Raw genomic sequence first — 287,432 nt, forward strand, 5'->3', positions numbered from 1 at the left:
CCTGCGCCCCCTATGCCAGACTGGACCCTCCATGGCTGGTCTGTGCCCCCCCACCCCCATATCTGGGAATCTCTCCTAAACTGCATCCTCTAGTCCTGGCCTGTGGCCCCCCAGACTGCACCCTCCTGGGCAGGCCTGTGCCCGCAGAGTGCCTGGGAGCCTCCCCTACGTTGCACCCTCCAGGCCTGGCCTCCACCCCCCCATGCCAGACTGCACCCTCCATAGCCGGCCCGTGCCCCGCCCCCGTATGTGGGAGCCTCCCCTAAGCTGCACCCTCCAGGCCTGGCCTCCACCCCGCACTCAGGCCCCTAGTAACAAAAGGTGCGGGTGTCCAGGGGGAGGTGCGGGCTCAAGGGGCGAGCCCAGAGAACAGAACGGGCCTTTAGGTCTGCCGGGGGGGGGCGGGCAGCGCCCGGGCGGGCCCTGGACGGGAAGAGGCCAGGAGGGGGAGGCGGTGTCTCCTTGAGGGAAGCGCAGGGGCCGGGCCTGAAGCTCCCGCCGCGGGCTTTGCCCAGATAGTGCATGGGGCGCTCGAGCCCGGGAAACGGGAGGGCAGGAGGATCCGGGGCGGGACTTCGGAGCCGGGAGCTCGCGGTCCTTCCGGTGAGGCGGGGCTCCCTCAGCTCTCCTCGAGCTCAGCCTCGCCCCTGCTCACAGCGCCTGCTGGAGGCGCGCGGGCCCAGGTGAGGAGCGCGGACTGCCCCTCCCCCACCGGCCATCGAGAAACCCCAGTGAGGAGGTCTGGCTACAGCCCCCCCTTCCCGGGAGCTCCCTCGTCAGTTGGGGGAGGAGGGGCACGGGGTGCAGCCCCCCCGGTGCTCCCCCATCAGTTGGGGAAGGAGGGGCACGGGGTGCAGCCTCCCTCTGGGGCGACCCCATCAGTTGGGGAAGGAGGGGCACGGGGTGCAGCCTCCCTCTGGGGCGACCCCATCAGTTGGGGAAGGAGGGGCACGGGGTGCAGCCCCCCCGGTGCTCCCCCATCAGTTGGGGAAGGAGGGGCACGGGGTGCAGCCTCCCTCTGGGGCGACCCCATCAGTTGGGGAAGGAGGGGCACGGGGTGCAGCCTCCCTCTGGGGCGACCCCATCAGTTGGGGGAGGAGGGGCACGGGGTGTAGGCCAGCTACAGCTTCTCTCCCAGCTCTTCAGAAGATGAGGGTCTGGTTGCAGCTTCCTCTTCCTTAAGACAGTACTTGGTCTGTAAATGGGATATACCCTGCGCCCTTCCTGAGGGTCACCTGTCCCTATGTGCGCAGCACTAAGTAACCATCACTATGTAGTGCCTTTCTCTGAAGGCAGCTGACTTCTCAGACTGGGAAGTGGAAACAAGGCAATGCAAAGTTATTAGGGCTGTCAAGCAATTAAAAAAAATAATTGCACAATTAATCATGCAGTTAACAGAATACCATTTATTTAAATATTTTGGATGTTTTCTGCATTTCCAAATATACTGATTTTATTTACAACACAGAATAGATAGTGTACAATGCTCACTTTATTACAAATATTTGCACTGTAAAAACCAAAATAAATAGTATTTTTCAGTTCACCTAATGCAAGTACTGTAGTGCAATCTCTTTATCATGAAAGTTGAACTTACAAACGTAGACTTATGTACCAAAAAATCTGCATTCAAAAATAAAACAATGTAAAATTTTAGAGTCTGCGAGTCCACTCAGTCCTACTTCCTGTTCAGCCAATGGCTCAGACAAACATGTTTGTTTACATTTGCAGGAGATGAAACTTTCAACAGAAAGTTGAAAAAGCTACTAGGGGGGAAGCTGTTCTAGAATTGATTTTAACAAATAGGGAAGAACTCGTTGAGAATTTGAAAGTAGAAGGAAGCTTGGGTGAAAGTGATCTTGAAATAGAGTTTATAATTCTAAGGAAGGGTAGAAGAGAGTACAGCAAAATAGAGACAATGGATTTCAGGAAGGCGGATTTTGGTAAGCTCAGAGAGCTGATAGATAAGGTCCCATGGGAATCAAGACTGAGGGGAAAAACAACTGAGGAGAGTTGGCAGTTTTTCAAAGGGACGCTATTAAGGGCCCAAAAGCAAGCTTCTGATGGTTAGGAAAGATAGAAAATGTGGCAAAAGACCACCTTGGCTTAACCACGAGATCTTGCGTGACCTACAAAATAAAAAGAGGTCATATAAAAAATGGAAACTAGGTCAGATTACAAAGGACGAATATAGGCAAATAACACAGGAATGCAGAGGCAAGATTAGAAAGGAAAAGGCACAAAATGAGCTCAAACTAGCTATGGGAATAAAGGGAAACAAGAAGACTTTTTATCAATACATAAGAAGCAAGAGGAAGACCAAGGACAGGGTAGGCCCACTGCTCAGTGAGGAGGGGGAAACAGTAATGGGAGACTTGGAAATGGCAGAGATGCTTAATGACTTCTTCGTTTCGGTCTTCACTGAGAAGTCTGAAGGAATGTCTAATATAGTGAATGCTTACGGGAAGAGGGTAGGTTTAGAAGATAAAATAAAAAAAGAGCAAGTAAAAAATCACTTAGAAAAGTTAGATGCCTGCAAGTCACCAGGGCCTGATGAAATGCATCCTAGACTACTCGAGTTAATAGAGGAGGTATCTGAGCCTCTAGCTATTATCTTTGGGAAATCATGGGAGACGGGAGAGATTCCAGAAGACTGGAAGGGGGCAAATATAGTGCCCATCTATTAAAAAGGGAAATAAAAACAACCCAGGAAACTACAGACCAGTTAGTTTAACTTCTGTGCCAGGGAAGATAATGGAGCAGATAATTAAAGAAATCATCTGCAAACACTTGGAAGGTAGTAAAGTGATAGGGAATAGCCAGCATGGATTTGTAAAGAACAAATCGTGTCAAACTAATCTGATAGCATTCTTTGATAGGATAACGAGCCTTGTGGATAAGGGAGAAGCAGTGGATGTGATATACCTAGACTTTAGTAAGGCATTTGATACGGTCTCGCATGATATTCTTATAGACAAACTAGGAAAGTACAAATTAGATGGGGCTACTATAAGGTGGGTGCGTAACTGGCTGGATAACCGTACTCAGAGAGTAGTTATTAATGGCTCCCAATCCTGCTGGAAAGGTATAACAAGTGGGGTTCCGCAGGGGTCTGTTTTGGGACCGGCTCTGTTCAATATCTTCATCAACGATTTAGATGTTGGCATAGAAAGTACGCTTATTAAGTTTGCAGACGATACCAAACTGGGAGGGATTGCAACTGCTTTGGAGGACAGGGTCAAAATTCAAAACGATCTGGACAAATTGGAGAAATGGTCTGAGGTAAACAGGATGAAGTTCAATAAAGATAAATGCAAAGTGCTCCACTTAGGAAGGAACAATCAATTTCACACATACAGAATGGGAGGAGACTGTCTAGGAAGGAGTATGGCAGAAAGAGATCTAGGGGTCATAGTGGACCACAAGCTTAATATGAGTCAACAGTGTGATACTGTTGAAAAAAAAGCAAATGTGATTCTGGGATGCATTAACAGGTGTGTTGTAAACAAGACACGAGAAGTCATTCTTCCGCTTTACTCTGCGCTGGTTAGGCCTCAGCTGGAGTATTGTGTCCAGTTCTGGGTACCGCATTTCAAGAAAGATGTGGAGAAACTGGAGAGAGTCCAGAGAAGAGCAAGGAGAATGATTAAAGGTCTTGAGTATCAGAGGGTAGCCGTGTTAGTCTGGATCTGTAAAAGCAGCAAAGAATCCTGTGGCACCTTATAGACTAACAGACGTTTTGGAGCATGAGCTTTCGTGGGTGAATACATGCATGCATCTGAGGAAGTGGGTATTCACCCACGAAAGCTCATGCTCCAAAACGTCTGTTAGTCTATAAGGTGCCACAGGATTCTTTGCTGCTTTTAAAGGTCTTGAGAACATGACCTATGAAGGAAGGCTGAAGGAATTGGGTTTGTTTAGTTTGGAAAAGAGAAGACTGAGAGGGGACATGGTAGCAGTTTTCAGGTATCTAAAAGGGTGTCATCAGGAGGAGGGAGAAAACTTGTTCACCTTAGGCTCCAATGATAGAACAAGAAGCAATGGGCTTAAACTGCAGCAAGGGAGATTTAGGTTGGACATTAGGAAAAAGTTCCTAACTGTCAGGGTAGTTAAACACTGGAATAGATTGCCTAGGGAAGTTGTGGAATCTCCATCTCTGGAGATATTTAAGAGTAGGTTAGATAAATGTCTATTAGAGATGGTCTAGACAGTATTTGGTCCTGCCATGAGGGCAGGGGACTGGACTCGATGACCTCTCGAGGTCCCTTCCAGTCCTAGAGTCTATGAGTCTATGAGATAATGCTGCCTGCTTCTTGTTTACAATGTCACCTGAAAGCGAGAACAAGTGCTCGCATGGCACTATTGTAGGCTGCATCACAAGATATTTACGTGCCAGATGTGCTAAAGATTCATATGTCCCTTGATGCTTCAACCACTGCTCCAGAGGACATGTCCATGCTGACGACGGGTTTTGCTTGATAACAGTCCAAAGCAGTGCAGGCCAACAAATGTTCATGTTCATCATCGGAGTCAGATGCCACCAGCAGAAGGTTGATTTTCTTTTTTGGTGGTTCAGGTTGTGTAGTTTCCACATCGGAGTCTGAAAGCATGCTCCACACCTCATCCCTCTCAGATTTTGGAAGGCACTTCAGATTCTGAAACCTTAGGTTGAGCGCTGTAGCTATCTTTAGAAATTTCACATTGGTTCCTTCTGTGCGGTCTGTCAGATCTATGGTGAAGGTGTTCTTAAAAGGAACAACATGTGCTGGGTCATTATCTGAAATTGCTGTAACATGAAATATATGGCAGAATGCGGCTAACACAGAGCAGGAGACATACAATTCTCCCCAAAGGAGTTCAGTCACAAATTGAATTAATGCATTTTTTTTTTAACGAGTGTTCTCAGCATGGAAGCATGTCCTCTGGAAAAGTGGTCAAAGCATGATGGGGCATACAAATGTTTAGCATATCTGGCCCGTAAATACCTTGCAATGGCAGCTACAAAATTGCCATGGAAATGCCTGTTCTCACTTTCCAGTGACATTGTAAATAAGAAGGGGGCAGCATTATCTCCTGTAAATGTCAACTAACTTCTTCGTCTGAGTGACTGGCTGAATAAGAAGTAGGACTGAAGTTTTACATTGTTTTGTTTTGGAATGCAGTTATGTAACAAAAAAATATCTATATTTGTAAGTTCAACGTTTATGTTAAAGAGATTGCACTACAGTACTTGTATGAGGTGAATTGAAAAATACTATTTCTTTTGTTTATCATTTCTACAGAGCAAGTATTTGTAATAAAAATATAAAGTGAGCACTGTACACTTTGTTCTGTGTTGTAATTGAAATCAATATATTTGAAAATGTAGAAAAACATCCAAGAATATGTAATACATTTCAATTGATATTCTGTTGTTTAACAGTGCAATTAAAATTGTGATTAATCGTGATTAATTTTTTTGAGTTAATTGCGTGAGCTTAACTGCGATTAATTGACAGCCGTAAAAGTTACGTCTGTGTTCCTGAGAAAGTGCTGATCTTCCAGCAGTTGAGAGTACAGATGCACTAGCAAGAACTTAAAGTTCTGCTTGCATTTTTCACTTCAGCTAAGTGTGTGCTGTACAAGCTAGAATGCAGCTACCATCTAACAGTAGCCTTGCACAAACAGTCTAGGACTGTCAGCAAAGCTTAATGCCATGTTAATTTGAAACCACCTGAGGAGTTTGGTCCCCTGTCCTGTAAAAACTGACATGCTTAAGTCTCATTGGATGTTGATTCCCTGACACTACTTGAGTGTTGAAATTTTCACAGGTTTCGGTCAGGTTAGTGCCAACGTTGTTAATCATGCTGAAGACACCAAGATAAACATAGGTAAATAGAATAAATAGTGCCTCAGGATCTTGAATGACTACAGCAATCAGGGCCGGCGCTACCATTTAGGCGACCTAGGCAATGGCCTAGGGCGCCAGAATTTTTGGGGGGCGCTATTTTGCCAGGGGGGCGGCACGCGGGTCCGGTGGACCTACCGCAGTCATGGCGGCGGACGGTCCGCTGCTGGAAAGGCTCCGGTGGAGCTGCCACATTCATTTCGGTGGACAGAGCACTGGTCTAAAGGCTCCGGCGGACCTACTGCAGTCATGCCTGCGGCAGGTCCACCGGAGCCTTTAGAGCAGCGGACTGCCCGCCGGCATCACTGTGGCAGCTCCACCGGAGCCTTTCCAGCAGCGAACTGTCCGCCGGCATGACTGCAGTAGGTCCACCGGACCCGCGGGGGGTGGCGAAATGGCCATCTGCCCAGGGCATCAGAAACCCTGGCGCCGCTCCTGACAGCAATGATACTCAAACTGTGGCTCACAAGCTTCAAGTGGCTCTTTAATGTCTCGTGCAGATCTTTGTAGCACATGGTATTAAAACAGTGTGTGATTTGTTAACCAACCTAAGTTATTAACCAATCAGGATGCTTTTACTATGCTGGTAATCAATTGTCAACGTGCATCAAGTTATTAACTTATTTGCTGTGAGAATTATATATAATACAGGGGTAGGCAACCTATGGCATGCGTGCTGATTTTCAGTGGCATTCACACTGCCTGGGTCCTGGTCACTTGTCTGGGGGTCTCTGCATTTTAATTTAATTTTAAATTAAGCTTCTTAAACATTTAAAAAACTTTATTTACTTTACATACAACAATAATTTAGTTATATAATATATAGACTTGTAGAGAGAAACCTTCTAAAAACGTTCAAATGTATTACTGGCATGCGACACCTTAAATTAGAGTGAATAAATGAAGACTTGGCACACCACTTCTGAAAGGTTGCCGACGCCTGTAATATATATATAAACTAAATATTTCCCATCATGCTATTTAAAAATGAATGAACTATAGTGAATGAAACAATGAATTCACACTACTGTGGCTCTTTTGGGTAATGTTGTTTGGTAATTTGGCTTCTGAACCACTGATGCATGGGTATCACTGGGCTACAGGTAATCAGTGCCTCCCTTTTATGTCTCATCTAAAAGAAGGGGGTCTCTGTCAGCACAGTGCTGCTTAACACCTTGCTGGGGCATTGAGTTACTGCATCAGAGGGCACAGTGACAGAAGAACTTGCTGCTTCCTTAGGGAAACCACCCAATACAATGTCCACTTGGCCTCGGGCTGATAACTTGTGAGTTCTGACATCCCTGCTTTAAAGGAATCTGCAGAGGTAATAACAGGGTTGTTCTTTTGTTTAATTCTTTACAATATGTAAAGAAGTCCTGGGGAAAAATCTTAAGGGAGTTGGAATTTACATTAGAAATTCAGGTATTGTCTACTTTGAAGATTATGTGGATGACTGAAGAACTAGTAAGAAAATTATATTACTGGCACCAAAGGAAGTGGAACCTGGGTGAAGAGAGGGATTTTTATTCTGTCTGTTTATACTCTTGGTGCTTTGTTTATTTGTTAATGCCTAGCTAACTCAATTGCCTGACAGTTTTGGAGGAAAGAATCAGTAACAAAGAGTAATAATCCTGTTTCTTCAGTTAAGCCTTGTCATAGTTACCACTGGAGTTATTGGCTCCTCCAAGGAGTCTTCAGCAAAAACAGGAAACGCAAGGCTTATAAATTCATACGTGTTAAGGGCAGAAGGGACCACTATGATCACCTAGTCTGATCTCCTGTGTCATACAGGCTAGAGAATTTCACCCTGTATGTTCCTCATTAAGCCCAATAACTACCTAGAGCATATTTCTTTACAAATACATGCGATTGGACATAGTATTCCATTAATGGTCTCACCAGTGTCAAATACAGAGGTAACAACATCTCCCTATTTCTACCTAATATTCTCCTGCTTATACATCCAAGGGTTGGTTTTGGCACTAGCATTGCCCTGAGCGCACGTGTTCCACCAGTTTTCATTGTGGCCCCTAAGTCCTTTTCACAAGGATACAGTTCCCATTCTGTAAGTGTGGCCTGCGTTCTTCGGTCCTAAATATATGATCTTGCATTTGGCTGTATTAAAATACAGAGTTGCCGCACAGTCCAGATTGCTCTGCTGGGGTGACAGGTCTTCATCCTTATTTACAACGCAACATTTTTTGTGTCATCTGCAACATTTATCAGATCATTGGATTTTATATTCAATATCATTGTAATGAAAGCTGATCCTCTTGGGTCTCCACTAGAACCCCCCAGCTTGATGATGAGTCTCTATGAGCAATGACATTTTGAGATCTCAGTTTCTAATCCATTTAATATGTGCTATATTGATTTCTGAATGATACTATTTTAATTAGCATATCATGACGTAAAAGTCTTGCAGAAGTCAAAGCATATTGTAGCAACACTTTAAAAATCAAGCTTATTTGACAGGACCTATTTTCTGTAAAAAAGCATCTCGTTAGGCATTAATTCTACCATCCTTTTATTCTTTACTGATTGAGCCTTGTATCAGCCATTCCATTATTTTGCCCAGGATCAGTGTCAGTCTGGCCTATAAGTACCTTTATGATCCCATTTACTCTTTTAAAATATTGGTACAACTTTTCCTTCCTTCTCGTCCTCTGGAACTTCCCAAATAGTACAAGATTTATTAAATATTAATATCAGTGCTCCAGAGATGTCCTCGGCCTACTCTTTTAAAACAGGTGCCAATTATCCTGATTTGCCATTCTAAAAATATTTATCTTTTGTTGAGTCTGTTTAATGTCCTTCTTAGTTACTGTTGGCACAGAAAGGATTTCACTATCATGTGATACCAATATATCATCCAGCTTCTTTCCACATTTAAGAACAGAAATGTTGATTGAACACTCTTGTCTTGTCTGCATCATTAATGATGTAATCACCATCTCCATGCATCATGGACCCATATATTGTTAGTATTTCTTTTGTTCCTAATATTTAAAAAAAACACTTCTGATTGGTCTTAACATTATTGGGTATAGATGATGTGAAGTAAATATTATATTAAATGTTCAGGATAGAAAGAAATACAGTTTCCTCGTTTCCTGAGCACCATCCAGCCTGTGCATTGAGTACGGCTGTCCAGTGCGGGGAAGACAGTATGTGATTATGTAAATAAAGAATGCATGTGCACAATGGGGGCACATTAAGATTGCACAGATACTTACATTCTGCCATTTCCTAACTTTTAAGTTGATTTATTAACCTAAATAACCTTCATTTAACATAGTTATTTTTGTACATAAAAATGTAAATAGGTTGGCCAGGAATTCAGTTATATAGAGAAGGTATTGAATGCCATACAGTCTCTTGGGTAGATGGTGTAATGACACAGCTAATGCCTGGAGAAGCAACTGCTGCGGAGAAATGTGACCTGCATGAGATCTCCTAGAAATAGTATATACTTTGTCTATGGGGAGGGGAAGGAAGAAGCCTGGTCCAAGGCCTATCAGAAATGTGATGCAAATTTATTTTGGAAAATAGAGAGTTGTCACAAGGAGAGACTGGTGTAACATTGGAAACTAGGCCACTCTGCTATGGAAGGGATTATCTTTTCCTGGAATGTCAGTGGTGCCTCACACACTTAAGCTTTCCTCATACCCACGTGGGTCTGTGCTCTGCTAATCTCCTAAGTACTGTAGTTTTGGGGATCTGTGCTGTCACTTCAACTCCGTTTTTTCCTTCCTTTAGGTTAGAAGTCATGACCCTCACTCCCTTTCTCCATTCCCTAGACATCTTTCTAAATGATAATTGATATCAGTTCAGTTGATTTAAAATCTCGGGATCTCTAGCTGGGTGACATTTGTTGTCAGTTTTAGTCTTAACTTCTGTTTGTTTTTCACATTTACTATGTAATTTTGGCATTTCAGGTTTGTGCCATGTGTTTGAATGTTGAAAAGAGCCTGGAATGGCTTCAGTAAAAAACAGCAACCTGTGTGTAGATTTTGAAGCTGTGAATTTTCATCAGTTCTCCTCTTCCCCCTTAATCTTCGCCTGTTCTTTACAGCGGGATAAATATTTTATTTCAAAACAACTAAGATGTCTGGCCAGCTTTTACATCACATGTGGCAGCCAGATGGATGGGAACCTACCGGGAGTTCTTTCTTACAGGAAACGAACATCCCCAGCAGTCACTAAGGCTGAGTGTAACCTTCATTAATTTTGCCAGACTTTTAAAGTATTGGTAGGAGTGTAGGAGTAAACCCCCAATCAAAGTTTTATTTAAAAAAAAAAAAAAAGACTAAATAGTTCACTTTCAGATTATAGCTATAATTGGCTAGCCTCTGCCTCCACTCCCTTCTTGGGAGCAGGGACTGGGATAATCTCTGATGACAGGACAGAGCAGAGAGTGTCCCAGTTGCTATGCTGGAATGCTGTACAAGGTTGGGATGTCACATTGTAGGGTGTGGTGGGGGCTGGACACTCCACTCTATGCCAAAAGTCCAGGCGATGCCTCATCTGAGGGGAGGGACTTGACAGCTGACAGGCTTGGCATCTGCTTCTGGAGAGCCACATGTAAAAGACAGACCTGCCTTACTTTCCTCTGCCTGCAGCACTCAAGAAGAGCCTCTCTGCTTGAATAAGTCATCTATCTGTTTCACCTTCCCAGGGTGGAGTTTGGTCGAGACAGGAGAGGAAGAGGGAGGGGAATTTACCTTTACCTCGTGCAACATTCTAGCGTAGTGATTGGTACTCTGTACTGTCCTATCCAGATGTCATTAGAGATCAACTCAGCCTGTGTTTCAGCCAGCCAGTCACCTGCCATATCCAGATTTCTGTCTGCCTACTTGCTAGAATTGTTGCTTTAAATTTTCCGTACCTTCTGGCTGTTGTAGGATTGGCAAGAGTCCTAATGGTAACCGTACTGTGGAGATCTTTACCTCTCAACTTGTCTCCCTCTGCTATAGTGCTTGGGCACCCTGCTGTGACCTGTCTGGCAAAGAAATGTTAGCAGAAGCCTCCTCTCTCTCTCTGGAGAGCTGTGAGAGGGAGAGGCAGGTCCAGCTGTTGCATAGAGGAGCTGAGATACTGCCTGCCCCCTCAGGTCCTGGGCTATAGGTGAGAGCTTGATTTTGTATGTTAGATGGGAAAGAGGGTGATTGATTTTGCTTGAGCAGCTGAATCCATGATGGGAGAGGAACATAAGGAGGGCCATAATGGGTAAGACCAATGGTCCTTCTAGCCCAGTATCCCATCTTCCAGCAATAGCCATTGCCAGGTGGTTCAAAGGGATTGAACAGAGCAATTACCGAGTGATCCATCCCTTGTTATCCAGTCCCAGCTTCTCTCAGTCAGAGGCTTAGAGACATCTGGGGAATGGGATTGGGTCCCTGGCCGTCTGGGCTAATAGCGATTGGTGGACCTATCCTCCATAAACTTATCCAATTCCTTTTTTAACCCAGTTTTATTTTTGGCCTTCACAGCATCCTTTGGCAACGAGTTCCACATGTTGACTGTATGTTGAGTGAAATACTTCCCCTTGTTTGTTTTAAACCTGCTGCCTGATAATTTCATTGGATGACCCCTGGTTCTTATGTTATGTGAAGGGGTAAATAACACTTCCCAATTCACTTTCTCCACATCGTTCGTGATTTTATATAGCTCTATCATACCGCCCCTTAGTCATCTCTTTTCCAAGCTGAAAATTCACTGTCTTTTTAATCTCTCCTTGTATAACAGCTCTTCCATATCCCTGATCATCTTTGTTGCCCTTCTCTGTGCCTGTTCCAATTCTAATATATTTCTGCAGAGACAAGGTGTCCAGAACTGCATGCCGTATTCAAGGGGTGGATTTACATACCGATATTGTGATGTTTTCTGTCTTATCTGTCCATTTCCTAATGGTTCCTAGCATTTGGTTAGCTTTTTTGACTGCTGCTTCACATTGAGTGGCTCTTTTCAGAGCACTATCCACAGTGACTCTAAGGTCTTTCTTGAGTGGTGACAGCTAATTTAGTCCCCATCATTTTGTATGTATAGTTGGGATTATGTTTTCCCATGTGCATTACTTTGCATTTATCAACATTGAATTTCACCTGCCATTTAATTGTCCAGTCATTCAGTTTTGTGAGATCCCTTGTAACTCTTCACAGTCTGTTTTGGATTTAACTGTCTTGAGTAATTCAGTATCATCTGCAAATTTTGCCATTTCACTGTTTAGTCTGTTTTCTAGATCCTTTATGAATATGTTGAACAGCACTGGTCCCAGTACAGCTCCTTGAGTGATCCCACTATTTACTTCTCTTCATTGTGAAAACTGACTATTTCTACCCTTTGTTTCCTGTTTTTTAACCAGTTACTGATCCATGAGTGGACCTTCCCTCTTATCCCATGACTGCTTACTTTGCTTAAGAGCCTTTGGTGTGGAACCTTGTCAGAGTCTTCCTAAAAGTCCAAGTACACTATATCCACTGAATCATTCTTGTCCACATGTTTGTTGACTCCCTCAAAGATTTCTAGTAGATTGGTGAGGCATGATTTTCCTTTACAAAACCATGTAGACTCTTCCGCAACATATTGTGTTAATTTATGTGTCTGATAATTCTATTCTTTACCATAGTTTCAATCAATTTGCCGGGTATTGAAGTTAGGCTGACTGGCCTGAAATTGCCAGGATCGCGTCTGGAGACTTTTTAAAAATTGGAGTTATATTAATTATCCTCCCATCATCTTGTACAGAGACTGATTTAAGTGATTGGTTACATACCATAGTTAATAGTTTAGCAGTTTCATATTTGAATTCCTTCAGTAGGAACCACCTCTACTGAAACCTCAATCTGGGCCAGTTTCTCAGAGTTGTCACCTAAAAAGAATGCCTGCAGTGTGAGAATCTCCCTCACATGCTCTGCAGTGAAGACCAATGCCAATAATTCAAGTAGCTTCTCCACAATGGTCTTGTCTTCCTTGAGCACTTCTTTAGCTTCTCGGTTGTCCAGTGGCCCCACTGATTGTTTGGCAGGCTTCTTGTTTCTGGTTACTTAAATTTTTTTTGTTGCTATTAGTTTGTGTGTCTTTTGCTAGTTGCTCTTCAAATTATTTTTTGGCCTGCCTAATTATAGTTTTACATTTGACTTGCCAGAGTTTATGCCACTTTCTATTTTCCTCAGTAGGATTTGACTTCCTATTTTTAAAGGATGCCTTTTTGCCTCTAACCACCTTCTTTACTCTGTTATTTAGCCAGTGTGGCGTTTATTTGGTCCTCTTACTATTTTTTTATTAGGGGTTATACTTTTAATTTGTGCCTCTATTATGGTATTTTTTAAAAGTTTCCATGCAGCTGGCAGGCATTTCTTTGGTATCCCTTCCCCCCATCCCAAGGATGTTAAATTTAATTACATTATGGTTGCTATCACTTATCAGTTCACCTATATTCACCTCTTGGACCAGATCCTGTGTGACCCATAGGACTGAATCAAGAATTGCCTCTCCCCTTGTGGGGTTCATGACTAACTGCTCCAAAAAGCAGTCATTAATGGTGTCTGGACATTTTATCTCTGCATCCTGTCCTGATATGTATCCAGTCAATGTAGGGATAGTTGAAATCCCCCATTATTTTTGAGTTTTCTATTTTTGAAGCCTTTCTAATCTCCCTGAGCATTTCACAATCACCATCCTAGTCAGGTGGTTGGTAATATATTCCTACTGTTATACACTTATTCAGTCATGGAATGTATGTCCATAGAGGTTCCATGGTAAAGTTAGAATCGGTTAAAAATTTCATTATATTTGACTCTATGCTTTCTTTCATGTATAATGCTATTCCCCCGCTAGCACAATCTACTCTGTCATTCCTACGTATTTTATATCCTGTTATTACCAGGTCCATTGATTATCATAATTCCACTAAGTTTCTGTGATGCCTATTATATCAATATCCGCATTTAATATCAGACACTCAAGTTCACCCATCTTAGTATTTAGACTTCTAGCATTTGTATACAAGCGCTTATAAAATTTGTCAATATTTAATTGTCTGCATTCATGTGATGTATTTGAACGGAAGTCTTTTTAATTTGATTGTTTCTCTTCAGAGCCTACAGGTACTTTATAAACTTCTATCCTTTCCTTTTTACTAGGATATGGAGAATCCCTTTTAAATAGATCCTTCCCTAAGGGGTGTCTCTGTCCGAAATGTGCACTCCTCCGCATCTGTTGGCTTTCCCCAGCGTTTAGTTTAGAAACTCCTCTGCAAACTTTTTAATTTTACCTGCCAGCAATCTGGTTCCATTTTGGTTTAGGTGGAGTCCATCCTTCCTGTATAGGTTCCTCCTTTCCCAAAGAGTTCCTCCATTCCTAATAAACCTAAATCCCTCCTCCCAACACCACTGTCTCAGCCACCCATTGAAATGCTGCATTTCTGCCCGTCTAACTGGCTCTGCATGTGGAACTAGAAGCATTTCAGAGAATGCTACCATGGAGGTCCTGGCCTTGAATCTCTTACCAGCACTGCACATAAGTCTGTCTGTCTGTCTTGAGAGATCTGCAACCTTCGTATCTGGCAAGCAATTTGCTGTGTGTTTCTCCTGGTTATCAGAAGCCTGGGCAGTTGAGGACCTCCCCTTGGAGCCATCTGCTTCCTCAGAAGCAGCAAAAGCAGCAGCATGCTTTTAACCATTTCATGTTTGGTCTCTACTAAAGGCACATACAGGAGTGGGCAAGAAGCCTGCTCTAGCTGCTGCAATCTGCACTAGTGAGCCACTACCACGTGAAGTGGCTGAAAGGAATCTTCTGGCTCTGTAGTCGGTGAAGACCTTCATGCCTTCTCCTCCTTTATAAATACTTCTGGCAGGAGCCGCCTGTGAATGCACTCTGGTTAGAATAACTAGAGAAGGCTAGGTGTGCCTGAGCAGCAGCAATGTGTGTTCAGAACTTGGGCTGCACGGAGCATGTCAAGTGCTGAGCAGCATCAAAACCTTTTATATATGTGCTATTGATCTGTCTGTCATTACAGCTGAAAGCATGCTAAATATCTTCCTATGTATAGCACAGCAGCCCCAGTGAAGAGAGACCCCAGCACACTCTCTGGGGTCAGTGTGCTGTCATTTACCCCTTGATTCTTTATGTTCGCTCTTCTCCCAGCCCCGACTCTGCAATTTCGTAACTGATCTTTTTTCAGCATCTTCAACAATTTGTAATTAACTTGTCTTCTTGCAGTAAAAACATCGAAACACTGTTTAATTCTCATTTGCTAATTCTCATTCTCACTCACATTAGAGAAGATGGTGTCCTTTACTTACCAAACAATTGCTTGGTAACTGATGGACTTCGAGTGACCTGACACGTATTCTAGTCTATGTTCAATGCATGTTTCCCCGCAGTACATAGGCCCCAACAAGCAGGAAGATAAAGGGAAGGAGTGTTTTTTTGTTTTTTTTCACAAGGCCTCTTAAACAGGATCAACATTCCATTAATCCCTTTTCTTTATAGATGCAGTACACAGGCACCATCAAATACTTGTTTATAACAAGCAATTCACATAAGACAGGTTTGCCATAGTGTTCTTTCCTGGCCATTGAGTATTCTAGCATCCTTGGCTGCCATTTGCTTCAGTGAGAGTTGAGGGTGCTGAGTGTCTTGCTGGATTAGCCCATAGATTTCTAGGAGAAGAGCAGAGAGACACTCCCCAAAGGTGCTAAAACTGTGGTAACAGTGTACTGAAATGTTTATATGACACACATGTAATTTTTATGAATTACTTTAATTTGAAAGACAATAGATGCTGAATGACTCCGAACCACTTTCTGATCTTGCATTCCACAAGAGCAGCGGTTGCCAAATGAGTTAATACACCATGCAGATTGGTCATATTTTCAGCATGTCTTTATGTATGGCTAGTGAACTGGAAGTTCCAGTTAACCTTTCCGGGCAGTAACTCCAGCACGTTTTGAATGAGAGTCATTCCCTTGAGTGAATTTTAGAGGTCAATGTGACGTCCAGAAGTGTTCTTCCTCACATACCCGCCGCCCTGTGCGTTTGAGTGAGGACACTCATTTGCCGGTGTGCCATGCGAGACTAATGCAGTGACCTCAAGTGGGATTTTTAAAGATTCCCACAAATATAAATGAAAGCTGTGATTTAGAGTTTAGCATGCAGCTGGCCTTTCCACTTAAGTCTCTAGCATCATTGGATAATTGCATGCAAAGGATTGTTTTACTCCTCAACATAGGTATTTAGAAAAAAAAACTAATCAAACTGGCTGTCCCTGTGCTGTTTGGGCGATTTCCTGCTATGCACCCTAACATGTACTTTATTGGATCCTTCTGGAGCAGAAGGTGGTGCTGCAGGAAATAGTGTTGATGATTCAGTAGGTGGCACTATTTTATCTGAGTCAGTACTGAGCTGGTCCTAGGGGCACTGTGCTGCTGGAGGGGCCATTGGACAAGAGAGACACAAAATGTTGGGTACAAATGGCTTTTAGCATCCATGGCATTTTTAGAAGTATATAGGTGTTCTTGCCACAGATCATTGTAGGCAATTACATTCTTATGTAATTCTTTCCTCTGCAGTTTCAGTTGGCACAGGATAATTCTTCACTTCCTGTTGAGCAGTGTTGGTTGGAACATGGCAAGCATTCATCTAGAGGTGGCTGCATTTCAGAGATTGGCAAAGTGTACATAAATCTGTGCTCTGTGTATGTTCAGAGCCTTTTCTGCTCACTTTGCTGTCTGAACTGTTTGTTTCTCTTTGCTGCTATGAGTCCTACTGAGGTGTTGAAATGGCTCTTAAGAGTCTTCTTTGGCTTGTGTATCACTTGACAGAATTGCATAATCTTTGTTACAGGTTTACAGGTTTGTTACTGGCAATTAGAAATTTATTTTTACTTGTAAATTTAGCAGATTTGATTTGATTTAGATTCCTTAAAAGATAAAAACTGTGGAGCCCTGTGCTGCTTTTTTACAAACCCTTGTCAGAGCAGAGGCCAACTTTGCATTGCCTGACTTAGCTGCCTATAAGTGTGTAACCTGGTTGTAGACTGTGTCTAGTTTGTCCAATAAATTAGAGCTTTTGTAATCATTTGGATAAAAGGATCTATGTAAAAGCTCACCATCATGGAAATTAGTTCCTGTAAATACATACAAAGAGCTTATTTCATTTTTTTTTTAAATGACTGTTTTCCAGAATGATGCCAAGAAAAAGAAAGTGGTTAACTCCATTAAATGCTGTCCAAAGTAAACCCAGCTTCTCTCCAGCTGACACCTCTGGGAGCCTGACAGTTGTTCTTGATGGGAATTCCTCTCCAGTAAGCAGCAAATACTTCACTGAAGAGAAGAGGACATCTTCCCGGCTAGGGACAGACTTTTTCAACCAACCCTGCATCAACCTGGCTAAATCATTTCTAGGACAGGTAATTGACACAAGGACTCACGACCTTGCCAACAGGTTTACTTTGTGGTACAGCACACACCAACAACGTAAATTGTTGGACCATAATTGCATCCTTTTACTGGGTTTTAATTCCAAAGCGCTCTGCTGTTACAGGAAATATGGACTCACTCTTTTTCTTGGTGAAATCATTGGGACTTTTGGGAACAGGGTTGGGCCCATTTTGGTTGCATGAGCAGAACCAGTCTCTTATCAGATCAGTTTTCTATTCCATTTTGCATTAAGCTTATCTTGAAACTTTATTTTTTTTTAATCCAGTTTACTCACTGAAATAGGATTGGTGACTGATCCAGGGCCATTATTCTTTTAACAGATATTCCTGTATGTTGGTGTTGTATTTTCTTTGGCTGGGTGGCCAGGTGGATAGGGCACTGGACTGGGACTCAGGAAACCTGAGTTCTATGCCCTGCTCTACTTTGCTGGGTGAACTTGGGTCAGTTATTTGGGATAGCTCAGTGGTTTGAGCATTGGCCTGCTAAACCCGGGGTTGTGAGTTCAATCCTTGAGGGGGTCATTTGGGGAACTGGGGTAAAAATCTGTCTGGGGATTGGTCCTGCTTTGAGCAGGGGGTTGGACTAGATGACCTCCTGAGGTCCCTTCCAACCCTAATATTCTATGATTCCTGTGTCTCAGTTTCTGTATTTGTGAAACGGGGATATTGCTTCTGACCTCCGTTGTAAAGCACTGTGAGATCTATGGATGAATAGCAGTTTTTAAGGGCTATGGATTATTATTATGCTATAATATGTTGGAATAGTTACTTCTCTCTGAAAACCCAGTCTACCACTCTAGACTTGGTGCCTTCTTTCCTGCTGCCTTGTATGCTTGGAACAGCCTCTCACTTAATATACACCAAGCTCTATCCTCTTAGGAGGCAAATATTGCCTCTTTCTTTGCAGATGTGAAAGGTCTTGACTGCAGCTGAATCAGCATGGGTCGATCCTACAGAAAAGGCAAGGTGCATGATTTCACCCTTCCTTGTACACTACTTAACCGTGTTCCATTGGGGATCCCTTTGCACTAGAACACAATGTGTTTTGCGGGGCAGGCCATGGGTGTCACAGGAGTGGGGCTGTTGGATCTTTGACTGTGCACATCCATCAGACATTCTCTGCCTACCCATAGGCGGGGAGCCACAGGAGCCCTGAGGCTGTGATAGCAGCTGCATAGTATCTTTACAGCCCCCGCCCCACCCCCCCAGGAAATCCTGATTACATAGTTCAGTTAAATGAGTTGTGTACTTTTAGCCAGGAATTAGCCCTTAAATCTGTAAAACCGCAGCCATACACTCTTGAAGCTCTCCAAAGGTCTCAAAATTGTGTGTTCCAACTCTGTATCATCCTGTGTTATGCCTGCTATCCCTCTTGGAATTTTGTTTTTAAAAGTTGTCATGGAAGTGTGTGTTTCTGTCAGTCTTAGATTTGGTAAAAGTTTTGGATTTTGTCTTACCGAACCTAAATTTTGGGTCATACTTGGCCTGACAGTAACTCTCTAACTTTTAAAATGCATTTGGTCATATTAATACGAACCGTCAATAGGACAGAGAAACCTAAACAAACTAGAATACATCATAGGATATTTTGCATATGTACTAGTGAATGAGGATAGTTAAGGGTATTTGCTTATTTTTCCACTAGGAGAAACTCTTGTCTTTATTCTACTTCAGTGAATTGTATTTGCCATAATGGAGGACAAAATACAGACGGAGTTTACTAATCATCAGTGGAAGAGGGATGTGTGTCTTGAGTGGCTTCCTTTGTGCACATTTGGGATAGCTGAGAAATCAAGGAAATGGCTGTGTGAATCTTAAAACCATAATTCAATCCTCAGCATTTCTTCTGTTAAAAAGAGAAAGTCAGCCATGTGGGCCTGATGCTTTTGGAGTATAAAAGCTGACTGTCATTATTCACAGATCATGAATTCAGACTGGCCAAAAAGTTAGTATGCTTCTGAAGTCTCTCTGCATATTTCATGATTGAAAATGGTAAACTCAGTAATTTCTCTGATACTGTTGAGAACTCGAGAGTTGTTAAAAACAAATTCTAAAATGCGACAGTTATAGTGTTTGATGCAGACTTCTGGCAAATCCATTACTGGATCAGGCCAACAATTGCTTTAGCAATCCAGTGCAAGCATCTGGCAGGAATTAAGCTCTCTGCTTTGTGAGGGTCATTCCAAAACCACTTGTTTTTAAATATGGGAGTGCAGAAAGTACTATAATTAAACAGAGAGTTTGTGCCCAAATGAGGCTACATTGAAGTATTTCATAAACACATTAAATAAAACAAGATGTCTGGAAACAACATTAGGTCAAACCACAAAAAACAGTGTGTATGGATTTTGCTTATGTTTTGTTTCTCTCTTTCTCTCGTTTTAAAATTATTTTCACCATTCTCTATTTCTCCACCTACATTTAATTATTTACCTAAGTGCCAGCAGCAGGGAGCCTGTTTCAATAGCAAAGTTTTGTCAGGATGTTGCCCAGAGTCTCTCCGCTGCATTTTATGTAGTGTGGAAACTACAAAAGTATTATTAATACCCTGATTATGATTACGTGCCCAGCTGGGGACCAGAACTTGGTACTAGTCTTGGTAAGACTGTGTCCAATGAGGAAGTTATTTCATCATATTTGTTGTCATATTTTCCTCTGAATTAAATAATACGCATGTAATGATGTGCTAAACTTGTGATTTAGAGTCAGTGTCAGAGACTTAACAGGTGGCACTCTTTGCTTCAGCCAATAAACATGTTGGATGGAACAAAAAAACAAGTGGGCAGACTGGAAAAAATGATCTTATTTTATGCCTATGTAACACCATAAATTTGTACTGCATGATACAGTCACATTGAGAAAAATGGAACTTTTGTTCCCTTCAGCATTTTGATAGGTAAGTGTCTGGATCCTTGAACTGAGGTATGGCGCCGGATGGGAGCTGGAAGAGCTCGCATTGGTTTGCAGAGCATTCTATGGGAGATGATGGAGAAGCACCCATTATGCTGTGTGATAATCCATGATTCTTTACATTTCTGTACTTCTCATGCTTTTTCCCATGATCGCTGTGTCTATACTCCAGGGACTATTCTGGCATAGTTATGTTGGCGTAGCTGTGCCAGCAGAGCCTTGTAGTGTAAGTGCAGCCTACACCAGTGGAAGAGGTTTTTCACTTGTTGTAGGAACACTGTTAGCTTCTGTCGACCTAGCTGTGCCTACACTGAGGGTTAGGTTGGCATAGTTGCATGGGTCAGGGGGTTGAGTTTTCTTCACACTACTGACTGATGTAGCTACGTTGATCTAACTAAGGATTCCTTACCCTGGGACTCACTAACACACACTTTTGACCTGTCTTTCAGATTTTAGTTCATAAACTTCCTGATGGCAGAGAACTCCGGGGAAGGATTGTGGAAACGGAGGCATATCTGGGTGGGGAAGATGCAGCTTCCCATTCAAAGGGAGGGAAGCAAACTGCAAGAAATGCAGCAATGTTCATGAAACCGGGAACTCTGTATGTGTACCAGATCTATGGGATTTATTTCTGCATGAATGTTTCCAGCCAGGGTAAGTGGGGACTCAAGAGTTATAATGATTATGGCCTGAGGTGCTTCCATAGTGCAGATATTCATACTTGCCACGTCTCAGTCATTTATGAGCTTCGTACAGATTCTTAGTCTGCAAAGACAGTTGCTACCACCACCTTTGCCTCCCCTCATGACTTGGTGCTTCTGCCCATGGACCTATAGCTAAAAACAACCCCGGAAGACTTGGCCCTCTTTAAATTTAATGTTGCCATTGACAACTAGTGAGTATTACGCACATGTTGCAGGCAGGACCAGTCTCTGACCACATGCATGTACAGGATTTAGCACAATGGGGACCCGATCTCAGATGAGGCCTCTAGGCAGTACTGGAATACATATAATAAGATTTGAGCCTCTAAGGTAGAATCTGTATTTGTCAAACTTTTCTTAGGATGAATTTTAGAAGATTCTCAGTGTTGATATCCTGAGATGCTGCCTCATATGTGCAACCTTTGTGCTAGACAACACTGCTGGTGGTTCTTGGTAAATTTGTTTACACTCTTTCGAGGATACAGTGTAGCCTGATCTATAGATTATGTATTAATTATATTGATTGATTAAGAATTCTCATTTATCACTTTGAGAGTTGACAGGTTCTTGTCCCAAGATCAGGCTCAGGATTATTAAAATTACTGTATATTTGGGAACCACAATGTGCACAGTTGCAACACTCACATTATAGGAACTCTTCTATCACCTGGATCACGTGGATCGATCAGTCTTCAGCCGTCGTTAAGACTGCACTGATCACAACACGTCTGCCATTCTTCTCGCATTCTTGCCTTTCTTCTCCACGTTGGTCTGAGACGTTTAACAATGTCATCTTCCCATCTTTTTGGGAATTATTGCAGTCCACCTATTGTCTGTGAGCCGTGCTATGTGGCCCACCTATCGCATCTTGTTATATCTGCTTTCCAGAACAATATCTTTCACACTGCTGCGTTCTCTGATCATTTCATTTGGGATGCAATTCATAAGGGAAATTCCCAACATAGCTCGTTTCATTGCCCTTTCAGGTACCAACAGCCGCTGCTCTTCTCCCTTTGTCAGTGTCCGCGTTTCACTGCCATACAGCATGCCCGGCAGCACTGTTGAATTGAAGATATTTGTATGTGTGGTCTTGTCGATTTTTCCTTTGAGGACATCCTTGATGGAATTAAATGCACACCATCCTGCCTGAATCCTTCGCGAGAGTTCTCCGTTCAGATCTTGGCGCATATTAACTTCTTGGCTCAAATATATGTACTGTTCCACTTCTTCCATTTCTTCTCCTGTTACCATTATTCAGGCTTTTTGTAAGACGTCTGATCGCATTTATTGAGTTTTGCAGCAGTTCATTTTCAGGCCGACGTGACTGCTTTTCTTGTCGAGTCTTTGTAGCATGTTCGGCAGTTGGTTGGTGCTTTCAGCAATTAGTACAATGTTGTTCGCGAATCTGAGATGAGATAATCATTCTCCGTTTACGTTGACACCACTCCTCCAATTGATCTTGTTCATAACCATTTCGAGGCTGGCGGGGAATAATTTCGGTGAAATTGTATCTCCTTGCTTTATGCCTTTCTCAATTGGGATGCGGAGGGGATTTTTGAGGAGAGTAATGTCTGTTGTACATCCAGTATTCGCTTCCTTCAACAAACTGATGTACTGCGTGTTAATGCCTTGCTCTGTGAGCACCTTTTAATATTGTGTTGAACTCGATGCTATCGAAGGCCTTTTCATAGTCGACAAAAGCAATGCACAGTGGGAGTTTGTGTTCCCTTGCTCTTTCTAGGAGTTGGCTAAGGGTAAATATATGGTCGATTTGTGCTGAAATGTCTTCGAAACCCTGCCTGCTCTCTCGGCTGTTGTTCATCCAGGCTCTGCGAGAATTGGTTCGTTATCACCTTTGTAAAGAGCTTGTAGATGTGAGAGAGCAGGCATATAGGGTGGTTGTTCTTAAGATTTTTCTCGATCGCTCTTCTTGTGCAACAATATGGTATTCGACTCCTTCCAGCTTGATGGTATTTTTCCTTCTTCAAGATATCAACTGAATCTTAAAGCCAGGGCCTTCCAAAGTTTTTGGCCTCTTGCAGAAATCATTTGTGGTGATATTGCCTGGAGCTTTTCCCTTCTTCATCTGGTGTAGTACGCTTCAGACTTCACTGATGATTATTGGGGGGGATGCGTTCTTCTGACTCTTGGAGCATTGGGAGAGGGACGTTGATTCTTGATTTGAACAGTTCTGCATAGAAGTCCTTGCAGACCTTCTCCATCCCTGCTCTGTCGATTTACTGTCTCTCCGTCTTTGTCCTTCAGTGCTTTTCAGCTGCTTTTATGCAATGTCTCAGCTTGTCAGCAAAAATGCTATAGTCCTCATCACACTTTTCTGTCTGGCTCCAGTCAAACCCAGAAATCGCTTTCTTCAGCTTTGCTTCATCAAATGTCTTTGGCTGCTGTTCCTATTTGCCATCTGTAACGCCTTCTTTTCCACCGCTTCGTCGAAAATCAACTTCGCTCTAAGCAGGTGATGGTCACTGTCAGTGTTGAAAGGCTGCACCACAGAGACGTCTTGAACGATGTACCTTTCATTGACTAAAATATAGTTGATTTCATTCTTGCTCTTTGCATTTGGCGCGATCCACGTCCACCTTCATGCGGTCTTCTTTTTGTACCAGGTGTTTGCCATGTACAGTTCTTTCATTTCTGCCATCGCTGCCAGCCTTTCGCCTCTTTCATTCCTTTCGCAACTGCCGTATCTTCCTATGAACTTTTCACCAGCTTTCCCTCACCTGACCTTGGCATTAAAATCTCCCATTGTGACAGTATAGGTGGGCTCTTTCGAGCTCTCGGTAGAATTCTTCCACATCTTCATCCTCACTTGCACTTGTGGGAGTGTAGGCCTGAATGACCTTGAGGGTAGCTTTTGACTCCATCTGAAGATGCAACACAGCAATACGTGATGATATTAGCTGGCATGATATGACTTTCAAAGACCAATCCTTACTGATGATAAAACTGACTCCTCCAATATTTCTAGCTCCATCTCCCTTTCCGAGCCTCGCAGTGCTTCCATTCTTCCAGGTGACTTCCAACTCCTTCTTTCGTTGGGTTTCGCTGACACCAAGGATGTCGCATCTTATCCTTTTCTTCTCCTCCATCAGATGGTTTAACGTTTCTTCCCTCGCCAGCGACCTACAGTTATAAGTACACACAGCGAGGGTTGTCCTTTTCCATGTTGGCCTACCACCTGAAATTGTCACTCAATTTCCGCTCTGCCACCGTAGAATGGTTCGATAACGTGCAGGTAACTAAAACCCATTTACTCATGTTGTTTTAGCCGTTAACTTCAAGCCATCCCACTGGCTAGGCAGGCAGGCCGAACTCTTCTACGTTTACAATAACTTATTAATACATTTAGCACAGTCACAAACACTCTAACGCAGTAAGGTAGATAGAAAGAATACAGAATGTACATCTGAATATCCATATATTCACATCATCCCTTGCAGAACAACCTGAAATGTTAGCCATCACCTTCCTTATCATCACCAGTGGCCATTATTCTGGCACCTCCCAAGGGCTACATCTCTCTCTCTACTCCCGCATACAGGCTGGGATACAGCTTTTATAATATGTTACACTAACACCACTATGTCTAATGCGTTGGGGTTTCTCCCGTCTTCCTTATTTGTATTTCCTCACCTATCAAAGTTGGTGTGTCATTCTCCTATAGGTTAGCATATTAATGATCTCAGCTTATTATCATGTAGGTCAATCCGTTGCCATGGCACTCTTGTGGTCAGATATTTGTGGACATTCTATCCAAAAGCTGGTGTTAGCTCATATTCCTGTGGTTGACTGATGTCATTATGGACAAAATTCCCTCTCTCACTCTTATTTCCAGTTCCCCAAAACTTAGGGTTGAGCATTAGATCATTGATCTGTGCCAAAGTTCCTCGGCTTCAGCAGTTAGCATAAGACTTGAGGCCTTTGTCTTACAGGATACAGGCCTGTAGGTTCCTTATATTTACTGCTGAATATAGGCAGAATATAATGAAGGCAAGGCAGTGAATATAATAAAGGCAAGCTAGCCGTATGGGCTATAACAAGTCCTCATATCTGGTGGAATGATGGGAAAATTTGGTGTCTCCTGCTTAAATCATGAGGGGTTACCGCTGTTGGAAAAGGACTGTGAAATTTCAGAGTCTGCGCCTTGATTTACCTTAAAAGAAAACTCTGTTATTTCTGAAGAACTTCAAACTTGTTTCATTGTTGTTTTTAAAGATAATTAAACTCTCAGACTTCTAAACAATTTATGCACACAAAGAAAAATTAATAAGGCATCTGAAAGCTGCTCATTTGGGAAGAATCACTACAGATTGACTGAAGTAAACTTCCTGCACTGTGGTGATAATATTAGGAAGCCCTCATCAGGAGAGCTGGGACTGCAGTTGGTGTGAAGGACTTCAAGTTGTATTGAAACTTATCTGAAAATATCCTTCCAAGCCTGCCACTGTCTTATTCACTGACATGCAGAATGACTTTCTTTCAGTCCTACTTTGTCTCACTTCCTGTGCAGTTTGCTTGGTATAAAGTTATGGGTTACTAAAGACATCCTAATATTGTAATAGGCTATTCTTAGAGGAACTATTTATTTTATTTTGGAATTTTCAGATTTTTTTAATGGTTTTGCATCTGTGCAAAGGAGGTATTTTTAAAAAAAATAAATAAATCACTTGGCATTTTCCTAAGCAGGAAGCAAATATTTGTAGTACAAGTGACTATGAATCTCCAAATGTCAGTCTTTGGAGCCTAGCCAATCAGTGTCAGGTTAAAACCATAGGGAAGAACTAGTATATCTCCTGTGGCTGTTCCAGGAGGAATCTTGTGTTCCTGAATGGAGGAGTCTGGACTGTGTTGAACCAGCACATGTGAATTTCATTAAGATGTCCCTGTCGAATCTGTCCAGATAATAAAAGGCAGATAGCTTCCTCAGCCAGGATGGGATTTATACATCTTGAAATATTGTAAATAAAAATCTCCTGTTAAAAAAACAACCACCATCTTTTCTGCTTAAATTGAGTCCCTTGACATGATAGAAATTGGCTCTGTCAGCAGCTTTTCCTCAGATACCTGTGTTCAGGCTTATTAGAAGGGCTGATCTCTGTGTGTGGTCTGTTCATATATTCACTGGGTTGTTTTTGTTTTAAGATAAAAACTTGTCCTACTCAGTAGCCCTACAGGAGATTTTCCCCTTGTGGGCTGCTCTTCCATTGTGCAGCTGAGTCTTGCATTGGAGCTGAGAGCGTCAGGTAGGTTGGTGAAGCATTTATACAGATACATGTCAGGCCATGTAAAGAACAGCTAAGCAGAGTCTGTTGATACAGATTGCTTTGCCCCCGTAGTAGCTTCCAAGGACCTGTCTACATTTAGGAAATCTGTCCCCTTGAAACCACACTGATGTCATTGTGCTGTGGCAGACCATCTGGCATTGGTGCAGAAATAGTTGTGATTCTTTCTTGTGGTGTCCAGAGCTGAGAGTCACTGTTACCTCCCCCCTTGACTCTGTGAGAGAGAGACTTGTTTGTGCTAATCACTGTGTCAGGTCCCTGACACCCCCTAGTCTGTTAGTCACCCAAACAAATTCCTCAGGGCTCTACCAGCCCCTGCTTTGCCTTGCAAGTTAACACTGGATGTATCCCAGTCCCTGAGCTCCTCTGAGCATCCCCCTGTAGTGTTCAGCCCCTGTCACTGGATGCTCTCAATAATTACCAGATTTGCTATTCCCAAAGGAACAGTATATACACGCAGCTTCATTGGTACAGCTCAGGCTCCGGGTCTGTAGGACACCATAGCACAGAGATGTATTTATAGTGAAACAATTGTAAGTTTATTGTCAGAGATAAAGATTTAAGAGATACTGAGAGAGGATAATGGAAACAGAAATGGTTATATGTAAAACAAGAGGTATAACACAGTCCTTAGAGCCTACGTTTACCTTCAACAGGCTGAAATCCTTGTCTAAAGCTGTCCTTTGGATTTATGGGGTCCTGTGCAGTACTAAACTGGTGCCCTTATGCCCGACTTGGGGCACAGCCACCAGCCCGCCTGTGGAGCCCCAGGATAACCCCCCCACCATTGCTGACACACATCGAGCTTTGTACACAGCAGATGCTGCAGCAGCCTGGGCTCGCAGGTCAGGGTGGTGGGGGAGGGACGAGGCAGCAAAGGATACCAAGCCACCTGGCCCCTCTGATGGTGGTGGAGAGTCACAGTTCCCCGCAGAGACTCTCATACCCTCTCCCTCACACAGAATGCCTAGCACTGGCACATTTGGCTCTATGAATATGGCCCCTGCCTAGAGAGACTGCAGCACGCGCTGGGTGTGCGGGAGCTGACCCACTCTTACCTGCTGTCCCGGTGGCGCCCCAAATTTTTGGGTGCCCTACGCAGCTGCGTATACTGCGTATGCCTAAGGACAGGCCTGCCCAGGAAGGTTCAGAACACCACGGAGGACATGCCTTTCGATTAATCTAATCTATTTAACAAGAAAACTGAAAAGTCTCAATGCTCCTTGAAAGACTCTAGAACAACCCTCCACTCCCTGCACATTTACATCCTGAACAGAAAACCTCATAAACAGATATACAAGCCAAGACTGCCTCCTCAACCATTCTGCACCAGCGCTCATTTGACCCACCACACAAAAGCCAGAGGGTGCAGAGGCCTAGATACTACCAGATTCTACCAGAACTGCAACTACTCAACCCATCCATCATCTAAGTGTTGTTGTTTTTTTTTTCTGATGGGATGAGTAGGCACTGCCTACACCTATTGGTGTCATCCACTACTGTCCTCTGCAATCTTTGGTGGCTACCTCAGTCTTCATACACAACTGGAGGGCAATTACACCAGACAAGTAGGTACTAAAAATCATCTGCTGCAGAGACTCTAGAGAGCTCTTGGCTCCTCTTCAGGGACCACTGCCAATTATTGAAGATCTTGGACTTTTCAAGTAGATTTTCTATCAGGAGGCAGATTCTCTTCTCTAATGAGGGGCCATAGAACAAATGCCACCTCAACACCATGGTAAACTTTTATTGCCCATGCTTCCTAGTCCCCAAGAAAAATGGAAGATGGAGACCCATTCTTGACCTTTGGCAATTAAACATTTTTATTTGCAAATCAAAATTCTGAATGGTTCTGCCAGTAGGAGAGTGAACCGAGAACACTCATGGCTGATCTGTCTTACACTATTTTTCATAAGGAGGTTTCCCTTCACCTGCAGTTCATCCCAAAAATAATTTCCAAGTTATACATAAATCAATCTTCTTCCCAAAACCTCCTGTTTCCAGTGAGGAAAGGAGACTTCACTCTCTGGATGTCAGATGAGCTCTGGCATTCTACCTGCAAAGGACAAAATGGATAGAAACTCCTCAGGGTTAATTGTTGCTATAGCAGAGTGGTTGCAAGGACAGGTATTATCTGCTTGGAGACTAAGTGGATCTTCAGCTGCATCATTCTGTGTTACCAATTAGAGCGGATTCCTCCTCTGGCTGGGGTGAGAGCCCATTCCCGTAGAGCACAAGCCACATCGGCAGCATCTCTCTCTGAGAGGTACCTATTGTGAACACAGGTGCTGACTTTCTTCTGTCTGGATAGGTGCTCCACCCGTGCTCCACTCCTTCCCTCAAGGCCCCACCCTCACCCGCCTCTTGCTGCCCCCACTCCATCCCCTTCCCCAAGCGTGCCCTGCCCTCGCTCTGCCTCTTCCTGTCCCCGCTCCACCCACTTCCCCCAGCACCTCCTGACTGCTGCTGAACAGCTGATGGGCAGATGGCTGGTGGGTGCTAAGCACTCACTATTTTTTCTGGGGCTCAGGCTCCGGGGCTATAGAGCGGCTACTTGAAGCTCCATCCCTACATTCATGAAACATTTTATGTTTTAGTTCAAGCCTTCTCTGCAGATGCAGCTATTGGGACTGCAGTATTACAAGTGTCTATACCAACTGCATCCTCACCACCCGCTCCTGTTTAAATACTGCTTATCAGTCACCCAAATGTGGAATACACATAGGGACCAGCACTCAAAGAAGAAATGGAGGTTGCTAACCTGTAACTGGAGGTTCTTTTAAGATGTGTGGTCCCTATCTGTATTCCACTACTCGTCCTCCATCCCCTCTGCTTTGTATTCTTCTGATTTGTGGTAAGAGAGGAACTGGAGAGTCTGCACTGCCCTTATGTCCTCAGTTCAGTGCTCAAAGAGAACAGCTGCACAGGCGTGGACCAATGGACACTACTTGCTAGAAATCTCTGATCTCAGGCACATGATGCATGTGAGTACTCACATGTGGAGTACAGATAGAGACCACACATCTCAATCAATGTTCCCTCTAATTTTTTCCATCCATGTGCAGAATAAATTTTGTTATGTGCACCGAGGGGTGTGCACCACCAGTAGAAACAAAAAACCCTAAATATAATATATATATTTTTTAAAAGTTACCATAGGATTACTCCAGCCAGGACAGGTTAGGTATTTTAGAACTCACTACTCAAAGTGTAAGAGAAATAATAATTATGAAATGCAGTGACCAGTCAAAACACTAAAATAACACACCCTGAAAGAATGAAATTACAGAGAATATATGTGCATTGCAGGAAGTAACAAGAACAATAAATACACGTATGTGCTGGGAGGTGAATGTGAAAGAGATTGTGGTTGTGTTTGTGACACACACACAGACAGGGCGTGTGCTGGCTGCTGGGGAAGTTTCTGAAGTGCACCATGCGCTGTCTCTTTAAGACACTCACTGAAAGCTCTCCTGCTCTGTCTTGAGCCCTGTTATCTCCCCTTCCCCGCTTTGCGGAGATGGGGTACATGGGGAGGAGGGGAGAGAGAGAGACTGTGAGAACTGGCTGCTGGGGAAATCTCAGACAGTGCACTGTCTCTTTAAGACACTTTAGTCACTCACTGTTCAGACCTCAGTAGCTCTCAGTCCTCCTGAGCCAGGCTGTCCACTCTGCCCTGCTCTGTGGAGATGGGGTACAGGGCGGGGAGAGGGGGACACCTTGACATCAGCACTCCCTCCCTCCCTGACCCCCCACTCTGCACAGCCAGCAGGAGGGTCTCAGGAGCAGCTGCAGGACAGAGCAACCTGGGGGGAGGGGCACCTGATCACAGGCTGCCAGCTGTGCATGCTCAGCTAAGACACAGGGCAGATCTGTTGGGTTTCCTGGATACATGACAGGACTTGGTACTGCTTTTCCTGTGACATTCACTGTGGCCATGCTATAAAGAAAAAGCAGTGAGAAGATAATCCGGCACAGAGCGGTAGCTGAAGTATGGTCTTTCTACATTGCCAACTCTACCACATGGGAGAATCGTCCTACGACTTGATACAGCTTCAGTCATCGATATCCTAGATAGATGGTCTCTTGCCTGGGAACATGGGACCAAACTGTGTTTTGACGTGATCCCCTCATGTGATAGATCTGGCAGTGCAGGCAGGCTCTAAATCAGTCATGCAGAAAGCCAAATCCACATGACTTCACAATTTGGCACTCCAGGCGATGAGTCCCACTAAAGGAGAGTTTCATGAGATGAGCCCATTACAGAGCACATTTCCAGGGAGTTCAGTACTTTTTTTTTCTGCAAAGGCAAGCAGGGATCATAGAAACTGATATCTGAATGCACAGAACAGAGGTCACCAAACTAGGGGGCGTGCCCCACCAGGGAGGCACAGAGGAACCTTTGGGGCAGAGTTGCGGCAGGGCCTAGGCCAGCCCCCGCAGGGGGCAGGGAGAGAGCACCACCCAGCCTCTCCTTGCCCCCAACTCTGCTCCTATCTGGCCCATAGCTGCATCCCCAGCTCCCGGTCCTGTGCCTGACCCCATGTCCAGCCTCAGCATGGCTCTACATCCAGCTGCTAGCCCAGCTGCTGCTCTGATCCCAGCTCTGCCCCCAGCCTTGGCCACTGGTTGTGGCTCCATGCCCTGTCCCACTCCCAGCCCTAGCCCTACCTTCAGCTATGGCCCCAGCTGCAGCCCCAGCCTCCCCCCACCCACTTCCCCAGAGCTGTGGCCCCACTCCTGGCCCCGGGAGGGGCAGGGGGCATGGACAAGGGTAAGGGGGTGTATGGCCCCTCAAAAGTTTGGGGACCATTGGTATAGAATAACTAGGGGACTGTAGCAATAAAGCATGACTTTGTATGCTACTAGTAATTCCCATAACAGCAAGGGTTGCTATTGCGGGAATTATAAATTTTGTTATTCTTTGAATTACAGTAGCAGCCAAAGGCCTCAATCAAGAGCAGGACCCCATTGTGCTGGGCACTGTACTGACACTGAGATTCTCCCTGCTCCAAAGACAAACAAGACAGATAAAGTGTGGAAGGGAAACAGGTGCAGAGGGGGGAAGGAACTTGCCCAGGGTTGCACAGCAAGTTAGAGACTGAGTTTGGAATAGAACAGTGAGCGGTGTCCCCTGCTTTATGCAGTCTTTTTGGAGGAAAAGCTGATCAACCCAACTCCCCATCTTGTCCTTGTATGTAACCTCTGGAGGTGGTGTCTCTATGGGACTATCCTATCTATCACATCTTCTGGTATGACACCCTCATGCAGGAAGGATATATGTGCCCTGATTAAAGCCCCTTGGTTGGTCAGTCTTTAGCATCGTAACATTTCCCAGCAAGAGCTGAGGGTCGTTGGCCATGTTTGTTTAGCTAATTTTCACTCAGAAAGATTGCCTTGAGGTCCACACTTGCGCAGCAGGGCTCATGTTTTTTCACATCCCTAAACAATTCAGAGTCCTAAGCTCTTGACATTGACACAGTAGACAACCTTTGAATGGACAGATTCAGGGATGTGTATGCAGACAGCGAGTCACACTTCTGCCTCTGTGCTAAAATACATATAAATATAGTATCTGGAGACAGAGCAAGAGCTGAAATAACAAAACACATGTAACTCAGATCATGTAGGACTTTCATGATCAGCTCTAGAGGGAAAGCAGCATTGCTAAGAGAGTCCTAAAAATGTCAGTAACCTTAAATCCACTCAGCTGTTTCAACATCATGGCCTTGTTACTGTTAAAGCTAAAGCACATTTGGGAGCCAAGCAGCTGCTAAGATGCATGACTAGAAAAATAGGCAGTAGGTCAGTGGAAAACCAGAAGAAACAATACACACAGTTCTTTGGTGAGCTGTGTGCAGTTTTTTCATTGTCACGTTCGGCATTTGCCTTATGTTCCTAGAGAGGGTTGACAACCCAATCTAGAAAATGTAATTCATGGAATAATTACAATGTTTGTTTCATTTAATACTTTAAACAATTAATATCAACTCAGCAAATGACATAATGTGTGATTCATGGGATCTAAAGTAAAACACATTTTTCCTTTGGCAAAAGCCAGCTGTGAAATGTCACATCAGATATGGTCGTTTAACTGGCCACTTCAGTACTGTTCGGCGTGAAATCTCACCTCTGATGTACAAGAGCCTCAGTGGGCTATTTCCCCTCCACCTGTTCACAGCTGCCTTATTTCTAATACATCATTTCTCCTGTTACTTAGAAAGGAAGCATTAAATGATTGGAAAACATGGTTTATAGTGATAGACTCAAGGAGCTCAAGCTAGATGGCTAAAGGGTGCCTTGATTAGTCTGTAAGTATCTATATGGGGAGCAAAGATTTAATAATCAGCTCTTCAGTCTGGTAGAGAAAGGTATAACGTGATCCAATGACTAGATGTTGAAACTAGACAAATGCAGACTGGAATTAAGACATACCTGTTTAACAGTGAGCGTTATTAACCATTGGAACAATTTACCAAGGATGGTGGTGAAGTCTCTATCACTGACAATTTTTAAATCAAGGTTGGATTTTTTTGTAAAAGATCTGTAGGAATTATTTTGGGGAAGTTCTGTGGCCTGTGTTATATGGGGGTCAGACTAGATGATTACAGTGGTCCCTTCTGGCCTTGGAAGCGATCACACATTGCTGAGTGGTAGATGCATGGTGGTAAATTACTAGGAGATCACAAATTCCTTTTTTCTGTTCAAGGGTTCCTTTGCCAGTAATCTTTCAGGGCTAAATTGTAACTTTACTTCCTCCTCTGGGTAAACTGTAGCACCCCAGGAGCAGAACAGAGCAGAGAATGAGCAGAGAATATACTGGGTGGGAAGTAAGTTACTCCCCTTGTATACCTGGGCAGTTACCTTGGCACTGAGTGAAGAGAGGGGTTGGGATTACCAGGTAAGGAGCCCAGCAGTTGGAATCACAGTCTGAGCAGAGCACTAAGGAGGTGGGCTTCCTTTCTGTTAGTCCCGTGCAGCTGGAAAAGGGCTGGAATAATCTCATCCCTAGTAATTTCTTACTGGGACCATCACATAAGTATTTACAGAGTTGGGTTGGGGGGCGCATGTGGATCAGATGGGGTGAGAAATGAAGGGGGTTTCAGGAGACAAGTGCCATGTATTATATGGCATTTTCTGTATTATATCATGCTCATTTCCAGACTTTCTCCCACTGTCTTTTCCTTGAAAGGGCTGCCTGGGTGTGTTTGGGCATCTAGGCTGTTCGCTAGAGTGCACTGAAACCCACTTTCCGCCTTGGTTCATTTTTGACCAAGTTTTTTGTTTCTGAATCATTCCTTATGTGAGTACGCCCTTGCATTAACCGAGATCTCTAGAGACTTTGGGCATCTTATTAAATTTAGCACCAATGAATAATAACCACAAATGGCTTCTCAGAAGCATTTCCTTCTTAATGGAGACAAATGAAGGCATAAAAGGAAAACTTAAGAATGTTAGACTGGGGTATTTTTCCTTTACTCTAATCCCTTTCTCCACCAGAGACAATAATGGAAGGGGAATATGACATCACAAATTGATGTAGAGTTGTCATCATCTTCTTCCCCTTTTCCCAGCTAGCTGGAGTCGGGCACTGGATCAGTCTTTTCCAGCTGCCGTTAACCAGCCCTTAACATACTTAATGCAGAAACCTGACTTAGGCACTGGCCTTCGATCACGATATTCATCTGTCTTGGTTCCACGTGAGTCACCCATGTGACTTCAGTCTTTTCTTTACCCATTTTGAAGCCATAGTTTGTTAGTTCCTTGTTCCAGGCATTAGTTGCCTAGACCAAATCTTCCTCACTATCAGCCAGCAGCACAGTATTATCTACATATATCAACTCTTTACCATCTTCCATTTGGATTTGCTTACTTATAAAGTCCATTACAATTATGGATAGTAAAGGACTAAGTGCTGATCCCTCGTGGAACCAAACGTTCACCTCAAAACTCTTTGTTACACTGAAAGGTGTCTGCACTTTTGTCATGGAACCTTCATGCGAGCCCATCATCATGTAGACAGGGTCCTCCAGCACCCCAAAGAATTGTAGCAAAGACACTCGCAGTCTCCTAGGTACTTTGACTGCTTTCTCCAAATCAAGGAAAGCCCAAACATGCTCGACTGTTCCCTCCAGCTTCTTTTCAATCCACTGTCTAGAGATGAGCATGCCGTCTGTCAAACTGCTCCTTTCCTAAAATGGGCTCCGCTGTTCAGTGGATGCAGCTAACGTTCTCATGCAGTGGGACAGCAGATTGATTCCTTGGTACTTTGAACAGTTGTGCTTGTCACCTGTTTGTTTGTATATCAGTACTTGCATGGACTGTCTTCATTTTCTTGGGATTTTCTTCTCTTTCCAAAATGCATGCAGGACTCGCATGAGCTGGTAGACATCACAAACACTGCAGACAGGGGAGAAGAACCAGTCTTTGCCAACTGCAATGGGAGCAGTTGGGGGAGAAAGAGGCAAGTTTTCTGCCTGCAGTTTCCAAGATGGAGACTCCTCAAACCAGTTTTTGCAGTTTATGGAGTTGGCATTAGATCTTATGAGTTATGGTAAAGATTTATTAAGCAGATGGTCTCCCATCGCTGCATGTACTTGTTCCAAAACAAAGTATTACACAGTGCACCTCTTGGGGTGTTCTTTTGTGGCATTGGAGGATATCTTGGCTCAATTTCTGAATTAGGAGAGGGATGACCCTGCTGGGATTTTCCTCCCTTTCTTGTTCCTCAGCTCTTTCTGTTAAGGATTTGCCCCTTCTGCTAACCTCATTGAGATTTCTGAAAACTTCAAACATATGTAACAAACTGCAGTGGACTAGAATCCTAAGCAAAGACCGAGGGCTTTCCTAAGCAAAGACCGAGGGCTTTCCTATCTACATTGTACAGAGAGAACAGCTGTCACAGCTTCTTCAGAGAAAACTCTGGAATCTCTCAACCATCTCTGTGGTTATTGCTAATGAGGAGGTTGTATCTCCATCTGAAGTGAAGCAATCATAAACCAAACCTGTCTGGGCTGTGTCTGTCTGGGAGTTTGCCAAAGTTGAAATCTCTGACTTTATCAAGGCTCTGTGAGGAAGGTGAAAAATAGAACAAACTTTTCAGTGCAGCGTATTTTCATCTTAGGAAAAGACTCTCCCAAAATGTTATCAGACTCCTTTTTCTGTTAATTCAGGGAGTGCCCAGGACAGAGAGCTTGATGAAATGAAACAAAGAGATGATTATTATAAAAACAACAAGTTATTGTTCGTTGAGTTCTTTCCTTCCTTCCTTCCTTCCGAAGACATCAATGTGCTTTACAAAGAAAGATGAGCTCCTAGCTCCCTGTCAGGTGGGGAAGTCTCATCATCTCCAATTGATGATGAGGAAAACTGAGGTGTAGAGAGGTCAGTTTGAAACAATGAGTCAAAAGTACTTTCAGCCCTGCATCTCCTAGCATCAAACTTTTATGATAAAACACTAATGGGTTCAATAACGTTCAGCTTTGTGTCAAGGGTCCCAAGGGTGCATCTGAATGAGAGCAGTGGGAGGACTTCTTGGAGCCATTCCACTGACAACAAAAATCTCATGAAATGATCATACAGTGATCTTGTTGTGTCTGACACAGCGTGACTCATAACAATTAGAATGACCTAATCCCTAACTGCAGAGAGTCATGGGAAGTTGAACTGATGGGAAAGTCTGGCAAGGAGCTGGGCAATATGGGAACAAATGCTCAGTTTCTCTAAGCTAACTAGAAGTACAAATGGAAATTGCTTACAAAGAACTTTGCTAAGGTGCAGTTAAGGCTGTTGCTGCATAACAGTGCCTCCTGTTCTCTGTGCTCTTCCTATTCCCATACTCCCGTGCGAAGAAGCCAGGAGACGCCTAGTTAAGTTGCTGCTTCGCACACAACCTTAACTCATCCTCCTTAGAGATGTCACCACCTTGCTGTCTCAGCCTCTCAGGCCTGATCTGCCCTTGAACGCTGCACTTATAGAACTATTTCTGGTTGGAGTGATTGATATATTTAACCAAACAGTTACACTGGTAACAACTGTAGAGTGGACAGTGAGCTGTGTAAAGGTGATTTTTATCCTGGTAAAGTTCTTCCTATTCCTGTATGGGAATAGCTGTACTGCAATAAGCACCTTTATACTGATATAATGTGCTCACAGTATGAGGTCTATACTGCTTAAACTGGGCCGGTACAGCAAAAGCAGGACAACTGTCTAGTGTAGACAAGCCCTCACTCTGCTGCTTAAGTTGCAGGCAGCTATTCCCAGGAACGCCCCAAATGCATTGTTAGCCTATCTCGTTGTGTCTATGCCACTGAAAAGGAGGAGAAGGCAGTTCAGTGTGTCCAGGGTGACCTTTGCCAACAGGCAGCGGTTACTCCAGGTATTGGTGCTGCTACACAGGCCCTGATGGAGGTCCCGTTGGACTGGATGAATAGCAGTCCCAATATGAAGTTTTTGGCACAATGAGAATGGGGTGCAGCTTTGTTGGGCAGGGGGTAAGATGCTGTGGTGATCCTGTGTCACCTGTTCTCTCAAAGCCCCCTCCAGATAGGGCATATGTTGGGTTAGGGAGGGGCTCGGGACAGTAGGGCACTCTGACTGACCCCAGTGGCAGAGCAGGCCCTGTGGGATCGCTGCAGCAAATGTAATTTCACACAGCCCCTAAATTGCTTTAAATTACACCGGGGGCCCAATATTTAAAATCAACAAGATGAAGTTCAAGACAAGTGCAGGGTACTATGTTTAGGAAGGAAAAATCTAATGCACAACTAGAAAATAGGGACTAAGTGATTAGGTGGCAGTACTGCTAAAGAGAATCTTGGGGGACAAAATGAACCTGAATTAGCAGTGTGATGCAGTTGCAAAAAAGGCTAATATCAGTGTGAGATATATTAGCAGGAATGCCACATGTAAGACACGGGAGGTAACTGCGGAGGCCTCAGGTGGAGCACTGTGTGCATCTCTGGGCACCACACTTTAACAAAGATGTGGACAAACTGGAGAATCCAGAGGAAAGCAACAAAAATGATAAAAGATTAGAAAATCTGACCTATGAGGAAAGGTTAAAAAAACTAGTCATGTTTAATTTTGAGAAAAGACTGAGGGGTGACCTGTTAACAGTCTTCAGATATGTTAAGTGCTGTCCACTGAAGGATGGACAAGAAGTAATTGTCTTAATCTGCAGCAAGGGAGATTTAGGTTAGATAAAAGGAAAACCTTTCTAATTCTAAGGACAATTAAGCATAATAGGTTTCAAAGGGAGGTTGTGGAATTCAGGTCTTTGGAGGTTTTTAAGAACAGGTTGGACAAACACCTGTCAGGGATGATCTAGGTTTACTGGGTCCTGCCTCAGTGCCCAGAGGGCTGGACTAGACCTCTTGAGGACCCTTCACTACATTTCTGTGATTCTGTGAAAAGTAGGTGTACTGGTAAAAGTCAGTTACACCGGTTTAAGGGTGTTTACCCTCTGGGCTTCTGCTGGCGCAGTTCTATTGGTCAGAGATTACACCCCCGACCAACAGCACTGTGCCTGCAAAAACCCCTTGTGTGGACACAGTTATAGCAGCAAAATGGCCCTTTTACTAGTATAGCTTGTTTTGCTCAGGGGGTTGGGATGAGGCTATAGTGAGCCATACCTGCAGAAGTACAGCTTTACTCCACAATAGGAGCGCTTTGCTGATCTAGTTTACCATTATGCCTATAGCATGTTATCGTGGTATAGTTGAACCAGCAATGTTCTCCTACTGTAGACTTGGCCACAGTAACTCCTTAAATGGACAAGGACAGGAGAGCATTTGACATGATGACTTTCTGTTGACTTTCTATCTAGGCAGGGTCCTGAGTTTCCAGTGGGATCTGTTTTTTTCCCCCGGTCTAACAGCAATTATATATATTCATATGGAGAGTTATGGAGCTTAAATGAATCAGTGGAAATGTCCCAGCCCCTCCCACTGAGGAACAGTAGTCACTCAAATGGCGGTTGCAGGTTTGTTACATTCAAATCCATAACTCTCATGAGTTAGTACGGTTCCTCTCTTGCTGGTATTTTGATGACATTAGTGTTTGCTGTCAGCTCAGAGGCAGAATGTTGGCAATGGCTGCTCAGGCCAGTGGGAGGCTGGAGACAAGAAGCTTTGTAAGCATGTGAATGGCAGCGTTGGATTCTTTGATGCTTTGCCATTTTGTCCCTTGGAACAAGAAGTCACGGTATAGGATGCTGAAACTGCTGATGGCTTTGTTCAGATGAGCTCAAATTTTGGTGCTTTTGTGTATCTTGATCATATCTTTAGATTCATAAAAACATAACTAGTCAATGGGGATTTGTAGATGCTCTTTGTCACTCTGATGAGAGAATGAAAGCCTCTGTGGACTTTTCCAGTCTAAATCTGCTCCTTATGGGGCTTTACCAGTTTATGGCCTGCATGTCACTGGGCTAGGTTCCAGCAAAAGATGGAGCTCATCCCAGGAACTAGTTAGTCTGTGTTCTGATGGGGGTGCACAGCTGCTGCTGGAGAAATTATAGGCAGGGAGCAGGAGGAAATTTATTGAAGTCCGGCAGATGTCTGTTAACATGCGTGAGTATACAATACATCCTGGCAACAGCAAAATAACCCTAATACAAACAGGCTTCCCTGTGCCCAGAGGAGTTACACTGGGCTCCTGTCTTATCCTTGATGCTACATCCAGCTTTTCTTTGGCTTTCCTGCATCTAGTTCTTCCTGAACTTGCCTGTGTAGCTGCCCTGCTGCCAGATCTGGATGAATATGCGATAAAATCAAGGGCACCAGTATTTCCCCGCCCAGAGACTCTGTGTCACTATGCATGGATTGCCCTGTAGCTTTTGTATTGCAGACAAGCACATAGAAGGAGACATTTTGGGAGCGGTGAGTGAGAGCGTCATTGGGGAAGGAGTATTTTATTCTCGCAGCAGCCAAAAGCTGTTTCCATGAATGAGAGCTGGAGCTATTCTGGGGAAAGCACAGTTAGCTGCTTCCTGGGGGTGTTGGCTTGCACTATGGCTTCCTGCTCTCCTACTATTCAGAAAGAGAACTGGCATCTTCACTGCTTTTGGGATTCCAGGCTTTATCTCTGTCTTTGACTCTACTCCCTGTGTTAAGGGTTGGGCTTTTTGCTTAGGCATGTGGTGTACATAGCTAGCACCTCCATACTGGAGCGAGCTGCTCTGGCCTGCACCACTGATGAACATGCAGTGTAGATGCATGATACAGAGAAGGGCAACAAAAGTGAATTGGGGTATGGAAAAGCTTCCACAGGAGGAGAGATTAAGAAGCCTGGGACTGTTCATCTTGGAAAAGGGATGACTGGGGGGGGGGATATGATAGAGGTCTATAAAATCATGAATGGTGTGGAGAAAGTGCATAGGGAAGTGTTATTTACTCCTTCATGTAATACAAGTACCAGGGGTCACCCAATGAAATTAATAGGTAGCAGGTTTAAAACAAACATAAGGAAGTATTTCTTCACACAATGCACAGGCAACCTGTGGAACTCATTGCCAGGGATGTTGTGAAGGTTAAAAGTATAACTGGGATTAAAAAAAGAACTAGATAACTTCATGGAGGGAGAGGTCCATCAATAGCTACTGGCCAAGATGGTCAGGGATGCAACCCCGTGCTCTAGGCCTTAAACTTCTGACTGCATCACTCCATAATTGTCCCATTCTGTTCATTCCGTCTGAAGCATCTGGCACCAGTCACTGTTGGAAGACAGGATACAGGGCTAGATGGACCATTGGTCTGACCCAATATGGCTGTTCTTATTCTACTAATGGATGCCAAGGGAATACCAAAGGCAGCTGCTTGAGCCAGGGCTCCAGGGTGTGTGGGCTGAGGTGGCCGTGGGGTTAGGGAGAGGAGATTCCAGCTCTCTGGCAGGCATAGCATCAGCCTGGACTGAGCCTTGAAGGGTTTATCTGTTGTTGTAGGGGGAAGTACATGTGCTTGGGGGCGAGAGCATCCTGCATGTCCAGGAAAGCAGCTGCTGGGTGCAGTGAGGACTGGGGACATGGGTTCCCATTTGCCCAGATCCTAGGGATCCACAAGAAAAGTGGGAGGAGGCAGAAGTCAGACACATGGCCCCTACCTGCTGCCTTGTGGCCTCTTCTGTAGGAGCTCTCCTGCCATTGTCTGAGCCTTCAGTAGCTGTTGACTCACATTGGGGGTGAGACCTGCAGAATGAACTTCCAGCAGGGTACCCATAAGGTCAGCCAGGGACTGTGCTGCAGTGCTTGCCTCTCATCATCTCCCCCTCTCATCTGCCACTGATCCCAATGGGGTACAGCCATAGAGGGTCTTCCAGGGGGTCTCTTGGAGGCAGCACTCCCCTGATCTGCCCTACGGGAGCACCATGTGGTTCGAACACCATTGTTCATGTTAGCAGAGGAGACGACCTGAGCCTCAGTAATCTCTGTGTAAAAGCAGTATCACTTTTAAGAAAATCCCTAAGGAATGTAGATTGATTCCAGATGGTGACCACAGTCACTAACAAGGAACAAAAGGAGCTGGTGTAATTAGTATGTGCTTGGAATTGCTTTGCTTTGCTTGGATTTCTATCTCTGAGTGTGTCTGAGGGTACAGCTAGGAAAGCTCCTGTCTAAACGCTCAGCTTTCAGGGATTATGCTGCAAGACCAGCACGGCCTAGGCATCCCCATCACAGAAGGGAGCTGCTGGAAGCACAACAAATTGCTAATGTCTGTCAGAAATCACTTTGCTGACTTTACCCTGCTTGATGGAGCACAGAGACATTACGAGTCCAATGCAAAACACATACCACAACTCAGCAAATTGTGTTCTCTGCAAAACCCACCCCACTATGTTGTGGACAGAGATTTTAAGGGGCGCTCTGTTAGACTCATGTAGAGCATGACGAGAAATCACAGTCTATTATGAAGCTAGGAAGTGCCATTGAGAAGCCTTTGCTGGACTGAGACTTAGGCATTGAGGACTAGGCCCTGAATGGCTCTAGATGTTTCAAGCTGATTGGAGTGTGTGAGGGAGAGATTATTGTGGAGCTGGCGTTACTGAACATGCATATGTTGGAGATAAGGAATTCTGTGGGTGGCCAGCAGCACAGGGAGTGTTATATGTAGGAATCGCGCACAGAACTGGTCTACCAAGCTCTGTGCTCGCCCACTCAGGGTCACAGGCAGAACCTTCCTTACCATCAAAATGGAAAACATCCGGGTAGCACTTTTGTTTCCACTCAGGGTTGGGTTATGTATCTGGGGAAGACTGCTTTGTTCAGGACTGTTTCCCCAGAATTGGGAAGAGCTGCAGGAGTTCAGGAAAATGTGTTTGATACAGAGGCTGTAAAGAATGAGATTTTTCCCAGAATACCCTGAGAATGGACTAAGACACCAAAATCAGTGACTACATTTCCCAGATGATTGAGTTTTGAAGCATTCTCTCCTGCCATCCATATATTGAAGGGTTTTGTGTGCTGGTGTGAAGCTCCTGTGGCCACTTATGCTGGCTTTATTGCCAAAATCTGCTGGTGGTGCAGGGCTAGGCTGCCATTCTCCACCCCAGGATCCTGCCCTGTTCACACACCTTTCTCATGGGCCAACACATTTATTTCCATTGGCTCTGTTTTCTGCAGAGGCTGGTGCAGGAGTTAGTTTGTGATCTGCCCTGCAGGGAATCAGACATAATCCTCAAGTACAGAAGCTACTCCATGCACAGCACTGGGCTTGCCTCTCACTTTGCACCATGTGTGTCATTCGCACTAGTGCAGAGTGGGTTTACACTCACTCTGTGCAATGTGCAGGGCAACAGGGAACCTGACTTAATGACTCCTCAGGTCACACTTGTGCCCCATGAAGGACAGTATATCTGAGTCTGAATGGAAACAAGGAAGAGTGTGGAAAATTCCTGCAGTATTTAGAACCAGAACCATAGGATTAGAAGGGACTGCAAGGGTCATCTAGTCTAACCCCTGCAAGATGCAGAATTTGTTGTCTAAACCATCCAAGACAGATGAAAACCTCCAGTGAAGGAGATTCCACAACCTCCCTAGGCAGTCTGTTCCATTGGCCTACTGTTCCTACAATTAGAAAGTTTTTCCTGAGATTCAATCTAAATCTGCTCTGCTGTAGTTTGAACCCATTGCTACCCTCTGTCACAAGAGAGAACAACTTTTCTCCATCTTTTTTATGGCAGCCTTTCAAGTATTTGAAGACTGCTATCATGTCCCCCCTAGGTCTCCTCTTTTCCAAACTAAACATATCTAGTTCCTTCAGCCTTTGCTCATATGGCTTGCATTCCATCTCTTTGAACATCTTTGTTGCTCGCCTCTGGACCCTTTCCAGTTTCTCTACATCCTTCCTACTGGTGACCAAAATTGGACACAGTGCTCCAGCTAAGACCTAACCAGTGCTGAATAGAGCAGTACTATCACCTCCTGTGACTTGCATGCTGTGCCTCTGTTAATGCAACCTACATTTGTATTTGCTTTTTTTACAACAGCATCACATTGTTGACTCACACTTAGTGCCAGAGTGATTCATCAGTCCAGAGCTCTGAATTTGACCTGTCCTCTGGCTATTCATCTTTTCTGGAGCAGCAGGTCGGGGTGAGCAGGCCGGGTGGGAACAGTGGGATATAAATGGACTCTGAGCAATTTGCCATTAATCCTAGTTTGAGGTGGAGAAGATGAAATTGCTTTTTGACAACTGGTTCCAGGCTCCACGGCTTTGATCTGTACGCTGTTCTGCTCCTGGGTGGGTCAGAACTGCCTCATAACTGATAGTAGTAGTGGCAAATTCTGGCACAGACAATATTCTTGGGACACATCATCATTATGCCAGTGTTACTGTCTTAGGGATCAGAGCACACAGCATTATATTTAGAACAGCAACCTGGGGCCCTTCTGGGCCTTGTGAGGGAGAAGGTGTTCCTGTGTCTGTGAGAGCAGCTGCTTGAGGACTAGGCCCTGACTGGCTCCAGATGGTTCTGGCTGCCTTGAGTGTGTGTGAGGGGAGAGGATTCTTGTGGAATCAGCATTACTGGCTTTGCAAACGTTGGAGATGAGGGGTCCCTGGGTGGCCAGCAGTACAGGGAGTGTTATGTGTTTACAGCTCCCTGCACTAGTGTAGGGCAGGGGGACCAGCCAATTCTCTGTGCCTCTCCTTTACAGGGTACGGACTGGAGGGCAGTACCCAAGTTGGAGCTGCAGAAATCCTGTGGGGAGTTAGAGCCTTTCTCTGCCCTATGATGAAGGCCTGATTTTGGGCAGGCTGCATTTACTTTCCACAGATCCCCAGATGATTCGACCTTGGGGGCCCTGTTGCCAATTTGCTGGCTGATTATTGACTCTGTTGACTGCTAAGAATTTCCAGTTAGTCATCGATGAACTGTCTGAGTGTTCAAAGGTTCTAGTCCCAGAACCAGGCACAATAGAGTTTGGGTTTAGTTGTGTCTAAACACCACTAAATGTGGTGTTCCATGTCAAGTGAGCCCAGTGGTCAAGATCTTGAGGTTTACATGGTGACTGGGCCTATTATAAGTCTGGAGGCTGCCATGAATATTCATATAAAGGCCAGGCCCACTTGGTCCATAACTGACTTCTTAACCCTAATAATGTCTTGTGTCCTTATTCTGTAGGTTAGTATATGAATGATCTTATTAATATTAATATCACATATGTCAGTTTCATTGCCAAGACAGGTTTGTGGTTGTGCATTTGCAGATGTCCTGTCCTAAAATATCCAGAGTTCGGCTTAGTCTGATTGTCTATAGGTACCTGGTGTTATTTTATTCAAAAATCCCCTAAAGCAAACTTGTCACTATTGGCAATTTACTTATGCAAAAGCTGGTAGGCCTCAAAGCCTTATGCTAACTGCTTAAGCCAAATAGCTCACAGGGTGTAGACCTTGTAGGCTTCTTGCATTACTGCTCAGTAAAATATCTCTAAGCTATTTCTATGAACTAGGCCCTTGGTCGGGGTGCTAGTGCCCCCTTGCAGTTTGCCATGCCCTGATTCCCCTCCTCCAGGGCTGGTTAGAGGTGGTGCACTGAGCCCTGGTGTGTGAATACAAATCTATAGGGTTTGGGGAGCTGCTCCAGGTACCCTACCCTTGAACTCACATGTGGCAGTTGTTCCAGAGTGCTGTGCTGGCAGGAAAACCTCTGGACCTCTGAGCGCCTCTGAACCTCGAGGGAGCTCAGCCCATTACACTCCCTTAAACACTAATGCTAAGAAGGTCGGGGAAAAGCTGACCGGAGATTGAAATTCATGGTAACAGACGAAACAGACTGAGCCAAGGAGAGGTTGGCCAGTCAGAGCAGGGGAAGGGAGTTCACTGCCCTTTCTCTCTCCCCAGTTAGTGGCTGACTCCTGCTATCCACGACTGTGACAAATCTGACCTGAGATCACTTCAGCCTTGGAGTCTGAGACAGTTGGTCTTGTGATCTGAGCACAAGCCTGACATTTGGCAGCCAGTAATTCACTTCCCTGCTCCACCACAGACATCCTGTGTGACCTTGGGCAAGTCACTAAGGATCAGATGTTTAAAGGGTCTTAAACTCCTAGTGATTTTCATACATCCATTGATTTCAGTGGAGACAGGCCCACTCCATATAGGCACCTAAACTCCTTTAAAAATCTGATCCTTGGCTCCTCCGTTCCCATGTGTAAAACAAGGCTAACACCACTCGCAGGGTGTGGTGCGGATGAATATACTGCAGAGTGTGAGGCATGCACCACTGATATAGACTATTGTCCCTTGAGTTGATCTGCTGACCAGTGGGTACCAGTTAATACAAGGGAGGGGAGGTGTGTAGGATTTCTGTGAGGGTTGGAATTAATTCTGTATTGCTGTCAACCCCCTGCACCGAGTAACATGTAGCCCAGCCAGCCAGCGAGTGGTGAGAGGCCCCCGTAGAGGAGCCCATGCTCATGCAAGTTCTTATTGTTCCACAGGGGAAGGGGCTGCAGTCCTGCTCCGTTCCTTGGAACCTCTGCAGGGCCTGGACACCATGAAGCAGCTGCGAAGTGCTCAGAGGAAAGCATCAGCCAAACCCCTGAAGGACTGGCAGCTGTGCAATGGGCCCTCCAAGCTCTGTCAAGCATTCTCTATTAACAAGAGCTTTGACCAAAAGGACCTGGTTCGGGACACAGCAGTCTGGATGGAGCTTGGCTCAGAAGCACCGGGAGAGCAGGCTGTGGTGACTGCAACCAGAATTGGTGTCAGCTACGGTGGAGAGTGGGCACAGAAACCACTGAGGTTTTATATACGAGGGAACAAATGCGTGAGTGTTGTGGACAAGAAGGTGGAGAGCGAGCAAGGTGCTGCAGACTAGAGGTGTGGGTGCTTTCATTAACTTTCAGCCCCAGACTCCGATCTGATGGAACCGGCCAGGGAGGTGGTGCTGGTTTGGAAGGTGTTTTAATAATAAATGTGCTGTGTTACAATGATATGAGTAAGGTGGGATGTCTGGTCAGTAGTTAGCCTGAGAGCGCCAGGCTCACTCCCAGCAGTGGCAAGCTCCTCTGGGGGTTCTGAATGGCACTGGACTTGTTTTGTGGGCATTTAGGGCAGAGCTCTTAACTCCTCGGTGAAAGCAATGAGATTCCACATGGCTAGAATCCTTCAACCGTAGGGGTGAGGGAGGGAGGTTAATAAGTACGGTGACGATTCCATTTCCTACCCAGCCTGACTCATTCTTCTGCTTCCCTGCTAGTTGTTCCCAGCCACCCTACCCAAAAATGCTCCTGTTTGATTTCTGCAGTTGCTAAGCCAACAGCCACCCAGGTCCCTGAGCAGAAAAAAAGCCCAGAGAGTCTGTGAAGGTGAGGGGGGGGATATCCCCTTTGGGTACAAGGACACTCTTCCAGCTGTGGCAGCACAGCCAGTAGCTGCTCTCAGCATCAAACTCCACCCTGAGCTAGCGACACACCAGCAACAGGGGCAGCACAAAGAGAGCTGGTAAAGAGAGGTATCAAAACTGCTGTGAAACACTCAGAGCCTACAAGAGGTGCAGGAAAGAGTTAAAGGACAGATTCACCAGGGTACTTAGGCACTTATGTGCCTCAGGCCAACACTGAAGGCTTGTACACACTAATGCTTACTTCAGTATAATTTAAGTCACTTGGTAGTGAAAAAGCTACCCCCATATGCGCCGCAAGATGCACTGACTTAAGTGCTGGTGGGGACATAGCTACTGTCAGGACAGCTCTCTCAGCAGCATAGAGCATCTACACTAGCAGCACTATAGCTGCAGCAATTCTGGTGGAGATGCTACTGCCATTTTTAAAACTACTGCTCTGCTGCACCAGTGTCCAGTCAAAGTGTGTGTTTATTCAGCGACACCAAGGTAAAACCTTTCTTCAATTCCGCACACACTGCCTGCGCAGGAAGCAAGGAACCCCAGCCCAGTGGCAGGGACTTTGGGAAGACACTGCACACTGGAACTAGTTGGACTGAACAGCTTCACTGGTGTGTGCCTCTCTAGCCCCACTCCCATGCGTCTTGAGGGCAGAGCTCCGTCCACAAGCAGGTCAGGGTTTACATTCCCCAGGCAGATGGTGAAAGGGAGGGAGAAGGGGTGACTTGCTGAGGGTCACTGGGAAGGTCAATGGTGGGGGTACAACCTCTGGCTGCTGCTACCCCTGCTCCTGTATTAACATTATATAAACAAAATATTAGGACTGAGGGAGCTGAAAACAGAGGAGCAGTTCCCCTCCCACACTCCACACAGTCATTTCAAGAGGGACTGGAAGACTGAAATCACAGGGTCCTCATGATTGGTCACTACCAGCACGCTGCGAAACTTGTCAAAGAGCATGACCAGCTGGGAGCGGCGCATGTTCTCATTATACATGATTTCCTCCAAGTGGTGCCGTCCTCGGAAATAGTGCAGCAGCCTGCAAAGCAAGGAGAGGAGAAGGTGAGCTCGCACTTGCTGCTCCGCTGTGTGCACAGAACAGAGGTTCTGCATCCCCATTACAAAACAACACTTCAGCCCCTGGAACAAGATGGAGACTGAGCAGATCTTTTCAAGCAGTGGATTAACAGCCAGGTCTGAATGCTACAGAAACCCGGCCACGAGCACATTTCACTGCACATGAGCCCATAAAAGAGGGTTCACAGATTGTGACTTGGGCAACTCCATATTTTACAACCTCCAAACACAGTTTGGCCCAATCAACTATCCAAGGTCCTGCCATGTGGTCACTGGGAATCAGCGACAGTGCCTGCCCAACAGTTATCCATTTCCCACTGAACTCCAATAATGCACAAGAAGTTCTGGTTTAGAAAAATACACTGGCTGAGATCAGCCCACACTAAAAGATGACTAGTGCTAGGCTGTAGCAGCATCCCAACCTCCCCATGTGCCTAGTGCCTGCAACACGTGTGATCTGTATTAGGGCAGAGCAAGACACCAACCAGAGGCTTGCAACTCCTGCAGCCTTGAAGCTAAACTCCTTGCGCCAATGGATCTTGTTGCCTGGATTGCCAGATCTTTGGGGCTGGGATGCTTTTCAGTAAACTGTACCCCAAGTAATCCTATCAGGCCCTGATCCCAGAGAGGACTCTCAGGCACTGCTAAAATACTACTCAAGACTATTATCACAGAATGACTAACTCAGAAATGCACAGGAATATTGTTTACAGTTAACATGATTTACTTTTTTTTAATGTCTACAATAACTCATTTTAAGTAGCTTTCTTTGTATAAACATTGATCAAGATAAAGCTTCTCACAAGCATTCTTATAGCTTTTACATGTAGTTCCAGCAGTCCACAGAGCATTGGTTACTTGGCAGTTAATGTGCTATTGAAATACAAGGCACCAAGCCAAACCACTTCTCCCAACCTATCATCATTCCTGATGGGTTGCTTCTCAGCCCAGCCACGCTGCACCATGCTTCCACAGTGTGTATGTATTGACACTAGATTGCTATCATGAGAAACGCACCAATGCTAGGGCACAAACACAGGTTTCCTATAAAGGGGAGCAGGAACCTCAAAGAAAACCTTTGGACACAGTACAGGTAGTTTGCTGCTCTAATCCCACTTGTGGGGAGAGGAGCGCAGGCCTCCCACACACTGTGCATGTGATGCAATCCTGGGGTAAAAATAGAAGAGGACAGAATGCAGCAATCACAGTGAAAAGCCACAAACCCTAGTTCCCTTCCAATTCTTCACCTGTTCTGCTTCTCCCATGTTGCCACAGTTTCATTCAGCCACCAGGACATCAGCCTAGGAACCTTCCTGGCCTAGAAGCACACACCTTTTCTCCTCCTGACACTTGCATGACTTACTTTCTAAACCTGCTAATAATACAGAACAAACATCCACAGCCCCAGAGAGCAGCCAGGCCCTGCCTGTGAATTTTCGACTGCTCTCTAGCTCTCAAATTTCCAACTCAAACCAGGAAACCAGATTAGAAATGCAAGGGAGGAAGATTTGGTTAAGTCCCTCGTTTCGCATAAAATGCCAAGTAACTGAAGTTTGTTCTTAGCAGGGAGCACGGAAATTCTGGCTGAGGGTACCAGAGCAAACATCAGGTAGCTTTAATGTCCACTGAAAGGAGGCAGGGCCTTCGTTTGTGAGGTCTCATCCAGAAGAGAGACAGATTGTAGCAAATTCCATTAATCTTCCATAGAAAGAAAACCACTGAGCCTACTCTGCTGGAGTTGGACTTGGGATTAGCACTATGACGGGCTCACTCTTCCCTAAGCATTGCACAAGTAGCTAATTCTGCCTCACTGCCCCGCGTGCACAAAGGGGGATTATTCCCACTGGTAAATGGGGACTAGAGACAGAGTGCCTAGCCGCACAACACATTTTCCATGTTCACTGCCTGGCTTACATCCTTGATGGGGAGGCACAGACTGAATTGGAGTCGTACAGATTGCCACTGATTCATTGTGTGGCCAAGAGGCAAGATGAGAGTTCTGGAGTCCCACTTGCTGCATACAGAGTCACTGAGAGCCAGTAAACACTGAGGCACAAGGTCACTTTCCAGAGCAGAACTGCCTAGCTAGCCCTCCAAATGATCATTCATACTCATGCTTCTCTGCTGAACTGTTCAGTCTGCTCAGTATCTTCCCTGTGCTTTGCATATGCTATTGGAAAATGGTCCAACACATCAGTGCCTGCACACAGCGGCCCAGATTCACTTCACCAGATTAGTACATACATATTCCAGGCTGTGTCAAGCATTGTTAACACTGTCATGCCATAAGCCTCCCACTGATGTTAAAACACTGGGGATAGAAAATACCATTCAGTCTTTCTGTTCCAGGACAGGACTGGCCCTGTGGAAACACTTTCTTCTCAGCTGCAGTTTTGTAATCTCCCTGTTGCCCTACTTCTCCGGATATTCACTTCAGTACCAGCTGCACCATGGCTCCAGGCCCAGGCTCCAAAGGGGCCCTGACCTGCTTTGCTTGGGCTGCAGTAAGGCTCTGCTAGCTCTTCTCTGCCCCCCTGCCCTCTCCTGCGAAGCCAGAAGCTTCATCCTGCCAGCTCTTGCTGCAGGAGTGGGGCTTTGGGGGAGGGGGTGGAATTGGGGTGGGGTGGAGCAAGGGCAGGGTCTGACTCCTGCACCAGCCCTGACTCCTGCACCCCCTCTCACACACACCCTCCTGCCCTGACCCCTCACGTCACCATCCCCACCACACACGTTCCTCCATGCCCCGCACCAGGGGGGCGCACCAGACTTTTTTGGTAAACAGGGCATTTGTTTGTTTGTTCTTGCTAGCTGATCAGTTGGCAAGGGCAAACGGGATAAATGCCCATTTCTGTCAAAAAAGTCAGGATAGCTGGGACTGAGCTTAAAAGGCGAACTGTCCTGGCCAAATGGGTACATATGGTCACCCTGTCTCCAGGAAGTGAGTCCTGAAAATTGCACCACTCCTGAAAGGTCAGAGTGATTCTCCACCCTGGCATTGGACTGGCCCTGGCTGCACTGCCAGCTCAACCTGGCAGACGCTGTCACCTTCCAGCAGGGCCGGTGAGTGTGGCCAGGGGGCAGGGTATGAGGGAATGGGTCTCTTGAGGTGTGTGTGTGTGGGGGGGCTGCTGGCCAGTGAGGGATGTCTTGGGGGTGAGGGGGGAGGTCTGTTTTGAGATGCTGGGCAGTGGGGGTCTGAGTGGGGTGCTGTGTAGTTGTGGTGGTGGGCTGTGGGGAAGTGCATTGGGCAGTAGTAGTGCAGCTGTGTGGCAGGTGCTGGGCAGGGGTGGTGGTGTACACGCCACTGGCGTTGGGGGGGGGGGAGGGCGCTAAGCATAGCAGCTCTGGGGGACAGTGGGCATAGGGAGTCGGGGCTGTGTGGCATGGCATGGGCCCACCCCCGAGCGGAAGGAGCACGCTAGCAGCACAGGGATGGGGGGGCCAGTGTGCGTCTGGCAACTGCTGGTTTGTACACAAGCCTTTGCACTGGGCTGGGAGGAGTGGGGCTGGCCCCACCGTGCTACGCCCCAATGCCCCTGGCTGGCCCCTTGCTCTGGGGACCGATCTCTCCACACCATGCTCCTTTGCCCCCATGGGGGGGGGGCACAAATGTTTGATGCTGGGCCCACAAAAGGTGAATTCAGCCCTGATTCACCCAAAATACCACTCTTGTCCCATTGCCCCTAGAGAACTATCGGGGAGGAATAGCTGTGTAACAATACGCCCTCCTGCACATTCCAGATCCTTGGCTGTCCCTTATGAGTCATCCCCTCCAGCCCTGAGTATTTGTGTTACTCTGCTCCAAATTCTTTACAGTTTTTTGTCTTTGTTCTATTGCCCTCTGCAGGTGCCCAGTGCTCAGTCACATAAAGAGGAACTAGCATCTCCCTTGTCCCTGACATAAAGCCTCTGTCTGAGGAGGTACAATTAAACTGACTTCCATTCCAGCATATCACATTGCAAACTCATCTCTACTTTGATGTTCATCTTCATCCCTTAAGCAGCCATGCTTACATAAAACACAATTAAAAACAAGTTTCCTTATATCCACTAAAATAGAGATTGCCAAAAAGAAAATGTCATCAATCTGATTTACCTTCCCACTATTCATGCTCTGCAATCACTTTTTGCATTCTTTCTTGTTGGGCAATGAAACTAGATTAGTTAATTTCACCCTGAAGTGCTGGCCAGTACTGCAGTGTTTGGGGTGCTAGCACAGCAGTTGAAAATTTGTTAAAAAAAACCCAGGACCAATGAACATGTGACCATGGTTTTTAAAAAATGTCAAGGGAACAATATTTTTTAAGGCTCAATTTAAACGAGTTCTAACTGTAGAGCCAACTTGCTCAGATAGCGTGGCATAAGCTTCATCCAGTATCACTACTCCAATATTTCTCCCTCCCCTCTGCCTGCATGAGCTTCCAATTATTTCCCCGCACAACTGCTAGCTACATTCTTCCAAGCTGAACGACACTATGTCTAATCGCGGCAGAGCCTTTTGTATTATCTTTCTGCACTGCGGTTTGGAATCACTCCTAACTGGCATCAAAGTAGTAAAAAAATAGAGAACTTATTAAATGATCTATTCTACTTCCTCCCCATTGCCTGCTAGTGCAAGACTGCTTACTGCAGTGGGCAGTATTCCCATCAGTATATTTAAAATAGTTTCTTGGGCACAAGTGATTATGATTATAATTGTCAATGATGCAGCTGAAGCAGGAATGTTCAATACACATTCATTCTGCATTTGGAAAGAACCATGGAAAGGCTGGGCTGGAAGGGAGCTCAAGAGGCCATCTTGTCCGTTCCTCTTTCCCCCCACACTGACGCTGGATTAAGCAAACCTAGACCATCCCTGACAGATATCTGTCTAACCTGTTCTTTAAAACCTCCAATGATGGGGATTCCACAATCTCTCTAGGTAGCTTGTTCCAGTGCTCAACTCCTTAGAGTTAGACAGTTTTTCCTAATAACCTAAATCACTCGTGCTGCAAACTAAGTTGATTATTTCTTGTCTGACCCTCAGTGGACATGGAGAACAATTGATCACTGTCCTCTTTAACAACTTTCTACATATTTGAAGACTTATGTCCCCCCTCATCCTTCTCTTCTCTAGACTGAAACCTTTCCTCATATTTTCTAAACTACTTATTTTTGTTGCTCTCCCCTGGACTCCAATTTGTTCACATATTTCTGAAAATGTGGCACCCAAAACTGGACACACAGTACTCTAGCTAGGGCCTCACCAGTGCAGAAGAGAATAAAACAATTATCTCCCTGTCTTACATACGACACTCCTGTTAATACATCCCAGAATGATATTTGCATTTTTTGCAATTGGATGATATTTTCATATCAGATAATGATGAAATACTTTTCATTCCAATAGTAATTATGGAGGATGTTAAACAGTATCAACTAAAGTTAAATATTTTTTATAAATCAGCAAGTCCAAATAAGTCACATCAAAAAAGTTTTAAAAGAATTAGCCAAAGAGCTTTCTGGACAATTGATGTTACTATTTAATAAATTTTGTAAGAATATCGAAGTTCCAGAGGACTGTAGAGAAGCTGATGTGATTATGGTATTGAAAAACAAACCAACAGGATAACCCAGGTAATTTATAGGCTTGTTAGCCTGATGTTATTCTTAGGGAAAGAAAGAAAACCAAAAAAAAAAAAAAAAAAAAAGGCTAATATGGAGCATAATTAATACCAATCAACATGGTTTTATGGAAAAAAATGTCAAACCTAATGTTTGATGAAATTACAAGATTGGCTGATAAAGGTAATTACTGACATAATATATTTGGAGTTCTGTAAGGAGTCTGAATACTTCACAATATTCTTATTAAAACATTAGTATGATGTAAAATCAATATAGCTCATATTCTGGGGAATCATTCAAGGGGGGTGGTTTTAGGGGGGGGGGGGTCCTGCAGGGATCAGCTCTCAATCCAATGCTATTCATTACTTTTATCAATGAACTGAAAGAAAATATAAAACCATTGCTAATGAAGTTTGCAGATGATGAAAAGACTGGTGGGTTGGTGAATAATGAGGACAACAGGTCACAGATACAGAGCAGAATCATACATTAATGAACAAAGAATGCAAGCCACACTTATAGGCTGGAGTAATGTATCCTGGAAAGTAACAATTCTGGAAAGGATTAAAGGGTTATGATGAAAACCAAACTCCACACAGTGTAATGTGATGCTATAGCTAAGACAGCAAATTTGATCCCTGGATATAAAAATGGGAAAGGTAAAAGTAGGGAGGTGGCATTACCATTGTGTGCAGCATTGATGAGACCTTTACCAGGTACTGCACCAGTTCTGTGTCCACATTTTAAAAAGAACTTTGAAACATGGGAAAGGGTTTAAAGAAAAAGCCACAAGAATGATTTGAAGTCTAGAAAACATACCCTACAGTGAAGAGATTTAAGCAGCTCTAATTATTTAGTTTGCCAAAGAGAGGGGAAAAGAAGTGACTACATCACAGTCTAAGCCCTGGCCTACACTACGCGGTTAGGTTGAATTTAGCCGTGTTAGGTCAATTTTATAAGCAATGCGTCTTACACAACAAACCCTGTTCCGTCGACCTAAAGGGCTCTTAAAATTGACTGCTGTACTCCTCTCCAGCAAGGGGAGCAGCGCTAAAATCGACCTTCCTGGGTCGAATTTGGGGTAGTGCAGATGCAATTCGACGGTATTGGCCTTTGGGGGCTATTGCAGATCGCTCCAGTGTGACCGCTCTGGACAGCACTTTCAACTCTGATGCACTAGCCAGGTACACAGGAAAAGCCCTGGGAAATTTTGATTTCATTTCCTGTTTGGTCAGTGTGGCGAGCTCAGCAGCACCAGTGACCATGCAGACCCCCCAGAATCGCAAATGAGCTCCAGTATGGACGAATGGGAGACACTGGATCTGATTTCTGTATGGGAAGAAGAATCTGTGTAGGCCGAACTCTGATCAAAAAGAAGAAACGCTAATATATATGCCAAAATTGCACAGGGTATGGTGGACAGAGGCTACAACAGGGACACACAGCAGTGCTGCATGAAAGTTAAGGAGCTCAGGCAAGCCTACCAGAAGACAAAGGAGGCAAATGGTCATTCCGGGTCAGAGCCCCATACATGCCGCTTCTATGATCAGCTGCATGGCATTCTGGGGGGGGAGGGGACCATACCACTACCCCACCACTGTCTATGGACGCCTGCAAGGGGGGAGTCTCACGCAACAGGGAGGAGGATTTTTTGGATGAAAAAGAGGAGCAGGAGAATGCACAGCAGGCAAGCGGTGAATCTGTTCTCCCCGGCAGTCAAGACCTTTTCATCACCCTGGAGCCAATACTCTCCCAAGGCAGGAACCCGACCTTGAAGCTGGAGAAGGCACCTCTGGTGAGTGCACATTTGTAACTACAGTACAGGGTTAAAAGCAATTGTGTTTAATGTTTGATTTGCCCTGAAGACTTGGGATGCATTCACGGCCAGTACAGCTACTGGAAAAGTCTGTTAATGTGTCTGGGGATGGAGCAGGAATCCTCCAGGGACATCTCCATGAAGCTCTCCTGGAGGTACTCTGAATGCTTTTGCAGAAGGTTTCTGGGGAGGGCTGCCTTATTTCATCCTCCATGGTAGGGCACTTTATTACACCAAGCCAGTAGCAAGTAGTCTGGAATCACTGCAACACAAAGCATGACAGCGAATGGTCCTGGCTTTTGGTTGCATTCAAGCAACACTTGGTCTATATCTTTCTGTATTAGCCTCAGGAGAGTGGTATCATTGATGGTCAGCTGGTTGAAATAGGGGATTTTTTGTAAGGGAACAGTAAAAGGACCCCGTTCCTGCTGGGCTGTTTGCGCTTGGCTAAAAGGGATTATCCTTGAGAACAGCCACATGGTGGGGGGAAGGGAAGAAATGTGTGTGTGCTGCACATCCACTCGAAAACTGCAGCCCCTCCTAAATGGCAAACCCAACCGGCATTGCTTGCTATGGGAAAGGAGGGTGCTGGAGTTTGAAACCATTCCCACATGTTATGAAGGCAGAAGAAGTCAACCCCCTGTACCCTTTGTCTTACCATGGCTGCCTGGAAACCGAATTCTGTTGCCCAGCTTTGTGTGGTGTGTCACCATACCAGCAGGCGCTCAATATAACAGGCAAAATGCGACCTTGTACTTCAAGCACATGTACTGTCTGCTGTGAATTGCTTGATTCACTGTGAAAGAGTCTCCCTTCAGTTCTCAGAAATGTATCGTCTTAAATTTTATTCTCCCTTTTTATCCCCTTGCAAAATGTTTCTATGCTCCCCCTATCATCTCCGTCCCTGATGTTATTGCAGATTAGAAGGTGAAAAAAACGCACTCGTGATGACATGTTTTCCGAGCTCATGCAGTCCTCCCGCACTGATAGGGCACTGCTGAATGCATGGAGGCATTCAGTGGCAGAGGCCAGGAAAGCATTGAGTGAGCGTGATGAGAAGAGGCAGGAAGCGATGCTGAGGCTAATGGGGGAGCAAACGGACATGATGAGGCATCTAGTGGAGCTGCAGGAAAGCCAAAAAGAGCACAGACCGCCACTGCATCCACTGTCTAACTACCTGCCCTCCTCCCCAAGTTCCATATCCTCCTCACCCAGATGCCCAAGAGCGCAGGGGGGGGGAAGAGGCTCTGGGCACCCAGCCACTCTACTTCAGAGGATGGCCCAAGCAACAGAAGGCTGTCATTCAAACAGTTCTGATTTGTAGTGTGGCTACAATAAGCAATGTGGCCTTGTCCTTCCCTCCTCCCCTACCCTACCCAGGCTACTTTGTCAGGTATCTCAGGTTTGTTTGTTTTTTTTTAAATCAATAAAGAAAGAATGCTTGGTTTGAAAACAATAGTGACTTTATTTCCTTTGCCAGCTGTGATCTAACAGGGGAGGGTGGCTTACAGGGAATTAAAATCAACAAATGAGGCGGGTATGCATCAAGGAGAAACGTGCACAACTGTCACACCGAAGCCTGGCCAGTCATGAAACTGGTTTTCAAAAGCCTCTTTGATGTGCAGCGCACTTAGCTGTGCTCTTCTAATCGCCCTGGTATCTGGCTGCTCAAAATCAGCTGCCAGGCAATTTGCCTCAACCTCTCACCCGCCATAAACGTCATGTCTATTCCACAATGTGTGCGCGTGCTGGCCACGTGCACTGGTGCCGGAAGTTTTTCCCCTAGCAGTACCCGTAGGGGGAAAGTGCCCCCTGCGATTCCTGGAGTGGCACCTGCCTGGCGTGGTATAAGGGGAGCTGCGTGCCCCCCCCACCCTCAGTTCCTTCTTGCCAGACAACTCCAACAGAGGGGAAGGAGGCTGGGATGTAGAATGGACACGAGCAACACATATCGAAGAACAGCAGTTACAGAAAAGGTAACTGTCTTTTCTTCTTCGAGTGATTGCTCATGTGTATTCCACAATAGGTGATTCCAAGCTGGAGGTGGGTAGGAGTTCAGAAGTTCCCAGCATGGAGGACAGCCCTGCCAAACCCGGCATCATCCCTGGTCTGGGGGGCAATTGCATAGTGCAAGGTGAACGTGTGAACCGAAGACCACGTGGCGGCCCTACAAATGTCCTGGATGGGTACGTGGTCGACGATGGAGCAAGGCCTCCTTCTCCAGACCCCCGAGAAAGGAGTCGGTGTATTCCACAATAGGTGCAAACTCCTAGTGCAGTCAGTGCACCAGAGTAAACAGCAACTTGCACCAGTGCAGCATAATCCAATTTGAAAGCAGGCTAGGCTGCACCAGTCCATAGCACAGGTTCCATCAGTGCAGCACACAGGGGTTTGTACCAGTGCAGCTACATTCATGGCCTAAAACTCAATGCAGACAAGACCCTCCTATCCTGGCTTTGTAAAGCACAGAGTACATTTATGGGGCCCACACAGAATCTAGGCTTGAAGTTCCTGGGGCAGCAATCCTGTCTTTTGTCTCTGAACAGCTGTACATTGATGGTGGTGTATAAATAATAGAACAGGACTACAGCATAGCAAAAAGGCTTCCACCTCCTCTCCCCATCTCCCCATTCAAAGGAGCAAATTCTTGGAAATGACTCTGCCAAGTGGCTTGCAAGAGGCAGTGAATTGACAGTAAAGCATTAATCGGCTTAGAAAGCACTACCTGATGTTCAAGGAAAGAATGTCCCTAATACATTACAGACCTAGCTCAAAAAAAGCTCCTCTGTATCTGAACTTTACTCTTGGAATAACCTTCCATCTCTCACCCACTCAATACTTAGGAAAAGAATTTGGATCTTAATCCTCATCCAATGCCTATGGGGCTAACCTCTGTCAAGCTATGTTATTCCACGTTCTGTTTAAGGTGTCTGCCCTCACTAGAGAAATCCAAGTACTGGCTGTGCATAGTAACAGACAGGCACAAGTTCTGTGATGTATTAAGCAGAGAGCAGCAAGTACTTCAGAGACAATTGTCACAGGAAAATTTATCAGGACCAAAATGTATTGCTCTTCTAAAAACAGGCACTCTCTTTGTATGCATCCTGAACTATTCTCAGGGCAGTTACAGTACATTTAGTATGCTATTAACTATGCAGTTACAGTAGGAGCTCATGCTGGGATACTGACAAACACAGAAGAGTTCTGTTTCCCACAGCATGAGACTCATCATCATGCACCACCCACAGTTAAAAGTCAAGTAAAAAGCAGAGCTGATCCAAGACCCCTGAAAGAGGAACCATGTGTGCAGTAAACAAAGTATCGCTTTGCTTACTGGCTCAGCTCCTTTCTGATGTCCTATATTTATGCACTCAGTGGTGAGTACAGAATTGTGCACAGGGAATCACATCATCTCCTGATTTGCAATTGGAAGAGGGGAAGTGAACAACAAAGAACTCTCTGAGTTTGTCATTTACAGACTCATGGACGGTGTGTGTAATCAGTAAATCACATGACAGTTGTGATCATTCTGCAGGACAAGTCATATTTTTATACTTCAGCATCCAGACTGTCAAAAAAGTATGTCTCTGCTGTACCTTCTCATCTCCTCAGCAATGATTTAGGAGTGGTTATTCTGGGATATAAAATTGTGTGTTTCTGCCCATATTGATAATGGAAGGAAAAATGGAAACTCCATTTACTGCTATTGGTTGCTTTGCTAAGGAATCTGCTGTACAAGCAAACCGAAATATAACCAAACTCTCCTCTTCATCAGACATCTGCGTGACGTGTTAGTCACACCCTCTGACTTCCTGAAGAAACCAAAGTTGCTTTTGGCATCTGCAAATCATGAGCTATCAAAGAGCTGTCCCCCCTCCCCAAGACCAGTTCAGCAGGCTAAAAGGGTTCTAGATGGACAATCAGAAAGATGGGTTTCATTATAAGAATGATGATAGGTTAAGAAGCTTTCTTTAATGAGAGCAGAACAGTAATAGCCCAGACACAATTTCACAGAATTTTCAAAGAAGTATTCTATTAGAAGACACTAGATTTTTTTTTTGGTGTAGGTTTTGTGGACACCTAGCCACAGATGGGGACAGAGAGTTCTCAAATGGCCAAAGTATTTCCATCTGAGTGGATATCTCAGAGAATCCACATCCTCTGAATTGGTGGGATGCTGCCATCTCACAGTTAAACAAAAGGAGCAGCAGAGACATACTTTAGTGCAGGACAATAACTACATCTGCAGGATTCAGGAATTCCCTACAAAACATCCATGATCTCCACTGGTCATGTTGCAGAGAACTCTGTAGCAGAAAAAGCAACTATTTGATTCCCCCAATGGTCTCTTTGGGATACTTGAGTACTACTCTCCTAGCTACACATGCCAGGGGAGATCCAGTCAGGGATGACTGGGTGATCTAGAATGTATAAGAGGAGTGGTAACACTTCCCCTGGGCCATTCCTTTCTCCACAAGCATGAAACCCAGTGAACGCTAAATTCCTGTGATGCCACTGTATTTTCAAATGCTTTTAAAATACATTACTTAAAGATCTCTGGACATGCTAACAGGCCTGTAACTACACCATGTGCATGCACACACCAGGGTCTCTGCTTTGAGGCTCTCTTTAGCTTGTTTTCAGGCAATGCACATTCCATTTTGAGTTCTCAAGAGCGAGAGACTCTCAGAATCACGCAACAAGACACAACTGGTGGGCAGTCAGACTTGAGCCTGCACTGCCCATCAGAGGGTCTCAGAGCCTTTACATACATCCAGAGCTTATTAACAAAATATTCTTGGGGAACTAATTAAAAACCCGGCCAATAGCTAGTGTCAGACACCAACAAGCACTGGTGAAGAGGTCACCGTGGGAATAAGAGCCAGAAATGTAATCTTCCAAGATGCTCCCTCACTCGCCCTCCCTACAGTGCTAATGCAGAGATGAATTGCAAAGGGGAATGAGAAAGGAGGTTACATTCTCCCTACCTTGCAAACATGCGTAGATCCTCTGGATTCTGTGCAGCAGGGACATTGAGGATAGCTTCCCGCTCGTGTTCAGACAAGCTCGCCAGCAGGTTCTCAGTCATCCGTTTATTCAATGGGGAGTCACCACCAGGTATCAGCTCAGCACTGGAATTATCCATACTAGGGCTTGTGAGAGTCATATCATCACTACTGGCTGTAAAATCAGAAATAATATGCTGCTGTGAAGAGTGCAAACTAGCAGGCTCCTTCTGCCCCCTCCTTCCAGGCAAACTAATCAGCTTAGTGTAGCAAAGAAAGGGGGCTTGGAAACATGACATGGGAACTGCCTGCAAACAATTAGATGAGGACAGGAAATTTGGTTCTCTTGGCCAATTTGTTGAGTTTGCAGACAAGTGATGGGTAATCTGGAGCAACATACAAAATATTATTGGGACATCAGGATTTTCTTGAAAATGGGGACTGCACAGCTATCCACACATTTCCTGGCCAGATGGCAGACTCCCTGCAAATGCATCCAAGGCATGCTGCCTAGGAGGTAAGTTTTATTCCCAGTAACTGAAACTATGATTTAAGGGGGGATGAGAAGTCTACAAACTCATGAATGGTGCAGAGAAAGTGAATAGTGAAGTGTTATTTACTCCTTTACACAACACAAGAACCAGGGGTCACCCAATAAAATTAACAGGCAGCACATTTAAAACAAACATAAGGAAATACTTCACACAATATACAGTCAATCTATGGAACCTGTTGCCAGGGGATGTTGTGACGACCAAAAGAGTAACTAGGTTTAAAAAAAGGAGGTAAGTTCATGGAGGAATAGCTATTAGCCAAGAGGGACAGGGATGCAATCCCAAGCTGTGGGTACCCCTACACCTCTGGCTGACAAAAGCTGAGACCAGATGACAGTGGATGGATCACTCTGTAATTACCCTGTTCTGTTTATTCCTCTGAAGCACCTGGCACTGGCCACTGTCAGAAGACATGATACTAGGCCACATTGACCATTGGTCTGACCCAGGAGAGCCATTCTTATGATCTGATATGACTGTGAAAGTGATTAAATACAGAAGCAGAAACAACATATCTAATGAGCTTTATAAACTGGTGATGTATAGTAAACAAGATGAAACAACAACATATGGAGGAGTGGGAAATAAATACACGAGACTACAAATAATAAACAGTGCTGGCACTGGCATTGGGAAGTTATGAATGGGAACTGCTGGGACACGGTTTGCATTCCTTCTTTAGCACTGGGACAACCCCAGAGCTAGTGCCTCATGCTCCCATTTTCCCCTAAGGGCCAAGCCCCAGACTAAGCCTCCCATGATCATGATGCAGAGAGATCAGTCCATAAGGAGATTTGGGGACATGAGGTATGTGAACTACTCTCATGGGGCACTGTGATGGCTTAGACAGACACAGAGATTAATGTTAAACAGAATGAAACATTTTGTTTTGATTTCCCTGGTGGAAAATAGAAACATTTCAACAAAATCAACATTTCTCCTGTGGAAAATTTCAATTCTGGAGAAACTACATGTTCCCTGAAAAACTTGGGCAGAAAACTCCCAGACCGCTCTAGTTTAAACAACATGAAGTGACAATGAGAAAAGTAGAGCAGGTGGGAGGGTAGGTACAGGCAGAAGAGGTGGTCAAGGAAGCTATGCTGCAATCACAGAACTACCTGCTGGGAGGAGTTATAAATACAACAGATGCCTAGCAAACAAAAAAGAAAAACTGAGTTTATCCATCATTATAAAAGGGAAAAAAAGGGGCAAAGAAAGTCTCAAAACTTCCTCCTATCCCCATACTAAAAATTCACTTGTTGCCTTTTGTTTTTCCCAGATGACTACTGATAACTGGAGAACCAGGATTATGGCATTAAACAAGCCATGCAAGTGAAACCTAAGAAACTATATTTATTCAGACTGTTTAAATCTCTGCTTTGGTTAAGTTTAACAGCTATTTAACTCCAATGCTTGAAGGAAGTCATTTTTTATAAGATCCATTATCCCAACCCAGAGAAAGCTATAACACAATCCAATGGCTGGAAGTTGAACCTAGACAAGTTCAGACTGGAAAGAACACACAAATTTGTAACAGTGAGAATATTTAACCATTGGAACGTTTTTACCAAGGGTCATGGTAGAGTCTCCATCGCTGACCATTTTAAAATAAAGATGGGATGTTTTTCTAAAAGATCTGCTCTAGGGATTATTTTAGAGAAGTTCTATAACCAGTGTGATACAGAAGGTCAGACTAGATAATCACGAATAGTCCCATCTGGCCACAGAACCTATGAAACCCCTTCAACTGAGAGCCAGTCCATACTAAATGTCAAAGAAAGACCAGACATTCCTGGTACTTAAAAGGTTAAAAAAAAAAAACAAACAAACACAAAACACAAACCCTTTAAAGATCCCTTCCATCCAGATCACAGAGATAAAACAGGGGCAGATTCCCATTCTTTTTATTTGCAATTACCTTTAAGCCATTGTTTCCCAAACTTGAGATGCTGCTTGTTTAGGGAAAGCCCCTGGCGGGCCGGGTTGGTTTGTCTACCTGCCGTGTCTGCAGGTCCGGCCAATCGCGGCTCCCACTGGCCGCAGTTCACTGGTTGCAGCTCCCATTGGCCTGGAGCAGTGAACCGTGGCCAGTGGGAGCCGCGATCGGCCAGACCTGTGGACGCGGCAGGTAAACAAACCGGCCTGGCCCGCCAGGGGCTTTCCCTAAACAAACAGCGTCCCAAGTTTGGGAAATCCTGCTTTAAGCAGGTAAATAAAAAGGCACTAAGCAATCGTAAGAGATTTACGAACTAATGGACTCGAAATTTATCAATTAAACCTCAAAGCATCAGGTTAAAAGGACAGTTATGAATCTCATTTAAAATTACTGAACAAGGAAATGCAAAACTAAACCCCACTTCCCCCTTTAGCTCTTCTGGCTAGGCATAGGTATGACAGCGAACTCACAGCATGCACTGCACGGAGACCCCATGTGGAGAGTGAAAAATCTGAGTTCGACCTTAAAGTAAGACCAAATGGCTGACAACAATTTAACTAGCTTTTGTGGTTTTAATTCCCTTTGATTTTATGGATTTTTGATATTACAAAACCTCTTACCCAGGCTAAATTCTCAACTGAAGAGTGGAGACACTGGCAGGAGAAGGCATGGCAGCTTTGGAGCAAACGTATATGAGATTCCACAAACTCATGCACTAGATGCTGACAACAAATATGCGGGGGCTCTGCGACAAAGGTAACAGTACAATGCTCCCGCACCAAGACCTTACTACTGACATTCACTCTCCCAAGGAACAGAACTTGGCATGTGTGCATACACACTCCTTGGTATTTTACTCAATGGAATGTAGCCTGACTGAAGCTAATTTTGAGAATATGAGCTATTTCTTGTGAGTCTATCATGCATCCCTGTTGAAACTGTATGCTCTGTCACAGCATTAAGCCTGATAAGCCCAAACTTGGTTCATTCTATTTTACCAATAAGAAAGGTTTCCTGGATATGTTTAATCTCAAGAGCCAAGAACAATTTTTAGGCTCCAAAACCTCAGCTCTAATTAATTTTCCTTAGAGAAATCATGTCCTGCAGAATGCCCCATAATTAACAACCATGCTTCTGGGTATGCCGCAGGATACAGGCAGCTGATGACTCACACTTCAGTTTCCTTGACAAGGTTTTTGAGCAATTTGGGACTTCAGCACCACATTTTAGCTTTGGTTAGAATACTTTCCCAGAGCTGACCTCAAAGCATGGCAATAGGAGGAGCTGGGGGAGTCAAGTGAGAAGAGAGGGAGTTGGCAATTGTAAACATTTGTCAGCCACGGTATCCGTGTATGTTTCCTTAAAGACATCGCCTATAACCCAACGATTCCACTGCTGTTTGGAGCATGTTTTCTCACAAGCATTTTGTTTAAAACTCCCCCTATTCTGTTTCCAATTATGGACATCTATGGAGATACCAATGGTCTATCTGGAAGAACACCTGGGTCACTTGGGAAGGATGCATAAAAGGACTTCTTGACAGAATGAATGGGAAGAGACAGTCAGGACTAAGCAGATAGAAAGAGGGTGAACAAGAACTGGGTGACTAGAATGGCCTACAGGCATTTGATAAGAGAGCTTTAATGGCTGCCAAGACGTTCACCAATTCCTGGTTCTCCACCCCAGGGCTGATCTTGATCAGCTAACACACTGGTAAATATGACTTGCCCTACCTAGACTTACTGCAAAGTCTGTTTAAAATCATGTTAGCTAAGGCACATTGACTATCACATTACAAAACACTACCTACTCTCCTACTCTAGATATGGCCTATGTTAATCTCTAAAAGCCAATACAGACTTGTTTACAATAGAAAAAGAAAAAAAGTGTATTCATACTTGGGGAGCCAAAGCTGAGAGCATTGGGAGTGCTTAAACTTCTGCCTCCAACTCTGGCAGTGAAGGGCATGTCTTCATCTTGAGCTCGGAAATCTTCCTCATTCGGGGGCACCATCAGACAGACATACGTGTGGAGCTGGATGAGAAGGCGATGCTGGAGCATCCATATTACCATCTGTATGAGCTGAGTCTGCAAAGCAAAAGCTAGCATTTCAGACAAGCACTCAGAGCACAGTACAGTTCAAAAGCAAGAGAGAGACAATGCACAAGGCACTCTAAGACCTTGTGGGGACGCACACTAAAGAAATGCTCAAACATAGAAGCAGGTTCTCCCCTTAGGACTTGGTTGAGCACTTGAAAACATGTCCTGGCTTCTTGGAACCCTACTCCAATGCATTTTGTTCACATCTCCAATAAAACAAAAGAGTCTATGTCTTTTGTCAGGCCACTAAGCTAGTATGTTTGTCCAGAGAAACCAAATATTCATGGATATGTAAGGTATATCTCTAAGCAGTGTTACTGAACTGCTGCTGACCCTGAGACTCTGACAGACTCAGACTTGTCTTTGCACGCTTAGTTCACAGCAAGTGGGGTATAAGTCTGTGCTGCACTAGCCTGCCATGCACTAAGGGCCTGACTACATGCTACATTAGTTTGTATCAGAGGGGTGTAAATTCTAATACACATAAGCATGTTGCGCACTAACTGGCGTATATGGACCCTGCTAGTGCATATTAATGTAGTCCCATTTCAAGCAGTACTATATTAACATGCACTAAGGAAAGAGAGGTTATCTACCAGCACAATAATGAGTTCTTTGAGCTGTTTTGTTCTTATGGGTGCTCCCCTGTATGATGTGCACATGCCTATGCACTCTTGATCAAAGATTTTAGTCAGCAGTGCCCACGCGTCTGTGCCTATGCATCATACATGCTTGTGCTCTAGTGTGACAGTATACATGGAGATGCAGACCTGCAGCCACTCCAGTTCCTTCTCAACGACGTAGCCCAGAAGATTCTGCAGCAGAGTGGAAGGAAGGCGGGAGGCGAAGCACCCATAGGGATAATACATCTCAAAGTACTCAAGTTACTATACAGGTAAGTAACTTCTTTTCAAGTTATTGTCCCTCAGGATGCTCCACTCCCAAGCAGTAATGAACATGGTGGCAGGAGCTGAGGAGTCAGATCCAGCACAGTTCTGAGTACAGTATGACAAAAGGCCATATCTAGAAGCAACTAAGATATCACAGTGCCTGGCAAACATGGTTGTAGGACCAGGTTGCTGCTGCAGATGTCCACAATGTGAGTATGAACTTAAGAATGGCTAAAGAGGTGGACCAGGCCCTGGTGGAATGGGCAGTCAATTCAAGGTGGGGGATGCACTCCAGCAGCTTTGCAACAAGCTAGAATGTACCCAGAAACCCACTTCAGTAGTTTGAGTGGAAACTGGCTGCTCCTTCATACTCTTGGCAAAGGTGATAAAAAGCCTATTGGAAACCCTGAAAGGTCTTATTCTGTTGAGGTGGAAGGCAAGAACCCTTCTTGCATCCAGAGAATGAAGGCCAGCCTCCTCCCTCGAGGAATGAAGTGTGGGGGTAAAATACTGGTAGACTAATATACTGATTGATATGGAATTCTGAAGAGATGTGAGGCAGGAAACAAGGCATAAGGCCACCCTGTCACAGTAAAAGGTAGTATAAAGAGGGTTTGCCATGAGCGCCCCTAGCTCTCCTACCTTTCTGGCTAAGGTTATGGCTAACTGGAATAAAGTCTTGAAGGCCAGGTGGAGAAGTAAACAGTTACCCATGGGTTCTTTAAAATACTGAGAACCAGATGAAGATCTTAGGGTGGCATGGAGTCCTTGACATGAGGAAACAGATATAACAAACCCTGGAGGAACATGATTATGGTAGGGTAAGCAAAGACCATAAATCCTTCCACTGGTGGAAGAAAGGCTGTAATTGCTGCCCAGTGAACCCTAACGGAGCTCAATGACAACCTTGTGTTTTTAAATCTAACAGTTAATCAACAACATCCATGAGGAGAAATTCAGAGGCAGATACAGATCAATGAGTACATCAGACATGGAAATACCTCCACTTCTGCAGTTTTCTCCTGGCAGTTTCCTGCTGTTCAAGAGTACAGACTGACCTTCAGGAGAGCTGCCCAATTCTGTGCCCAGGAACCATCAAGGAGCCAGGCCCTGACATGCAGAGATGGGGATGAGTTATGCCCACAGTGTCAGGAAATCCACTGGGAGAAGAAGGCCTATAGGAGTTAGGCCTGGTCTACACTACGCGTTTATACCGAATTTAGCAGCGTTAAACCAATTTTACGCTGCACCTGTCCACACAACGAAGCCCTTTATATCGATATAAAGAGCTCTTAAAACCGATTTCTGTACTCCTCCCTGACAAGGGGAGTAGCGCTGAAATCGGTATTGCCATGTCGGATTAGGGTTAGTGTGGCTGCAATTCGACGGTATTGGCCTCCGGGAGCTATCCCACAGTGCACCATTGTGACCACTCTGGAAAGCCATCTGAACTCGGATGCACTGGCCAGGTAGACAGGAAAAGCCCCGCAAACTTTTGAATTTCATTTCCTGTTTGGCCAGCGTGGAGAGCTCACCAGCACAGGTGACCACGCAGAGCTCATCAGCACAGGTAACAATGCAGTCTCCTGAGAATCGAAAAAGAGCTCCAGCATGGACTGCACGGGAGGTACTGGATCTGATTCCTGTATGGGGAGAGGATTCCGTGCTAACAGAACTCCGTTCCAAAAGACGAAATGAAAAAACATTTGAAAAAAATTTCCAAGGCCATGATGCAGAGAGGCCACACCAGGGACTCAGTACAGTGCCGTGTGAAAGTTAAGGAGCTCAGACAAGCCTACCAGAAAAGCAAGGAAGCAAATGGAAAGTCCGAGGCAGGGCCAAAAACATGCTGCTTCTATGCTGAGCTGCATGCAATTCTAGGGGGGTCTGCCACCACTATCCCACCCCTGTCCATGGATTCCAAGGTGGGGGTGGTAATCGCAGCCATGGCTGAGGATTCTGCGGATGGGGAAGATGAGGAGGAAGAGGAGGACGAGCTTGTAGAGAGCACACAGCACTTCGTTTTCCCCAACAGCCAGGAGCTTTTTCTCACCCTGACGGAATTTCCCTCCCAGCCCTCCCAAGCCACTATCCCAGACAACGAAGCCATGGAAGGGACCTTTGGTGAGTGTACCTTGTAAATATAAGACATGGTTTAAAAGCAAGTGTTTTTTAATGATTAATTTGCCCTGAGGACTTGGGATGCATTCGGGGTCAGTACAGTTACTGTAAACATCTGTTAACATGTCTGGGGACGGAGCGGAAATCCTCCAGGGACATCTCCATGAAGCTCTCCTGGAGGTACTCCAAAAGCCTTTGCAGAAGGTTTCTGGGCAGCGCTGCTTTATTCCGTCCTCCAAGGTAGGATACTTGACCATGCCATGCATGTAGCAAGTAACCTGGTATCATTGCATGACAAAGCCTAGCTGCGTATGGTCCCAGTGATTGCTGGCATTCAAGCAACTTCCGTTCTTTATCTTACTGTGTTATCCTCAGGAGAGTGATATCGTTCATGGTAACCTGGTTGAAATTCAGGAATTTAAGTAAGAGGACAGAGATGGCCATTCCTAATGGGCTGTTTGCCTGTGGCTTAAAAGAAATCCTTCCCTGCAGGTAGCTAAGTGGAGGGGGCGGGGCGTGATTGGCACTGAGCTTTTCCGCGTTTGGCTAGCAGAGATCTTTCCTGCTACCAGCCACATGGTTGGGGGTGGGGGGGGGAAGGGGACTGTTTAGCAGTGATCTTCCATGATACCAGCCACGGGGTGGTTTCTGCTGCTGCATGTTAACAGGAAAGAAGCAGCACCAAATGGGCTTTGCTTGCTATTTGGGAAAGGAGGGCGCTGGATAGATGAAGGCTGCAGAAGACGAAAGACAACGGCTTACCATGGCCGCATGCAAGCCGAATTCTGCTGCCCGGACCTGCGTCTGTGATCTGTAACACCAAAGCCGCAGGCACTCAATATTAAGATGCAAAATGCGACCTTGTAGTGAAAACACATGTGCTATGTAAGGTGAATAGTGTTGTTCACTGTGAAAGAGTATGACCATTGTTCTCTAAAATGTATCTTTTTAAATACTTCTCTCCCTTTTTTCCCTGCCTCATGCAGCTGCAAATTTTTCAAGCCTCTCTACTCCGTCCCGAAGGCTATCTCAGATAAGGCGGCGGAAAAAAAAAGATGCGAGAAGAAATGTTTTCAGAAATCATGGAAGTGACCCGCAATGAAAGAGATCATCTGAATGAGTGGAAGGACGTGGTAGCAAAGTACAGGAAAGATGCCAGTGACTGTGAGGACAGGAGGGACCAACATGAGGACAGGAAGGATGAACGTGAGGACAGGAGAGACACTCAAGATGAGAGATGTTCGAGATGAGAGGTGGAGGCAGGAAGATCAGCGGTGGTGGGATGCAACTCTGGGGCTGCTGCGTGATCAAACTGACATGCTCCGGCGTATGGTGGAGCTTCAGGAATGGCAGCAGGATCACAGAGTGCCGCTGCAGCCTCTGTATAACCACACTCCCCTTTACCATCTTCCTTAGCCTCCTCACCTGCCAGACGAGTAAGAACTCATGGGGGTAGGCTCCATGCACCCGTCCACTCCACCCCAGTGGACAGCCCAACCAAAAGGCTCTCATTATTATGAAATTTTTTTAGTGGCCTTTTCCTTCCCTACTATTCTCCTCCCAAACCCCACCCAGGCTACCTTGTCAGTTCTCTCCCTCTTTTTATAATTAAGTAATAAAGAATACATGATTTTTAAACGATAGTGACTTTATTTCCTTAGAAAGCAAGCTGTGATCGAAGGGGGGGGTGGCTTACAGGGAATGAGTCAATCAAGGGGGGGTTGTTCATCAAGGAAAAACAAACACAACAGTCACACTGTACCCTGGCCAGTGATGAAACTGGTTTTCAAAGCTTCTCTTATGCGCACTGCTTCCTGGTGTGCTCTTCTAATCGCCCTGGTGTCGGCTGTGCGTAATCAGCAGCCAGGTGATTTGCCTCAGCCTCCCACCCCGCCATAAAGGTCTCCTCCTTACACTCACAGAGATTCTGGAGCACACAGCAAGCAGCAATTACAATGGAGACATTGGTTTGGCCAAGGTCTGAGTGAGTCAGTAATGTGCGCCAGCGCGCCTTTAAACGGCCAAATGCACATTCTACCACCATTCTGCACTTGTTCAGCCTGCAGTTGAACAGCTCCTGACTACTGTTCAGGCTGCCTGTGTATGGCTTCATGAGCCATGGCATCAAGGAGTAGGCTGGGTCCTCCAGGATAACGATAGGCATTTCAACATCCCTAATGGTTATTTTCTGGTCTGGGAAGCAATTCCCTTGCTGCAGCCGTTTAAACAGAGTAGTGTTCCTGTAGACGCGAGCGTCATGAACTCTTCTCGGCCATCTCACGTGGATGTTGGTGAAACGTCCCTTGTGATACATCAGTGCCTGCAGCACCATGGAAAAGTACCCCTTGCGGTTTATGTAGTGGGTGCCCTGGTGCCAAGATAGGGATATGGGTTCCATCTATCGCCCCACCACAGTTAGGGAATCCCATTGCAGCAAAGTCATCCACTATGACCTGCACATTTCCCAGAGTCACAACCTTTCATAGCAGCAGCTTAATGATTACTTTGGCTACTTGCATCACAGCAGCCCCTACAGTAGATTTGTCCACTCCAAAATGATTCCCGACTGACCGGTAGCTGTCTGGTGTTGCAAGCTTCCAGAGGGCTATTGCCACTCACTTCTCAGCTGTGAGGGCTGCTCTCATCTTTGTATTCTGGAGTTTCAGGGCAGGGGAAGGCAAGTCACAAAGTTCCATGAAAATGCCCTTACGCATGCGAAAGTTTTGCAGCCACTGGGAATCGTCCCACACCTGCAACACTATGCGGTCCCACCAGTCTGTGCTTGTTTCGCAGGCCCAAAATCGGCGTTCAATGGCTAGAACCTGCCCCATTACCAGCAGGATCTCCAAAGCACAGGGGCCCGCAGTTTGACAGAATTCTGTGTCCATATACTCATCACTCTCGTCGCCGCTCTGCTGTAGCCGCTGCCTCCTCGCCTGGCTTTGCAGGTCCCGGTTCAGCATTGACTGCACGAGAACGCGCGAGGTGTTTAAAACGTCCATGATTGCTGTCTTGAGCTCAGCAGGGTCCATGCTTGCCGTGGAATGGCGTCTGCACAGTTCACCTAGGAAAAAAGGCATGAAACGGTTGACTGCTGCTGCTTTCACAGAGGGAGGGGTGAGGCTGTACCCAGAAGCACCAGCGGCAATGTTTTTTGCCTCATCAGGCACTGGGATCTCAACCCAGCATTCCAATGGGCGAGGGAGACTGCGGGAACTATGGGATAGCTATAGGATAGCTACCCACAGTGCAACGCTCAGGAAATCGATGTTAGCCTCGGTACATGGACGCACACCGCCGAATTAATGTGCTTAGTGTGGCCGCGTGCACGCGACTTTATACAATCTGTTTTTAAAAAACGATTTCTGTAAAATCGGAATAATCCCATAGCGCAGACATACCCTTAGTAGGGAGAGGCAAAGCAGATCCAGGAACCACACCACTTGCCTCAGCCACAATGGCACTAGGAGAGCATCCCCTATGGAGTAGAAAGCATACCCCTTCCTCAAGGTGAGGTGTTGGCACTTTGCATCAGATGGTGTTGCAAAGAGATCCACTTGCAGAAGGCCCCAGGACTGGTAAATATTCTGAAAGACTGAGTTGCTGAGTTCCCACTTATGGTCCTGGTGGAAGTACCTGCTCAAGGAATCCACTGCAGTGTTTTGCAGGCCTGGCAAGTAGACCACAGAGGTGTGTATGAGATGGAATATGTACCAGCTCCCCAGTTTTAGTGATTCTGTACATAAGGACTGAGATCTTGCTTCCCCTTGACCGTTTATCTGGTACATTACTACTCTGTTGTCCAACATTACCTTGACTGAGAGGCCCTTGATGTTGCGAAGGAAGTACTGGCATGTGAGGGAAACTACCCTGAGTTCAAGAATGTTGATGTGGAGGGATGTTCCTGGGGGAGACCATTTGCCCTGGGGATTGGCCTCTCCCCTAGCCAGCAGGGATGAATCCACAGTGATCACCCTTGAAGGGCGCGGATGCAAAAACAGAACCTTCACACAGACCTTGAGAGGATCCTTCCACCAACAGAGAGTCGAGAACTCTTGGATGTATGCTTTAGATTGTGGGCTCTGCTGCAGTGTGGAGATGAGACTGTGGTGAAGCTGTCCACAGGTAGGTCATTGTAGGGAATCTGTCTGCAAGTAGGTAGCCCTGACAGTTGAGGAGTTCAGAGTGACTGATAAAAAGTCTATGCACTGTATCAGTGTTAGGGTAGACATGTCCATGTTCAGAGTAAGGTCCGGGGAATGAAACAAGGCCTTGTTGGTTGCTGACTGGCCCTTGAGGAAGAAGTGACCCTTAAGGAGCCGATTGTCCAGAGAGGGGGAAAACTTATTCTGTTGACATAAGTGAGCTGTGATGACAAAGAGGAGCTTTGTAAAGACTCCTGGGGCAGTTGAAAAACCAAAAGGGAAGAACATGGTATTAGTAATCGCTCTGTGCTGAGGATGAACCATAGGCCTGGACCCGCAGGCACTGCTGAATATAATCTCTGATTGACAGTGCAATGGTGTGGGCACATCCTGTGGTGGAGCACCCATAGAAACAGTAACTTGAAGAACTTTCAGTTAGCAACATGCTGGTGTGCATTAGAAATTTACACCAGCTGGTGTGGACTAGGGCTTGTCTATATAGTACACTAAGGGCTAGCTGGATCCCATTGCTATGCCCTAAAAGTTCCCTAGTACACTTTGATATACCCCCTTTGAAACAAATGTATATCAAAGTACACTACGGAACTTCGAGTGTGTGGCAGTAGGGTCCACACAGATGTTTAGTACATGGCAGGCTAGTGAGGTAGATTTACATCCCAGCTTGCAACAAACTAAGGTTTTGTGTAGAAAAGCTGACCCTCTAAGATGAGCTTGTCCCTATTCCAAATGTGAGAGCAGGCAAAGGAATCCTGTAGCTCCAAAACAGACTGAGGCATTCCAGCAAGGAAATCCCTGCCTTCGCCATGCTATGGTCACAGCAACCCTAGCATCTACTGCAGTCCTGGTCCTTCCAGCTAAAAGGAGAAAATTATATACACATTTGAACAGACAGCTAATAAAATAGGGTTGGATCACTGTTAACTCTGAGGGATAAAATAAACCTCAGACAAACATTAGTCTTGAAGGCCTCAGCATAATGCCACCAATCTTGAGATCAATTAAACAACTAATATTCTGTTTCCTGTTCAAATGCCCACAAGAAAGAGTAACTATGGAAAAGAGATTACATTTGACCGAAGTAGTCAGATTTTGGCCCAGACTTTCTTGGAAAGCCAGAGAAAGCTTGGTGACTCAGCACAACTGAGGCAGCCAAGAAGACAGACTCCCACAGGGAGCAGTACCATTTGCAATCAGAAAGGATCTGACTCTGGTAGATGCTAGAGGGGTGGGGCTAGAGGTCAGGGCTCAATAACCTTCTAGACTCAACAATGCAGATCTATTGCTAGAGGCAGGTGAATACTGAGCAGGAATAAGTAGGTGGCATTACCTCTGTACATGGCATTGATGCAACCATTACTGGATAGTGTGTCCAGTTCTGGTGTCCACACTGGAAAAAGGATGTTGAAAATATTGAGAGGGTTCAGAAAACGATTTGATGTCTGGCAAATCTGCCTGGCAATGAGATTTAGGAATCTTAATCTATTTGGCATGTCCAAGAGATAAATATAAATGCTGAGGGTAATTAAGCTACCTAGAAACAATTTACCTTGAGAGATGGTGGCTTCTCCATCGCTTTTTGAAAACAAACATCCAGTCAATTTAAAGATAACAGAAGTTATGGGCCTGATGCAGAAATTTCCAGGTGAAAATGTATGGCCTGCGCTCACATGATCAGAAAGGTCTTTCCTGGCCTTAAAATCTATGGAAAAATTATTAAACTTTGACAGCACTCTTCCTGGACTCAAGCTAAGAGCAATGACCAAAGATTTAAGAATCCAGCACAGCATGTATTTTGGAAAACATTTACTGGAACAGGTATAAGAATATGCCCTGGAGCATAAATCTACAGAATCAGTGTACAGTTCTAGTAGGTCAACGTGATAAAGTTCAAGGCACTTTAGATCTTCTACAGGACAGAATACAGGGTGGGTTTTTTTAAAGTAATTCTGAAGGCAGGCTGAAGACTTTAATGTAATGCTTTGCATTACAATAAATTACAGTGCTTTGTTGGAAATGGATCTATAGACATATACTCCATATTTAAATTAAAATTTCTCAACAGCAATGCATGTTTACTATGTAAGTATTCTTCTAGTAGCAATTTGTTCCTTAACTGTAGGTGCCTGAGTTCACTGGACAGCTGTTATCATAGATCAGTGGTCACAAAAAAGGCTCCCAGCACAGGAAGATAGCAGCTGAACCCAAGCTCTTCTAGAAGGGGTAGATGGAAGATGGCCCAGTGGTTAGGACACTAGCCTGGGACTCTGGAGACCTGGCTGCAATTCTGGGATCATGTGTGATCTTGTGCAAGCCACTAATCTCTCTATGCTTCAGTTCCTCATCTGTAACATGGAGACAATGGTATAGTCTAGCATCACAGGAGTGTTGTGAGGATAAATACATTAGATATTGTGAGGTGCTCAGATACTAGGGTATTGGAGGGCAATACAAGAACCTAGACAGATGGATAGAGCATCTGTCATTAAGAGTCCATTGTACAGAATAGAGAACCAGATTTTTAAAGGTATTTAAGCATCGTACGATACAGAGTAGGCACACAGTGGGATTTTCAGAAATACCACGGTTCCTATCCCTCATTGAAATCAATGGGAGACAAGAACCTGGGAGTGTCTGAAAATCCTACTAGGACCTAAACAATTTTAAAAATCTGGCCATGAGGCTCTTGGGCTAGCTGCTTCTCAGGCAATGGGGGAGGGTTAGTCTGAGTCATCTCACACCTGGCAAGTTCCACTGGCTAGACAGTGAAGTCTGCTTTTCTAGTTCCTTGAATTACCTTGATTTTTTCAAGATCTTCTTTTGTCTTGAGCTATTTTAACCTTAATTTAGCTTTAATTATTGAAATGTTCACTAGCATGTGGTGGTGCTCCTAGGGCATTAGGTTGCCTCAATTCAGCCCCACCTTCCTAGTGCAAACACATTCTTTGTGTTACAGCATCCAAAAAGCAAGTACAGAACATCCCCCAACTGATGCTGAAAGCAGCAGACACAGGGTGAGTGAGAGCTATTTGTGGACTTGTGGGTGACCTGTTTCCAGAGGATTTGGAGAATACATCATCTTCCTGGCTGACTCTCACATGAACAGCCTTTTCATTTCACAAAATATTGCAGGCCCCCAAGTATTAACTAGTAGGTATCGAAAACATTGATTCACTGACGAAAGCTGCTCAAGGACTTCATAGCAACCTGCAGTGTTTTGGTGAGAAACACAGGCAGAATGAGCTCAGATCCTCTGAAGGAAACTAAATCTGCTGTATTAATCATTATGGTAAATGGGCCAAACCTCAGTAAGAGCCCCCAAATGCAACTTTTCGGCCCACACAATTCTCATTCCCATTTTTCTAAAAGCTGAGCAAACTTCAGCCTGGCTCAACCTTCCCAGCCTTGTCTTCTACCAAGCCCCACAGCACACGTGCCTTTTGCTGCCTGGCACATACCCAGTGTCTCTTCGGGAATTCCTGCTTCTTGGGGCTGCTGGACATATAATTTGGAGATCTCCTTCAAACACATCTTTGTAAGAAAATCTGTGTTATTAATTTTAATTATACAATAATCTACTCAGAGAACACAGAGGGAGACACACAACTCAAAGGTGTACAACATATGAATATTGCATGTACCATACATTATAGATCGACTTTGCCAACAACTGAAAAACCTACAAGAAATTTCACTGAATTATGTCAAAATGCTAGCGCTCCCTCCAGTCATTAACAGTTAACAGTCTCTCTCTCATGCAATATAGATCAATATGTGCATTTCACACAAGTCTACCTTCTTTTGAAAACTTTTGCCAAAAAAGTAGTCAGCATATCTTGTTTTGTTAATAAAGCTGTCACTCCGAAGTTTATTTTAGTTGCATGAAGTGTTATGCAGCCACATGGTCTTTAAAGATGGACAGACCAACACAGACTTCTTTTTACCAGATTCCATGCACCTAAGGCTTACATGTCTAGGTATTTGAGACATTCGTATAGGCAGGATCAAGCTTTGCACAGACACATTAGCATACATTTCCAAACCATGAGCCAAATTCTGCACACATATCCATACACAACTCCCAGTCACATTAATGTTTAAATATCCGAAAGCAGAGTTTGGCTCATATTTACAATGTTCCAAACTAATGAAGTGAAAGTTATTTCCTCTTCCTTTTACTCCATCCAACCCATCTGAAACACTACTGCTAAAGTCATCTTCCTCCAGCCCCTTCTGTCACACTCTTATGGTGGGAATTATTAAGCTGTTGGAGGCACTTTCAGATGTCAGCAAGATTTATCAAATTCCTGGGCGTGACATAAGCCAGCGCCTGTAACTTCTCATCACACCACCGTTTACCTGACTTTGGAAAGAAAAAGCAGTCCCTTGTTTCAGAACTACTTGAAGCAGGCCCTTTGGGTATGTCTACACCGCAATTAAAAACCTGTGGCTGGCCCATTCCTGATGACTTGGGCTCAGACTAAGGGGTTGCTGAATTGTGGTGTACACATTCAGGATTGGGCTGGAGCCCGGGCTCTAGAACCCTGCGAGGTGGGAGGGTCCCCAAGCTCAGGCTGCAGCCCAAGCACAAACATCTACACTGCAATTAAACAACTCCTTAGCTCAAGCCCTGCAAGCCTGAGTCAGTTGGCATAGGCCAGTGTCTAACTGCAGTGTAGACATACTTTTGTCTCTGGATGTGCAGTGTAGCTCCCTGTGCTCTGGGGAACAGAGTCGGTCCCTTATTTTAGAAGGGGAATATGAATCCTCTCCTGGCAGGTGTTACAAACCAGTTCCTCTCCTTGGCAGAGTGGAGAGAGGTTTTGTGCTGCCGCACTGGCAGACTATGTCTTCACTTAGATCTTATTTCTATCCCTTCATGAATTCTTGATGCAGGACCAGGATTGACAGCTCAAGCAGTTTCATGGGGTAGGACCCTTTCTCTCCATGCAGGTTTTTAATATCATTCTTGCCAGGCTGGCTGTGGGGAGGTATGTATACCCAAACACACACCCATCCTTGAAATCTTTCACTCTCATATTGACCTTGGAAGTATTCAGAGGAATTGTTTAAAGGGAACAAAAATTCCAAACCTCAAATGCCATGTGTCACATCACAGCCACTACACATGCCCTCTTTCTGCCTCCTGTAGTAACAGGATACTAATCATATTTTATAAGAGCCAACATTAAAGTACTACCTGAACAGAGCAACTGCTGTGGCAACTTTAATGATCTTTTAGCTTGGGTTTGCTTAACAGGAAATATCTCCTCTTTTTGTTGAAGGTGGATGATGTAGCTCACTGAAAGTTACTGTATTTCAGAAAGCTAGCTGGGGCAGGAACCAGTGTTCTTATGTTTGGACATCACCCAGCACATTGTGAACATAACAATAATATAAATAAGCAGCTACTGGAGACAAGGAATCGAAACAAAATTCTGTAGTTAATGCCCTCCCCTCTTTGGTAACAGTTTGGTGGCCCTACAGACTACAAAAGTAGCAGCTTCTTCAGGTGATCTTAATAAAGTTAATAGATTTCTTCTTCTGAGATACTAGGCATATTTCAGTTCACTTGGTTACAAGAGATATCATTCGTCAATCACTAAACCGCTATAAGAAGTTGCATTTCAACAGGGAATACAGACGATACCATGAAATTTGACCACTTTTCAAGTCAGATCTGAATGAGATTTCAGCTTCCCTTTCAAGGCAGGAAGACAGGATTGCTGAACTGAGGATATTAATCAGTAATACAGACTAAATAAAAACACAATCATTACAGTCACTTCTGATATGCATAATCTGAACAGCCCTGAAGTGTCATGCCATCCTTGCAGCCTTGTTACATTTCTCCTGTGTTATGCATCAATACTTACATAGCAGAGCAAGTGTGGTGACCTGACTAAGTTATGCTAACTATGAGAAGAGGCAGAGGAAAACCAAGACAAAAAGGATAATTTTAAATTTTTAGAACTTTCTAAGGGAAAACTCCAAAACTGTACCAGGAGCATAAATAATATAGACCGTTACCAAAGACTGACTATGCATACTAATAAACTATAAGATACCAACTCATTAATCTTTGTGAGCTTTTACATGCTGTACAGTTAATACCAAATGCATTGTTATTATGAACAAAAGAGACTGCTCTACTATATACTGTGTCACTTCAGAGAAGAATCCAATTTTCCTCTCCTTGGATGTAAGTCCAGCTCCACTCTTGCTGTCCTGTTCTTTTCCTCTCTTCAGCCTGAATGCCTCTCAGATTTGATATTCCTGTGGCTGTACCTCTTTTCACCATGTTTATCTACAAGTGCGGTTTCTTCACCTAGGGGGCCCTTGATCATCCATTAGTCACCTTTGAACTGTATTCCATCAACAGATGTTCCAACAGTCACTCTCTCTGTTCATGTACTTTAGGTCCTTTGTGGGTGTGCTTCTCTTTACTGCTTCCAGGATCTGTTTGCATCTAATGCCGCTTTTTGATCAATTCCCTCTTTCACCAATTATATTTCCTTTCAGTTTTTTCTCAATACTCACTCTCTGGTAAATCTTTATATTGCCCCCCCCCACCACCACCACCACCACACACACACACTATCCTTCTCTAACAGCATCTGGTCACATACCCAGGTCTATTTTTTTCTGCTTGTCCTGACCTGAAACCTTTCCTGTTTTCCTTTTCCTCCTCACTTCCCAGTCCCATACTTTTATTCTCCTGTTCTTTTATCACCCTGCTTCGACTCAGGCCCCCATTTATCTTCTAGCTCAGCATCTCGATTCTTCTTCGCCTAGAACAGCTTTTTCCAGCTGCCCCTTTGGGTAGATTCCAACCCCCCTCCCTTTTCCTCAGCTTGGCAGTCTCTCTCCCAGGACAGCATTCTGGGCTGCTGCATCACATCTGCAGCAGGTGCTAGTGCCAGGGTGAAGATTACTACACAAGCCGTTTCAGAAATGAGGCCTGGCTGAGATTTTGGTACTGGGCTCTGCAGACAGTTCATTTGAACATGGCCACTATGAACTTCCTGCCTCATTCTCCATCAAGTGAGCAACTCTTTGCTTTGGAGAGGAAATGGACATGCCAGATAGAGCTGTCTCAAAGGTGCATTCCTCCCTACCACTTTTCCTGATCTAGATCTGAAACTCACTGGTTTCTTCTGAGCCATGGGAGTCTCTTCATCTTCACATCTGGTCTCAAAACCTTACCAATCAGATGGCCTCTGTCCTGATGCCAGAAAGAGCTTGGACAGCTGAGTAGGCAATGGCATGGTTAGCCATGGGGGACTGCTCATAAAGCTTAGTCATTGGCTGGTGCTGTAGGAAGTTATGTCCAGCCTTCTTTGGCTGAAAAACTGGCGCCATGCAGCAAATACAAGGATGAAACATTTTGCTTTGTTTTAAATCTATGATTAAATCTAAATTTTAACCCCATTCTCATGGCTCCTTCTCTCCACTCTCCCCTTCCCCACATCCCACTATCCTTGCCTCCACACTGCCTCCTCATCCCCACCCCCATCCCTGCCTCCTTCCAGTCTGTTATCTGATCTGCAACAACATTTACATTGTTTCCACTAGTACATTTTAACACTCCTTTCCCCCCCCCCCCCATCTCCATCCCTATGATGCCATTTCCCATCACTGCTGTAGGCCAAGCTCCAGCTGTGTAGCATCGTGTTTGGCTGTGTGACACTCTGTATGCAAGAAGCTGGTAACAATACAGGGAATTGTATTTATTGACAAATAAGCACATAGATGACGTGGTTCTGAAAAGCAAAGACTTTATGCATCACCTCATTTGGAGACACAATACAGAACACAGCCCACTGAACTCCGCAAGGACAAGACTAAGCCCTTCAATATTCTTTGCCTTCCCGGAAACAGAGAATTTTATAGCATTTGTAAAATTCTTTATTTAACACACGGATTTTTAGAAGCCTGTTTCCTGTGATCAGATCCCCAAAGCTGTTTTTTCCCCATGAAAAAGGAATAATGTCAAGAAAATTGGGACTAGCTAGGGGCTGGGACAAAGTGGACAGAAAGGTCCAATCCTGGTTTGGTCACATATATTTTCTGGTTTTAATTAAAAATATAGCCAGTGGAGCACATTGTCTCTCCTTACTCCAGTCTAGAATTAGTCTAATTTAACCTAACTGACACACATGCGCTTCAGGATTACATTTGAAAAAACAGAATAGCTACTGGGGAAGCTTTTGGTTCAAAAGTAAAGGAAAGATGATAGTGTACAGTACACCCTTGCTGTAACGCCCTTCATTATAATTAACACCTGTATCCCAACTTCAGTACAGTACTGTAATATTTTTTTTAAAAAAAGGAAGGTTGCACATGCATACAGTTTTTATCCCGCTTTGCCACTCCACCACATGGGGTTGGCAGCTCCACCGCTCTGCTGCTCAGGGCTGGCAGGTCTGCTGTTCCGCCACCCATTCATTTTCATTGTCCTTTCACTATAATGAAATCCTGGCTATAACAAACAAAAGGCTTGGGTCCCAACAGGTTCATTATAGTGAGGGTGTACTGCATTTATATTGACAAAAATAAATGGTTGTTAGTCCAATTAAATGAGCCTGCTTGGACATTCACTACACTATGGCAAAAAAACCAAAACAACCATGAAAACATTTCCTTATTTTAGACCCAACAGATACTTCAGGTCTCTGCTATCACTGTAAATCAAACCAGTGCACTGCTCTAGAACTTATCAACATTCCAATCATCAGGTGACAGGCTTAGCTTTGGACCTTTACTTCAGTTGATGGAACAGCACTCACCGAATATTTCTCTTTAAAGTCTTGCAAACACTATTTTTAAATCCAGCACACAGTTAAGATATGGGACAGCAATAGCCCTCATTGGGAAGCACATTCAAGTATTCCAGCAAGAACCAGTTTTCATGACTGGAATATGAGCCTTTGAAAATTCATACTGTGCTTGGATACATAGATGTGACAGTGGTGTAGGGAACAGGGATTTAGTTTTTATTAGGAACTGGGGAACTTTTGGGGAAAGGAGGAGTCTATAGAGGAAGGATAGGCTCCAAAACCAAAAACAGAACTAGACTGCTGGTATGTAAAATAAAAAAAAAAGTTGTAGAAGAGTTGTTAAACTAAGGGCTGGGGGATAGCCAATAGATGCAGAAGAGTACACCGGTCAAACAGAGATATGCCTTAGGGGAGGATCTATTAAGGGGGATTCTGTATATCATACTAAGAAGGAGAAGATGGAAGTTGATAAAGTACAGGTAGGAACTGAAGAGAAACAGTCCAATGAAAAAACGAGTCTAATTCAATTACAGCACATATTGGCAGATGGCAAAAAAGGGACAAATTTTCTAACTGCTTGTATACAAATGCTAGAAGTCTAAATATTAAGATCGGTGAACTTAAGTGCCTGATATTAAAATCAGGATAGTGATATAATAATCATCACATAATCTTGGTGGAACGATGATAATCAATGGGACACGATACTATCAGGGTACAAAATATGTAGGAATGACAGAGCAAGGTGTGCTGGGGGGTGGGGGGGATGGCACTATATATAAAAGAAAACAAAACAGTGCCAGAGTAAAAATAGTAAATGGCTCAAATTGTACCATAGAATCTCTATGGATAGAAATTCCATGCTTCAAAAATAATATTCCACACCTGACTAGGACAGTGATGGTGATTATGAAATGCTCAGGGAGATCAGAAAGGCTAAAGAAAGATAACTCAATCATGGGGGATTTCAAATATCCCCATACTGACTGGATACATGCCAGCTCAGGACAGGATGCAGAGATAAATTTTCTTGACATCTTAAATGATGCTTCTTGGAGCAGCTAGTCCTGGAACTCACAAGGAGAGAGGTAATTCTTGATTTACTCCTAAGTGGAGCACAGGATCTGGTCCAAGAGATGAATATAGATGAACCACTTGGTAATACTGACCTTAAATGTAAGGAGAAGCTAAATGAATTCTTTGCATTGGTCTTCACTGCAGAGAATGTAAGGGCAATTCCCACACCTGACCCACTCTTTTTAGGTGACAGATTGAGGTGTCAATGGAGGTGGTTCTGGAACAAATTGATACATTAAACCAGGCCTGCACAACATGCAGCCCATGTGGGCTCACTGTGTGGCCCCCTGGCAAGTGGTGGGGTGGGGCTGTCAGGTTTGCCCAGGGCCGGTGCAACCGTCCAGGATTTTAACTCCCTCCCCTCATGCAGAGCGTGGCGTGGCTGATTGGGCGCCTGGGCCTGATTTAGCTGCTCCCATTGGTCTCCAGCAGGCAAAGTCCCTCCCCCACCTCAGCATCGCATCACAGCACTCTGGGGGAGGGGTTGTGTGCTTGGCAGCCTGTTTGGTTAGCTTCACCTGGAGCCAGTGGCTGGAGTGGCATGGTGGTAAGGGGAGTCCCTGGGAGCAGTCAGGGAACAGGAGGAGGGTTGTATGAGTTGGAAGTTTGGGGGGGCTGTCAGGGGACAGGGCTCAGGCTTTGTGGCTCCCGGGCATATGAGCTGCCGGGGCGTAGGGCCCTGAGCCTGCTCCAGGAGGGGCAGCAGCGTTTGTGGCTCACAGTCCTAGGAGCTGCAGAGCCCAAGTGCAGTGAGGGGGCAGCTGGAGGGCATATGGGGGGCCAGCGCCCGCATGCATCCGGATGCATCAGGCGAGGTATTTCCAGCAAAGATAAGGAGGTGTTAGTACCGTTATACAAGGCACTGGTGAGACCTCACCTGGAATACTGTGTGCAGTTCTGGTCTCCCATGTTTAAGAAGGATGAATTCAAACTGGAACAGGTTCAGAGACGGGCTACTAGGATGATCCAAGGAATGGAAAACCTGCCTTATGAAAGGAGACTCAAAGAGCTTGGCTTGTTTAGCCTAGCCAAAAGAAGGCTGAGGGGGGATATGCTTGCTCTTTATAAATATATCAGAGGGATTAATATTAGGGAGGGAGAGGAATTATTTAAGCTTAGTACCAATGTAGACACAAGAACAAATGGGTATAAACTGGACACTAGGAAGTTTAGACTTGAAATTAGACGAAGGTTTCTAACCATTAGAGGAGTGAAGTTCTGGAACAGCCTTCCAAGGGGAGTAGTGGGGGCAAAAGACATATCTGGCTTTAAGACTAAGCTTTATAAGTTTATGGAAGGAATGGTATGATGGGATAGCTTAATTCTGGCAATTGATCTTTGATTATCAGCAGATAAGTATGCCCAGTGGTCTGTGATGGGATGTGATCTGAGTTACTGCAGAGAATTCTTTCCTGAGTGCTGGCTGGTGAGTCTTGCCCACATGCTCAGGGTTTAGCTGATCACCATATTTGGGGTCGGGAAGGAATTTTCCTCCGGGGAAGATTGGCAGAGGCCCTGGAGGTTTTTCGCCTTCCTCTGCAGCGTGGGGCATGAGTCACTTGCTGGTGGATTCTCTGCAGCTTGAGGTCTTCAAACCACAATTTGAACACTTCAATAACTCAGACATAGATTAGGAGTTTGTTATAGAAGTGGATGGGTAGAGTTCTGTGGCCTGCTTTGTGCAGGAGGTCAGACTAGATGATCATATTGGTCCCTTCTGACCCTAAAGTCTATGAGAAGGCAGCTCCTCCTTGACGAGCTGCTGCAATGGCCCAAGCCTGGCAAAGCCAGTGAGTGGACTTGGGGCAGGGGCCACCAGGATGGGGGTAGGGCTTGCGGAGGGGCTGTGCACTCTCCAGGGGAGTTCAGGGGGTGGGTGGGGATCCTGGTCTGGGTAACAGCCCCTGGGCATGCCTGGCCCCTGGGGTCTATAAAGGCTCATTGGGATTTGCCCCTTAATGAACCGATGCGTAGGGGGCAAAGAGGGGGTTCAGCCCTCAGCTGTTTTCTTTGGAGTAATATGGCCCTCACTAGTTTATGAGTTTGTGGAGGCCTGCATTAAAGAGTAATAAGTCAACAGGACCACATGGTATTCACCCAAGACTTCTGAAGGAATTCAAATATGAAATTGCACTAACTGTGGTATGTGGTATTGCACTAACTCACCACTTAAATCAGCCTCTTTACCAGATGACTGGAGGATAGCGCTAATATGACATTCACTTTTTAAAAAGGCTCCAGAGGCAATCCTGGCAATTACAGGCCAGTAAGCCTAACTTCAGTACCAGACAAATTGGTTGAAACGATAGAAAAACAGAATGATCAGAAACATAAATCAGTAGGATTTGTTAGGGAAGAGTCAACATTTTTTGTAAAGGAAAACCATGCCTCACCAATCTAGAAGACTTTTTTGAGGGGTCAAACAAACACGTGGACAAAGGTGATCCAGTGGATATAGTGTATTTGGAATTTAGAAAGTCTTTGACAAGGTCCCTCACCAAAGGCTCTTAAGCAAACTAAGCAGTCATGGGATAAGAGAGAAGGTTCTCTCATGGATCAGTAACTGATTAAAAAACAGGAAGCAACGAGCAGGAATAAATAGTTTTCAGAATGGAGAGAGGTAAATAGCTTGACGGGCAGCAGCAGTCCAAAAAAGCTAACAATGTTAGGAAAAATATCATAATGCCACTACAGATATTCATGGTACACCCACACCTTGAATACTGCATATAGTTCTGGTCGCCACATCTCAAGTATACATATATACACATATATTAGAACTAGAAAAGGCAAAGAGAACAACAAAAAAGGTTAGTGAGATGAAACAGCTTCCACATTGGGAGAGATTTAAAAAACTGGGACTGCTCAATTCAGTTTAGGAAAGACAACTAAGGGAGGGGGGAATATGAGAGAGGTCTATTAAATCATGACTGGTGTGGAGTAAGTGAATTGGGAAGTATTATTTACTCTTTCACATAACAGAAGAATCAGTGGTCACCCACTGAAATAAATAGTCAACTGGTTTAAAATGAGCATAAGGACATACTTCTTCACACAATGTACAGTTAACCTTAGGAACTTGTTGCCAGAGAATGTTGTGTAGACCGAAAGTATAACTGGGTACAAAAAACAATTCGATAAGTTGATAGAGGATAGGTCCATCAATGGTTGCTAGCCAAGATGGTCAGGGACACAGCCCATGCGCTGGATGTCCCTAAAGCTCTGACTTCCAGAAGCTGGGACAGGACAACAGGGGATGGATCACTCGATAATTTCCCTGTTCTGTTCATTCCCTTTGAAGCATGTGGCATTGGCCACTGTCAGAGACAGGATACTGGACTAGATGAACCACTGGTCTGACCCAGTATGGCCATTCTTCTGTTCTTATGATAATTGATCAATCAAGAAACCAACTCATCGCATCAAGAAATACATGTCTTTATTTAAGCTGGAACTTCCAAACACTAAACGAATATTGCACAAGAGGACTGCTCGAGATATAACTAAACATCCTAAGAACTTCTCCTTCCCCCTCTGGGCTTCCAGAGGCTGAAAACTGAGGAACTGAAAAGGGAATGTAGAACAATGGGGCTTATGTTACAAGGCATTATATTATCTAATTAGAATTCTGTTATTTCAAAAATGTAGATCGTTATCTATAAAGTGAGTTTAGGAAAGATAATAGCTAATATACAGTAGATAATAATAGTTCACAGTAGTTTATGATATAAGTCTTAGTAGAAAAAACTAACTGATTTACTTGTGATTATTTCCCACTTGATTGATTTATACTTTACCCCGAACTGATTAGAGGCTAAATTATGTTTTATCTCAGATTGTCTCTGCCACTCCTTATTGCTCTGATTCATGCCACTGCTCCATTGGGCTCATTACAAGTATACCTTATTAGGGAAATCATTTGCAGTCAAAGATGGTTTTATTTTGCATATGCTCAATGAGCAGAGTTAAGGCTGACTATGCAAATTTAGTTTGGCATTTTTTTATTTTTAAGAAGTTAGAGAGAACCTTAAGGTTATTTAGTTAACTTAATGTCTTTCTTATTGCTGTAAAATGGTACAAAGCCCAGATTTATAAATATCAGTTCCTAAAAACGTGTAATATGAGGCTTTTGCATACACAAACAAAAACAAGGAATCCCTACCAACTCATCACAGAGAATAAGAATAGTCTGAAGTTTCAGTAGCTAGGAAAAAATTACAAGGGCTACTAGTCCTCAATTTTCAGGACAAAAACGGTCACCAAGTAGAATGAGGAAGAAACTTCATCAACAATATAAAATTTCACAGCTAGGTATATTTATGCCTCTCTCTCTCTGAAGCATCTAGTCTTAGTCACTATCCAAGACAGGAGGACTGACCAGGCCTGTTATACTGTGTGTGTAAAGAGTAATCTTAGTAGATTTTTTATTGGTGCACTTTGAGCCCTACCTCACTCAAATCACAATCAGAATAACTTCTTCTCTTGCAACTGACTGACTACATTGCCAGATGTTACTTTTCTGTAAATATAGACAGTGGTCAATGCCATGTATGCAGCAGAGGCCATGTCTACACTACCACTTATGTAGGCAAAATTTATATAATTTCAGACATGTAACAAAAACACACCCTTGAGCAACATAAGTTTCGCCAGCATAAGAGGTAGTGTGCATAGTGCTATGTCGGTGGAAGAGTTTCTCTCGCCGACATAGCTACTGAAGTTCATTGGGGGTGATTTATGTCAACAGGAGAGCTCTGTGCTCCTGTAAGGCCTCTAGTGTAGACATAGTCACAAAAGTAGGGGGACGAGTGCAAATGCAAAAATAACCCAATTAAAGAAGCTTTTGCCAAAAGTTCAGTTTATAATAGCAAGAGAAAGTTACTCACCCTACAGTAACTGAGGTTCTTCGAGATGTGTGTCCCTGCGGGCGCTCCACTCCAGGTGACGGTGCGTCTCAGCACCATTGATCAGAGATCTTGGGTAGCAGTGCCTGGTTAGGACACACACACTCAGCTGCTGCCTCGCAGTCTTGTTAAGAGTCTGCCTGAGCACGCGCGTCCCATGCCCCTCTCAGTTCCTTCTCTACCATGGAGAAGTCAGAATAGTACTCCAAAGTAGAGGGGAGGAGCGCAGGGAGTGGAGCACCCACCGGGACACACATCTCGAAGAACCTCAGTTACTGCAAGGTGAGTAACTTTCTCTTCTTCCTGAAGTGCTGTCCCTGTGGGTGCTCCACTCCAGGTGAATGTGAAGCAGTACACACTGTGGCTGGTGGGACTTTGGAGTTGCAGCAGTGAGTACTGTAGACAGTACTGTATGGCCTACTATGGTGTCTATCATGGTATCTTGCGTGATAGCATAGCGTTTGGTAAATGTGTGTTCAGATGACCATGTGGCCACCTTACAGATATCGGGAATGGGTACGTTATGGAGGAAGGCAAAGGATGTTGACATAGCTTGAGTACAATGAGTTCTGATGCCTTCAGGCGGTTGAGCATTCTGAATACAGTAACAGGATCTGATGCAGTCAGAGATCCACTTGGAAAGGCGTTGCTTAGAGATGGCCGTACCCTTCAATCTCTCGGTAGCGGAGACAAATAATCATGAGGGCTTATGAAATGGTTTAGTCCTGTCTAAATAGAAGGCAATTGCTCATATGACGTCGAGGGTATGCAGAGTCGCCTCGTGCGGAGTCTCATGAGGTTTGGGATAGAATGTAGGTAAGTATATTGGTTGGTTAAGGTGGAAGGTGGACACCACCTTAGGGAAAAATTTAGAGTGTGGTTGCAGGGTAACTTTATCTTTAGAAAAGGTTGTGTAGGGAGGGTACGTCATCAGGGCACTTATTTCCCCTACTCTCCTTGCTGATGTTATAGCAACCAAAAAAGCTACCTTCATGGACATGTAAAGAAGAGATGAGGTAGCTAAGGGTTCGAATGGAGGTTTCATAAGACTGCAAAGAACAAGATTGAGATTCCATGCAGCTGTCAATGGATAAATCTCAGGTTACAGATTTTGTAGGCCCGTGAGAAGGCGTTTTATGGTGGGGTGGGCAAAGAGTGAAAGTTGTCTAACAAATCATGGAAGGTGGTGAGGTGTACTCTGCTGGAGCTGAGCGAGAGTCTGTCCTGTTTTAGTTTCAAACGGTAGTATAGGATGTTAGGAAGGGTTACAGCATGGGGTGTTAAGTGTTTACATGAGCACCACAGGGAGAAGCGCTTCCACTTCTGCAGGTAAGTTTTATGAGTGGAGTCTTTTCTACTACGCAGGAGGACATATCGGACTTGCTCAGAACAGGCTAGTTCGTGGTTCTGGAACCATGAAGGAACTATGCTGTCAGGTGGAGTTTCTGGAGCTGAGGGTGAAGAATCCACCCATTGTCCTGAGAAAGCAGATCTGGTCTGTTGGGAAGAGTCCATGGAGGATGAGTGGACATGTGGAACAGGCAAGGATACCATGTCTGTCTTGGCCAAGCCGGGGCAATAAGTATGACCCAGGCCTTGTCTCTGATCTTGTGCAGAACCCTGTGTATCTGAGGGATCGGTGGAAAGGCGTAGATGAGAGAGTTGTTCCATGGGATGAGGAATGCGTCTCCTAGGGATGCAATCCTGAATCCCACTCTGGAGAAAAATAGGTAGCATTTGCGATTATGGGTTGTGGAAAAGAGGTCTACTGACAGGGTGCCTCAGTGGGAGAAGAGCTCTTGTAGTATTGCAGGGTGCAACTTCCATTCGTATTCTGTGGAGAAGTGTCTGCTAAGTGCGTTGGCAGTAGTGTTGTGGCAGCTGGGTAGGTATGAAGCAGTGATTGTATGTCATGTTGAATGCACCAATTCCACAACCGGATGGCATCCACACATAGGGAGTGTGATCATGCTCCCCCCTCGGCCCCCCGGTCTGTTGATGTAAAATATACATGCTATATTGTCCGTTAGGACCCGGATAGATTTGTTCTTTATGAGAGGAAAGAAGTGAAGGCAGGCTTGTCTCACTGCTCTGAGCTCTAGATTTATGTGTAGACGTGTCTCTGGCACGGATCAGTGGCCTTGTGCCGTGTGTCCCCCCAGATGCACTCCCCAACCGATCAGGGAAGCGTGCGTGGTGAGCATGAGCATTGGGGATCATTGCTGGAAGGTAACACCCATGCAGAGGTTCTCTGGTCTTGTCCACCATTGTAGGGAAGCTAGTATGTTTGCTGGAGGAGTTAGCAGCATGCAGAGGCTGTACCTGCTGGGTTTGTAGTTGGAGTTGAGCCAACCCTGAAGACATCTCATGTGCAGCCTGGGGTACTTGACCACAAAGGTGGTGGCTGTCATGTGGCCAAGGAGCTGTAGGCAAATTCTTGACTGTATCCTGGGACGAACAGAGCGTGCATATGAGATGTGTAATAGAGAGGAATCTGTTGTTTGGGAGTGAGGCTTTGGTTCGAACTGAGTCCAGATGAGCGTCAATGAATTCGATTTGCTGTGTAGGTGTCAGGGTGGATTTTTGGATGTTTATTTGCAGGCCTAAGCTGTGGAAAAGGGAGATGAGGAAATGGGTAGCTTGTAGTGTCTCATTGTATGAGCTGCCTTTGATGAGGCATAGTCTATGTAGGGGAAAAGTATGATCCCGTGTCTGCAGAGGTGGGCCACAACTACAACTAGGGTCTTGGAGAACACTCTCGGTGCTGTGGAGAGTCCCAAAGGGAGAACCCTGTATTGAAAATGATGTCTGAGTGTGAATTGTAGGAAGTGTCTGTGGGCTGGATGAATGGATATGTGAAAATAGGCATCCTGTAAGTCAAGGGCTGTGAACCAGTCCCCTTGTTCCAGTGCAGGTATTATTGTGCCCAGTGTGATCATCTTGAATTTCTGTACCCTTACGAATTTCTTCAGTCGGCGTGGGTCTAGTACAGTAACTCCTCACTTAAAGTCATCTCGGTTAATGTTGTTTTGTTGCTGATCATTAGAGAACATGCTAATTTAAAAGTTGTGCAATGCTCCCTTCTAACGTTGTTTGGCAGCCACCTGCTTTGTCCACTGCTTGCAGGAAGAACAGCCCAATGGAGCTAGCTGGTGGGTGGTTGGAACCAGGGTGGACTGATAGCCCCCTATCAGCTCCCTGCTCCCCTAAGTTCCCTGTGCAGCAGCTGCCCAATTGCAGCTGTCCCTCCCCTCACTGCCATGTGCTGCTCCTGCCCTCTGCCTTGGAGCTGCTTCCTGAGACTCCTGCTTGCTGTGTGGGGGGAATAAGAGGGGGACTAATGTCAGGGTGTCCCCCTCCCCCTTGCAACCCACCTACCCCATCTTCCGTAGAGCAGGGGGGACACACGACAGGCAGTAGCAGCTGCAGTCCAGTCTCAGCTTGCTGATCTAATTAACAAGGCAGTGTACTTCTGACCCCACTCTTCATATTTAAAGGGGAAATGTGCATCTCTCTCTCTCTCTCTCTCACACACACACACACACACACACACACCTCTCCGCCCTCCCTCTTTTCCTGCTGCCTTGTACAGTAGAGTGTGAGAGTTAACCCTTGAGGGCTCAGGCAATTGCTAGTTCATCATTTAGCAGTAAGGCATTCCCTGGAAATATCCCACCCTCTGACTCTTCCACCTCAACCAAGCTTCACAATCATCACTGTGTACCAGTATTAAATTGTTTGTTTAAAACTTATAGTGTGTGAGGGTGGAAAGAGAATGGATGGATGGGGTCTTGTCTAGTGAAAAAAAAATTTCCCTGGAACCTAACCCCCTCATTTACATTAATTCTTATGGGGAAATTGGATTCACTTAACATCATTTTGCTTAAAGTCGCATTTTTCAGGAACATAACTACAATATTCAATGAGGAGTTACTGTATAGGCCTCCACCCCCCGGCCTTCTTCTGGGTCAGAGAGTAGTGGGAGTAGAACCCTTTTCCTCAATGTTGTGTTTGGCACAGGTTCCCCGGCACCTAGCTGTAGAATATGAGCCACTTCTACGCGAAGTAGGTGCTTGTGAGAGGGGTCCCTGAAGAGGGACAGGGAAGGGTAGGATATAAAAGGGATGGAGTAACTGGACTGAACTATTTCCAGGACCCAATGGTCCTGTGTAATCTGCTGCCAGGCATGGTGGAAAACCTGGAGGCGGTGGCCAAATGGGCAAATAGGGGGTGGAGTCAAGAGGTGGTCTGCAGACCCTAGACCAACAATTCAAAATTGTTGTTTATTTTCTGATGGGTGGGAGGTAGTTGTGCTTGGTTTTGTCTATGCATAGGAGGTCTAGTGTGATTCCTGGGTATATCATATGGTCTGGGCTGAGGCTGGTGATACTGTTGTGTGCATGGTCTCTGATAAGGTTGATACTGTTGTCTCCTGGGAAGGGATGGGTAAATGCCCAAGGTGTGCAAGATTGCTTTAGAGTCTTTCATCGTGTGAAGGACAAACTCTTTTCCAAGAAAACAAACTATCTTTATCAAAGGGGAGGTCCTCCACTTTGGTCTGCAGGTCTTTGGAGATACTGGATGCAGAGAGCCAGGAAGATCTGCACATAACCACTGCAGTTGCGGTAGTGCAGGCTGCTGTGTCCGCCATGTCTAGAGATGCCTGTAGGACCACTCTGGATACCAACTGGCCCTTGACGAGGACTGACTTAAAGTCTGCTCTCCTATCCTCTGGGATATGGGAGGTAAAATCAAAGAGTTTATTGCAGTTATCTAAGCCATAGCTTGCAAGCAGGGTGAAATAGTTTGCCATTCTGAATTGCAGAGTGGAGGAGGTATAAACCTTGCGGCCCAAGAGGTCAGCAGCACCAGAACGCACCGTCACCTGGAGTGGAGCACCCACAGGGACAGCACTCGAAGCAAAACAAAGCATTTTCATAGAGCTGGTGACCTGAGGCCATTCGCTCTTCCCAACCTTTCATTAATCCTCAGGAAATTCCCCAAGCCTTAATCACTATTGCTTGAACAAACAGTAAAACACAAATCTGAAAACCTTAATACTATAATATTGTAACACATGCACTTTTGTTGACTACATGCTGAAGTCCACTTCTTGGATTAGCCTTTAAACTCCTTCAGCATCATACAGAAGCTTAAGTAAATACACAGTACAGCTTGCTTTTAAATCCTGATTGCAAGTCTAAAGCAGCTGGAATATATAAAAATAGCTCTTTATCTTTGTGTTTCTAAGGAAGATACATTCTATGTAAATATTATAGATGAAAGATTCATGGGGATCAGGACAATTTTCTATAGAGCAAGTAGAATTTTTCATAGATCCCAAAGCCAGAAGGAATCACTATGATCAGCTAATGACCCAGCAGTTCTCAAACTGTGGGTTGCAACTGTGTTTTAATGGGGTCTCCAGGGCTGATGTTAGACTTGCTTGGGCCCGGGGCCAAAGCCAAAGCCCCTCACCTGGTGCTGAAGCTGTCAGGCTTTGGCTTTGCCCTCCCTGCCCGTGGCAGTGGAGCTTGGGCAGGCTCAGGCTTCGGTCCCCCCGTCCTGAGGTCATGTAGCAATTTTTGGTGTCAGAAGGGGGTCATGGTGCAATGAAATTTGAGAACCTCCTGTATAACACAGTCCATAGACCTTGCCCTAAATAATATCTGTTTGAACTAGTACTTTTTTTTTTTAAATCCAATTTTGATTTTCAATTTTCCCTTGTCATCTTACTCAGGGCATTTTATAAAATGCAAAGGAGTACGCTCAGCCATTTCATTAAGCAACATGCTTTTCAGCACAGATCACTCAAATGGTTCCAACTAGACCTGCCTAAGGATTTTTATCATGTGGATGTAGAGTAATTTGAATGGGTGGCTAGGAAGCCCAGTAATTGAAAGATTTTTGAATACACAAGAGCTCTGAAAGCTCCTAGTTGGACATTCTCATCCCCACGCTCACATTAAACATATCAATCATAAGGAGTCTGGTGTTTGTCAATCATGAGCTTTTACATGCTCCCCCATAACTTACCTCTTGTACTGGCGGAGCTAGCGGATTCTTGAACTCTGATAAGGAAACTGGCAAAGAGAACTTGGAAAGCACAGACGGCAAATCATGGCCAGGAAACTGACAGGAAAATTCCTCTGCCAAAGGGGAGTAACTATGAAAAAGAGGCGCAAGAAGAAATTACTCTTGCACTGTTGTCTAAACAGAATTTACATACACTTAATAATACACATTCATTGCACAAGATGTGCCAATTCACAACATAAATATTCTTTGTGTTTTAGGCAAATAATAAAGAACCCTATTATGGTTTATGACATCTAGTATCCTGATTAAGTGAGAAAATAAAGAACATATTCAACGTGGTATTAGCTTTAGCCACAGCAATTTTTTTATTTTAATCACAGAATCTTATTAATTAATTGGATCCATTTTCCCATGGCCACTACAGATTTTTTTAAAAAATTCATTAAACAGATGCAATATCTTCATCTCATTACCTCTAGCTCCTTTGGAAGGACAAATCATCATCTAAGGGTTTGTCTACCCAGTGGAGTAATGTGCACTTCTGGGGGTGGGATTTCTAAAGCACAGAGGTGTGTTTCACATTAATTAGTCCACTTAGACCCTGCTGATGTACACTAAAGGTCTGTCTACACTTAGAGCTGAAGATGTGAGTTAGTAGTGCAGTCACAGTAGCAAGGGCAGCGGCTTGAGCTAGCTGCCCAGTACATACCCATGGAGTCTGTGTGGGTTTGTCCTCGGGGGAAACTAGCCCTTCCTACTGCTCGCTGCTGTACCATGGCTACACAACTATAGCTAGCATGCTAGCTTGATAAGATCTAGCATGAGCTCATCTCCTTGAGATAGGAATCACAACCGAAGCTCCAGGTGTAGGCATACCCTAAAGGTTCCCCACTGCACTCTAAAGTAATTCTGTTTCAAACAGCACTAGGTTAAAGCACACTAGACCTGCTGGTGTGCATTAAAGATACCCTACCGAGACCAATTTCTGTGCAACACATTAGTGCACTTTAAACCCCGCCTTCATGTAAGTGCACATTATCGCATAGTATAGACAAATCACACTCTGCTTCAGCACAAACTTCTACTGTTTGCCTTATCTAGACAAACCCTTACATGTGCTAAGAGGTCAAGATCAGGTTGGGGTCAGCTAACAGACTACATCTATTGCCTAATCACACAATAGCACCTTTACCTTGACTTAGCTGGCTGAGGTAAAATCTTAGACTCCTCCGTAGGCTTGACTTAAATGTGTTCTTCCATATTGCTTAGGGCACAGGCTCACAACTTACATAATTAGGAATATACAGTTTTCCAGAGAGATAGTACAAAGGATTGTCCCCACAAACAGTCCCCCCTTTACTTCCATGCTTGACAGAAAAGATTGGCCTTGATAAAGTCTAACTCTGCAAAGCAGATGGAGGAGGTAATTCCAGAGTCAAGAGCCCCCAACTGAGAACTCCCAGAGACCAGGACCATCACAAATAAGTATAGGAATTGCTACCTCCATAGCCCCAAATGAACTCAACTGCTGTGACAAGGTAGGTGAGGTAATAACTTTTACTGGACCAACTTTTGTTGGTGGGAGGGAGAAACAAGCTTTCAAGCTACACAGAGCTGTTCTACAGGTCTGGGAAAGGTATTCAGTGTCACAGCTAAATACAAGGTTGAACAGATAGGTTAGCATAAATAGCACATAGTCTCTCTAAGGGACCATTTAAGGTGAAGTGGCCCATTAACACCTCTGTAGTCATAGGACAAAAAGGAGGGTTAGTTAGCTACAGATTGCTGTAATAAGTCATAAATCCAGTGTCTTTATTAAAAGGGAACCAAGGCAGATACAACTCCCAGGCAGAGAGTGGCCAGAGCACTCTGACTGAAAGAATATGGGGACTCAAAAATCATCCTGAAGCCACTCATCACACAAAGGGTCAGCTTCCTCCAGGGCACAACTGACTTCCTCCACAAACTCCATAACATCAACAACCTCCCTCAGAACACCATCTTTGCCACCATGGATGTCACTTCCCCATATAATAACATTCCTTACAATGAAAGCATAGCTGCCTGCCTCAAATATTTATAAGACAATGGGCAACCCTCAGATATTCACCCCAAACACAAACTGCCAAACTCATCCATTTCATCCTCACCCATAACAATTTTATGTTCAACAATACACATTTTATGCAAACCATGGGAACAGCCCTGGGTACCAGGATGGCTCCCCAATATGCCAATCTCTTCCTGGGCCACCTTGAAAAATTTCTGGACAAACATACCACAAAACCATTGATATACCTGAGATGCATAGATGATATTTTCAGCTTCTGGACAGACAACTTAAACTCTCTCATAGATTTCCACCACAACTTCAATAATTACCATTAAACTCTCTCTGGAACACTCCCACACTAGCATCAACTTCCTGGAGACCAAAATCAGCTTCAGCAGTGGAACACCACAGACAACTATATATAAGAAACCCATAGATCACCACACTTAACATCATAGATCCAGTAACCACCCTAAACACACCAAAAAATCTGTTATCTGCAGCCAGGCACTCAGATAACACAGAATATACTCTGAAGAGAAAATCCAGGATATACATCTTAAAACATGCAAAGCTGCTTTCACCAAACAAGGACACTTCACCAGAGAAGTAAATGTAATCATGGAACAGGCCGCCCAAATACCCAGAGAGAACCAGCTTCAACACAGAAATAAAAGTCTCTCTGATCTTACACCTCTAGTTGTCACCTACCATCCCACACTGGAATCCATATGAGATATCATCAAACAAGTAAAACACATACTTGATGGGGATCCTATCCTGAAGAAATCTTTCCTTAATCCCTTCTTCTGACTTCAAACAACCCCCCAAACTCTTCAAGATCACCATCAGAAGCAAGCTCCCCACAGACCAAGACACACTATCTCTAAGTAGCACCAGACCCTATCAGAACAACAGATGCAAAATCTGCAGACCTATCTCCTCTGCTACGATAAACAATATATCCCGCTTCCCACCCCCCTCTCACCACGCACACGCACACACTACACCTTTCAAGATCCATGGGTGCTAGACATGCCTATCACAACATGTGATATACCTCATCCAGGGCACTAAATACCCCAAAAACAACTATGTGGGTGAAACTAGACAATCATTATGCTCTTGAATGAGCTAACACAGGAAAATGGCAAAAGAGAAAAACACATCGCCTATGGTGAACAATTTTCACAAAGTGATCACTCTATGTCTGAGCTATCAGTCCTCATCCTCAAAGAAAACCTGCTCAACATTTTCAAAAGCTGAGCCTGGGAGCTTAAAATCACAACCTCGCTATACACTAAAAATCATGGTCTTAATAAAGACACTGGACTTAAGGATTATCACAAAACGTGTAACCCACTAACCCCACTTTTTATCCTATGACTATAGGGGTGTTAACAGGCAACTTCACCTTAGAATATATGCTAAAATTATGTGTTTGACCTTGTATTTAGCTATGACACTGAGTACCTTTTCCAGACCTGAGGAAGAGCTCTTAGCTCAAAATATTGTCTCTCTTGCCAACAGAAGTTGGTCCAATAAAGGATATTACATCACCCACCTTGTCTTTCTAATATCCTGGGACCAACACAGCTACAACACCATCGCACTCAATTGCTGTGGCAGATCCCAAGGAGAGGAGAGTCTTTCAGAAAGCCAGCAACTAGGCCAGGTTGTGGTTTATGAATCAATGTCAGAACCTGGAACCGTACTCAGAAAAAAAATAGGAAACCAGCACAACTATTGAAGAACAGGTATAATAGGTTTCCATGGACTAAACTTGCCAGTGCAAAAGCCAATACCAATGGTAGCTGTCACTTCAAAGTAGTTTGTGTGTAGATTACACATTATACATGTACATTACACACTGCAGTAATCCAAAGCAGATGTGACAGCCACCAGTGCATAAAGGTGCTCATGGGCTCAATAACACCCGAGGTTCCAGAAATAATCTGGAATTTGAAAACACCTCAACTGCAAGTTCAGTGGGGAAAAGGTGGACAACTTTTTAACAGTGGAGCAGGAGTTACCCAACATACCTCAACATCCTTCTCCCACTCCATTACCATCTCTATCTGGCACAGGCTGAGCTTTATATGCAGCTCATCTTTATCCAAGCAACAGCCTTGATGAGAAGTCATGACTACCACTAGGATTAAATTACAATGAAAACAGTGACTGTAATGGACCCCACAATGTTGCTGCTGTTTATGCTTTTGAGTTACCTGCTACTGAAATATCACATACCAGGCATGCAGACATGCTGCCTATCAAAAGCAGCTACCCACTGATTTAACCACACAGAACTTACTGAGATGTTTGTCGTGTTTTGAGTATTTCCATATTGCTTAGAATCATAGTTTAAGGTCAGAAGGGACCACTAGATCATCTAGCCCAGGAGTGGGCAAACTACGGCCTGCGCACCGGATTCAGCCCGCAAGCAGTTTTAAGCAGGCCCACGAGCTGCACCACGTGGCTCAGTCCCACTCCAGCCAGGGCGCTGGCTTGGGGGCTGCACCACGGAGCTCCTGGAAGATGCAGCATGGCCCCACTCCGGCTCCTACACGCTCCAACAGGAGCTGCAGGGGCGGTGTGTATAGCTGCCTGTCTGTGCCTCCATGTAGGAGCTGGAGAAGGAACATGCCACTGCTTCCAGGAGCCGCTTGAGGTAAGCGTCACTTAGAGTCTCTCCCCACACCCTAACCCCTTGCCCCAGCTCTGATCCCCCTCCCACTCTTCAAACCCCTCAGTCCTAGCCCCCTCCTGCACCCCAATCTCTCATACCTAGCCCCATCCAAGAGCCCGCACCCCTAGCCAGAGCCTGCACCCCTTCCCACGTCCCTGCCCTGATCCCCCTACTGCCCTCCAAACCCCTCAGTCCCAGCCCAAAGCCCCTCTTACGCCCCAAACTCCTCATCCCCAGCCCAACCCGAGCCTGCACCCAACTCCTGCACCCCAACCTCAATTTTGTGAGCATTGATGGCCTGCCCATACAATTTCTATTACCCGATATGGCCCTCGGGCCAAAAAGTTTGCCCACCCTTGATCTAGTCTGACTTCCTCTATATCACAGGCCATCAACACCACCCAGCACCTGCACGGCGCACGTTAAACACATCAAGTGAAATTAGACCAAAGTATTATAGCCCAGAGGAGACTAAACAATTATGTGCCACATGCAAAAAATATGAAAGACCAAGGTATGACATTGCACTTCATATGTTTATGGAACTATGCTTATGAGTGTAAATATAATGTAAGTGGAATATGCTTTATGTAAAAGGTTATTAGTAAGGTATCATTACAAAGCTTATAATCTACTGAGTGTGTTCATCCTATTTGTATGAATGAATCATTCTTGTATCTGAAGCTAGAAATATGAAGTATTATTCTGAAGTCTTGATGTAACTATGCAATGTGTGGGCACTTAGTGGTGGCTTGGAATCTTGATAGCTCCCATTAACTAGGACAACTGGTTGTGAACGGCTCTGTTTACCTGCAAGTCTTCCTGTGTACCTGATGTGGTGTGATAAAGTTTCTCTTCTATCTCGGTGGGTCCTGCGCTTATTGGTGGATTATTTGTTCACCTCAGACATTCACCATGTGGGTCAGGGAACAGCCCAGAGACCTTCCCTTCTGGTAGAACCCACAGTCCAGGTCAATTTCTCCTGTGTCTACTCTGGGTTCCAGCCCAGGGCCCAGTGGACTGCAGCTGTCTAGAGAGTGTCTCCTGGAACAGTTGTGCTACAGCTACAACTCCCTGGGCTACTTCCCCATGGCCTCCTCTCAATACCTTCTTTATCTTCACCACAGGACTTTTTCTCCTGGTGTCAGATAATGCTTGTACTCTTCAATCCTCCAGCAATACGCGTTCCCACTCTCAGCTCCTAGTGCCTCTTGCTCACAGCTCCTCGCATGCACACTACAAACTGAATTGAGGTCCTTTTTAAACTCAGGTGCCCTGATTAGCCAGCCTGTCCTAATTGATTCCAGCAAGTTCCTGCTTGCTCTGGAACTGCCCCTGTTACCTTACCCAGGGAAAAGGGATCTATTTAATCTGGGACTAATTTATTTGCCTTCTAACACTCTCCTGTATCCATCTGGCCTGACCCTGTCACAGTGGGTAATGAAGAATGAGGTCTCACAGGACATGTGACCATGTCATAGGATACTGGAATCCATCTTAAACCTGATGCTTTTCCATTCAGAAGGAGGGGTGAGGACCCAGAGAGACAAAAGATTCCCATCTTCTGCCAAAGCCATAAAAGGGTGTGGAACAGAACAAAGAGGGCTGCCAGACATGAGAAATCCGAGTTACACCTGAGCAGGAACTAACAAGAACTGTACCAGGGGAAAGGATTGGGCCCAATCTAAGGAGGAGTCTAGTCTGTGAAAGCAGCTTATTGGGGGTGAGATATTTCCTGTATCAGTTTCTTAATGTATTAGGCTTAGACCTGCGTGTTTTATAGACTCATAGACTTTAAGGTCAGAAGGGACCATTATGATCGTCTAGTCTGACCTCCTGCACAATGCAGGCCACAGAATCTCACCCATCCACTACTATAACAAACCCCTAACCTATGTCTGAGTTACTGAAGTACTCAAATTATGGTTTGAAGACCCCAAGCTGCAGAGAATTTTTCAGCAAGTGACCCGTGCCCCATGCTGCAGAGAAAGGCGAAAAACCTCCAGGGCCTCTGCTAATCTGCCCTGGAAGAAAATTCCTTCCCAATCCCAAATATGGCGATGAGTTAAACCCTGAGCATGTGGGCAAGACTCACCAGCCAGCACCCAGGAAAGAATTCTCTGTAGTAACTCAGATCCCATCCCATCACAGACCACCGGGCATATTTACCGGCTGATAATCAAAGATCAATTGCCAAAATTAGGCTATCCCATCATACCATCCCCTCCATAAAAACTTTTCAAGCTTAGTCTTAAAGCTAGATATGTCTTTTGCCCCACTACTCCCCTTGGAAGTCTGTTCCAGAACTTCACTCCTCTAATGGTTAGAAACCTTCGTCTAATTTCAAGTCTAAACTTCCTAGTGTCCAGTTTATAGTCATTTGATCTTGTATCCACATTGGTATTAAGCTTAAATAATTCCTCTCCTTCCCTAATATTTATCCCTCTGGTATATTTATAAAGAGAAATCATATCCCCCCTCAACCTTCTTTTGGTTAGGCTAAAGAAGCCAAGCTCTTTGACTCTTCTTTCATAAGATAGGTTTTCCATTCTTCGGATCATCCTAGTAGCCTGTCTCTGAACCTGTTCCAGTTTGAATTCATCCTTCTTAAACATGGGAGACCAGACTGCACACAGTATTCCAGATGAGGTCTCACCAGTGCCTTGTATAACGGTATTAACACCTCCTTATCTTTGCTGGAAATACCTCGCCTGATGCATCTCAAAACCACATTAGCTTTTTTAACGGCCATATCACATTGGCGGCTCATAGTCATCCTGTGATCAACCAGTACTCCGAGGTCCTTCTCCTCCTCTGTTACTTCCAACTGATGTGTCCCCAATTTATAACTAAAATTCTTGTTATTAATCCCTAAATGCATGACCTTGCACTTTTCACTATTAAATTTCATCCATTTGTTTTATTTTGCTTGGTAACTTACTTTGTTCTGTCTGTTATTACTCGAAACCACTTAAAGTCTTCTTTTTACACTTAATAAAAATCACTTTTGTTTATTAATAAACTCAGTAAGTGATTAATACCTGCGGGAGCAAACAGCTGTGCACATCCCTATATCAGTGTTATAGAGATGGACAATTTATGAGTTTACCCTGTATAAGCTTTATACAGAGTAAAATGGATTTATTTGGGGTTTGGATCCCATTGGGAACTGGGTATCCGGGTGCTGGAGATGCGTGACTTGCTGAGCAGTTTTTGGTTAAAATCTGAAGCTCTGAGGGCCTGGACCAGACCTGGGTCTGCGCTGCAGCAGACTAGCATGTCTGGCTCAACAAGGCAGGGTTCTGGAGTCCCAAGCTGGCACGGAAAACGGGCTCAGAGGTAATTCCAGCATACCACGTGATAGCCTCAAGGGGGTCTCTGTGACCGAACCTGTCACACAAGATACACTTATGCCTGAAGCTCCTGGGAATTGATTAAGACAGATACTCCCCTAGGCTCCATGCAAGAGTCCTTCTTGGACATACTCAGCAGCCAAGAGTACTGAAAGGTTTAAAAAGGGTCTATGTTCATAGAGCAATTTCATGATGACAACACTGTACTGAGCTCCTGAAATTTGCTACCCACTCTATAAGTGTGCAAGTGAAGACAAGCACACCTGTCACTGCAAAAGAAGAGCTGCCCAATTCCTTTGTTCATCCCTGCACTGAACAGCCCTTAAGGGCTCATGAAATTCAAGCAAATTATACTATTTGTACATCTCAACAACTTCAATATCCCAGAAAATATCATCGCTCTGCAGTCCCACTACAGGCACTCATGGTCTGTCTACTTACAGACAAACACTGGCATTGGGGGACAGCATATAGACGTTGTTTTCACACAGTGGATAGACAATAATTGCTTTTCCCCAGTAAACCAGATGTGCAGCAAGCTGGAAAACCTGCATTTAAAAAAAGGAGAAAGACACAAGACCAAAGATCATAATTAGAAAAGCAAAACAGCAACATTCAAACTCCCAGCAAAGAATCCTTTATGCTGAGAGGAAAGCCCTGTTTGATTTGAAGAAAGCTAGCATTGTGCCATCACATCACTTCAATGGCAATAGTTGGTCCTCTTCTCCTAGAAGAAAATGATGCAACATGTGGCACATCAAAAAGAGTCTGACAAAGCTTTAACAGAAGTGATGCATTTCCAGGGCTTGGCTTCACATATCTAAGCAAATTTTATATTTCCTGCTTCAAAGGAATTTCTTAGACTGTGCCAGTAAAGGGTTTTACAACCGAGTAGTTTCCTTTATGCTTCACCCATTAATGGTTTACGCATGCATTCCACACACACACAATCCTCAAAATACATTTAATGCGTGACTTCTTAGATTTATATTTTATTTTGAATGTATATGAATGAAATATTACTGAATAATGGGCTCACATCATATCAATGCATTAATTCAAAAGCACTCAAAGTGGCACAGAAATACTGGTCAGCTCAGAAACTTTGCAGTTGTTATGAAAGTGTCCATCAGTAATTCATTCTTTGTTTAAACCATATATCCCTGTGTCCCCATTCACCATAAGATACCACAGAAAAATCTTTCTAAGCATTAAGGAGGGGCTTTACAGCAACAGCAAACAAGATTTCAAAGATTTTCATTTTAATGGGGTTGCGAGCACTGGCTTAGACTTGCTGAGGCCCAGGGCCAAAGCCAAAGCCCGAGGGCTTCCGCCCTGGGTAGTGGGGCTTAAGTGACAAGCCCCCTGCCTGGAGCTGAAGTCCTTGGGCTTCGGATTTGGCCCCTCTGCCCAGGTCACTGGGGCTTGGGACCCCCACTCCCGGAGCAGCAGAGCTAGGGTGGGCTCATGCTTCAGTCCCTTTGTCATCAGAAGGGAATCACAGTGCAATTAAGTTTGAGAACTCCTGGCCTAATGCAATGACCTGAAGAATAAGGACGATCCTAAAGCTTCAGACAGCATATATACACTTTTCATTCTTCGCTCGTTCTTGCAAGGACAAAATACCAGATCAATCACTGAACCAGGACCAAACTTAGGAAAGCAACATACATTAGATTTCTGAATTTTGGCCTTCAGTATATTAATATACATCCAATAAACCGCATGGTTGAAAGAGTGCAAGCATTGAGAAAAAACTGCAGGAGTTAGGGCCAGGTTCATAGGAACTCAGAACCCAGGAGCTCCCACTATTTCCAGTGACAGCCGCGAGGTGTTGAGCGCTTTTGAGAAAACAGTCAGAAAATAATTTCTCTCTCTTCTTCCCTGACAGTCCTGTCAAACTCCATAGGCCATTTCCCCTGCATTTGCCGAAGAGTACTTAGCATTGATTTCCTTCATTATAATTCTATAGTTTACTGAAGCAGTATTGTCATTAATGCTTATTACTCACCACTGAGACAGAAACAAGATTCTCTCATCAGTTTTACAGTTTCCAGTCACGTCTTCTATTTTAAGTTATCATTTGTTCTGGGATCATTGAAATTTTTATATAAATTTGAAAAACAAAGGAATGCCTGAGCCCCAGATGTCAGTCCTGGCTGTTAACGCCTGTCCACAGATCATAATTTAAAGATTGGTGAGGCTGAGCATAGAACTTTGTGTGGCTACTCTGCATATCTCCAGAGTGGAAAGAGATCAGAAGTTTGCTGCCATAACAAAGAGTACAGAATGAGCCTGTGAGAGATGCAGTCACACAGCCATATAAATACAGTTGTATTCAAGACAACAGAATCATAACGAGAGAAGGAAGAAGAGCATAAAGTCCTAATGGGACTCATGGAGTTGTGTTATTCCAATCTAATGTGAGAGATGTTCCAACAATACATTATGCAACACAACCAAGTCCTACGATAAGTAGAACTCTATTAGTGTTGAATGAAATAAAAAGAAAAGGCCCAGGTAGCCTTTTTATCGGCTATTGTCTGCTCCAGATAAAACTGTGGAGAAGGGCATCACTGTCATGGGAATACTGGCATGAGGAAAGTGTTACCAGGATTAGTAAAGTGGAAATTTGGCAACTTCAGAAGGAGTTCACACTTGTAGCACCTCCTTATCTGATGAATTTGGAGTAAAGTATCAATCACTGGAGCCTGACGCTTGTATGTTCTAAGCTGCAGCTACTACAATCAGGAAAGCGGCCTATATAAGAAAGCTGAGCTCATATGTATCCAGCAGCTCAACAAAGGAGCTATTATCAGCTAAACAAGGGCCATATCAAATTCCCACAACAAAAAATGGCTTTTTAATGGAAGTTTTTCAAAACAAGCTCCATATGAACTTGATGACAAGAAACTGCAAGGCAACTGACCAATCATCAAAAATATATTAATTTCCACATTAAAAACTTTAAGGGGAAGTTAAGGTAGCACTAACCAAACAGCTAGAAGGTGGAGGGGACACAAACATGTCTTACAGCAGTGCTCTGATTGTGGATTACCATTAAGAATGCTAGAGATGAAGTGCTGGATACCCAGAAAATTCAATTGTCAAAAAAGTTTTCGTTCCCTGTAAATCTAGAAGCTCACAGAGAAGGTAACCTGAAACTACAGCTTCACCACAAAGTAGTACATGTTTGAGATTTTCCTTAGGTTTCTTAAATAGTCCCATGGACAAGCAAACAAAGGTGGTTTGTTGGGTGGGGGCATTTCCCATTTTCTGACTTGTTTTTCTGAGATCTGCAGGATGGGAGTTGCCCTAAAGCATGAGTCCTAATATCTTGGAGGGCATCTTATCTCCTGCAGAGATTGGAAGATACACAGGGGTAGGGTAACTCTGCATCAACCCAGGGCAAGGTGAGTTAGGCTCATCAGGATAGCACAGCTTGCCAGAACAGTAACATATATCCATGCTTACCCGCAAGTGTCCTTTCCTCAAGTAATAAAGTCCATAGATCCATTATGATGGGTCTTCAGCTAGCTTGCAGCTTAGGGACCGAACTAGGCCTGTATCACTGACAGGAGGGGAGTGCCCAACCTTTGATGAGCTCATCAGTAAGACAACTAGCATAGCCACGATCATTGCACCTAATTTCCCCAAAATAAATCTAAAATATATCTCAATCAATAACTTCTCTTTCTGCAGAACATCCTTATCTCACTCCTCTACACTGGGTAAAAGGACTGGAGTGGCATAAAGGGGGATGAAAACCTCAGACCAGGCAGGAGGTGGGGGGCAGCGTTCACCCAGTGCAGGAACTGAGGAAGACAGTCATAGGCTGCTTTCCAAAGGCTGCCTCACAAGCTCTGACATATGGGGGGAAGAGCCACAGCATGTAGCACTGTAGAGAGTGCTAGCATAGCCTGCCAGACTGTAACTTAGAAATCTTCCCAAGGCTGCCTAAATTACCCAGGTTCCTGAAGAAGCCCAGAATTGGGAGGGTACAAAGGAGGTTTAGAGCCCATAGGGCCAACCTCCCCTGGCTTGCCACTTCTGTGCTGCTTCTCTCAGAGGTGCAGCAAAGACTCTCACCCCATAATGAATAAAAGAACTTCCTGGATACCTGTTTTCCATCCTTATCCGACTCCAGATGAGCCCTTTTCATTCAAAGTCACCTAAATCAGTGGACCTTATATCAAATTCCCTTATACATCGTCACCTCAAAGTCCACAACTGTATGGCAGAGGAAACCCAGTGAAACACAGACCCCAATCTACCCAGAAAGATCTTCAGATAGATCCATAAACCTCATCTTTCCCATTACCTTCAGTTTTCTGGTCACCCACTCTGCTCTCAAGCCACGATCTGACAAAACAAGATTTAAAAACAAAAACTTAACTGGAAACCCACAAGTGACTTCAAAGTCCTTCTTTATGGACAGTTTCTGGCAGAAAAAAAATCTTCAATCTGCTTCCATTATGGACTAATATAATCTATGGGCATCCCAGTACCTCCACTGACAGTCAGAGTGCTGTTTCATGGGCTGGCCAGTGTGGAGCCCCACTACTACTATAGAATCTGAGGAATGTTGGTTATTCTTTCTAGAATGGTACTGGCTCATTGGAAACGCTCTCTTTGGTCTTCTATTAATCATGCCTCTGATTTCCACAGGTGGCATCTATGTAGTCCCCTCATTCTACAGATATGAGAGACCATTACAGTAGGAATTTACAACTCAATCTTATTTCTAAATAGCTGGAAGATTAAGAAGTTCTTGTAAAGAGCAGCTAAAACGTTAAATATTTCCACTAAATCATTTATTCATGGTGGGAACAGCCTGAATAGCTCAGAGATGAATTCATAGGTACACTATTTCTGAGTGACTGTTTTGGTCACTTCCTTAACCAGGATAAGAATTCATGTCACTTCTTCAGCCTCTGCTAATAAACATACTAGAAAAGGTCAATATTGCCTTTGCTAAATCAGTGCATTACTTCACTGATGAGCTGCAGAAAGTATTCCAGGCACATGAAAAGTCAGTGACTGCTCTCTAGTGGCTGTGAAACAATCACCTAAAATAAATAAGAGCCCGCTTGTCTTAATACATACTCTTCACCTTTCTGCAATGAAGACAGTGAGAACAACAAAGACAGAAGAGGATTTTCAGCAGGTCAGAGATATTTCAACAATCCATACTTTCAATATTTCTGATGTTAACCATGTACAGTAACAACACTGGAATTCTAACAGAAGGCACTTTCCTTTGAATAAGGGTTGGCTGAGAAGTCTGGTCAGGATTTTTTTTATTTTAATTGTATTTTGTTTTTTGAAGCAGCAGATGCACTTCACTGTGAGATGCAGGGAACATTTGAATATATTCCTTGGTCTGAGCTAAACAACTACCTAGAGTCATAGAATTATCTGCCTCTAACAGCTACCCAAACTGGCCATCAGGTCTAACAATCAGAAGGTCCAAAAGCCCAATTATCAGAACTGACATTGGTCTACCTTGGCTGTTTAGTGGCCTGCATGCACAGCCAGAAAAACCATTTGTGATGCCAATGGTACACTCTCTGCTGAGCAGAAGCTCTCCTCTAGACAGCTTGTATTCATCAGACCCTGTGTACCAAACATATCAGAGAAGAGCTGCGTGGTTCCAAGACGCCAGCCGAAAGATTTCCCTTGCCTCCCTCCAGGGTGCAAGTTATAGTACACTGTTGGGGCTATACATATAATGAATGGTGACCACTCCTCCGGGGAGCGGTTTGACAAGCTCTCCTGCTGACACAGCACAATGTACACCAGCACTTAGGTCGGTATAATTTACGTCGCTCACGGGTGAGGATTATTCACATTCCGGAGTGACATAAATTACACTAAAGTAACTCGTAGTATAGACAAGGTCAAGAACAGACCTTAGTGAGGAAGCCACACAATTCAAACTGGCTGAGATAGAGAGTTACTGAATTTGGAGTCAGCAGAGTGAACCAAAAAGTTGGAGATAGCTAAAATAGAGAAGGAACAAGAGAACTGGAGGTGGGAAACTGACCTGACAGTTAAGGAGAGGAAGGCAGAAAAGCAACAGCATGAGGAAGCACACCAATGAACCAAGGAACTGAAAGAGAAGGAAGCAACAAACAAGAAGGAAAGGCTGCATAATCTGAGCTGGTAGGATTACCTGGACAGACCCCCCTGGTTCCAGGCATTCCCTCTCTCCAAGGAATACCCAGCTGGGACAAATTGTATCCTGCATACAAAAGATTGTATACTACTGAAAGAGACTCAGTTGCACAAAATGCCAGAAGACAAGTCCCCATTGCAACTACAAAGCTCTTGGGTAAAGCATTCATGTATTTAATGAAATGGAAATTGAACAAGCTTTGATATATGGTGAATTTTAAAAGGCTCTATGTTTTGCAAGTTTCAAATTACTCCTCATGCATATAGGGTAAGGTTTCAAAACCTCAAAAAAGGTGATAAAAATAGTCACAGAAGATGTGAGATTTCATGAGAAAAATGGGCAAAGGGGTTGAAGATTATGACCAGTTATTTCACCTCTTTGCACAGAAGATTTCCTGAGCATATGCTCTGAGGAGACCAAAGAAGCCATTTGGGATAAAACTTTAGGGTCTGCCTAGAAAGTGGCCAATCTGTCTGATTTCTATGTACAAGCCAGAGTATCTAGTGAGCAAAAGGCACAGAAAGAGGCAGAAGCCTAGTGTAAGGATGGAAGCATTCCCAGGTTTATCCCTGGGAAAAGGGAGGGTGGTTGGGAGCCCAGGCTCTCATCTCTCCCGAATCAACCCCTTCCTGGTAATTGCATTCACAGACCCCTTTCACAGGAAGACAATCCAAGATGATGTTCCATATGTAACTCCACTGAACACCTGAGGGACAAATGCCCTAAACAAAAGGCTCACACCCACTCCTTAGAATACTATTGTAAACACAAGACCCACGGAGGTACCGGAGGAGTTCCCAATGACTTTTCTATATTCTGACCTATGGGCGGTTGCTACTGACTTTATTAAGGTTGCCAAAGTGAGTGGCAAAGAATGCCTATAATGGAGTGAGCCTGGGTTCCCAGATCACTCAGGTCAGGGAGACTGGCATGCTGCATGGGGAAAGCATAGAACTCTTGGCCTTTGGAAAATTTAAAACCACTGTGCCTTTAGGGGAAGTGTACTTGGAATGTGAAGATATAGTAGGCATTTTAAAAGTTAGTATGCAGGACTGCATTCCAGCAAGAGCTCATGCAGGTAATGCTGTATTACTATGTCCAAGGTTGTTAGATATGGTACCCATCCTAGACAGAAACATTGCTCTGTGATCCCAGGAGGGAACGGTGAAGACAGAAACAGCTAAAGGATGAGGGAACATCCCACCCTAGCTAGCATGACTAGATAGCAAGTGTGAAAAATCAGGACAGGAGGTAGAGGGCAACAGGGGTCTATATAAGAAAAAGCACCAAAAATGAGGATTGTCCCTATAAAAATTGGGACATTGGTTACCCTAACCCCAGCTTAAAGAGGGAAGCAGTGTGTGTCATAAACAGATAGTTAAGGGTTAATGCCTCTTTTACCTGTAAAGGGTTAAGACGCTCAGTAAACCTGGCTGACACCTGACCAGAGGACCAATAAGGGGACAAGATACTTTCAAATCTTGGTGGAGGGAAGTCTTCATTTGTGCTCTTTGTTTTGGGTGTTATTCGCTCTTAGGACTAAGAGGGACCAGACATCAATCCAGGCTCTCCAAATCTTTCTCAGCCAGTCTCTCATGTTTCAAAATTGTAAGTAAAAGACAGGCAAGGTGGATTAGTTTTATTTTTGTTTTCTCAACGTGTAAATGTCCTTTTTTTTGCTGAGAGAATTTTACCTCTGTTTGCTGTAACTTTGAACCTAAGGCTAGAAGGGGTTCCTCTGGGCTATACGAATTAGATTACCCTGTAAAGTATTTTCATCCTGATTTCACAGAGATGATTTTTACCTTTCTTTTTAAGAATCTGATTGATTTTTCCTTGTTTTAAGATCCAAGGGGTTTGGATCTGGACCCACCAGGGAATTGGTGAAGTCCCTCAAGGCCACCCAGGAAGGGGAGAGTTTTGGGAGGACAGGAAGTGCTCCAGGCACTGGACTTCTGGATGGTGGCAGAGTTACCAGATCTAAGCTACTAATTAAGCTTAGAAGTGTCTATGCAGGTCCCCACATTTGTACCCTAAAGATCAGAGTGGGGAAGGAACCTTGACAGTGTGTCTCCAGGGACAAGGAAGGAAGAGCCACTCCCAAAGCTATGCATTTGCAGCAGAGCAGAGAGCAGACCCAGCCTTAGAAAGCACAAGCAGAATAATCTCTAGGGGGAGTCCAGCTAGGGGAAATGGGGAAGGGAAGATTGTACAGGGAAGTGCCTGTACTGGCTCCGAGAAGCCTTACAAGCAACTTGTGCCTGTTAAACATAATGGGGAACTAATTATGTTAGCCTACAATTGTCCTTTTGCTGGTCACTTGGGGACTTAAAGGACTTATGAAAAGATAAGAAGGAATTTTTATTGACCAGATATTCAGAATGAGGTGAGAGACTATTGCAGGTTTTGTGACATGCCAAGCTCAGAAGAGGCCAGTATGGTTTTACAAAGCTCCCCTGCAACCTTCACTTGTAATCAAGGAGACATTTCTTTAGGTGCTAACAAATATCATGAACCCTTTGCCCCAGCCAACCCAAAGGGGAAAACATTTTGCTGAAAATGGATTACGCCACTAGGTAGCCAGAAGCAGTTGCTTTAACTTAGAGGCTGATATAGTGGCAAAAGCCCATTTCGCTATTTTCAGCCAAGTAGGTTTTCCTAAAGAGATTTTGTCAGATTGTGGGTAAAATCTCACATCCCAACTATTCAGTGCATTGTGGAGGATGTTTGATTTAAAACAGCTGAAGGCTGCCCCATAACACCCAGAGACAAAACAGTTTGGTTGAAAGGTTCATAGAAACACTGAAATCTATACTGGGAATGTATGCAGACAAAAAGGGCAAGGGGCTCGGGTTGAAAAATTACCACATTATTTGTCTTTAAGGAGGTGCCCCAAGAGTCCGCAGGGGTGTCGCTATTTCATCTCCTGTATAAGAGAAAAGTGACAGAACACCTAGATCTTATCAGGCCCTTCTGGGAGAAGGGTAATGACCCAGGAGAACCAGGGATTGAATATCTACAAAAGTTCAGAAAGGAGTTAAAGACATGCTGGACATGGTTCAAACTAACCTCATGGATAGCCAGACCACACAAATAGCATAGTATGATAAGAATGCTTGAAGTTGTGCTGTTTTGAGGTGCGGGGTTGGTAATACTACTAAAATTGTTCTCTGTAAAAAGGGAGCAAAATGCAAAACTCAGGGGAGGGCCCTTATGGGTTGTGAAGAGAGAAAATTAAGTCATGTACAGTGTAAAAGACACCACAGCAAGGCTGCCCACAGTGCATGTGAATAGACTTAAAATCTATTACAATACAGAAGCAACTGTGAATATGCTTTGTTGTGATGAAAGGGAGTCTGAGACACATTTCATTGATCTACAAAAAGAACAGGAGTACTTGTGGCACCTTAGAGACTAACCAATTTATTTGAGCATAACCTTTCATAGGCTACAAGCCCCACTTCATCAGATGCATGTAGTGGAAAATATAGAAGGAAGACACACACACACACACACACACACACACACACACACACACACACACACCATGAAACAATGGGTGTTACCACAGACACTATAAGGAGAGTGATCAGTTAAGGTGAGCTATTAGCAGCAGGAGAGAAAAAGAACTGGTTTGTAGTGGTAATGAAAATACCCCATTTCCAGCAACTGACAAGGAGAAGTAAGGAACTGGGGGGAGGGGGAACAAACATGGGGAAATAGTTTTACTTTGTGTAATGGCCCACCCATTCCCAGTCTTTATTCAAGCCTAGTTTGATGGTGTCCAATTTGCAAATTAATTCCAATTCAGCAGTCTCTTGTTGAAGACTTGTTGAAGTCTGTTTTTGAAGTTTTTTCGTTGTAATATTGCAACTTTTAGGTCTGTAATCAAGTAGCCAGAGAGATTGAAGTGTTCTCCAACTGGTTTTTGAATGTTATAATTCTTGACATGTGATTTCTGTCCATTTATTCTTTTATGTAGAGACTGTCCAGTTTGGCCAATGTACATGGCAGAGGGCCATTGCCGGCACATGATGGCATATATCACATTGGTAGATGTGCAGTTGAACGAGCCCCTGACAGTGTGGCTGATGTGATTAGGTCCTATGATGGTATCTCCTGAATAGATATGTGGACAGAGTTGGCAACGGGCTTTGTTACAAGGATAGGTTCCTGGGTTAGTGTTTTTGTTGTGTGGTATGCGGTTGCTGATGAGTATTTGCTTCAGGTTTGGGTGTTGTCTGTAAGCAAGGACTGGCCTGTCTCCCAAGATCTGTGAAAGTGATGGATCGTCCTTCAGGATAGGTTATAGATCCTTGATGATGCGCTGGAGCGGTTTTAGCTGAGGGTTGAAGGGGACGGCTAGTGGTGTTCTGTTATTTTCTGCGTTGGGTCTGTCCTGAAGTAGGTGACTTCTGGGTACTCTTCTGGTTCTGTCAATCTGTTTCTTCACTTCAGCAGGTGGGTATTGTAGTTGTAACAATGCTTGACAGAGATCTTGTAGGTGTGTGTCTCTGTCTGAGGTTTTGGAGCAAATGTGACTGTATTGTAGAGCTTCACTATAGACAATGGATCGAGTGGTGTGCTCTGGATGAAAGCTAGAGGCATGTAAGTATGCATAGCGGTCAGTAGGTCTCCGGTATAGGGTGGTGTTTATGTGGCCATCACTTATTAGCGCTGTAGTGTCCAGGAAGTGGATCTCTTATGTGGACTGGTCCAGGCTGAGGTTGATGGTGGGGTGGAAATTATTGAAATCATGGTGGAATTCCTCAAGGGCTTCTTTTCCATGGGCGCAGATGATGAAGACGTCATCAATGTAGCGCAAGTAGAGCAAGGCTGTAAGGGGATGAGAGCTGAGGAAGTGTTCTAAGTCAGCCATAAAAATGTTGGCATACTATGGGGCCATGTGGGTACCCACAGCAGTGCCGCTGATTTGAAGGTGTATGTTGTCCTCAAATGTGAAACAGTTATGGGTGAGGACAAAGTTCAACCACAAGGTTTGCTGTGACATTCTCGGGGATACGGTTCCTGATGGCTTGTAGTCCATCTTTGTGTGGAATGTTGGTGTTGAGGGCTTCTACATCCATAGTGGCCAGGATGGTGTTTTCTGGAAGATCACCGATGGATTGTAGTTTCCTCAGGAAGTCAGTTGTGTCTTGAAGATAGCTGGGAGTGCTGGTACCGTAGGGCCTGAGGAGGGAGTCTACATAGCCAGACAATCCCACTGTCAAGGTGCCAATGCCTAAGATGATAGGGTGTCCAGGATTTCCAGGTTCATGGATCTCGGGCTGAAGATAGAATACCCCTGCTCAGGGTTCTAGGGATGTGTCTGTGCAGATTTGCTCTTGTGCTTTCAGGCAGTTTCTTGAGTAGATAGTGTAGTTTCTTTTGGTAACCCTCAGTGGGATCAGAGGGTAATGGCTTGTAGAATGTGATGTTGGAGAGCTGCCTAGCAGCCTCTTGTTCTTATTCCGACCTATTCATGATGACAACAGCACCTCCTTTGTCAGCACCTCCATTAATCTAGTGGCTGAATGTCCTAATGACTCATCATTTGAAAGCACTAAGATATGCAAAGAGCTAACAGACAGAGAGGGTAGAAATCTTGGTTGCAAAAATACAAGCAGGTATTTTCTAACATATCAATGACTACTTATAAAATGGTCCACAAGATTGACTTTGTGGATCCCCAACCTGCACCTAGCAGGGCACACTGAACCACTGGGAAAGTGGACAAGCAAATCCATAAAGCAACAGAGTATTCAGGATATGGGAGTAATTAAAGAGTCTGACAGTTCCTGGGCATCTCCTGTGTTGGTTCCCAAGACAAATAAGACTGTAAAGTTGTGTGTTGATTATGGAAAACTTCATACGGTCAGTTTCGGATGTCTATCCTATGCCCAGAATTGATAAAATGGTATATTTTGCTTTGCCAAAAGTATCTCTTAGCACAACTGATCTGGTAAAAGTGCATTGGCAGATTCCTTTGGACAAGGACACATAGAAGAAATCTACTTTTATTACTGCTAAGGGTTTGAACTTCACGAGTTCAAAATGTTATCTTTTGGATTAATTAATGCAGGAGCCACTTTTCAGAGGCTTGTCAAACAAGTGCTAAACAGATTACAAGACTTCACATGATAATATAGCAATGTTTAGCTACTCTTGGTCACTTTACAAGAGACACTGGAGGGCTGTACTTTCAAAACTCAGAGATGCAAGTCTTACTGTGAAGGCTTTTAAAATGTAAAATAGGAGCAGCAAATGTTCCTTATTTGGGACACTGTGTAAGATGGTGGCCAAATCTTTCCTGATCCCTTGAAAGTAGAAGCTATTAGCCCCAGACCAAAAAGCAGATCCTATCTTTCATAGGCATAATTAACTATTACTGCCGATTTATGCAGGAGTTTGTTGACATTATGTCCACTATCACAAACTTCTGCAAGAAGACAAAGCCAAACAGAGTGGTGTGGACAAAAGTCTTGTTTAAAGAGTTTTGATAAAGAAAATCTTGTCAGAAAAACCTGTTCTGGCCATTCCAGATTTTGACAAAATGCACGTGAATGCATCAGACATTGGTTTAGATTCAGTCCTAATGCAGTCAGGGGAAAGTATAAAAACTAGCTCACTGCTTTCTTGAATTAAAAAACTGGCACCCAGCAAACAGAATTACTCTGTCATAGAAAAGAGTGGTATACCATTGTATGGGTTATCCTGCACTTAAGGCCCTTTTTCTAACAAAAAATTCAGGGTTCTAACTGACCACTCTCTAACAGTCTGGTTACATAAAAGTAAGGGCACCAATTCCAAACTGCTGCTTCGGCGTATGATGCTCCAAGAATACATGGAAATTGTGCATATTAAAAGGGAAAGAAAATATAGCGGTAGATGGTCTGTCCAGGAAAGAGGATTCTGATCCCCGGCCTATAGTTCAGCCTGTGGTTGACCATCCTGCAGCACTGTAAGAGCGGTGGTGTGACCCTAGGAGCCTCTCAGTGCTAACTGGCAGAGAGAGCACCATATTTAACTCATATCAGACCTGACAAACTCATTACCCTTCAACATACTTTTGTCATAATATGCATCTAAAAGGTGTCATGTATCATACGTAAATTGGTGACATGCTGGTCCCAAAAATCACTTTGTGATGTACATACAGATTATGTACAAGGAGTCGTATGCGTGTGCTGGAAATGTATTCTTAAAATGTACTTGGGAGGCAGTGCATAAAGCAAGCCTGCCCAAGGCAAAGGAATGTGTATTTACCTGCCTGACTAGCCTGATAACTGGCAAAGAACAATGAAAATACATTTACACGTACAGCAGACAAAGCTATCAAGTTAACAAGCTAATGAGCTCAGTAGGGGGACCGGGGGTTCCTGGCTCTTGAGGTCTAGAAAATGGACTTTGGGTAGTATAAGTGTGATGCTGCACTCTATAAGATTTTATGAAAATATGCTAATGAGCTTGAATACAATGTAACTGAAATATGCTTCATGCAAGAGATCTCTTGTAAGGTACCATTACAAAGCTTATAATCTACTGAGTGTGATCATGCTATTTGTATAAATGTATCACTCTTGTATCTGAAACTAGAAATATGAAATATAACTGAGGGCCTATTGTAATTATGCAAAGTGTGGGCCATTAATGGTGGTTTGGAATCTTGATGGCTCGCATCAACCAGGATAATTGACTGCAGATGGCTCTGTTTTACCTATAAGTCTTCCTGTATAGGTGTGTGCTGGTAAGTAAGACTTCATTACCCACAATGACATGTGATCAAGTCATCTGAACTGGAATCCATCTTTAACCTTGTGCTTTTCCATTGAGAAGGAGGGGGTGGGAACCCAGAGAGGGACAAAGGATTCCTGCCTTATGCAAAAGATATAGTAAGTGGGTGGAACAGAACAAAGAGGAGAGGGCCATCATAAGAAATCCCCTAGCTACCACCTGAGCTGGAACAAGGGCCATACCAGGGGAAAGGATTGTGCCCAGAGTAGGAAGACGTCCAGTCTGTGAAAGAAACTTATTAAACATCTCTGAGGGTGAGATTTTAATCTGTATTCAGTTTTATTATTGCACTAGACTCAGACTTGCGTGTTTTATTTTATTTTGCTTGGTAATTCACTTTGTTCTGTCTGCTACTACTTGGAACCACTTAAATCCCACTTTCTGTATTTAATAAAATCACTTTACTTATTAATTAACCCAGAGTACGTATTAATACCTGGGGGGGAGGGGCAAACAGCTGTGCATCTCTCTATCAGCGTTATAGAAGGCGAACAATTTATGAGTTTACCCTGTAGAAGCTTTATACAGGGTATAACAGATTTATTTGGGGTTTAGACCCCGCTGGGAGTTGGGCATCTGAGTGTTAAGGACAAGAACACTTCTGTAAGTTGCTTTCAGTTAAGTCTGCAGCTTTGAGACATGTGGTTCAGACCCTGAGTCTGTGTTGGAGAAGACAGGTGTGTCTGACTCAGCAAGACAGGGTGCTGGGGTCCTGATCTGGCAGGGAAAGCAGGGGCAGAAGTAGTCTTGGCACATCAGTTGGCAGCTCCCAAGGGGGTTTCTGTGACCCAACCTGTCACAATAAGAGGAACAGGCATGAGACAGGCATGGTCTACGTATTCTGCCTCAGCAGGAGGGTGGAACTTGAGGTCCCTTCCAGTTGGACATTTCTATGATTCTATCTGGTCTGGCTGCTGTCAGCGACAGGATACTGGACTATATGCACCACAGGTCTGATTGAGCCTGGCAATTCTTGTGAAGCCAGATTCCCTGAAGGTTGGATAAGCAGCAAAACATGATACACATTAGAAATTCAGCCTCTCAGACAGGTAGACATTTTTCAGTTTCTATCTTATAAACTCTGTCATTTTTGTACTGTTGCAACCCGTTTCGGGGCTAAGCCATTCTCTCCTCCCAGTAGCACAACTTAAGAATAAGCGGACATTTCCCACAGAGTGGAAACCCAGGCCACCACCAAACCATGGTCCAGACACTAAACTGAATTGACTGTTGCTGAACTGACTCCGTTCTACTGTCTCCTCTGCTCCCTGCCCCTCACCCTCAGCCCACTTATTTGTCCCCTCTTACCATTTTACTTTTAGACAGTCAGATCTTTGGGAGCAAGGACTGATTTATTGTGTGCCTGTATAGCACCTTGTACAATGGAGCCCAATCCGATTGTGGTGTTTGGGACTTATTATTCAACATGTATATGTGCTAAGATGGTTGAATAGCTGCAGAATGTTGAAGCAGCAAGATGCATTTCTGCTCTCTCAGGAAGGAGGAAACCCAAATCCAGCACTGTGAATTAGCAGACCCAGGTGCAACAGTAACAGATATTCTGTGACTGGGCAGGTTAGGTTGCACCAACATTTAAAATATATACTTACAAAGTAAAGAGCAATGTAACAAAGTGTAGGGGACTGAATTACTAGAGACCAAGTTAAAGTTTATTCTTAATCGGCTACAGCACAAGGGCTGACCAACTTCTCCTTCCACCAGGAGGGGTTGAAGCCTCTCTCCAACCCTCCCTAGCACTAAGACATTAGCCCTTTGAGCATTTTATGCACATATAAAGGATACTATAGAAACACCACAGATACTAAGAAGGAAAATGCCTAGCAAATTGTAACAGCTTAAATTAAAACTGTCAGCTCCTTGTACCTGTAGTAATGCCAGGTCAGCATCCTGAGCCAGCTGCTGCAGATTCTTCACAGCAGAGGTAGTTTTAATCACTCTCACCAGGGCCGGGGAACAGTCCAATGGAAGCTCATTAAGCAACGATTTCTCATCATTCAGTAGTAATAAGGCATGGTAAGGCCTGTAGAAATAACATTGTCATCTGTAATTACTTCCTTCTTGAAGGATGAGCTACCCCTCACTATGGCACAGAGCTGGAGCATGTGGTCAAGCTACTGGCAAAATAGATCTGATACTATGATAGCTATAGCTAAGGACTATGTTCACAGTTAGTTCATTCTTGTTTACATCAAGACAAGCTGCCTTCTGCCAAAAGGAGTATTAAACCTCTATCACCATTTGGAAAGCCTAAAAGCTAGCCAGACAGGTGGACAGATTGTGGTCCCAAGGAAGCAGGGATGAAATGCACACACCTCCCTGTGAACTGCTGATCAGAACTGGGCACTAAATGAAAGTAACACAGCAGGTGACTTTTGCAGCTAAGCCTCCATAGAACAGCGGGAAACAAAAATGGGACATCTGCCCCTCCCCCCCAAAAAAAGGCCTATAGGAAATACCAATCTTTCCGAATTTAGACACTTCATGGAACTGTGATATGGACAAGAGATCACTTCAACACGAATATGGTTTCAATGAAGTGTTTGCTTTTAAGGATGGCACTTTGAATGGGGAATATCTTGCAATAACCTCTAAGATAAGATCTTCCAATTGTAAATAATACAGATGCTGGCTGCTGCATTACTTTAAAAAAAAAAAATCAGCATTGCCACTGTGTGATCAGTCAATAACAGTGCCACAAATACCTGGAGGGAAAAAAATCTAGGCACAAGAGAACAGGCTGTGGCGCAGAGCTTGGTTCCAATTCATTATCACCATTTAGAGAACCAAAATGGGCTCTAATTTTCACATCACAAAGACACACAGTCCATTTCCAGGAACTAGGAGCACAACGAAAAAAGTCAAACTATTATTTTCTGTAACATTTCTCAGTAAGGCTGTAAAACATTTGGGTCAATCAGAACAAAGGGAGATAAGTTAAGTGTTAGTGTTAGAGAGGCACAAGAACATTCGGGCACTGAAGAATGGAGGATATTTACCTAATAGCTTTCAGGCTTCTTTCAATCGCTTCAGGAGGTATAAAGCTTGTTGCAACATAATGGATTTTATGAGGCAGACAGAAACTCACTTCAAGCCAGTTGTTGATGTGCAATCGCACCACCCCTGTAGTACAAAGACTTAAATAAAAAAATAAAAATAAATAAAAATAAATACAGCATTTGCTGCCTCTCTTGAGTAAAAGCAATGAGCCAGATTCACCCATGCTGATGCCAGAACAAGAGAAGAGAGAGACTGCACCTCCCTCCTTTCAGCAGCTGCAAGGGACCAATTTGACTCTAGTCCAAGTGTGGGCAAACTTTTTGGCCTGAGGGCCACATCGGGGAATAGAAATTGTATGGCAGGCCATGAATGCTCACAAAATTGGAGTTGGGGCTCTGGTTGGGGGTGTGGGTTCTGGGGTGGGGCTGGGGATGAGGAGTTTGGGGTGCAGGAAGGTGCTGGAATCGAGGGATTTGGAGAGAAGGAGGAGGATCAGGCCTGGGCTAGAGGGTTGGGGCATGGGGAGCAGCTCAGGAGCGCAGGCTCCGAGTGATGCTTACCTCAAGCAGCTCCTGGAAGCAGTGGCATGTCCCTTCTCCGGCTCCTACGTGTGAAGGAGCCCCCGACCCTGCTAAAGTGCCGGAGTGGGGCCATGCAGCTGCTTCCAGGAGCTGCATGGTGCGGCCCCAGAGCCTGTCCCCTGGAGCAGGGCCGAGCTACAGCACCCATGGCTGAAGCAGGTCCAAGCTGCGTGGACCTGACCTGGTGCCCCCGGCTGGAGCGCTGAAGCGGGGCAAGCCCCAGACCCTGCTCCCCACCCCTGCTCTAGTCCATAAGGCAGGGGTGGGCAAACTATGGCCCGGGGGCTGCATCTGGCACTCCAGATGTTTTAATTTGGCTCTTGAGCTCCCGCCAGGGAGTAGGATAAGGGGCTTGTCCCACTCCGGTGCTCCAGCCGGAGAGCGGGGTTGGGGGCTTGCTGCTGCTTTCGGGAGCCATGTGGAGCAGGGCATGTCCTCCCTCTGGCTCCTACACGTAGGGGCAGCCAGGGGGCTCCGCATGCTGCCCCCACCCCGAGCACCGCTCCCACAGCTCCCAATGGGTGACATGCCAGAAGCCTGAGACATTGGTTGAATAAACCACATTCCAGTGCATCCTCTTGTGTAAATAGCTAATGCTACCTCCCAAATAATGCATTGTGAGATCTATGGGTGATGCAGGCTGTCAATTTTATAGTGTTTATCTAGCTGCATTTCATTTAATCCTTTCTTTACATTTCAAGAGGTCTTCTGTTGGCCAGGAACCACGGCCAATGGGAGCTGCAAGGGTGGTGCCCGCATATGAGGAAGCGTGCAGAGCCACTTGGCCACACCTCCACATAGAAGATGGAGGTGAAACATGTCACTGCTTCTGGGAGCTGCTGAGGTAAAGCACCACCCGGACCCTGCACCCCTGACAACCTCCTGTGCCCCAACCCCCTGCCCCAGCCCTGATCCCCCTCCTGCACTCCAAACCCCTCAGTCCCAGCCCAGTGCCCAAATCCCAGCCAGAGCCCAAACACACATGACCCCACCTCCCTACCCCAACTCCTCATTTCTGGCCCTACCCCAGAGACTGCACCCTCAGCTGGAGCCCACACCCCCCTTCACCCCAACCCCCAGTTTTGTGAGCATTCATGGCCCCCCAAACAATTTCCATACACAGATATGGCCCTCAAGCCAAAAAGTTGGCCCACCCCTGCCATGAGGCCTGCTTTAAATTTGTCTCTTATAGGCTATTGCATGGTCACAGAATCATAAGAATGCCCCAACCACACTCCCTCCCTCCTCCAGCTGGCCCTGACCCCACACCAATGCACCAGGGAGGGAAGGAGGATCTCCTTTAAAGGTGATGCAGAGGCCTTGTGGGGGGTGTTCCTGGGGGAGGTATGGTGGGACTGGATGGCACACAGGGCAATGATGAATTGGGCCCAATGTTTCCATCATAATTTTACTGCACGATAAAGAGCGAGGAAAGTTCCCTTACTACACATAAGGCATTACAGAGCAACATGTCAGCACAACACTGATTCCATAGATTCCACCTACGTGGTTTGTTTCCCATTGACCTGCTCATCACAATAAATCATGAAAGTTGTTGTTAAATAGTTCCTTCATTCTAGGAAACCACAGCATCTAAAACTAAACTTTTAAGCTTACCCAAAAGAACAGAATTGAAGTGGAGAAAATATGCACTTCAGGAACAATAATGAAGTTTGATCCCAGTGTTTGGCTGGAAAGAAGCTTTAAGTATCTTTTATTTAATACCCCTGGAAAGCAGGACACACAGCAAGCAGGGAGTTTGGGGCAACCAACTTCACTCAAACAGATTTTTGTTCTTGTTTTTAGATGGTGACATATTTACTCCTCATCTTTATGGCATTCACTACCTCCTCCACTACCCAAGTACAAGCACACATGGGTAAGACACCTCACCCTCTGTATTAATAAATATGTCTGCTCAAAAAGCCATTTCTCATGACATGAGTGTGCTGGTTGAGGCCAAAATCAGTGTTGTACACCTGTACAGCAGAGAGATTTGCAATGATAAGTGTACGAACAGGAACACAAGAACGTTCATTCTCAATTCTCAAGACCAAAGTCCAATAACTTTGTTAGTAGCTTTTAAGAGCTGTGCTTTTTCTCTGTGCCAGACACTAGTTCTCAGCAGAAGCAAGTCCAGTAATAAAAGTTTAACATGGAAACAGCCACAGAATTTCCCATTATCTGTGCAAAAAGCATTACAAAAAACACACTGCACCGAAAGCCCTGGGGTGCACTTCACTGCTTGGTTGGGCCAGGCTGGGAGGGTGTGTGTGTTTTTCCTCTGATACCTTCATTTTATGTCAAACTTCAAAACAGATAAAAACAAACAAACAAACAATCAAGCAAACAAACAAGAACACCTTCACTGAAAATCCCATATTAAAAATTAAGCATCGCAAAGTTTCATTTAAATACATTTCCTAATTATTCTCTGAACAGGTGCATATGGGCATTTTCCTACCAATGTGACTCAACCTAGAGCTGGCGAGCCCAGTTCTGAGATTAGATGATAGTTCAGTATAAGGCAGGGATCAGCAACCTTTGGCAGGCAGCCTGTCAGGGAAAGCCCCTGGCGGGCCAGGCCGGTTCGTTTACCTGCCGCTTCTGCAGGTTCGGCCAATCGCAGCTGCCACTAGCCGCAGTTCGCCACTCCAGGCCAATGGGGGCTGCAGGAAGCAGAGCGGGCCGAGGGATGTCCTGGCTGCAGCTTCCCGCAGCCTCCATTGGCCTGCCAGTGGGATCTGTGATCGGCCGAACTTGCAGTACGCGTGCCAAAGTTTACCAATCCCTGGCAGGGCTGGCTTTAGGCTGATTCCCTGGAATCGGGCCCCGCACCTAAGGCATCTGTTTACATTTTTTTTTTTTTTAAACTCACCCCAGCGGCAGTCCGCTCCAGGGTCTCCGGCCGGCCCCATGATGACCGCGGCGAAGCTCCAGCAGCAGTGCAGCAAGCCTCGCGGCAGCCCCCCCGCAGTGGCCATCCCTCGGCTGGCAATCAGAAGAGCTGCCGAAGACTCGGCGTGCCGCCTGGTGAGTACAAGCCCCACTCCCAGGAATAAAGCCACGCACTTGCTAAAGCCGGCCCTGATCCCTCATATAAAGCCTTCTCAAATTGCAGTCATTCTACTGAGACAGCCACCAAAGAAGCTAATTATGTGGCATATGTGCTGAGTCCCATCAATAGCACCACCATTATTAGGAAACAGGATGGGAAGAAGAGTTTTCCCACAGTCCACCAAGCTCCTAAGGCTAGAGTGCCGACATAGGGTGGAGGTGGGGGGCACTAGACACTTCAGGATACCTTTACTTTGATTCAGGTCTGTGCACTGCAGTGTGGACACCAGAACCCAAGGTTTGAGCACGGGTCAGAAAATTCTTAACCTAGGGTTAAAATGCAGGGTAGACACTCAAGTCCAGGGTTTCCTGACACAGGTCTGCTAACTCAAGTCCCACTATCCCTAGGCTTACATTACTGTGTAAATAACCTAAATTACCGAATATGCAAATATATGGCTTGGGGTGGAATAACAATTTTCAAATGTATCTGACTATATGTAATGTTTGCAGAAGTCTGAAACGTCAGCTTTAAACTGAAGCTATGTTGCAGGTTTAGCTAGAGTGCAGCTACTTGCCACCCCATAACACAGCAGAAGTGGAGCAGAACAGGATTCTGTGCAGTGTTGTGCACCATCAAACTCATTAGCTAAGATCTGACCCCAGAATCATTATTACTAGTAATGATTTGAGCAGCAGACACACCACAGCTTTACTCTCAGATCCCAGGCTAAACTTGAAGACCTTATTGTTAGAAAAATCCATTATCTGTAAATTGAGCAAATTTGATATGGAAGCCACTCATACATTCCTCAATCCCACACCCAGTCAACAGCCTTCAAAGAGCATCCAAGTTACACCACAGTACTGCAAACAAACTGGTTTTTCTTGGACTCAAAGGATGAAATTTAAAACACACCTGTTTATCCTGGCTAAGGAAGACCCAGCAGATTCACCCATAATTGACATACATTTGGTACCATGCCATCAAGAATGAACTCTTAAAATACAGCGCAGTCAAAAGGTATTCTGCATATAACATTCACTCACACTATTTACAATGCTCAAAGGAAACATGAAAATAAAAATGGACTGCACAGAACAAAGTATTAGGGGTGGGATCCATGAAAGGACTTAGGCACTGGAACTCAGTCACTGTGCCTAATTTTTAGGTGTCTAGAAAAAAAAACTGATCCACAAAGATGAATTAGATGCCTAGGGTCCCTGAACAATGAACAGGGAGGGACAGACACCTAAGAATGCAATCCACAAAAGCCAACATGCTAGTCGCAAAGCTGCCTAAGTTAGCCAATGGAACATGCCAACAAGAGGGGTGTGTGCTAAGTCCCCACTGTCCAATTTAAAATTCAACACAGGCACTCAGCACTTGTGGAAAATCAGGTCTGAGATGTCCCAAACTAGGCATCCAAAATTGGTAGATACTTTTGAAAATTTTGGCCTTAAATTCTGCATCGCTGTTTCTCCATATGCAAAATAAAGATAATTATAGCTACTCACCTTTTTACAGCACTTCATGTATATAAGTAGAGTGTCCTATAGACATGCTTATTAGACGCTATTCAAAATGTACCCTAGGAAGGGGAGTATAGGATTGTGTTGGTAGCCTTCTCTTTGAAATACAAAGCAGTAGCCATTTGGAGCCTTGAATAAGACGTACCCCTCTTTGCATGTACACTACCTGTTATGTTATTTATAGCTTTTGTACCAAGTATTACCATGCAGAATGGCTGTTACTGTGTTAGTACATTCATGTGGTGATGTCATAGTTCTACTGACCTTGTAGTAGCCTCTTCTACTGAAACATGGAGACCAGTTTGTGTATAAGTAGTTTGTGTATAAGCCTGTCTAGATGACTAGTCAGTGTGCTGCAAGGTGGTCTGTAAATCTACAACATACTAGCTGGCCATGTGGACTTTGTTACTGTGCACTAAAAGAGTATGCTGATCTACTCTGCTTTGAAACACTCCAACCTGCCACACACTAAACTAGCCATCTAGATAAGCCCACTGTCTCAAAACCCATTTGTGGTGTATCGCTTTTGCTCTGTATTCTACCTTGAAATTTCTATAAAGCCTGACTGTCTCATGGGGACATTGGACATTTTGCAAGCCAAAGCTGAAATAAAATGCTAACAGAGACACACCACTCTCATGAAGATTTTCTCTATTTTAGTTCATTCTTGCTCTGGTTGTCACCCTTGCCCTAAAAGAAATCAGTTAGGCTGAAAGTGTGTGGTTGCTCTTGTTGTATGAAAAACCTACCTGGAGAGAGGTGGAAATAGTAGAGCCCCTCTAAATAAACAGATAATATTTTCTTGTTCAAAACCTCTAGGTGGTGGACTGGTGTAAACTGCAGCTGCAGTTTAAACTATGGCAAAACAGTCCGTTCCGTTACCTAAATTTGGACTAGTGGGAAGGTTTAGGTTTTACGATGGGTGCATATTTGAGCTTAGAAGTGAGCCATATCTGAGGTATTCTGGCATTCAAGTCATTGCTTTTTGTTCGCATTGTAGGCAGAGTTGTGTGGAAAATGTCTGAGGATCCTAAATGCATTAAAATCTTTTAAACTAATCATTAAAAAGCCCTGCTTTCTGAGGTTCTCTTCTACAGCCATTAGGAAATCATGGGAACTAGTGGTATAACTACCTGTAATCACGACAGCCCACATCATTTATACTGAAATTTAAAAGATAGGAGCATTCAATGCATTTTGAGCAGTGACAAAGGTTCAGATATGTATACCTCTCATGACACAGAATGAAGCACTAGGGATATGTCAGACCTGACTTAAATACTCTAGTGCCATCAAGTGGGGAGCGCCTTGTAGGAAAATACTTTGAAACAATCGCATCCTCCTCAGCTACAGCACCACAACTCCAATTAAAGTCAACTCAGAGGTTTGGCAGTGCTGAAAATCAGGTCCAAGATGTTTCAAATTGGGCATCCAAAAATCAGTGGATGTTTCTGACTTGCTTGAGTGACTTGCCTAAGTGAGTCACTGGCAGAACCTAGTTCACAGAAACAGAACCTAGTTCACAACCCCATGTGCCCCATATACTGCACCATGGGGCTTCCCAGGAGGGAAACTACCAGAAATTTATACAAAATTAAGATAATTGGCTACTATCAAGATTTATAGCTATTTAATTGTTTTGCACACCTCAGACTAATCAAACAGATATAAATCATATATGTTGTAAACAACTCTAATTGTACAGTTATGCCAATACAATGCCACAAAAATCAGACTCTAAAGATATAAAGCAAACAGCACTTGGTGAGGAAACCATCAAACAAAGTTCATTCCAGCTTTTAACTGGGATAGTCTCTAGCAACGCCTTCAAATCAGAAATAAGCTAGGTAAAATAATTAAAGACAAGCAATGTTCCATGTCAACATGAAATAATGTGGAAGAAGTTTCCACTACAGCATGGATGAGGGCTTGGGGGTAGTGGCCTACTCCCCCAGATAGACCTTCCTGCCCCAGTACACTATCTCAATGGATGGCAGCTGCTAGTACATAGGTAAAATTGCGTGGGCACCACTGCTATGTATTTTCTGTCCTTACCATGAGTTTTGGTCCTAGAATCAAAATTCTCTGTGACTGTTCTCAGCCACTAGATGTCACTGTATTACTGGGCAGACCCCACAGTCTATCATCCACTGGCAACTTTAGTGAGTCACAAATAAACAGACCAGAAGGAAGACAGAAAAACAAGAAGTGGGTGAGAGTTTGGTATTCAAAATCCAGGCCAGGAAAAATGTTTTCAAATAAAACTCAGAGTATGTTTTACAGGATTCACATCAAATCCAGATTCTGCAGCTTCTTTCAAAGGGGCCTGAATTTCTTCCAGAAGCTTAAAGATCAAAAGCAATTAACACAGAAAATTGTTAATCACTCCTATCTAAAATGCTTCTCTGGCCCCAATTACAGTAGTATCTAATTATCTGTCTTTAATATATTTATCCTCACAACAACCCTGTGAGGTAGAAAAGTGCTACTACTCCTTTTCTGTAGATGGGGAACTTTAGATCCATAGAGATGAAGCGACTTAACTAAAGTCACCCAGGGAGTCTGTGGCAAAGCAAGGAATTGAAGCCTGGCCCCTAAACACTGAATCAACCTTCCTGCTCTACTTATCTGCCAAGACCCCCAGTTCAGGGTTCTGTCTCCCCCTGTTGTGGTAGCTATTGTCACCAACACATGCTAGTGCCCCAAATGCAGCCCTTAGCTCTGCATTAAGGGGTGAGCTATGCCATGATTGTCACAGCAGAAAAACACAGAGGCTGGAATTTTTTGAGAGGAGCCCAAGGGAGACAGGTGCCCTGCTTCCATTGAGATTCAGTGGGAATTGGGCTTCTAACTCCTTTAGGCATCTTTGATATCCCAGCCAGAACAATTAACTGGTCAGGCTTTGACAGGCTGCAGTTTATACGATGCTAATGGCCTCATTCATTCAGGCTTCCATGCATGCAAAGTGTAACCAAATGACGTGGGGGCAACCTGTGGAACTGCGAACTACGATCCATGGGGCAGTGCATAACATTGTATGTTTGGGGCGCTTGCTGGGAGAGTTGCTGCTCAAAATGCTGCTGACAGGATACTCTGCAAATAAGTTGTCATTAGGCCTCTTGCCAGCCAAGGAAAGAGTAGCACAATTCTTATAGCCATGACAAAGACTTCTATCAAACCTCAAAGAAGATAATCCCTGGGATATCCTACTGGAGAGACCAAAATAGCAACTTGGTCTCCATAATATTTCTGATTTACTCCAACAGATAACTCCATATTGCTATAAATCTCCACTTGGTTTAACTTCAAAGCCCAAAGGGCCACTCACTTTCTGGGCTCTATACTTGTTCATGTTCACTGACTTGGATGAGACTGAAACAAATGCAATACAAAAAATAGAGGCAAACCTCCTCTCTGAACTGGTGTCTCCAGTAATCACTAATGGGAAGAGACACATAAAATCAGATGAGCTAGTGATAATATACAGTGAAAGACTTTTCACTAAGAAGCAGAATAGCATAGGCTATCAGGAGGATTCCTCTTACCTGTCATAAGCCTCTTTGAGGTCTCTGGCCAGCTTGCACTTGGGTAGAATGTGATGGAAAGGTGATTGTGGACCTTCTGCTGCTATGGAAAGATTAAAACAAGAAAGCATTCAATTGTTTTCAAAGCAGAGAAACCTTGCTTTCAGACAGTCATCTGAATTTTGCACAATTGTAATAGCAGATTCTGTGGAAAGATTAGACAGTGACAGATTCAAGTCTGTTTAATCCACATTCACCTTTCACAGTGGTTGTTTTTTAATTAAGCAACAATAATATGAACTTATTTTTGAATCGCATGAATCCCAACTTTATGTAACATGGACATCTTCACTAATCTGAGGAGCAACTACTTCTTTATGTTTTTACTTCTAAATTTTAGTTTTTAATGCTTGTAGCAGGACAATACATGTTGTGCCCCTGTGAAAGTAAAGCCAGGTGCATACACACCTAAGAGGTTAATGCTGGTTTATTAGTAATGCTCCAGAAATTCACTCCATACTTTAACTATAACAGCTCATGCAACTGGCTCACTCTCAACAGGACTGAGATTCTTAGGTTATTACACAGCAAGTAACACTTTCAAAAGTGCCTACATTCCACTGACTTTCAATGAGACCACAGGCTCCTAAGTGTCTAAGTCACTTTTGAAAATGAGACTGTGACAACATGGCCAATGTAGTATGGTGTGTCCTGCGCTTTTCTTGGTGTGGGGCTAAGATGCCAACTCTTGCCCTTGCTCTTGGGGCACCAAGGGCCCCACTAGTGGCCCAGGAAGGTGGTAAAGGAGGGAAGCAGGGGAGGGGTCTGGGTTTGCTCCTTACTCTGAACCCCAGCTCCTCTCAACCCCTGCGGGTTCTAACCCTCTTCCCCCTTGGGTAGAGTACCTTTGGTCCTTAAACACTGGGCAGGATCTCACTTACTCTGGTCTTCTGATCTTCCAAGTCTCACAGCACACCTCCAAGCTCCAGTCCTCTCTCCTTCCTCCTTCTCCCCTGATTGCCTGAAGCAGGGGGGTTTATTAGGTTGCTAACAGGGCCTTAATTGACTACAGGTGCTCCAAATAACCTGTGGCAACCCTCCCTAGTCTACAGGGAACCGCACCTTAATTAGCCTAGGGCAGGGGTTGGCAATCTTTCAGAAGTGGTGTGCCAAGTCTTCATTTATTCACTCTAATTTAAGGTTTTGTGTGCCAGTAATACATTTTAATGTTTTTAGAAGGTCTCTTTCTAGAAGTCTATAATATATAACTAAGCTATTGTTGTATGTAAAGTAAATAAGGTTTTTAAAATGTTTAAGAAGCTTCATTTAAAATTAAACTAAAATGCAGAACTCCCCAGACCGGTGGCCAGGACCCAGGCAGTGTGAGTGCCACTGAAAATCAGCTTGTGTGCTGCCTTCGGCACACATGCCATAGGTTGCCTACCCCTGGCCTAGGGCTTATATACTTCCCTTTGACCATTCTCCCACTGCTCCCTGGCCCTTCTGCATCACAGAGGCATAGGTGCTTTTAAAAAATTTACTGAGTGACCTTAAAAAGGGACACATCTTCACAACAGGTTGAAACAATGCCATGTTACTATCTACACTGGTCATGGAAACTACATGTGAAATAGAAAGATCCCTCTTGAGGATGGCTAGAGGGTTTGGCATACAGGATCACAGAATGGGAAACCTGGATTTGAGATTACTCGAGGGCTTTCACACGTCTGGATAGCAAATGCACCAGAGGGCAAAGCTGTACCACTTGTACTCCCTCCCTAGTGAATGACAGGAGCGGAGCTAGTCACAAAAGCTGCTGAGCTATTTCACCTGTAGAGCAGGGATCTCTATGCAACACAGGTGACCTCAAAGATGATAAGATAAAGTGGAGTCAAACGCAGTCAGAATGATAAAAGCCACAGAACCCCATTCACAGAGTGCCCTTTGTTTATACTCAGAAGAACAGCTACACCAAGATATCTGGGGATACCAGGAAAGCTGTCTCAGATAAATACTTTAGTCTCCTGCAACCTGCAGTTTTCACTGTTTTATTTGTGTTTCAAAAATATCAGACTAAAACTAAAGCTCCTTTGCAAATGCCAACTGTGGGCTCTGACAGACTGCTTAGTGTTCGTTAGAGGCTTTACCAGCTATGTCAACCATGATAGCTTACTTCAGCTGCAGTTCATGCAGTCACCACCGGATTTTAATTCTCTTCATCTGAATCCAAACCTCACCTTGCATAGGAATCATGACAAAGAATCATGCACAAGCTCTGGCTGTAGGCAAAGCCACATCGTGCAAACACATGCTCCAATGCTGAGATCTTGCTGCATTATGATTGGGCTTTCAGCATTAGCATTTTCAGCAACATTTTATACTGAGTTTATAACTACATGCCACAAAATGGCAATAATAAACCCCTCCAGAAAAGAGTGACAGACCTCTTCTCAGCTCTGCAAGGAAACATCTTCCTTTAAACACACAAAAGGGTTTGGGTTTTGTTTTCTTAAAAGACAAATGAACAAAACAAAAATGACAAGCACAAGAAATTCTGAAGTAAGAGAGCTCTTTCAAAAGGTCAGATACACATGGGAGTCTTGAGCAGGAATTACAGAGAAAGGAACCATAACAGTGCCTCAAGGTCTTGAGATTAGACTAGGTCACCTCAGGGACTATAAGGGGAAGGGAAAAGCAGAGAGAAGGCCTGAAAAGGCCCTTGTGTCCAACTGAATCATACCGTATGCAGCATTGTTGTAGCCATGTCAGTCCCAGGATATTAGAGAGACAAGGTGGGTGAGGTTTAAAAAAGAGCTCTGCATAAGCTTGAAAGCTTGACTCTGACCAACAGAAGTTGGTCCAATAAAAGATATCACCTCATCTACCTTGTCTCTCTGATTGAATCACAGTGAGAATCAGAAAGACTATTATAGCAAAAGGTCTCTGTGGGTTTTCCAGTACAAACCCTACTTTGTGGGAATACGCACTTGGGCTCATACTACCACAGCTCAGGAGCAGGGTTTCATTGGCTGCTGGGTTAGTAACTGGCACATAATATTGTAGCTGACTTCAAGCATACCACCATCCTCCAAAAATGAAAGCACCTCGCTCAAAGATTTGTCCCATTTTTTTATTTGGTTTTAACAATAGGATCCAATTATTGTAATAAATTATATAAACTTTAAAGGATAACATTTTACACTGTTGCAGTATTCCTTTTTTAAAAAACTCCATTCTAAAACTGGAACTAGTCTCATTCTTTCTTGCTCGTTTGTTTAAATGCACTATAAACTAGCAATTACATTCTGCGTAACTCCTCTCAAGCAGAACCTGGAAGTTATGCCAAGCAGTAAACAGACAGCCTTTATACATGTACAAAAATGGACTTAGATGAGAACCTGACTTTGCCCATGACCCCAAATCAGGTTGGAAACTCAATGCTCCAGATGTGAAAGGTTTGCTCACTAAGTCACTTTGTTACCCAGCTTCCTGCATTCCTGCTACTACCTAGCTGTTACTAGACATATGTACACCACCAATATTCTCGAACCATGGTAAACTGCACTTAAGTGGACTATTTATTAAATTGGCCAGTAATTGACTGACTATCCCATGTTGAAAGTTCCCTTCAGTAAATAAGCTCCCCATTACCCTGAGCTCAGAACTCACTTTCTGACATGGCAGACACTTCATCCTGAATGGCTAGGATCAGCTTGGCCTCTCTGGTCAGGTACTGACAACGACGTTCCTCATGTTGTAGAACTATGGCAATTCGACGAGAGAGGTTGTGTAAACAGTTGATCACCGACGGATCTGCGTTGGCCTACAGGCAATACAGGAACAGACCTGGTCATTAATTCAGTAGCTATCAAACATATGAAACCAGACTCAACATGAGTGTTGCACTGTTTGACAAATTATTTTTAAAATTTTCATTAAAGATAATGAATTATCTTTAATAGTTAGGTTGGAGGTCAGCCTCCCTGGCAATTGTTAAAAGAAAGATTTCCCTGGCTCACACAGTAGTAAAGCTGAAGGACAGAGATTCGTAACTAAAGCAAGTCAAACACACGTAACTAGGCCAAGTAGTAGTCATGAAAACAATGAGGAGGGATCTCCAAGTTGGCATGTACAAAACTAACATAACCTAAGGCACGATTACTCATTTTACTTGTGTATCTTCCCATTCGTTACTGGACTTTTTACTAAAAGAAAGATTAATGCTCTGACGGTCTGTTCTGTAGAGGGAAACTTCAGATTACTGAAAAATTTAAAATATCAATACATTCTAATACAAAAACACTGGAAGTACAAGGATGATATAGCTTTTACCACACGCCAAACTCTCCAAACTGGAGCACTGGTGTTTTACTCATTTTTGTCAAACCTTTGGTAGCTTATTTACACCGACTGCAAAATCACACAGCCACCATTATCTTAATTCTCTTCACCTGAATCAAAGCCTAATCATACACAGGAATAGGGACAAAGAATCATGCAAATACTCTGACATTAGGTAGAGCTACATAGTGAAAACACATGCCCCAATATTCAGACCTTACGCATTATGACTGGCCTTTTGGCATTAACATTTTCAACATTTTATGCTAATCATTAGAGAACTAATAAGGTACTATGACATTTTTAATCCCAAAGAAAATGAAATTGGATTTAGGTTTCCACACTTCTAAAAAATATTGCTTATTTAAAACATTCCATTTCTAGGTGTCCCTCTAGAATGAAAGTGCTGCAAAGCCTATCGATCACAGACAGCTGATAAGGTGGGGCTCACAGGCTCTAAGCCATGAAGGGTGCAGTAAGCAGCTGTTTTATGTCTGTTAAGACATTTAAAGGAATTTAAGGTTTAGGCAGCAGATAACCTGACATCTAAACTAGAAAACCATGAGTCAACATTTTTACAGGCCAACATTTTTCCTGAGTCACAACACGTTGGTAGGGCTGAAACTTAGCACAGCAGGATCACTGCTGATTATAACATTTGGGTCTTAGCCTGTTCTGTCTGTCTGCTGCAGATGGACTCATCGTTATCTTAGAGTACCTCCACCCTCAACTTGGAGAAGTCATCTGCAGAAGTAACTCTATGTTAGCAAAATTCCATTTGCTTTACATGCAGTATGTTCCACAGACAGTTCTTTACGAAGAGAATGTCATTTTGGTAAATATAGTGCAGTGCTGCTTAAGAGGATGGCAAAGTAAACTCCAACTGAATTACAAAGCCAGAATTTCTGCTTTTGTTCCCTGTAAGATGGCCATTAGAAATTAGATTCTAGAGAAATACAAGCTACACCAAAGTCGATGGCTTCACTGCAAATCACCAAGTTGCCGCACAGAGCATGTGAATGAATAAGTAATGTTTTCAACACAAAACACCTTCAGAATGATGTTTATATGTTTTAGATTTTCTGAATTCAATTCTGGGATAATTCCATCTCTCTATTAACTCTGTGAAACTCAAGCAGAAAACCCTGTCTCCCTAGTGAGGGAGAACTTAGTCATCACAAAAAAGCCAACAGCAAAGGACACATTAGTATAACAGAAAAACTTTTGTTTCACTGACAGTACTTCTAACAACTGCGGAGGGAAGAAGGACGAGTAGGAAGCTCTTCTCCATTTCTGCTTTTGGCCATCATGACCAGGACATGAACTCCAGTCCCAAACAGAAGCTGTATCACAACCAATTGCTTTAAAAAGGCTTATTTCCCCCCAGGTATAACTCCCTTAACCCTTCCGAGAAGGCTTCTTAGCTCACATTTGTGCATTACACACACACAGACATACACAAAACAATGTGCTACCTCTACAGCACTCAGGCTTATGGGTTGGGAAGGGAAAGCCAGAGCTGGGAAATCAAATGCTGATCTCACATATGGCAGCTTTAATGCTAAAGCAATTGTACAGCAATGTTAAAATCAGAATGAGTGGTTCTGAGCAAACCTACTCCCAGAATGCATGGGCTAAATATGGGCCCCGCTGTGTAAATAATTACAATATAGCAAGCTTGACCAGAAGAGAGAGACAAAAATGGTTTTGTGACTTATGAGAGACTCGGTACAAGTCAATAGCCTAATAACTCTACACACTACCTGTCACTTTGAACTCGAGACTGAAGAGCTGTCTGGTGCCTTTCTTCCCCTGGCTCACACGAATAGAAGAGTTCCACTTCGGAGATGTTATCAGGTTCAAGGAAATGGCCCTAAATATTGTCCACTAAGGGGTCCCTGTCTCAAAAACCCTGCAGCATGACTTAGGACTCCAAAGAATGCTGTTCTGAAATGTTCACTACGGGACTTATAAGAGGGCTAGTAATTTTCCTACAGAGATTCAAGGCCCTTCTCCCTCATATCTGGAATTTCTCCTGAATGTGACAAGAAGGGCAAGAACACATTTTGGTCACCAAACCAAACAACACTTTCAGCAAAAGGCCAGGTTCAGATGAAACCACAAACTTCTGATGCAGCAAAAAAGACACAACCAGACTAATTTCAGAAAGCTGCGTTAGGGACAGAAAGGGGACTCCCAAGTCCCATTTCAATCTAAAAATATAAGCCTAAACTTGGTGCTTTGATTCTTGGGATAGGTGCGTTAATTATCCCTCCATTTCTAAGTGTATTTGCTGATTGTCATGTATTAGTCACTGTAAATGACAGAGCCAAGGAAATTTTGCTTTGCCTTTGCTTCAGAATTTGAATTACTCAGTATATGTTATACTTAAGATTGCCAAACAGTTTTCATATATCAGTTTCCACTCACTCCTAAGTTTTGAAAAATTATCCTCATTTTCCATGCTTGGACTATGCCTGATGTGGTTTCTTTTTATTATTGGTTCTACTTTGAGGACAGTTTCTTCAGCTGTTTTTGAGTTCTGTGTGTATGTGGAAAAATTTCACTGCAAAATATAATAGCTACATTCCTACTGATCATTTATTACAAACAGGCATGTGTTCACAGTGGTGTTTAGAAAAGGTCATTCAGAAATTCATTATGGATGTTTAAAAACTGCATCCTGAGTATGCCAAGGAGGGATTATTATTAAATCTGAGAGCACACATTTCTGGAGAGCTGGTCTGCTTACAAGTTCAGGCTGTTTATTGTGTATTCTATAGGTACTCAGACCGTGAACTGAAGCTGAGCACACCTGTGGCCTGGCCAGGCCTCTAGCCCCTTTATTCCCTCGACTCCCTGACAAAGTATGCTTTTTATTGAAAATCACTAGTTCTCATATATATTCAAATTTCCAGGCATACCAAGTGTGCTGAGAACTTCACAGCACACAAGCACAGAGTAGGCTCCTGTGCATCCGTTAAGATTCCTGCCTATGGATTGAAAGGAGCATTCCACCCTCTATTGCCCTGCTAACAAGTGGATCCCCAGTCCACTCCCTTGCTACCTGCATAAAGAAATCAGCATAGCTCTTTAAGTGCACGTGTCTTTGATGTATTTTTAATTCTGTGAAGCATTCAAATACCATGGTAATGAGGACTACAGAAATGTCTATCGCTAAACAGTAAATGCATTAATGACTCCACATTTCAGAGGCAGCAATGCTGTGCCTGGAAGAAACATACCTGTGCCCCTAGCAGTAGGATCTAGGGCTACTCTTTTAAATAATATAACAGTGCTCAATTCTTTGAGGCAGGGAACTTTTCTCTTGTCTGTACATCATCAATAGGTAAACAATAATGCAAGATTACAATTGTACATCATCTTAAAAGTCAGGATACGTAACAGTTGTGGTTTCTACAGCAATATTGCATTGGCCTTGCTGCACCTACATAGTCTTTTGCATTCTTGTGCTTCTTGTTCAACGGATACTTTAACTATGTTATTAAATGTATACCATAAAATATACAGGATGTGCAATAAAGCTGATATCCACTATGAAGCAGGACCTCAACCTTTGCATTTACCTGCAAAAGAATGACAGAAAATGTCCTGAAAATGTCCTGTTGGAAACAATCATGCCCTGGCCCGAGAGACTGGCTGCAAAAGCAGATAGGGCTCTTCCATCTTTTTACTTCTATGATTGCTTGATCTTTCTTTATTTTAACTGCGCATCTTTAGTGTCACGTGCAGTACTGTTTTTACATATTTCAAATTAAGAAAGTCTGGTTTATAGTGAAAGAAGGCAGTGAATGTGTGTTACTGAAATGTTACTGGCATCTGAATCAACAGTCCTTATAAAACAATACAGAATCCATTCTTGGGTAAAAATAGTCCTTACCCTTAAGGCAAATACAACATTAAAGAGAATCATGGTGGGCATCTCTCTCTTTGGTGATGGATCAGTTTTGGATACCTGCAAAACATTATATATATTAAAAAAAAAATCTAATGAGTGAAGGCAGTACTTCAGACAGTTTTCAAATAGCATTGATGCAACTACTAAAGAAAAAAAAAAAAAAGGTCTTGATTTAACAGATCTAGTCTTATTAGGTTAGTTTCCTGTTGCATTTCACCACTGGCTGCCTGTACATGATTCCTGCAAAAGGGACCCACTGTATTTCTACATATAGTTAATTAAATTTATGGAAAATTGATTCTTTTATAACAAGTAAAAGCCTCTAGAAGTCGTCAACCAAACAATCCCAGACCTTCCCTTCCTAAAATGTACTTCACTATATCATGTTTTTAATATTTCCACTTGTCAGAACTGAAGAGAATATGTGTTTTAGAAATGCATATTTTCAAGCACACACATTGTACAGTTCTACAACAAAAGTAGATTTGTCTCCTACATATGGCATTTTGGAAACCTTTTCCCCAAAACCATTCTCATCACAACAAAAGACTTTTGAGATTTAATAAAAAACTATATATGTTTGAAAAAATAAAATCAAGCAAGACAAAAAAAAAAAAAAAAAGTAGAATTCCTTCATTAGGAGCTGTTAAATCTTGATTATTCCACTGACCAGGTGTCTCCACAAGATGGAGTAGGAGATCCAAGCGACATGTCTGTACTCCCAGAGAGCTCCATAATGCTTATGCCTAATCCTCACAAGTATGGAAAACTCTCACTTCCCATGGACTTTGGGCCCCAAGTAATACACAGGGAAACTAACGGGACCATTTATCAGTATTCTTAAAAAACTAGATAAACTACAAGGAAAGAGGAAATCATCTGTTTTCTAAAAGGATCAAATGAGATTCTAGTTAACAGGAGGAGAGAGGGATCACTTTGCACTGCAGTTTTGACAACAAGCCTTGTTATTGGGTTTCTTGGAACTTAAAGGTTCCCACAGGAACCTTTCTTTAAGCACCTTTCAGAGGCCTCAAAACATTTACAAACTTAGGGCCCAATCCTGTTCCCACTGAAGTTAAAGGGAGTGCTGCCACTGACTTCAAAAGGCTGCTGGGTCAGATCTCACAATGTTCTCTAACTAGGAGAGAAAGACAGAAAGTACCTTTACCAATTTAAACTATAGGGAGAGTTTAAAGAGGCAGAATGTCATTAAACAAACAGGTGTCATACCCAGGACACAGGATTAATTACTTTAACTACTGTGAAAAGAATGGCATATGATTTTTAACAACCACAAAAGGCCAGGATCTAACGTGAACAAGAATCTTGCAACAGCACATTGCTCTGACACTGCATTCTGGGCCATAGCTAATGAGTCACAAACACTACTTCTTGTAGTGCCCTGGGTATTAACCCACTGCAGCTTATGAAATCTGATGAGATCCAAGCCAGAAATGTTGTGGATACTTTATAATTTAGAAGTTGTTTATTTACTTTTTATTGAAAGGGATTGGAAGGAAATACCTTTGCCTCTTTCTAATTTTGCAAAAATAAAATTCTAGCTTTAGAACTGAATGACCTAGCAGAGCTAGCTGCCATTTCTGCATCAGTTTAGAACACTGTGTTAATGAATATGCAAAGGTCTTTAGAAGTGATAAAATCTACACAATTGAATAGTTCTATAGAATTTCTATAGAACAAAAAGATGTTTACAGGTCTCAATAACTTTTACTACTACCCAGATGTGATTCTATTCAGAAAAACAGAAAACCAAGATGTTCTTTATGTAACTAGAAAGTGAGTGACTAGAATTTGAGCAGCATTCCATCCCAAATAGGCAACTGCAAATCTGGTACCTTTTCAATTTAATTTTCAGCCATTACACTTACAAATACACTGGGCAATTGACGACTTAATAAACAGGCTCTTTAGTATTAGGCTTGGAAAATGCACAAATCGGATACTATTAAACAACACACAGTGTTCACTCTGGCATATGGTATAATGAACATTAATGCCATTCACTGCATTACATGACATTGTCTTCACTGAATATTCACCCCAGGATCATCTGAGAAAAAAACTGCCAGCAGTATGAGCAGTCACAGCTTAGCAATTTCTAGTGGCATGGATGGGAAGGGTTAAAAGTGATTCTGGAAAAAATAAATGCAAACTGCACCTAGACGTTCCCTCCAAAATACTGCCTCTCAGTTTGCTGTTATACCTCAACGCTAAAGTCATAAGGCCTTGTATGCACTAAAGAACTCTATTTAAAACACGTCACTGCTATGAATATGGGTTCAACTCCACCAGCAATGGCAATGTTGGGAGTCATACCACGCATGGGCTGCAAGTGTTCTGAGCACAGTAGGGTAACATTTTTAAAAGCACCTAGATGGCTTAGGAACCTACATTCCATTTTCAAATGTGATGTCGGCATTTAGGAACCTAAGGTCTCATTGACTTGTAAGTTTCTAATAGGGTTAGTGAGATGTAGGCTCCTGAGAGCTGAGATCACTTTAGAAAATGGAAATTAGACTCCCAAGCCACTTATGCACTTTTGAAAGGTTTACCCAATGGTCTCTCACCTTAGTCAGGGTAAATCTATTAAACATAGTGCTTCAACTAAAAGCAGTAGCCACAGATTGCCTGCATGTTTTATGCTAATTCCCCCACCATTACTAATGCTGGTGAAGAATAACCAGTTAGTGACAATAGGAAATTTTTGAAAGCCACATTAATCTAGTAAATCTAATGTAAACAAGACACAGACACTAAGAAAAGGATAGACTGTTGCTGATCACATAAATTCCCAGAGTCCAATTCACTTTTAGGCACTATTAGTGAGATCATAAAATGGGACAGGGAAAGTGCAAATCCTTCCCCAGACTCATGCAGAAGCCCTTTCCATGGCCCATGTAGCTGAACGTCTACTCCATTTCAGCATGAAACACTTCTAAGTTGAGATGTTAATTCATAAGTGCCTATATGGCCTTGCTGACCCTGGGAAATTTCACCACCCCTTACCCCAAAAACAAAACAAATGTTCTAAACCAGTGGTTCTCAACCAGGGGTCCGTGAGCTGATTTCAGGGGGTCCGCCAAGCAGGGCTAGCTTTAGATTCGCTCAGGCCCATGGCAGAAAGCCAAAGCCCTGCCACACAGGGCTGAAGCCCAGGGCCCTGCCACCTGGGGCTGAAGCCAAAGCCTGAGCAATATAGCTTTGCAGGGGTCCCTGTGGTACGTGGCCCCAGGCAGTTCCCCTCCTTGCTACTCCCTAACTCTGGCCCTGGCTTTTATATGCAGAAACAATTATTGTAGCACAGGTGGGCATGGGGTTTTTATAGCATGCTGGGGGACCTCAGAAAGAAAGAGCTTGAGAACCCATTCTAAAACCATATCCTGACGAACCAGCTTTAGGGCGGGAGCCACAGAGTTGACACGGCTCAGGTGGCTTCCAGAATTTTGACTATTATGTTTCGTTAAACTTGCCAAAAAGCCAATTTAACTAGCACAGTGGTAAACACAGATATGGTCCACTGGAGCCACATTGTCACTAGGGTTTCTATTTAATATTAACACTGATTCAGTTGCACCTGTGTTTGAGCCACTGGGAAGATTTTGTGAAAAATTTCCAAAGTAGACACAACATATTTGGCATTAACATCAGCAAATAAGCAAAGACAAAAGCTCTCAAAAACCACAGGCATAAAACAGAGTTTCAAAGCAATGCTGTACATTTTGAATTCCAAATTTCATAACTCTTTTGCTGTTCTGTCCATATCAGTTCTCAGGAGAAAAATGTTTCCCAGTGCCTCAGCAGCTCTCTTACCGTACCTGCCCAAGGGCATGCTGCAGCAAGGTAGGATGGCCAACAAAACGGACATTATCAATCTTCAGCTCAAATTTTTTGCCACACATATCTGATTTGGTAGCTAAAATTGTTGCCAGGATGACATCTGAAAATCTTCAAAAGTAGAAACAAGTTATTATGATAACCAAAAAACCCACACCCTAAAAATATTCCCCAAACTGAAATACAGATTTATTTCATTTGTGTGAGCTTTAAGAGGGTTTTAAATTACATATTTAAACTGGAACACCTTGAATGCACCCAATTATGAAAATTAATCATTCCATAAGATTATGTCTCTCCGATCACCAGAATAATAAAATGAGAAACATCAAAAGCAAAGAATGAAGGTTCATGCTTATTCAATTACATGCTCTGGGAAAGATTAGATGTCATCTACTTTCAAAAAGATAAAACCCGCTCAAGTTAGTCATTGCCTGGATTTAGCTGCAGGTTAATGAACTGACTAAGCAGGTAGACATCAAAATAATCTTCACTCAAACAGACAAGGATCTTTAACTACCCAAGTGTGTGTGTTGCTGGATTTTAAGAAAAATCTTCTTCCCACTGTGTCTCTCATCTCTTCTAAATCCAGTAAAGATTCAAATGTATTGCCATGAGAGAGAGACTGAGATCAACAGACCACTGGTGGTCTGCAGACAGCTGGCTGGTCACATGGTACTGGCTCTCCCCATCCCAGCTATTCAATTGCATTAAAAGAAGGAACAATACAGTACACCCTTTCCTAATAAAACTTCTCAATGTAAACAATTGCTGCTGTTGGCACTGGAATCTAATGGTACTCTGCGTGGGGAAGACGTGGTCCATGAATGTGGGGGCAAGTGTCCACAAGAGAATCTCACTGTAAAGGCATGATGTTCATCATGAAAAAGTCTGAAAACCCCTGCCATAAAAAGCCATTAGAAGGAACCCCTCTGCAACTCCATTGACAGTGCTGTGGGTGATCTTACACCATTCTAATCTATTTAGGTTCTTGTATCGTATCTATTACCATGTTGTCTGAGACAGAGCTCAAAGCATAGTAAAACAGATTTCATTTTGCAATTGTAGGAAACTTAACTGAGGAGCAAAGAGACTGTACAAACTTTATTGTTTTATTACTGTATAGTCTTTTCTCAACTGCCCTCTTTGAAGCGGCCCAGCTGCAACCAAAGTGAAAAAATTTAAACTAACCCTCTGGGGAGAGTTTAACAAAATTAACTGAGATATTTAAGTTCCTGTACTTACATCTGCTTGTGTGTGCGTGCACATGTCCCCCCAACCCCCTTCCCAATGCAAGTATCCCAGATAACGCTGTTATGGAAAAGGGCGGACCACGGGTGTGTGCTGCACTCCCTTTATCTCTTGTCAGCAAATGAGCCCTTATTGCTCAAGGAAGCTACTCATTTAAGAAAGCTTTCTAGTCTAGTTTTGGTGAGTTATTAAAGGAATTAAGAGAAAAATTTACAGCCATACAATATACACACATTCACCCATGCACAGGCAGCTGTATTGCCTTTCAGTTAGCACGCTGATCATTTCTTTTTATTAGTATGCAGAATATTCCTGGTTTTATTGAAGGTCTATGCTGACCCAATGGCTCCGGCTATGAGATTTGGGAGTACCCTTGCACTGCTGGACATTAGGTGTGCTAGTGTCATGATGGCCCTTGCACTTCTGGAGGGAGCAAGCGTGCACTGCATTTTCAACCCCATAACTGCTCATCACAGACAGTATTGCAGCTTACAGGAGACAGTTTCCTACTGAATGCAGCTAGGATATGGGCATAAAGAGAGGGATTAATTCAGGTGCCTCAAAGCCAACTGAACCATCATTTCATGGCTAGTGCACCTACCAGTATGTTCAACTACACATATGAATTCAATAAGGAAAAAACTGTAGTTTCCTTAAACTGACTAGAACGAGCTTCCCCGAAAACAGTTTCTGTTAAAAACAAACACAAGGTTACACCTCCAGGTGCCCATTTGTGAAAAAACTCCTGCATCACTAGTCTGTGTTAATTAGGTGGCTCACACTGGACTGGGGAGAATCTTAAGGTGGCCTGGCCCACAAGGGATGGCAAATTTGGGAGCAGAAAGCACTAGGTGCGGATGAGTGGGAATTTTTTCTATCTGTCCTTGGAGAGAGAAGTCTTGACTGTAGGGCCCCGACCCATTATACTGGCTTTTGCCACTTCAAGATTAAAATACAACAACATGCTCAACATGGGTCTACACAACCAGGCCATTCAGACGGTAAAGTTGGTGCAGAATACACTGTAATCTGCACTGGCTTCTACTTGGCTTCCAGGTGGAGGTCAAGCACCTGGTTTCAACTATAAAGCCCTCAATGGTTTGCAACTGCCTACCCAAGAGACAACTCTTTCTCTGTCTGAGAGACTATAACTGATGTGATCAGCTGAAGCACCTGAGATACACAGCCCTCTGGTTCCACGGAGAGGAGTCTGGTATTGTAGCAGGGCCTCTTCAAGGGAATGAGGGGTCTTTGACTCTGGATCCCACTCCACCTTAGTCACACAAACTGGATTTGTTAACCTGATGACACACTGCATAGCTAATCTATTTCCTTGGGCTTTTACAGAGAAAGTGGGCTGAGGGGTTTATCAGTTTTTATTATTCCAGCCTGGACTGGTTTGTATGAACAACACAGTGGGCTTCAGATCCAGGACTAGAGCTCCAAAGTGCTATAATTACTATTTATATTAACATTTTTGGAATTTTATTGATTTTGTAAAGTCAATGGGGATTGAAACTTCAGCTTCAGACAAAACTTTAGGGCTCTGTCAGTTGATGAGATTCCACTCCTAGGCAATGACAGATCCAGTAGTTGTGCAACCATGTAAAGCCCTGTGATTTCTGAAGGGGAGCAAACCCTTATTGTACCAGGGCACAGAACAAGCAGGATCGAACCATAGAAACCAAAGGCCTTGGCTAGAGTAGGTTTTGGGATTTTTTTAAACCAGAAATCTCTCATAACTGCTACCACCAGTTCAACTCCATCAGTGGTATCAACAGTAGACAATAGAGCAGTTAATGCTGGGAGCAGTAACATTAGCTGGTTGCCACTATTGCTATCACCTGTGGAACTGAACCAGTGGTAGCAACAGTAGTTTTATTTTTAATTTTTTTTGGTGGAGTGGAAGACACCCTCAAACAGACACAGCCATCTGAGCCCAAGAAGAGATTCTATACCATGATTGACTTATGCCAGGTGTTCAAATGAGTAGGGAGAAAGATTCTTAGCTTTCCTCTGCTATTTTTTGTTCTAGGCAGAAGACAACTGCATACAATACAGCTGCAGCTCTTGAGGGAGCAATCTCAAGTTCCTGTGCATAGTGGCTATGCAGCTAAGAGAGTGCCAGACTATTTTGCATCGCTCCTGCTCTGACTACTTGCAGCTGTCTGTGAGGAGACCTTGGAATTTATTCCCTCTTACTCCAAGCCAGGTTCTTCAGACTCTTTTCCAGCCTCCAGATATTATTCTCTTCCAGGTTGGAAGAAGGAGCCTCTCCCCAGCGTGTACAATTTCCACTTTGTCACTCTGACACACTCAAAGATGCCCTCAAAGCCATCTCTCCCTTCGCTAATCTAATTCTTTTCATTTCTTTGTATCAAAATTGTGGAAGCTGAAAAATGATTCTTAGGAAGGACACATTAATTCAAAGTGGGGCACATGTAAAAGGGCCCTCTTTGAAATACTTTTGTGACACAAGCCCAAAGGCTAGTTGTCCTTCCTTACACAGTGCAGTGACTAATACAGTAAGGTTATCATGGAATTAAATAACTTTACTCATGGGACTATACTTCTAAATGATCAATTGCTAGGCAAAAAGAAGTTGATATAGGGTTTGGAAATTAATACTAAGATGAAATGTGTGTTTGGTGATACATGACCCCAGACCCAATTCCCATGGAGCTTTCTGGGGGCATTGCAGCACCTTCATTGACACAGGCGTGGATCCCTGCAGGATTGCCTACTTTCCTATATGCATAGAAAGGATAATATGGGTCCACCCACTCAATACGTTTTTGTGCTTCCTGCAGCATTAGTAGGACCTTTTCAAATCACCTAGCAAGAAACCTTGGCAATACATTTCCTACGGACATTGTGATTTAATATAGAGTTCAAATTAACTCAGTGTTCAGTGTAAAATGGAAATCAGAAACAGAGCACAATTAAAGGATGGTGAGAAAAGAAAGCCATTCTAGACAGATGTGATTGTTTAGAACGTTTGCTCTTACCCTGAAACCAATTGCTCATCAGTTAGAGGATATTGCTCTCTGAAATGGGAACATGGGCATAAACACAAAACAAAAACAAAACAAAAAATACAGCAAAAGAATAAACCAGGCAAAGTAACACAAAATACACAAAAGTGACAATATTAAAAATGAAGATGGACTATTAAGGGTTAAACTTCTGTACACAGCGATAACTTACAGGCAAGAGTAAAAGCAAGCCTATGGTAAGGGCATTGCTGGTGCAAATTTTATAATTAATGCTTACCTAGCATAGTCTTACCTAGAAATTGCAGAAAAACTAGCACTGATTTCAGAGGAAGAGATTCCTTAACTTTGTTTCCTGGAACAGATTGTTACTGGTGTTTACAAAAACCCATCTGTGTTGTTTAAAGTTGCACACAGCATCATATGGCACAAACCCTCCTTGTTGTCAACTTGTGAGGCACTGGCAGTGTAGCTCAGAGATTAGAGACGTGACATAGGACACTGAGGATTTTATGCCCATTTGTGGCCCTTTGGATGGTCTTGCACATGGAACTGCTGCTATTGCCGAATAAACACATCTCTCCATATGAGATGGGCCAGATTCACAGCAGTGGCAGAGCCAGTTCCAGCCAGTTCCATCCCTGGCTTATTTCATAGCCAGGACCAGTCACCAATTAAAGCCTTAAAATGAGTAAGATGACAAGGGTTTTGTGGCAAAGAACATGAAGCCCTCCATTTGATGAAGAAAACAGAGGAGGCACTTACTGACTCTGCTCTCAATTGCAGCTATTCGTACACTATGGCAGCAGATGCTCCTGCACTGGCTCCCAGATACCAGTGGACAGAGTAAACAGAAATGCTTCTCTTTCAAGAATAAAAATAAAGGGTATGTTTCCAAAGGTGGATGGTGCAATTGAAAATTTGGCCAGATAAAGCCATGGCTGCCTTATACCATGCATGTTAAAAGCTGTACCTGAAATCAAAATGTCAACTCGGATTCTACTGGAAAGATAACTCAGCCTCCTGCTGGACACTTTACAGCAAAGAAAACCAGGGGCACCCTACAAGTGGGAGAAGAAGTGTCACAAAAGAACAGAGAAGTGGAATCATGGGATGGGTGTCTAAAAGGATGGATGGAAAGCCAGGGGCCTCCCTTCAGTGAAGCACCTAAGAATACATGTAAGGGGTACCAGGTAGGTGCTTAACAAAAGGAAAGAGAGGGAGTATATGGAGGAGTTATCAGAGGGGAGTAGGTGCCAGTCAGGAAGTAGGGAGGAAAAGATATGCACTTCTGAAGGTGAGAGAGTCTCACTGGAAATGCTAACAAGGGAGTGCATGTAGGAGTTGGTTCCTATAATCAGGAGGGAAGGGCCTGCCACAGTAACCTCATCACCATAACACGCTGTTATAGCACAGCTCAGCAGTATCTTACTTTTTTAACAAGTTTCTGAGCTGTTAAAATAGGTGTATTAACAAAAGGTGCATACATGAGACTGACAACCTTGATATAGGGAGAATGCTCCCAACAGCTAGGGAAGACAGTTTTTATAGCTCTGACTATTGAACCAAAGACTAAAGCAGCAGGTATGGGGCAAGAGGACTGTGCTCCATGTGGTGGAGGGTAAAGGAGTATGAGGAGCTGAGAGGGAGGGTGCTGGTTTCCTGGTACTACAGTACTAGCATTGCCTTATCTGTATCAGACTCCTCAGCTAAGCAGACAGCTGTGGATTTCCCTCTGGAAGGAATACGTTGCTGTAATTGCTTAATGCTACAAGGGTTTGAGAGCCAACTTGTGTAAAAGCCTGTTGTTGACACAGCAATCCTTGAATGTGCTGGTTGTCCCAGCTGAATCAGCTTGGTAATAGCTGGGAAGGAATTCCTGACTTCCAGTCTGGTGCCTAGAACTCTACTATGCCAGAAATTTAGGCCTTTTCTACACTTACAGTTTTGCGAATTTAACCATACCAGAATGGTTAAACTGACAAAAACTTTCCCACTGTAGATACAGTTATATTGGTATAAAAGTGCTTACATTGGTATAGTTTATGCCAGATAGGATAAACAGAGTTCCTGTTTTTCAGATTTTCATTCATTTCATTCTCGGGGGTTTATTCTTAACAATGAGTTTTATGTAGAAGCCCCAAAATGTTCTTTTTTCCCCCAGAGCTCTCTCTCTGATATTGTAATACATTTTTGGGGTACTTCCCAAAATTCTTGTATAAACGGGATCTACTTTAATTTTTATATGTATAAACATGACTTATCGGTATTTTACTTTGATCTTTGAAGTTGAACCCCCTGGTTTAGTATGTAGCACATTTGTACCCTAGTCTGCTTTAAACACAGTTTTGCTTCAAACAACACCATGTTAAAGCACACTAGGGAAATTTTAGTATGCATGAGAAGAGTCTACACAGACCAACTAATGCACAATACATTTTAGAAATAGCAATCTGCAGTCTGCATTATTGGCCCATCTACACAAGCCCTTTTGAAAGCCAGGGAGCAGGTACATCACCTATATAACCAAACTACACTGGGAAAGTGGTGAAGTCAATGTGAACCACTTCTAGCTTTTTGCAGTATTTATTGAATAGACACTGATTTGTATATAGAAGAAAAATTGGGAGCGTTTTAATCAATTAAAACCTAAAATCACTAGCCTTAAGTATAGGTTATACCAATATAAGCGCATCTACATTAGCACTTTTACCAGCACAGCTTGTGGTGGGGAGAGAATCGTTTCCCTAACTGACATAACTACACTGGTAAAACTTTTTAAGTATAGACCAAGCCTTACCTTATGGCTTTGGGAAAGTCACTTAAAGCCTGTGTACCTCAGTTTTCCCATTTGTGCAAAAGAGCTAATACAAATCTCCACCAGTTGTGATGATTATTTAATGTTTGTAAGCCACTTTGGAGAGGAGATGTGTTTTAACTGGGTTATTTGGGTAAAGGGGAATAGTCGAAGGCTAGGAGGAAGCAAGTGGAGATGTTTGTCAGCCAAAGTTTGTTTTTCTAGGTGGCTGATCCTACTAGATAGCTTCCCGAGAGAAGGCGACTAACAATACAGTGCAAGTATTTTTGCTACTCCAGTTGCTTCTGAAAAGGAGATGAAATCCCAGACAAAGCTATATTAAAATAGAGTTCAGGCTGAGGGTATATACCAGTAACTGTGGGTGAAAGAATCACAAGAATGCTGTAATTTTCTCAAAAACAAGCATTAACAAACCCAGGAAATTCAAGAGATATGTCTAAATTTTTAAAAAATCCAATTATGTTAAGGTATGGAAATACAGCATTCAGGCACCTAAACCACCTTAACTCTCTCTGCAGTAATGCCATCAGTAAATAAAATTACAAAGCAAATCTAATCTTCAAAATCAAGTTATTCTAATTTGTGACCACAAACACAATTATTTCACAGCCTCATCAAATCTCTTGGTGAAGCTAACACTAACAGTGAGGATTGCTACTGCTAAAACCTAATGAAGTAAATACTATCTTCTTTCCACTTTGGGAGCACTTGTAATATGTACTGATCTATAAAACTATTGGCAACTTGTCTCATGCTCCAATTAAAAGTTTTCCTGCTAAATGCAGATTTGATTTTTTTCCCCAGCTCAAGGGTTTGATTATAACGGAGTTATGTTCACTGGAGGGCAATTAAAGGTATCACACTGGTTTGTCATTTAAAGGAAAATGTAAAGTATATATATACTTTGAAAAGAACAGAATTAACTGAGGAAAAGCAGTAGGCTAGTCCACTGCGTCTGTTCCATCTGAGCTGTTCACACTATCTGTTCAAAAACTGGTCATAACGGGAAAAGGTGAAAAGCTGCTATTTGCAGATGATGTAGTAATAAGGGCATCCTTAAAAGGTGTCTTAGGGAAAATAGTAAACCAGTGGTATGACCAGCTAAGCAGGCACTGGACAAAAATGAACATGAGTAAGATTATGGGGTCATGTGGGTCAGTAGAGATGCCACTGGGAAACTGGATATAGAGATTAATGAAGTACGACTAAACAAATTGACCAGTTCAAGTACCTCAACAGTGAGCTTGAATGAGACACAGTCCAGAGTGGGGAGTGCTGGAACAACATCTCAAGTGTTGTGCACAAGCATATGCCTCTGAGACAAAGCCCAACTTTATAGAACAATAGTGCACCCGGCAATGCTGTATGGTGCAGAAACATGGGTGGTGAAGAGGCAGCAGATTCAATACCTACAGCTGTTCAAGGTAAGATGTCTTTGCACTATAAAAGGAGTTACACAAAGTGACAGATTTCAAAATGAAAGCATTCGGATGGCAGTCAAAGTCTGATATGGCTGACAAAATCCAGGAAGCGTGACTTCCCTGGTTCATACACATGCAGAGGATGAATGAAGAGGAACAGACGAAGACTGAATGGGATGATAGCATGGTAGTAAACATGGAAAAGCTGAGGAAGTGATAGATGGATCGCATCAAAGAAGATTAGGGATGTAAGCAGGTGGATCTTCAGCTGTCCATGGCAGCACTAAGAGAGAGCATGTTTGCTCAATGACTTGACCCCAGATGATGACATAAGGGGAAAAAGAAGAATCAGAGTCACAATCTATTGAAAGATACAGATCTGAAAACTGGAGCTGTCCGGCCACCATATTTCAAGACAAAATGCAAAACAGAAGACATTTGTATGACTTTATATTTGAAGGAAGTTAAGTTAGTGCATTTCAGGAAACAATTTGAAAACATTTTGTACATTAACAGCACATGCAGTAATTTGATGGAGGAAGTCACTTGTTGCTATAAGTTATCATTTCTGCGGATGGGGATCAGTCTAGCCGTTGTATCAGTTCTTCAGCTGTAGACAAGAGCTTCTCTCTTTCCTTCCATTAGCATGTGAGAGGAAAGTTGTGAAAAATGTGATTAATATGAAAAATACTGATTATTCTGGGAGCCAGAGAAGGACTTAGGCAAAGGAAGAATTAGACTCAAGTGTAATTTCTGAAAAGGACTTTGTCACAGCTAGCAGGTTTAAAATGGAGCCACCTCTGCACATTTGAATGCAGACGCATAAGTACACAAAGAGCACTTTCATCAGCTCTGCTAGATTAAAGAACCTCTACTATCCAAAATCTTCTCCATATGTAGGTACTTCTACACCATGACCAATAAGTTACACACATTGAGCTCCTTAAGTATTTGAACGGCATGTTTTCCAGAGTTCACATCATTCTGATCGCTCTTTTCTGGACATTCTCCAATTTTTCAACATCCATTTGAAGTGGACTCCAGAACTGAACACAATATTCCAGTAACTCCAATTGTTTGAATCTTTTAAGTATGTGTTTTTTTCCTTACAATGACCAATAAGGTACAAGGTCACAATACAATGAAAACTGGGATTTGGGAGATTTTGGTAACTCAGCTCTTCAAGTGCATTACAAGTTCTCTGAGATCTGTTTTTGGGTCTCATGTTAGTCATTATCTGTAGGAGCCAATAGCTTCCCCCTTTTCCTGGCATTCTGAGAATTTTTTGAAATGCCAAAAGCAGCACAACACTCCCTTGCTTTACAAGTATAGTTTACAAAATACTAGGGCCAAACTTTTTAACAGTGACTTACAAAAGCAACCTGAGTTAACCAAAGAAACACATGCTGAATGGCTCCACTAATTTGGCTATGCAGAAGGTTTAGCACAGAACTAAATACCAGTTTTTAAAAAAAGTTGTTTTTAGCTCCCATGGAGTCTGCTGCCTTGTACTGGATTCACTGAGGACATGCCAGATTGAAGCGTTCTAAGACACCAAAGATACCAAATATCAGTGGGGTAACCGTGTAAGTCTGGATCTGTAAAAAGCGACAGAGTCCTGTGACATCTTATAGACTAACAGACGTATTGGAGCATAAGTTTTCGTGCTACAATATGTGCTCCCATGAAAGCTTATGCTCCAATACGTCTGCTAGTCTATAAGGTGCCACAGGACTCTTGTCACTTTTTAAAGATACCAAAAAAGACAACACACAGATTTACTGTAAGTCCCAAGCAAGTTGTTTTTTTCTCATCTGTAGAAAACTAAAGCACTGATGCCACCAAGACTTATGTACTTGCTTAACTTCACTACCACGAACTGTTACACTGATTTCAATGGGACTACTCTTGGTAGTAAAAGTAAGCATGTGCTTAAATCTTTGCAGTATCGGGACATACATTTCCCCTTTTGCAGTCCAATTCTGCCAACTTCTCTCAAGTTAAGTAGGATCTTTCACTGTAATTAGTCTAACTAATTTCAAATAACACTCTCCTCAGCAGGAGTAAGAGTGACAGAACCCGTCCTTTTACTATTTCATAAGATTTAAAAACCATGCCACAGGGAACACCAACTTAGCTAAGGGTGAGCTCAGGAAACCTGCTGACTTTGCCAACATCTGTGACAGCCCAGAGTGATAAATTCTGTGGTATGCACAAACCAGAACAAAGCAGGAGACTCGGCATGAAGAAGAATGTTTAAAAGATCAATTTAAACTGAATAATACGCAGGGACACTCAGCACTTTCAGAGCACTTTTCATCCAAGGATCCCAAAAACATTGTTTAAATTTCAGTATCCTTATGAGATATCACTTCATCCAACAAAGAACTGCAGCTACCTCTGGGGAAACACAACAGTTTATTTGTGCATAACTCTACATGAGAGTTAAGGCAGCAAGTGAAGAACATTGCATCCAACTGTAACTCCCATCTGGAGATGCAGGTGGGTAGAACTGAAATCTGACCAAGGCCACTGGATTAACACTCCTATTTTCAAAGAATGGTATGAGCTCTTTAATGACCAGAAGGGGTTAGAATGTCTGATTTACATCTTGTCTCAAAACCAGCACCTTCAGCAGCATTCTGACTCTCAGGAGAAGCGCCTGGTTAGTAGGTACATCCAGCACATCTGTCTGAGGTTAACTCGGTTCTGAGTTTTTCTTCGCAGATCTCCTTTCATACAGTACAAGAGGATTTGCCTACTCAACTAGTGTGCAAGAAAGGAGAATGGGCCATTCTCCTCCTCTATTTTAAAACATTTGGTTGAGGGGAAATTTCCTCACCTGGAGTCTCCATCTTGGTCTTCTGTGTTGTCACTAGTGCTATTCACAGCATATCGGCTCCTTGGCTTACCTGAAGCAAAGGGAAAAGAACATAATTTTGAATAGCTTAACAAGGACCTCGCTTCAAAAAAAAAAAAAAAGTGTGTTTGTGCCTTTTTCTAAAGGATGTACTAGGAAGGCCCAAAAGTATTCTCTTTAAAAAAGAACAATAAAAACCCTTTCTCCCTCCTTTTTTATATTAGACACATCCAGCCTTGACTTCTCTGTTTTTGCGCCAAGATAGTCTAAGAAACAGGACCGGAAGCTTCCTCAGCCTTCAACTGAAGATGAAGGGGTGCTGAAACTTTCACAAAGAGAACTTATTTCCCAAGTATCTGGCAGAAATATGAATTAAATAGGTATTGAGCAAACAAACAACTTTTAAAAGTTTGATTAACTCCCTTCCCTTACTATTGCTCAGGTGTCATTATCATTGTTTCTGATGTCACAAACCAGCAAGTTGACTAGCCTCTTCAGAGGGTCCTCCTATACAGAGAAAGAAATCTAAAGATCTAATGCCATCAACAAGAATAGAAAAAAACAAAAACAGTTTTGAAACAACTTTCAGCTGATCTTGGTAAACAATGCAAAGGAGGGTTTAAACATCTTCTCTCTTGGCAAATCACATTTTAACATCTACAACGGGTGTTAAATGCCATTTGATGACATTCGAAGGTTAGCACAAAGATCAAAGGGTAAAATATGTGACCTTCAGATAGCAAATAAGCCTTTAGTTAGTATCTCTTACTTGTTAGGTGCTTTGCTGTCTGACCTCCTGTATATCACAGGCCACTACCACCACCACCACCACTCAGCACCCACATACTAAACCCAACAACTGAAATTAGACCTAGGTATAACAGCCTTCAGGAAAACAAAGCATTCTCAGAAAATATGAAGCCACTGGAGACTCTCTCTCACATTTTCAGCCTACACAGAATAGATTTTGTCTAGATTTTCCAAATCTATCACATGATCTTGCCTAGGGGTAGTTGAAGCCAGCCATTTTACATCTAGGAAATTTCAAAACAACAGTCCAGCTGGGGTGAAAAGGAGGACATAGAGCTGGGCATTATGTGTACTGATGGCATTTGAGCCTAGAGAGTTGAAAAATCATCCCTAAAGATCTAACAGATGTTAATTAAGGGCAAGGCTGAGCTCTCATAAAGGAACACTATAAGTGAGTGCTCTTGAGAAGAACGGTGTGTTTCTAGTGGGAACCTGCAGGGATCAAGTCTTGATCCTATACTATTTATCATTTTTATTAAATGACCTGGAAGAAAACGTAAAATTATTACTGATGAAGTCTGCAGATGATGCAAAAAATGGGGAGTGGTAAATAATTAAGAGGACAGATCACAGATACAGAGCAATCTGGATTGCTTGCTAAGCTGGGTGCAAGCAAATTATGAGTTTTAATGCAGCTAAAGGTAAACATATACATCTAGGAGCAAAGACTATAGGCCATACTTACAGGATGGGGGACTTCACCCTGAGAAACACTGATTCTGATAAAGATTTGGGCATCGTAGTGGATAATCAGCAAAACACGAGCTCCCAGTGCAACACTGTGCTGAAAGGCCTAAAGCAATCCTGGGATGCAAAAACAGAGAAATCTTGAGTAGGAGTAGAGTGGTCATTTTACCTCTGTATTTGGCACTAGTGCAACTGCTGCTGGAATACTGCATCCAGTTCTTGTGTCCACAGTTCAAGAAGGACGTAGATAAATTGGAGAGGGTTCAGAAAAGAGCCACAAGAATGATTAAAGGATTAGAAAAGATGTCTTATGGTGATAAACTAAACAGACTGAGCTCCTTGAATTTAATAAAGAGAAGGTGAAGGTATGACTTGATTACAGTCTATAAGTAACTGCATGAGGACCAAATATTTAATAATAAGCTCTTAAATCTAGGAGAGAAAAGTATAACACGATCCAATGACTAGAAGTTTAAGCTAGACATACTCAGAATGGAATAAAGGTAAATTTATGATGGTGGGGGTAATTACCATTGGAATAACTTACCCAAGGCCATAGTGGATTCTCCATCCCTGACAATTTTTAAATCAAGGTTGGATGAATTTCTAGAAGATCGGCTCTAGGAATTATTTTGGGGAAGATCTCTGGCCTGTGTTATACATGAGGTCAGATTAAATGATCATAAATCCTTCTGAACTTGAATCGGTGAATCTATAAAAGGAAGCAACTGTCCATCATTACCCTTTGGCGGAAAGAATAAAGCAATCAGAAGGCTTCTTCCACCTCAGACAGATCTTGAACATGAACCAGCAGTATTCTACGATAACAGACTGAGAGTAGCTCATAGAAAACTTTTGTCTTCAGCCACAATGACACTGTGCATCTGATCAGGGTAGAGGTGAAATTACCATGCCTTTAAACGCTTTACATTTAGACCAAACATTAAGACCAGGCTCTCAAAATGTCAGCCCAAAAAGGAATTTGCTTTAGAATGATGAGTAACTGGAAAAGGAGGGAATGGAAACTGAACTAAGTGTACTAGAACATAAAACTCATCATACGTGCTTCTCCAAGCTACATTCAATTGTGTGAATAGTCAGATGCTCATTGCACTGGCTTCTGGGAACCCTTTGGATAAAAATAATTTATTCAAGTGAGAAAACAAAAAAGAGTGTTTAACTTTTGCAAATGAACATTTTGCTGGGTCTTTAACCCATCAACCTTTTGGAATCCTGGTGCTGTCAACTCTTACAATATTATCATGAGTCTCACAATATTCGGTATTTTTCTTAAAGTCCCAGAGGAATGTGCTTAGGCAAGAACCTCATCTTTCCTTTAAATATTAAATAATACCTAGCTCTTATATAATTCTTTTCATCAGTATATAAATCCCAAAGGACTTTACAAAAGAGGTCAGTATCATTATCCCCATTTTTATAGGGGAACTACTGTCTTTTTTGTTGTCTGTTTGGTGCCTAGCACAACAGGGGCTGCTCCAAAACTGGAATTTCTAGGCACTACTGCAATACAAATAATAATGAAGTTGGTTTCTAGCCCTCCTAGCTGCAGCTTTAAAACATTCAGTGTATAGAATCATAGAAATGAAGGGCTAGAAGGACCTCGAGAAATCATCAAGTTCAGCACTCTGCACAGTAGCAGCACCAAGTAAATCTAGATAACCCCTGAAAGGCACTTGTTCGACCTGCTTTTTAAAAACCTCCAAGGACGGGAATTCCACAATGCCCTTTGAAAGAATATCCCAGAGTTTAACTAGTTCTAAGTGTTTCCTAATATTTAACCTAAATCTTCCTTGCTGCAGATTAAGCCCATTATTTCTTGTCCTACCATTCTCTTTATAAAAGAGTCCTTAACATATTCGAAGACTCTTATCAGGTCTTCTCTGGGTCTTCTTTTCTCAAGATTAAATATGCCCAGTTTGTTAACTTTCCCTCACAGGCCAGGTTTTCTAAACCTTTTATCATTTTTGTTGCTCCCTTCTGGATTCTCTCCAATTTGTCCACATCTTTCCTAAAGTGTGGCACCCAGAACTGAATACTACTCCAGCTGTGGCCTCCTCTGTGTTGAGCAGAGCAGGATAATTATCTACATACATACAACATTCCTGTTAATACACTCCAGAATGATAATAGTCTTCTCTGTGTTTGGTATTTGGTCTCCATTAGTCTTTTTAGTGAAGACTGTAGCAGTATAGGCATTAAACATCTCAACTTTCCTGATGTCATGTTTGCTCTCCTTTTTCGCTAAGCAGCAAACCTACATTTTCCTTTGTCTTTCTCCTGCTTTGAATGTATTTAAATAAACGCTTCTCTCTAACTTCAACTTTTCTATCATAACTAGTGGTTCGACCCAATCTTTGTGCTATGTTTCCGGGGATGAAAGAAGTAGGAATTCATCTCTTGCTACTCACAGTCACAACAGCTACAGTTGAGTGTTCTTTTCCCTCAATGAATAGAATTTTGTGTCCTGAAAAAGTCGCTTTCTGCCTGATCATGAGCATATCATAAAGGACTGGAAGTAACAGACACATAAGAAGACTCCAACGAGTGCAAAATTAAAACAAGAAACCAAGATGGATGCAGATGTAGTGCTTCATAGTAGGCTTGAGTAGCCAACTTAAAATTTTTGTGATTATTTTAAAACATGAGTTAAATCTAATAAAATGGTAATGAAACAGCCCACCTTTGCCTTCCCAGTCTCAACCCTTATCAGCCCTCATCCAAATATTCCAAGCCCCCTCCTAATTTCAATTCCTGGGGAAAACACTGCCCCACCTCTCCTGAACTGAGATTTTCCTCTAAGATTGTCTTCCTTCGGGATCTTATCCACTGGTTCTCGGAGTTTGTCTACAGTTATAGAGGCCATTGTCCTTATTCTGCTGCTCTCCCTCCTTCCTTCCCTTAGCCTCAGGAACCCCATCATCGCCCGGCCACTGGCCCCCTCACCCCTCCAGCTCGGCTCCCTGCCACTCAGCCCTGCCGGGCTTCTCCCCAGGGCCGAGCCTCCCCGACCTGGGATTGGAAACAAGCCCCTGTGTGCCTGGGAGGGGTCCGGCTGCTGGCCACGCTGCCAGGCCGTCCCCCGCGGGACCGGCCCACACAGCGCGAGGGGCGGGCTCGGGCCGCTCTGCGCGCGACAAGGCCCAGAGAACGAGGCCCCGAGGCCTAGTGGCCCCTCCAGTCTCGTGCGCCCGGCCGCCCGGCACGTGGCCCCGCGCTGTCACTTACCGGCCTGGGCGGCCGGGTGCTCCGGGCCCCGCTGGAAGGGGAAGCGGAAGAGCAGCTTGTTGCCGCGGCTGCCCGAGCTCACCAGGATCACGCTGATGGGGCTGGTACTCTCACCCATCCCCCCACGCCGGCTCCCCGCGAGGCAGCCGACGGCGGCAGCGCCGCCACTCCCCACTCCCTCACAGCTCCCCGAGCGCGCGGCAGCCGCGGGCCATAGAGACGCCTCAGTTCAGTAGCATAGAAAGGCCCTAAAGAAGCAATGACCGGCGGACTTCCGGTTCCGCGCATGCGCTGAGTCGCCGCCGGTTCGAGCTGCTCCGGTCCAGAGGTGGCGGGCTGCTGCGGGCAGGCGGTGTGGGGCGAAGCGAGCGACGCTTTCCCCGAGGCTGGGCCCGCTCGTGTGAGGCATGAGATCCGCTCCCTCGCGCCCAGCAGCCTGGGGCTCCGGGGTCTCTGCAGCCTGTGCGTATCCTGCCGCTCAGAGCCTGGGACCTGCCAGCCACTGCAGCTCCCAGCCCAGCCTGCGGGACCCTGCAGCCGCTCACCTCCCACCTGCTCGCGCCCCTCGTTGCGCTAACGCCTGTTGATTCTCCACCACAGTTCCATTCACCGGCCCAGGCCCTGCAGCATCACCCAGCAGTGCAGCAACGCCAGGCTGGAGGAAAAGACCTTGTGGACTCTGCACTGAGCTGGGGAGTTAACCACAGCCAGCAAATACAAACTTAAACACACCAGCCCTGGTGTACCCTAGGTGTTTCACTTTGCACTAATGAATATGTTATAACTGTGATTTTCGAGCGTACACAAATCCATCTGGCCAGCATTTCAGTACTTCCCTGAATGTCTAGCAGAAGCATCACCTGTTCTTTCTCCATGCCTCAGCTCCTTTCCCCAAGTCCCGTGTCATTGCCTCTTGCCAACAGATAACATAGCCACCCATGGGAGAGAATGCCCCCAGATACCCTGCCCTAGCACAAGGCCTGTGACCCTCACAGTGGGACTCATTTCAAATACTCCAGACTGAAATCCATGGGGGAGAATTTCCGTTATCAAAAAGAGACATGTATCTGCTGATACTTCCTTTCCTTGGATATAGCATTCATTAGAACAGATCTTATTGCCCAAACTCCACTGTTACAATCTCTCTGGGTTTTTGTGCACTGTGGGTCTGACACTCTGATTTAGCTTTTCTTACCAAATGCAATCCTTGTTGAATTTATACCTTTCTCTAGATCATTAATGAAAACATTATTGCCTCTTGTACGTCACTTTATACTACTCTCCTTACCATTAATCTTTATTTTCAGTTCTCTGTTTGCCAAACAATTTCCAGTTCATATTAAGGAATTTTAATTGGGCTCAGGACAATGTCCATTATCAGGGATTACAATTGAAAAGGACCTGTATTTTCATTTGGATACCTCACATAAAAACTCCTCTGTATCAATTTGCTATATACAGCTACTTTAATAAAGACTAAGCTGGCTTTGAGCAACAAAGTAATACATACTTAATATGGATTTAGTTCTGCAGGATCCCCTCTCAGAGGCTGCATACAAAGAGAAGTGGGTGGCCAGGGGGTGGATGGACACTGCTGAGTGCTTTATCTGCCTTGCCATTCTCTGTGAGGTGGATGATAAAGATTTTAGCAGGAGTAGATGTTGTCCAAGTGAGATATTTGTTTGAGAGTGATTAAAGAGCAGGCATATTATCTCCAAAGAGCATTCTTTGTGCCCTGAACTGTGTTAACTGTGCTACAATTTCCCAGTTTGTCTTCTTTGCAGCAAAATATTAATTTTAAAAGATTAGAAATTACAGAGATGCTTGTCATTTACCTTTGGGAGAGGTTGTAGTTAAATTACAGCAAAAAGTCTAATAAGCCTGTCACAGGGTAGCTGATCCATCAGAGGCTCAGGCACTCAATCTACCTGAGATAGGCTCCTCTAAGGAGAATGGGCCAACTCAGTTCCACATGAGTAGGTAACTGCCTAGTGCCTGGGTGGCAGTTAATTAGTTAAGGAACATCTGGGCCTAATAAAGGCTTACGAAAGCTCAGTCAGGGGCTCTCAGATCAGAGAAGCTCCTGAGGAGAGGAAATTTGCAGGGGAGTTGGTTAGAGAGAGTTTACCAGGAAAGGGGACTCAGGAGAGGTGCTGCTGGGGTGAGCAGGTCTTGAAAGGACTAGGAGGGACAAAGTCCTAGTTCCAGTGAAAGGATCTTACCAGCTAGTGGCAAGGGATCTAGGTTGTTGGGGAGCTATGTGCTCCTCTAGGGAAGAGCTGTAATGATTTGATCTCTGTAGCGGGCCTGAATCCAGAGAAGGAACCTTTTCCCAGTGGATGGCAGGAGACCTGACTCTAGAAGAGGATTCTGGGTTGAGGGGGCCTTACTGAGGAAGAGCCTGGATGGAAGGAATCAGGTGGAGACATGCAGACTAATTTTCTTTCCCATCACTCAGTTATGATACAGGAGCGAAGGCCTGTTTGCATACCATGTTTGGCCTTTGAAGAGGTACTGTTCACTGTATAGAAACCTCATTGAATTTCTTAATAGTCCATAAGGGGAAGCTGAGGCAGGGAACTCTGGGGTGAGAGCCTGCCATAACACAGCAGTTTGAGGATAAGCATGAAGCCACACCATAAAACCATCACACTTTGGTTTCCACTTTCAAGATTTGGTTTTCAAAACATAACGATCTCAAAATTATTTGGAGTTGAAATGAATTGGAATGAATTGACAGTGCCACAGATGAGGTCCTGAAGGAATTACTATCCCTGATCCTCTTGCAGTGCATTGGAAATCCAGTTCTGTTTTGGTATTAAGTGGTCACTGAGATTATGGTGAAAAGCATTTGGAAGATAAACCTTCACTTTGAAGTGGATCCCCAAGCCTCATTGCTTGCTTTTGTCTGCAAAAGTGAGACAATCCACTTCTATCTATTGGTCAGCCTGCCTGTTGAGTGACATAGTGCAGTTGTTCTCAACCAGGGGTACATGTGTACCCCTGGGTGTACTCAGAGGTCTTCTGTGGGTACATCTTTATATGTAATTAAGTTGGAATCTCGGGGGGAGAAAATATACGTATACTGTGCTATGAAGATCTAGCACACTAAGTGTTGTGCATTATCTCTACAGCTCAACTGCACTTTTTAGTTCCACAGGCTCTTTGGCAAAATTGAGTTCTTGGTCCCTACAAAGGGAGATCCCTAAATTTATACACACACGTAATCTGAGAGGTGAACAAATGAAGCATTGTCCTTGCTTTTCTGCTGACTGGAGGTCTTGCCTCATTGCAGTTCTAGTGTTCAGAAGTTAATTGGAACAGTCACAGTTTGCTGTGTTTTGTTTTAATTAAATTCTGCTTCATACAAATTTCCTTGTAAATGGACACAATACTCAGAGTTACAGTTGTGCTGGAGACCTGACCTCAGTGCCTGCATGTTATGGTACAGTCCTTAGTTATGTGATCAGACAATGATTTCTGCAGGGCCCCTGCCTCTTTGATGCTCAGGCTGGACAATGAACAGTGAATGAGGGACCCTGAGAAGCCCTGCATCATTCTCAGCCAATTCTGTTCCCAGTGACATCTGCAGTGAAGTAAATGGAATTAATCCTATGACTGAGAAAAGAATTTGGCCCTCTGTGCAGATTGTAGCATGCAACAAGTGGAGTGGGGACTCGTGGATACAAATACATGAACATTGGGTCTATTTACAAATAATGTAATTATTAAAAACATTTTAAAATTAGAATTTAATTTCCATGGACAAAATAAATGGTTTTTAATGCCAGTTTTCTTAGTAACTGCACTGTGTGCAGCGTTCCTCACCTGTTTTATGAGGCAGAGGGCTCCTGGATACTGGAGGATGTGATTATATAATTAAGGGCTGTGTCATATGCTATATGCACAAGTGGGCAGAGTTAAGGGGACCTAGCTTTGGAGTGCACTGTAACTTTAACATTACATATAATATTTTGAAAGGAATAAAGACAAAGCATAGAAATGAGGCCTGTAATAAATGAAATTTCAAGGGAAGCACTATTCACTCATTCAGTGCAGCTCAGCACTTCCAGAGTCCTGAGCCTAGTGCCCAGCCTGAGTAGCTGGGCCAGATCCTCTCTATTTCAGTCCACTGGGGAAGATGTGAGGATACATCAGCAATCATCTAGCCCCAACTCTACCACCTCCCCCATTCATCCATGCTTCATTCCCCTCCCTCTCCTCCCCAATATGCTGCTACATAAGGCCTCCGTGGTGACGGGCTGGTTGTGCCCTCTAACACATAAGGTTTTATTTGGCATGAGCTGCTAGGAATCACTCATCTCCTTCACATAGTGTGCACTGAATGTGCCAAGGGTCCACAAGAGCCCCCTTGGGGCACATTGGATGTGGCAGAATCCAGGGCATTTTTGACGATATTGCTCACGTAGCCATCCAGATGATGCCAAGCCTCATTCAAAGCCTGGCACACAAGCACAAAGAGCAATTTTCAGAGTTTCGTACCTTTTCTTAGTCAAAACCAATTCTCCTCAGAAAACTCAAAGGCACTTCTCCTCAATGAGGCCTATTTCCCAACCAAATTCCCACTCCAGCCACTACCCTACCAGGAAGGTTCAAGAAAATATTGCAAGGTTTTATTATTACAGACTAATAGATTTTGAGGTCAGAAGGGGCCATTATGATCATCTAGCCTGATCTCCTGCACATTGCAGGCCATAATAGACTCATAACCCTGTGGCTGAGTTACTGAACTCCTCAAATCATGGCTTAAAGACTTCAAGTTGCAGAGAATTCAACATTTACACTAGTTTAAACCTACAAGTGGCCCGTCCCCTGCACTGCTGAGGAAGGTGAAAACCCCCTAGGGTCTCCACCAATCTGACCCGGGGGGGAAATTCCTTCCCAATACCAAACATGGTGACCATAATGGGCTCAAACTTACAACAAAAACCCACAGGCAGAGAACAGGCCCAGGAAATGCCCATTCCAACAGTGAAGGGTTTGGAGAGTCAGCCTGATCAGAATGGAAGCACTTGAGCCACCAGCCTTCACTTCACTAGTCACTGTTGCTAGGGCTCCAGCACTCACACAGGGAAACCGCCTGCTGCTGGGCAGCCTCTCTCCTCATTAACTGAAGACACCTGCTAATCGTATGCTCCTATCTGGGAGCAGCAGTGACTCCTATGCTCCTACACAGGCCTGAGTAGCAATGCTTGCTACAGCATAGGCACAGAGCCTGCTTCCTCACCAGTGGCAGGGGGCCCTGCATAATGATCCCTGTGCCGTTAGCTGTTGTGGAGGCTAGCAGCTAGGAGCAGTTAGTGGGAAGCACTTCCAGTTCTGCATCTCCCACAGCTAACGGAGGACTAAATGCTCTGGCTAGAGAAGCAAATGAAGCCTGCCGAGGGCTTGTCTAGATTGGGGAACTCTGCAATGGTACAAACCCCCAGTGTAGACACATTACACTGGGGTGCTTGATTCTAGTTTCACAGCAGTGCAGAGCATCCACACTGGGGTTGTATTGGTGCAGCCTCACACTGCAAAAGCCTGTAGTGCAGGCAAGCCCTTGCAGGTCAGGTTATACCGGGGCAAGCCTCACTTTGCACTGGTGCAGTGTGTCTCCATTAGAGGCTTCCACAGGTGTAACCACGCCCTTCTAACCCTATTGTTCTATGATTAGTGGAGATTTCCCTAATCTGGACAAGCTCTGAGACACACAAATGGCCCAAGCACTACTAGTGCCCTGGAAGGTGTCCCCTGTAAAACAGAATTACCTTCTCCAGAAAGCAGCAGCCATTGGGTTTAAATCTATTCCCCAAAGATCTTGTGGTTCAGATAGTTTCCCAGTGAAACATGATGTCCCGACAAGGTGGAGTGGATTGTACAGCATCTCTCCTGACCCTCCACAAATTATAGATCTTCACAGATCTCCAATCCCCTCTAGGGGAAAGGGCAGTTGTCAGGGGCTGCCTCGTGTATATGAGTCATCACACTGCAGTTGTGGCAAGGTGCAAGGATATTCATTTTGGCTGATTGTGGCAGTTTCTTGTCTGTGGCCTGCTGTCAGTATGGCAGGGTGAGGGGAGCTGTGTGCACTGCTTTCATAAGTTCACCTGGGTGGCATATGGATCTGTTGTAGCCTGTGTCACAGGCACTGGGACAAAGGGTTCCTTGCAATCATGTCAGCACTCTTCTCCGGAGGAGCATTTCTTTGAAGCTGTGTCTAACCACAGGGCCTAGCATTTCCTCCAGCCCCTCTTGGCTGCCTAGTGACTTTAGACATACAGGAGCGGTGCCAGGGTTTTTGGCGCCCTAGGCGGGGGTTCTTCCGCACTCCTGGTCGGCGGCGGCAGTTCTGCGGTGGGGGGGTCCTTCCACGCTCCCAGTCTTCGGGGCACTTCAGTGGCGGGGTCCCAGAGCAAGTGGAGGACCCGCCGCAAAATTGCCGCCGAAGACTCGGCACGCAGAAGGGCCCTCCCGCCACCGAATTGCTGCCAAGAGCTGCAAAATGCTGCCCCCCAAAATCCTGTCGCCCCAAGCGACTGCCTAGGTCTCCTAAATGGAAGCGCCGGCCCTGTAGACATATGCCAGCCATCCCCTTTCTCATTCACCCCCACACCTTGCTTGTTTCTGTGTATTTAGACTGTGAGCTCTTCCAGGGAGGAACCAGGTCCTCCTGTGTGTTGGTACAGCATGCAACACAATGGACTCCCAGTCCCGACTGGGGCCTTCTGTGCTATATATATACTATATAGCACAATATAAAGGATAAATAATAGTAATAATTATATGTCAAGGAATGAAAGACCTGAAGAATCAAATACTCCTGCAATGAGCTCCAGAGAGATACTTATATGCCAGTGTTTCCCAAACTTGGGATGCCACTTGTTTAGGGAAAGCCCCTGGCAGGCCGGGCTGGTTTGTTTACCTGCTGCATCCACTGGTCCAGCCGATCACAGCTCCCACTGGCCACGGTTCGCTGCTCCAGGCCAATGAGAGTTGGTGGAAGCGGCGGCCAGTACATCCCTTGGCCCGCGCTGCTTCCACCAACTCTCATTGGCCTGGAGCAGCGAACCGTGGCCAGTGGAAACTGCGATCAGCCGGACCTGTGGACGCAGCAGGTAAACAAACTGACCCGGCCACCAGGGGCTTTCCCTACACAAGCGGTGTCCCAAGTTTGCAAAACACTGCTATACACCAATGAATTATAGGTTTCAGAAACTGATTTCTGGGTGCCTGCTATTTTACTGCAAGAAGGCAGCACGGTTCAGACAGTTTGAAATCTGGGGCTCAGAAGCATTTTGTAGATATAGAGGTAGTATATAATAATAATTTTCACATACACACACACGTTTCTGTGGAACCCTACTTAATTCAGCAAGGTGTGTGTGTGTGTTTGTACAAAGTATCATTACTACCAGGGCCGGTTCCAGGCCACAGTGCGCCAAGTGCATGCTTGGGACGGCATGCCGGCAGGGGGCACTCTACCAGTTGCTGGGAGGGCGGCAGGCGGCTCTGGTGGACCTCCTGCAGGCTTCCCTGCGGAGTTTCTGCTGGTCCCGCGGCTCCGGTGGAGCATCCGCAGGCATGCCTGCGGGAGGTCCACCGGAGCTGTGGGACCAGCGAGCAGCAGAGTGCCCCCTGCGGCGTGCCACCATGCTTGCGGCAGCGAAATGGCTAGAGCTGGCCCTGATTACTACTGCTACTTTCATAAGAGCTTTTAGATCTGAAGTGATTAATTTTTTTTAACTAGTGCTACGTAGTAATGTCCTTGTGTAATTAGTAAATAATTCTTTGCAGGAGCAACACAGGGTAAACTCCCACTGACTTCAGCGTGGCCAGAATTTTGCCCACAGTCTGCATTTAGCACATCCTGATCTGTCCCATGTTTTATATGGAAAGTTGTGATCTGTCACTTCTCTCTAAGCCTTTTAGCATGTTTGTAAAACATGATGGTTCCCTGCATGCTCTTTGGCCTGACATTTTCCACTTTGTCATTACAATTCCCCCATACTGTATGATTGCTCATCTGTGCCCCTGTGGCCAGTTCATTTCCCCAGGCCTTCCCATTGCTGCTTAAGATGTGACAAATTGATAAGACCTCCCAGTGTACAATCCAGAGCAGGGCAAGGCATTGTTTCATAGGGAGATAAGATAGCCCCATGTCATTGGGTGGGTCCCAGAAGTGACCAATGGCAATGGACAGTTGCCAAGTTCTGCTCTCCCTTTCCCCTTTATAACTTAGGCTGTGAACACAATCATCACAGACCTGTCCAAGTTTCCATTGTAAGAAGGCTGATCTCACAAGCTCCAGCAACGATGACTCTGACTCAAGCTGAGAAGACTGCAGTGGTTGCCATTTGGGGAAAGATAGCTGCCCAAGCTGATGCCCTTGGGACCGAGTCGCTGGAGAGGTAAGTAATGCAGCATCTTTGCTTAGATACTGTGGGCCTGTCTCTGATCTCAGACTGGTGAACTTACTCTAGCGTAAAACTTGTATGAATGAGATCAGAATCAGGCCCTGAGATTCTCATTAGAGTCAGTGGCCCAAATTCACCACTTCTGTAAGTGGGCCTAGCAACATTGATAATAATTGAGCGGTTGCTTTTGCCAGGGGTGAATCTGGGCCTGTAATTCAGAGGCCTGGGGAAATCAGATACAATGATGGTTGGCTACTGGGCACCCTTAAGTGGGCAGACTTTAAAGTATATCATTCAAACATTGATGATTGAGGACCTCAGTTTTTCTTGGAGAATAACCTTCCTGGAAAGTCTAGAAGAATGTGGTAGAGCTCTATAGAAATTACTTTAAAACTCTAGAATTTATCAGAGAATAATATTCCTGCTATCAAATCCTACTAGACAGTTTCTAAAGAGAGAATGTAATTTTCTATTCACTTGTATAAGTCTTTCTATGAATGCCAGCTGAGAGTTCAGGAGAGTGACTTCACATTGTCATTAATACCCAGATAATATCTTGCCGAATGCAAAGGTTATCATTGTTATGAGCTGAACATGAAAAGAAAAGGCATGGATGTGGGTTTTAGTATGTAAATGATGCAATTTATATTGGCAAGTACTGAGCAATGCTTGAGAATGGATAATATACAAGGCATTCAAGCAGATTGCTTGAAACATATCTCAACATTCCATTTGATGTGTAACAAATTAGTAGGAGAAGTAGTAACCATCTCCTAGAAGCGTGTATCACTTCAAACCACATGGACTCTTAGGTCCACGGAGGGTCTGCTGTAAATACAGCTATATAGCCTTTTATTGGCAGAACTGGGAGACTGTATTTTACGTGAAGTTTATGTTAAGTGAAGAGGATGTTTTTCCCCAAACATCCCATTTCAAATGAATCTGGCTGAAGTTTGGGAATGACCCACCCTATGCTCCTTCCAGTAGAAATCCATCTAAAACTAATCAACTAAACAAGCTGACACAAAGGGGAGGGAAAGAACCTGGAAGCTGATTGAACCAGGCTTGGTTTCTTCAGACAATAGTCCCAGGTTTGTGTTATTTAGCCAGTTAATTTTAAATCTTTTGATGGTCCTTTCTGGATGTATAGCCCCACTTATAGTAGGTAAAGCAAAGATTCTGGACAATGAAATATCTGTGTATACAGTTTATTCACTATAAGGTTGTGAATTTTGCTAACTATCATTAGGAAATACAAACTTCATTCTGATGAAGAAAATATACTACAGAAGGTGCAGGTGGCTGTGTGGAGGTATTAGGTTATTTAGTTCAAAGAAAAAAAGAAAGTAAGTTTAAAATGATTTTAAAATACTTTTCAGCATGTAAATCTAAATTTGCCTCTAGGCTCCCACTACATCTGGTTAGTCACTGTGGGCCAGAAACCTCTCTGGTGTGACTCCATTGATTTGGTCTGATATTTTTTTCCCTAAAATAAAGAAATAAGGTACAAACTGCTTCTGTGGAACTGCTGGCCTGTAACATTTGAATATTCCAGCACCATTTCAGCTCATGGTTTAGTACAGGTTACAGTAGGACTTTAAAAGTCTAAGGATCACAGATCTTCTCTAATCCATTCTTTATCAGTTCTAGTGCTTTGGACTAGAAGAGCAGAAGGGAGTGTTTATCCAGGGTCACGGGGCCCCCTTTCTCAGTGTCAGCTGCTCAGTGCAATTTCCATTGCTCAAGCCATTTCTAATATTCTCTTCCAGGCTTTTTTCAAGCTACCCCCAGACCAAGACCTATTTCCCCCATTTTGATCTCAGCCAAGGTTCTGCTCAGCTTCATGGCCATGGCTCCAAGGTCCTGGGTGCTATTGGTGAGGCTGTCAAGAACATCGATAACATTACAGGTGCCTTGGCCACACTTAGCGAGCTGCATGCCTACATCCTCCGAGTTGATCCAGTGAACTTCAAGGTGAGTGAATTCCTACATGCAGGGCAGAGGGTGAAGAGAGTCCATTGGTCACTGAGTCGGTGGGCCCAGGCCACTTCAGCTGATGGGAGCTTAATCACTGAATACTTCCCCATGTAGTGCAGAGTGCAGCAAGGACTAAGCCTTACAGCTCAGAGGTGAAGCTATTATCATGCTGAGCCTTGGAAGTGTGGCTGCAGCTTCACTTTAATCAGAGTGGCTGCGGAAGTCCTGGGCTGTTCCCTCTTATGCTTGCTAAGACTCCTGCCTTTGCTGGGAACAGTCAATCCTGAGAGTGCAGCCATGGTCCAGGAGTTTGCACACCAGTCTGGGAATGAGTAGAGCTGTTTCTGCTCCTGGTTCTGCCATATACTTACTGTGTGATCTTGGGCAGGTCACATCACATATCTGTGCCTCATCTTCCCCCTCTAAAATGGGGATTGTGATACTGACAGTTCTTGGCCAAGGGCTCTGAGGTTCCTGCATGAAAGGCCTTCTATAAATGCAAGGGTAATTTACAGTTACTTTGTATTCCCCTTTTGTGGGGGGAAAGAGGGAGCAATGATTTTTCTCTAGTCCAGAAGGCAGATTTCTCAGACAATAGCTCATATCCACATGAGGTGACTCTGTGTAACTGGCAAGGAGATTCCTGCTTGATTCTTTAAAGGCCAGAGTCTAACCAGCCAGAGGAATGTTATTTCAGGCAGTTCCATTTGATTTCCTCCTGTTCTTTTCTCTTGCAGCTGCTTTCCCATTGCATTCTGTGCTCTGTTGCTGCCCACTTTCCCAACGACTTCACCCCAGAAGTCCATGCTGCATGGGACAAGTTCCTGTCCCAGATTTCTTCGGTGTTGACTGCAAAGTATAGATAAACTGTCTCCTTGGATCATGAGGCCATGGCAGCTAGGAGTGGAATTCCCACCCCTCATCATGCATGCTTCATGAATCCCCACAGATGGGTTTTGTCCTTAACAACAAGTCAATAAATATGCCAATTAGCCATCATGATCTTTGTGCTTTAATCTTTACTAGCTCCAGCCACACATCATTGTTCATAATGGGAGGTGTTCTGACATTCCCTATAAGATACTAAGGGGTTAATTATCTGGGATCCACATACAACACTTCTATTTACCCTTTTCTCATCACACATTGAACTGAAGGGCAGCAAATTTAAAACCAATACAAAGAAATGTTTTTTGCACAATTAGCCCGTTGAACTCATTACCACAAGATCTCATTGAGGCCAAGAACTTACCCAGATTCACAAATAATTAGATACATCCTTGATAAAGAGAAGTTACATTAAATAAGATTCCCCCAAACCCAACATTTTAAGGCGTAGAACCCTCCTAATTCAGGAAATAAGACAACCTCTAATGAAAGGGTCTAGGAAGAAATTCCTGTGTGGGCAGGCTACACCAGAACTGCCAGTGCAGGGATCTTTGTATATTCTGGTGCTGACCATTGCCAGAGGAAAGATCCTGGGCTAAGAGAACCCTGGGATGAGCCAGGCTGGTAGTATCTCTGAGACACTCCAACCCCAACCGATTTGCCTGGCTAGACAAAGTCACTGTAGTACAAGTGTAGCTGTGATGCTGTGTGAAAGCAGAGGAAAGTTCTCTAGTAGGACTTGAGAGCCTGGTTCTGTTTTATGCATTTATATTTCAAGTTAAGTCAGTGCTGGTGGGAGCTGCCAGACTGACAGTCTTGAGCATTACGTCCTCAGTCTTCAGATGGGCAGCAGCATCCCACCCTGCCCTGGTCTAGATGGGCCACTCTCATTCGGTCTCCATGATTCAGTCTCAGATTGCCAGCAACAGTTCCCATTATGTCCAGTCCTAATTCACTGTACACAGGTCACCAAACAGCTGCCAGAGATTAGTGACTTTGTCAGTGGTGACTCAAAGGTGAAAGGTTCTGTATACATTCCCATTCTCAGGATGCCTAGCCAGACTCCTGACCAGGGGCGGTGAGTTGTATGGGCTCATGGTGCCCGGGATCCAGCAATATTCAGGGCCTGGGGGCCCAGCTCCACCTATGTTTGGGGCCAGGTCTCTCTCCTGGCCCTGCCTGCTGCCCCCACGCGCCTCCCCCAAGTATCCCCTGGCCCCCACTTGGTGCCCCCATGCCTCTCGGGGCCCCAGAGCCTGCAGCTCCACACTGACTGTGCTCTGCTAACTCCCGGTATCAACTGCTGCCGCAGAGTTGCAGGGTAAGCTTCCCTTACCCTGCCCTTCTGCCTCAGACCCTTCCCTTTTCCATGTGACACTCCACCAGCACAGGGACCCCCATGCCCACAGTCACTGCTCGTGCCCCATGCTGGGCAAGGGGCAGCTCCATCCCCCACCCCCAGTGAGGATACAGTGAGGGGCAGCAGCAGGGGAGGACATGCACATGTGATGTAAGCCCCCCCCCCCCCAGTACCCACCATAGGTGAGGTGAGGAGGCTTCCTGGACCTGAACGGGGCCCTAGGAGCACATACAGTGACAGTGATGTGGGGTAAGTGTGCTGTCAGGGGGTGAGGGGGGCCCCTCCCCTAGAACTCACTCCTGCCAGCAGAGGGAGTCCTTCTCTCTGGCCCCAACCCTGGGACAGCCTGCCTGCACCCCCAAACTCATCCCCAGCCCTGCCACACCCCAGAACCTGCACCCCCAGCCAGAATACTCACCCCCTGTACCCCGGCCCTCTGCCCTATCCCTGAGCCTCTCCAATGCCCCAAACCTCTCATCTCCAGCCAGAGCCCTTATCCTCCTGCACCCTAACCCTCTTCCCCAGTCCTGAGCACCCCCTACATCATGAACCCCTCATCCCCAGCCCCACAGCCCTCACCCCACACCTCAACCCTCTGCCCTAGCCCTGAGCCCCCTACCACACCCCAAACCCCTCACCCCCTCCTGCACCCCCACCCTTTCCCCAGCCCAGAGCCTACACACAAACTCCATCCCAGAGTCTGCACTCCTGTCATGGAGTCCCCAGGCAATGCTCTGGAACTAGTCATTACAAAGACAGTCAGGACTCTGGTGAAGTCTCCTCTCTGTGAGCAGACTGTCTTCAGGGCAAGAAGCTCACACAGCTTCACTTTCCTAGGTCTGATCTTGGAGCATTCAGCATCCTCTGCCTCTCCATGTGCTTCCCACAGCAAGTCCGCCCTGGTGGAGTCCTGGGGAAGTCAGAGGGTCCTGCACCCCCACTTTGCAGTCAGACATGACTCTTAGACAGCCAGGTTTATTAGATGACAGGAACAGGTCAAAACAGAACTTGTAGGTACAGAGAACAGGACCCCTCAGCCAGGTCCGTTTTAGGGGGCAGTGAGCCAGACACCCATGTCTACATTTCCCTCCTCTCCAGCCCCTCCTCCTCTGGGCTTTGTCACTTTCCTGGGTCAGGAGGTCACCTGATTCCTTTGTTCTCCAACATCTTTAGCTATCACCTTGCAGGGGGTAAGGGCCCAGGCCATTAGTTGCCAGGAGACAGAGTGTCAGCCATTTATGCACACTGACCCTTTGCTCTGCAACAATTACACCCCCTTATCCCACCACCTAGAGACTTAAGAAATGCATAGGGGAAACTGAGGCACCCCTACAGTATTCAGAGGAAACATTAAGAACAGTCTCACTTTGTCACAACCCCTCACCCCCACCCCCTGCCCCAGCCCAGAGCCTGAACCTAAACTCCATCCCAGAGCTCAACCTCTCACTCCTACTGCACCCAAACTCCCTCCCAGAGCCAGCACCCCTCCTGCACCCTAACCCCCAGCTCCATCCCAGGGCCTGCACCCCAGACCTCTTTCCTCCACCAAAGCTCCCTCCCAGAGCCTTAGGCAGGTGGTGGGGGGAGAGTTTGAGGGGGGGGGAAGAGTTTTCAGGGGGTCAAATTCTGGGCACCACCAAAGTTTCTAGCAACCTGCCACCCCTCCTCCTGACCTAGGCTGGAGCAGAACCCGAGACATAGAGGTGAAAGGCATCGTATCCATATCCAGCCCCTTTCCCCATGTTCCTTTCCAGCTCCATGGGCAACATGCTGACTTCCCCAGTACAGACAAGCAATACAACATTGCAAGGCTGCAGAGCACAGGAAAGGATTTCAGCAAGATATGGGCACTGTTGTGATTTTAATTGTGACACCCTGAGGAAATGTTGAGTTGTGTGGACTCCCCTGAGTAGTGGAGTGTCCAGTGACAACACTCACTGTTGTATTAGTGCCAGTTTCAGAGTAATCTGGAAATAGAAGAGGTTAGAGATGAAGGACCATATTTTATCATGATATGCAAAGAACTATCACCCCTAGAGGTAGATGTAAGTAAAAAGCCACAATCTAGTTCTCATTAAAATCAATAAAAGGAGTCCCAATTGCATCAGGCCTGAAACAGTGCATGCTCAGCGCCTCAGCAACACCTCACATTAGGATGCAGCATTGTAGCACTCTGACTTGGTTTCCCTTTTATGATCCTCAGACCTGGAGCTAAGGTCAACATTCCCTCAGATATGGCTCACTCTTTCAAGGTTTGCTGGGTTTGGCAGGGGAACAAGGGCCGCTCATTTCTCTGGGTTTCAGGGTCCCTGTAGGAAGTGGCTGAAATCTCTTCTGACCCCTTGCTGCTTCCTTGACCTGCTTCCTACCATGGCCCTCTGCAGGTGATTCCTCAGACTCAGGTCCTGTGATCCTCTCTTCCTAGAGGTCCAGCTTTGCTTCTCATCACTCTGCTGCTGAAGGGAGTCACTTTCAGTGGCTTCACAGCCTCCTGGAACACCTTCACTCCTTCTACCTTCTCCCTTCAGGGCCAGACCCAGGATATACAATCCCTACTGCAGCTCTTCTCTCTCAGTTCAACCCTATTGGCCCTTCCTTTACAGCAATCCTTCAATCTGTTTCTTCTCAGCTGGGTCTAATCCTTAATTCCTTCTATTGCCTGGAGGTGTCAGAATAGGCTAATTGGACTCTTGGTCTCCCCTTAGCCTTGTCACTATCAGTGTGGGATTTGTACACACAAGACCCACCACAGAGCTCTACAAGCAAGAAGGCTGATTTTTTGGCTTGTGGTTCCTCTGGACTGGGCTTGACAAACTCCTGACCTGACCTGGTGGATCCCATGATATAAGAACATAAGAGCTGCCAGACCAGGTCAGACCATAGTCACTCTTGCCCATTATTGTCTCCAACAATAACCTGAACCAGAGCTTCAAAGGGAGTGTACAGAACAAGGCAATTATGGAGTGATCCTGCCCTCTCTTCCCTTCTCAGCTGCTGGTAATCAGAGGTTATGAGATGTCCAGAGCATAAGAACATAAGAACAGCTCTGCTGGGTCAGACCAAAAGTCCATCAAGCCCAGTATCCTGTCTTCAAATAGCGGCCAATGCCAGGTGCTTCAGAGGGAATTAACAGAACCGATAATCATCAAGTGAACCATCCCCTGTCACCCATTCCCAGATTCTGGCAAACAAAGGATAGGGACACCATCCCTGGCCATGCTGGTTTATAGCCACTGATGGACCTATCCTCCCTGAAGTTATCTAGTTCTTTTTTGAATCCCGTTATAGTCTTTGCCTTCACAAACATCCTCTGGCAGAGTTCGACAGGTTGACTGTGCCTTGTGTTAAGAAGTACTTCCTTTTCTTTGTTTTAAACCTGCTGCCTATTAATTTCATTTGGTGACCCCAGTACTTGTGTTATGAGGAGTAAATAACACTTCCTTATTTACTTTCTCCACACCAGTCACAATTTTATAGACCTCTATCATATCCTGTTAGTCATCTCTTTTCTAAGCTGAAATGTCCCAGTTTTATTAATCTCTTCTCATACAGAAGCTGTTCTATACCCCTAAGCATTTTTGTTGCCCTTTTCAGAACCTTTTCCAATTCCAATATATCTTTTATGAGATGGGGCGACCACATCTGCACACAGTATTCATGCTATGGGTGTACCATGCATTTATATAGAGGCACTGATATTTTCTGTCTTCTTAACTTTCACTTTCCTATTAATTCCCAACATTCTGGTAGCCTTTTTGACTGCTGCTGCACATTGAGTGGATGTTTTCAGAGGACTATCCACAAACTCCAAGATCTCTTTCTTGAGTGCTAATAGCTAATTTAGACCCCATCATTTTTTATCTATAGCCGAGATTCTGTTTTCCAATGTACATTATTTTGCATTTATCAACATTGAATTTCATCTGCCATTTTGTTGCCCAGACACTCAGTTTTGTGAGGTCCCTTTGTAATGCTTCACAGTCTGCTTTGGACTTAACTATCTTGAGTAGTTTTGTATCATCTTCAGATTTTGTCACCTCACTGTTTACCCCTTTTTCCAGGTCATTTATGAATATGTTGAACAGCACTGGTCCCAGTACAGACCCCTAGGGGACACCACTATTTACCTCTTTCCACTCTGAAAGCATGGGGCTGCATCCCTGAGCATCTTGCCTAATAGCCATTGATAGACCTCTCCTCCATGAACTTATCTAGCTCTTTTTTTGAACCCATTTATACTTTTGGCCATCACAACAACTTCAGCTTCAGATTCTGCAGAATGAAATTTTTCACTGAAAGACAATTAATAGCCCTTATAGTAGTGAAAAAACATTACAAATGTGAACCAGTGTTGGAGACAACAGCTTTGAGAGTTTTGAGCCATCTCAGTGGTCTGTTGACTCTGAAGCATAGCAAACACCTTTAGAGACCAGAATTCCTGATAACTTACATAGACTGTTGTACACACAAATTGTATATTTGTAATTTGCATATTTAATTACTGTAATTGCATAGACAAATAGCCAAATAAAGGTCAGAAATGGTAATGTTCTTGATAGTGCCCTTCAACTTGTATTCCTCATAAAGCGATTCCAAAATCTGCTGTAAATTTATTAACAGTTTAGTTGCTATGAAAAGGCCATTTCCTCTTGATCTTTGTGCACACCTCTCTTGGTCATCCCTGGCAGAACCCCTGTAAACTGAGAGACCTAACTTTGTAGCCCCAACCCAGCAAACACCATTAAAAATCCTGAAATGTTGCTTCCTACACAGACTGAATTTGACATACATCCTGTCGACTCCCAAAGGGTGAAGGGGGTAGAGAGAGGCAGTAGAGGTGCTACATTCATTTTTTGCATTGAGTCTTTCCTTAGAAGTCTATAGGTTTTTTCTTTTTCCAAAGATGCTTATGTAACAAAACAACACGGGGCTAGATGATCAAATGGTCCCTAGAGGCCTTACAGTCTAGGAATCTATGAGGGATTGAAATTTCTCAACAAGCAGATACAGGGCAGCTTGAGAAGTTCAACTGCAGTAAATCTCCCAGCAGGATGGAACTACCCAAGGGAACTGAAGAAAAACAAAGGTGCATGAGATGGGCCAAATTCTCCTCATTTACAGCCAGCTCACCCTAGTGCCTTGGAATCCTTCCTGGTTTAAGAGGGCCCCATGGGCTGTGCTAAAAGACCTTTGTGTGCTACCCTTTGGACAAAGAGTCTAGCTTCTGTAATTCTCCAGGGCAGCAAAGGTAGCGTTCTGCCCCACATGCAGACCAGTCAAAGCTGGGGGAGTTGGCTGACCACAATAGAAAAGGCTCAGGAGGGTGCCCCTTGGAACATTTCCTTTGACGTTAGAGTTTAGTGATTTTTACAGTCCCCTGTTGTTCCCTTGGTAGCGCTGCAGAACGGGGCCTTGCGCTAGCCGGGGGAGCTGGGGGCTTGGCGATTGGGGAGGGGGCGGTGGGTGCTCCAGGGTTTTTGTATCGGATCAGGCTTGGTGCCTGTGGGCTGCTCCCGGACCCGCTGTCTTGCTGTCCTGCAAAGCACAGTGGCACGGGATGTGCTCGCCTGCTCCGGGGTCCCAGGACTGGAGGCCGGGCTGTGCTCCGTGTCTCGGGCCGGTCCCATTGGGAAGGCGATAGCTGCCCAGTCCCGTAACGCCCGCCCCGCCTGAGGTCCCTCGCCCCGGATAAGATCAGGGCCGGCCCAGCCGGAGCCAGGGGGAGGGCGGCTGCCACAGCTATAAAGGTGGCGGCAGTGGCGAGCGGACCCGGACAGCCAGCCTAGCGCAGACCCCCGGCCGCCGCCATGCTGACCGAGGACGAGAAGCATCTGATCGAACATGCGTGGGAGAAGGTGCTGGGGCACCAGGAGGACTTTGGGGCCGAGGCCCTGGAGAGGTAGGGCCGGGGGCAGGCTGCCCGGACGCAGGGTGCAGGGAGGAAACCAGCGCAGGCACGACTTGGAAATGACCCAGCTGCGCTGCTGGACCGAGCTGCTGGGGGCACCTGGGCAGGAGGGCGCGGGGTGTCCCTGCCGGCCGGCGCGCGGCTCCCATGGCCCCCAGGGTGGGGGACTTTGGGATTCACTGTCTCTGACCTCCCTCCCCCGCAGGATGTTCACCGTCTACCCCTCCACCAAGACCTACTTCCCCCACTTCGACCTGCACCATGACTCGGAACAGATCCGCCACCACGGCAAGAAGGTGGTGAGCGCCCTGGGGGACGCCGTGCGGCACTTGGACAACCTCAGCGCGACGCTCTCCGAGCTCAGCAACCTGCACGCCTACAACTTGCGCGTGGACCCGGTCAACTTCAAGGCAAGTGCAAGCTAGGGCCGGGGAGAGTTCCCGGTGGGTGCGGGATCAGCCCGCCCCGCTTTCCCTTCTCTCCCCAGGGGGGTGCGGGATCAGCCCTCCCCTCTCCCTAGGGGCGCGGGCTGTCCAAGGGGCTGCCGGTTCGGGGCTCCCTGGGGCCGAGGGCTGGCTGCCGCTGACCCAGTGTGCTTTGCTTTGCAGCTGCTGTCACACTGCTTCCAGGTGGTGCTGGGCGTGCACCTGGGCCGCGAGTACACCCCAGAGGTGCACGTCGCCTATGACAAGTTCCTGGCCGCCGTCTCAGCGGTGCTGGCCGAGAAGTACCGGTGAGCGGCTGGCTCTGGCAGGTTAGCCACACGCTCTGCTGTGCTCTGACGCAATAAAGATGCCAACCCCGCATCTCTGTCTCTGCGTCTCATTGGGGACAGAGGGGGAGGTGGTGTGTGTGTGTGTGTGGGGGGGGGTCCTCAGCTCTGCCCCTGCCTGTAAGTCACTGGGGTCTGGATTCTGTGAAACTGCCGGGTCTGATAAACTCCTCAGTGAGACCTGTCAAGGGCACAGGTGCTGGAACTAGGGGTGCTGCCCCACCCCCGGACTGAAGTGGTTTCCATCCTATACAGGATTTACAGTTTGATTCAACGGCTCCCAGCACTGCTGGCCAAGGGTTTAACTAACACCTGTCCTAAGCGCCCTGGCTGCGACCACTTAGGGGTTAGTAACTCTTCCCACTGTCATAAGAAAATCGCCTCCCTAACCTCAGAGTAGAGGTCTATGAGAAATAATACAGTGGCACAGGAAAGATAAGTCGAGCTGGGGTTACAGCCCAGGAGAAAACATGGCCACTTGGCCCAGCAAACAATGCCCAATACTGTGTGACTGCAGGGATTATTTTATTTTGTTGTTTTCTGCTTCCAGAGGGTGGTGTCACCTTTCCAAAGAGCAATAACTGTGACTTCTTTACTTAGGGACAGGAAAACATACATTTCCCTCCAAACACATTTGATGTAAAACTAAAAGAATGTGCGAAAGGTGTGAGGCAGCTATGGCAAAATGACCCCTCTTTGAGCTGGACGGGTGACTTGCAGTACAGGGGGCTTTCTCTAGAAAATTGGCTGTGAGTGTGAGTCAAGGAAACCAAACAAGAAACAAAACCAATGCAGCTTTGGGCGGAAAATAAAATCTTTACTTCTTAACGCATATGTTTTTATCAATAAAAACGTTGCCAATGTTTTTAGAGACACAAGGTGGGGGACGTCTGGTAATATCTTTTATTGGCCCAACTTCTGCTGGTGAGAGAAACATTTTTGAGCTTACCAAGAGCTCTTCTTCTAGGCTGAGAAAGGGACTCAGAGGGTCCCAGCTAAATATAAGTGGAACCAATTGTTTAGCACATGGAGATAACATTTTCAAGGTGAATTGGCCTGTTTTTGTAACAAAGGTTACAAAGTTTTTGTAATCCATCACTTCCGAGGGTGCTTGGAAACAGCTTTTTCTTCTGACTGCTGAGTCTGATGAGGGGACCTGGCCCGGGCTGCCAGCTCCTGTCACCTACCACAACTTTGGGCCCCAGTGGACCAGGGTTAGACTCACAGTAATGATCTAGAGGGGGATATAAGGAGAAGGTGAGGCTGCACAATGTCCTTATTGCAATACTAAAGGGGTCAAGAAGATGAACTAAACTCTCCTGGGAGATGCTAGGGCCACTCCTAGGAATGGGAGGACAATAGTAGCAGAGGGTAGATTAAGTACATATGGGCTTGGGTTTCTCTACTCCAAAACGGACTGGGAGAATCAACAAGAAAAATACAGAGGAGGTGACTCTGGAACACCAGTGCCATGTCAGAGTGTGGGAGCACCTCATGCTGCAGGGTGTGCTTTTATCAGCCGGAACATGTAAACAGCTGGTGGGCATGCTGAGGTGAGAGCGGGAACAGGCTTTGTGGTGAAAGCAGGGCCTGGGGGTCAGGAGACAGAGCTTCTAACTCTGACTGTGTGCAACCTGGGGCAAGTCACTAACGGCCCAATCCTGGACACTGGAGTCTCTAGCCACACTCCCATAGACATCAGGAGCTGCAGGATTGATTCTCTAATCTCCCTCTGCCTCCTGCTTCTTTATCTTCAAAATAGAACTAACATGCCTCACCTACTTGGCTGGGGAGGAGGGTGTGCAGTGAGGAGGCTGAATTTTTTACTTTGAGATCCTTGAGCCGTACTGTCTTCTAGGGACAGAATTAGGGCCTATCTTCAATTGTCACTATCACTTAGCACTTGTCTTTAGATCTGCAGAATGGGCTGAATTGTGGTACATAACTTTCCATACTGGAGCTGCACCACATGGGAAGTTTGAGTCCCATAATTCAGAGACTCAGACATATTACCCACTGTGCAGGCCTAACTGTTCTCAGACTGGTGACTGTCTGGGACAAACCAGGACTGGTTACCCTGGGTCAAATCATGACTGCTCTGAAGCCTCCGCTATTGCTCCAACCAAGACAGCTGGACTGAGGAAGGATGGCTTCCATTTTTTAGAAGAAAAGCCCCGAGGCTCTCTACTTAGCACCCATGTCCTGCATTAAATCTCCATTTAAAATGAACCGTGCCACATTAGGTGCACATGCTGTGTGCACACCAGCCTCTCCCTTTGGGAGTTTTTGGTGCTCTGGCTCAGCCAGAACCCTAGGGAAATGCTTTGCGTTCTTTATCTATCATCACCAAACATGTATGCAAGCCCGCGAGACAGGGAGGGGATGCATGCATGAATGGGGGACAGGGTTTTTGGGGTGGCAGTGTTTGTAAGTGTGTGTTTGTGTGTAGATGAAGTGTGATTGTGGGTTTTGTATATGGTGAGCATGGGGGAGTGGTGTGCGACTGCATTGTAGGGGGGCAGTGTGACTGAGGGGACAGTACATGGAGGGGTACTGTGTAGGAGGGGACTGTATGAGGGGCAGTGTGTGGTGCAGCAGTGGAGGGGCAGGGTGTATAGAAGAGCAGAATGTTGGGAGGCAGTGTGTATGAAAGGGCTGTGTGCATGGGGGCAGTATATATGAGGGAGCAGTGCATGAGGATGGGCTGTGTGGGGGACTGTATGTGAGGGGTCAACATGCGGGAGCAGTGTGTATGAAGGGACATGTGTTGGGGGGCAGTGTATATGAAAGAGCTGTGTGTGTGTGTGTGTCTGTGTGTAAAGTGTGTATGAAGGCACAGTGTGGGGGGACATGTATCTGAAGGGGCAGTGTATATGAAGTGGCAGTGTCTGGGGGCAATATGTATTAGGTGGGGCATTATGTAGAGGGGCACTGTGGGGGCAGTGTGTATGGGGGGACATTGTATGGGGCAGTGGTGGGGGGCAGAGTGTATAAAGAATCATAGTGTTAAGGGGCAGTGTTTATGAGGGAATAGTGTGTGAGGAGGGGCTCAGTGTGGGAGGCAGTATGTGTGAGGGGACCATGTATATGAGGGGACAGTGTGGTGGCAGTGTGTAGGAGTGGCACTGTGTGTGTGGTGCTCTTTGTGGGGCTGTGTGTATGAGGAAGAAGTGTGTGGAGCAGTGCATATGAGGGAGTAGTGTGTGGGGAGGAGCTTTTTGAGGGGTCAGTGTATGGAAGATCAGTGTGTGTGTGGAGGGGTAGGGCGTGGGGGGCAGTGTGTACAAAAGGGCAGAGTGTGTGATGGGGCAGTGTGTGTAAGGGGACAGTGTGTACGTGGAGGGGTAGGGTGTGGGGGGCAGTGTATGAAAGGGCAGTATATGAGGGAGCAATGTGTGTGTGGAGCGGTAGGGTGTGGGGGGGCAGTGTATGAAAGGGCAGCATGTGAGGGAGCAATGTGTGTGTGGAGCGGTAGGGTGTGGGGGGGCAGTGTATGAAAGGGCAGCATGTGAGGGAGCAATGTGTGTGTGGAGGGGTAGGGTGTGGGGGCAGTGTGTACCAAAGGGCAGAGCATGTGAGGAGGCAGTTTGGGGGGGCAGTGTGTGCGAAAGGGCAGAGCGTGTGAGGGGGCAGTGTGTGTGTGGAGAGGTAGAGTGTGGGGGGGCACTGTGTATGAAAGGGCAGTGTGTGTGAGGGGGAATTGTGTGTGTGGAGGGGCAGGATGTGGGGGCCATTGTGTATGAAAGGGCAGAGTGTGTGTGGAGGGGTCAGTGTGTATGAACAGGAAGTATGTGTGGGGGCAGTGTGTATGAAGGAGCAGCATAGGAGGCAGTGAGTGGATGGGAAGTGAGTGAAGAAGTAGTGTATATGAGGGGGCAGTTTGTATGAAGGGGCAGTGGGGGGGCACATGTAGGGGGCAGTATGTATGAACCAGCAGTGTATGAGGAGCACTGTCTGTGTTACAGGGCAATGTGTGTGAGGAGGTAGTGTGGGGAAGCGTGTGGGGGGCAGTGAATATGAAGGGGCAGTGTGTGTGTGTAAAATATATATGATGGTGCAGCATCGGGTTGGCAGTGTGTGTGGAGGGTCTGGGTCGAGGGCTGTGGGGGCAGCGTGTGGGGAGTGGCGTGTATGAAGCAGCAGTGCCTGGGGGCAATGTGTGTGAGGGGGAGTATGTATGAGGGAACAGTGTGTGGAGGGGCAGTGTGTATGAAAGGGCAGTGTGGGGATGTGTGTATGGGGAAAGTCTGTATGAGGGAGCAGTATGTGAGGAGGAGGTGTAGGGTGGCACAATGGAATAAGAGAGAAGGTCCTCTCATGGATCAGCAACTGGTTAAAAGATAGGAAATGAAGGGTAGGAATAAATGGTCATTTTTCACAATGGAGCGGGGTACATGGGATGGGGGCAGGGATCTGTACTGGGACCAGTGCTGTTCAACAGAATCATACACTATCTGGGGAAAGGAGTAAACAGTGAAGTGGCAAAGTTTGCAGATGACACAAAACTACTCAAGATAGTTAAGTCCAAGGCTAGCTGTGAAGAGTTACGAAAGGATCCATAGAGGCTGGAGGTGCTGGGGCACCCCCCTGCTTGAAGTGGTTTTCATCATACACAGGGTTTAAAGTTTGGTTCAGTGGCTCTCAGCACCCCCACGATATATATTGTTCCAGCCTCCCTGAAGGGATTTCACAAAATTGGGTGACTGGGTAGATGAACAAAATGGCAGATGTTAATAGGTGCAAAGGAATGTACATTGGAAAACACAATCCCAACTATCCATACAGAATGATGGGCTACATTAGCTGTTACCAGTGCAGAAAGAGATCTTGGAGTCATTGTGGATAGTTCTCTGAAAGCTACTGCTCAATGTGCAGCAGCAGTCAAAAAAGCAAACAGTGTTAGGAATCATTAGCAAAGGGATAGATAATAAAACAGAAAAGATCATATTGCCTCTATATAAATCTTGAATACTGTGCGCAGTTCTGGTAACCTCATCTAAAAAAAGTTTAGAATTTGAAAAAGTATAGAGAAGGACAACAAAAATGATGAGGGATATTGAACAGCTTCCGTTTGAGGAGTGATTGAAAAGCCTGGGACTTTTCAGTTTAGAAGAGACAAGGGGGGATGTGATAGAACACCATAAAATCAAGAGTGGTGTGGAGAAGGTAAAGAAGGAAGTCTGATTTACCGCTTCACATAACACACAAAACAGGGATCACCCAATGAAATTAACAGGCAGCAGGTTTAAACCAAACATAGGGAATTACTTCTTCACACAAGGAACAATCAAACTGTGGAATTCTTTGCTGGAGATGTTGTGAAGGCCGAGACAATAACTGGATTAAAAAAATAATTGGAGAATTCCATGGAGGACAGGTCCATCAGCACCTATTAGCCAAGATGCCCATGGATGCAACCTCTTGCTCTGGGTGTCCCTAAACCCCTAACTGCCAGAGGACAGGAGTGGAGAGGACAGAGGATGGATCACTCAATAATTGTCCTGCTCTATTCACTCCTTCTGGCACTGGCCACTATCAGAAGACAAAATACTGGGATAGATGGACCACTGGATCCAGTATACCCATTCTTGTGTTCTTAGCAGGGGCCAGTGTGTGTGAAGGGGCCAGGTGGGGTAGTGCGTTTCCGGGGTAAATGTATAGGAGGGGGCAGTATGGGGAGCACTTTGTGGGGGAACTGCCCCCTGAGTAGCGCTAGCGTGGGCCACCCCTCCCCAGCCCGTGATCTCTGCCAGACGCAGCAGACACTGGCAGGGGAAAGGCGGCGGAGGATTCAGGTTGAGACTTGTTTCTCTCGTTTTGTCTGTAGTTCAAGGAGGCGTCCGGGGCCACCCAAGCAGACCCGCCGCCTCATGCTGCCTCTACGGGCAGAGCCCCACAACGGGCTCCATGGGCGACCCCAGGATGCCCACCATAGGCGCCGGCCAAGGCAGAGGAGCCCAGCACTGTGGACAGCTCTCCCCTTAGCGCACTCGGCAGCAGGCCGGGGACAGCGCTGCCGCGTCTGGCGCCTCCCAGCGGAATCGCTCAGCTCCTGGGGCTTTCAGAGCCCAGGGGCTACTGGTGGCTCCAGCATGAGGGACATGCGCCTGCCCCTGCGCTTTGCTCTCCCTGGTGCGCCCCCAGGGGACAGGTCCCCTCTTTCTTACGCAGGGGGCTGTGAAGTGCCCGGGGGCCCAGTGCCTCCTGCTGGGCATCCTGTAGGCAGCGCAGCTCAGCGGGCCCCTGGCAGGCCAGGTGCCAACCAATGGGAGAGGCGGGGCGGGCCGCGGGACGGGATATAAGGGTGGCCTCGGCTGCAGGCTGGTACCCTGGAGGGATTGGTGCTGCGGAGCCGGAACCATGGTGCTGACCGCGGGTGACAAGGCCAACGTGAGGACCGTGTGGGCCAAGGTGGGCGGCCACCTGGAGGACTATGGCTCCGAGGCCCTGGAGAGGTAACAACCGCTGCGCCCTGCCCCGCGCCCCGCCTGCGCCCGGCCAGGCCCCCCCTTAACCCACCTTGTTCTTTGCAGGCTGTTCACCGTCTACCCCTCCACCAAGACCTACTTCCCCCACTTCGACCTGCACCACGACTCCGCCCAGATCCGGGCCCACGGCAAGAAGGTGCTGAGCGCCCTGGGGGACGCCGTGAACCACATCGATGACATCCCCGGGGCTCTCAGCAAACTGAGCGACCTGCACGCCCAGACCCTGCGCGTGGATCCCGTCAACTTCAAAGTGAGTGACCGGCAGAAATGCTCTCCCCGGGTCCGAGCCCGCTGCTCCCCCCCCCGTCCGCCTCCTCGAGCCCGCTGCTTTCCCCCCCCCCCGGGGCGCTCCCCAACCTCCCTCCTGTGCAGCGCCCGCAGCCCTTACTAACCCTGTGCCCCCGCCCCAGGGCGGACCGCTGGGTTATGGGGGCGCCCAGTGACTGAACAGGGCCGGGAGGACGGTGCCGGGCTAGCTGAGCCCAGTTCGGGCAGCAGCTGGGTGGCCCCTCCTGCGCAGCCGGTTCCCAGCTTTTCTCACTCGCGCGCCTTGTCTTCCAGCTGCTGAGCCTGTGCATCGTGGTGGTCGTGGGCCGCAACAACCCCAGCGTCCTTACCCCTGAGGTCCACGTCTCCCTGGACAAGTTCCTGAGCGCTGTGTCCACCGCGCTGACCGCCAAGTACCGTTAGGCGGCGGCCTCGGCCAGGCTGGCCTCCGCCAGCCTCTGTGCGCAGCCAAGCAGCCCAATGATCTGAAATAAAACCTGCTGCCTTGCGCTCCACGTGTGCTGTCCTGCTCTCTCCTTGCGCCGCACGGGGCTGGGACGGGAGGGCGCGGGCTGCAGGGGGCAGCTGGGCCGGGTGACAGCAGCGGGTGGGTCCCGGCAGCACCCCACTCAGCACAGTCCCGGGGCGGCCGGGCGGGGACCCCATCCTGGGGGACCTGCACCTGGGTGTTGCGAAGGCCACGTCTCTGCTGCGCTTCCCAGCCAGCGTCCCCTATAGTATAGTGGAGGTGCTAAGAGCCATTGATCCAAACTGTAAACCCCATATATAAAGGAAACCACTTCAAGACAGGGGTGCGACAGCTCCCCTAGTCCCAGCATCTATGGTGAGGGGCCTAGGAAAATCTGTCTGGGGGCCTCGGCTCTCTCCCTTCTTGCAAGGTACTGGGTCCTCTGGTTTTCTTCACCCTTGGGACCTCACCCAGGGGTGGGCTGGCAAAGGGATGCGGACCCCACCTGGGGCAAGCTGGTGGGGGACAGGGACCCCATCCAGGGGAGGCTGGCAGGGGGACAGGCAACCCACCTGGGGGCAGGCTGGCAGGGTATGGGGACCCCACCTGGGGATGGGCTGGCAGGGACCCCATCCGGGGGTGGGCTGGCAGGTGCACAGCATGTGCCCTGTCTGGAACCTCTGCACTATGACTCCCTGGGATCAGGTAGAAGCCAATGAGGGCTAAGAGGGGTGAACAGGCCCCTGGGGAAGGCTGTGGGGCAATTGCATGGCCCAGGAGCTCCCTGCACCAATCCCCTGGCCCTTCCCTTGCAGGCAGGAGTCAAACACACCTAAGTCAAACCCCAGCCTGAGCCTCCAGGCCAAGGGTGAGGGGTGCCTGGAAACAAGGAGGAACAAGGTTTAAGCTAGAGCAAAAACTTCTACCAAGCTCCCATCCCCCACCCCCAAGGCAGTAGCCTGAGCTCACCCCATGACAGACAGTAAGGATGCCTGGATGCAAACTCAGAATTGTCCCCAGGCCTGGCCTTTGGAAGTCTATGCTTCGGAGGCGAAAGGGATGCTGCCCTCTGCTAGTCTGGCCCCACTGATGTCAGAGGGCACCTATCCCCAGGGGCAATGAGTTCTCTTCAGCCTAGTCACTGGTGCCCAGAGCCAGTGAGCCCCTTCACAAGCAGGAACCCGCCAGCTGTCTTATGAAGCTCCTGCAGATTCAGTGAGCTGGAGGCTTCTGCTTGGGATCTCTCTCCAGCATAGCTGGTGGGCACAAGAGCAGTGTGCAGGCACAGGGGGATCAGCAGGTCTCTCCTGCATCCCAAGGGAGGCCAGGGAGAGCCCAGAGAAGGAGGGTCAGGGTTCAAAGGGCATAATGAATAACTGCTATTACAGAAAGCAGTTCATGTACTGCCCAGCAGGGTGCTCCCACCAGCAGTGTCACAGAGAACAAGGCAACCCTCCAATATGTATGCAGGGAAGGAGCCCAGAACTTACAAGGGTTAGGATGGGCCTGCAGAAAGCTTAAGCACCTTGCAACAGCTCCAGACCCTGTGAGCACTGCATCTATGAGCAAGGAGCTCATAAGGAGCTGTACCTTCAAACTTCATGATGGTAAGCACAGTGTATAAAACTTCAGTGCCTGGCATGAAGTGCCTAATGGGAGGCTATGTAAGAAACCTGAAGATGGCAGAGCATGGAGAATCTGAGTGTCAGCCATCTAGTTTTCTATCCAAGTATTCATGTACTGCAGGGATCTTTGCCCACATGCACATAGGAAGCCTGTGCTGTGCCCTGCCTGTGTGACCCAGGGCAAGTCACATATTAACCTCTCTTGGCCTTGCTGTCCAGCAACAGGAAATCAGCAGCTCCCACTGCACCCAACAGAAGATGCAAATGTCCAATGGAAAATGTCCTTTGCTTCAGTTTTCCCTGTCTCTAAAATGGGGATAATAACATTTCCACTCCATGTGCTTCCCGAGCATCAGGGGGAAAGTGCTGTATAACCGGCTGCTTTTTCTTCTTCTTCTTGTGCTGAGCTTATAATAGTTGTGTCCTGTCTGTGGACTCTTGGGTCCTTAGGCAAAGTCCACAGACCATGAAAGCTCGGCAGCAGCAAACTCAGAAGTTATAATATATTCAGAGGAATAATTAACTGTATCAACCCCTACAGAGTCCAAACAGCAAAATGAAGCCTGTGCATGGCTTTGGTTGGAGGCTGATCTATAAAGTAAGTGTGAAGTAGGAACCACCGGCTGGTTTTGCAAAGTAACCAAGCAAAGTGCCAGAATGTTTAAAATGTGCTAAAAAAATGAAGGTTCCTGCCTGTAAAGTAACCAGATGAGATGAGATGAGATGTTCACGGGAGATGAGACCCGTGAACAGGAGGATGCAGAGGCTCTTCTCAGAGAAGAAACGTTCATTTTTCTAAGTCCCATAGTTCATTGACCCTGGACTTCCTAAGGAATGACAGAAGGACCCTCTGTGTTGGGGAGAGGTGGTCAGCTGTTTAAGAAAGGGAAGATATGAGAGAGAGAAACTTTGCTAAATACATTTAAAGTAGCCCAGATCTTTATTCTCCCTTATCTTCAGTTAAACCTATATGCTCTTCCACTGGGGAGGGGAAACGTTTGCAGAGAACTTTCGTGGAAGTAGGTCCAGCAATATCCTGGTGGCCAGGCTTTCTAGTTTTTGTAAAGACATTTTGTGAAGAGGTTCAATGTGGTATTGTGACGGAATGGGGAAATATCTGGGCATGAGCAATCTGCTAAGACCAGCCATGTCCTCTTTCAGTGTCTCTATTAAAGGGAACCACTATAGGCTGCTGCTCCATGGAAGCTCCCCCTTTCAGTTACTTTAGTTTTAAGTGTAGTTCTGACATTCTCTGGGTCAGGGGGTTTGAAGGTAGGTGGGTAGGAGCCATGTGCCAAACCAGCATCATCCTTGCACATTGCTTAGGTGCTGTGTATGAAGCTACCATGACTTTCTAGCTTTCAGTGCTTACACTGTGTAACTTTCAGTGTTTCTATCTTCTGAGAAAAGCCCAGCCCCCTCTCCTATAATATCCAGCACTCACTTGCCCCCACTCCCGCCCTCCCAAATGTGACAGTGAAAATCATGAGCTAAGAGAGACTACAGACAAACATGAAAGGTCACAGGCGGGATGATGAGGGCTTTGTTGTCCAGGAGATGTGCTGAGTTTCTGACCATGCCTAGTAGAGAGGCACCAGCAGAGCATCTCCATCTGGATGCTTGCTCTCATGGGCTCTGTGCTCTTGGGTCACAGCATCTAACACTGTTGTTCTGGGGAGATGCAGGTTCTGAATCTCCATTCAGAAGCACTGTGAGGCCTAGATCGGTAAACAGGCAGTAACTGAATTTGGATCAGCAGCACTAGGCAGTGAGGTGCAAACACTCAGCATGGCTCTGAGCCCTGTTATCGGTGCAGCCAGCCAGGGCGTGCCTGGTCTTCTGGGTGTGCAGCGCCTCGCCCGCTGCAAGGGGCCGATAGACAAGCCGCAGGAGCTCACTGCCCAGCCTTCTGGGTTTGGTCAGGAGGCCTTGGCAATGGATAGTCTCCAGGGACTTGATCCTGCTCTGGGCTGAGCGCTCTCTAGGGCAAATGGAAGTGGAGGGTGCTCAGCACCTCCAGGGAGTGCTCAGCAGGATGGTGCCTGAGAGGCGAGAGAACTTTGGCGTGGCTGGTGGTAAGATTGTGCACATTCTCCAAACCGTGACACTGCAAAGATTCCCTTGGTGCTTAGCAGACAGCTGGGCTGCGTCCTGCTCCCAGTGAGGACACATCCCCCATTGCGAGCCATGGGAGCAGGATAGGGTGACTAGACAGCAAGTGTGAAAAATCGGGATGGAGTGAGGGGTAATAGGAGCTTATTTAAGAAAAAGACCAAAAAATCAGGACTGTCCCTATAAAATCAGGACATGTGGTCACCCTAGAGCAGGATTAGCCCAGTGTTCGTGCTTGCACTGGACACACTGGTTGCAGAGGCTCCGGGGAATCTGCCAGGACCCCAGGGAACAGCAAGTGTGAAATCCTGGCTTGGCTCCACAGAGGCAGAGCTGCAGCTGGGACAATCCCACTCCCGGCACAGCCCCCAGCACAGAGCAAGGACAACAGCAGCCCTACGAACAGATTTCATAGGGAGGCAGACAAGATCCTGGAACTGCAATGCCAGAGTGAGAGATACCCCTCGATTCCTTTGGGCCCCTCCAACCTTGCTTCACACCATCCCTCAAACTGAGTCTGTAATAAAGCGATGCTTTATCAGGAAAATGGGGCCTTGAGCTCAGGGGAGGAGGCTCACCATGGCACTCAAGCAGAGTAAAGCAAGAAAGATCCACTTCTGACATCCTACCCCATGCCTCCTGGTACCCCCCATCACAGCACATCCTGGGCTTTGTGGAGATGTGTGAGCCTGGTGGAGAGTGTGTGTCTATGGACAAGGGAGTGTGTGTGGACAGGTGCAGTGTATATGTGTGGGGAGGCGAGGACATGAGGGATTCCCTCAGAGTGTCAGGGATCATGGACAATGTTTCATCACTGAGTAATGAGGAAACCACTACCTGAATGTGAGATACAGCGCAAGATCGTAGACAGCATCCTTCTTCAGAGTGAGTGACCTGCCCTCAGGGCAGCAGTGGAGAGGAACGACAGAGGGACCCAGGGGATCAAACCCCAGACAGTGTGTGTGACCCTGTCCAGGATGGGTTGAATCCCCTCTGCCAGGCATCTGAGGCCTTTGTCTCTGGCCAAACTCTGCCAACACTTGTACAAACAGCTTGTCATACCAATAACTCCCCATTGAACCTAAGAGCATCCATGGAGCTAAGCATGTGCGTGTGCAGGAGGGCATGTGTCTGTGCTTGGAGGGAAGGTACATGTGTGTATAGCAGGGGAGAGACTATGTGTGAGTGATGTGGGGCAGTGTGTTTATAGGGAGGTATGTATCTGTATTTCTAAGGGGCAATGTGTATAGGGGGCAGGTTAGGTTGCTGCATTATTATGTTGTGTCCATTTATTGTAATATATTATTGCTGATTGTCCAATTTGAGATCCCAGCTATGCCCTGGGCTGCCTTGGGCACAGCAGAACAGAGCTGCTCCTGTGTGTCAGAGAGATGGAGGGCTTTGAAATGTGCCCCTGTACCCATGCGCTGGGCTACCCACTACAGCTCCGGGCCATGGCTAACAGCTACATGAGCTCTGGAGGAGCCAGGACCAAATGATATAAAGGCCAGGCTAGGAGCTGCAGCAAGACTCTGAATTGACCCCGACACCACAGGGCACCACCCAGCTTCTCCTATGCTCAGATCAGGTCTCTGAGAGGCAAGATCAACATAGAAGACTGTGGGGGAAGAGAGCTGCCACTGTGGGGGAGGTTTAGGGTCCCTGAGCTGTCTCTCTCCAGGGATGTGCTACCAATAATTTACCAAGGGGCTCCCTTTTGCCTGTGAAAGCCCATGTCCCAGGGTGTGCTGCGGAGACACAGGCAAGGGAGTGGGTGATCTGCTTGTTTGCCCATTTAGATAACCTGCTCTCCCATTGGCAAGGAGAAAGGCAGCCCACTGGCAAAGACACTGACTCAGCATCTTCTGCTGGACATGGCCAGGCTCTGTGTACTGAGCGAGCGCAGCGTGCTGCTGGCATCATTACAAAGGGAGACAGGTGGTGGCTGAGCCCAGCCAACCCCCGGGGCTCTGACAGTTATTGATGTTTTTTCATCTTTTACCAAAGCTTTGTTTCGTTTTTCCTTTTCTTTGAGGTTTGCAGTTCCTGCGATGAGTAATAACCTTGATGGGTCAATATAAAGGCATTTAACCCCCCCACCCCGTCCCCAAACAGTAAGTATTAAGTGTTTGACAGTGTTAAAGATTAAAGGTTAGATTTTTAAAACTGCCTCGGTGCCCAGTTTCCTAGCCATGTAAATACTTTTAAAAATCTGGCCCTAAATTGCTAATGCAGACTTATACTAAACCAGTGTTATGTTATAACAGGGAGTGTCTGTGATCTGTGTATGCAGTGTTGCTGTAGCCATGTTGGTCCCAGGATATTAGAGAGATGAGGTGAGTGAGGTATTAGTTTTCATTGGATCAACTTCTGTTTGGTGCGAGAGACAAGAAGAGCTTGTCTCGCTCAACAACCAAAGTTGGGCCAGTAAAAGATGTTACCTCACCCACCTTGTCTCTTTGATCTATGGACAGTCACAAGCCTCCTTTAGTCACCTGGTAGTCACGATAGCTGCCTTTCATTCAGGCTAAGTGAAGGGAGCAGCTAAATGCCTTTTTGTTTAATGATAGCTGAAACAATAGAAGCCATGAGCCAAACCACAGACCAGCAAAGAAAGGCGGAATAGGAGCTGAACCGTGTGAGGTTAGGGGTTTTCCCTGGGGACTGAATGCAAACACATTGTTTTGGTGGAGCTGTGTGTGTCTGCCAGTCAGAAGCAGACAGCAGCCAGAGAAAAATGCAGGCAAGCCAAGGAGACTACAAGAGAAGCACTGGCAAGGTGGTTTTGAGAGAAAGTTGAACGAGAGAGAGCTTTTGGGGCAGAGTGCTGGCTGGAAAGAGATTTGGAATTGTGAGCAAAGAAACTGCCTCCTGCTGTTTGTGCTGACACAACATGAAATGTTTTTCAGAATTTTGGAATTTCTCATTGAATGGAAATTCTGACATTTGACAGGCTCTACTCCTAACAGCAATGCTCTACAAATCCCCAAATATTGGCTAAGTGCTCAGGCCAGAAAGGGTAAAAATAAATAATGTGTTACCCCCTTATTAGCACAGTGCCAGTGGGATTTTGGGCACTGCTGCATGGTCTGAGAATCGAGTGTCAAACCACATGAACTGAGGACTGTTGCCGCATCAAACATTTTTTTGTGTGATTTTGATTGTGTTGTTTTTTTATGTGATCCAGTGTTGTTGGTCTGTGGGTGTGAGAGAGCATGGGGCTAGTGTTGTGAGTTAGATCCCCATGATTGGCTAAATCACCATGCCACATTGTCCTCACAGTTGCTGGTAGTCAAACAGGTGGGCAGAGTCTGCCCTGGATTAAATACATCTGCATTTTTTTAATCACCTTTGGGAGTTGCAAATAACTTTTGAATGCAAAAGTGGTTCAAAAAACCATCAGCTCGCTGCTTTGGTTAATACACTTGGGTAAAAAAGCCAGAAGGGCTAAATGTTTCTCTAAGGAAGCAAGTTTAACCAGTTGTGCGTGGAATTTTCATGGGCTGTATCAATGTGAAGCTTTAAAAGTGCAAGCAGCAAAAAGACAAAGAAGGGTCCTTTTTCCATCTTTATTCCATTCTGGATGTCCAGCCAATGACATAATAAGAGCTTATATCATTGTAGACATCTCAAAAACATATAAACAGCAGTTTGAGGCTGGTCTTAGCTTTATAAACATCTGAAAGAACTAAGTAAGTCAGTTTGTCAATTTGTAAATCCCAGTTTCAGGAGACAGAAGGTACAAACCTTAACAAATAACTAAGAACATGTTTTTTCTTTTCTACTTTAAAACAAAATAAGTGTGATTTATGAACCAACTTCTGATCCACTTCTAAGTGAATTTGGTTCAGAGCGGGAATGCTGAGTGGAAGCCTGAGCTCCGAGTTGTCCAAGGTAACAGACGTCTCACTCAGTTTGCTCCATAAATGGTTTATGAAAGTCAGCAAAAGCTGGGAGACAAATAGACTGGTACAAACTGGAGTGTTCAAATAAAAAAGAGCTGTGCTAAGGGGTCTGCCAGGCCCCTGGTAGACTCATGGGTTGGCATGACAATGAACTGAATGATTCTAGAAATGGGAGGAAATGTTTAGAGCTGAAATCTCCAGAATATGTTTTGACTGGTGAATGTTAGTGGGATGAGATCAGTAAGGCCAACTCTCATGATTTTATTGTTACTCTAGCGATTTTGGGGTTTTTTTTTTACCTAACTCATGAAAAGATGACAAAAGGCACCAATTCATGAATTTCAAAATGTCCACCATCTCCCATTACTGTCACTGGGTCTGAGGCCAGCAAGATGCCACCATTTCCCTACAGGCTGTGGGGGAACAGGGTAATGGGGGCAGGATGGAGGATGAGATGGTGCAGGGGGCAGAAGGGAGGCTGAGGGGGCAGGGGCAAGCTGATGGGTTGCAGGGGATGGGGGCAGGAGGGAAGCTGAGAGGGAAGGGGGATGGGAAGCTGAGGGAGTTCAGGGAGATTGGATGGGGGAGGCTGACGGTGTTCAGGGGTGTGGGGAAGGAGGAAGAGAAAGACAGAGTACAGTGATGGTGTTGGAAGGGGTGTGCATTAGAGGTTGACAATTCTCACATCATACGCACACCAGCCCCGACTCTGAAAGGCGATTGGATCTTTTTGGGTCAATCTCATGATTTTGGGGGTCTGATTCATGAATTTTGCTCTTGCGAAGTTTGTGACACTGTGAGGTTGCCACCCATTTTTTTGGGGATCAGTTAGTGGGAGAGGTGGGATGCCTGGACTGGAAGGAGGCAGCCACCTCCACCATCTCCCGGGAGTCTGTGATGACAGCATTGGGCCCTCACTGTCCTGCTCCTGACAGATATCCTGACCAGACCAGGTCAGAAAGCAACCAAATGACACCATCCCTTCCCCAGCTTCAGCTAGATCTTGAACACCATCTGGAATGTAAGATGTGGGTTTCTGCTGTTATCCCATCTCTTGTACATTATTTCCCCCCCTCCCCACTTTATTTCTCCTCTTCTCTCTCTCTCTCCTTTTGCCATTGTGCAATTCAGAGATTCCAGGCCAGAAGGGACCATTGTGAATATCTAGTCTCACCTCCTGCATAACACAGCCTGGAGAACTGGCCCAAAATCATTCCTAGAAAATATTAATAAATGATTCTTTTAGAAAAACATCCAATCTCGATTTTAAAACGGTCAGAGGTGGAGAATCCACCCCCCCTTTGGATAGTTGTTTCAATGGTTAATTACTCTCACAGTTAAAAAATGATGCCTTATTTCCAGTCTGGTATATTAAGAGCCTGTCACAGCCAGCAAAGCCTACTTCTCCTTTTGCAACATGCCTGTGAGGGGAGAGGTGGCTACCAGCAATGCCTTCAACAGCCCCGTGCTGGGAACAGTTTGCCAGGTCCTGAGCAGACCTTGGGCCAGGCTTGTGTTTCTCCAGTGGTCAAGTTGCAAGTGAAAATTGGCACCAGAGCCAGAACCTTTGTTGTTCTTTTTGCTCCACTTGTGTGTGTGATCATCTTGTTTTATCTTAAAGAAACCAGGATTGGATTCCAAGCACAGCACCACCAGCAACAGCTCCAGCTTATCTCAACTATCTGCTTCTCTTTTCCCCTCAAAAGGACAGTTAATACCAGTCAAACAGAGATTTCCTCTATAAAAAACTCTCTACAGGTAAAGAGAAAGGAAAAAGCCTTACTTAATACTTTACATTTCAAATGTTTTAGCTGTTTTTCTTTCTTTTTCTGTGTCTTTAACAAAAGCTTTAAATGATTTCAATGGTGGTTATTACAATGGGAGCTGCCAGCAATAACTTGCTATGAAACTCCAGGCCACACTGAACTCTTTAATCTTGTAAGAGTTTCAGGGGAAGCAGTGTGTCCCAGTGGATAGAGCACTGTACTCGCCTGGGACTCAGGAAACCTGGGCTCTATTCTTAATTCTGCCACTAGCTTGCCGGGTGATCTTGGAAAGTTCCTTCAGCACCCTGTGCCTTGTTTTTCCCATCTGTAAATTAGGGATAATTCTGACCTCTTGTGTAATGCACTTTGAGGTCTGCTGATGAAAAGCTGGTGGTATTATTATTTATTAAAATCTTACCACTCTTGGGCCAGACCCTACCTTTATCAATACAGCCTGCTCTGGATGAGAGCTGTGTGCATGCTGAGCTTGGGGACAGGGCTGAAGCCTTCCTTCGGCAGGCTCTGCACTGTGACCCTGGCAGGAGTGACAAGATCAGTATGCCTGAGCTCAGAACAGATGCGCAAAATGACAGTGTGGCCATAAACCTCTGCTGCCTCCAGATGGCGCTGTAAACCTGCTTTATACTCATACAGCTGCAGCTAACAGTGCCAACTGGCTCCAGATACTACTGTACCAACCTAACCAGCCAAAGCTAGAGATGAGTCTGTGACACAGCTGGGTCTGAACCTCCAGGAGGTTAGTGCTGTCTGACACAGGGCTTGGTTTCAGCCCACAATAGAAAGAGGGAGCAGCCGTAATAGCTGGATCTGGATCCTGCCCAGGTTCTGAACTACACTCCAGAATTGAGGGGGCTTTGCCACCAGCTTTGCTTTGAACTGGAGTGAGGCCAGATCCAGCAAGAAGGAAATTACGTGAGCATCAAACGCCCAACCAGAAAAATCTCGCCACCCGTGCAGTTAATAACATGCAGTTAATAACTAACCCAGCACCCGTGCAGTTAATACCCAAGCAATAGAGTATCTGGCACATTACAAAGCTGTCCAGTTCTCACGGTTCTGGGAGTCACACTAATGGATGACACAATCCATTCTGAAGTGTGGTTCTGCCCTGTAGAATGACTTTGTGGCCTTGTCTCAGGGATTTCTGATCCAATCTGACCAGTTGCTAACTTTCATGTGGTAAATAAACATGCCGACTTTCACAATGAGCCAAAAAACAAGCTAAACCCATTTCAAAACAAGCCAGTCCCTAAGAACCCTGAACCCCATGTGACTAGATCCCCCCAGCCTGCAGTCTGAGACTGTGGTGGGCCTGTTGTGCACCCCTGACTCCTTACTCCTGTTGCCCCTGCTTGCCCCTTGCCCCTTCTTGCTGGGATCCAATCAAAAAAAAAGAAAAAAAAAAAGAAAAAGAAGCAACAAGCTACAAGCCAAACAAGCTACAAGCCAAAAACTAGCCAACAAACAACTCACAAGCCAGTTAAACCAAAACTAAGCCCAATTTCTGCATTTTTGTTGTTGTTTGTTTGTTTTGCTGGTTTGGCATGTCTGAATCTGACCTGCTGGCAAGTTCAAAACTGTTCTCACTCTCAGCCTTGCCCCCTTTAATTCGCTAAGTTGGGCCCACCTGCTCTGACACACGAGCGCTGGCCTGATCTACCCATAGGAACTGGCTACCCTGCACCAGGGCCCTACTCCCAGCCATAGCTGTGTATGTTAGTGACAGCTCTGTCTCATTCCTACTGCCCCTGCAGAGCCAGCCCAGCTCTGGGAGAGGGACCTGGGGTCTATTCCGATTCATTCAGCACAGTGTCATTAGATGAGTTCCCATTCCAGGGCCAAATTGATCATGCAGTGACACCTGGGTACATGAAGAGAGCAGGGTGCACAGCTGGAACGGAAAGCAGTATCTTTATTGCCATTGACAATGAATGAACCGGGAGAAGCCCCCTGTGACTATCAGAGCCTGTGGGCTGTGGCAGAGCTGGAAGAACAGTCCATTTAGAGTAGTGGAGCCCACAGGCCACTCACTCCCATCATGTGGTGTGACCCTTTAAGATTTTGAAAGGTCCAATATATATGCAAGGACTTAGGAGACAGTGATAGCGGAAGCTGTTGCCTCCTTCACCCCCCAACAACTTTTAGGGTTGCTGACCCTGGAGTCTCCAGGAATGAAAGATTAATCTTTAATTAAAGATTATGTTACATGATGAAACAGCCAGGAATACATCCTACCAAAGCTGGCAACCCCACCTTTCATAGCAGGGCAGGCACCAGCAGGACAGTGCTGCCTGCTGGACTTTCAGAGGCTGCGGACTAATTGGGCAGAAGGGGCCAGCTGAGAAGAAGCTGACTGAGGCCCTGCACCTGGCTAACTCACAAACCAGCTCTAAGGAGAAGAGCTGACGACTCTGGTTTAAGGAGAGAAAGAGAGACTGAAAGGTAGTGGGAAGAGGGCCCAGAGGACAGGCTTCAGAGGAGCCCTGAAGGCCAGAAGAACCTTTGGGACCATTGTTTGGACTTATTATCCTGAAAAGGGATTGATCTCAGTGACCTAGCTGGAGGGCTCAGCCACACAAACCCTGGGAGAGATAGAACACCTTGGGGAGAAGGAAACTGAGACAGGGAGCACACGTAGGGCCACAAAGGGGCATGCTGGAAGGCAGTACCCCTAGACAGGCCTGTTAGAGCTGAAATCCAGATTTAGACCCCATGAAACCAGGGGCTCTCTTAGAGGTGGGAAGTCTTTGTAACCCTTTTAAAAATCCAGTAGTAATTGTGTAAAAAAAAACACAACAGATCTTCCCTCTACAGGAGGATCGCATGTGGAACTAACTGCCAAGTGAACTCTCAGGGAATGGAGGGAGAGCACTGTCCTCGTTCTGTGGAGCAGGTGACCCAGAATAAGCTGTATAGAAGCCTGCAAAGGAGGAGTACCCCTCTACTGGTACCACACAGAGAATATTCTCCACTTCGTGAGGTAAGGATAGCTGGTGGATGGCTTCCTGCTACTTAAAAAAAAAAATGTTTTGAACCTCTAGGGAACACACTGTTTCCTGTGGAGTTAACCAATGAGCATCCAAGCTGTCCGATGGAGGCTTAGAGGTTGGGATGTGTCATCAGACCATGGTTCTCTGAAACAAAAGGGGAGCGTAAAGAGAGGGAAGATACGAGCACTCCGCACAAAATGGAGATGTTGAGAACAAAACTAATCAAGGACCCAAAGGACATGAAGAGAAGAAATGACTGAATTGACTATACACCAATGTTAGGAGCCTAGGTAACAAATGAGAGGAATTGGAATTGCTCATTTATTAGCATAAATTTGGCCCAGTTGGTATTACTGATACTTGGTGGGATGATTCCTGTGATTGGAATGTTAAAATCAATGATTAGATCCTATTTTGGAAGGATCAGTGAGCAAAAGGGGAAAGAGTGGGGCAGTCTACATAAAAAATGGCACTACCCATTTTCAAGTTACTGATAGCTGTTAGATAATGATCTTGAACACTTACTGATCAGTGTCCTAACTGGCAGTGGTTCTCAGACTTCGTTGCACGGCAACCCCCTTCTGACAACAACAATTACTACAAGACCACAGGAGTGGGACCAAAGCCTGAACCCGCCTGAGCCCCACTACCCCAAGGGGTGGGCCAAAGCCTAAGCCCCATGACCGCAGGCAGAGGAGCCAAAGGCCAAGGGCTTGAGCCCATAACCTGAACCATGCCACACAGGGCTGGAGCTGAAGCCTGAGCCCTGTCACCCTGGGCGGTGGGCCTCTGGCTTGGGCTTGGCCCTGGGCAGTGGGCCTCTGGCTTGGGCTTTGGCCCTAGGCGGTGTGGCTTGGGCTTGGGTCCCAGCAAGTCACACCAGCCCTGATGACCACATTAAAATGGGGTTGTGACCCATTTTGGAGTCCTGACCCACAGTTTGAGAATCGCTGTGGGAAGCAGGTAAAGCATAAGATGGGGTGTTAGTGTGCGCTACAGACCACACACTCACACTAAGGACACGTGACCATTGACAAATTCTGACTGGAAATAAAGTGTAAATTTTTAATGGTGAGAGTCATTAACCATTGGAAACACTTACCAAGGGTCGTGAGGGATTCTCCATCTGACGATTTTTAAATCTCTGGATGTTTTTCTAAAGGATTTGTCCTAGGATTGCTTCTGGCCTTGGAATCTGTGAACATGGAGGCAGATTATCCCACATCTGCCTACTGCAGGGTGGCTCTTCCACCCTTTCTTCCTCTGTCAGACATGACCCTGACTAGATGAATCTGGGTCTGCTGCAGTCTAGCAATTCCTGTGCTCTGAAATCAAACACTGATCAAGAAATAGGTTGCTGAGCTTCCCTTTATTCCATCACATCTAGAACTATTTCCATATATATATATAACAACATGAACAGTACAAAGACACTCGTCTCCTCTCTTCCATAGCTATAGAGTGACTGTGGCCACTTCAGGACTTGGAAGTGCTGACGTAAGATGCATTTATTTGTTCAGAGAGCAGACCAAAGAGCTTCTCCCAGGACAGGGACACGTCGGTGCTGAATTCATTTCCTAGGAGGTCTTTGCAGACACTTAGGATCACCTGAAACATGCTCTGTCAAAGGAACACAGAGCGAGTGAGACACAAACACAGAATTGCATTAAGGTTGGTAACTTCTTCAGCTTGAAAGGAACCAATTCTGAACAAGCAGTGCGGTGCAGTAACCCTGGAGTGACAGGCAGAACTGCCTGCCAGTTGTCAATCCTCCTACATCCCTTGGGAGCAGGAGCCCAAACTGACTGCCCCTGTTCCCCTCACCTCTAGGGCTGCCTACTCTCACCTCTCTGTTTGTGTCACAGAGTTAAATTCTTGCGGCTTTTATAGAGCAGCAGATCTTGTATGCAGACATTGGCTCAGATGTGAGGGAGCCACAGAGCTGAGGGTCATCCAGGGCTCCCCGCCCTAGGGTTAGGGTTCCTATGGGTAGGGTACTAGAAGTTAGGATTAGGATTCCTATGAGTAGGGCTCCTCACTCCAGGATTAGGGTTCCTATGAGAAGGGTACTTAGAGCTAGGGTTAGGATTCATAGGATAAGGGACCCACCCTAGAGTTACGGTTCCTATGGGTAGGGTATTCGGAGATCGGGTTAGGGTTCCTATGGGTAGGGCTCCCAGCCCTATGGTTAGGGTTGCTATGGAGAGGGGACTTAGAGCTAGGGATAGCATTCCTATGGATAGGTTACTTGGAGCTAGGTTTACTGTTCTTATGGATAGGGATCCCAGCCATAGGGTTAGGTTTCCTATGGGCAGGGTTCTTGGAGCTAGGGTTAGGGTTCCTATGCATAGGGTATTAGGAGCTAAGGTTAGGGTTCCTATAGGTACAGCTCCCAACCCTAGGATTAAGTTTCCTATGGGTAGGGTGCTTGGAGCTAGTGGTAGGGTTTCTATACCTAAAGACATTGCACTCCCTGTCACCTTACTAGCCCTCTACAGCTCCTGACTTTCTCCGTGTAAGTTACTGCTGTGGGCATTCGGGGTGTCAAACAATTACATAGGGGAGGGGAGGTGGGGCACAGCCAGGAACAGGAGTGGAGGCATCCATTGGATGCTCTCTTTACTGAGGCATGGGCTATTCTATGAAAACATTTGAAAAACTACGAGTGGAGGCTGAACCTCATTTTATTATGTCCTGCCCATATTTCTGCACCTACAACCAATAATTGTACTTATGGGTTGTTTGCTCCAACTTCAGCATCGTGGGGGATGGACCTAATACTGATCTCTGCAGGACTCATTAGATGTCTCCCCCAAATCTGCACCTTCCCAATGTCATTCTCTTTAGTTTAGGCATCTGGAGCCAGGGTTCAAAACAAGTGTCAGTGTTTGCATCTAAGCCCGTTTAAGTGCATTTTTTCTGGTATTTTTTCATTAGAAGTTAAATTACTTTGTAAAGGCTCTGTGATAAGAGGAAGGATGATGTGGGTGTGGATCTGGCTGTGGGTCCAGAGATCTGAGTCAGTTCCTAACTTTGCCACAGACTCCTGATGTGATTTGGGGAAAGTCACTTATCATCCAAGTTACCTCTCTGTAACATAGGGGCTATCCCTTCTTTTTTTATCTTGTGGGCGGGGGGCTGTAAGCTTTCTGGGGCGAAGACTGTTTATTACTGTATTTATGTACATAGTCCAGCACAACAAGGTCCTGATCTTGGTTGAGGCCTCTGGGGATTATTGTAATAAATGTCTGTGATCTCATTTTCCATTTGATCACACAAACAATTGAACTTGCATGGCATGGGTGCTTTATTAACTCTAATGCTTATTGCACATGCCTATGCTAACCTCCTGCTTTTTGACAACCATGTCAGAATGTGTAAACATACATAATTATACCTCTGGGATACTGATCTGTCCCCTGTGCCAGAACAAATAGCTGTAATCCCTAAACAAACATGTTCCCCTGATGTCTGCGTGCATCAGTACCTGGAAATTCACTGCTGGCACTTGGTGCACATTCTTGTGCTTGTCTGCTAGACGGTCCAGAATCCTGCAGGCCTGCTTCCAATTGTCCAGGTTTTCAACCACCTGGTTGAGGGCAACCATGACTCTCCGGCCATGGAAACGCACCAGCGGATCCTCCTGCAGGTTGCCTTCAGTCGGGATGGTCTTGAAGTATGCTTTTGTCTCAGGATAATCTTTGAAGAGTCTGTATTGGGAAGAAACAATAGTGACTGAAAAATCACAAATTAGCAAAGCAAGCCCACTGTGGCTGTGGCTTTAAGAGAATCTCCAGGATGGATAAAAAGAACTGGAAGACGTTTAAAAACAAACAAACCCTAAGGTAATAGTTACTCAGCAGTGAAAAAGAAGTTTGAATGAAATAATATGGATCAATTAAAAGTTCCTACATCTCTAAAAATGTTGCAAAATGCTGAAAAGGTTTAAACAAATATTTGATTTATTTTTGAGGGCATAGGGATCTACTTATAAGACAGAAAAAGATTGTCATCTTTTTGAATATTGTAGGCACTGAAGCAATTTCGTTATATAATTCATTTGAGCTTGATGTTAGAGAACAAACAAATTGACTATGAGTTTGTCTTAGAAAAAATTGAGGCATACTGTTTACAAACAAGAAATGAAACATTTTTGAAATATTTCAGTTTCACTCAAGAAATCAAATGGAGGAAGAGATTTTTGAATAATTTTTAACAGATCTAAATGTAAGAAGTCAGACACGTAATTTCCAGAATCAATATGAGTTAATGATAAGAGATCAAATTGCGATGGGTATACAAGACATTAGTGTAAGAAAAAGACTGTTAGAAGAGCCAGATCTAAATCTGGAAAAAGCAGCCAGTGAAATACATGCCAAGAAAAACCTTTCTTGCTATGTGACTGTTCAACAATATGTTCCCTCCCATTCAAAGGTGACGTGTGGGGGACCCGCAGATCATGTGCCTTCCCCCTCCCTGATTTCTGCAGAGGTTTGCCAGCCCCACTTGGACACATGGTGTGGCTGGGCCTCCTCCCTACACAGTAACTTCCAGAGCCCATGAGTTGTGACCGCAGGGAGAGGCAGGAGCAACAGCTGGAAGCTGCAGGGAGGAGCCTCTGCTTTCTGGGAGGGCAGGCTGAGAGTAAGGGGGTGGGGCTCAAGCTGTTCTGAGGGCGGCTGAACCTTTACATTGTGCCCTCCTGCTATCAGCAGATACTGGTTGTCTTTGAGCCAGAGTCTTGGGGCTTGGTCCCCAGTTACAGTAAGGCCGCTTACCAAAACAAAGGTGCTCCCACTTTCAGGCCCCATGTGGACCAGCAGGGTGCATCAGTAGGTCTGAGACCATAAACGCTGGAAATCTGGCAACAAGGCCTATTCCTAAGAGTTCCACATCAAAGTCAGAAAAAGTTTCCATCATGACTTCTTAATTTCTTCTGGTTGGTGCTAATTATTGTTGCCCTGAAACATTATGCTCTATGTTACCGGGTCAAAGAGGTCATTGGACCCTCTCCCCAGGTACTAATCACAGTGAATGGTGATGACTTTTCTTAGTTGGGACAGTAACAGTAGCAATTCTGGTTAATGGGGACATATTTGGCCAGTGCTGAGGCTTCGTAGATTTTTAAGGCCAGAGGCACTATTAGATCATTTAATCTGACCTCTTTGCATAAAACAGGCCACAGAATTTAGTCTAGTTACTTCTCCAGTAAGTTCAGTTGCATGGTGTCTAGCCAGCGTGAAACATTAAATTGAAGCTTCTTATTACAGAGTTTGTCAAATACACATTAAAAGAACCCCTGTATTTTGGTTCCAAAAGTCATTTTATTTCATTATATTTTTCAGACTGATATATTTAATGGCCTCTTCTCTTAATTGTGACAGCTGCTTAACTGTTTACTGGGGTGTCCAAAAGGACAAACATGGGGTAGGTCCAGCTGGCAAAAAACAAAGGATATTTGAAGGAAGAGGACCCTCTTAATCCAGATCATTCCCTTTCAGAGTGAACTAGCCCCTTCTCATAGTGTGGATCTTGTCCTGTATTTGTAATAGCTGCTATTTTAGCTAGTCAGATTCCCAAGGGTGCTTGAGAGTGACAACTGGAACATTACAAAAGTCCAAGTGTAAACAGATGGGCTTCAAGGAATTTACAAAACAGTAATGCTCAGTTGCTTGGACCAGCATTTTTAAATGTGCAGCAATATCACCCCTCAGTGACAGAGGATAGAAACTAGCTAATTCACTCCCAATACTGTTCAGTCCCTTTGGTAGATCACCTGATGCACACTCATTAACAAAACCTCTTAGAAGAACAGATTATCCTGGAACACATCTGGCCAGCAGCTATTAAAGGGAATAACAGTATGTCCCCAGTGAATGTAGTAGGAGGGGAAAGGACTCCAGCACAGTGAGCAGCATAGTAAAGGGCAGAATGAACTTTATTTCTAAGCATATTTCCAGTTTTAATAACCCTCTGCAGCTCAGAGACCAGACAGCGAAGGGGAGAGGCAGAATGAGGGAGCATGTGTCCTCTTGACCCTCATGCCAAACAGACAAGAAGGATGCATGTTGTCACTGTCAACCAGGCATCTCTGTCCCCTTAGTCCAAAGGCCCAGCTTCAGAATCTATGGATTTAGAATTTGAACTGAGCCTGGAGTTCATTTATCAACTGAAACAAAACCACACGCTGAAGATGAGAGGAGCTCAGAGAGCAGAGCAAACCTGCTCATCCCGTCACAGGTAATGCCCTAAGTCTTCACTCTCAAGCAGCACAGAGACAGAGAGGAATGTTTCATGGGGAAGGAGAAGGGGAAAAAGTTTTCAGTGAAGCAAAACCAAATGTGTAGTGCTCTGCTATGACCTTTATCTGCAAGTCTGTCTCTGGGCAATCACAGTCACTATATAAATACACTCACAGCAGGTATATGCAGTGTTGTTGTAGCCATGTCAGTCCCACAATATTAGGGAGACAATGACAAAAGACAAAAACACCACATTACCTGTGGGAAGAACACTTTTCACAAAGCAGTCACTCTGTATCTGACCTGTGAGTCCTCATCCTCAAAGGAAACCTGCACGACATTTTCAAAAGATGAGCCTGGGAGCTTAAATTCAGAACTCTGCTGCTAGACACTAACAATCAAGATCTTAATAAAGTCACTGGATTTATGGCTTATTACAACAATCTGTATCCCATTAACTCCCTTTTTGGTCCTATGACTGCAGGGGTATTAGGCCACTTCACCGTGAATGATCTCTTCACACATATTCTATTTATGCTAAACTATCTGTTCCGCTTTGTATTAAACTGGCACACTCTTGAGTACCTTTTCCAGCCCTAAAGAAGAGTGCTGTGTAGCTCAAAACCTTGTTTCTCTCACCTACAGAAATTGATCAAATAAGATATCTCACAACGGCTATGCTTAGTAGAGACAGAAGGAACAGTGATGATATCAGATATCACAAACAGGCACAGAAGAAAGCTACATTTTGTAGCATATTTTACACTACAGTGCGAATTAAAATGAAAGCAGGAACTAATCCCAGATAAGCAGGAAGCCCTTGAATGTCATGACTTACTTGATCACAACTGTTTTGCCAGTCTCTTCTGGATTCTCAAATAACTTTGCCCAGATGTGTTGGATATTCTTCTTATCAGCATCATTTAACAAAGCCATGATGCCTGGAGGATGCTCCCTGGTAAAATGACAAGATAGCAGACGATTTGCAGCCCCTGCTTTTGCAGGAAGCCAAACATTCTAGATGAGTGCAGACATAAATGGAACAGACATAAATGTTCCATATGAAACCACTCCTTCGACAGGAGGGGTCCATCTGTCTGTGATACAGGGCTTACTTTCATTCTGTACTTCAGAGAGACAGAGAGAGATGTGGGGTTCACTTGCAAACAAAAAGTGCAGACAGGACCGAAAGGGAAAGTATAAAAAAAGCTAAATGAGCCATTCCAGCACAGTGTAAAAGGGATGTTTTCCAATCAGAACTTTGATCAACTTTGAACTTTGGGAAAAGGAATGAAATCTGATCTTTGCAGCCTGGGGCCATCTCTAGTAGAAAATATCTGCACATTTTGGATGAAGTTTCAACAGAATAAGCTCACTCTTCACGGGAAGAGAACATTCTGGGGCGGTGGAACACATGGTATGTGTTCTTATTTACACTAGGCTTCCACACCATTAGGTCAATGTTAACAAGAAGACCTCCTGTCTCCCAGTGGGGATGCACGATGAAACACCAGTAGTGACAAAGGGCAAAAACTGCTGTCTCCTGCTGGGGACTGCATACAGTAAGAACCTATCAAACATCTGTGTTTTTTGACATTCTAAATATTTGAATAAATTGACTCAGGATGCCCCATAGCCCTGTCAGAGGGATCTAGCCAAAAAATGGCCTCTTTACACTCCTTCCCACTTTTTAGATGGTGGAGGCTGGTGTCATAACATTTCTTCCCAGATCTGGACCTTAGCGTCCAAAATATGGGTGTTAGCATGAAAACCTCCAAGCTTAGTTACCAGCTTAGACCTGGTAAAGCTGCCACCAGCCAGGAATTATACAGTGCCTAGCTTACTGTGGTCTCCCCAAAACCTTCCCTGGGGGACCCCCAGACTCAGACGCCTTGAGTCCTACAACAAAGGGAAATAACCCCCTCCCCTTGTTACCTGGTTACTTCCTCTCAGGCTCCCCTCCCTGGATGACCCTAGGAGATTCCCTGCTTCCAGTCCTGGAAACACAAGTACCGAGAGAGCTAATCTCTCTCCCCACCTCACCCAGAGGGTATGCAAAGTTAGGCTTAGTAAATCTAACACAAAGAGATTTTCTCCCTGACTTCTTCCTCCCACCAATTCCCTGGTGAGCTGCAGACTCAATTCCCTGGAGTCCCCACTAAAGAAAAACTCCAACAGGTCTTAAAAAGAAAGCTTTATATAAAAAAGAAAGAAAAAGACATTAAACATAGTCTCTGTATCCAGGTGACAATATAGAGGGTCAATTGCTTAAAAGAAAAATTAATAAACAGCCTTATCCAAAAAGAATACACTCCAGCAACTACACACATGTAAATACAAAAAAAACAATATAAATCTATTGTCTTACTATCCTTGTACTTACAACTTGGAAACAAAAGATTAGAAAGCCTGGAGGTAGAAAAATCACTCTCAGAGCCGAGAGGGTCAGACGCAAGACAAAGAACAAAGAACTCACACCCAAAACTTCCCTCCACCCAGATTTGAAAAAGTCTTGTTTCCTGATTGGTCTTCTGGTCAGGTGTTTCAGGTTCCCTGTTAACCCTTTTACAGGTAAAAGAACATTAACCCTTAGCTATCTGTTTATGACAGCTCAGCTGGGTGAAGCTGAGTTCTGTATTCCACTTGAAGAGTCCAAGTGGTGAGCATCCTCTTTCAAACTTTCAGATGCCAATTGGCAGGCCCACTGTCTAGCTTCAGTTCACACCATCGCTGGTTTTCTGAGGTGGGACTGGGAAGCACTCCCCCAGGTCATGCTGCTCCTGACTGCGCACTGCTCTTTAAAGCACTGTAACACGGAGACATCAGGCCTATCTTAAACCCCCACTGCACTCTGGGGTATTGGCCAAAATGTAGGAGGAAGCTGCAGTACTTGGGGGAACATTTCCAGGCCCTACTGCTTCAGAATGGGGTGGAAGGGAAGCTGTCTGCTCCCCAGAAGATCATTTTCCTAGAGATAGAAGGGTAGAGGAGATCTAGCAGCTGAGCTCCAAAATCTCGTACAAATTGTAGCTGCCCAGTTGTGCTTTGGAAATGAGTTCCAGCATTGGAAGGATTAGTAGGCTGCTGACACTCACCTCCAAGAAGACCTACAACCATGTAGAGGAGAGGCAAGGCCTGCTGGGAGTGGAAGACTGATAACACAGTTAAGAGAGCAGGGCCTCCAAAAGCTGGATTCAGATTTTTTTTATTCAGAACCAGACCTGGAATCTGATTCTTTTAGGTTCATCGATCACTGTCCATCAGCGAATTAGAGTTAATCTCAGCCCTGCCTCTGTAATTTGCTTTGCTGAGATGTCCCAGGCAAACTGTATGTTGGATTATTCCCCTTGGCCTTGGACTATTTAATGGCACTAATGTTTATCTCTCTGTGGTTCTAGGATCAGGGAACTCTATCAAGAAAGTCATGGTTCTACTGTGTTCTTTCCCACTGCTTCAAGTACAGACAGCAATAAAACAGATGGTGTCTGTGCATGAACTGAGCTCTGTGACCCTCAAATCCCCATTTCGGGCCACGTTCCCTGTCCTTCTTCACACATCTCCCACCCAAACCTGAGTAGCTGGGTTTGGCACTGGAGTGGCAGAGGAGAAGGAATCCTCCCCTCCTGGCTGCACTGACAGCAAAGCTGCTCCATGGTGGCAGCTGCAGGCCCTGTGATTGCAATAGTCCTTGTGTGGCCCTTCTCCAGGCGGTGGGGAGGAGCAATGTCTGATGGATAACAGGCCTTGCCTCTGGCCCACTGCCAGTCCCTGCTGTGCAGAGTGAGCCCATGTAGGGCAGGCCAGCAGCAAGGCCCTCTGCAGGTGCAGAGGAGAGAGTGGGATTTGCCCGTGGGGTCATTTTAGGATGTATACTCGCCAGGTACCTCAGTGCTGGAATCCTGTTTCTCCTGAATAAAGAGGCAGCAGGTGCAAACGAAAGGGAACTGCAAAACAAAAGTGAGACAACTAGCGAGCTTATTGGGAAGGTGGGGGAAGCTGAGATTCCCAGCAGGGGCCTCAACAGCACAGCTGCAGTCAGGACCCCAAACCAATTCACGACTGTGTGTGTCCATCTTAATGTGAACAGTAACAAAGTTACCAAGGAAACCAGAGTTACCAGGGAAACCGCATTAAACCTCCCTTTCAAAAAGAAAATGTGTTTAGTTTGTGTTCCGTAGCTTCAGGGACCTACAAAACCACGGATCAGGCCTTTCAAACCAGCATCATTTACAGTCAACTCCCGGCCCCATCAAAAGCCATGGGGAAAAGCCCACTGACACTGGGACTGTAGGGCTCAGTCTCCGCTTATTCACCCCTAATGAGAGTCAGGAGCACATCCATGAAAGTAAAGTTACTGGATGACACTTGTGTGACTCCTGAGTCAATGAGAGGAGATTTAGGCCCTTGTGCTTAGGAATGTGGCAATATCTTCTGTGTGCGTCTCCCCCACCTCAGAATATCCCTAGAAAGTGAAGGGTGCTGCCCCGTTGGCTCAGTGAGGCTGTGTCATGCCCAGCCCTGATCACCTCAGCACAGCCAGGGGGCAACGCTGAGAGCAGAGCCTCGCACTGATTGACTGGGGGCTTCACCATGGAGGCTGCTGAGATCCAGAGTGGGGGGTGCTGCTTTCATGGAGGGGAGACCCCTCGCTCGGCCTACTCGCCCTGCTGCCATGCGACGGGCTATGGGGCCGAGATCAGCCCTTGCAGCCAAGAAGCTCCATGTAGTTAAACACGAGCCCCCTAGATGGGGGAGCCAGGGGCTTGGAGCCAGGGCAGGCTGCTCCCCCATACCCCATCCTGTGCCCAGGGCCTCTCCTCTCACCACACTGCTGGCACCCCCAACTGATGGAGCTCCCCAGCTCTGGGAGCCTCTGGCAATGGAATTCTGGGGGTGACAGTTGGGGGGAGCGGGAGGGGGAGAGAGCTGAGTGAGCAACGGTGGGGGGAAGGGGAAGACTGGGACTAGGGGGAGGGGAGAGAAATTCAGACAGAAATCTGGGAAATAATGAGTCAACAGGGGAAACCCTGGGTGTGTGAGGCATGGGGAAAAGGAAGATACATCAGTGAGAGCTCAGGCTCCAGATCCTCCTGCTGTGGAAATGCCCATCGACAGGGCACATAGATAGAGCCATGCTTTATCTGTGAGGAGTCCTCTCACCACTATATATGGTGGGGGCAAAGGTGCACCTGTCAGGGAACTGGCCAGGAACATTGCAGGGAGCAGAAGCCAGTTGCAAAGCTAGTCCCAGGAAACTTGCAAGCCTAGAGAGAAAGTCCACCTGAAATGGCTACACCCAGGGCAAGGTGAGATAGATGAGTGGGTCTCCCAAGATGCTGTCCTGGACCTGTACTGTTTCACAGATTAATTAATGATCTGGAAAAGTGGGTTAATAGTGAATTGGCAAAGTTCTCAGCCAATACAAAATCATTCAAGATAGATAAGTCCAAAGCAGACTGTGAAAAGTTACAAAACTTGACTAGGCAACAAAATGGCAGATGAAATTGAACACTGAAAAGTGCAAAGTAATATACATAAGAAAAAAGAATCCCAACTGTACATATACAACGATGGGCTCTAAATTAGTTGTTACCACTCAAGAAAGAGATCTTGGAGTCACTCTGGATATTTCCCTTAAAACTTCTGCTCAACGTCCAGCAGTGGTCAAAAAGGCTAACAGTATCTTAGGAACTATTATGAAAGGGATAAAAATAATACAAAATATCATAATGCCACTATACAAATCCATGATCACCCACATCTTGAATACAGTGTCCAGTTCTGATCCCCCCATCTCAAAAAAGATATAGTGGAACTGGAAAAGGTTTGGAGAAGGGCAACAAAGATGATCAAGGGTATGGAACAGCTTCCATATGAGTAGTAACTAAAAAGAGTAGGGCTGTTCATCTTAGAAAAAAGATGTTAGTCTCTTTTATTTAGTTGTGGGGGGATAAGACAGAGATGTATAAAATATTTCTAGAGCTCTATAATATGAATGGTGTGGAAAAAATGAAGTGCTATTTACCCTTTCACACAATAAAAAAATGAGAGGTTACTGGATAAAATTAATAGGCAGCAGGTATAATACAAACAAGAGGAAGTACTTTTTCACACAACATCCAACTAACCTGTGGAACTCATTGCCAAGTGATGTTGTGCTGGCCAAAAGTGTAACTGAGTTCAGAAAAGAACTGCATAAATTCATGAAGCATAGGTCCATCAATGGCTATTAGCCAAGATGGTCAAAGATATGACTCTATGCTTAGGATGACCCTAACCTTTGACAATCAGAATCTGGGAGTGGATGATTGATAGAGGTGGAGCACTCCAGAATTACACTCTTCTGTACATTCCTGTGAACCTCTGGTATGGGCTACTGTTAGAGACAGGATACTGGACAAGATGGACTACGGTCTAACTCAGTATGCCTGTTCTTATGTTCTTATGATAAGACACAATGCCCTGTCTGCCTGTGGTGGGGTGTTCACCCCATAAAGGACTGAACAGGTTAAAAAGGGGTAATTAACCTTATAGGCTACACCTGGAGGCGAACCAGGCTCTGACAAAGACTGATGATCAAGCCCAGCTGGGCAGGGGCAGGTTGAGCTTGTATAAAGCCAGGAAGCTGAGAGCTAGAGAGGGCTATAAGAAGGAGCTTTGCAGTCACACCCTAGACAGAAAGGCATTTGGCTAGGGACAAGGAGGAGTTCTAGGGTGACAGTAAGCCCTGCAATGCTGTCCTGGACTTCAGAGTCTGGCAAGAAGCTGAGAGGAGTGAAGTAGCCACTGGGAGCAGAGGAAGCTTGGGCTTGTAGACCCATAGATGGGCCAGGAGATAGAAAAGTGAGTTAGGAAGGAGTTCATGGAAACAGCAACAGGATCTGAGATTGAGTAGATTGTGATTGCTAGGCATAGGGTCCCTAGGCCTGGGTTCCCCTACTAGCCATTGAGGAAAGTAGCACTGAATCTGGATTTGGACTAGAAGACTGCCTGATACAGCATACAGACAACTTCTCCAGTGTGACTCTGGCACCCCAAAAATGGAGGATTAAATAGTCACCTGGCAGGCTGGCTGATTCACAAAGAGAGCACTCTGAGGTGTGGGGGAGGGGGCATGGTGTGAAGAAAAGATGGAAGAGAGGCACCAGGCCAGGTGAGAGCTAACTATGGTTGCCAACATTGTATTTAAAAAATAAGGGACTGTTTTCTTAGCACCTCTGTCCAACCCTTCCTCTCATTTATTAGTATTAGTCACCTACATTCATTGAGGCATTTCTTGCTGCTTTTTGCACCACTTAGCAACTCCTGATTTTGTTGTACAGAGAAAAAAAATAAGGGACATTCCTAATAATAAGGGACTATTGACAACCCTATATCCCCAGACCCAGAATGTTGGGAATCATTACAGGGCTAGATCAGAGAAAATCCATGATGTGATGTTGCACTCCATGTGTTTTTTGGAAATATGTTTATGAGTGTAAATATGATGTAACTGGAATATGCTTTATGCAAAAGGTCTTGTAAGGTATCATAACAAGTTATAACCTACTGAATACATTCCTCCTATTTGTATGTATCCTCCTTGTATCTGAAACTAGAAATATAAAGTATAACTCTGGGGTCCTATTGTAATTATGAAAAGTGTGGGCCATTGATGGTGGTTTAAAACCTTGATGGCTTCCATTGACTAGGCCAATTGTTTGTAAATGGCTCTGTTTACTTGCAAGCCTTCCTGTGTTCATGTAAGCCAGCCCAGGAAAAATGGAAGTTGAGGTCTCACATGACATGTGACCATGTTGCATGATGCTGAAATCCATCTTAAATCTGGTACTTTTCTGAGGGTAGGGACCCAGAGAGACAAAAGATTCCTGCCTTGGGCCAAAGCTATATAAAGGGGTGGAACAGAACAAAGATGGCTGTCAGTCATGAGAAATCCCCTAGTCACCACATGAGCTGGAACTAACAAGGACTGTATCAGGGGAAAGGATTGGCTCCAGACTATGAATGAGTCTAATCTGTGAAAGAAGCTTATTAGAACATCTGAGGGTGAGTAATGTATTAGGGTTAGACTTGCATGTTTTGTTTTATTTGGCTTGTTAACTTACTTTGTTGAAACCACTTAAATCCTACTTTTTATACTTAATAAAATCACTTTGGTTTATTAATAAACCCAGAGTAAGTGATTAATGGGGGGGAGGGGCAAACAGCTGTGCATATCTCTTTATCAGTGTTATAGAGGGCAGACAATGTATAAGTTTGCCCTCTATAAGCTTTATATAGAGTAAAATGGATTTATTTAGGGTTTGGATCCAATTGGGAACTGGGTGCTGGAGATGGGTGACCTGCTGAGCAGTTTTTGGTTAAAGTCTACAACTTTGAGGGTATGGACCAGACCTGAGTCTCTGTTGCAGCAGGCTAGTGTGTCTGGTTGAACAAGGCAGGGTTCTGGAGTCCCAGGCTGGCAGGGAAACAGGCTCAGAGGTAATTTCAGCATGACAGGTGACAGTCCCAAGGGGATCTCTGTGACTGAACCGGTCACACAAGGTGTCCTAGCATTCTTTCCCAGTTCTGGACCTTAGTGTCCAAAATATTGGTACTAGCATGAGTTTCCCTAAGCTTAATTACCAGCTTAGATCTGATATGCTGCCACCAATCAGGAATTTTCCAGGGCCTGATACCCTCTGCTCCCCCAAAACCTTCCCTGGGGACCCCAAGAACCCAGATCCCTTGGGTTCTTAAAACAAGGAGAAATAAGCCATTCCCCCACCTCTCCCCCTCCCAGAATTTCCCTCCCTGGGCTATTCTGAGAGATACTGATCCAACCTCTTAAATCACCATACAGAGAAACATCCCCCTTCCCTTCCACAAAGAGGCAAACAGATTCAAGGAAAACAGAGAGAGATTTTATCACCCCCCCCCCGTCTCCCCACCCGTCCTGGTGAGTTATCCCAATCCCCTGGGATAAAACAAGGGAAACAGAGAAAAAAAACAATCAATCAGGTTCTCTAAAAAGAAATCTTTTAATAAAAGAAAGGAAAAAGTAAAGAATTATCTCTGTAACTTCAAGATGTAACTATTACAGGGTCTTATAGCTTACAGATACCAGAAAGAGACCTTCCCCCCAGTACCAATACAAATCAAAATATTCCCAGCAACTACACATATAAAAGTTAACCAGACAGATCCACAATTGCAAATAGAGTTAAAACAATTAAAAAGCCTAAACTGCCTGTTTTACTTGCTCTATGAAAAGAAACTTAGAGAGCCTGTAGTAATGTCTGGTCTCTCTCAGACCCTCCAAGAGAAGAACAAAGAACTCACACAAAAACTTCCCTCCACCCAGCTTTGAAAGTATCTTGTCTCCTGATTGGTCCTCTGGTCAGGTGTCCAGTTCCCTGCGTGTAACCCTTTTCAGGTATAAGAGACATTCACCCTTAACACTCTGTTTATGACACATCCCCGAAATCACAGACAGTGGGGAATCTCACTGGCGGCGATTTCTTCCTAGAACTCAAAAATAACCAGATTAATACAACACATGCACCTTTACATATACTACTAAGTATATAACTAACAGACTTCTACATTTTAAGAACACTTTTTAACTACTGGATTCTGGGAAACTTTCATGAGAGAGTGCATCAGCTACTTTGTTAGAAGCTCCTGAAATGTGTTGAATTTCAAAATCAAAATCTTGGAGAGCTAAACTCCATCGAAGAAGTTTTTTGTTGTTCCCCTTGGCAGTATGAAGCCACTTTAGCGCAGCATGGTCGGTCTGCAGCTGGAACCACCGTCCCCAAACGTATGGGCGTAGCTTTTCCAGGGCATACACAATGGCGTAGCATTCCTTTTCACTGACTGACCAGTGGCTTTCTCTTTCAGACAGTTTCTTGCTGAGAAACACGACAGGATGGAAGTTGTGGTCCGGTCCTTCCTGCATGAGAACTGCTCCTATACCACACTCAGATGCATGTGTGGTTACTAGGAATGGTTTGTCAAAGTCCGGGGCCCTTAGCACAGGGTCAGACATGAGCGTTGCCTTAAGTTGGGTAAAGGCCTTTTGACACTCATCAGTCCACTTAACAGCATTTGGCTGGGTCTTTTTGGTCAGGTCGGTCAGTGGGGCAGCGATTTGGCTGTAGTGTGGTACAAATCGCCTGTAGTACCCGGCCAAGCCTAAGAAGGATTGGACCTGTTTCTTTGACTTTGGGACAGGTCACTTTTGGATAGCATCCACCTTGGCCTGTAGGGGGTTTATGGTTCCTCGATCCACCTGGTGTCCCAGGTAAGTTACTCTGTTTTGGCCTATTTGACTCTTTTTGGCCTTAACAGTTAGCCCGGCCTGCCTGATGCGCTCAAAGACCTTTTCCAGGTGTTCTAGGTGTTCGGGCCAGGAGTCAGAAAAAATGGCCACCTCATTGAGGTAGGCAACTGCATATTTGCCCAGTCCTGCTAGTAGACCATCTACCAGCCTCTGGAAGGTGGCGGGTGCATTTCGCAGCCCGAAAGGAAGGACATTAAATTCATACACCCCCGCATGGGTGACGAATGCTGACCTTTCCTTGGCAGGTTCATCTAGCGGTACTTGCCAGTACCCCTTGGTTAAGTCTATTGTAGATATGAATTGGGCACGTCCCAACTTCTCCAATAGCTCATCGGTGTGTGGCATTGGATAGTTGTCAGGACGAGTTACTGCATTTAGCTTACGGTAGTCCACGCAAAAGCGTATTTCCCCATCTGGTTTGGGTACCAGAACCACTGGAGATGCCCATGCACTGATAGATGGGCGGATTATACCCATCTGTAGCATGTTCTGGATCTCCCGTTCTATAGTAGCTTGGGCATGAGGAGACACCCAGTATGGTGGGGCTCTAATTGGGTGAGCATTACCTGTGTCAATGGAGTGGTATGTCCGTTCAGTCCGTCCTGGGGTGGCTGAGAACAATGGGGTGAAGTTAGTGTACAGCTCCTTGATTTGTTGCCGCTGCAGATGTTCCAGGGTTGTGGAGAGGTTCACCTCTTCCACCCCACTGTCTTTTTTCCCTTCATAGTAGACACCATCAGGCCACTCAGCGTCATCTCCTCTCTGGACTGTAAACTGACAAACCTGTAAGTCTCTGGAATAAAAGGGCTTGAGAGAATTAACATGATACACTCTGGGCTTTAGGGAGGAATTGGGAAATGCTATGAGGTAGTTAACAGCTCCCAGGGGCTCTTGGACTGTGAATGGCCCTTCCCATGATGCTTCCATCTTATGGGCCTGTCTCCTACCTTGAAGGAACGCTCTCTGATATGTCTGTCATACCAGGCCTTTTGCTCTTCCTGAGCATCCTTTAGGTTTTCTTTAGCAAGGGCTAAAGTGTGTTGGAGGGTGTTTTGTAGGTTGCTTACAAAGTCCAGAATGTTAGTCCCTGGAGAAGGCGTAAAACCCTCCCATTGCTGCTTCACCGACTGTAATGGCCCCTTAACCTTGTGACCATACACAAGTTCAAATGGGGAAAACCCTAAACTGGGATGTGGTACAGCCCTGTAGGCAAAAAGTAACTGCTGCAACACTAGGTCCCAGTCATTGGAGTGTTCGTTGACGAATTTACGTATCATGGCCCCCAAAGTTCCATTAAACCTTTCCACTAGGCCATTGGTTTGATGGTGGTACGGGGTGGCCACCAAGTGGTTCACCCCATGCGTTTCCCACAGTTCTTTCATGGTCCCTGCCAGGAAATTTGTCCCCGAATCTGTAAGGATATTGGAGGGCCAACCTACCCTGGCAAAGATGTCAGTTAGGGCCTGGCACACAGCTTTAGCCCTGGTGTTGCCTAGAGCTACTGCTTCCGGCCATCGGGTAGCAAAGTCCACGAAAGTCAGTACGTACTGCTTTCCTCTGGGCGTCTTTCTTGGGAAAGGACCCAGAATATCCATAGCTACTCGCTGAAATGGGACCTCAATAATGGGGAGTGGCTGGAGAGGGGCCTTGACCTGGTCTTGGGGTTTTCCCACTCTTTGGCACACCTCACAAGACCGGACATACTTGGCAACATCCTTGCCCATCCCATCCCAGTGGAAGGACTTCCCCAACCGGTCCTTGGTTCTGTTCACCCCAGCATGGCCACTGGGATGATCATGGGCTAAGCTTAAGAGCTTTTCCCTGTACTTAGTTGGAATCACCAACTGTTTTTGCGGATGCCAGTCTTCCTGGTGTCCACCAGAAAGAGTCTCCTGTATAAAAGTCCTTGTTCTACAACAAACCGGGATCGATTAGAAGAGCTGAGAGGAGGTGGGGTGCTCCATGCCGCCGCCCAAGCTTTCTGAAGGCTGTCATCTGCTTCCTGCTCAGTCTGGAACTGTTCCCTTGAAGCTGGAGACACCAGTTCTTCCTTAGACTGTGGACTTGGGCTTGGTCCCTCTGGAAGCGATGTAGGTGATGGGGTTGTTTCTGTTGCTGGTGAACTGCTCTCCGCTGGTGCACCAGGGGGTATTTCAGGCTCTGGCTGAGCCTCTTGGGTGTGGTTGTCTGCTGCTTCTGCCAGTTCAGGCTCGCTGGCTCCCTCTGGCTTTGGGGTTGAAGATGGATTTGCAAGCACTGTCGTCAGTGCTGGCACCGGTTCTGGTGCTGGCTGCTTTTCCAGTTCCTGGTCTAGGACTGGAAGCACTGTGGCTGTTTCCGTTGTTGGCATGGGATCCGGGTCCACTACCTCTGTCTGGATCTCTTGTAACACAGACGGGGCCCCTGTGGACAGCTCAGGAACAGGAATGGGTCTGGAAGTTTGCTTGGTTTGGCTCCGGGTAACCATTCCCACTCTCTTGGCCCGCTTCACCTGGTTGGCCAAATCTTCCCCCAGTAGCATGGGGATGGAATAATTGTCATAGACTGCAAAAGTCCACATTCCTGACCAGCCTTTGTACTGGACAGGCAGTTCAGCTGTAGGCAAGTCTACAGCTTGTGACATGAAGGGCTAAATTGTCACTTGGGCCTTTGGGTTGATGAGTTTGGGGTCGACGAAGGATTGGTGGATAGCTGACACTTGTGCCCCCGTGTCTCTCCACGCAGTAACCTTCTTTCCGCCCACTCTCAAAATTTCCCTTTGCTCCAAGGGTATTTGAGAGGCATCTGGGCCTGGGGATCTTTGGTGTGATGGTGGTGTAATGAACTGCACTCGGTTGGGGTTCTTTTGGCAGTTGGCCTTTATATGTCCCAGTTCATTACACTTAAAGCATCTTCCAGCTGACTGGTTACTGGGTCGAGGTGGGTTACTGAAGACTGGTGAGGTGAAAGAATAGGGCATCTGTGGTTTTCCTTGGGTTGTAGGTGAGGTCTTTGGCTGCCCTCAGTTGTAGGGTTTATTGTTGGTGTGCCCTCTGGGGTATTCGTTCCCCTTGACAGTAGCTTTTTTTCTTTTCTGCCACTTCCATCCATTTGGCTCCAATCTTCCCAGCCTCGATTACCGTTTTGGGTTTCCCATCTAGGATGTACCTCTCTATTTCCTCAGGAATAGCATCTAAGAACTGCTCCATTTGTATCAGGAGGTGCAGCTCGTCCGGATTGTTAACTTTTGTTCCTGATATCCAGGCTTCATAATTCTTTGCAATGTGGTAGGCGTGTCGGGGGAATGACACATCTGGTTTCCATTTCTGGTTTCTGAACCGCCAACGGGCATGTTCAGGTGTTATCCCCATTCTGTATCTGGCCTTGGTTTGAAAAAGTTTATAATCGTTCATTACCATGCCCTACTTCTGCACTGCTGCTGGTGGCAGTTCTGCCTTTAAAGTAAGTGTGGCATGGTATTGCCACCCTTACTTCTGTGCTGCTGCCTGCAGAGCTGGGCCCTCAGTCAGCAGCCACCACTCTCCAGCCACCCAGCACTGAAGGCAGCACAGCAGAAGTCAGGGTGGCATAGTATGGTATTGCCACCCTTACTTCTGTGCTGCTGTTGGTGGGGCGCTGCCTTCAGAGTTGGGCACCTAGCCAGCAACCACACCTGTCCAGCCACCCAGCTCTGAAGGCAGTGCAGAAGTAAGGGTAGCAATACTGTGCCCCCCCCCGCAACTCTCTCTTGAGTTAAGACCCCCAATTTGAGAAACAGTGGTCTCCTTAATGAAATCTATATAGTATAGGGTAAAAGCACACAAGACCAGTTTTCACAGTCTGTGACATGTTTTTAAAGGCTGTGAATTTGGCAGGAACCTACATATGGTGCTCCTGGAACTGCAGCACCATGGACAGCTCAATGCTAGCAGGGACCAGGGCTGAGAGGAAGAGCTCCTGGCTGGTTGCTGGGCCTGAATTTAAAATGAGCCCTGGGACAAGGGTGGGGCTGTGGGGAAGTGGCCCAGGGAACTGAAAGCAGTGCAGTTAAAGGGACATGGTGCCATGTGACTGCTATTTGTAGGGTCCCTGAGCTGGGACCTAGAGTAGTGAGTGGGCCTGGTTTCCCACCCCCTTCATAGGCCATTGAGGATGTGGCATACATTTGGACAGAGATACACCCCAAGAAGGGGATCTGAACTGTTAAGAGGCTGAGCTGAAACCAGAATAGACCAAAAGGGTGAAACCATTGCCTCCAGGGCAGAAGCCCTGGGGGTGCAGCCCAGTACCAGGGCTGTGACTACCTAAAGACCACAGACACACTTGAGCAAAGGGGTGCTCGTGAGAGGAGGGCACCATGCCAATACATTAGGTCATACTGCAGGACATTTAGAAACCTTCAGGGCTGGATTGTACCCTGAGGTTTTGAGGCTGCTGCAGATATTTGCTGCAGGGCCATGTGGTATTGGAGAGCATACCTGAGCAACTCTCTGATAGTTCAATGAGAGTGACAAGAGGGAACAGGTAGGCCATGCTCTCTTACGTGATGGCTGCAGGCAGGAGACCACTGGAGCTTAATATTTTTCCTGAGAAGGTGCAATGGTCCTCTTCAAGACCGTTACTTACGTCCATATTTCTGGCTTTTTTACAAAGTGGATTTTGATTATCTAAACCCTAATCTCTAGGCTCTCATGACAGTATGTAAATGTACCTAGCTGCTCTGCCATAGCCAAGGACAAGGATAATCTAGTTATTCACATGTACATTTCATAAGGACCCAGCCACAAGAAACTAGTGCTGCGCTGGTACTAAAATACCAGCCATTGTGCTTGGGGTGTCCAGCCTAACACTTGGGGTCTGGATTTCCTGCATATTTGAGATAAGGATAGAGGCACAGCACAGATGCCTAGCCAGAGAGCTGTCTCTTTACACCTCCTGTAGCTGCTGTTTCAGCGAGCCAAGGGTCTCCATACCGAGAGATAAGGAAAAATGTGTTGTGGAGGCAAACTGGCCACCATGGAGGAGTCCATTTAAGCTCTATATAGGATCCATTCAAAGGCATCTGATGTCACTGTCTTATTTGTATATTTACTTATTTTTCATAATTTAACTTCAATAAACAATCCTAGTTTCCCTCCAGCTATATTTCAAAATTTGTAAAAAATGCTCTTTCAAGAGTGAGGCTCTTGGCTCAGCTTAAGTCCTGAAATGTGTTTTTGAACTCCTGTTTACATGCCTGAAAAATCCCTGTAAGCAGAAACTGTATAGTTAGCCAGGCAGCAATTCAGTTCTAACCAGGCACACATGTATCACTGCAGGTGTCCCTGACACCTGACTATTTCCATGGTGCATTTGGTTGGCTGTTTTTTGTTTAGTGTTGCACTTGGTCTTGGGGTGAAGTCCTAGTCCCAGTGAAGTCAATGGAAAACTCCCATTAACTTCAAAGGGAGGGAATTTCATGTTTGGTTAACTTTTAAAAGAGTTGTGGCAATTCTTATTAGAGCCACAAGAGGAGGTAGCTATCAAAGCATCTGGTTTTGGTTGCTTTACACTGACTTCTGTGCACACAAGAGGCACAGCAACATAGGCAAAGGCAGTGCAAGCTTCCCAAAGGGTTTAGCCCTCATCGGGAGGGATGAGGATAGTTTACTCTCCATTGCCCAATATTGACCTTTCCGCTGAGATTTCCAATTAGGTCCAATGGCAGTGGAGGTTTTGTTGATTCCCTCCACGGAAGGGAGAAAAATCCACCTAGAAAATTCCTCCCTAACTCCTTTGAAGGCAACCAGTAAACCTACCAGGAGCATAAGGTATGAGCTGATTACTAATATAAAACTGCAGTTTTTAGGAACTGGCACGAACAAATGAGAATTGAGAAGGGAACTGAACCAATATTGTGATTGGTATTTACTCTGAAATATTGTTTCCATATTGGCATTAGAAATGAACTCAACTCCTCAGAATGAAAGGGAAACAACCCATCATATTGCAGGGGGAAATTCCTTCCAGACTCCACAGAGACAAGGTAGGGGAGGAAATATCTTTTATGGAACCAACTTCTGTTAGGGCATGTCTTCACTGGCAACGTGGCAGCGCTTTAGTGTGGCTTGTGTAGTTGTGGCACAGTGCTGGGAGAGAGCTCTCCCAGCACTCTAAAAAGCTACCTCCACAAAGGGCGTAGCTACCAGTGCTGCAGCACTGTCTACATTGCCACATTACAGCACTGAAACTTGCAGTGCTCAGGGGGGTGTTTTTTGACACTTCTGAGCGGGACAGTTGTAGTGCTGTAAAGTGCTAGTGTAGACAAGCCCTTAGTAAGAGAGACAAGTTTTTGAGCTCATACAGAGCTCTTCTTCAGTTCTGGAAACTAACTCCGGCCAGGTCTACCCTACATACTTTGCTATAACTACCTCACTCAGGGATGTGAAAAATCCACACCACTGAGAAAGGTAGTTATACTGACCTAATCCCCACCTCCCACCCCGGTGTAATCAGTGCTATGTTGTGGAGGTGGAGTTATTAAACCAATGGTAGTGCTCTCTTCCATGGGCATGTCTTCACCAGAAGCGCTGCAGCAGTGCAGCTGCATCAGTGAAGCTGCACTGATACAAGTTTGTAGTGTAGACCTGCCCTCAGAATGTTACTGCTAAATACAAGGTGGAACAGATTGTGTAGCATAAGTAGTTCACACATAATTCAAGGGACCATTGAAGTGAAATGGCCCATTAACACCCCTCCAGTCATAGGGAGGAAGGGGGGGTGGGGTGAGAAAGCAGTTGGGGGGCCTTGGTGGTGGTTTACAGAATGCTTTAATAAGCTATAAATCCAGTGTCTCTATTCAGTCCATAATTTTTAGTATATACCAAAATTATGGATTTAAGATCGCAGGCTCATCTTTTGAAAGTGTTGTGCAGGTTTCATTTGAAGATGAGGACTGATCAGTCAGATATAGAGTGATCACTTTGTGAAAAGTGTTTACTCACAGGTGATGGGATGTTTTTGTCTCATTATTTTCCTGTATGAGTTTGTTCAAAAGGATAGCAATTGTCTGACTTCATTCACATAGTTTTATTGGAGGCATTTAGTGCACTGGATGAGGTATACAACATGTTATGATAGGCATGTGTTGTACCGATGTATCTTGGAAAGTGGCTTATGGGGCAGTGTTGATCACTGTACCAGCAGAGAGGTGTTTGCAGGTTTTTCATCTGTTCTGGCAGGGTCTGGTGCCACTTTGAAGTGGTCTGTGGGGAACTTGCTTCTGATTATGAGCTTGGAGAGGTTGGGGGTTGTCTGAAGGTCAGAGAAGGGGGTTCAGGAAAGATTTCTTTCAGGATGGTGTCCCTACTGAGAATGGGTTGTAGTTGTTTGATACCCTGTATGGGATCCAGTGTGGAGTGGTAGGTGACAATTAAGGATGTGTGGTCGGGAGGGGAGGGGGTTATTTCTGTATTATAGCAAGTACTCTTGGTGTATTTGGATGGCCCATTCCATGATTACATCTACTCTGGTGGAGTGTCCTTGTTTGGTGAAGGCAGTTTTGAATGTGTTAGGGGTGTATATTCCAGACTTCCCTTTGGAGCTGTCATGGTATAATTCCCCCACTCCATCCAAAAGATGGGGTACCAGCACGAATTTCTCTAAGCTCAATTACCAGCTTAGTACTTGTAGGGCTGCCACCAACCAGGAATTCCAGTGCCTGGTACACTCTGGTCCCCCCAAAACCTTGCCCGGGGACCCGCAAGACCCAGTCCCTCTGGATCTTAACACAAGGAAAGTAAATCCTTTCCCTCACCGTTGCCTCTCCCAGGCTTCCCCTCCCTGGGTTACCCTGGAAGATCACTGTGATTTAAACTCCTTGAATCTTAAAACAGAGAGGAAAATTCACCTTCCCCCCTCCTTCTCTCTCCCCCTCCCAGACTCTCCCTGAGAGAGAAAGTAATCCTAACACAGAGAGAAAATAACCTCTCTCTCCCCCTTCCCTCCTTTCTCCCCACCAATTCCCTGGTGGATCCAGACCCCGTCCCCTGGGGTCTCACACCAGAATAAAAAAACAATCAGGTTCTTAAACAAGAAACTTTTAATTAAAGAAAGAAAAAACAGTAAAAATTATCTTTGTAAATTTAAAAAATGGAATAGGTACAGGGTCTTTCAGCTATAGACACTGGGAATACCCTCCCAGCCTAAGTGTACAAGTACAAATTAAAATATTTTCAGCAAAATACCAATTTGAACTCCTTTCAGCCAAATACACATTTGAACTCCTTCCAACCAAATACACATTCACAAATAAAGAAAACAACCATAAGCCTAACTCGCTTTATCTACGTAGTACTCACTATTCTGAACTTATAAGAGCCTGTAACGGAGAGATTGGAGAGAAACCTGGTTGCACGTCTGGTCCCTCTGAGCCCCCAGAGTGAACAACAACCAAAAAGCAGCAAGAAATCCTTGGAGCATAAGCTTTCGTGGGTGGGTGTTCACCCACGAAAGCTCATGCTCCAAAACGTCTGTTAGTCTATAAGGTGCCACAGGATTCTTTGCTGCTTTTACAGATCCAGACTAACACGGCTACCCCTCTGATACTTAACAACCAAAAACTAACAGCACACACAAGTTCCCTCCCTCAAGATTTGAAAATATCCTGTCCTCTGATTGGTCCTCTGGTCAGGTGACAGCCAGGCTCACTGTGTGGAATCTGAGTGCCTGGCCGTAGATAACAAATTTCTTGGTGTATTTGAGGTGGTTACTGGATCTATGAAGACAGGCATGATGATCTCTGGGTTTCTTGTGTATATAGTTATCTGAAGGATTTAATTGTTGAAGCTGATCATGGTATCCAGGAAGTTCATGCTAGTGTGGGAGTGTTCCAGAGAGAGTTTAATGGACAGGTGGTAATTACTGAAGTTGCAGTGGAAATCTATGAATTAGTTTGTTGTATATCCAGAGGATGCAAATATCGTTGTTGGGTTTTGTTATGCATTTGTCTAGACATTCTTCTTCCAGGTGGCCCAGGAAGATGTTGGCATATTGGTGAGCCATTCTAGTACCCATGACTGTGCAAACCATGGGAAACAAAAGTGTGGTGTTAAAGTAAAATTGTTATGGGTGAGGATAAAATGAATGAGACTGGTGATGTGTTTGGTGTGGCTATCTGAGTGTTGCCCATTGTCCTGTAAATATTTGAGGCAGGCAGCTATGCTGTCATTGTGAGGGATGTTGTTGTATGGGGAAGTAACATCCATGGTGGCATGAATGGTGTTCTGAGGGGGAGGTTAATGTTGTGGAGATTGTTGAGGAAGTTGGTTGTGTCATAGGTGTTGATTTCATGAGTGCTCCGGGGCTGGAGCACCCCTGGGGAAAAAATGGTGGGTGCTGAGCACCTACCGGCAGCCCCCCTATCAGCGCCTCCTAGCGCATCCCGCACATCGGTGGGCCCCATGGATCAGGGCTTCCACCTCCCTCCCTGTGCCTCCCATCCACCACAATCAGCTGTTTTGCAGTGTGCAGGAGGCTGGGAGGGAGGGGGGAGGAGTGAGGATGTGGCACGCTCTGGAGAGGGGGAAGAACTGGGTGGGAAGAGGTGGGGTAGGGCCTTGGAGGAAGGGGTGAAGTGGGGCAGGAAGAGGTGGGGGAAGTGGGCAGGAAGAGGCAGGGCCTTGGAAGAAGGAGTGGAGTGGAGTGGGGGTAGGGCCTGGGGCAGAGCCAGGGGTTAAGCACCCACCGACACTTTGGAAGGTCGGCACCTGTGAGTTATCTTGGCGGAAACTGGCCCTTGGTGTGGTGAGTGGTTTGAGGATGGTTCTAGGAGTCCCAATATTCCTTCAGTAAGAGTGGCATGGCCAGATATGATAAGTCTGCCTGGGTTCCCTTGTTTGTGTATCTTCGGAAGTGTGTAGAACAGGGGTTCTCAAACTGGGGGTCAGGGTCCCTCAGGGGGTCATGAGGTCATTACATGGGGGGTTGTGAGCTGTCAACCTCCACCTCAAACCCCATTTACTTCCAGCATTTATAATGGTGTTAAATATATTTAAAAGTGTGTTTAATTTATTAGGGGGGGGTCACACTCAGAGGCTTGTGATGTGAAAGGGGTCGCCATTAAAAAAGCTTGACCCACTGGTGTAGAAGATCCCTGGGGTGAGTTTGTGAGGGATGAGTTTCTCTTCGAGTTGTTTGGGGAAGGATTTTATTATCTTAAATTCCTGGGTAAATTGTGTTGTGGAGTCTTGGAGTTCTTTATAGGTGTCGTAGAGTTGTTGTTGGCCTTGACATAGCCTGCATTGTTAAGGACTACAATGACACCACCTTTCTCTGCTGGTTTGATCACTATCTGGTAGCTAGATTTCAGGGACGATGTAGCTGTCCTCCTGGTGGTGGAGAGATTTTGGTGAATGTGATATTTGCTAAGGATTTCAACTTTTTCCCCCCAAAGCAATAAATGTAATGATCAAGATTGGTTTCATCCACCCTGTGGTGTCAAGTCAGATGACTGTCCTTTCTTATGATTGTCAGTGGGTATATGGTAATTGTGAGTGGTGTCATTGTTGCGAAATTCTTTTGAGGCACAGACGGTGGATGAATTCTTCTACTTCTCCACATGTTAGTATGGTATCAGGTTATATGGTGGGGCAGACGTTCAGTCCCTTGAGTACAAATAATTCAGTTCCAGTGAGGGGCAGACTTGAACACTATACAACATCAATTTATCATGTGGTGGGTAATGGTGGCAAGGTTTCTCCTGGAGGTAGTGTTCTGTGGGTTGTGGAGTAGTTGTAGATGGCCCCACTTTTTGTGTTGGATTGCTATTGTCAGGAGTTTTTTATATAGTCTTGGATTTCTTGCATGACTTCCAGGTAACTTTTTCCTGTGGTGTGTGATGTGGCAAAGCAGAACTCTTGGAACATACCCTGGATAGCTGACCATCCCACTCAACCATGTTGGTTCCAGTGGAGGCAATGTGGCACGAGGGTGCTAGTACTTCCACCCATGACAGTGTCTTGTTCCCCCTCATACTCTTTTTGGTCTCCTCTGAACTCTCAGGAGACAGTGCTCCAATAGCACAAGTGACATGATCAGGAGCACATGATTCTGTGTTCTCATTGCTGTCTCATCTGTCACCACCTGCTTCTAGTAGTAATCAGCCAGAACCAGTATTTCAGGGGCTCAGTCTAAAGGGTAACTTTTAAATGTGTTTCTGCTGCCACTTCACCCCCTGCTCTGTCCATGTAAATTACTAAGGATAAAAGGCTATCTGCTCCCTCTACATGATTGCAGACCTAACAAAGAGGTGCATTCCCCCAGGGCAACACCTAGCAGCTCCATACCTATGCTGCAATTGTCACAAGGTTGCTACTAATCACTATGGCCTAAAGAGAGAGAAGCTGCTGTAGAAGAGAGAGGAGTAGACAGTGCATGCACCTCTTACTAAAGGTCATCATGGAAACAACAGATAACTTCCATAGTGTCAATAAACATCTGTTGGTACTTCCCTAAAACTGAACCACAATGGAGGAGGCAGCAAATGTGACACTTCCCTGGGGTACCCAAGGTTGTGAGGCACATCCCTACCACCTGCCCTTAGAGCAGTAGTTCTCCACCTCTGGGCCACGGGCCATTTGCGGCCCAGTCACTACAGAGCTGTGGCCCACGTGACATCCTCAGGGTCATAGAGGTAGTATTGGATGCGGCCCACAGAACACATTGTGGGTCACATATGTGACCCACAATGGTAAATAGGTTGAGAACCACTGCCTTAGAGTAAGGAATTCTTGTCTAGTCCCTGACACCTCCAGCCTCTGGCAGCACAACCACTGCCCTTCAGGTCTCTGCCAGACCTGCTCTCTTTACAGATTAAGGATGGATACTTTCCAACATCTGAGTTCTCTGAGCATCTGTCTGGAGATTTTAGCCTCTGATCCACTGGATACTCTCAGAACATCCTCTGTTCCCAACGGGACAGTGCACTCTGTCTTTTCAGTTACATTGCAGAACGCGGTTCTGCTTAATACAGCACTTACACTTCCTTTCTCTATAAAGAAGTCTATGTTTATTTAACAAAGTACAGAGATTCAAATGAAAGCAAGCATAAATATTGGAAACAAAGGATACGATAAAATCATAACACACACAGCCGAAATTTAAGCAATAGGACATAATGTCCTAAGAGTTAAAGCTCACCCAAAAGCCTTCCAGCGTATTACACTCAGGCTTGGCTGTGATCTTCCATTCAAGATGCAAACCCGCTCTCAGCTTACTTTCTAGGTTAAAGATACAACAGTGTCCTTTTGCAACTGCAGATATATCATACAGTCCTTTGATCTTCATTCATAAACTGGACCCCTCCAGCTGTGTGTTCTTTGTAGATTTTTGTAATTTCTTGTTCATTTGTTACAAAATTGTCATATAACTAGATAGATGAGTGGTGCCTGCCTGTCAGAAAAAAGCAAGGTGTTTGTCATCTCCTAGTGACCTTCTTTAACTCAGACCTGAAGGTTGTAATTTCCAGCCTAGGAACACAGCTCCTTACATATTATCCTTACCTACATTTCACAATGGTTATGATGACTGATGCCTTACTGGCTCTGAGATCTCATATGCCACCTTTTAGTGAATTATGCATATAACAGACCCAGGGAATCCCTGTAAAATTCCATGCAACCCCTGTGCCCTCTGCCAGTTAGCTTCAAGAAGTTCCTGGATCACAGCAGGAACAGACTCTAATCACACAAGTCTCCCCTGATGCTGAGCGGGGGACACTCCAATAATCACCCACCTTTCCCTGGCCCTATCAGAGAGGGGTTATACTACCTAGGACTCCAGGCTGTAAAACTGCCTCAGTTCCCCTCACACCACATTGAACAACTGGGGCTCCCTACTGAACCTACATAGAAATGATGACTGGTGAATCTGGACTGTCACCCTGCAGGTTCCCCAGCATCATCACCCAAATTCCTGTATTTGGGCAGAGAAGGGGTTTAATGTGAGTTCTACTTGCTACCTGCAAAAAAGTCTGGGACTGTTCTCCTAGTTGTCCCCAGCACCTTCCACACATACCCTGAGCTCTCTGCCAGTCAAACAAATATTAGTACCTAAGAATGGTGGGTTTTGGTTTTTTTTTTAAATTGGGGTGGGAGGTGGAATCTCTGCGTGATTTCACATGAATTCTGGCAGGATCCACACTCAGAAGTGCAAGAGCAGTCATCTACTCTGCTTCTCTGGGCAGAACTGAGCTCTCCAGTACCCCCTCTAACCTTTCCAGAATTTGACTGCTGTAGCCTTGGATTAATGGCCCTGACAGCCCTGGCCACACAAATGGCTGTAAGATTTTTTTGGAAGTAGGCCTGAGAAATTTCCCCAAAGCCTAACCCAGGGTGGTAAATATTTTTTTTATTAAAAAAAAAAATCTACTTAAAATTAAATTTGAAATTACAACCTATATTAAGGCCTAAATTTATTATTATATATTAAAACAATTTAAATTAAATACAAAAAATAATATTAAGCAATCCACATTTGTTGCACAGTTTTAACGAACACACTAAACTGCTGGAACTCACTGGCTACGCACCTGGAACTAGAGTTGATGAGTGAACCCAGCTTCTGACAGCACTAGGCTCTTCTTCTCAGTGGTACCAGATGACAGAATGAGGAGTAATGGTCTCAAGTTGCAGTGGGGGAGGTTTAGGTTGGATATTAGGAAAAACTTTTTCACTAGGAGGGTGGTGAAGCACTGGAATGGGTTACCTAGGGAGGTGGTGGAATATCCTTCCTTAGAGGTTTTTAAGGTCAGGCTTGACAAAGCCCTGGCTGGGATAATTTAGTTGGGAATTGGTCCTGCTTTGAGCAGGGAGTTGGACTAGATGACCTCCTGAGGTCCCTTCCAACCCTGATATTCTATGATTCTCCAGACGCAGAGAATATTTTCTTCACTTCAATTTATTCAGTTCAATGACTAATTCATTCAACAGTGAGAAAACCATTGAGTTGAAAAAGCAAGACAGCCACTTTTCTCTTTCAATCTATGAATAAAAATGAGGTGTGGGAGGATGAGCTTGACTACTGTAAAAATCTTTAAAGACATGGTGTCCAGAAATAATTTAAATTCACTAATGCTATAGAGCAATCGTTTCTTTAATAAATAAGTTTTAAATGCAAAACATACTTTGATATACTTTTTCTTCTTTCCATGAAATTTAAAGTACTTGTATTTAAATTTTTAAAAAATAATGCTGTTTTTGTGCTTTTTAAGTGAATGTGAATTTCTATCCAGAGCTTGGCACAAAACACAAGTAAAAAATTTAACATAATCTAGAGTAAATAAGAAATATATCATTCAACATTTTTTAACATAGAAATGTAAATTGCTTAAAAGTGTACTGATACAGTGTATTCTTCTGGTTAGCAAAAATAAGCACCAAATTTAGTATAAAGGCTATATTTAGTTGCAAATTAACATGTTATAGGTTGATTCTCATTTGTTGATAATCTTTCTTTAGGAAAATAACTAAAATGTACAAATGCAAAACAGAATTATTAGTTAAATGAGGTTTTCTTGCTTGCTGAGGTAAATCATGATTAATACTGGTGATTTAAATCACTTTCATTTAAATGAAAATCAATTCTGGCCAGAACTGCAGCAGGTCTGGAGATAGCTCTGCCTCCCAGATCACATATATGCTCTTGCATTGTTCTAGCAGCACCACTGTGGTTTCCATCAGCCCCACTTGTGTGCCTATATTTTAAGGGCTTGTCTACACAGGGAGACTAGAAAATTAATCTTTGAATTAATTAAAGGTGTGAATTTGAGCAGCAATAAACCTCTCTGTGGACATTCTCAATCAGAATTAAAGCAGTCTTTCAGCTTAATGGTGAATTAAAATAGATCAAATGAAGGCTGCTCTAATTCTGAATGAGAGGCAGGTCTACGCTACAAAATTGCTCTACCTATTTCACATCAGCATAGAGCCCCAGCAGTAATTACCAGAGTCCCACCCCCAGGTCCAGTGGCCTCTTCAGGGTTATGGGGTGCACCCCAGGGAACTGTCGGGGGATGGGTCACTGTGGGGTGAGGGTCTCTGGAGCCGGGCTATACAGGGAACTCTTGGGGCTAGGGGGTGACTCCAGAGTGGGAGGTGTCTGCGGGGTGACTCCAAGGGGCTCGAGGGAGGTCTCGGGGGGGTGTCACACTAAGGGCTCTAGGGCGTAAGGGGTCACTCCACGCTAAGGGCGCCTGGGGGGCGTCGTTCCGCTCCCCCCGCCAGGGCTAGAGGAGGCGCCCCGCCCCGGCCGGGCTGAGGCGGGGCCGGTCTTGCCAAGCCGCGGAAGCCTCCAGGGCGGGACTCGGCGGCCAGGGAGCCGCAGGGGCGGCGATGAGGTCCCGCGGCGGGAGGAGTCCGCTGCCCCGGGCGGCGATGCCAGGATAGCGCAGCCGGTGCCATGGTGCGGGCAGCGGCCCCAGCGCTCGGGCTCCTCCTCCTGCGGCTGCTGCAGCTTCTCTCGCTCCCCGCCGCCCGCAGCGGCCCGCCCGGCGGTGAGTGATCGGGGCGGAGCTGAGACCCCCCGCCCGGCAGGGCCTCGCCGTGTGAGGCAGAGCCCGGCGCCCCCTGCTGCCTTGCCCGGCTCCGCGGCCCCCGCCACAGGCGCACAGCAGGGGCGGGCACAGCCCGGGTAGCTGCCCTCAACGGGCGCTGGGCACCGGGGAGCTCTCCCGGGCTCCTGCGGTCTCCGGAGACCTGTCCTGGGAATTCGGTGCGGCGCCGCGCTGAGGGGGCCGGGTGCTCGGCACCTACGCGAGCAGCCCCGGGGAGGGGAGCCCGTGCGCCAGGCCCGCCGGTGTGGGCCCGGGAGCGTCCCGGAGCCCGGCCGCCGCGCTCCTTGGCGCTCTTCCTGCTTCGCGAAAGACGGTGCAGGCGGAGGATGCAGGAAGCGGGCCAGGCTGTGAAGAAGCGGTGCTGACGGCCTGGACTAATGCCCTGGGGGTGGGGCGGAGGGAAATAGCCGCAATACTCCCTTAGCGGTGCCTGCGTCTCCTTGCTCCATGGCTGGAGGAGGGGAGTCAGCCTCTCTCATGCTGCTAGCAGCCTAAGCCTGGAAACAGGGCAGCTGGGCGGTATCCCTAGAGCAGGGGTGGGCAACCTTTCAGAAGTGCTGTGCTGAGTCTTCATTTATTCACTCTAAGTTAAGGTTTTGTGTGCCAGTAATACATTTTAATGTTTTTAGAAGGTCTCTTTCTAGAAGTCTATAACTAAACTATTGTTGTATGTAAAGTAAACAAGGTTTTCAAAAGGTTTAAGAAGCTTCATTTAAAATTAAATTAAAATGCGGAGCCCCCTGGACCAGTGACCAGGACCCGGGCAGTGTGAGTGCCACTGAAAATCAGCTTGTTTGCCGCCTTTGGCAACTGTGCCATGGGTTGCCTACCCCTGATCTAGAGCTTGTTGATCTGCTGTGCAGTGAGAATCCAGGAGCCACTTTGCTCTGGGTTCTGAGCTGGCTGAGGGGGCTTAGCAGTTTGTGCACAGTGTCTGTCCTCTTTCCTTCTGTCTTTCCGTGCTCCAACTGGCTGACCCTATAGAAATTGAGTGTTGGAGGTGGCTCCTAATTTCAGCCCTTTAAATTATGGCGATTATTCACGTCATCACTGGAGAGATGCTTGTGAGGAGCTGAGTACGCTGCGTTGGCTGAGCTCCTGTTAGTTGTGTATGTGGGTTCTCCTGACTTAGAGTCCCATATGCTAACTATGTGTCATCCTTCCTGGAAGAGGGTGAGATTTCTGAACCCCTGTCCCTGCGGAATTATCACAGCCAGACACTTCTGTACCAATGCTGTGAGCATTGTTGGAATTCGGTGATGGCAATTGGCTTGTGCAGCCTGCCTCACTCTCATTTAGTAGTTGCATCTGTGAGCACATCAAATTATGATCTCTTTCCATCTCTTGCATGTGCCGGCAAATTCTTCACCTGTCAAATTCTGCTGCCTGCATTAAATATATTAGACTGAATTTACTGCCTGGAAAGGCCATTCAATCTATAATCAATATTAATTAGCCCTGCCAGAAGCTCTCTGAATGTTTATATATGGCATAGTTTCAAAGCTGCAGAATTCTGTCTCTGTGTGTAAGATTTCATTCTGATTCTCAACACTGCTTCCTCCCTATCTGTGTAGGCACTGGGAAGACTTGTCAGAATCAGTGGGAAATGGCTATCTAGGAAAGTTGTTTGCAGTGTTAGTTGTAGGCCTGTTGGTCCCAGGATATTTGAGACACAAAGTGGATTAAAGTTAAGAGCATTCAGTCCATATGCCATATCAGCTGAGACTCTGATTAGCATAATCAAATTCCATGGTCAGTGAGTCATTCTCTGGTGCCTTGTGGTGTTTGCAAGGGCTGGAAGTGGGCCAACAGAGGTTTGGTACAACAGACCTTGCTTCTGACTTCCTCACTGATCACTGGTTCTATGTGTGAGTTCATCAGTGAAATGGAATTAACAAGATTTTAGGAAATTTTTTTGCTCAGCCTGCGTAAGGGGCATTTAAGCAGTGGGGAAGAAGACTCACACTGAGGGTCAAGGAGCTGGATGTGTCTAAAAAGGCAAGTCCCCTTTGCACCAAGATCACTTAAGAGACTTTCCACACACTCCTGGTTAGTGGACAAGCTGTTCTAAAAATGTGGAATACCATTTTGAAAACTTTTTCAAAATTGTCTTTTTTGCCCTATCCTGGCTACAAATTGGCTTATCTGAGAAGCCTCAGAAGAGGATTATCCAAAAGATCATGGTGAGTTGTTCCCAGGCCACATCTGAGGTGCTTCCCTGCACACATTCTACTTGGAAGTTCCCTCCAGGTGGGCTATCACACCCCCCAGCTGGCCTGCATCCTGGGACTGCATTCTGGTGCTGTTTGGGAGAAGCATGCATCCTGCTGAGACCACATACTTCCTTTCCTAGAGGCCAGGTTTCAGTACAAGATCCTTCCCCACCCACGCTGAGTTGGATTACGCACACCTTCCCTACTGCCAGAGGCCGTTCTCCAGCTCAACTTCATCAGTTAGGGAGGCATGTCAGTGATGCTGTGAAAGTTCTGTCCTGGGGCTGCCAACCCTCCCAGCATGGCATTTGCTGGAGTAATCAACCCACGCCTGTCTTGTGGCTACCATCCCTTAGCATGGCTCTTTGTTCAAATATTTGTGTTTTAACTCCTGCAGAGCTGTGAGTCCTAGCTGAAAGGGCAGATGGGGATAGTCTCTGACTCCATTACAGAGCAATGGAAAGCAAACAGCACTGTGCTGTTGCTTGTAATAAAGGCAGCTCAAAACTGAGTAAAATAAACATAATTAGAAACTAAGCTTGAAAGTGGCAGGACTGATTCTTATAGATAAAAGGTTACAAAAGTTTCTTCGACTATAGAGTCTAGCCCTTATTAACAGTTGTTCTAGTTACTCCCTCTGTAGCACTTTGCCCTTGGAGTGAACAGGACTGGTGGTGACAAACAGGGCAGAACTGAGTCTTGTCATTCTCTGCAGCGGGTTAGTTCATGCCTGATCATGTTAATGCCTCAGGTTCCCTTGTCCCTGCCATCCACATTGTTCTAATTTTCACATTGCCTGAAGGTGTCTTGCCCTCAACAGTGTCCAGAAGGCAGTGACTCTGCCCTGGTTTAGGATGCAGAGGGCAGCAGGTTATAACATGGCCATGTCCAGAGAGGGTCAATTGAAATAGGACCACTTCCTTCCAATCTTGGATCTGAGGAAAAACAAATTGTTCTGATGTTTGTGACTATCTGTCTGGGTTGAATTTGTCCCTGGGCTTGTCCATGAGATATTCTGTCAGTAGGATTGCCTATGCTTTAAGAGTTGTGGTGTTTAACCTAGTGTAGATAAGTCCAGTAATGGTGTCAGCTCGTGGAGTCTCCTTTGTTTTCTCTCTGTGAAGTGCTTCAGCTTCTTTCCATGTAAAGTGAATCTTCAGTTTTAAGTGTGTACAAAACATCATCAACTTGAAATGTAGTCAGTCAAAACATGACTTAATCATGGTTGTTCCAGTACTGCTCCTGCCAGGGGTCCCTCTGCCAATGACTGTGATTTCAATCATGTTTTCCTATCTTACAAAATAAGGACCCACAAAAATGGGGTGTGTGTGTTTACAAGGAAGCCGATAGCACTGGTGATAGGCACATGCACAAAGGAAACAAACACAACACTTCCTGGTTTTTAAGTGGGTTATAGGCAGCTTGCTAGGTAATGGTCTGGGCCACCTTATGGTCAGCATTGCATTCTGGGCACCACTGTAACACAGGGTAAGCATTCAATTTAAGTTGAAAGTATCCATTTAAGTAATTTGGGGTTAAGGTGCTCATAAATAGATTGTTTATTTGTATTTGTGGTCTAAGACCAGGGCCCCACTGTGCTATAGGTGCTGTACACAGAACAAAGACACGGTCCATGCCCCAAGATTTTTTGGGGGATCCCACTACTCAGCCTTTGGAAGTAAGGAGATAATTGACACATGATTTGAACCCTCTTTTCAGACCCACCCAACAGTCTTTGCTGTCTGCTGTGTTCTGCATTGAGCTGCCATTGGTTACCTAGTGGAGTTTGTATGGCCTTTGTGCTCTCTCCGAGACTCTAACAACTCCTATGGCTGTGGTACTGTATAGCAGAGTCTCCGCTGCCCTGGAGAGCCCGTTGTGGGCTGACTGCCTTGAGTGCAACAACAGTATTTGCAGTCATTGCTGACACAGGCTGTTTTAAGGAAGCTGCTTCTTTAAGGTTTATGTTTGGCCTTGGTTATTAATTACCTTTCGGGCTTCCCTGGCTACTCCCTCATTGTTTGCAGTGTTTGTTCAAGTTGCTGATGAGCGCTGGGAGCCAGCTCTCGGTACAGCTGTGCTCTAGCCCCACCCTCATCTGGCATGCTGTTTGGTGGGTTAACCAACCCCACTCTTAAGCTGCCACGCTTCCTCCCCTGGCACAGTGCACTTCTGGTGGGTGAGTGGACAGAGCCCATTAGACCTCCAATGCACAGCTAGAAATCAGGCTCTGAGCTGAGATGCAACGGGGAATTTCTAAGGGCCAAATGAACAAACTTTCCCAGCAGGGATGTCCCATTCTCAAGGATGATGTCATGAGGAAGCCAGCCCAGCTGAAGGCATGAGCAAAGAAAGTGGGTTTTCCCTTATTTTAGAAAGCGAGACAACCTATCATACTTAGAGCCCTGCAAATCTGCAGATACTCGCTTTATATCTGTGGGCCATGTTTGTGGATTGCAGATGGGACACAGATACAAATTTTACAACCACGCTGCTATGTAAAGCCTCTGCTCAAATGCAATTGTAAGATCTGTAACGTGTATCATTAAGTTCTGCAACCTTTTTGCAGACTTTGTAACTTCAGTTATTGTTAGCATAGCCTTTTAAGTTTTGTAACCTTTGCAAGCTCTGTGGCCTTTTCAGGTTGCCACTTGTATGAACTTCCAAGCTTCGTAATATCCCTTCCCTCAGAGAGAGTGTGAATGAGGGAGTGTGAACAAGGGAGTGTATGTGGGACTGGGCAGAGAGGAACTGCAAGGAGAGAGGAGCCAGGTGTGTCTGATATAATCTGCCCTGAGAAGGCAGTTATGAAGTACTGTAGAGAAAAGAAGAACTTGGTATGCATGAAAGGAACTGGTCTGGGAATGCTTCTCGGAGACAGACACAGAAAGGAAACTCAGTGTACGTGACAGGAGCCGCCCAGTTCCAAAATAAGAGGAAGAAGGCATGCACACAAGCCCCTGTTTCTTGACTCTCTCAGCAGCCTGGATTCGTGACCGCAGACAGACACACCAGATCTACTATGCTTTGGCTTCTTGGCCTCCATGCTGTCTCCGGTAACTCTCTGCCTGTGTAAGTGTGTGGGTGCATGGGGGTATGAATGCAGTGAATGTGTGCGTGTATGAATAAGCTCCATCTCTTTTCTTTCTGACCTAACAGCGGTATTGTAATAAAACTAATACACGTGTGACCCTGGGTTGGTTTTTAGGGGAACTTAGGTAACACACGCAGGGTTGTAATCATATAGCTGAACTGTACCTGAGCCAAGCGAATGCCATCTCGCTAATAGCTGATGAGCTGTAACTGGTGTGGGGAGCTGCCCCTGGCATCACCCTCTCACTCACTCATGGGTAGGGGATTGCTGTCACCTGCCTGGGAATTTGTCATTCTTTGCAACTGCTTCCATGCCCAGCTCACCCTGTGTACAGTGTATTTCTGCTCACGGTGGTTTATCTCAATTCATCTCTTTTCTCTGCATCTCCCTTTAAATCCCATTGGCCTGACCTGTCCTCTGGATGTAGCTAGGCAGGTGCTGAACTGCTCTGTGCAAATAGCTAGACTACAGGAGAACACGCTTCTACTATGGTTATTCTGTCCTTCCCCATGCCTTATTTCATCCCCATGCATCTTATGACTGACCTGGAGTGTGAGTTCTTTGGGGGCAGGGATTGTCCCTTACTGTGGCTACGTCCAGACTACCTGCCGTATCGGCGGGTTAAAATCGATTGCTCGGGGATCGATATATCGCGTCTCATCTAGATGCGATATATCGATCGCCGAGCGCGCTTATATCGATTCCGGAACTCCATCAACCCCAACGGAGTTGCGGAATTGACAGGGAGAGCCGCGAACATTGATCCCGCGCGGTGAGGACGGGTGAGTAATCCGATCTTAGATATTCGACTTCAGCTACCAGTTTCTCCTCTCTTCGTTTTCACACCTCAACTACTAGAACAGGGCCTCATCCTCCCTGATTGAACTGACCTCGTTATCTCTAGCTTCCTTGCTAGCATATATATACCTGCCCCTGGATATTTCCACCACATGCATCTGAAGAAGTGGGTATTCACCCACGAAAGCACATGCTCCAAAACGTCTGTTAGTCTATAAGGTGCCACAGGATTCTTTGCGACTTTAGCTACGTTATTCACGTAGCTGAAGTTGCGTATCTAAGATTGATTTCCCCCCATAGCGTGGACCAGCCCTGTGTTTGTACAATATCCAGCACAGACAGCTGGGTTCTTGGAATGCTCCTCTAAAAGATCATGTGAAAGGGAAGCCAGCTGTGATGTTTGTCTACACACACAGGTTACACTGGATTATCTACAATTGTATTGAAAACTGGTTCACTGGGCAGGGGTTTGCACCAGTTTACCAAATGAAGCTGACCGAATAAGCCAGGTGTAGACTGATTGACATTGCTCCCAGCTGCTGTGTGGAGCAGAGCCTGACATTAAAACTGCAGAAAGGCTGTTCCCTGCTCAGGTTCTGTCAGATCCAACCTCTGGATGATTTAGTTGGGGTTGGTGCTGCTTTGAGCAAGGAGTTGGACTAGATGACCTCCTGAGGTCCCTTCCAACCCTAATCGTCTATGATTCTATGGTGCTGGCCTGCACCCACTGCTCTGCTCCCAGCTGCTGTCTGGCTCTGCTCAATCCCCCTGCACTTCACTAATAGCTGTACTTAGCACCTATCCAGTAGATCTCGATCATTAACCTGTTCAAAGCCAAATTGCCCCAAGGAGGTCAAGGAATTATTTTGGTGCCTTTGGCTATCCTTAGGGAGGATGGAGATGATCTAAGAAATGGCAAAGGCCTTGTCTACACACTATTTGTGCAGATTTAGCTGAAGTATTTTTCAAGTTCATTAAACTGCTGCAGACACCTGTGTGGCTCTTCCATCTCTCCATATCCCTGTCTATCTATTCTTCCCCCAAACTGGCTACTTTAAATGTTTGTTTAATTTATAAAGTGTAATGATCTACTAGCTAATCTCAAAAGCCCCCAGTGGAGTTCCTGGAAGAAGGGGGAGCAGCATGACAGTAGGGCAGGTGGAGCAGTCCTGGGCAGGGAGGAGTGCGACAGGAAAAGAGAAAGGACAAGAACTCACAGCCTAGTTTATTTTTCTAAAGGGCAGGTAAAGAAAAACAAGTCTGAGTCATCCTGACCCCCTACATCACCTGAGGCTGCTCTTTGATGATGCTCCCAGCAACTTTGAGATCTGTTGGCTGGGGTCAAAGCAGGGCTGGGGAGAAGCGGAAGAGCTGCTGTTGCTCTCCAGTAGCTATCGACTTTCTTGTGTGTTTGTAAACTCCAAAGGTGCCTGTCCCATGCTTGCCCTTGGCAATCTTAAATCAACATGATCAGTAAAGAGACCCCCCACAAGTTCCCCAGAACAAATCCAATAATCCTGAGATGCAAATATAATTTACCTAGCTCTGGTATAGCACTTATCATCTGAAAGTGCTTCACAATGAATGTAAGCATCATGATCCCATTGTACAGATGGGGAAATTGGGCACAGAGAGGTGCAGTGACTGGTGCATGGTCACCCTGCAGGTCAGTAGCAGAGCCAGAAATAGAAGTTTGTAGATCTGCTGTCTACCCCACATGAACACAGTGCCCCCAGGGTCCGACAGAACCACTACCAGCTGTTCCCTACACCTGATCCTCCTGGATAAAAGCATTAACTGAGTATGAGATATTAAAGAATATTATTGGAGTGGTTCTCCTTGGGCTTAAGAGTTATCACCCCATTGAATCAAGTGAGAGCAGTTCTCCTCTCTTAATTTACACTCTCAAGCTGTTTTTCTGCAGACCAGGGAGCTCTGTCTGCACTAGGAAACTGAAAGCCTGAGTTGCTAAGTGAAAAACTGGACCTATGTGCCAAGAAATTAAACCCATGATTACCCTGTTAAATTGCAGTGCCTTGAGTGCAGGCCAGGCCCTTTCCTGTTTTGAGGTATCAATCATGTTTCCTGTTGGCAATAGGCTCCCCTTGTTTCTCAGGCCCTGGGCTGCAAACGCTACCTGGGGACCAGCCCAGCATATGTTCTGCTCTAAGCAGGCCCTTTATGAAGCTGCCAGAGACTTTTGAATTACTTGACAGCACAGGTTAAACAGCACCCACTGCTCTGCTTCTTTCCCAATAGACGTGAAATTGGTTTCAAAGGGGCCATCTTCCCCTGGTGCCAAGGAGTTTGTGGGTAGAAAGAAGTAGTAATGGAATTTGGGAGGAGAGTGTAGAAGTGCCTTCTTCTCCCCTCTCCTCAGAACACTGCTGAATGTTAGGAAGCCTGTACACCCTGCAGGCTTAGAATGGCCCTGGGCCACTTGTTCCAATGCACATGGGCAGAAACCGGAGCACCATCTGCTAATTCTCTGCCTCCATGCTCTCTTCCCAGCACCAGTCATGTAGGGTATGTCTAGATTGCAATGAGAAACCCTTGGCATCCAGTCTCAGAGCCCAGGTCAGGTGACTCAGCCTCACAGGTCTATGAAATTGCAGCATAGACATTCAGGCTTGGGCTGGAGCCTGGGTTATGAGATCCACTCTCCTGGCAGGGTCTCAGAGCCTGGGCTCGATCCCAAACCCGTATGTCTACACTGCAGTTTTATAGACCTGCAGCTCGAGCCAGCTGAGCCAAGCCAGCTGCAGCCATCCTGCAGGTCTCTTATAGCAGTGTAGATGTACCATAAGGGTATGTCTACACTACGGGATTATTCCGATTTTATAGAAACTGGTATTTAAAAACAGATTGTATAAAGTCGAGTGCACGTGGCCACACTAAGCACATTAATTCGGCGGTGTGCGTCTATGTACCGAGGCTAGCGTCGATTTCCAGAGCATTGCACTGTGGGTAGCTATCCCATAGTTCCCGCAGTCTCCCCCGCCTATTGGAATTCTGGGTTGAGATCTGAATGCATGATGAGGCCAAAACAGTATCGTGGGTGATTCTGGGTAAATATCACTCAATCCTTCCTCCGTGAAAGAAATGGCAGACAATCATTTTGCATCCTTTTTCCCTGGATTGCCCGGGCAGACGCCATAGCACAGCAACCATGGAGCCTGTTTAGCCTTTTGTCACTGTCTCCGTATGTGTACTGGATGCTGCTGACAGACACGGTACTGCAGTGCTACACAGCAGCATTCATTTGGCTTTGCAAGGTAGCAGAGATGGTTACCAGCCCTATATCACTATCTGCAATTGGAAATTGGCGATGACAGTTATCATCTACTGCTGTCATGGGTGCTCCTGACTGGCCTCGCTGAGGTCGGCCAGAGGCACATGGACAAAAATGGGAATGACTCCTCAGGTCATTCCCTTCTTTATGTTTTGTCTAAAAATAGAGTCAGTCCTGCCTAGAATATGGGGCAAGTCTGCTAGAGAGCCAGAGAGCACAGCTGCTCCATGTCAGAGCCCCAGATATCGCACAGAAATGATGAGCTGCATGCCATTCTAGGGTGTGCCCCTGCAACAACCCCACCCGTTGCTTCCCTCCTCCCACACCCCTCCTGGGCTACCATGGCAGTGTCCTCCTGAGTTCAGATTGCTTTCCAGAGCGGTCACAATGGTGTACTGTGGGATAGCTCCTGGAGGCCAATACCGTCGAATTGCGGCCACACTAACCCTAATCCGAAATAGTAATACTGATTTGATCACTACTCCCCTCGTCGGGGAGGAGTACAGATATTGATATTAAGAGCCCTTTATATCGAAATAAAGGGCTTCATTGTGTGGACGGGTGCAGGGTTAATTCGGTTTAACGCTGCTAAATTCGATGTAAATGCATAGTGTAGACCAGGCCTAAGTGCTCTGTACCTACAATAGCCTCCTGGCTGTTGCATCCTATAAATTTTGGTTAGGACTGAACTTTTCACCCCACTTGGGTGCTTTGTCCCCTAGTTACTGGGCAAGAGAAACTTGAGTTTCCTCCTCCTCTGGCATATCCTGGCTACTGAAGGCTTGGCCTGCATGAGAGTATGATCTTGCAGTGTGACGGGAGTAGTGAGATTGGCATCTGTGTCTGGTTAATGCTGACGGTGTTGACTGTCCCTCTCACAGGAGCAGGGCTAAGGTGGCACATAGGTAACTGACTGGATTGTGTCAGGAGGTGAGAGCACAGGGTCCTGTGTGAGAAGTCGGTGAAGTAACGGGGGTTTTTCCAGCGACACTAGAATGCCCACACATCCCTGTGGATAGGACCTACATGTAGGCTCCCTAACCTCTACTCTCTCCCTTCCAGACCTCCTGTACATCTCTGAGTATTTTTCTCAGAGTGCCCAGAAGCTGTCCTTCTACAGCTGGTATGGGAACGCCAAACTCTTCCGCTTCCAGGTCCCGGAGGACACGATTCTGCTGCGCTGGCTCCTGCAGGCATCCAAGGGGAAAGGACCTGAGTGCACCAGTACGGAGATCACCATGTATGTATAACCTGGCATCCATGGAGGTTGATTCTAATCCCCTCCCCCCTTAAAATTCCTTCGAGGCTGCCCCGAGGGGAATTTGCCTGAACTGCAACTCCTGATTTTTTTGAAGGGTTAGTTCCTCCCTCTGTGTTTTGCACTTCTGTATGTTTCTTGTGCATTTAAAATCTGTGTATAATGCATTTTCAGCAAACTCAAACTGTGAATTTGACACATGTTCACCAAATAGTTTTGGCCAAAAGCATTTTTTTTATGAGGAGGGGGAGGCCTGGGTCGGCTTTAGGAAGTGCGGGGCCCGATTCGACGGGGCCCCAGCAGGGATGACTCACCCGGTGGCACTCTGGGTCTTTTGCGGCACTGAAGGACCCACCGCCGAAGACCCAGTAGGGAACTGCCCAGTGAGTACATCTCCAACCCCCTACCCCCGTGTCCTGCTCCCCTCAGAAACCTCAACCCATCAACCCCCCCCCCGCTCCTTGTCCCCTGACCACTGCTTCCCAAGACCCCCCACCCTAACTGCCCCCCAGAACCCCACCCCCTACCCAACTTGCCCTACTCCCTGTTCCCGGACTGCCCCGACCCCATCCAGCACCACCCCGACAGACCCCCAAAACTCCCACACCTACCCAATCCCCCGCCCTTCCCCATCCCCTGACCACCACCCAGAACCTCTGCCCGATCCATTCACCCCCCACACTCCTTGTCTCCGGAGTCCCTGTCCCTGCCCCTGCCTTATCCAACACCCCCCTTCCCTCCCCCAACCCCTATCTCTTATCATGTCACTTACCCCCACCGGAGCCGCGTCACCCGGCCAGAGTCAGGGCTGGGGCTGGGCGGGAGCCGCTCAGCTGGGGCCGGGCCGGGGTTGCACTGGGCTGTGCCGCGCCTCCCTGGAGCCCTCCTCATGCCCGCCTCCGCCTCAGCTTACCTGCTGCTGTTTGTTTCCAGGCTTCCTGCGCAAACATCTGATTTGCGGGAAGCGGGGGAGGGGGAGATGAGCTGGGGCAGGGGCGGGGCAGACAGCTGTTGGAGCTTGGGAACAGGCTCCAGCTCACCACTGGCGCGGGGCCCGATTCGGGGGGATTGGCCTAAAGCTGGCCCTGGGGGTGGCAGTGTCTCCCTTATAAGCTGCAGGCCAGTCATTAGGGGACCGGCCTGAGGTATGAGACCCCCAAGTTCAATTCCTCCCTCTGCCTGATGTGGAGCAGGGATTGAATTTGGATCTTCCACACTGCAGGAGAGTGCCCTAACAATGGAGCTATGAGATGTTCTGATGTGGGGCTCAATCTTTCCTGTGGAAACTGTTCCACTGTGTATAAATAGTCATTGGAACAAAAACGTTAACTTGGGTGTCACACCTCCCAGATCGGAGCCCTAACCACCAGACTATAGAGTCATTCTTGCTCACTCTCTCTGTCCCAGTGATTGTCTATGTATTTATACACAGTGGAATAGCCTCAACAGAAGAGAATGAGAGATGCCACCTGTAGGTTAGTCAGGGCTGTCCCTACCTATTCTGGGGCCCTACGCAGCCCCCCCGTGGGATGGTGTGGGGGGCCCCAAGCGTCTGCAGGGGTGAGTGGGGCTGGCCCAAGGCCTCTGTGGTGGGGAGGGGCAGAGGGGGCTGGCTTGGGTAAGGACGGCCCTGGCCCTAGACTGTCACAACCATCACCTGTCCCCAGGGGCAGTGTTCCCCACACCTCCTTTGAAGGCATCGTACCCCCCTGCCTTTGGGTTCCCAGAGGGCCTGTCTGTTTCTATGAGAAGTGTTGCTGTATCAGGAAAGCTGTAAACTCTCAATATTGTAACTTTGCAAGACTTCACCAAAGGCAAAGGATTCTGTGTGGTTGGGCAGACGAGTGTGTGGGCAGCTAGTTGGGTCTAGCTAGGTTTCCCAGCACTGCAGATTCAGGCTGTTGGGGCTTTGAGTCTTGGCTTTTCCTGAGCTTGATTAGCCTCTGAGCTAGATCTTACTATACTGCTGCCATCCAACTCCCATCCAACTGTGAGCTTTGACCCACAGTGGCACTTGGGTAGCTGCAAGTTTGGGCACAATGCACCACTGAATGGCAGGCGCTGGGCAGTGGCTGGCACAGCTGAGGTCTTAGTCTGGTAATGTAGAGTATCTCAAAAGGTTTGGTATGGTTGGACGGGATGACTTAATAGGTCTCTGTCATGAATGGTATGATCATTTATTAAGCAGCATCCCAGCAAGTGCTGTCGGGACCAGTACTGCAGTGAGAGGATAGTGGGCTTCCAGAGACCACATTGTATAATACCTGCCATTCTAACCCTCTGCAGTCCCATAACTCCAGAATTAAAGGAGTGTAATATAATTAATGGCAATTAACATGGATTTTTGGAAATTGATCCTATCAAACTCACTCTGTCTTTTTTTTGATGAGAATACAAGGTTGCCTGATAAAGATAATAATGTTGATGTAATAGATTTCTGTAAGGCATTTCACTTGTTACTGCATGATGTGTTTAAAATAAAATTAGAACTATAAAATTAACGTGGCACACACAACATGGTGTAAAGGCGCACGGCCGGGGATTGACCCTCCCTGAGGAGGAGGGGAGCCACACCGGCCTCGATACACGTCGTCTACGTCAGCCCCTTTCTTCAGGGCTGAGCGACGCTGCATAGTCGCTCGGGGCCCTGGCCTTCTGCTATAGGGCAGAGCAACAAACACAAAGTTATAGAGGCTCAGACCCTCTTGGCTCAGGGCTGAGCAACAATAGTTCAGGCAGCTCGAGCCCTTTGGGGCAAGACAGAGCAGTGGCACAGTTAAAGGGGCCCAGGCCCTTGGTTCGGGCGGGGCACCAAACACACAGTTACAAAGGCTCTGACCCTCGTGGCTCAGGGTCGAGCAGTCAGTCACTAGACTTGATGGCCTCCTTAGGCCGGGGAGAGGGGGATTCTGCCACCCGGGTATGGGTGGCAGGGGGAACGCAGGCCCACCCACTCCACTGCGTTCCAGCCCGGGGCCCTAGTAGCGGCAATCACCGCTAACGGTCAGTGGGGTTCCTGACCGCAACACACTGACATGGGTTCAGGTATACTTGCAGCCTGACTGGAGTTGGCTGCCCCTGGGCTACTTCCAATCTCCCACTCTGGGTCTACCTGATCTGTGGTGTCAGCCCCTGGGAAGTCTAGTAGCATGGGCCCCTCCCGGCCAGGGCTGGGCGGTAGGTCCGGCAGTACCTCTGGGAAGTCCGGCCAGGCCTGCTCCCGGGGTTCCTCGGGGTAACAGCAGGGACGGGGCGGCTCCGGCAGCTCCTCGTCGTAGCGGGCGCGGGGAAGCTCCGGCAGCTCCTCGTCGTAGCGGGCGCGGGGAAGCTCCGGCCAGTCAGGGCAACAGCCCTGGGCCTCAGCAACTTCCCAGTCATGAGCACCCTCTGGCAGGTCTGCTCCCGATGGCGGCTGGGCTCCAACTGAGCGCTGACGGCCGGCTTTTATACTTCCGGTCGCCTCCTAACCCTCTGAGGGGCGGGCTCACTGCTCTGTGGCCCTGTCCCCTTAGGTGTCTGATGGGGCTCGACCCATCCTGAGGAGGAGGGGAGCCACACCGCCTCGCTATACATGGATTAAAAGCTTGCTAACTGATTGGTCTTAGAATGTAATTGTAAATGGGACCCATCATCAAGGGGGTGCGGTTCCAGTGGGATTCAACAAAGATCAGTTCTTGGCCCTATGCCATTTATGTTTTTATTAATGACGTGAAAGAAAAGAAAATCATTTCTGGTAGAGTTTGCAGATTCCACAAAAATTGCGGGAGTGGTAAATAATGAGGGGATAGATCACTGAAAGCAATCTGGTTTGCGTGGTAAACTGGGCACAAGCAAACAAAATGCATTTTAGTGTGGCTAAATGTAAATGTCTACAGCTAGGAACATCCTTGGAAGCAGTGAGTCTGAAAAAGAATTGGGAGTCATGGTGGATAATCCACTGAACGTGAGCTCCGCATGCAATGCTGTGGCCAAAAGGGGTAATGCAATCATTGGATGCATAAACAGGAGGATCTCAGTTAGAATAGAAAGGTTAGAAGTCTAGAGAAGTCTAAATACAAAGATGGGTGAACGTGATTACCTGGTATTAAATGAGGATATTGATATAATAGACATCACAGAAACTTGATGGAACGATGATAATCAATGGGACATGGTAATGCTAGGTACAAAGTATACAGGAATGCCAGAGTGGGTCATGCTGTGGGGGAGTGAAAGAAATCATAGAGTAAAATATAGTAAAAATCTTAAATGAAACAAATTGTACCTTTAGAATCTCTATGGATAGAAATTCCATGATTGAGAAATGAGTATAGCAGTAGGCATATACTACTGACCACCTGACCAGGATGGTGATGGTGATAGAGAAATGCTCAGGGAGATTAGAAAGGTTTCAAAAACAGAAAATGTAATAATAATGAGGGATTTCAACTATCACCATATTGACTAGGTATATGTCACCTTAGGACATGATGCAGAGATAAAATTTCTAGACACTGTCAATGACTGCTTCTTCGAGCAGCTGGTCCTGTAATGCACAAGGGGAGAAGCAATTCTTGTTTTAGTTCTAAATGGCACATAGGATCTGGTCCAAGAGGTGAAAATAGCTGATCTATTTGGTAATAGTGACCATGTAATTAAATTTAATAATCTTGTAAGGGGGGGAAATACCAAAGAAACCCACCCCAGTAACATTGAACTTCAAAAAGGGGAACTACACAAAAATGAGGAAGTTAGTTCAACGGAAATTAAAAGGATCAGTCATAAGAGTGAAATGCCTGCAAGCTGCATGGAAACTATTTAGAAACATCATAAAAGAGGCTCAATTAAATGTATGCCACAAACAAAAAAGAGAAGAGAACCAAAACAATGCCACCATAGTGAAACAGCAGAGTAAAATAAAAAGTTAGAGGGGTGGGGGGAAAGGCATCCTTTAAAAATTGGAAGGTTTTAGAGTAGCAGCTGTGTTAGTCTGTATCCGCAAAAAGAACAGGAGTATTTGTGGCACCTTAGAGACTTAACAATTTTATTTGAGCATAAGCTTTCGTGGGTTACAGCCTACTTCATCAGATGCGTCTTGGGATGTAGCTCACAAAAGCTTATGCTCAAATAAAATTGTTAGTCACTAAGGTGCCGCAAGTACTCCTGTTCTTCTTAAAAATTGGAAGCTGTATCCTACTGAGGAAGATAGAAAGGAGCTTCAAGTCTGGCAAGTCAACCATAAGAGCATAATTAGGCAGGCCAAATATCAGATGCTGGATGACAGCCAGCCAATCAGTGGGGCCACTGGATGATCAAGATGCTAATGGAGCACTCAAGGAAGACAAGGCCATTGCAGAGAAGCTAAATAAATTCTTTGGTCTTCACTGATGAGGATGAGAGGGAGATGCCCACACTTGAGCCATTCTTTTTAGATGACAAATCTGAGGCTTGTCTATGCTGGGAAGTTTCTGCACAGTAAAGCTTTCTGTGGTGTAACTCCTGTGGTGTACACATTGCCAAGCCACTGTGTGCCTAGAAAGTGTGTGTGTGAGAGAGAGAGAGAGATTCTCCCCCCCAGCCTCAGGACTTGTTGCTTCCTGCTACTGTGTGCACTTACAAGACAACATGCTGACACGCTCTCTGTCCCCCAAAACACACTCTCTCTTCCCCCACTCCATACACACACACACACACACACACTCCCTGTCACACACACTTCCCCCCCTCTCCCCTTCAGTTGAAAAGCAGCTCCAATCTAGTAGGATGCCCATGGAACAGTGGGAGTGGGAAACCTGCATCATGTGATGCTGTGCCTGCCCCATGAGGCATTGCAAACCCTTCCCAAAGCACCCTGCGTCCAGTTGCACAGTGGGATAGTTACCAGAATGAACTGCTCTCTTTGCCATTGCAAGAGCTGCTAAAGTGGATGCGTTCCACCGTCACAAGGAGCACAGTGTGGGTACGCAACAACGATTTAATTCCAGCGCTTTAATAAAAGTGGTATAACTTGTTGTGCAGAAACTTGCCAGTGTAGACATACCCTGAGAAACTGTCAGTTAAGGAGGATTTGGAACAAGTTGGTAAATTAAACCGTAATAAGTCACCAGCACTAGATGATCTGGAAAAGGGGGAAAACAGTGAGGTGGCAAAGTTTGCAGATGATACACATTTACTCAAGATAGTTAGGTCTAAAGCAGACTGTGAAGAGTTACGAAGGGATCTCGCTCAACTGGGTGACTGAGAAACACAATGGCAGGTGAAATTCAAGGTTGATAAGTGTAAAGTAATGCACATTGGAAAACATAATCCCAACTATACATATAAAATGATGGAGGCTAAATTAGTTGTTACCACTCAAGAAAGAGATCTTGAAATCATTGTGGATAATTCTTTGAAAACATTGTCTCAGTGTGTAGCAGCAGTCAAAAAAGCAAACAGAATGTTAGGAACCATTAGAAAAGGGACAGATAAGACAGAAAATATCATAATGCCATTATATAAATCCATGGTATGCCCACACCTTGAATACTGTGTGTAGTTCTGATCTCCCTATCTCAAAAAAAGATATAGTAGGATTGGAAAACCTACAAATAAGAGTAGCAGAAAAGATTAGGGGCATGGAATAGCTTCCATGTGAGCGGAGATTAAAAAGCTTTAGACTGGTCAGCTTGGAAAAGAGATACCTAAGGGGGGATATGATATAGGTCTATAACATCTTTGAGTGGGGTGGAGAGAGTGAATAGCGAAGCGTTATTTACCCCGTCACAACACAAGAACCAGGGGTCACCCAATAAAATTAATAGGCAGCAGGCTTAAAACAAATATAAGGCAATACTTCTTCACATAATGGACAGTCAACCTGTGGAACTCATTGCCAGGGGATGTTGTGAAGGGCAGAAGTATAACTGGATTCAAAAAATAATTAAATACGTTCATGGAAGATAGGTCTATCAATGGCTGTTAGCCAAGATGGTCAGGGACGCAACCCCGTGGTCTGGGTGTCCCATAACTTCTGGCTGCCAGAAGCTGGCAATGGATGACAGGAGATGGGTCACTCTATAACTTGATCTATTCTGTTAATTCCTTCTGAAGCATCTGGCATTGGCCACTGCTAGGGTCCTGGGCTGGCTGGACAATTAATCTGACCTGATATGGCAGTTTTACTTCTGTGTTTGGCACTGATGTGACCGCTGCTGGAATACTGTGTCCAGTTCTGGTGACCACAATTCAAGAAGGATGTTGATAAACTGGAGGGGGTTCAGAGAAGAGCCATGAGAATGATTAAAGGGTTAGAAAATATGCCTTATAGTGATAAACTCAAGAAGCTCTATCTACTTAGCTTAGCAAAGAGAAAGTTAAGGGGTGATCTGATCACAATTTATAAGTATCTGCATGGGGAACAAATATGTAATAAAGGACTCTTCAGTCTAACAGTCAAAGGTATTACCTGATTCAATGGCTGGAAGTTGAAGCTGACAAGTTCAGAAAAGGGCGACAAAAATTATTTGGGGTATGAAACAGCTTCCATATAAGGAGAAATTAAGAAGACTGGGACTTTTCAGCTTGGAAAAGAGACGACTAAGGGAGGGATATGATAAAGTCTATAAAATCATGACTAGTGTGGAGGAAGTAAATAAGGAAGAGCTATTTACTCCTTCTCATAACATGCAAATTACATGCACATGCAGAGCTTGTGTGAGGGCTCATTGAACTGCATCAGCAGAGCTGGGAGCAGGACTTGCTGCTGCAGGTCATGATAGATACTCCTGGGGGAATTCTGCATCACTGCACGTGTACAGAATTCATGTCCTCCGCAGATTTCTTTGCTTCCCCACAGGAAAAATGACGTCTGGCGGGGAAGCAAAGGGTAGCTGCAAGAGCAGTCACACACCCCTCCACAGCAGCATAGGCAGCTTGGTTTGGGTGCCTGGAGCAGCTGGTAGGGATGTAAATCACTGCCAAGAGGGGAGTGCATGTGAGAGGGAGAGACACACACGCTCCCTCTCACTCACTATTGCAGCATGCTCAGCATGGAGGGGCAGGGCTTTGGAGTGTTTCTGAGGAGGTAGGCATGGGGCGGGCTCTGTCCCCTAAGGCAGAGCAGAATGTAGCAGCCTGCCTGCTTAGTGATTTATTCCCATTGTCTTTGTGAATTCCCCCAGGAGTATAAAACAGGTGTACCAGTTTTAAGGTTTCTTTACATTGCCAAAGTGGTGTGGAAGACAGTATGGCCTTATACATGCTTATGGTGCTTTAGTGATTAGAACTGGTCTAAATTTTGGGACTGAAAAAATTTCCTTTCAAAATGTGCTCCAGGAACGGTTTGCCACTGACCTTTCTGGAGATGGTCAGTAGCCAATATAAATTGTGAGTTTGATTCCCCTGCCCTCACTTGCTCTTCAGCTGCCTGTAATATGACATGGAGTATATAGCTGCATATATTTGTTGACTCAAAATAAAGGATAAAACCTAGCTATATTACTATTAGGCAAGAGGGGTTGCTCCCTACTCCTGTTCGCTATCCATTATATTGTAGTTTAAATAAATTACCAAAATAATTGAAACCAGAGTGATTATATTGCATTATTTTGACAAATAAAATATGCAGAATTTTGCAGAATTTAAAAATATTGTGTGCAGAATTTTTATTTTTTTGGCAGAATTTTTCGTTTGGTGCAGAAATCCTCCGGGAGTAGGTAGAGGTGCATTGGCTGAGCTGTGGGTGGGGGGATGGGAATGCAGAATTGTAGTGCATTAATGGGGCTGAGTGGGAAAGCTTGCATAGCTCCACACCAGCTCACCTGCTTCTGCCAGCATTGCCTGCCCTCTGCTCATAGGCACAGTGCTCAATGAACTGCTTTTCTTGTGTTATTGGTTGTGTTTTCCAGACAATGGGGGTGGGGAGGAGAGCCAAGTAGACTTTTAGATCTAGTCTACACTGCAGAGTTAGATCAGTGCCAGGCAGCTTACATGGACCTAGTTATGGAAGCGTCTACTCTTCAGTTTCGCTCCCACCCACGTAACTTCCCTGCTGGGCTGACTTAATAACTTCACGTCCATGAGTGGCAGAGAGTCAAAGTTGATGGAGATAAGTTGATGTGGTGTCAGTGTAGACTAGTGGTCCCCAAACTTTTGAGGGTTGTCTGTGCCCTGTTGGGGCCGGGAGTTGGGCTGTGGCTCGAGAAGGGGGGATGTGGAGGCAGTAAAGGGGCAGAGGCTGGGGCTGCAGCTGGAGGTGGCTCTGGGTCTGGGTCCAGAAGTGGGGCTGTGGCCAGAGGCTGAGGCTAGGTATGAGACTAGAGCCATAACCAGGCTGTGGTGGGGACCAGCAGCTGGGCCTGTGGCCAGATGTGGCTCCGCTCCCGGCCCTCCCCCCAGCCTCATCCCCAGGTCGGGAACAGAACCACAGCCAGTGGTTGAGGCGGACGATGGGGCTGGGATCTGGGAGCTGGGGAGGTGGCTGGAGGGTGGGACCAGAGCAGAGCTGGGGACTGGGGAGGGGCTGGGTGGCACTCCCTCTCTTCTCCTCTCCCTCCCACCCTGTGGGGACTGGTCCAGGCCCTGCTGCACCCCCTGGATGTTCCTCCATGTCCCCCGTAGGGGGCATGCCCCACAGTTTGGAGACTTCTGTGTAGATGCTGTGTTGCTTATGTCAGCTCATACTGGCTTTCAGGAGCCATCCCACACTGCCCCACGCTGACAGTACGCTGACTAGCGCACCTGATGAGGATGTGCACCGCTGACACAAGGAGCAAAGTGTAGACATGTACAGGCAATGTAGGTAGATGTAATTTTGTAGCCTAAACGTGGACTTAGCCTTTCTTGGGGCCTGGCAAAGTGCCTTGAGTATGGTCACTCGCAGCTTGCTCTCTCAGAGGCAGGGAGTGGTGCTGCAAGCTGAATTTCCCCATGCCCTTGGACCCAGCTCTAACTGCACTCTGCTGTTCTACCTCTGAAATGCACGCAGCTCTCTCCTGCACTCCAGACTGAATGCATTACTAATGCCCCACTTATTTCTGTCGTTGATTCACCACTTAGCTCCCTCTTCCCAAGCACCCTGTGGGTAAAGTCCTCCTGCAGACATTGCTGGCATAAGGTGATGCCATTCTATAATGAATGGTGCGGCTGCCGCTGGAATCCCGTGGGCAGGACTTGCCACCCAATCTGAAAAAGGAAACTGCAGAATTAGAGAGGTTCAGAGAAGAGCAATGTGAATGATTGGGTCCGGGAAAACTCTCCAGTGAAGAGATATTGAAATGACTGAGATTGTTCCCTTAGAGAGGAGAGGGATAGAGGTGATGTAAGTCAGTCGAATAATTGTCTAGAGGTGATAGATTGGGAGTGTCTGTTCTTTCTGTTTGATAACACCAGAAAAAGGGGAATGTCAATTACTTTAAAAGGGAACAAAATCAACACTGATAAAGGAAATGCCCTTTCATACCGCAGGTAATCACCACAGAGTTTTGTTGAGGCCCAGAACTTAGCAAGATTCAGAGAGGAATTGGACACTTCCTGGGTAGTGAGAATATCCAGTTGTTATAGTTTTGGAAGGACTATAAACCCTCCCATATTAGGGATCAAGCCATCTCCTGCTAGGGGTAGGAGGAGACTTCTAAAGGAAGCATGTTATCCCACAGTGCGGCTGCAGGGCTCTTGCACCTTCCTCTGAAGCATCTGGTGCTGGCCACTGCCTGAGACCGGATACTGGACTAGATGGATCTTGGATCTGACTCAGCCTGACAATTCCTGCCTGTGGCTGCTTGAATTTAATCAGTCACTGGTATCTGGACCCATCTTCTCTTGGTACTGGGGACACATGTTGGTTGCTCTCTTATTCTGATCTCTGTCCTGTGCTGGCTGAAATGGCATCCCCATGTTGGTTTGCACACTGAGTACACTGGTGGCTGGAGGGGAACATGATTTCTAAGTTAAGACCCCTTGAGGACATCCTGCTGCTTTAATTATTTTCCAGGCCAATGAAATGTTCCTACTTTCTTTTCCGCAAGAGGATTTGCCAGCAGGTCAAAGTGGGAAGGGGCAAGGCAACATCTGGAGTTCAGCTTGCAGCTCTGTGCTCTCCTTGGGACCAGGCTGCTGCCTGCTTTCTGCTCCCCAGTTGATCCAGTCAAGCCTGGCTGTTGCTGTAGGTGCTCACGCTACTGGAGGGCGGGCATAGCATTTAATGTGCATCCTTCCCTGCTTTATCTTGCAGCCACTTCAGTTACGGAGCCCCTCCCGTCATTAACCCACTGGGCACTCAGTTTCCCTCAAATACGACTGTCCGCCCATCCTACAACTTAACCATGACTCTGAGCGTCACTCTGCAGAACAGCACCTTTGTGAACATCACCACCCCAGCTGCCGGAGACTGGTTCATTGCTGCGCACCTGCCTCAGGCTGCAGGCAAGATCGAAGTGAAGGTAAGGGCTACAGGGGGCATGAGTCCAGAATCCTTTCACCAGTCCAAGGCCCCCAGCAAGGGAAGCCCTTGCCCGTAGTGAGGAATGGAGGTAACTGTTCACCATAGCCTGTGCAGTTGGGCATGGAATGGCTTTCCAGCCACAGGAGAGTCACTCTGCCAACCCTGGGTTCCCAGTTTGCAGCTCAGATGTGGGAGAGGGGCTGCATGGGGGTGGAACTCTCTGAGCTGTCCATGCATGCTTGGATCATGTCTATGTTCCCGTGGTAAGTGGGAGCCCAGTTAGCATCCAGACAGGCTGCGAAGTGGTTCCCCCTCCGCTGGGACAGCAGGCCATACAGCGAAAGGTTGTGTGGGAGCTGCACCCCTCTGCTTCTGGGAGGAAGTGATTTTCTAGATCTGCTCTAGGAATTATTGTAGCGTAGTTTTCTGGCCTGTGTTCTACAGGAAGTCAGACTAGTCAGTGGTTCTCAAACTGTGGGTTGCGACCCTGTTTTAATGGGTTCGCCAGGGCTGGCTTAGACTTGCTGGGCCCCAGGGCCAAAGCCAAAGCCTGAGGGCTTCAGCCTTGGGTGGCAGGGCTCAGGTTACAGGCCCCCTGCCTGTGGCTGAAGCCCTTGGGCTTCAGCTTTGGCCCCCCTGTCCTGGGTGTTGGGGCTCAGGCTTTGCCCCCCTCCCCTCACCCCTAACCTAGGGCAGCAGGGCTTGGGTGGGCTCAGGCTACAGATCCACCTTCCTGGGGTCGTGTAATAATTTTTATTGTGAGAAGCCAGAGAACCCCTGGACTAGATGATCTAAGTGGTCCCTTCTGTCCTTGGTATCTGACTCCCCCAGGAGGGATAGACGGTCTTTGCTGGAGCCAGACTGGCTGCAGATACCAAGGGGACATTAGTTGGGGAGGGGCTTGAAAAATGTAGCCTGTGCCACACAATTAGGCTTTTGTCCAGAGACTGACTTGAGAAATTCCACCATTCTCCTGGCTCTACCCTGAGACAGCTGGGTTCAGAGACACTGCCCTAGGGAGGCATCTATGTAGAGCCTTCCACCAGGGAGAGGTACCCTGAGGGGCTGGGGGCAGGTGGCATCAGGGCTGCTCTGTGTAACAGTAGGAGAGGCCAGGGTATCTGCAGGCCCAGGTTGGCTGGTTCTGGTTCTGACCTGTTTTGGGGATTCTCATGGCATGTGCTAGGTGCAGAGGTTCCATTAGTACAGACTGGCTGCTGGAGGAATCCAGATTCCACTCTGCTCTAGCACGGCTGCTGGGAGCTCACTCTGCCTCCTCCCGTAGGCTCCCCTTAGGGCATAGAATCATCATAGAACTGGAAGGGACCTCGAGAGGTCCTCTAGTCCAGTTCCCTGCACTCAAGGCAGGACTAAGTATTATCTAGGCCATCCCTGACAGGTGTTTGTCAAACCTGCTCTTAAAAATCCTCAATGATGGAGATTCCACAACCTCCTCAGGCAATTTATGCCAGTGCTCAACCACCCTGACAGTTAGGACATTTTTCCTAATGTCCAACCTAAACTGCCCTTGCTGCAATTTAAGCCCATTGCTTCTTGTCCTATCCTCAGAGGTTAAGAGGAACAATTTTTCTCCCTCCTCCTTATAACAACCTTTTATGTATTGAAAACTGTTATCATGTCCTTGCTCAGTCTTCTCTTCTCCAGACTAAACAAACCCAACTTTTTCAATCTTCCCTCATCCTTCTCACTTAATGGGCTCTGCTCCTTGACAGAGTCAGGCTGGAAGGGGGAGGCTGCCTGTCCCTGGAGAACCAGTGGCCTGCACTGAGTTTGCCATCTGCTGGGAGATGCTTGCTCCTCACTGTCTCTGGATTGAGTCAGATTCTCTCATTGAAAAGGGTGTTGGTGACTCAGTGACTGTTGCGTTGTCTCCCCATACCATGCTGCCTCCCTGCCATGGCTGCCAGCATCCAGTGATCCACTTGGCACCTCACCTCTTCCACCTTTTCACTTTATTCTGTCTCTTAGAGTCCTCTCTCGCTCAAGCCCGCTGCTTGCTCCCCATGTCACAGGAACTCCACCGAGGAAAGCAAAGATACCGTGGGATATGCTGCCTGGTATCTGCTCCCGGCGCTTTCTTCTGCCCCAAAGGCTCCAGGAGGAGCCAGGAGTGTGTCAGATTGGCCTGCTGGCTGTGTGTGCTGCTTTGACACAGGCTGGGGCTGTGGGGCAGCACGTGACTCTGGTGCTGCGTCCACTGGAATGAGAACGGGTTGGATGTGGGACAATTCCAGGAGCAGTAATCCTTGCTATTCGTTAGAGCCAAAGATCCCTGCATACCTGGGTCAGCCTGAATGGAGCACTCTGCTGTGTGGGACACCTGCTGCTCAGGGTGAGGGACCCACATGCAGACCCCATGTGCAGTGCTCCACGGTTAGTAGGCAGAAGCACTGCAGAGAGGTGGCTGGAGGAATTAGGGCACGGTTGTGGTGCAGGAGATGTGGGTTTTCAGAGGAGAATGGGGCATGTGCGGGGGGTGGGGCATGTTCTGGGGGCTGATTACTGGAACATAGTGAGATGCACCTTCAGACAGACCAGCTGTACTGCCACTGCTTGGGCTAGGACAGTGGTTCTCAAACTTTTGTACTGGTGCCCCCTTTCACATAGCAATCCTCTGAGTGCGACCCCCCCCCCTTATAAATTAAAAACACTTTTAAATATATTTAACAACATTATAAATGCTGGAAGCAAAGCAGGATTTGAGGTGGAGGCTGACAGCTTGTGATCCCCCATGTGGGAACCTTGTGACCCCCTGAGGGGTTCCAAACCCCAGTTTGAGAACTCCTGAGCTAGGGTGTCGCTGTGTATGCAGGCAATGGCAGGGGGAGGAGAGCACTGGTTGGAAGTCAGACTGGCCTATCTTTCACCCAACAAAGCAGTTTTCGGACTGGCATTCCCTGGTGGCTGATGCTAAGTTGCCTTCCTGCTCTCCCTGCAGGGTTTCTCCACTCCCTGCGCCTATATATTCCAGCCGGACATGTTTGTGCTGAGATTTGTTGATGTCCCTGTCCTGCAGCCGGACACTCCCCTGCAGCAAACCATTGCCTCTCCTGCTAGGCCACTGCATGTCAAGTAAGTGAGCATGACAGCAGAGATTGCTTGGGGCTGCGGGTGGGGCTTCTCTCCCACAGGTGTTGGCCTAGTAGAGGCGCGCATGAATCTCACAGAGGGCCCTTGGCTGCCTTGCACCTCGGAGCGAGCTAGAGCTGTGATAGTTCCCTCCCCCTTTGGTTCCAGGGGGGGTGGAGGGGGTTGTACTAAATGGGGCCCCACTCCTTCAAGGAGGGGAAAGACAAGCTCCTTCATGGTGCTTTTAGAGACACAGTTACACATTACAATGCACCATTCTGGACAGGACTGTAGCAATACAAACCAGAGTGACCTTGTGCTGGGCTTCAAAGCCCCTCTGGACTCACCCTGGGAGGGTTTCACTTTTTAGGTCTACGGGTCTTCTCCGCCCCTAGCGCCCCAGGTTGGCTTGTGTTCAGGGCAGGTGTTGAGGTGTTGATGGCTCCCATTCCTGCAGGATCTTCATCCCTGAGTACACTGCCACGATGCAGTTCACACTGCGGAGCTGTGTGGTGAACAGCACAAAGGCATGTGCCATCCGGGTCGTGCTGGGCTCCATCATGCTGCCACAGTCCTTCCAGAAAACCCTCAGCTGCAAGGGGACAGCGGATTGCAGCCTGGTCCTCCATTCGCCCCCATGGGAGAAGTGGCTGCAGATCATGGCAGAGAATCTGGGCACCGCCAACGCCAGCGTCTCCTTTGAAATGATTGCTTCCTTCACAGGTGTGCTCTTGGATGCTCCCAGACATGTGGGGAAGGGCCAGTGTGCACATCAGTCTGCCATGTCTCCACTCGGCTTTCACAAGCACAGGCTGGCTTGCTCCTGCGCTCTTCCTAAAGGGGGAAATGGGGCGGGGGGAAACAGAGGTGGGACAAGCCCCATGTCTTGAGAGGGGCAGCCTATACCGTGTGACTGGATTTAGTCATGTGGGTCACTGTCCCATGTATCCCTGCTGCCTGGCATGGCCAGGCCATTCAAGCTTTCCAGGAGGCTGTGATCCAGTTGTACCTTGTGTGTGCTGCTGCTTGTTAAATGACTGACCACTGGCTGTGAGGCCTCCCTGCTGTGTGCTTACAGCTGATTCTGTTGGGCAGAGCAGGAGGCCTGTGTTGGGAATTCAAAAGAGCCCAGGGTTTGTGAGCCACAGACTTCTTCAAAGGCCATTGGGGTGACAGAGGCTAGCTCAGGGCACTGCAGTGAAAGAGGCAGCCTCTCCCCTCCAGCACTGAGGCAATAAACATCTGCTGGCTCTTTAGCGACTCTGCAATGAGCCTGGTCTCTGAGCAATGTGGGGCAGGCCACTGATGTATTGGGTGCCCAAGACTCGTTTGGCTCTCAGAGCTGGGTTTCGTATGGGGAGTTTATCTGATCCTTGGAACGTTCTTAATAAATTAGCTTTCAGAAACTCTTTTCTCCCACCCGATAAGAGGGCTCTGGGGGCCCTGCCTTCTGCAGCAGCTGGTGGGCTCTCGAGGCAAGAGAAGAGCGTGTAGGGAAGCAGTGTCTCTAGCTGCTGCAAAAGACAGAGCTTTGGGGAGGGGAGGCAGGCGCTGAGCTCAGTAATGGGGCACTTTGGCCCCTGCGAGTACCTGGTTGTGGTGACCTGCTGCCAAAGCCAGTGGAGCACTGAGTGTCTCAGTTCAGATTGTGCCCCCGCGCTTTGGGGTTTATTCCTGGTCCTCTAACTGGGCTCGAGGCAGATTTAACCCCTCCGCGCCCCAGTGTAGCAGCAGCAGCAGGCCCATGGGAAGCTCTGGTGCCTTGTGTACATGGAGCAGTTATGAGACGACCAGCACTAGCGCCCCATTCTCATGTGGCAGCAGTTAGTGCAGCTGCCCCATGCCCCCTGTACCCAGTTAATGTTAACAGACAATGAGAGGTGTCAGTGACTCCCTGTCCTGGGTGTCTTGCCTGTGCCTGGTGCTCTGCTCACAAGTAGGGGAACATGGCAGTTTCGGCTCTCCGGCCTTCATCGGGCCCCTGGGATAGAGATTTCAGCACCAGTTTTTCCAGTCACAGTGGGGCTCTGAAAGGGACACTGCCAGTGCTGGTGTGTCTAAAACTGCTATAACAGTGAACAGGTCCTGTCCCTGTCACTCAGATGACTGGAATTGCAGGGGAAGAGGGGGAGTCTAGACATCCCATCCACTTAGTGTGTGCACCCTTACAAGTCTCAGCCACCTAGAGGGGTGAGGCCTGGTTTCCAGGTCTGGCCTCAGGATCAAACAGCTTTGCTTGGCAGTGCTATAAGCTGAAGGCCTAGCATCCCCATAAGCAAAGTCCTCCAGTTCCAATAAGTGGTGTGCGCATGGTGGTCTTGGTCACGCTAACCTTCCCTCCTTTCCTCGTTGCTTTGCAGCTTGCAAGCCGGGGAGCACCAATTCATTCCTTAACTTCTACAGCAGCCTGAATCAGAACCAGAGCACTCCAGCCCTGGGTGGGGGTCGCAATGCCAGCACCCTGGGAATGTTGGGGAACACCACTCTACCCGCAGTGGGTGCTGGAAACAATGTGTCCAACCCGGGGACCTTCTGCCTTCAGAGTCAGCCTGTCATCCGTGAGGACCTGGACATTGCCTCTGTGAGGTTCAGAGTTATAAATGGGCCCAGCATTCCTGTTCACTCTGAATTCCCCACGCTTCTCCTCTTGAATTTGAATACTGGCATGGACAGTGGAGGCACCCTGGTGGTGAACCTGCTGCTGAATGAGGTACAGTGTGCTCCCATGTAAGCGGTAACCTTTGTGTTGGCATCTTCTCTCTCTAGTTGCCGTGCCATGCATGCATATACACTGTTTGTGAGCTGTCTGGGGAGTGTAGGTGCTAGCAGAGCTTCAGGGGCAGGCCTGGGGAGGCTGGGAGTTGGTGGGGAGCCATGGGAGAACCTCCCTATACATTGCTTTTCATCTTTCAGTTTCACAAAGAATTTTACAGATCTGCCATTCTGTATCTAGCGTGTCCTGCCAGCTGGCTCTGGATCTGCGTGGGAGAAAAGTGTCCTGACTGAGGGGCCAAGAACTGTTATTTAGTCAGTGTCTCTTAGTCACAGCAGAGCAGAAAAGCCCAGCCTGTGGAGAGGCAGTGGGAAAGAACTTGAGTTTTCACAACAGCTCGAGGCCAGGCATCACTGAAAATGGTAGGTTGCAGAGCCTCCCAAACAGCTGAGAGAAGCAGGGAGCTGTTCACATTAGCCAGGGAGGAAGGATGGTCCAGTAGGTAAGACATTGGCCTGGGACTTGAGACATTTTGGTTCAAGTCCCTGCTCTGCCAGGACCTTGGGAAGTCACAGCCTCTCTGTTGAGTGATGGCAACTAAAATGTATTTCTCCATGCCTGTGATCTGGCAAAACAATATGCTAGAGTGAACAGCCTGTGCTGGGAGGTCAGATCCACCACCTGATCCCCTTCTGGGGAGCTTCACCGTAATGTCGATGAATTACTTGGGCAGCAACTTGTGAGCCTGTCAATGCATGCTGTATTACCAGCAGCACCTAACTAGAAAACTTCCTAATGCTCCAAGCAGGTTAGTCTCACCTCTTGCCCTGGTGCATTGTGGGTGAGAGCAATCTCCGGGATCCATGACTGGTCGGCGTGTGGCAGTTCTCCAAAAAGGGCCATATTTTTGGAGTTTAATGTACCTGCCCACTGTACACAGGCATCATTTATTATTAAGTACATTTACATGAGGTATGATGGGGGGCTGTCAAGTGGTTCCATAAGCTTGTAGATGAGGTGAAGCAGTGGTATCCACAATGAGGGTAATGTTTGCAGTTCCAGAAACACTGCAACATGACTGACCAGCTTTTACTGTTAATTACAACATCGTAATGTGGTGTTTATTGGTCAAAGCTACCAAATGAGAACATATTAAAAGATTGCGTTGCATGGCCAAGTATTTTTTTTTTCCAGAAATGATGAAACTGTCTAGCATGTGGCAAAAATAGCAAATCTCAATATTTTCCAATATGCTGACATGAAAAGTTTTCATATCGCATATTCTTAATCATCAAAGTATCTCACAAGTGATTATAATAATTTTCTATATTTTCAGCTGAAATTTGCTGACCGGTTCAGTCTCTCGCTGAAGATTGTGTACCAGTAGCAGTAGATTGTGTGCCCACAGTTTGTACTGCATAGTGGATAGATATAAATATACATGAATTCCTAAAGCAATGCTTCTCCATTTGTAAGCTTTTGTGCATACAATGTAACATGTAGTCTGCCTGGTAGAAGGTTTTAATTTGTAATTGCCCACGGATGCAGTACTAGCTGTTGTTCTAGCTATTCTAGAAACGAGCTTTTTAATTCAGTGGTGCTTATGCACAGGTCATTATTAGTGTTAGAGATGACAATACGCAACTTCATACTGGGCTTCAATCAAAGTGCTCACTGAACAAAAATGGCAATTTTGATACTAATATATAGATTTAATTTAGCACGAGTCTGTGTACTTGTATAAAATGAAAAGCGGTAGTAGTGGGGGTGGGAATGCTAACGATATGTTTTGGAAATTTTACCTCTACAGGGAAGTTAAATATATAAAGACAGAGAGAATACAAGCCCCTTAAAGTTTACATCAAAGAGAAAAAGGCTCTCCGCAAACTTCTGACAAATGTTTTGTATTTCAAGAAAATCAAAAGAATGCAAAACTTTCAAAAGCCACCAGTGCTGAACAGAATTCTGTGACGCTGGCAGCAGACTCCAGGAGAGAGTAATTGTGTTGGCGGCCTCTGCATGAGTTTTCTAGTGTAGAAGATTTGCTGCCAATGCTCTATCACAGGGGTTGCTTTCAGAAATGCAGACATGAGTCAGTTTTGGCACACCAGCAGACTTGCATTGAACCCCAGAAAGAAAATAGACTCTGAAGCTGATTAAAAAGCATCATGTTCATCTGCATCTATAACCATTGGAGCAAGCCTGTCGTCCAGTGACAGGTCCTGTTGCATTGTTTGCTTGAGAAAACCACATGAAAAAGATAAGAAACTTCATAAAATAGAAACATACGAGAGAGCAACCATTCTAAGGGAGGCAGCACTTCAAAGCAAAGATGGTGACATGTTGCAAAGAATATCTGTGGAAGACTTGATTGCTAAGGATGCAGTTTGTCATTCAATATGCCTTTCTTTCTACTTGAGTAAAGTGACTCTTAAAGCAAAACTATCCAGTTACACTGCAACAATACAGTCACCTCATTTTATCAGCTGATTGAAGAGATGTACATAATATCATTGTCTAACAAGAAGGCTCTTTTTCTGTCCAAGCTACTACAAAGATACAGAGCCCTACTTCCTTCGGATGTTGAAACTGTAAACTGTTCCAGTAGCAAATTACAGGCAAGATTAGAAAAAACACAGTGGTTCTGCACTTCATTTCATTCACAGCATGGACAAGGCAAGTCTACCATTGTACTGTGCACTGCGGTAACATTAGCTGATGCTATCCAAGCTGGTAGTAATCTGAAACAGGAAATTAAGTCATCCAAATGTTTTATGGATGTTCTTCTGGTGAATGAGCCTGATCAATAGCTTTCAAGTGAACAAGTGGTTTTATATAATTCTGCTTCAATTTTTTTTGGTCTGAAATAGCCAAAATGAAAGCCTTGGAATATTCATCCAAAGTCAGGTGATTGTAGTTCAGAGGTCAGCTACTTTTGTGCTCCAATTGGTACAAGAGTTTGTCCTTTGGCTGATTGATAGATAAGAGGCATATAATTCAGCCAGCAAGAGGTATCATACTTCAGAAGACATTTAAAGAAGATAGCTCTCAGTTGCAGAGTGCATTGTATTTAACGGTTCCAAAATTATCATACCACTGCATGTAAACCTCGCTGCACAGCTATACCATGAGTTTGGGTCTTGCAAATTAATTGATATATTACACATTCCTGGATTCTGCATCAATTATGATGAGCTCAGCTGGCTCATCACTAGTGCTGCAAAAACTGAAGTAGAAAGACTCCAGGGAGGTATGTTCATTCCAAATGAATTTATACCATTTCATGCTGGTGGAAAGCTTCTCCCTGGAGGAGATGATAATATAGACATCAATGTAGAGACCACTGATGGAAAGAACACCTTCCATTCAATGGCTAGAGTGGTATTTCAAGACCAGTCTACAAGTAGTCCAAGATCACAAGAAATATCACTGAAGTGTGGGAAAGAAAAGTCACTTACTCTGTCTGGGCAATCAGTGTTTGAAAAACCTAGAACACGTCCAGAACCAACTTGCCATGAAAAAGTACTTGAGAAAATAAACTCTTGTCACCTACATATCTGTAGGTGTCTGAGATCTCTCCTGGTGTCTTTTAAGATGACTACCTCGTGATGTCCTGCCAGTACCAGATGCTGCTCCTGCTGCTGTTCACACTCAGCTGGTTCCATTTTGGCCTGGTTTCCACCACAAACTTGTAATAAAAAAGAGCACCTACACAGTAGTTTCATATACGCCTATTGTGGAGACCAAACCAGCTGACATGGCCACAATCTATCTTACAATGCTGAAATGTAAGGAAATGACAGCAATATGCCATTCAGACCATGGATCAGCAGCTGAATGCTGTTGCTCAGCAAGTGAAATGGATTGTTCCAAATGAACTTGATACCACTGTGATTTTTCTGGGTGCTTTTCACACCCCGTGCTGCTTTAGTGCGTGTACTGGGAAATTTTGGGGAAACACAGGCTTGTGAGACCTTCTTGTTGATTCTGATGTATATGCAGCTTGTACTGCAGCTCAAATGCCTGTTCGTTAGCAATTCAGTCATGCTCTATGTGGCTTGCTTCTAGCATTTGAGGCCCTGAGAGCTCTGGAACTTTATTCATTTGTTCAGTGGTGTGAGCAAAGAAGAGATGCTCTTGTAGTTCCAGCATTTGTCTGACAAATGTTGGCCGATGCTCAAAAGGTGTTTGAGTCTGAAGATACTGAGTCCTTACAACACGTTGTTAAAGAGATGGTGCTGTGACTCAGCATATGTTACCGCTGCTGGAGGAATATCAGATAAAGGAGTATGCCAAGCCTCCTACATTCAAATTCTGGGATCGTTTTCTCCAGGTTATACAGATACTGCTTCTGAATGTCCGTACAGAGCAAGAGGATGACTGGAAACTTCACCTGTGCTCACACACAGCGTGCAATGCTACCAAGTTCCTTTACTGCAGACAGGCTGTGAAGAAGTACACAGTGCCTCTGAATCTGGCATTTGCTTTGTGCCAGGCTCCTGGTTCTTTCAGTGAAATTTGGAGGAGTTGACCTCATCTTTCATGTGGCTGGTGTAGAACAGCAACTACAATTTCACCTGAAGTTGATCGAGCCAAATGGCTACAGCAGGAGTAGCAGAATTTATTGCAATAATGCCTCCTTCATAATTATAAATTGGGCAGTAGGTAGTGATATGTTCGATTGTCTGTTGTGGGGAACCATATTCCCATGCTTGGGAGTCCTTGATTTTTCATTTGTGCGTTAGATGTCCACATATACCATGACTGGTTCGGATTCAGTTCAGAGTTGACCAAGATGACCGTGGAAGGTCAAACCCAGGAACCTTCTGCATGGGATTTGGCACAAGGTGCTTATTTTTAAAGTCTTGTTTAGCCCAATCTGTTTTCCAAGCCTCCTCCTGACCGTAGCCTGACTGCATGAGGCTAAATGAATGTTCCCTGAAAGGCTTGTGGGACTTAAGATGTTGTGACGGGGTGTTGTTAAGATCTTGGTGGATAGGAAAATGTCTGTTTTCTAGGATTCTCTGAGCTTTGCAGAATGGCGCAGCAATTCAGCATATCGGTGGAGGAGTGATGTTAGAACAGATAGCCACGATGCTGGAGTTGACCTAAGGGTTCCCGTGATGCACTGCATCACTGTATTCAGCTGGGTATCCACGTCACCTGTGGCTGCATCTGCTCCATACCAGTGTACAATATTCAACTACTGAATATACAGGCGCTATTGCAGATCTTCTCAATGCTGATGCATCCCAGGTTGTACTTGCTAGTCTCTGGATTATGTTGACTCTCAATTTTACCTTTGCAGCTATCTTGTCAAGATGATCATGGAAGGTGAGGGTGTGGTTGAGTTTCACTTTGCGATATGTTGGAGCGTAATCATCTCGCACATTTTTACCACAGAAACCTACTTTCAGTGTGGTTTTGGCACTTCTATTATCAAGATGAAATGCGCTTACTATTGTTTTCCAAGGGTTTGGTATGAGCCTCCATTTCTGGGAGTATTGTTCCATAGTTTGGAGGTTCTCAGTTAATGCTTTATCATGTCATGGAAGTTTGAAACTTTGATTGTCATGGCAAGATCATCTGCATATCCTAATTTTGGAGGCATGTCACTTATGTAAATAGTAAAAAGGGTTGGAGCAAGTACAGAGCCTTGTGGTAGCCCGTTTTTTATGGTACGGGGTGAGCTGGTCTTAGTACCCAGGTATTCCTGTAGGCATCTGTTACTCAGCATGTTCCACAGCTGGTGAAGTGTTTGGTAGGAAGGTATAATTGTAGCAAGTTTCAGCATCAGGCCTTTAATCCATACGGTGTCATACGCAGATGACAAGTTGACAAATATTGCCCCAGTCTTTAGGGTTTTTTTTATAGCTATCTGTGGTGGGGTGATGTCTCACTGGCACGGCGCCTCCTGCTGGTTGTCCTGGAAATTAGCTCTCCAGCATATGGAGCGCCTTCTGCAGGCCGGTGTCTTGCCTGCCACTGGCCCCCATGTCCCTCCCGGACTCTGGTGCCCCTCTACGTCAGGGTTCTGCCTCCTAGCAGTAACCCACAAGCTGGGTCTCTCCACCCAGGGGAGCCCCCAACCCACTATCCCCACCTTGCCTCAGTAGCTACTGTCAGTCACCATCTAACCCACACTCACTGGGGCGACTGCAGTCTGTAAACAACTCATCATCAGCAAGGGGGGTTGGACCAACTGCTTCTGCCTATCTCTGGGCTGCCCCTGTGCAGCCCCAGTACTTTTTGTAGGCCTTCAACAAGGCCTGCAGCCTGGGGTTTTACTAGGCTGGAGCTCCACAGCTCCCTCTGCCCTTCCCCAGCACTGCTCCACCTCAGGTACCCTGCTCAGCTACCAGGCAGCCCGGTCCTTCTCTCTCAGGAGCTAGAGAGAGAGTCGTCTTGAGATCCTGGCTCACAGCCCTTTTATAGGACAGCTGCGGCCTGACTGGAGCGTGGCCCCAGCTGTGGCTGCTTCCCAAGTCAGCCTAGCATTTCACCGCTGCAGCCCTCTCCCAGGGCTGCTTTTATCCTGTTCTTCAGGAGTGGGGCAGCCGCCCCACTACACCATCCTCAATGTGAGTTGTGATTGCCAGAACTTGGTCATAACAACTACATTTTGACTGGAAGCCTGCGTATTCAACAGGAATAATTGGTTCCGTAAAAGGGCATATTCTTTTGAGGCTGATACGTTCAAGAAGTTTATAGGTCATGTATAGTAGGGAAATTGGCCTATAGCTTTCTGCTTCATCAGTGGGCTTTCTAGGCTTTGGAATGGTAATTACCGTTTTCTCATGCCATATTTTAGGGATTTGTACTGTCCTTAAGGTAGCAGACTACAATGTTGCTAGCCATTGAAATCCTTTAGGATCAAGATGGTGGAGGAATTCTGGCAGAATACCATCAGGGCCTGCAGCCTTCCCTTTTTTCATGGATATCCTCATGTTGCGAGACTCATGTTAGTAATGACCAACAGGCTAGGCGCTACTGTATCTATGGAAACAATGTAATGACTAGCAATTATCATCCTAAATGTGGCTTGGCAATATACATCAAGGACACCATCGCAGATTTTAATATTCCACCAGCTGAAGAGGAGACCACATTTACCACAACTATCGAAGTAGGGGAGCTCCACATTACCAATGTCTCTAAAGCCTATAGCATAAGATGGCCAAAACGAGGGTATTCCATGCATCCATGCAGGTGATTTTAATAGTCACCACACTAAGTGGGGCTATAAAACAAATGAAACCGATGGCAAAGATCTCCTGGACTGGATGTCTGCACAAAGACTTACAATGAATTTACGCACTAAAACAACGGTCAACATTCCATTCAATCCGCTGGCAACAGGGGTACAATCCAGACCTAACATTTGTGTCTAAAGATCAAAGTGGTAACGCTCTCATCACATCACATGAATTGGCATTTCTGAATAACCAACACAGGCCTATAATCTATATAGGCATAGAAATTCCTGTGTTTTTTCCAAAACAGGTACTATGATGGAATTTTGCTAAAGTTGATTGGAACGCCTTCAAACAGACTGTTGCAAGGATTCTGGTGAGACCACTATGATCTCAACAGTTTGCAGGGCTCCTGAAAGGAGCAGGAAAGAAGAACATTCGCCGAGGTGTCTGGAAAAAGCACACTCCCTGATGGATGACAGTGTCGCAGGAGTTGCTCCAGCAATACAATCAGACCAGGAGCTATGTCATGGTATAAACCCCCACTCTGAACCTTAGCGTCCAAAAGATGGGGTACCAGCATGAATTCCTCTAAGCTCAATTACCAGCTTAGTACTTGTAGCGCTGCCACCAACCAGGAATTCCAGTGCCTGGTACACTCCGGTCCCCCCCAAAACCTTGCCCGGGGACCCGCAAGACCCAGTCACTCTGGATCTTAACACAAGGAAAGTAAACTCTTTCCCTCACAGAACTCTTGCCTCTCCCAGACTTCCCCTCCCTGGGTTACCCTGGAAGATCACCGTGATTCAGACTCCTTGAATCTTAAAACAGAGAGGAAAATTCACCTTCCCCCCTCCTTCTCTCTCCCCCTCCCAGACTCTCCCTGAGAGAGAAAGTAATCCTAACACAGAGAAAAAATTAACCTTTCTCTCCCCCTTCCCTCCTTTATCTCCACCAATTCCCTGGTGGATCCAGACCCAGTCCCCTGGGGTCTCAGCAGAATAAAAAAACAATCAGGTTCTTAAACAAGAAAAGCTTTTAATTAAAGAAAGAAAAAACAGTAAAAATTATCTTTATAAATTTAAGATGGAATACGTTACAGGGTCTTTCAGCTATAGACACTGGGAATACCCTCCCAGCCTAAGTATACAAGTACAAATTAAAATCCTTTCAGCAAAATACAAATTTGAACTCCTTCCAGCCAAATACACATTTGCAAATAAAGAAAACAAACATAAGCCTAACTCGCCTTATCTACCTAGTACTTACTATTCTGGACATATAAGAGACTGTATCAGAGAGATTGGAGAGAAACCTGGTTGCGCGTCTGGTCACTCTCAGAACCCAGAGAGAACAACCACCAAACACTAACAGCACACACAAAAACTTCCCTCCCTCAAGATTTGAAAGTATCCTGTCCCCTGATTGATCCTCTGGTCAGGTGACAGCCAGGCTCACTGAACTTGTTAACCCTTTACAGTCAAAAGAGACATGAAGTACTCCTGTTCTATTAACCCTTAACTATCTGTTTATGACAAGCTATCACACCGCAAAAGCCCTACTATGCTCCCTTGACACAGCAAGATGCCAATGCTGGCTTGTCTGCATGCAAAACTTTGATTTTACACATTCAAACTGTCGAGCCTGGACACTACTGCAACATCTTGGGGCCACTAATCCCACAGAGCATTGGCCACCAAAAATCCAGCCAAACTCAATAGCTTCCAAACTGGGAGAGAATACAGAAGGATCATTTGATAAACACACAAAAAGAGAAGTGTATCAACAACTCTACTGGACACTTGTATCAATCTCCTGAGGAGAATCTTCCACTGTAAGCACTGAGAAAGTAAAAGAAGGACTTGCCACAATGAAAAAAGGGAATTTGGAGTGACACGGCAACAGAGAAAATGGTCATCAAAGACTGAACAGGCTGCAGTGGGATTGTAGGACTGATAAGAAAGAAGCCAGCTCTTGTTAGACAGATCCTCACAAGACATACCTTGAATGAAAATGCAAAAGCAGTGAGGATAAGGAAGTGGCCTAACTAGTCCTTGTGTCTGCACTAGAGAGGAATGAAAAGCATGTTACAGCTCTTGACAAACACATCAGCAACAATATGATAAATTCATTTGACCCTTACTCACGTCCAGGGGTGCTTATCCACATATCTACTGGACTGCATGTCACATCAGCTGTACAGCAGTCTCTACTGAAAACAGCAGTTGTTGGTGAAGAACAAATGGAAAGAATTGGTGAGAGGTGCACTTGATTCTGGTAAGACTCATAGCTTCTTCAGCCCCATCAAAAAATTTGGCAGACTGGGAAAGAGTGACGGACAAGCCTCAATTTCTACAGCAATGATGTTAGTAGCAGTGCTTTATGACCTGAGTGAAAGAGAAAAGAAGACCCACAGAAACCTGAATTGCTTGTGCCTCAGTGTAGCCATCAAAAAGGACAAGTCACTGATCAAACTCCCACCATGTGTGACAGTTTTGAAGAGCATGTCAAAAGAGCAGGTTGGCAAACAAAGATCTGGATATCTTCACACAAAGGGAAACCAGCTTTGGGTCACTATTGCAACATGGCTGGAAAAGTGTAGATGATGAACTACTTCCTGTATTCTTCAAGGGCCTAGTGGCATCTGAGCTTCTATAAGACCTTATCTGTGCTGCACTCTGTTGTTACAGGCACAATCAGTTATGTCCGCACAATCTTCCCTTCACAGAACTGTGTACGTGCCAAGGCAATGAAGACTGTAGTAACCCATGTGCTCTCAACACAGATATAATGATGAACAAGATGGCAGTGTTGACTAGAAATATCACCAGTGCTATTGCATTTCTATACATGTTATTTAAATGTATTAGATTTTGTTTACCCTTTGGATTGCTGTGATGCTTTTGAGTCACAAAGAAATCTAATTTTATGTTTTGAAATGATACATAGTCACTAAACTAACAGAAACAAATGGAAATATTTCAAAGTGGTCATGTTAACTTGCTGATGGTGTCATCCCTGTTTCTGTGGTAACATTACCACATGACAGATTCACACCATACCTCATCTTAAAGCAGACATAATAAGCTTTCAGGTGATGTATGATGTGCACGTGTGTAGAGCGGGAACATTAAGTCAGCAAAATCATTGGTGTCTGCCATTTGCCTATAAGTCTCTTTGGTAGAGTCACTACTTGTGCCCTAGCCTGGCTTGCCCAGAGAGCAGCGAAGTGGTGCTAGATGAGTTTGTTCTACAGTCTCCGATGCCAAACGCTCTATTTGGGAGATGTGGGGAGGTGTGAAGTGAAAGAGCTGGGAAATGTTGTGGGGAGGGGCTGTGTAACAGTTTGGAAAAGAGAAGACTGAGAGGGGACATGATAGCAGTTTTCATGTATCTAAAAGAGTGTCATCAGGAGGAGGGAGAAAACTTGTTCACCTTAGCCTCTAATGATAGAACAAGAAGCAATGGGCTTAAACTGCAGCAAGGGAGATTTAGGTTGGACATTAGGAAAAAGTTCCTAACTGTCAGGGTAGTTAAACACTGGAATACATTGCCTAGGGAGGTTGTGGAATCTCCATCTCTGGAGATATCTAAGAGTAGGTTAGCTAAATGTCTATCAGGGATGGTCTAGACAGTATTTGGTCCTGCCATGAGGGCAGGGGACTGGACTCGATGACCTCTCGAGGTCCCTTCCAGTCCTAGAGTCTATGAATCTATGAGGCAGGGGGTGGTGGTAATGTGTGGTGCGTTGAGCAGAGTAACTTTAGGAGGAGGGGTCAGCTTAATGTTGTTTCAGATCTTGTGTGTTTTGTTTCCTCAGACTTCCCTGAGCATAGGCAATGCTAGCGTGTTCGCGTGCGTGAGTGCTGCTTCTCCAGTGCTGACCCTCAACACCACACGGAACTGCAGCACAGGTATGGGCATTGCTGGCACCCACCTCTGGGCTCTGCTTGTATTCCTGGTTTAACATTTGGGTTCTGGAAGCAAGGTCTCATGGCTGGTGCTGGAGCCTGGCAGCACTTCAGCTCCTGTTTGTTAGTGATGGTCTGTTTCAGCCTGAACCATCCTCTCCAAACCTTGCCCCCTGTTTATAAAGGGTCCCTGTGGAAGAAGCTGCCTGTGCTAGCGAGATAAGGGGGAGATGCTGTTGCCACTGCTGGTGCCCAGCTTCCTGGTGGCGGAATGGGTATAGTTGCTATGCTGGGGATCTCTGGACCTTGTTCAGTAGAGCTGAGGGAACCATCAAGATTCTGCTTACATTGCGGAGCACTGAGCGCCAGGGGAGTTAGCTATGGTGGGAGTGCTGGTGCAGTGAGTAGCCAGCTGCTGGTGGTGATTTAAGCCCTTACTCATCCTGCTGTGAGCAGGGTAACATCACACAGTGTCATACAGCAGAGACGCCCCGGGCCAGCCTCACCTGGGCTCCCAGTGCTGTGAGGACCAGTGGAGCTGAACCAGTGGGTATCTTTGGACACTGTCCGTAGTGGGGACGGGGGCTTGGAGAGTGCTGAGGTATAAGGTCTGGGCTTTTCCCATTACCCCATATCCTTGGTCATGAGGGCTGGCTGCATGGTGTGCTCTGATCTCAGGAGGCCAATCGTGGAGAGATCAGGCTGCTGTGGGGAAAGTATCTCTGACTGCTCCACAGCTCAGGGGATTGATCTCAGCCTGGTATTTCTTTGGGTCTTGTCTCTTTCCCTTCTCTCACCTACCAAAGCTCTGGAGTCCCTGGGAGTTCTTAGCCATGTCATGTAACTAATGGTAAACACCCTTTTTCTCTGAAGCTTTTTTCCAGGGCTACCCTCTGAAGGTGAATGCGTCCTCCACAGAAGCAACACTGATTATTCCCTATCCAGAGACTGACAACTGGTTCCTTTCCCTGCAGCTCATCTGCCCATGGGGTCAGGGGTGAGTGTGCGATGGCGGCCAGGAGCTCCCCTCGACAAATGCCACCACACAGACAAACTGCACCACTGTGCTGCCTAGCGATCTGCCGTGGGGCAGCATTACTGGCACGAAGACCCTTTGCTCTCACCTGGAGGAAGCAGTGGTGGAGGCTGGTGCTGGCTTGCATTCTTGCCTGCCCAGTGGCCATGGAGACTGGCTTTTACCTGACAGGTGCTGCAAACGGCCCTGCTATAAATGAAAGTAAAACTGCTGTCCTACAGCTCCGCAGAGGCCTCTGCAGCCTTAGGTTGAGAGCATTTCTCTGGCGTTTGATACCTGCAGAGGCTGAAGTCACTGTCTCTTCACTGAGAGTTGGACAGTGCAGCTGCAGGCCAGGAATATCCAATCACCATCAAATAAACTCTGGCCCAGGGTGGCTCACAGTGCTCTGTGAGGCCTGTCCAGTTGGCTGGCTGTGCTGCTTCACCTCAGTGGTAACTCATCTCCCAGCCCCTGAGCACTAATTCTTCCAGCTGGTAGGACTGTGGACCTCAGAGTGTCCAGTGGCTTTCTTGGGCCAGATGAACTCTATCTGCACAGGACATGCAACTGCTTCACTTCTCTGGTATAAATTTACCTGATCTGGTGCTGATCCCGCAGTGGATGAGACTGAAGAGATGGGGGCTGCAGGTGGTGAAGGGAAATGGGTTAATGGGAAGCAATCGCTCTACCCAGATGGACAGGATGGGAGCCAGGCAGCTGAGCCCATCACCCTGGGGTAGCATTCTCCCTACCTAGCTCATGTGCCTTTGCTATACAGCCAGCTCACCAGTCTATCTCCTGTGCCCTCATCAACTCCCTTCAGCCCCATTCAGCAATCAGTGTCCCAGCCAGGTCCTTCTCTCTGGCCAACAGCAAAGCCTAGTTCTGAGGAGCCTCTGCAAACATGCTCCCCACACCCATTTATCACTGTGGTCCATGAGGCTCTGGAGGCCTTGGCACCCCACGTTGGTACCGTTATGGCTGCTCCATAGCATGCAGCAGAGGAAGGGTTGGTTCCCCAGAGAGGTGCCCGCTGTCCGCAGCATTCCTCCAGCCCCTGGAGAGGAGCAAGTCTACTGGTGGAGATCAGGTCATTGGCAGCGCAGCACAGGGAGCCCAGCACACTGAATGGGGGGACTGCCAGGGTGACATCAGCCCCAGAATCTCCTTGCCCCAGTGCAGAGAGGGGCTCCAAGCTGTGTGCTAGCCCTCGGTTACCCAGGGAAGGGGATCAAAGTGCTTTCTGTCAGCAGCAGGTGCCTCTGCACATTCAGGCTCATCTGACAGTCAAATCTCCTCTGGCTGCAGGGAATGTAACAAAGTGAAAGCCAAAGTGACCGTCTCCATATACCTCACCCCCTGCTTCGACGACTGTGGGACATATGGACAGTGCGGTCTTCTGAGAAGACATGGCTACCTCTATGCAGGCTGCAGCTGTAAAGCTGGTGAGTCCCCTCTCTCTCCGGAGCCTGGGCTAGCCTCTGGCAGGCCTGCATGTCCACCCTGAGGCAGAACTTCCCCTCTCCTGTGTAGGGACTCTGATGTGAGGCAATGGAGTCCAGGGGCTCCCAGAGTTGGAGAGTGCAGGGTGAAACCACAGCACCCATGCAGCCCCTGCACAGGCGATGCTCAGAGACCCCCGTGCTAGTGAGCAGCACTGCAATAGCCCACCTGCAGTGGCCACAGCCACCTCCAGCTTGGAACACCTGGGGAAGGGCACCCTGGCTGCAGCGCTTGCTGCTCTGGACCCAACTTCCCCTTCCTTATGAAAGTAGCTCCAAGACTGTGATCTTCCAGTGGCATCACTAAAGGACAGCAATGCAGGCACTCCTGGGCCAGGCTACTGGCAGTGAGACAAAGGCCTCTTACCCTTAGGAATGAAGTGATCACAAAGAGCTCCTACATGTTTCTTGGCCTTGCGAGCCACGAGTCTGTATCAGATAGAAAATAGCCCAAGGAAGATGCAGGATGACTTGGCTGGTTGCCTGCATGTGTTAGGCCCCATGTAGCCATCAGTGGGTGCCTGGTCCCAGACTCTCGCAACATGTCTAAGAGTTACAGTGTGGATGGGATAGAGCCATGTCCCTGTAGACCTTAGCCCAGTTCCTGAGACATGGTTAGGTCCTACCTAACCTCCACTATTCATTGTATTATGTTGAGGTCAGCACTTAGAATTCACAGATGGGCTTCTAGAATTTCCTCCTAAATTGCAGAGCTGGGAGAACCCCTCCAAGTCTTTTCTGAAAACATGCAGGCACATCAAACCCAGCATTTTGCACTTCTTGGACCTTTCCATGAGTGGCCTAGCAGGGCCGATGAATACTGGAGAGTGTTGGCATGAGCTCTGCAATTCCTAACTGAATATTCACCCTACAAACCTGTTCTGGAGAGCGACACCCATCCAGTCAATCAACAGAATTGGCATCCAATCAAAACTAACCTGCACGCCTGGACCTGGGACTCTCAATGGCTTAGAGCAAGTGCCTGGCAAACCCACTGCAGTCTGGGGTTTCACAGTAATTACTTAACATATCCTTCCAGCTTTGGACAAACTTGAGAAAATCGTAAGCTCTTCACAGACACAGAGGTGAAATTTGCCCCAAAATCCTGGCTGTCTTCCAATTCCAGCCAGTTGCTTCCTGGTTGTCTGGCTGCAGCCATGTGGCCCTAGAGTGAGAATGTAGCCTCCTCTGTAAACTGTGGCACTGGTTTTCAATCCTGGTTCTCTCGCTTTGCAGGAATCTCCCCTTTTGAGCCCTCACCCACTGGAGGGCATCATGCCCCAAGCCACTGATCACTGTGTCTGAAAAATAGCGTAGCAAGTGGGGAATGCCTGTTGTGAGTCACCCTGGAGATGGAGAGAGCCCTGACCTCCAGAAGGGATTGACAGACCCAGTGCAGCTCATTAACAGCCATCCCCGCTAACCCCCACTATACAGGAGCAGTACGGAAACCTCTCCAAAATAAGGGTTAGGCTCTGCTGGGATGTTCCCCAGGCTTTGGGGTCTGGGCCAGTGCCAGTGTAAAATGAAGACCGCACCCCTCCCAGGGCTGGTATATCACTGTGTGCTGAGAGCAGGAGTGTAACTGGCTGAAGGTTTCAGATGGGCAGTTGGAGCCGTGTTACCTGGGACTCTTGGCTAAGCACCAGGAGCAGGAAGGGGTGTAGTGTCCATTTGTATCTTGTTACTGTGGATTTGACCAGCCGATGCACATTGCCTATTGGAATCACTGTGACCCCAGCACAGGAATCCTTCCCAAAGGTGCAGTCTGCCCCATTCCCTGCCAAGCTGAGCTGCTGCAACAGAGCCTGGGGTTGCAGGAGCAGGGGAATAGGCAGATGGCTAATGCAGCAAGTGCATTTGGTCACCCACAGGATATGGAGAGAGGAGATTGAGAGGGATGTGGAATTTGTCACATGTGGGGAAGGGTTGTGTGCGCCTTTGCTAGGGAATCCTTGGACAGCTGTTGGCATGTTATGGAAGCCCTGGAGACATGCCATTGTAACCTCTCTCTGCTGTGTGCCAGGTTGGGGTGGATGGAGCTGCACTGATAACACTAAAGCCCAGTCTGTTGGCTCACAGAATCTGGCCACCCTTTTGCTCACGCTCAGTAACCTCATGTTCCTGCCAGCCATTGCAATTGCTCTGTATCACTACTACCTGGTGGAGGCTTCTGTTTACACCTACACCATGTTCTTCTCCACGGTAAGTCATGTCTGTTCGCTCTACCACCCAGCAGCAAGTTGGTGTGGGGTGTTGGGCCCTCCCCAGAGGCTATAGCCACTCCACTTCCCCCCACCCTCAGATTGACTGTTCCTGTAGCCTGCTTCTCTGTACCTGAGAGGGAGAGGCTTAGCAGGAGGATGCTGTCTTCCTATAGCCCCCACAGTTCTTGGTACGCTCACTGCCATCAGCTGGGCACCTCCAATGGAGAACAGACCCATTAAAACACATGTGCCCCGCCCCATGTGAACCTTCTGCCCATGCAGGTGAACCTGACAGGGCTGCTGCTCCATCTGAAACTTAGCATGAAAAACATCCTCATCACCCTGCCTCCTTCCAATGTCATGTTAGCATCCCAGCCGGACCCTGATCAATGGGAACCTTGGGAGAGCTGTGCGGGGCTGAGGTGCTTGTCTAGTGTGTTAATTACCCTGTCTCCCAGTGAGATTGATTCTCTCTATGCCTGGGTGCATCCCTCTGTAGGGCCTGAGGCAGACATGGACCATGCAGGCCTGGGGGGAAAGCCACAGTGCACTCAGTGACAGCTCACACTTTGCATTGGCTAGCTGGGATAGTGGCCTGGAGCCTGGACCTTCCACTTAGCCCATGAGAGAGATCATAAGGGCTCATATCTAAAATATGACACGTCTAGTACCAGAACAGCCTCTCCACTCCCCAACTCCAGATCGGGATGGGAGCCCTGGGGAATACACCCAGTGCTGTTCCTAGTTCCTCCTGCTCTGAGTGCAGGGAACCAAACAAGCCAACGAGGCAACTGAATCTCTGCAAGGAGGCGAAGGGCAGGCATTATTCATGACCGAGCAGGGCAGCAGGGAGGTTTGCAGAAGGGGAATGAGGGTGAGAGGTGCTGCTACTATGACTTGAAACAGTGCAGTCTCCAAAGAACAAAATTGCCCAGCCTTCCCCCTCCCCCCCGCGCCTGATTCTTGGGCCCTATGGGTGAACTGCAGAGCAAAACCGCCACTGCCTTCAAAACCTGTTTGCTTTGCAGCTCTTTTACACTAGAAACATCAGGTGCTCCCTTTCCCCTCTCAGCCAGGGAACCCTTGGCGAGATCTCTGGGGGACATGAACAGGGATGTCACGAGAGGCTGATCTGTCCCAGGTACTTGCAGATGGGCTGCTGAGTCTGTTGAGAAACCAGCGTTTCCTCCCCCTCAGCCCCTGGCAGGCCTGTGACCAACAAATGCAATTCAAAAGCAGATGCTCTCCATGCCTGTAACAAGGCACCAGGAGACCCTCCCTGTAGGTACTCATAGCTCCAGGGCTAAGCCTTTTGTATTTGTCTACCAACTCCATCCAAAAAGGAGCTTGGCCATGCGAGCATGTCAGCCTTCTGCTGCACTTGGCTCTTCTTGTTCCCTGCCTCTAGTTCTACCATGCGTGTGACCAGCCAGGAGTCGCTGTGATGTGCATCATGGATTACGACACTCTGCAGTACTGCGACTTCCTGGGCTCCGTAGTCGCCATTTGGGTGACTATCCTGTGTATGGCCCGAGTGAAGAAAATCTTAAAATACGTGAGTAACGGGCATTCGCTGCACAAAGCACCAGTCACCCTGCAGCATGAAACACTCAAGGATCAGCACAACGGCTGTTATTCTGCTCTTAATTCCTCAGTCTACTGGCCAGTCCAACCCGTCTCCTACAGCCGTAGACTCTCCATTCCCATTATCCCACAAGGAAGGGTTCTCCTGTAATGTGTACATATGATTCAAAGGCCTGCCCTATAGAAAAGGGATTCTGTTTCACAAGATCAGTTTAGTTTAAAAGCCAGTGCAACATTTTTAATACAGACAAGCACTACGGCGGCATGTTAACTGTAACACTGGTATTTCCTGGCTTCCTGAGCGCTGGGCCATGCAGCCCGCACCCTGTATCAGTGTTGTGGGCTTGGCCTTTTGCATTTAAATTCCTAGGAGATTTTGAGAGCGCCCTATTTCCATAACTAACTGGTCCAAGTGAGCAAAGTTTACTGTGCTCTTGAGGCCCAAGCCAAAGGCCGCTGTAGTTGGTGGATAGGTTTCCAGTGACTTCACTGGGCTTTGGATCAGGCCAGGGGTGACATAGCAGCACATGGCTTGCCAAAGGCTGACTAGTATTGCAGGCTCCATGCCCGCTGCTGTGTGCTGCTCTGCGCCCTTGTACCTGTGTCAGTGGTAAAAGCCCCTGGGATTCTAAATGTTCATACGTGTAAAAGCCCTGAATGTTCTTGGTACTTGGCTTGATGTCTGTTAAGGCAACCCAGGGCCCTTGGCACAGCCCCACTCAGGGTGCTGGTCCCCTATGGCCCTACCACCCTGCTTGGGATGGCGGGGGTGTCACATGAGCCATTTGCTGGGCTAATGGGGACAGCTGCTACTTCTGTTTGAGGAGACTGGGCCTCCCCATTCCTTGACCATGGCTGAGGCAGGCTGGAGTCTGTCTGTGTCAGGGCACTGCCAGTGCTACCCAAGCAGAGCTGTGCTGGGGCGGTGGAAAACGAGACCTTCCCCACACAGAGTCCTCAGCTGTGCCAGTATCGGGCCCTCCAGAGCTGGTTTGAGTCAAACTCCTAGAGATGAATAGGGCAATTCACCGCTCTCTCAGCCCCTGGTCTCAGGCTCCCTGCAGACCCTGAAGCAATAGCTCTGAGAGGGATGAATTGCCTCATTTATTTGAATAGGGCAGGGCCTAATGATTGATTTCTCAAATATCCTCATTGTGAGCCTGCAGAAAGGAAAGGGCTGATAGGGTTAGGCAGGTCTGCGCTCAGTACTTCCTGCTTTCTCGCTCAACTGGGAGAGGCCAACATGCCTGCTCAGTTTAACCCCTCCAGCCCACGTGTTGGTGGAACCACCCGGCCTCTCCAAGCAAAGAACCAGACCTGGGGTCTGTCTTCTGAAGTGGGAAAATGGCATTTTTTCATCTATTTAAAAAAACACTTTTCTAAAATGGCTGAAGGGATTTTAAGTCCACTTCCAAACAAATTCTCCATGCAGCAGTGACTCGGCGAATGAATGTCCAACTGAATGTGTGGCTAAGTTAGGACTGCAAACCCTGGGCAGTCTGTGAATGGTAGTGACCCACCTGGACCATTGTGATTCCTATCCTGACACCCACTCAACTAGCAAAGTAGGGAGAGGGCAAAATTCCTCTTGCCCTGGTCCTTCAGAGATCAGTTTTAGCTGAAGAACCCAGGGGAATGTCGAGGCTGAGACCTGCGATGCAGGAAGTTGCTTGTCACAACTGACTGAGACCGGCTTCTTAACCATTTCTTTTCCTGCTAGCTCCAGAGCGCAAAGCTGGGCTGTGGTGAAAGCAAAGGGTTGGGGGATAGGAGAACTAGGTTCTGGTCCTGACTCTGCCACTGACGGGCTGCGTGACCTGGGCCAAGGCATGTTCCAAAGTGGCCCAGGGTTTTACGTGCCCGGTGCGAGATACTTGGCCTGACAGAGCCAGAGCACCTTCGCCCTGCTGGGTGCAGATGGGGCTGAGGGGGCTTGGGACCTCAGGCAGGCCCAGTGTCTCAGGCTTACTGGCCACTTAACCCCTCGGCAGTGTCATTTCTCCATGTGTCAAATTGGAGAACGAGTTCTTTGGGGCAAAGCCTGTGTTATATTTTGTTTGTGCAGCACCCAGAGCCTGACTAGGGCCTGTGTGTAGGTGACCAGATGTCCCAGTTTTATAGGGACAGTTCCAATTTTTGGGCCTTTTTCTTATATAGGCTCCTATTACCCCTCACCCCCATCCCGATTTTTCACACTTCATGTCTGGTCAGCCTACCTGTGTGCTGCTGCAATACATTCAGCCGAATCTTCCCCTCCCGACTGGATCTGTTCCCCCTAACCCCTTTGTGCCATCCCCCTTCAGTTAGCTTTAGACTATCACACATCTCCTTTATTCGCCCTCGCTGAGCCAAACTGTAATCTCTCCTTAGAACTCATCTCCTGCAGCTTCCTGACTATTTGTGTTGGGGAAGCACTGGGGAGCCCAGTCTGGGCCAGGGCCTACTGTGTAAACACACAACACCAAGACCGTCCCTGCCCCAAAGAGCTTTTCTGTTGCTCTTCTCTGACCCTCTCCAGTTTCTCAGCATCACAGCATGCTCAGCACTGAACCTGCTGTTCCAAAGCCACATTGGCAGGGCGAGTGTGGCGCTTCCTTCTGTCCAGGTGGCATTTTTTATGCTGTACTGTTGTATCCCACCCAGATTCCGGAACCTCTCTGCAGGATTCTCCCTTCCAGGGACCCTGCGTTTGAGTTAGGACATTGGCACCCACAGGAGCCAAGTGACTACAGTGCACTGCAAAGAACTGTGCAAGGCAGTCTGGTAGGTACGTTCCTGATGTCAGTGTTGTGCTTTCGTCTTGCTTAGGTTCTCTTTGTGCTGGGGACCCTGTTAATTGCCATGTCCCTGCAGCTGGACCGCAGAGGGATTTGGAACATGATGGGCCCCTGTCTTTTTGCTCTCATCATCATGATCATGGCATGGGTAAGTGACTGCTGGGCTGGGGCAGTGCTCCATTTGTTACTGCTTTCAGAAACATGTTTTTAACAAGGTGGGAGCAGGGAAGAACTGCCACAGTGACTGAGTGGGATGAGATCCCTGACTGCCCCGATAAGTAGGCCTCAGGCAGCCTCCCCTCCACCCATAGATCAGGGTGACCTGGGGATGCACTGACCCTGGTGAAGGGGAAGGCTTAGATGCTTTCAACTTCTGTCTGATCCTTAACTTGTTGCCACAAGTTAACTGAGGAATTCCCAGGTTTCCAATCTTGGCCCAGCCCAGCTGCTCTGGCAGCTCTAACTCGCCGGCACGTCTCATGGCCAAACTGTGATTGCTGGCTACATATTTGCTCTGGGCCTTTAAAGGTACAGCGACCGTGACTTGGTTTAAATGTGTAACTTGGTTGTTCTATGAACTAAAGGTATTTGGGGCCTTGAATACAAAATAGACAGGGCCAGGCATTGCATCATGCTGGGTCGGACTCTAAGCGTCCTTCCTCAGGACTGAGATGGTACAGGTGACCTCTGTTGCTGGGAGGTGCAGACCTCTTAGTTATCAGTTTGTTCCCCTCCTGGCTGGATCCCCGGGTACCAGTGTGAGCGTCTGCTGGTCCCCATAGAAGAGGTGGATCTGTGCTGCTATAATCCTTCTCTGGTATTGTGCCTTTAGGTCTACCATGGAGTGAAGCGCCGCCATTGCTACCCCACCTCATGGAAGCGCTGGGTTTTCTACCTCATTCCAGGGATCACCTTGGCTTTCGTTGCCATCTCAGTGTATGCATTCATGGAAACCAATGACAACTACTATTACACGCACAGCATCTGGCACATCCTGGTGGCCAGCAGCGTGGCTTTCCTACTCCCACCTCATGACAAGCATAAGAAGCCCTGGGCCTGGTCACAGAAGCTCATCTGTCGCTATCAGATATGCAAAAATGACCGCGAGGAGCTCTATGTGGTGACCTGAGTCAGGCTGGCGTGCAGGGCTACAGGCCAGTGGGATGGAGGACTTGCTTGGGCCCCTCTTCTTCAGATGAGTGAGAACTGCCACCTGTGCATGCTCAGAACTCAGTAATGCACTTGTTGGCTAGCCAGGGCAGCACAATGGCTGGGCCTCTGCCTCTGGGGAAAATGGTGACAAGTCCCCACACCCTTCCACGGGATAGGGAGAGGCTTCTAATGTTTTTTTTTGTAAAGAAAGGAATAGCCTGCATCCACATGCCACCAAAAAGATGAGAGCTCCATTCCCTTCTGGCCATGGCAGCTGGTCTGGGGCTCACTGTTACCTACCATAGTGAGGGCTCTGGCACCAGAGCTCCTCTCCAGATGCCAACTCCTCGCAGAGGACTCCAGGATGGTGCCTGGCTTTGTTTCCACTAGGAGTTCTTGTGGTCTCACCTCGCTTTGCCATGGAAAGGGCAACTACCCCAGCTGTGCATGAGCTGGAGCTGGTGGCCTCCTTCAGCAAGACATGTCTCTCTCATCTTGGCATTACTGGGAAGCTGCCCATCCCAAAGCAAAACTATGGAAATAGAGGCACACTGTGTCCATGTGTTCTAGAATTAGCTGCCCCTTTCTCCATCTGCATAATATGCTCAATGGTTTGAGTCCATCACATCCTGCTTTGCATTAGGGGAATAATAACTGATGTGGAAATTCTGCCACTGAAGAACTAAACCCCAGATCAGGTTACTGTTTTCACTCCTGTTCCTATCAAGTGTCAGGTAGCAGCTGCTGGAGTTTGTTTAAATGCCCTTGGCGGCTATAGCAGTTCTTGTGATTGGAGTAAGTAGTTGAGAGAACATAGATGAGTCCTGGATAGGGGGTCTGTCTTACGAAGAGCGTGCAGAATGAGACTGTAATGTCCCATGTATTGGATAGTTGTGTCTTGTTGAACATGGCAGGACAAATTTTCAACCTGGCCTTAACTAGGCCTCCCTTTCCACAGGTTGAATTATTTGCATCCACAGCTGAGATCATGCCCAGGGACGTCCTTACCCATACACAAAGTAACAGCTGCGTAGGGCACCAGGAAATTTCCTGGTGCCCTGCGCAGCTACGTGCTGCTCTAGCCCCTGCTCCAGCTCTTCCCCAGGGCCCCTGCCCCTGTTCCGCCCCTTTCCTGCCCCACCCCCACTCCCCTGAGGACTCCAGAAGCAGTCGGGTCTGCACTCACTGGTAAGTAGAGCAACTTGGCCCCAGCCTGCTCCACTCCCCTGGCTCCCAGCCACACTGCCAGCGAGTGCTGGGGAGCAGTTTCCCCCTCCCCCCAAGTCTGGGAGCCAGGGGAGCAGAGCAGGCTGGGGCCGGGTCACTCCACTTCCCGCAGGAGGTGGCCATCCCCCTTCCCCCCCTCCGCGGAGGCCTGGAGCGGGGCCCCACACAGCCCCCCTGGGGCCGCCCCCCCCCCGGTCTTCCCCATGGAGGCCTGGGGCCCACACAGCCCCACCGCGGGGGGCTGCATAGGGCACCAAAATAGCTAGGGACTCCCCTGATCATGCCGATGTCAAAGTGCACGTACCAACCAGGGGATCAGACACCTCAGCAAACTAAACTGCAGGGGCAAAATTGCAACTGCAACTATTTGTGTGCAATTTGTGTCACGCAAAAGGAGGTCAGTGCCTGAACATCTGGCCTGGTGGGTGTTCAACATATGCGACCTCTGGCTTTTCCCTCAGGGATGCTGACTATTTCATACTTAGGTCTGATGTGAGTAGAGTGTTGTATACAATATGGAGTCTGACTGCTATTTGACATCAAGGATCCTTCCTTCATGATGATCAGCTGCAGAGGAAGACAGCAAAGACTCTGTTTAAAACATGTGGTTGGGAGAAGGGAAGTGAGTAAGAGCTGTTAATTAAGGGCACTTTCTCTGGGTAAGATTATTTGGCTTTTGAAAAGTAGCCCAGCATTTTGCCAGCTGCTTACAGTCTCAAACTTTACCCTTCTCTAGCAACTAATCTAGACACCAGCTAACTTAAAGTTCCAACAAACTCTCTTCGGGGGGCTGGACTAGGTTTGGTGCAGGTAAATCTGGGGAAGACCTGCAAGCTGATTTGACCTGCATCTTGCTCCTGGAGTAGAAGCAGAGATGAGAACTTCACATTGGTTGCCGTATTTCTTTACAAATTAATTTTTTCAAACAGATATACAGATTAGCAAATAACACTCATTGTACCTAGATGAAAAAGCCACTGATGGAAGGAAAAAAATGGTTATGGCTGCAGGCTGTTTAGAAACACTTGTATCTCTTCACTCCGTGCTACAGGTAATGTGAATTTATATGGAATGCTGAGCAGTAACACTAAGTGTTGTGGTAGTCTGACTTCTTAGTTGTTCCAAGCAACATGAAGACAGGATTTTTATATTGATATGTAATGTCCCAAATCCACCGGCCTTTGTTGTTCTGCTATAGGCTTGGATTTCTGTCTTAGTGTTCCTTTCACTTCCTGTAGCAAGGCTCTTGTTTTGTACGGCCTTGGAGCAGGATTTCAAACACTCTGGGATTCCTATAACTTAATCACCAGTTTTTAGCACTTTCCCTTCAGTTGTAATCTGAGCACTTGGCCTTAGAGTATTGTAATACATTGTTTGCAACTCTTTCATACATAGAATGCTGCATTTGCAGCTTTGATGCTGCATATTAACTAGATGGAGCAATAATACTCTAATTTATGCCTTTTTAATATAGTTTTCAATGCTGTGAAGCACATTGAGCTTTGGGATGGGTGAGGGGGATAAATCCCTGTAATTATTTTGCTAGTCTTATTCCTCTTCACCCCCAACACTATGATGGAAAAGAATTATCTTGTATAATTTTACTGGGAGAAATAAATATTTTGTCAATTACCTCGGGTAGAATTTGAGCAGATGCCAATATTTAAATACTTGATTTTTTTGCTGTAATATTTGTGGTTTAATTTTATTTTATATAATGAATTTTAAAGCTTCCTGTTTTTATAATTTAATAAATGTAATTGTACTTGAAATCATCCAATCTGCAATAGCACTTTCTGGAATGGGATTTTATATTTGTATGTCTAAGGCAAGAAATCAAATAAAAAGCAAAACAAAGTTCTGCAGTCCCAGCCAGTCTCTTCTTTCATGGGTATGATTGTGTGGTGATGGTGCCTTGGAGGCTGATGTAATCTCTCCATAGAACAAGCTTAACATAGATACGGTAGTGCATGTTCCTCCTTCCCCACCATTGAGTCCCCTTTCCTGGCTGTAGGGAACCCACTGTGCGAGGGAGAAGAGAGTTGAGGTTTTGTGGCCCATTCAGTCCGTGGCCTCTCTGCTGAGACCATGTTGGTGGCTTTTGTGGTGTGCATAAGTATCCAGTAGGAACTGGCCTGGGAGCACCAACCTGATTGCACATAGAGCACTGAACAGGCAGGCAAAGACATGGAAATGGTCACTTCCTGCCAGGGTTACTGGCAGAAAACCTGAATCATGATCTCCCTTCCTCATGTAGGGGAACCCTGACCAAACATCTAAAGCAGCATAATTCAGTGGAATTGTTTCTCCACTATTGCTTGTGTGTGTCAGTGCTGACCTTATGCCCTCATCTTCTGTCTCTTGCAAAATGTTCTATTTATATTATTGTAGCTGGGTCTAATTTTCTGGTGTAGACCAGCCCAAAGACTCTAAACTCTTGGGTCTGCATCCAAAGGGCCTATGAAGACAGGAGATAACTGCCCAGGACAATAGCTGCAGACAATGGATTAGCCATTCCATCTCATTTTATATCTGGAACAGAAAGTGAGAATTAGCATTCTTCCATCTACCTAGTTCCTGCCTCTTCGGGAGGTGGATTTATTACAGCAAAGGGAAAACCCCTCCTGTCACTATAGTGTCTGCACTCAAGTCCTACAGCGGTGCAGCAGTAGTGGTTAATTATAGACATAGTCTAGCAAATGGATAACACTGCTCTACAGCCAAAATGCTTCTGAAATAAATGTAGTCCAACTTTACTAATTCTGGGTCACTGAGAACGAAAATGATGCTTAAAATTGTTGATTGGCTCTAGTTTTCAAGATATGCTATTGGGTCAGTATATACAACCCTTGACTTGGGAATGGCAGAGGATAAGTGAGTTATAAAGGGAAGGGATCTCAATTTAAACCAGAAGTGACTAAAATACATCTTTGACTGGATCTATGAATAAATCTATGACTGGGTTTGGACAGTACTTGCTTTTTAGGCAAAACAATGAATGACACAATCTGAAGCTGGTATTGCGTCATACATGATATGAATTGCATCATGTTATTCCTAGAAGTCATGGATGATGCAATCATAACAAAGCTTACATCACTCTGCTGAACAAATTGCCCTATATCAGCTCTAGAAATCATAAGTGTCGTGCTCTCTTATTTGTCGTGCTCTCTTATTTGTCAGTGTTTGATTTTGCAAAGGGACACATTTCTGTTTAGCCAAAGTGAGCAGAGATGCCTCGTACTTGTGTGAACAGTGCAGATAACTTCTGCTATGTTTGTGGTGAAGTGACTTTTGCATCACAAAAGCGCAGTCTAACCACTATGGTTAAGAAAGCCTATCACCTTTATTTTGGCTGCAAAATTGGAGATCAGGACAAGAGGTGGGCCCCACACATATGCTGCAACACTTGTGCAACAAATCTTGGCCAGTGGTTGAACAGGAAAAGGAAATCTATGCCTTTTGCAGTGCCAATGATTTGGAGAGAGCCAACAGATCATACCAGCAATTGTTACTTCTGCATGGTGCCTCCAGTTGGGAAAGGTGTGTCAAAGAAGAAAAAGTGGACTGTGCATTATCCAAACATTCCATCAGCTATACGCCCAGTACCCCACGGAGAAGGGCTGCCGGTTCCTGATGCACCAGAATCACTCTCACTTGAGTCAGATGAGGAAGAGAAAGAAACTTCTGGTCCTGAACCATCAATGTCACAGGACCCACATTTTCTCCCATCCTCCTCCTCTGAACCACACCTCATAACACAAGGTGAACTGAATGACCTTGTCAGGGATTTGGAACTCCCCAAGAGTAAGGCAGAGCTGTTGGGCTCCAGACTACAGCAGTGGAATCTCCTGGCAGGCTATCAGGGCAAATGGAGCCCATCAATGCTTGCAGACTATTGCTGGACAGTGACAAGAGATGCTCCATTTAATGAATACAAGAGACAAGCCAAGAAGCGCCAAGTAGACACTGAATAGGACTAAACTATGTACATACTAGTTTTTTGCCTTTTGTTTCATAATAAATTTTATTTATATAACCCTTTTGCTGATTTTTAAAGTGTTACATAAACAGGACAGGTGAATATTATCATGTAAAGCAACCATAAACACATGAAAAGACCTAGGTTTACAATTTATGATTAAAACTCTACTATCTACACAATATACATAGACATAAAATGTAAAAACTTCAATATCTTAGAAACAGTAGCCAATCAGTTGTTTTAATTGTCATATTTGAATTCAGCACATCAAAATACATAATAAATATCACATTTTATCTCTGAAGCAGACAACTTCTCAAAAATTGTAGACCAGTGTAATCCACCTCAGTTTAGCAGGTACAGCCTCCCATGCACTATGAACTGGAGTCAAGAAGGAGGGGATCTTTCCTGAAATAGGCAGTTCCTTCAGCCTCCTCCAAGGCCAATGACATAGCTTTTTGTGGGAAATCCCACTCCATCGCAGACCTCAGTGAAGATGTACTGTTCACAGCACACTGGAGAATAGCTCCTCCTGCCTTTCCTGGCTGGAACATGAATTCTGTGTTTGCCTTGTGAGTGAGCCATAGTACTTTCCCATATTTCATGGGCCCATTTCTGTTCATGTGCACAAGGCAAGGACTCACTCCAGAGCAGAGTGAGGGCCAGCAGGGCTGTGGGAGAGTGTGGTTGAAAGGTGATGTTCCCCTAACCATTTACTACTGCATGCTATCCACCCCATCTCACCCTGCACAGGCCACCAGCACTGGCAGCTGAATCACAAGGTCTGATGCAGTTGAAAGCCTAAAGCCACAGATACAGAAAACTGCAGGTAGCAGACTGCACAGCTCTTACCACTCACCCTGTACAGGCGGTCAAAGGTCATACAAACATACTGCTTTCAAAGCAACATCAACCACACCAGAAAAAAATCACTCTTATTCCAGAATAAAAGCATTCACAAAAGGGAGTTATACCCATATAGCTATAGTGGTAAAATTATACCAGTGGAATCATGTGGGTAAATTGTCTACAATCCATAGAGTGTCTGACTCGGGGGGGAGGGAGGGGAGAATAGGAGCCAACTAAGATTAAAACCCTGCTTGAAAATAAGAAAGTAAAACAAACAGAACCTCTTGTGATGCTGGCACACCAAGTCAGATCAGGGCCACAGGCCAATTCATTTGTGTTAGTACAGATCAAAGTGTTTGTATAAGAGTGGTGTTTAAACTTCATGAAAACTGATGGGATATAACTTGCATTATTTTCACTTGTCTGTGTCCTGTTATAATGTAACAGCAAAAATGTACAGTGTGTATACTTCTGTAACTAAATAACCCATCAAAGAAGTCTTGTGAAATGCTAATTTCAAAGCAAACAGCCATTATGTATGATGGTCGGAGGTCAAAAGACTAAGTGCATTCCTCACTACTTGGCATCAAAGGAAAACCCCATGTGGGTAGAGAGACAGCTTGCTTTCTGTGTAAAGAAACTATACATATGATTCAAAGAAAGCTCTTGTATCTCTGGACTGTTTGGATTCTTACAAGAAAGAGTACCAGAAGCAAAGCAGAGATCCCACAGGCAATCTGGGTGCCCTGAAAAGACTTTTGGGAAACTGGCGGTTTATCACATCACTGCCACCATTTGGAACTACAAACTGTGACTCACCTGTTAATATCTTTTACCTACTTTAACCTCTCAACTCTTACTTCCTTTTCTTAGCTAATAAACCTATAGTTACATTACTATAGAATTGGCTGCCAGTGTTGTCTTTGGTGTAAGATTTGGAGCACCAATTGATCTGGGGTAAGTGACTAGGAGCAACTAGATATAGTGTGATATGGGTTGGGGGGAGGCACAGGGTTGGGGTATGGATTTACCTCCTGCAGCTCCTGGTCAGCAGCGCAGCTGGGGTGCAGAGGCAGGCTTCCTGCCTGTCCTGGCACCGCAGACCACGCTGCACCCCGGAAGCAGCCAGCAGCAGGTCTGGCTCCTAGGCTGCAGCTCTCACCTGCAGGCACTGCCTCCCCCAGCTGGTGTTTGGGGCAAGGGCAGTGCCTGGAGCCCTGTGGCTCCCCACCCACCTGCGCAGGAGCCAGACCTGCTGGGGGCTGTTTGTGGCGCACAGCGCGGTGTCGGGACAGGCAGGGACTAGCCTGCCTTAGCCAGGCAGCACCAACGACGGGACTTTTAATAGCCTGGTTAGCCGTGCTCAGCAGAGCCGCCGCGACCCAGAGCCTTACATTACATACGGGGTTGCAACCCCCAGTCTGAAAACCACCGCGCGAACCATTTCAGTCACAGTGAGCTACAGTGCGCACTGGGGCCCGTTTTGGGGGTGTTCAGTGGCTGGTTTTTCCGCATCTTGGAGGTGGCCGCTCTAGCATCAACCCCAGCGCCCCCAGCCTGACCCCGGTGCTCCCGCTTGACCTCAGGCCCGCACCCCGCTGGAGCTGGGCTGAGCACAGGCAGCGCCCTGGTGGCGCGAGCTCCGGGGAGCTAGAGTCGCCCAACTCCAGTCCCGCCCCGCGCAGGCGCCCTCTGATCCACTCTTCGCTCTTCCCCTCTCGCGCTTTCTCCAAGCCCCGAGACGAGGGGGCGGGGCTTGCGAGTGACACCAACGGCAGCCAATGGGAGGAGCCTCGTGGGCAGCGTCGCAGGTCCCGATTTCTCTTTCCGGGGGCAAGAGGCGGGGGTTCGGCCTGTGTGCGCGAGCGGGGCTGGCTGTGGTACGTGGGCTGAAGATGGGGGTCGGGCTGAGGGGCGTGGAGCCCTGGGGAGCGGGGAGCGAACAGCCGGGCCGGATTAGCCTTTGCGGGCCCGGCGCCGAGCGTGGCGTGGGGAGCTCGGTCCCCAGAGCAAGGGGCCAGCCAGGGCCATTGGGGCGTAGCGCGGTGGGGCCGGCCCCGCTCCACCCGGCCCAGTGCAAGGGCTTGTGTACAAACCGGCAGTTGCCAGACAGACTCACACTGGCCCACCCAGCCCTGTGCTGCTAGCGTGCCCCTTCCGCTCGGGGGCGGGCCCATGCCGTGCCACACAGCCCCGACTCCCTATGCCCACCGTCCCCCAGAGCTGCTATGCTCAGCGCCCCCACCCCCCCAAACCCTCCACCACAAATGCACAGGGGCCTGCACACCACCACCCCTGCCCAGCACCTGCCACACAGCCACACCACTGCTGCCCAATGCGCTGCCCCACAGCCACCGCAACTACACAGCACCCCACTCAGACCCCCCGCCACTGCCCAGCATCCCAACACACAGACCTCCCCATCACCCCCCAAGACATCCCCCACTGGCCAGCAGCCCCCCCCACCATATCTCCAAAGACCCACTCCCTTATACCCTGGCCACACTCACCGGCCCTGCTGGAAGGTGACAGCGTCTGCCAGGCTGAACTGGAAGCGTGGCCAGGGCCGGTCCAGTGCCAGGTGGGGAATCACTCCAGTCTCTCTGGAGTGGCATGATTAGTCAGGCCACGGTCTGCCCCAGCCCTGGCCAGACTCCCTCAGGACCCACTTGCCTGGAGATAGGATCACCATACATCCCCTTTTGTCTGGGACCGTTTCCTTTTTAAGCCCTGTCCCGGGCATCCTGACTTTTTTGACAAATATCCGATATCCTAACTGATCCATTCTGTTCTCTATTAACAGCAATCACTGCCTGATGCCGCTACACAAGTACCCTCCGCGGATCTGGGAAGCTCTGAAACTGAAGCAGGGCATCTATGCCCGTCTGCCTGCTCATTATCTCAAGTCACTACAGGATAATACACAGCCCACCGCAGTTCACTGGAAACCCCTTGGGGTGAAATATAAATTAAATCCAAAAACAGGCCAACGAGAGCGAGTGCAGGATGTTCCTATCCCAGTCTACTACCCCCCAGAGTCTCAGCAAGGGCTCTGGGGAGGAGAAGGCTGGATTTCTGGCTTTCGGTATGCTGGCAATGACAAAGTGAGTGAGTATGAAGTGCATAGGCGCGTTCTCATCTTATGGCTTCATTTGTCTGCTGAGTGAACTGGGCCAATGCTAGGAACAGGAAGCAAGTATGTACTGAGTGGCTGCCACCACCATACTCACTAGCCCCAAAATCAGAATGGAGAGAAAATCCCTCCCCCGCTTCAGCAGCAGGGAGCTTGGGTGGCTGTTGCTGTAACTCTTACTCTTTTTTCTTCACCAGTAGTATCCAGGCTTCCAAGTTAGGGTTTGTTGTCCCTCTTTCTCCCACCTGCTCTGATGAGAGCATCATATGAACTGTGGTCTACTATACTTTCATTTGTTAATCTTGAAAAATAATTCCTGTTTATGCAGTGTTGTAATGGGCTGTGTAACCGAGACCCAACCACCTATGCAAGAGGAGCTGCTGCAGTGCTACAATACAATAAGAGGAGAAGAGTGTTAGGAAGCAAAGTCATAGCTAAAGTCAGGCCGTGTGAGGAGTGATAAATTTAGCCCCAAGTGGTTTAGAAAGGGACCCATGCCTCCTGAAAGTAATTGCTTTTTACCTGGTGTTCTGCAGATAATTTTATGATAAGAAGCAGAGTTGAGGAGGGACATGCCAAGGTCAGTTCTGGCCATGAAGTTTGGAGGTGTATTCCTAAGTGCTTAAGTAATGACCTTCCTGGTAACTAATAAAGTTAATATATGTCACCTTTTTTCTCCTTTTGTAAGGACATGGATCTTGTCTCCTTTTTACATAGAGAGTTCTTGCCTTCAGTGTATTTATTCAAGATGTGCTTTATGTAAAACCATATTTTCAGACCCTTAGACTGTCCTATAACTTGCAGGCCTGTTCCTGTGGCATTTGACTGTCTTTAGCACAGATAAGAGACCTTGAGCACCAGCCTCTTAAGCTTAATCAGGAATAGAGTTAAACTTGTTTTGTCTAAAAATGTTATTTTCAGCTTGGCACCCTGCACTAGTTTATAATATGAGACCAGATACTAGTCCAGGGGTCGGCAACCTTTCAGAAGTGGTGTGCCAAGTCTTCATTTATTCACTCTAATTTAAGGTTTCGCATGCCAGTAATACATTTTAATGTCTTTAGAAGGTCTCTTTCTATAAGTCTATAATATAGAACTAAACTATTGTTGTATGTAAAGTAAATAAGGTTTTTAAAATGTTTAAGAAGCTTCATTTTAAATTAAATTAAAATGCAGAGCTCCCCCGAACTGGTGGCCAGGACCAGGGCAGTGTGAGTGCCACTGAAAATCAGCACGTGTGCCACAGGTTGCCTACCCCTGTACTAGTCTAAGTTGTTTAATTAAGGGTGATGCTTAAAGTATGTGTTTATGGTCTGTAAAAATGATACCTTATTACTTCACAGAACCTGCTACCTGTGCATATTTAGTCTTATCTGTTGACTTCACAGACCCAAACAAGTTCCTACTCCTGTTGGTACTGCAGTGCCAGTACAGCTCTGGAAGAGAACTGGTGCCTACTCTTGTTTAGATGTATGGCAGTTCTCCAAAAAGGGCCATATTTTTAAGTTTAATGTATCCACCCTACACACACCCACGTTATATATTATTTGAAAATTTATTTAAAATAAGGTATGATGTGGGGCTGTAAGCCTGTAGGTAAGGTGAAACAGTGGTACCCAAAATGAGTGTATCTTTTTTCACTGTTCCGGAAACACTGCAACATGACTGACCACGGTTTTTCTGTTTAAATTAATTTCAATCCCTTAATGTCATGCTTATTGGTCAAAGCTTACAAATGACAACGTATTAAAAGATTTTTATTGATACTGCACGGGCAATTTTTCTTCCCAGAAATGATGCTGTTTAGCATGTGGCAAAAATGGCAAATATAAACATATACTAACATGAAATGTTTTCACATTGCATGTTTTATATGTCAAAGTATATCACGTGATTATAATAATTTTTCTATATTTTCAATTGAAATTTGCTAATCTGATCAGTTTCACACTGAAGGTTGCACACCACTAGCATTAGATTCCATGCCCATAGTTTTTGCTTCATAGTGGGTAGATATAAATGTATGTTAATTCCTAATATGGTTCTCCATTTGCGAGCTTTTATACATACAATGTAGCATCTAGTCTGCCTGGTAGATTTAAATTTGTACTTGCCTATGCAACTCCCCACTGAAGTATTTTATAAACTATTGTTTTAATGCAGTGACACTTATGCACAGGTCAGTGTTAGTGTTAGAGATGACAGCTTCATATTATGAATATCCAAAGGCTATGAGAGAAAGAAGTTACCTAACAAGAAGTAGTGAAGACAAAGTCCACAAACAAGTCCTTGCCTCTGCACTGAAGAAGGAAGAAGAGCATGTTACAACTCTTAACCATGTCAGCAACAATAAGACAAACACATTTTACCCTACATAGCATCCAGAAATGCTTATCAACATCTGCTGAGCTGCATGTCGCATCAGATCAGGGGTCCCCAACATCCCTAAATGTGCCCGCGTCCTGGCCGGCGGTTGAGCATCCGCCGAAATGCCGCCAAATTTCAGCAGCAACGCCTCTGGATGATGCCGCTTGCCGCTGACAAGCAGCGTCATCAAGAGTCGGCGGCGGCGTTTCGGCAGATACTCGACCGCCGCCACAGTCCTTTGTCTGGCGCCCACCAGACAAAAAGGTTGGGGACCACTGCATCAGATGTACAAGACTCTCTACTGAAAATAGCAGATGTTGGGGGAGAACAAATGGAGAGATTTGAGAGAGATGCATGATTGCGCTGCAATTTCTTATACGTACACAGTTCTGCTTATGCTGTCAAACATGAGAATAGACTCTTAAAATCCACAGCAGGCTTCTGTGAGGCCTACATATGCCTTTGCTCCCAACAGTAATGATGTTGACTAGAAATGTCAGCAGTGCTATTACATTTCAATGATACCTGTACAAATCTGTTGTTAGACTTTGTTTAACCCTTTAGATCAGTGGTTCTTAACCTTTTTTCATTTGTGGCCCCTAAAAAATATTTAAAATGGAGCTAAGAACCCCTTTGGAAGTCTTAGACATAATCTGCAGACCCCCAGGGGTTTGTGAACCACAGGTTGAGAATCACTGCTCTAGATTATAATTTCAAAGCATCACAACAACAAAGAAATCCAGTTTTATGTCTTGAATTGATTCATAGAGTCAAACTAACAGAAACAAATGCAAATATTTCGAAGTGGTCATTTTACCGTGTTGATGGTGACATCACTATTTCTGTGATAATGGCATCAATTCACATCTTCACATTAGATCTCATCTTAAAGTAGACATAATAAACTTTCATATGATGTATAGGGGGGCATATGTGTGTATAGAGAAAGTATACTAAGTCGACCAAATTGGTGGTGGTTACTGCCCACCTATTTGTGCAGCGTATTCAGAATTGTTGACTAAAGTCCAGTGTTAGGTTCTCGTGCTGGTGATGTGCAAATCAGAAAGAGCCCAGCTTAACTATCAGATCCCAGGGTAAGTGTGCAGGGGTGGCAGGTAGAACAAATATAATTTCACTTATCAGCTGGGCAGACTTGCTCTGGAATGACTGAGACCCAATACTCACAGACTTCTCCAGCAAACCCTTCATCCAGTTTTCAGTAGATCATACCTAGATTTAATTTCTGACCCAGCATGATTTTATTCTGTAGTTCCTGAAAGGCTCTAAGGGCTAGACCCTCCAGGGTATCAGGTGTCCATCTCCCATTGAAATCAGGTGGTAGTTGAGTACCTAAATACCTTTTGAGAATCTTGAGCAACTTCTTGACACAGGAATAAATCCACTGCACAGCAGAGGCGACAATAATTAG

The 287,432-nt window shown here is 46.0% G+C and overlaps 8 protein-coding genes across 29 annotated transcripts in view; 6 read left to right on the plus strand and 2 right to left on the minus strand.

The window, feature by feature from the left end:
• The first annotated feature begins 507 nt into the window (after nt 1-507).
• Nucleotides 508-45,676, plus strand: MPG (N-methylpurine DNA glycosylase). Its single transcript, XM_050968424.1, has 4 exons — nt 508-683; nt 17,075-17,300; nt 20,690-20,894; nt 45,182-45,676. The coding sequence occupies exons 1-4, from the start codon at nt 523-525 to the stop codon at nt 45,559-45,561; spliced, it is 972 nt and encodes a 323-aa protein (XP_050824381.1). The 5' UTR covers nt 508-522; the 3' UTR covers nt 45,562-45,676.
• Nucleotides 45,677-46,539: 863 nt separating this feature from the next.
• On the minus strand, nt 46,540-154,778 carry NPRL3 (NPR3 like, GATOR1 complex subunit). Of its 13 annotated transcripts, none has more exons than XM_050968239.1 (14): nt 154,138-154,330; nt 149,377-149,446; nt 142,311-142,349; nt 138,033-138,162; nt 134,179-134,253; nt 129,606-129,759; nt 125,958-126,036; nt 117,241-117,378; nt 116,108-116,264; nt 100,693-100,799; nt 92,154-92,283; nt 63,981-64,170; nt 59,575-59,767; nt 46,540-47,125 (listed from the first exon to the last, which is right to left on the minus strand). In XM_050968239.1, exons 1-14 carry the CDS (start codon nt 154,253-154,255, stop codon nt 46,960-46,962), a joined length of 1,746 nt encoding a protein of 581 aa, XP_050824196.1. In that variant the 5' UTR covers nt 154,256-154,330; the 3' UTR covers nt 46,540-46,959. The 13 variants fall into 13 exon arrangements, with proteins under 13 accessions (XP_050824196.1, XP_050824195.1, XP_050824197.1 ...); XM_050968238.1 differs by having other exon boundaries at nt 125,958-126,039; nt 154,138-154,329; XM_050968240.1 differs by lacking the exon at nt 142,311-142,349 and having other exon boundaries at nt 125,958-126,039; nt 154,138-154,328.
• On the plus strand, nt 142,657-165,669 carry LOC127058443 (hemoglobin subunit pi). Of its 2 annotated transcripts, none has more exons than XM_050968512.1 (4): nt 142,657-143,488; nt 162,383-162,551; nt 164,327-164,531; nt 165,272-165,669. In XM_050968512.1, the coding sequence occupies exons 2-4, from the start codon at nt 162,457-162,459 to the stop codon at nt 165,398-165,400; spliced, it is 429 nt and encodes a 142-aa protein (XP_050824469.1). In that variant the 5' UTR covers nt 142,657-143,488; nt 162,383-162,456; the 3' UTR covers nt 165,401-165,669. The 2 variants fall into 2 exon arrangements, with proteins under 2 accessions (XP_050824469.1, XP_050824470.1); XM_050968513.1 differs by having other exon boundaries at nt 142,657-143,181.
• A 6,867-nt stretch (nt 165,670-172,536) lies between these two features.
• Nucleotides 172,537-173,496, plus strand: LOC127058445 (hemoglobin subunit alpha-D). The gene is made up of 3 exons (XM_050968514.1): nt 172,537-172,681; nt 172,896-173,100; nt 173,299-173,496. The coding sequence occupies exons 1-3, from the start codon at nt 172,590-172,592 to the stop codon at nt 173,425-173,427; spliced, it is 426 nt and encodes a 141-aa protein (XP_050824471.1). The 5' UTR covers nt 172,537-172,589; the 3' UTR covers nt 173,428-173,496.
• A 6,280-nt stretch (nt 173,497-179,776) lies between these two features.
• LOC127058442 (hemoglobin subunit alpha-A) lies at nt 179,777-180,732 on the plus strand. Its single transcript, XM_050968511.1, has 3 exons — nt 179,777-179,917; nt 179,996-180,200; nt 180,512-180,732. Exons 1-3 carry the CDS (start codon nt 179,823-179,825, stop codon nt 180,638-180,640), a joined length of 429 nt encoding a protein of 142 aa, XP_050824468.1. The 5' UTR covers nt 179,777-179,822; the 3' UTR covers nt 180,641-180,732.
• A 13,577-nt stretch (nt 180,733-194,309) lies between these two features.
• Nucleotides 194,310-203,483, minus strand: LOC127058439 (hemoglobin subunit alpha-D-like). Of its 2 annotated transcripts, XM_050968506.1 has the most exons (4): nt 203,232-203,483; nt 200,186-200,302; nt 196,593-196,815; nt 194,310-194,725 (listed from the first exon to the last, which is right to left on the minus strand). In XM_050968506.1, exons 2-4 carry the CDS (start codon nt 200,281-200,283, stop codon nt 194,582-194,584), a joined length of 465 nt encoding a protein of 154 aa, XP_050824463.1. In that variant the 5' UTR covers nt 200,284-200,302; nt 203,232-203,483; the 3' UTR covers nt 194,310-194,581. The 2 variants fall into 2 exon arrangements, with proteins under 2 accessions (XP_050824463.1, XP_050824462.1); XM_050968505.1 differs by lacking the exon at nt 203,232-203,483 and having other exon boundaries at nt 200,186-200,363.
• A 21,350-nt stretch (nt 203,484-224,833) lies between these two features.
• PGAP6 (post-GPI attachment to proteins 6) lies at nt 224,834-277,527 on the plus strand. Of its 8 annotated transcripts, none has more exons than XM_050968189.1 (15): nt 225,100-225,179; nt 227,393-227,422; nt 230,433-230,508; nt 235,699-235,876; nt 247,086-247,293; nt 250,255-250,388; nt 250,843-251,108; nt 252,746-253,095; nt 264,112-264,205; nt 265,076-265,199; nt 266,529-266,665; nt 268,749-268,927; nt 270,338-270,484; nt 273,322-273,438; nt 274,123-277,527. In XM_050968189.1, the coding sequence occupies exons 2-15, from the start codon at nt 227,420-227,422 to the stop codon at nt 274,417-274,419; spliced, it is 2,310 nt and encodes a 769-aa protein (XP_050824146.1). In that variant the 5' UTR covers nt 225,100-225,179; nt 227,393-227,419; the 3' UTR covers nt 274,420-277,527. The 8 variants fall into 8 exon arrangements, with proteins under 8 accessions (XP_050824153.1, XP_050824145.1, XP_050824152.1 ...); XM_050968190.1 differs by having other exon boundaries at nt 230,436-230,508; XM_050968195.1 differs by lacking the exon at nt 227,393-227,422 and having other exon boundaries at nt 225,092-225,179; nt 230,433-230,524.
• A 4,754-nt stretch (nt 277,528-282,281) lies between these two features.
• MRPL28 (mitochondrial ribosomal protein L28) overlaps nt 282,282-287,432 on the plus strand; it is an 11,970-nt gene continuing 6,819 nt past the window's right edge. The window contains exons 1-2 of the mRNA XM_050968458.1: nt 282,282-282,383; nt 283,307-283,607. Coding sequence (XP_050824415.1) covers nt 283,320-283,607 — 288 coding nt within the window. The 5' untranslated portion in view covers nt 282,282-282,383; nt 283,307-283,319. The remainder of the gene's footprint in view (nt 282,384-283,306; nt 283,608-287,432) is intronic.

The sequence above is a fragment of the Gopherus flavomarginatus genome, chromosome 9, assembly GCF_025201925.1.
Source record: "Gopherus flavomarginatus isolate rGopFla2 chromosome 9, rGopFla2.mat.asm, whole genome shotgun sequence".
Taxonomy (NCBI): Eukaryota; Metazoa; Chordata; order Testudines; family Testudinidae; genus Gopherus; species Gopherus flavomarginatus.

Coding starts and splice junctions, on each gene's coding strand:
- MPG (XM_050968424.1), top strand. CDS start 523: ATGGGGCGCTCGAGCCCGGGAAACGGGAGGGCAGGAGGATCCGGGGCG. Junction 684..17,074: donor CTGGAGGCGCGCGGGCCCAG/GTGAGGAGCGCG, acceptor ACTGTTTTCCAG/AATGATGCCAAGAAAAAGAA. Junction 17,301..20,689: donor CTAAATCATTTCTAGGACAG/GTAATTGACACA, acceptor CCTGTCTTTCAG/ATTTTAGTTCATAAACTTCC.
- NPRL3 (XM_050968238.1), bottom strand. CDS start 154,255: ATGGGTGAGAGTACCAGCCCCATCAGCGTGATCCTGGTGAGCTCGGGC. Junction 126,040..129,605: donor AGTGTCTGCCATGTCAGAAA/GTGAGTTCTGAG, acceptor ATCTTTCCATAG/CAGCAGAAGGTCCACAATCA. Junction 64,171..92,153: donor TAGCTCCGCCAGTACAAGAG/GTAAGTTATGGG, acceptor TTTGCTTTGCAG/ACTCAGCTCATACAGATGGT.
- LOC127058443 (XM_050968512.1), top strand. CDS start 162,457: ATGACTCTGACTCAAGCTGAGAAGACTGCAGTGGTTGCCATTTGGGGA. Junction 162,552..164,326: donor GGGACCGAGTCGCTGGAGAG/GTAAGTAATGCA, acceptor ATTCTCTTCCAG/GCTTTTTTCAAGCTACCCCC. Junction 164,532..165,271: donor TTGATCCAGTGAACTTCAAG/GTGAGTGAATTC, acceptor TTTCTCTTGCAG/CTGCTTTCCCATTGCATTCT.
- LOC127058445 (XM_050968514.1), top strand. CDS start 172,590: ATGCTGACCGAGGACGAGAAGCATCTGATCGAACATGCGTGGGAGAAG. Junction 172,682..172,895: donor GGGGCCGAGGCCCTGGAGAG/GTAGGGCCGGGG, acceptor CCTCCCCCGCAG/GATGTTCACCGTCTACCCCT. Junction 173,101..173,298: donor TGGACCCGGTCAACTTCAAG/GCAAGTGCAAGC, acceptor TTTGCTTTGCAG/CTGCTGTCACACTGCTTCCA.
- LOC127058442 (XM_050968511.1), top strand. CDS start 179,823: ATGGTGCTGACCGCGGGTGACAAGGCCAACGTGAGGACCGTGTGGGCC. Junction 179,918..179,995: donor GGCTCCGAGGCCCTGGAGAG/GTAACAACCGCT, acceptor TGTTCTTTGCAG/GCTGTTCACCGTCTACCCCT. Junction 180,201..180,511: donor TGGATCCCGTCAACTTCAAA/GTGAGTGACCGG, acceptor CTTGTCTTCCAG/CTGCTGAGCCTGTGCATCGT.
- LOC127058439 (XM_050968506.1), bottom strand. CDS start 200,283: ATGGCTTTGTTAAATGATGCTGATAAGAAGAATATCCAACACATCTGG. Junction 196,816..200,185: donor GGCAAAACAGTTGTGATCAA/GTAAGTCATGAC, acceptor TTCCCAATACAG/ACTCTTCAAAGATTATCCTG. Junction 194,726..196,592: donor TGCCAGCAGTGAATTTCCAG/GTACTGATGCAC, acceptor TTCCTTTGACAG/AGCATGTTTCAGGTGATCCT.
- PGAP6 (XM_050968188.1), top strand. CDS start 225,086: ATGGTGCGGGCAGCGGCCCCAGCGCTCGGGCTCCTCCTCCTGCGGCTG. Junction 247,294..250,254: donor CAGGCAAGATCGAAGTGAAG/GTAAGGGCTACA, acceptor CTCTCCCTGCAG/GGTTTCTCCACTCCCTGCGC. Junction 250,389..250,842: donor GCTAGGCCACTGCATGTCAA/GTAAGTGAGCAT, acceptor CCATTCCTGCAG/GATCTTCATCCCTGAGTACA.